Source organism: Symphalangus syndactylus, chromosome 22 (genome assembly GCF_028878055.3).
Source record: "Symphalangus syndactylus isolate Jambi chromosome 22, NHGRI_mSymSyn1-v2.1_pri, whole genome shotgun sequence".
In the NCBI taxonomy this organism is placed as follows: domain Eukaryota; kingdom Metazoa; phylum Chordata; class Mammalia; order Primates; family Hylobatidae; genus Symphalangus; species Symphalangus syndactylus.
Genome location: NC_072444.2, coordinates 14365033 through 14653390, shown reverse-complemented (window position 1 = coordinate 14653390; position 288358 = coordinate 14365033). Strand labels below are relative to the sequence as shown.

General features: G+C 44.0%; 5 protein-coding genes, 1 non-coding gene and 1 pseudogene across 20 annotated transcripts in view; 4 read left to right on the top strand and 3 right to left on the bottom strand.

The window, feature by feature from the left end:
• The window catches only part of EPHB2 (EPH receptor B2), a 203041-nt gene extending 197984 nt beyond the window's left edge, over positions 1-5057 (top strand). For 2 of the 4 annotated variants that reach the window (XM_055261727.2, XM_055261725.2), the window contains exons 14-16: positions 806-999; positions 2808-2963; positions 3833-4152. In XM_055261727.2, the coding sequence (XP_055117702.1) occupies positions 806-999; positions 2808-2963; positions 3833-3941 (459 nt within the window). In that variant the 3' untranslated portion in view covers positions 3942-4152. Of the gene's footprint in view, positions 1-805; positions 1000-2807; positions 2964-3832 lie in introns of all 4 variants that reach the window. The other 2 variants (XM_055261724.2, XM_055261726.2) reach the window with 2 other exon arrangements.
• Positions 5058-47244: 42187 nt separating this feature from the next.
• On the bottom strand, positions 47245-59836 carry LACTBL1 (lactamase beta like 1). The gene is made up of 6 exons (XM_055262626.1): positions 59773-59836; positions 57593-57702; positions 54080-54237; positions 52823-53058; positions 49485-49590; positions 47245-48226 (listed from the first exon to the last, which is right to left on the bottom strand). Exons 1-6 carry the CDS (start codon positions 59819-59821, stop codon positions 47245-47247), a joined length of 1641 nt encoding a protein of 546 aa, XP_055118601.1. The 5' UTR covers positions 59822-59836.
• A 47398-nt stretch (positions 59837-107234) lies between these two features.
• Positions 107235-110555, bottom strand: TEX46 (testis expressed 46). Of its 3 annotated transcripts, none has more exons than XM_055262458.2 (2): positions 110289-110555; positions 107235-107603 (listed from the first exon to the last, which is right to left on the bottom strand). In XM_055262458.2, exons 1-2 carry the CDS (start codon positions 110478-110480, stop codon positions 107301-107303), a joined length of 495 nt encoding a protein of 164 aa, XP_055118433.1. In that variant the 5' UTR covers positions 110481-110555; the 3' UTR covers positions 107235-107300. The 3 variants fall into 3 exon arrangements, 2 of the variants coding, with proteins under 2 accessions (XP_055118433.1, XP_055118434.1); XM_055262459.2 differs by having other exon boundaries at positions 107235-107501; XR_008653997.2 differs by lacking the exon at positions 107235-107603 and adding an exon at positions 110051-110146 and having other exon boundaries at positions 110289-110394.
• A 5302-nt stretch (positions 110556-115857) lies between these two features.
• KDM1A (lysine demethylase 1A) lies at positions 115858-180536 on the top strand. 4 transcript variants are annotated; one of them, XM_055262069.2, is made up of 21 exons: positions 115858-116360; positions 127161-127326; positions 140857-140916; positions 146794-146927; positions 150192-150270; positions 151473-151565; positions 152337-152443; positions 153665-153746; positions 155257-155351; positions 162336-162347; positions 164812-164954; positions 165334-165424; positions 167480-167614; positions 168378-168451; positions 169539-169650; positions 173773-173905; positions 175548-175735; positions 176112-176226; positions 178295-178422; positions 179067-179213; positions 180026-180536. In XM_055262069.2, the coding sequence occupies exons 1-21, from the start codon at positions 116004-116006 to the stop codon at positions 180209-180211; spliced, it is 2637 nt and encodes an 878-aa protein (XP_055118044.1). In that variant the 5' UTR covers positions 115858-116003; the 3' UTR covers positions 180212-180536. The 4 variants fall into 4 exon arrangements, with proteins under 4 accessions (XP_055118044.1, XP_055118047.1, XP_055118045.1 ...); XM_055262070.2 differs by lacking the exon at positions 162336-162347 and having other exon boundaries at positions 115859-116360; XM_055262072.2 differs by lacking the exons at positions 140857-140916; positions 162336-162347 and having other exon boundaries at positions 179297-180536.
• Positions 180537-180863: 327 nt separating this feature from the next.
• LUZP1 (leucine zipper protein 1) lies at positions 180864-275689 on the bottom strand. 7 transcript variants are annotated; one of them, XM_063631540.1, is made up of 5 exons: positions 275210-275689; positions 262525-262610; positions 203209-203314; positions 187089-190279; positions 180864-185835 (listed from the first exon to the last, which is right to left on the bottom strand). In XM_063631540.1, the coding sequence occupies exons 4-5, from the start codon at positions 190158-190160 to the stop codon at positions 185677-185679; spliced, it is 3231 nt and encodes a 1076-aa protein (XP_063487610.1). In that variant the 5' UTR covers positions 190161-190279; positions 203209-203314; positions 262525-262610; positions 275210-275689; the 3' UTR covers positions 180864-185676. The 7 variants fall into 7 exon arrangements, with proteins under 7 accessions (XP_063487610.1, XP_063487609.1, XP_055118039.1 ...); XM_063631539.1 differs by lacking the exon at positions 275210-275689 and adding an exon at positions 265742-265973; XM_055262064.2 differs by lacking the exon at positions 262525-262610.
• On the top strand, positions 259020-259126 carry LOC129472825 (U6 spliceosomal RNA). The gene has a single exon (XR_008654095.1). It is a non-coding gene; the product is annotated as a U6 spliceosomal RNA (small nuclear RNA).
• On the top strand, positions 260272-260370 carry LOC129472835 (uncharacterized; annotated as a pseudogene).
• Positions 275690-288358: the final 12669 nt, after the last annotated feature.

The window sequence follows — 288358 nt, the reverse complement described above, 5'->3', positions numbered from 1 at the left end:
CATGGGCAAGATCAGCCAGGAAGTGATCACAGGACAAGTGGTGTTCGAAAGGTCGCAGGACGTGGAGACTTGAGAGCTTCCAGTGGGAAAGAACAGTGTGTGCAAAGGCTGAGATGGGCTAATGCGGGGTTGAAGCCAAACCAAGGGATTTCCATTGGCAAAAATGAAGACAGGAAGGACTCGAAGAAACTTCTTACACAGGGAGGGTGACCCACAGTCGAGCTGTGGAAGGTGAATCTGGCCGTGGTGGCAGGACAGGCTGAGAGGGGTGTTTGGATGCATTTCCTTGACAGAGAAGCAGGTGGAGATGGTGGGAGGGAGCCCCAGCCAGGCTTGAGGCCATGGTGTGGGCCCAATGGGGGGAGGTATCTCATACCTGGAGCTGTAAATGGCACTAAAATCAAGCATGTGGCCACATGGGGTCAAGCAATGAGGCAGATTGGGGAGGCCTTGGGGTCATCCAAGCCAGGAGGGGGCTCACAGACGGGAAAGAGGGAGGAGCTGGTGGAATCAGGCACAGGAGGGTCATCTTGGTGGACCCTGGGGAGAAGCTATCTCAGGGCACTGGATTTCCCAAGATTGGCAGAGGGTGGGGCAGGAACCCAGCTGCCATGTCAGATTAAGGGTCTAGATGGTGGAAACCCAGGTCATCCCATCCCTGGGGCCGCCTCCAGGAGGTGAAAGTGGTTGCCACAGCAACTAAATAGGTCAGACGTGCAATGTACTGGGGGCAAGATGGGCCTGGCAGAGGGTAGATGCCCTCAGCCCATCCACCCAACCCCACTCCACTCCTGCATTGTCCCAGGTAATCAATGCCATTGAGCAGGACTATCGGCTGCCACCGCCCATGGACTGCCCAAGCGCCCTGCACCAACTCATGCTGGACTGTTGGCAGAAGGACCGCAATCACCGGCCCAAGTTCGGCCAAATTGTCAACACGCTAGACAAGATGATCCGCAATCCCAACAGCCTCAAAGCCATGGCGCCCCTCTCCTCTGGGTAAGGCCCCGCCCTGGCCCTGCCCCAGCCAGGCCCTGCCCCTCTTCCCGTCTCCCATCCCTTCTGCCCCCACTTCAGGCAAATGCTCTTCCTTACTGCAGCTTGGGATGGGGAAGGACAGGACTAGTGTTTCTTGGGTATCTGCCCTGCCTTAGGGTGCAGGAGAGCAGAGGACACAGACCACCCAGAGGAAGAAAAGGACGCATACCCTGTGGGTGGCAGAGGAGGCATCTTTTAAAGCATGGTCAGAGAGGACAATGAAGAAAAATTACCAAAGGAAGGCCAGGAGAGTTGACTCACACCTGTAATCCCAGCACTTTGGAAGGCTGAAGTGGGTGGATCACCTGAGGACAGGAGTTCGAGACCAGCCTGGCCAACATGGTGAAACCCCTTCTCTACTAAAATTTACAAAAATTAGCCAGCCCCTGATGGCGTGCACCTGTAATCCCAGCTACTCAGGAGGCTGAGGCAGGAGAATCGCTTGAACCCAGGAGGCAGAGGTTGCAGTGAGCTGAGATCGTGCCACTGCACTCCAGCCTGAGTGGCAAGAGTGAAACTCCATCTAAAAAAAAAAAAATTACCAAAGGATCAGAATCTTAGTTCATGAATAGATATGCCTGTCACTAAGTTTCCTTCCTAGCTACCCTCACACTCAAACCTGGACCCTCTAACTTCCATTTATATCCTCATCACACACACACTCACACAAATCCAGTCCTACATGCACAGATGAACACACAATTAGGCACAAACACTCATGCGTGTTCACACACACAGTCTCAGGCTCTCACACCTACACACATCCATAGGCACCTGCACACACACACCCATTCAGGAGTTTGTACTTACCGTACACCCATCTGTGCCCCCACACTGAGTCAGCGTCCCCATGCCCGAGAGACGGGCTCGGCCTGAGGGGTGTTCGCTCGGGGACCTGGTGCCTCCCTTCTCCTCAAGGCTCAAGCCTCCCAGGGCATGGCTCCATGAGGCAGCAGCTCTCCTCTGCCTTCCTTGGGTGGCTGTCACACACTTACTCCTCAGGACCCACAACCCCACAGTGTTTCAGAGGGGCGTCTGGCCAGGTGTCCTTAGGACCCAGGGCTGGCTGTAGCCAGAGACCTTTTGGGCCAAAGTCCTTCCTCCAGCACATTCTTATGAGCAGGAGATCATCGTGCTTTCTTCTGCCTGTCTCTCCTCACCATGACCCTGTGTCAGCCACCCCTAACTCTCCAGATCAAATCCCTCTGAGCTTGAAACCTCATGAGAGCCATTTCACTCCTTGCCAGCCAAGAAGTCATTCCCATTAGCGCCACCAGCCTTAGCTGGGCTTTGGAGATACAGTCTCTGGACAGTCAAAAAGGTGAGCTTCCTATAGCACAAACCAGGGTGGAGAAGGATGGAGAATGGCACTGGGAGAGGAAACTGTGAATAACCAGAATAGTTGGTCTAGCTGAAATCCCTCCTCCTGAAAATAAGCATGGAGCTGCGTCTTCCCCTCCTCACTCCCGAGGTCCAGCCTCTCGGCCATCCCTGCAGCGCCTTCCCTAGACTTCCCAGTTGGCCCCGGCTTTGAGTTCTGAACACACACTTACTCTCAGACACTCACATATATATGCATGCATGTTTCCACCGGTTCAAACCCATGCCTGCACTCATGCAGAAATACTCATGTACATACCCCTTCACCTGTGTTCACGTAAATGGATGCACACGTGCACATTCACGCATACGCAGCCTACAGGCATGTCCCTGCACGCTTCCTGCAAACAGGTGCCCTGACCATCTCTGTCGCCCACCCCCAACCCCAGCATCAACCTGCCGCTGCTGGACCGCACGATCCCCGACTACACCAGCTTTAACACGGTGGACGAGTGGCTGGAGGCCATCAAGATGGGGCAGTACAAGGAGAGCTTCGCCAATGCCGGGTTCACCTCCTTTGACGTCGTATCTCAGATGATGATGGAGTAAGTGCCCAGCCACCTCTGCTTGTCACCTTAGCACCCCCTCTCCACCGGCCCCACTAGCCAAGTGGGGTGATCTGGAGGGTGAGGAATAGATCATGTCCCAGTAGAGAAGCAGGGACCAAGGGGCAAGATGGCCAACTTCGGAGTCACCTGTGGACTGATACCCAGGTCTGCCTGCCACCTACAAGCTCTGTGACCTTGGTCAAATCATAGTACCTCCCTCAGCCTCCGTTTTCTCACCTACACACTGGGGGTTGGTAGGAAGGTTGAGGGAGATATAAAGGAAGCAGGTGCTTAGAAAATGCAAGCTGGCAGCCGGGCGCAGTGGCTCACGCCTGTAATCTTAGCACACTGGGAGGCCGAGGCAGGCAGATCACAAGGTCAGCAGTTCAAGACCAGCCTGACCAACATGGTGAAACCCCGTCTCTACTAAAATGCAAAAAATTAGCCGTGCGAGGTGGCATGCGCCCGTAATGCCAGCTACTCGGGAGGCTGAGGCAGGGGAATTGCTTGAACCAAGGAGGTAGAGGTTGCAGTGAGCTGAGATCACGCCACTGCACACCAGCCTGGGCGACAGAGCAAGACTCTGTCTTGAAAAAGAAAGAAAATGTAGGCTGGCTTACCCCTCCCAAAAGCAGGGGAGAGAAGGCCCCCTAGGGACCCTGATTCCTACTCAAGTGCTCTTCCACCTCACACCATAGTCGCTCCCTCCAGCTGTGGCTGCCTGCCCAATCCCCGCTCCCCACTCCCCACTCCCCAGTACTCCTTGCTTTGCTGTCTTCCTCCCGGGGAAGCCCAGGCAGCTCTCTACCAGGCACAGGGCCCCTTCACCCGCACATTTCCCTAACACACGTGCTTCTCTCCCAAAGGGACATTCTCCGGGTTGGGGTCACTTTGGCTGGCCACCAGAAAAAAATCCTGAACAGTATCCAGGTGATGCGGGCGCAGATGAACCAGATTCAGTCTGTGGAGGTTTGACATTCACCTGCCTCGGCTCACCTCCTCCTCCAAGCCCCGCCCCCTCCACCCCACGTGCCGGCCCTCCTGGTGCTCTATCCACTGCAGGGCCAGCCACTCGCCAGGAGGCCACGGGCCATGGGAGGAACCAAGCGGCGCCAGCCACGAGACGTCACCAAGAAAACATGCAACTCAAACGACGGAAAAAAAAAGGGAATGGGAAAAAAGAAAACAGATCCTGGGAGGGGGCGGGAAATACAAGGAATATTTTTTAAAGAGGATTCTCATAAGGAAAGCAATGACTGTTCTTGCGGGGGGTAAAAAAGGGCTTGGGAGATTCATGCTATGTGTCCAATCGGAGACCAAAAGCAGTTTCTCTCCAACTCCCTCTGGGAAGGTGACCTGGTCAGAGCCAAGAAACACTTTCAGAAAAACAAATGTGAAAGGGAGAGACAGGGGCCACCCTTGGCTCCTGTCCCTGCTGCTCCTCTAGGCCTCACTCAACAACCAAGTGCCTGGAGGACGGGACAGATGGACAGGCAGCCACCCTGAGAACCCCTCCGGGAAAATCTATTCCTGCCACCACTGGGCAAACAGAAGAATTTTTCTCTTTGGAGAGTATTTTAGAAACTCCAATGAAAGACACTGTTTCTCCTGGCGGCTCACGGGGCTGAAAGGGGCTTTTGTCCTCCCGGGTCAGGGAGAATGCGGGGATGCCAGAAAGGTCAGCCTTCCCGAGGATGGCCACCCCCCGGGTCTACAGCTCCAGGTACACATCACGCGCACAGCCTGGCAGCCTGGCCCGCCTGGTGCCCACTCCCGCCAGCCCCCACCTCAAGGACTGATACTGCAGTGACTGCCGTCAGCTCCGACAGCTGCTGAGAAGGGTTGATCCTGCATCTGGGTTTGTTTACAGCAATTCCTGGACTCGGGGGTATTTTGGTCACAGGGTGGTTTTGGTTTAGGGGGTTTGTTTGTTGGGTTGTTTTTTGTTTTTCGTTTTTTTTTTTTTTTTTAATGACAATGAAGTGACACTTTGACATTTCCTACCTTTTGAGGACTTGATCCTTCTCCAGGAAGAAGGTGCTTTCTGCTTACTGACTTAGGCAATACACCAAGGGCGAGATTTTATATGCACATTTCTGGATTTTTTATACGGTTTTCATTGACACTCTTCCCTCCTCCCACCTGCCACCAGGCCTCACCAAAGCCCACTGCCATGGGGCCATCTGGGCCATTCAGAGACTAGAGTGAGATTTGGGTATGGAGGGGGAGGCGCCAAGGTGGAGGAACTTCCCACTCCAGGACTGTTGATGAAAGGGACGGATTGAGGAGGAAGTGGGCTCTGAGGCTGCAGGGCTGGAAGTCCTTGCCCACTTCCCACTCTCCTGCCCCAATCTATCTAGTACTTCCCAGGCAAATAGGCCCCTTTGAGGCTCCTAAGTGCCCTCAGATGGCCAAAACCCAGTTTTGCCTCTGGGAGCCTAAACCAGGCTGCATCGGAGGCCAGGACCCGGATCATTCACTGTGATACCCTGCCCTCCAGAGGGTGCGCTCAGAGACACGGGCAAACATGCTCCTTCCCTTCCCTGGAGAGAAAGTGTGTGATTTCTCTCCCACCTCCTTCCCCCCACCAGACCTTTGCTGGGCCTAAAGGTCTTGGCCATGGGGAAGCCCTCAGTCTAGGGATCTGGCCACAGACTCCCTCCTGTGAGCCAACACAGACACCCGAGCAGAGCAATCAGTTAGTGAATTGAATGGAAATAAACGCTTTAGTTATAACACGACCCCTGTTCTCTGTAAGTTCCAAGGGAGACCCTGGTACCCTTGGGACACACGTGACCCAGGTGCTAAGGGTTGCTCTTCTAAGCAGCCCTTCCTCCCTCAGGCTTCTAGAAAGCCCAGGGCCAGAGAAAACACACGGAGAACGACAGCTCCACGTGGCCTTTCTGGCTCTGGCTTGTCAAAAGCACAGGCAACAAAGGAAGTGAGTTGGAAGTGGCTCAGAACTCAGCCTTCCATATCCTAGGAATCAGGGTGAGCCCCTGCAGGTACATAAGGAGCAGAGAATTGAGGGTGCACTTGAAAGAGGGTCTGGGTGTCAGGTGAGCTGTCATAGTGGGAACGTGAGGGTCTTAGAGTGCCCGTGGACCCCCAGGCAGAGCCGACTCTGGTTTTCTCTGTGCAAATGAGCTCCTGCTCACATTAAAATCAGAATTGTCCACGTGGCAGGAGGAGGCAGGGAGATGGATGTGCCATGGATATCAGGTCTGGCTGAGGAAGGGGAGCCAAGGAGACTACCTCTCGGGACCTTTCCCAGATCCAAGGAGATGGCCAGTGAGAAAGATTCGGGCCACAAGCAGCCAGCTAGAAGCGCCACGGTCAGAGTGAACATCCAGCACAGCCCATCGTCTGTCACTCACCTGTTCCGGGAGCCTGAGCTGCAAAGGGAAGGAAGGGATTAGAGATAAGTGTGGGCCCCCCATGGGGACAGCAGGGCAAGCCACAGGGAAAGCATTGGCAAGTTTCCCACAAACTGGCCGGCAGTGGCCCACTGGCCTTCACTTTGTGCCCCAAAGGTGCCCCACGCGGGTGGCAGCTGTCTCGGCACACAAGGTCACCTTCTGGCGGGAGCTGCCCTGATGCTCTTTAGATTAGTTCTGTCTCCCCAGCCCACCCCCCAACTGCTCTGGGGCCCCACATGGGGCTGGCAGTCAGTGCTTCCCGTCAGATGGCTTCCTGTCCTAAGCCGCTGGGCTGGTGACCACTAGCCAGCATGTCTGCCCCTCCACCCTCCAGGGCTGAGGTCCTCAGTAGCCATGGCCCCCTGCACGCCTGCTTCCCAGAGCACAGGTGCTACCAGACCTCTGTGTCTCCACTTCAGGGTAACAAACAAATGTCACTGTGACTGTCCCAGGGGTACAGGCGCTGCTCACATCTCTTCCACCCCCACCCACCCACCCCACCCGCTACCGGGACAGTCGCCCCGCCCCAACCTCTTGCTTGCTGCTCAGCAGGGAATGGCAGGCCGTGTTGCCAAGCGCCTTCCACTTACACCACCCGCTCGCCCAGGCACACAGCTCTGAGCCACCCGCTGCCTGGTTACTAATCCTTTCCTGGCTCAACCTCCCCAAGTGCCAGCCCCCGCCTGCCCAGCAGTGTTAGGGGAGTTTCCGGCTGCTGTGCACACAGTTGGTACTGCAGGAAAGAAAGCTGTCTTGTAAACACAGGCCAGGGCACCGTGGAAATGGGGACCAGCTGCTCTGGGAGGGTGCGGCTAGCAGAACTGTGCAGCGCCAGGCTGGGTAGGAGACAGCCATGCTACCCACCCCCACCCCTACTGCTACGAAGCCCCCAGAATGGGTCATTGTTGGTGCTCGGCAGTCCTCTCCCTGGGGGATGATATCCAAAATATCAACTGGGAAGACTCGGGCAGACCAATCAGAATAGATGATGGCCTGAGTGCTGGACCAGAGGCCTCAGAGCAGGGATCCGGGTGGCGGGGCAGTAGGAGACACTTAAGGGACTCAGGGCTGTGGCTGTTTACTAACCAGCAGTGCCTCTTACTCAGATGGCATCAGCTGAACTTTCCCCATCATTTCTAGTTGGTCCACCCTGCCACCATCTAGGGGCTTCTCTGCCACCACCTTGTGAGTAGTCGCTAGCCTCACACGCCTCTCCCATCAGGGGCTCATCTCCAAAAGGCTGGGAGCTCCCGCCCTGCCCAGTTAATCCTCCTGCCTGGCTGAAGCACAGGAAGGACCTAGGCCCCAGATCATCACCCACCCCAGGGCTGGGCCCTGGGCCACTCCTGGCTCACTCCAGGGCCCCTGTTGTCTGAATATGGTACCGAAGGCTAGAAGATTCTTGCTAGGGAAGATAACGTAAATGCATTCAAAAGACAGGGTACCACATGATGCTCGGGAAAGTGCGTCATGACCCCAGGGTAGCAGCCTGCTTCTGTCACTAGGGATGTGAATCTGGGGAGACACTTCCCCTCACTGAGCCATCTGTAAAATGAGAGCATTGGACTGGGTGAGGCAGGCTGTGTAAAACACTTATACACCTTAGTCCCATGAGGAAGGAGTATTCCCCCTGCATATTTGTGGGGGAAACTGAGGCTCAGAGGGATGAAGTACTTTGCTCAGGATAACACAGCCAGGAAGGAGCAGAGCAAGGCCATGAGCTTTGGTTTTCTCTGTTTCCGACGTCTCCTCTACCGTGCTCAATTAGATGACAAGAAACAGTTGGTGTCTGATGCTGGCCAGTAAGAGAAAGAAAGCTCAAGTGGGCTGGGGCTGTCAGGGAGGGCTTCATGGAGAGGCTGTCTTGAAAATGACAGAGGTCAAAAGAAAGGTCACTCCAAGATGCAGCTGCCAGAATGGTCCAACATAGTGAGTTGTGTGTCTGGATGGGCCAGTGGAACGGCGGAAGCGAAGGTTGATATAAGTGGAGGTTGAGGCAGTTTAGGCACAATGTACAGTCCAGCCACAGCAGGTTCTTGAGCAGGAGAGTAGCATAGTGAGCATCAGGTTCTAGGAAGAAGCACCAGTTCAGCCATCAGATGGGGCAGGATGCCTCCCAGCTACTCCTGTCCCCGAAAAGGAAGAGCCCCCGGAGCGGCCCTCATTTATTCCAGGAGAAGCCAGGCCCTGCTGCTTCAGTTTCCATCCTCACTGACGCAGATAATCCAAAGAGTCACTTCAGCTGCTTGGAACAGCAGGGTTGGGTCTTGTGCTACCTGATTCTTAATTTGGCTGATGTCTACCCCATTTCCTCCAGGCTTCTCTAGCAGTGGCAGGGGTGAGGTGGGGAGAAAGCTGCCAGGCACCAAGGGAGCTGAGCCTGGCGGGGGCGGGCGTGCGGGTGGGCATGAGAAATTGCTCAGGAAACCCATCCCTGCCCTGGTCACCCTAGTCCTGGAGAGATCACTCAGATGTGTTGGAATGAGTCTGGGGTCCTGTCTTTTCCAATAATGTGTTATCCTGGGGAAACCCAGAGGGAAGTTGAGGGAGCCCCACTGTGCTGTGTGATGCTACACACGCATGCGAATGCATCACCAGGCGGCCTTGACCCAGCCTTCTGCAAAATGTCTTCTGCCATCAAACTTAGGGTGGAGAATGGTCTTGCAGCTGCCAGTTTTTCCTTCAGAGAAACTAAGGTCAGAGTGTTGGCTGCAGAAAAGGACTTGGCCTTTGACACATAACAGGAAAGAGAGTCGGCTCTGGGCACACCCCTTCAGAGGCTAATCTCAGGAGGTTGGAACCACAGGGATTGCAATAATCGCTGAATACTTACCATATGCCAGGTTCCAAAGCATTATGCTCTCCACTGTACAAGTGAGGAAACTGATTCCCAGAGGTAATTCCCAGAAGATTCCAACCAGGCCATCTGTCTGCAGTCCTTCCTTCCCACCTCCTTGGGATTTCTCAGAATGTTTGCCATCACCCACCTGTATTAGAATCTCCTGGGCTATTCATTGTTTAACTTGCAGACTCCTGGGCTCCACCCCAACCCCCTAAATCAGAATCCCTGCGGTTGGGCCCCAGAGTCTCCATTTTTTGACAAGCTCCTCCAGGAGCTTCCTCCAGACATGGAAATCCTCACTTGACTTCCCCCACAACAAACTGCCCTGATGTCTGCAGAGAGAGGGTCTGGTGTAGACAGGGATTAAGAAAAAGCAGGACATTTTCAGATAGGATGCCCAAACCCAGACACAGATTAGGACCCATGAAGTAGGGGGTAGAGCTGACCCTCAGGAATGTGCCCAGACAGAGCTAAGCTTTCAGGAAAATTAGAAAGACCCTCAGACCCAGAGTCTGTCTGAGTTTAGCTTCGCAGCATGAAGGCTGCCTCGAGAAAGCTGATATAACAAGAAGCAGCAGCAATTTAATACTTTGGAGGGGGCCAGCAGCCCACTCAGGGCCACCTGGGAGACCCCACAGACCCCAAGGCTATGGTCCAGACCTGCTCACCCAACACCTGGCCAGGTGGGGCAAGCACAGGCAGGGTGGGGCTTCCAGCTGGACCTAGAGCTACAGATGCCCCACCACCACTACCAAGCCCGCCTACCCAGACTAAGACATGGCTTTTCCTGGAGGAGGGAGAGAGCAAAGGCCCTGTCTCTACCCAAGACCTAACAGCCCCTGTTGAAGGAGAGGGAGCAGGAGAGGGAGGAGGGAGGAGGTCACAGCCAGGACCACATACACTCTTGGGGGCCCTGCTGAGACTGCAAGAGTCAAGAATTCTAACGTTCCACAGGTGAAAGATTCCAAGATTCTAGGATTGCAAAGCCCCGTCATTCTAAGATTCCAATGGAACATTCCATGTTTCTAAGATTCCATCACGCTATGATTCTATGCTGCTAATTCTTGAAATTTTGAGTCTCATTGTTCGTTGCTGGTCCCCAAACCTGTGGACCCTAGCATTTTTTTAAAAGCACAAAAAAAAAGAGCAAGAAAGAGAGAAAGAGATGGGGAGGGAGACAGCTGAAAACAGATACTAAGAAAAGCTCCATGCCTTGGATCTGAGTTACAGATGCACCTTGGCAAGGGCCAAAGACCCTCCTTTTGAGTGGGGTGCAGAATGTCTTTCCCTGGTAGAGTGGCAGAATTGCATGCATCAGGCCTTCCTGGGGGGAAAAGGGGCTGGTTGTTCCAGGCTACAGCTGAGTAAAGCCCCACACAGGCCACAGTGCCCACTGGCTAGTGGACCTAGGAGCCAAGCAGGGTCTCCACTGGCTCAGTCTGGGGAGGGACTCATCTGGGGTGGAATTTCCTTCGCTGCAGTGAGGAAGCTGCAGGACCAAGAATTTGCCTTGGGAGATCCCCCGCTGAGGAATATTTCCGAAGCAGAACCCCTTCCTATTCAGAGCCAGAGTCTTAACACTGGACAACCACGGGGTCTTGCTGCAAACTCCAGAGCCAGGTGCCTTCCCTCTGACATTTGGGACATAGCTTCCATGGCCACACAGCCCTCGCCCCCTTCCAAGACCCCCCTTGACCTTTCTAATCTTAGTCACTGCCTTCCAGAGCTGGGAGGCCACACGGCAGAGGTGCCTGTGAATCACTCCGTGATCAGCCTGGCCACTTTCCTCTCTGTAGAGAGGGACTCTGATGGGCAGGGGGCACCAAGTTGAGCCTCTGAGGCTGGCCCAGCATAGGCCTGGCAGGGACGTTCACTCACAACCAGCCTTCTTGGACCCCAGAGAAGAGTAATTACCACTTGGTCATGCCCAGCCCCCAAATCATAATCATAGCTGCTATTTCTTGAATGCCAGCAATGTGCCAGGCACCGTGCCCAGCTTTTTATACACAATGTCTTGCCTAATCCTCACACCTCTGTGAGACAGGTACAATTACTACTCCCATTCCACAGACCAGGAAACTCAGAGACGTGACATGGTGGCTCTTCCAGGTCACACAGCCAGTAAGTGGCCTCTGACCCCAGCACCCCCCTCTTAATCACTATGCTATGCTGCTACCAGTGGTACACACTCATCCCCTCTCCACTGTCAGATCCTTTGCCAGTCAAATCCCAGGTCCCCGGGGGTCACTGTGGCACCCTCTTTGAGCGTGGCCTCCCTGGAGCTGCTGTCAGAGCCACGGGCTGTGGGAGTGAGTGTGCACACTCCTTCTCCTGAATTGTCTGCCCCAGCCTGACACACTCCTTCTCCCGAAGTGTCTGCCGCAGCCTGACACACTCCTTCTCCCGAAGTGTCTGCCCCAGCCTGACACACTCCTTCTCCCGAAGTGTCTGCCCCAGCCTGAGCTATGCAGACCGGAGTTCTCAACCAGAGTATGGGGCTGTCTGGCAGGGTTTCCCAGAACCCTGTTTCCTGTGGTCATAAATATGGGTTTTCCTGACAATGTTGGGAGGTCAGGGACTGATACAGCTGGGGTTCCGACGGCCATGGGTCAGACCTGGCTCCTCTGGACCCCACTGCTGTGACCAAGGAAATCTCACCAGCTGTGTCCAAGATCAACCCTGACCCTGTTACTCCAATGCCTTTGTAGGAGTATTTTTAGCAGAACCTTTTTTTGCCCAAAATAAATGTGAATTGTAAAAATTATCACTTGGACTCAGTATTTCTTTTTCCTCTGAGGTTCCCCAGAGAACAAGTAGGAGCTCTCAGAGGCCCTGAGCAGGGTTCTGAAGTATGACTAGGAGTTTTCCAGGGCTAAGAATGGAGCTAGGCTAGGGCTGGGCCTGGAGCTGGGGTTGGGGTGCGGATTTGGCCTGGGCTAGGGTGGAGTGTTGACATAAAGCAACTTTTAAGTGTTCTAAGAACACTCCATTGTGTTTTAACAGTTTCAGCTCTGCTGTGAGGGGCTTATAGTTCATATCCCAACTCTGCCATTTGTTAGCTGCCTTGCAGAGGTCACATAACTGTGCTGAGCCTCATTTTCATGTCTGTAAAACAAGAGCAATTGTTTCTAACTCCTAGAGTGTGGGTGAGGAGTCAATGAGATAGAGCATGGAAAGCCTTGGCACTCACAGACATGAGCTATTATTATTGTGCTGAGTTGGAGGCCCATGATGGCAGGGCCAATGTCTATTATACACTCTTGCTGTGTTCTTTGCAACCAAGACGATGCCTCCTGAATTAGTTCATTCTCACACTGCTATAAAGAAATACCCAAAACTATGTAATTTATAAAGAAAAGAGGCTTAATTGGCTCACGGTTCTGCAGGGCTGTACAGGAAGCATGATTCTGGCATCTGCTGGGCTCCTGGGAAGGCCTCAGGAAACTTACAATCATGATGGAAGGCAAAGGGGGAGCACACATGTCACCTGGTGGAAGCAGGGGCAAGAGAGAGAGGGTGAAAGTGCCACACTCTTTTAAACAACCAGATCTCACCATAACTCACTCACTATCACAAGAACAGCACAGTGGGGATGGTGCTAACCCATTCCTGAGAACTCTAGCCCCATGACCCAATCACCTCCCACCAGGCCCCACCTCCAACAATGGGAATTACAATTCGCCATGAGATTTGGTGGGGACACAGATCCAAACCATATCACTTGCCTCATGCTAGACACTCAATACATATTTGTCAAGTAGATATCAGAGACATTCAGTGAGGGTTCCATGGTCAAATACATTTGGCAAATTCTGGGGTAAGGCAAGTTAATCAGATTTCTTTGTCTCAGGATATTGCAGAGTCTTAAATACGGTAAAAGTGCAATGTGAATCTCTAAGAAGGTGTTACCATTTGCAGGCTTTCCCTCTGGGAGAGCATCTCATGGGACCAGTGTCCCTGGGAACATACTTGGGTAATGCTCTGGGAGTTACAGGTAGATCTGGAGCTGGGGGTTAAAGTTGGGCCTGGAAAACACTATGGCATAGAGCCCAGAGAGGGATGGGAACCAGGAGGCTGTCCTCTGATTCGCCATAATTGTAAGTTTCCTGAGGCCTTCCCAGGGTCCAAGCAGATGCCAGAACCATGCTTCCTGTACAGCCTTGCAGAATTGTGAGCTTTGAGTGAATCGTAACTCACTCATTCAATCATTCATTCATTCAAGAAGTACTTACTGAATTCCTACTGCACAAAAGTACTGCATTAGATGCCGTGAGGGAAACAGAAATGACTCCTGCCCCCAAGAGCTTATCAGGGCATTTGGGCCACTTCACTGCCCATGAATCAGACACCCATGGAAAGCCAAGCACTAGGCTAGTGCTGGGAGCGCTGCAGTGAATGAGACCCATGCTTGCCCTCATGGAAGTGCTCAGTCAGTGGAGGAGACCAGCAGGTATGGGGGTCACTACAACGCAGGTGATGTGCACAGCGTTCAAGGTGTCGACAGCTTCCGGGAAGGAAGCAACTAAACCTGAAGGAGACCCCCTTGGGGAGCTGAGCAGGGTTCCAAAGCATGACTGGGAGCTCTCCAGGAAGCTGAGAGAGGATGGAAAAGAGTATTCCAGGTCAAGGGAATGGCAGATGCAAAGGTATGAAGTCAAACACTGACGTACTATCTTTTGTGAATTTATATGTGCTATCGTCTGAATGTCTGCAAAAATTCCTGTGTTGAGACATAATCACAAATGTAATAGTATTTAGTGGGGACCTTTAGGAGGTGACTGAACCATGAGGGCAGAGCCCTGGTGAAGGGGATTGAGGCCCTCTGAAACGAGGCTTCACACCATGGTCAGCTTGCTGGTTCTGCTCTTCTGCCACATGAGGACACAGAGTTTGTCCCCTTTGGCCCTTCCATCCCTTCCACCAAGTGAAGACACAGAGAAGGCACCATCTAAAAGGAGCAGGCCCTCATCAGACACTGAACCTGCTGGTGCCTTCATCTTGGACTTCCTAGCCTCCAGAACTGTGAGAAATCAATTTCTGCTGTTTACAAGTTACCCAGTCTTAGGTATTTTGTCATAGCAGTAGACACTATGTAAGTAACACTGGCACAGAAGTGATTGCTAGATTAAATGTAATACATGATCCTTTATGGCAGTACATAAAGCAGGCTGGCAATGCCACCAGATCCCTTAAGGAGGACAGTCTGTGACAGCTCATGGTGAGGTCAGCTGGCTCAGGCACCACACATAGGCACACAGCACAGGTGGCTCAGCTGCTTAATCCTCTAAACTTGTGCTTTTCAAATTATCTGCGGTGGAAGACTAGATTTGTTTTTCCTTTTTTATTTAACATTTTTTATTATTTTTAGAGATGACATCTCACTCTGTCGCCCAGGATGGTGTGCGGTGGCATCATCATAGCTCACTGTAACCTTGAGATCCAGGCTCAAGTGATCCTCCCCACCTCAGCCTCCCGAGGAGCTGGGACTACAGGTGTGCCCCACCATGCCCAGCTTTTTTTTCCCCCCAACCTGTTGAGGATCCACTTGGTGGTCTGACTGTGAAATCAACACCCAAACTTGTTCAACACCCAAACCCTGTTCCACAAGCCCAGAGTCCACCAGTCACATGTTTGGATGCCCTGGCAATGTCAGGATGTCACACTAGGTTCTAAAAAGTCTATACCTATCTTGTGTCGTACACGGGTAACAAATAGTTCTAGGGCAGGCACCATTCCTGCCTATATTTTAAGTGGCACTGCCCTAAAGCACCCAAGACAGTAAACGACTGTCATCATCCCCATTTCACAAATGGGAAAACTGAGGTGCAGCATTTTGTTTTTTGTTTTTGGGTTTTTTTTTTTTTTTTTTTTTGAGACGGAGTCTCGCTCTGTCGCCCAGGCTGGAGTGCAGTGGCGCAATCTCGGCTCACTGCAAGTTCCGCCTCCCGGGTTCACGCCATTCTCCTGCCTCAGCCTCTCCAAGTAGCTGGGACTACAGGCGCCCACCACGCGACGCCTGGCTAATTTTTTGTATTTTTAGTAGAGACGGGGTTTCACCGTGGTCTCGATCTCCTGACCTCGTGATTCGCCCGCCTCAGCCTCCCAAAGTGCTGGGATTACAAGCTTGAGCCACCGGGGTTTTTTTTTGAGACGGAGTCTCACTCTGTTGCGCAGGCCGGAGTCCAGTGGCACGATCTTGGCTCACCACAACCTCTGCCTCCCGGATTCAAGCAATTCTCCTGCCTCAGCCTCCCGAGTAGCTGGGACTACAGGTGCGCACCACCATGCACGGCTAATTTTTTGTATTTTTAGTAGAGATGGGGTTTCACCATGTTGGCCAGGCTGGTCTTGAACTCCTGACCTCGTGATCCACCTGCCTCAGCCTCCCAAAGTGCTGGGATTACAATCATGAGCCACTGTGCCCAGCCGAGGTGCAGCATTTTGAAGAAACTTGCCCACAGTTACATAGCTAGCAAGGGCAGAAGCCAGGATTCGAACCCAGTGGCCTGCTCTAAAACTGCACCATCTCAGGTCCCTCCACACTTGGACACAGAGTTCCACTCACACACACAACAGAAGACACCTGCAAACAGAGAGGGGCAAGCACTCCCAACATAAGCACACACATACAAGCATGTATCCATCCACCACACATGTACACACACAGACATACAGCCACAAGTAAACAGATGTGTCTGTTTTGCTAACCAAGAAGGTCCCCAGTGCCAGCACAGTGGCTGACACACAGTAGGCACTTAGAAAATATTTCCAAATAAATCAATACTCTTGTGCTCATCCACCTTCCTACCCACAATGACACATGAACACATGTGCACAGACTCTCATGCACGGAGACATTCAGGGAGGGTTCCATGGACTAAACAGCGGGTTAAGAGCAGTCTTTGGGTTCGGGTATATGACGGTTCAAATTCTGTCTCCATCATTAATGCTGTGTGACACAGGGAAGTCACTTCACCTCTCTAAGCCTCAATGTCATCATCTAGAAAATGGAGATTAATTCATTTTTTTAATTTTTTAGACGGAGTCTCCTCTGTCGCCAAGGCTGGAGTGCAGTGGTGCAATCTCGGCTCACTGCAACTTCTGCCTCCCAGGTTCAAACGATTCTCATGCCTCAACCTCCCAAGTAGCTAGGATTACAGGCATGCACCACCACACCCGGCCGAGGCGGGTGGATCACTTGAGGCCAAGTGTTTGAGACGAGCCTGGCCAACTTGGCAAAACTCCATCTCTATTAAAAGTAGAAAAATTAGCTGGATGTGGTAGGCATGCCTGTGATCCCAGCTACTCAGGAGACTGAGGCAGGAGAATCACTTGAACTCGGGAGGTGGAGGTTGCAGTGAGCTGAGATAACACCTCCGCACTCCAGCCTGGGCAACAGAGCAAGACTCGACTCTGTCTCAAAAAAAAAAAAAAGAAAGAAAAGAAAAGAAAGAAATGGCTGAAGGGGTGAGGGAGCAAGCGAGTGGCTCACTGGGGAAGTGCTTTCCAGACACAGGGGACAGCAGGAGCAAAGGCCCTGAGGCCAGAGGATGCCTGGAGCGCTCAAGGATCCGCAAAGAGGCCAGGATGCCTGGAGCAGAAAGAATAAGGGGGAGAGTATGGAGAGCTGGGGTTCTCTGTGGACCGTGAGGGGAACTTGCACTTTTCTCCGCATGAGATGAAAGCTTGTGGAGTGTCTGAGAGCACCAGTGCCGTGATCTGACTTTTAAAAGGATTGCTCTGATTGCCCTGCAGAATGATCGTGGGGGGATGTATCAGTCAGGATTCTCCAGAGAAACAAAACCAGTACGATATATATTAAAAGATTTATTTCAAGGAATTGACTTACCCAAATCAGCCAGCACATCCAGAATCCGTTGGGCAGACCAGCAGGCTGGAATCTCTCAGGCAGGAGCTAATGCTGCAGTACAGAGGCAGAATTTCTCCTTCCTTAGGGAAACCTCAATGTTGTTCTTAAGGCACCTTTTGCTGACTGGATGAGGCCTACCCGGATTACTGAGGATAATCTCCTTTACTTAGAGTCCACTGATTGTAGATGTGAGCTACGTCTACAAATACCTTCACAGCAATACCTACATTAGTGTTTGAATTATTGGGTTCTACAGCTTAGCCAAGATGACACAGAAAACCAACCATCACGGGGAGCCAGGGGAGAAGCAGGGAGACAGTTAGGAAATAACGGTAATAACCCTAGAGGGAGAGGAGAGTGGCTTGGAACAGGGTGGCAGGAGCAGAAGTGGTGAAAAGCGATGGGTTCTGGGCACAGTATGAAGGTCAAGCCAGCAGGATTTGCTGACGGATTGGATGTGGGTATGAGAGAAACTGGGGACCAAAAAGTCCTCCAAAGTGTCTGACCTGAGCAACAGGAAACGTGGAGCTGCCGCTAACTAAAATGAGGCAGACTGCAGGAGGAGCCGGTTTAGGGGAAGATGGAGAATTCCATTTTGGACATAAGTTAGAGAAGCCTCTTAAACAGCAAGCAGGCAATTGAATATATGAGTCTGGAGGCAGAAGAGTAAATCTGGAGTCTGGGATTTAGCCAGATGGGTCTAGCAAAGCCAGAGCGGAACCAAGGAGATAAGAGTAAATGCACGAGTGACAATAGCGGCCGGGCACGGTGGCTCACCCTGTAATCCCGGCACTTTAGGAGGCTGAGGCAGGCAAATCACCTGAGGTCAGGAGTTCGAGACCAGTCTGGCCGTCATGGCGAAACCCCATCTCTACTAAAAATATAAAAATTAGCCAGCCGTGGTGGCGTGCACCTGTAATCCCAGCTACTTGGGAGGCTGAGGCAAGAGAATCGCTTAAACCTGGGAGGCAGAGGTTGCAGTGAGCCAAGATCATGCCACTGCACTCCAGCCTGGGTGACAGAGTGAAACTCTGTCTCAAAAAAAAAAAAAAAAAAAAAAGAGTGACAATAGCAATGGACCCTGGGGCCAAAGCTAGGTACAGAGCTCAGGGCAGCATGAGGGATGAGGACAAGGCAAAGGTGTGGGACCAATGCATTCGGTATTGAGGGGCAGGGGAAGATGGTTGGAATGAGGATGCTGGAGGAAGTGAGTTAGCAATATGAGAGGTAGTAGTTGGAAATCGGGGTCCTTAAAATTAAGATGACTGAGAGGCTGCTGTTGTTAAGTCTAGGGAAAGACCATAGGACATAGGAGGTAGGATAGATGGCAAGGGAGGAGCTCAAGGAACCCGGGGGCAGGGTGTCAGCAGCATCATCCTAGGTGGTTATTGAAAGCACCAAGAATTCAGACCCAGCCAGACGTGGTGGCTCACACCTGTAATCTCAGCACTTTGGGAGACTGAGGCGGGCAGATCATTTGAGCCCGGGAGTTCAAGACCAGCCTGGGCAAGATGGCAAAACCTTATCTCTACCAAAAAAAAAAAAAGACAAAAAAATTAGCCAGGTGTGGTGGTGTGTGCCTGTAGTCCCAGCTACTCAGGAGGCTCAGGTGGGAGTAGGAGGCAGGAAGGGCGGGGCGGGGGGCGGTGGGAAGTCTCCCTGGTGGCCTGAGAGTCCAGCTGGGAGTGCTAACTCTCCACCTTGCAAGGCCTTCGTGAGGGCTAAATAGGCCCACACTATGTAGGGAGGGCTAAATAGGGCTAATGGGTGGCCACAGTGCCCAGCAGACAGCCTGGCACATAGTAAGGGTTCTGTAAGCACTACTCCCTGTGACCCCCTAGAAGCAGCCCTGCACTGACAGTGGGGGATGGGAGGCAGGGCAGGGATGGAGGCTGAGTTTGGCCTTTTTTCCATGGAGCCGCTCTGCCCCCTGGGGGATGGGGCAGGCAATGGCCAGAGCTGAGCCCCAGAGAGAAGTATTTTATAATATCCTGGGGTAGGTGGGGAGCGGTGGGTATTTGACTCCCTGCCCCCACCCCTACCCTGACTGGAAGCCAGGCCGATGTGTGGGGAGCTAGAGATACAGTGATGGGGCAGGAAGGAGAAAAGGTCAAATCAAAGATTATTCCCCTATCAGCTGCCCTGGGTACCTCTTTCAAAGGCCCCACTTCTGACTTATTAATTAATAATACTGGCTGGGCCTGGTGGCTTACACCTCTAATCCCAGCACTTTGGGAGGCCAAGGCAGGAGCATCACTTGAGGCCAGGAGTTCAAGACTGGCCTGGGCAAGGTGGTGAAACCCTGTCTCTACAGAAATTATAAAAGATGAGAAATAATAATAATAATAATAATGTATATCAGCTCCAGGCTACTGGCCTCAGAATTTCTCTACATGAAGAACTCGGGAGCAGCCAGTCACTGGGGTGAAGAACTAGGAGACTGGTCTTGCAGTTGGAGTTACCTAGCCAGGGTGCTGTTTGTCTTCAGATGGCGAGTTTATTGGAGGCAGTCTGGGGAGGGTCAGCCAATGGACCCCGCCAACCATGGCACCTCCATCATATTTCATCACTGAATGTTATGACCACCTAGATGGTTACTACCAGGGTGGACTATTTCAGGTTTAACAACCAACTTCCAACTGTAGTTACTGGATGCTGGTTGACATTTCTGTTTAAGTTAAGAAGGCAAGATAAAAAGTGAGGTGGGGTGCGGTGGCTCACGCCTGTAATCCCAGCACTTTGGGAGGCCGAGGCAGGCAGATCACGAGGTCAAGAGATCAAGACCATCCTGGCCAACATAGTGAAATCCCGTCTCTACTAAAAATACAAAAATTAGCCGGGCGTGATGGCGCACACCTGTAGTCCCAGCTACTCGAGAGGCTGAGGCAGGAGAATTGCTTGAACCCAGGAGGCGGAGGTTGCGGTGAGCTGAGATCGTGTCACTGCACTCCAGCCTGGCAACAGAGCAAGACTCTGTCTCAAAAAAAAAAAAGATAAAAAGTGAAATAGGCCAGGTGCAATGGCTCATGCCTGTAGTCCCAATATTTCGGGAGGCCAAAGCAGGATAACTTGAGCCCAGGAGTTTGAGACCAGCCTGGGAAACATAGTGGGACCCTATCTCTAAAAAAAAAAAAAAAAAAAAAAAAAATTTTTTTTTTTTTAATTAACTGGGCATGGTGACATGTGCCTGTAATCCCAGCTGCTCGAGAGACTGACGTGGGAGGATCACGTGAGCCCAGGTCGAGGCTGCAAGGAGCCATGATCGTGCCACTGCACTCCAGCCTGGCCGACAGGGTGAGACCCTGTCTCAAAAAAAAACAACAACAAAAAAGTGAAACAATAAGGATTATGTTGGAACTTCATTCATTCCTCAGTGACATAAGTGATTTCTATTACAGAATTTAATTTTTATTTATTTATTTATCTATTTTGAGACAGAGTCTCACCTGTAGCCCAGGCTGGAGTATAGTGGTGTGATCTCACTCACTGCTACCTCCGCCTACCTGGGCCCCGTTCAAGCAATTCTCCTGCCTCAGCCTCCCGAGTAGCTGGGATTACAGGCACATGCCACCATCCCATCTAATTTTTGTATTTTTAGTAGAGACAGGGTTTCACCATGTTGGCCAGGCTGGTCTTGAACTCCTGACCTCATGATCCACCCGCCTCGGCCTCCCAAAGTGCTGGGATTACAGGCGTGAGCCACCGCGCCCAGCCTAGAATTTAATTTTTAATGATGGCATTAACAACTGGCTCCCAAAATTCCTGGAAATGTACCAGTTGGCTCTCAAGATCGAGTGTGAACTATCTCCCATGCAACACCGGGCTGTTCTCCCATTTTACAATGGTGGAAACTGAGGCTCACAGAGATGGGGCATCTCAAGTGCTGAAGGTCAAGCTGAATGTGGCCTGGTTGGGGCAACACCCAGGTACATTTTGCTCTTACGCTGAGTTCTTTCAACTATTTCCTAGATTTTCAAACTCCCTTCTCAGAAAATTCCAGCATCTCCTCTCCCCACGTCTTCTCTGCATCCCTGGAGCATTTCAGTGCAATATGCAGAATTTCTTCTTCCTCCTCCTCCCTCTTAGAAACCAAATTTCTGGCAAAAGCAGCCTGAGCTGAATCCTTCCTCACAGCTTTACAGGGTCTCTAACTCTGGAGTGAGCCTCTGGGGCCATGAAGGAGCCCCTGGGCCCAAGGGAGAATGAGGGGTACCCAGCCCAGCTAGCACACACTCAGGTGACCCAATAAACCCATCTTCAGTTCACACTCCTAAGTCCAACAAGGATTGGTACAGAGAGTTATAGAGACCTAGACAGCTGTATTGGGATCCCACTGATAAACTCGTGACCTTGGCAAGTCAGCTCACTTCTCTGAGCAAAATGGGGTTTCTAATCCCCACCCTCAGGATTGCTACGACAATTATCTAACAGCTGCCTTCCTTCTTTCCCCAGTGTCCTTAAATGGTGTGATTCACTGGATGCCAGGGGCCCCTCACTTATCCCCAATGTCTGGAATTGCAGCATTAAAGGGTCATACCTTGGGTTTTGGGCACTGCCTTCTTCCAACTGTTCTTTTTCAATCCTACTACTCCTGGAGAAATAGCTGATAAATCCTGCCCACCCTTAGGAGTGAGTTGATCCAGGCTTCCTCCCTGCCCAAGGCCCTGGGGTCTTCCCCTTCACCATCTCTCTTCCTCCTCCAGGTGGGAAGGGGCTGAAGCCTGACCTCCCAGCTGGAGGCCAAAGCCAGAGTCTTTGGCTTGGGTCTTCCCTCTATGAAGTCTTAATCTCGCCAGGTGGAGAAAGGAATCCTAACCCCTTGCTTTTCCTCTTCCCCTACAGTGCCCCCGGGTTTTCTGAAGGGCTCATTTTCTTTTCTGTCTTTTTTTTTCTTCTTCTTCTTCTTTTTTTTTTGAGACGGAGTCTCACTCTGTCACGCAGGTTGAAGTGCAGTGGTGCGATCTCGACTCACTACAACTGCCACCTCCCAGGTTCAAGCAATTTTCCTGCCTCAGCCTCTCGAGTAGCTGGGACATGCTCAGTGGGAGGATCACTTAAGCTCAGGAGTCCGAGACCAGCTGGGCAACATAGTGAGACTGTCTCTACAAAAAAAAGAAAGAAAGAAAAAAAATAGCAGGGTGTGGTGGCACATGTCTGTGGTCCCAGCTACTTTGGAGGCTGGGCTGCGGCGGGGGGACTGCTTGAGCCCAGGAGGTCATGAGGCTGCAGTGAGCTGTGCATGAGTGCACTCCAACCTCAGCAACACAGTAAGGCCTTGTCTCAAAAAAAAAGCAGAAACAAAAAATCAGATTTACATGTTGTTTGAAACAAAAATTACATAGCTTAAAAATATTCAAAAACCTACCACATCTATATCTTGGCAGGAAAAAGAAAAAAATATTCAAAAACCACTAGAATCCACTTCACTAGTGATGAGATGTTTGCTAAGGACCCTTCCAGCTCTAAGTCTTAGAATTTCTGCATTCAGACCGGGAGCAGTGGCTCATGCCTATAATCTCAGCACTTTGGGAGGCCGAGGCAGGTGGATCACCTGAGGTCAGGAGTTCGAATCAAGCCTGGCCAACATGGTGAAACCCTGTCTCTACTAAAAATACAAAAAATTAGCTGTGTGTGGTGGCATGCACCTGTAATCCCAGCTACTCGAGAGGCTGAGGCAGGAGGTTGAACTTGAACCCGGGAGGCAGAGGTTGCAGTGAGCCGAGATCATGCTATTGCATTCCAGCCTGGGCAACAAGAGCGAAACTCCATCTCAAAAAAAAAAAAAAAAAATCTGCATTCATAAAAGAAAGACTGTCAGGTCACAGAAGAGGGAGGGAGAATATTGCAGATGCTCTTGGAAGGATGGGGCAGGGCAGGTGAACCTCTTGTCCATGGCTACTTGAGCAGTAGATTCTGGAAGAATCAAAGAGCTTCCAGCTGTGTGACCTCAAACAAATTGCTGAACCTTCCTGGATCTCAGTTTCCTCTCCCTTGACACATGGGTATATATTTCCTACTGCTGCTATCACAAATCACCACAAATACGGTGCCTTAAACTACACAAATGTATTATCTTATAGTTCTATGGGTTAGAAGTCCAGTGCAAGACCCGTCAGGCTAACCGCGAGGTGTCAGCAGAGCTGGAGGTTCTAGAGGTTGTAGGGGAGAATCTATTCCCTTGCCTTTTCCAGCATCTAGAGGCTTCCGGCATTCCTTGGCTCATGGCCCCTTCTTCCTTCAAAACCAGCAATGTTGCATCTCTCTCTAACTGTTCTATATCTCATATTTCCTTCTGCCTGCATCTTCCACTCTTAAGGACCTTTATGATTACATTGAGCCCATCCAGATAATCCAGGATAATCTCCCTATTTTAAAAGTCAGCTAAGGGATGGGCACAGTGGCACTCCTGTACTCCCAGCACTTTGAGAGGCTGAGGTAGGAGGATCACTTGAGTCCAGGAGCTCAAGACCAGTCTGGACAACAAAGTGAGACCCCCCATCTCTGCAAAAATAAAAAATTAGCTGAGTGTAGTGGTGCACGCCTGTGGTCCCAGCTACTCAGGAGGCTGAGGCAGGAGGATCACTTGAGCCCAAGAGGTCGAGGTTGCAGTGAGCCATGGATCTTACCACTGCACCCTAACCTGAGCAACACAGCAAGACCCTGTCTGAAAGAGAAATAATTAAATAAAAATAAGTCAGCTGGTTAGCAACTGAATTCTACCTGTAACTTTAATTTCCCTTTGCCATCAACCCTAACATATTCAGAATCTGGAGATAAGGACATGGATATCTTTGAGGCACCATTATTCTGCCCACCACATGCGGTTACATTCCCATGTAACCCATGGTCACATTTGGGGTTACCAGCCAAAATTCTGATATCAGAGCACTCCCCAACCTGCTCAATAACAGAGCCTCCTTTTGAGGCAGGAAAATACGAAAATAGGGTAACCAGGGCTTAAGGCATAAGCAAAAGAAGAGCAGGTGCAGCCAGTTCTAGGCAAGATTAGCCAACAGACAGGCCGCATCCTCACTCAGGTGGTAACAAGACAGAAGTTTCCACGTCAGCCTCCAATTAACTGAGGGCCAAGCCTCCACTTCAATCTCTGATTGGTCTCTGGCCAATCCTTCATAGGGTGTAACCAATTGGAGGCCTCTAAATGGCACCTAGGGGTGTTACCAAATTCTTTTAGCTTAATAAAAACCCTAATGGTGGGGGAGTGCCTCTTGAGCCACTTGCTCCGGCCTGCACTCACTCTGTGGAATATACTTTTGCTTCAAGAAATCTGTGCTTCCATTACTCTGTTCTTTTGTTGCTTTGTGTGTTTTGTTCAATTCTTCGTTCAACATGCCAAGAACCTGGACAACTCACAGTCAAGACCTTCCATCCGGTAACACATTGATCCCCCTGGGGAGGCCCCCCTGCAAACATCAGTATCTCTAGGGAAGGGCCCGGGATAGTGTCATTCCACGCATGCCCCCCTCTTTCTGTCTCCGCCCCCCTCTCCAACCACAGCCTGTAATTCTTCCTACAAAGTCCAGGTCTCCTTCAGCTGCCTCAGGAAGACACAGTAGCTATTGAACTCTGATATGTGCTAGACATTGTGCTATGGGTTTTAAATACATGATACCATTTAATCCTCACAGCCAATGAAGGGAGCAATATTAGTGCTATTCACATTTTATAGGTGAGGAAACTGAAGCTCAGAGAGGTTAAGTAGTCTACCAGAGAACCACTAAGTGGTGGAGCTAGGACTGACAATGCACTGTCCTGCCCAACACAGGCCCGAGGAACCTTCATCCCTCTGTAAACAGATTTTTAATTCCCCACAACCCAGATCACCAACCAGACTGGCATTTTTGACAAGGTCTTACTGAAGGTCCAAGAATAATGGAGGGAATGTTTGGCAGGGAAAATACAACCCCAGGACCACCAGAGAGTGGGTCTCAGGCCCCCAGGCCCAGTCTCAGCCTTGGACCCCTCCCTCCCACACACACACTCCACACACGAGGCAGTGGACGGCCCACCCCACCAACAAGGGGCACCTGGAGCTGCCCCACCTTCTGAGCCACACCTAACCTTTGCAAGGTGCAAGAAGAAGAAGACATCTGCCCTCCACATGCAGCTGAGATGACCAGTCTCAATGCACAAGTGCAGGTATGAAACAAAAGACACATTTGTATGTCCTTTGACGCAATTAAATCCAGCGAGCCCCCATCCTACCGGGCTGGTAGAAAACTTGACCTTGGTAATTACTGGACTCCTCCTCAGACTTGTGCAAAGGTCCAGGGGCCTTTCGCAGAGCCACCATTGGCCCATATGGATGCCTGCTCTGGGAGGACCTGGATTTGCACCAGGACACATGACAAGTGGCATATGGGCTGGAATTCAGCCCCTACATTCCCACTGGGCACCCCGGGTGCTGCTCTGGAAGCTGCCTGCCTCCACCTCACACCAGTCTGAGGATATCTCCTTCTCTCCCTCAGTGTCTCCCAAAGGTGCTCCCCTCCCTGCCTACCTTGCACAGGCTCTTTGCAAGTTTAGGCTCTGACCAAAAGAGTAGAGCAACTGCCCGTAAGTAGCTTCTCTTTTCCACCCAGCAAGATTCCCAGAATGAGAAGAAAAAATACTAAAGCCCTGGCAGTTTCCTTTAAAAAAGAGAAAGATGGCCTGGCACGGTGGCTCACACCTGTGATCCCAGCACTCTGGGAGGCCAAGGCAGGAGGATTGCTTAAGCCCAGGAATTCGAGACCAGCTTAGGCAACAAAGTGACACTTTGTCTCAACAAAAAAAATTTTCTAAATTAGCCAAGCGTGGCATGAGCCTGTGGTGCCAGCTACATGGGAGACTAAGGTAGGAGGATTGCTTGAGCCCAGCAGGTCGAGGCTGCAGTAAGCCACAATCGTGCCTGTCTCAAAAAAATAAAAACAAAACAAAGTGATATCCTGTCTCAAAAACATAAAAACAAAATAATTTTCAAAAAGAAAAAAATATAGTGAGAACAAACACAAATTAACTTTTTTTCTTTTTGAGACAGGGTGTCCTTCTGTTGCCCAGGCTGGAGTGTCGTGGTGAGATCAATGCTCACTGCAGCCTTAATCTTCCAGGCTCAAGTAATCCTCCTACCTTAGCCTCCCTAATAGCTGGGACCACAGGTGTGCATCACCACACCCAGCTAATTTTTTTTTTTTTTTTTTTTTTGCTTATTAACAAAAAGTTGTATTTTGAAGTCACATCAAATCTGATACATTCAGTGTAGTAAATACTAGAAGGCCCTAACAGGGAAATCAGAGGTTACTGAAAGTTTTTATTTCAATTCTTCCATTCGATTCACTATTTGCTTTTTCATTAACTAAAAGGTATGAACAAAATATAATAAACATAGTTTTTAATAGCACAAAGAATGTGGTGCTTCCCTTGCTCAAAACATTTATACATGTTCACTTCTGGACTTGCCTTCAAAGGTGAGGTCTCTTTCTCATGAGTGGTCTCACTGAAAAAAACCATGTTCATTCTTGGAGGCTGGATTCAGATATTTGAAGAGCTCATTTGGAATGAAGTCTTCTGAATCAGTTAAATAAATGATCAAGGTGGATAACAGAGTTGGAAATGGATAAAAGCAAAGTGCAATCATAAAGCAAATTAGCTAATTTATTAAGTAGCTTTAGTTTGAGTAGCAAACTGGGTCTGAGGGTAATTTCAGATGAGCATTTCCAAGAATGTTTTCAGCAATGGCAGCATGATTGGTATAAATGCATAATCCCTTAAGGTGATACTTTTTATTTGTTTATTTGTTTTTATTATTATACTTTAGGTTTTAGGGTACATGTGCACAATGTGCAGGTTTGTTACATACGTATCCATGTGCCATGTTGTTTTGCTGCACCCATTAACTCGTCATTTAGCATTAGATATATCTCCTAATGCTGTCCCTCCCCCCTCCCCCCACCCCACAACAGTCCCCGGAGGGTGATGTTCCCCTTCCTGTGTCCATGAGTTCTCATTGTTCAATTCCCACCTATGAGTGAGAACATGCCGTATTTGGTTTTTTGTCCTTGCGATAGTTTTTCCAGTTTCATCCATGTCCCTACAAAGGACATGAACTCATCATTTCTTATGGCTGCATAGTATTCCATGGTGTATATGTGCCACATTTCCTTAATCCAGTCTATCGTTGTTGGACATTTGGGTTGGTTCCAACTCTTTGCTATTGTGAATAGTGCCGCAATAAACATACGTGTGCATGTGTCTTTATAGCAGCATGATTTATAGTCCTTTGGGTACATACCCAGTAATGGGATGGCTGGGTCAAATGGTATTTCTAGTTCTAGATCCCTGAGGAATCGCCACACTGACTTCCACAATGGTTGAACTAGTTTACAGTCCCACCAACAGTGTAAAAGTGTTCCTATTTCTCCACATCCTCTCCAGCACCTGTTGTTTCCTGAATTTTTAATGATGGCCATTCTAACTGGTGTGAGATGGTATCTCACTGTGGTTTTGATTTGCATTTCTCTGATGGCCAGTGATGATGAGCATTTTTTCATGTGTTTTTTGGCTGCATAAATGTCTTCTTTTGAGAAGTATCTGTTCATGTCCTTCGCCCACCTTTTGATGGGGTTGTTTGTTTTTTTCTTGTATATTTGTTTGAGTTCATTGTAGATTCTGGATATTAGCCCTTTGTCAGATGAGTAGGTTGCAAAAATTTTCTCCCCTTCTGTAGGTTGCCTGTTCACTCTGATGGTAGTTTCTTTTGCTGTGCAGAAGCTCTTTAGTTTAATTAGATCCCATTTGTCAATTTTGGCTTTTGTTGCCATTGCTTTTGGTGTTTTGGACATGAAGTCCTTGCCCATGCCTATGTCCTGAATGGTATTGCCTAGGTTTTCTTGTAGGATTTTAATGGTTTTAGGTCTAACATTTAAGTCTTTAATCCATCTTGAATTAATTTTTGTATAAGGTGTAAGGAAGGGATCCAGTTTCTGCTTTCTACATATGGCTAGCCAGTTTTCCCAGCACCATTTATTAAATAGGGAATCCTTTCCCCATTTCTTGTTTTTGTCAGGTTTGTCAAAGATCAGATAGTTGTAGATATGTGGCATCATTTCTGAGGGCTCTGTTCTGTTCCATTGATCTATGTCTCTGTTGTGGTACCAGTACCATGCTGTTTTGGTTACTGTAGCCTTGTAGTATAGTTTGAAGTCAGGTAGCGTGATGCCTCCAGCTTTATTCTTTTGGCTTAGGATTGACTTGGCGATGCAGGCTCTTTTTTGGTTCCATATGAACTTTAAAGTAGTTTTTTCCAATTCTGTGAAGAAAGTCGTTGGTAGCTTGATGGGGATGGCATTGAATCTATAAATTACCTTAGGCAGTATGGCCATTTTCACGATATTGATTCTTCCAACCCATGAGCATGGCATGTTCTTCCATTTGTTTGTATCCTCTTTTATTTCATTGAGCAGTGGTTTGTAGTTCTCCTTGAAGAGGTCCTTCACATCCCTTGTAAGTTGGATTCCTAGGTATTTTATTCTCTTTGAAGCAATTGTGAATGGGAGTTCACTCATGATTTGGCTGTCTGTTTGTCTGTGATTGGTGTACAAGAATGCTTGTGATTTTTGTACATTGATTTTGTATCCTGAGACTTTACCGAAGTTGCTAATCAGCTTAAGGAGATTTTGGGCTGAGACGATGGGGTTTTCTAGATATACAATCATGTCATCTGCCAACAGGGACAATTTGACTTCCTCTTTTCCTAACTGAATACCCTTTATTTCCTTCTCCTGCCTGATTGCTCTGGCCAGAATTTCCAGCACTATGTTGAATAGGAGTGGTGAGAGAGGGCATCCCTGTCTTGTGCCAGTTTTCAGAGGGAATGCTTCCAGTTTTTGCCCATTCAGTAGATATTGGCTGTGGGTTTGTCATAGATAGCTCTTATTATTTTGAGATACGTCCCATCAATACCTAATTTATTGAGAGTTTTTAGCATGAAGCGTTGTTGAATTTTGTCAAAGGCCTTTTCTGCATCTATGAGATAATCATTAATTTTTTAAAAAAATTTTCTAGACACAAGGTCTCACTATATGGCCTAAGCTGGTCTCAAACTCCTGGGCCTTGGCCTCTGAAAGTGCTGGGATTACAGACATGTGCCATTATGCCTGGCCTAATTCTTGATATATTATCCTGCTCCACACTCATAAACGCAAATGCTCAGTGCAGTTTACATCAGTGCTGTTCATGACTCAATTTTGGTTGGGTACCTCATAACTGTTCCAGTTTGCTCTTGTCATGTAATAAAGAACTTCAATACTTAGTGACTTAAAACAGACAGTAATTGCATTATTAATTATCAACTAGTTGAATGTTGTAATTCGTTCATTGTATTATTATTCATATTAATTATTTTATTTTATTTTATTATTATTATACTTTAAGTTTTAGGGTACATGTGCACAACGTGCAGGTTTGTTACGTATGTATACATGTGCCATGTTGGTGTGCTGCACCCATTAACTTGTCGTTTAGCATTAGGTATATCTCCTAATGCTATCCCTCCCCCCTTCCCCCACCCCACAACAGTCCCCAGTGTGTGATGTTCCCCTTCCTGTGTCCATGTGTTCTCATTGTTCAATTCCCACCTATGAGTGAGAACATGCGGTGTGTGGTTTTTTGTCCTTGCAATCGTTTGCTGAGAATGATAGTTTCCAGCTTCATCCATGTCCCTACAAAGGACATGAACTCATCATTTTTTATGGCTGCATAGTATTCCATGGTGTATATGTGCCACATTTTCTTAATCCATTCTATCATTGTTGGACATTTGGGTTGGTTCTAAATCTTTGCTATTGTGAATAGTGCCGCAATAAATACATGTGTGCATATGTCTTTATAGCAGCATGATTTATAGTCCTTTGGGTATATACCCAGTAACGGGATTGCTGGGTCAAATGGTATTTCTAGTTCTAGATCCCCGAGGAATCGCCACACCGACTTCCACAATTGTTGAACTAGTTTACAGTCCCACCAACAGTGTAAAAGTGTTCCTATTTCTCCATATCCTCTCCAGCACCTGTTGTTTCCTGACTTTTTAATGATGGCCATTCTAACTGGTGTGAGATGGTATCTCATTGTGGTTTTGATTTGCATTTCTCTGATGGCCAGTGATGATGAGCATTTTTTCATGCATCTGTTGGCTGCATAAATGTCTTCTTTTGAGAAGTGTCTGTTCATATCCTTCGCCCACTTTTTGATGGGGTTGTTTTTTTCTTGTAAATTTGTTGGAATTCATTGTAGATTCTGGATATTAGCCCTTTGTCAGATGAGTAGGTTGCAAAAATTTTCTCCCATTCTGTAGGTTGCCTGTTCACTCTGATGGTGGTTTCTTTTGCTGTGCAGAAGCTCTTTAGTTTAATTAGATCCCATTTGTCAATTTTGGCTTTTGTTGCCATTGCTTTTGGTGTTTTAGACATGAAGTCCTTGCCCATGCCTATGTCCTGAATGGTATTGTCTAGGTTTTCTTCTAGGGTTTTTATGGTTTTAGGTCTAACATGTAAGTCTTTAATCTATCTTGAATTAATTTTTGTATAAGGTGTAAGGAAGGGATCCAGTTTCTGCTTTCTACATATGGCTAGCCAGTTTTCCCAGCACCATTTATTAAATAGGGAATCCTTTCCCCATTGCTTGTTTTTGTCAGGTTTGTCAAAGATCAGATAGTTGTAGATATGTGGCATTATTTCTGAGGGCTCTGTTCTGTTCCATTGGTCTACATCTCTGTTTTGGTACCAGTACCATGCTGTTTTGGTTACTGTAGCCTTGTAGTATAGTTTGAAGTCAGGTAGCGTGAAGCCTCCAGCTTTGTTCTTTTGGCTTAGGATTGACTTGGCAATGCGGGCTCTTTTTTGGTTCCATATGAACTTTAAAGTAGTTTTTTCCAATTCTGTGAAGAAAGTCATTGGTAGCTTGATGGGGATGGCATTGAATCTATAAATTACCTTGGGCAGTATGGCCATTTTCACGATATTGATTCTTCCTACCCATGAGCATGGCATGTTCTTCCATTTGTTTGTATCCTCTTTTATTTCATTGAGCAGTGGTTTGTAGTTCTCCTTGAAGAGGTCCTTCACATCCCTTGTAAGTTGGATTCCTAGGTATTTTATTCTCTTTGAAGCAATTGTGAATGGGAGTTCACTCATGATTTGGCTCTCTGTTTGTCTGTTATTATTGTATAAAAATGCTTGTGATTTTTGTACATTGATTTTGTATCCTGAGACTTTGCTGAAGTTGCTTATCAGCTTAAGGAGATTTTGGGCTAAGACGATGGGGTTTTCTAGATATACAATCATGTCATCTGCAAACAGGGACAATTTGACTTCCTCTTTTCCTAATTGAATGCCCTTTATTTCCTTCTCCTGCCTGATTGCCCTGGCCAGAACTTCCAACACTATGTTGAATGGGAGTGGTGAGAGAGGGCATCCCTGTCTTGTGCCAGTTTTCAAAGGGAATGCTTCCAGTTTTTGTCCATTCAGTATGATATTGGCTGTGGGTTTGTCATAGATAGCTCTTATTATTTTGAGATACGTCCCATCAATACCTAATTTATTGAGAGTTTTTAGCATGAAGTGTTGTTGAATTTTGTCAAAGGCCTTTTCTGCATCTATTGAGATAATCATGTGGTTTTTGTCTTTGGTTCTGTTCATATGCTGGATTACGTGTATTGATTTTCATATGTTGAACCAGCCTTGCATCCCAGGGATGAAGTCCACTTGATCATGGTGGATAAGCTTTTTGATGTGTTGATGGATTCGGTTTGCCAGTATTTTATTGAGGATTTTTGCGTCAATGTTCATCAAGGATATTAGACTAAAATTCTCTTTTTTGGTTGTGTCTCTGCCCGGCTTTGGTATCAGGATGATGCTGGCCTCATAAAATGAGTTAGGGAGGATTCCCTCTTTTTCTATTGATTGGAATAGTTTCAGAAGGAATGGTACCAGCTCCTCCTTGTACCTCTGGTAGAATTTGGCTGTGAATCCATCTGGTCCTGGACTTTTTTTGGTTGGTAAGCTATTAATTATTGCCTCAATTTCAGAGCCTGTTATTGGTCTATTCAGAGATTCAACTTCTTGCTGGTTTAGTCTTGGGAGAGTGTATATGTTGAGGAATTTATCCACTTCTAGATTTTCTAGTTTATTTGCATAGAGGTGTTTACAGTATTCTCTGATGGTAGTTTGTATTTCTGTGGGATCAGTGGTGATATCCCCTTTGTCATTTTTTATTGCGTCTATTTGATTCTTCTCTCTTTTCTTCTTTATTAGTCTTGCTAGCAGTCTATCAATTTTGTTGATCTTTTCAAAATACTAGCTCCTGCATTCATTGATTTTTTGAAGGGTTTTTTTGTGTCTCTATTTCCTTCAGTTCTGCTCTGATCTTAGTTATTTCTTGCCTTCTGCTAGCTTTTGAATGTGTTTGCTCTTGCTTCTCTAGTTCTTTTAATTGTGATGTTAGGGTGTCAATTTTAGATCTTTCCTGTTTTCTCTTGTGGGCATTTAGAGCTATAAATTTCCCTCTACACACTGCTTTGAATGTGTCCCAGAGATTCTGGTATGTTGTGCCTTTGTTCTCATTGGTTTCAAAGAACATCTTTATTTCTGCCTTCATTTCGTTATGTACCCAGTAGTCATTCAGGAGCAGATTGTTCAGTTTCCATGTAGTTGAGCGGTTTTGAGTGAGTTTCTTAATCCTGAGTTCTAGTTTGATTGCACTGTGGTCTGAAAGACAGTTTGTTATAATTTCTGTTCTTTTACATTTGCTGAGGAGAGCTTTACTTCCAACTATGTGGTCAATTTTGGAATAGGTGTGGCGTGGTGCTGAAAAGAATGTATATTCTGTTGATTTGGGGTGGAGAGTTCTATAGATGTCTATTAGGTCCACTTGGTGCAGAGCTGAGTTCAATTCCTGGATATCCTTGTTAACTTTCTGTCTCATTGATCTGTCTGATGTTGACAGTGGGGTGTTAAAGTCTCCCTGCACTTTGGGAGGTCAAGGCAGGCAGATTGCTTGAACCCGGGAGTTCAAGACCACCCTGCGAAACGTGGCAAAACCCTATCTCCACAAAAAATGCAAAAATTAGCCAGGCATGGTGGTGCGTACCTGTAATCCCAGCTACCTGGGAGGCTGAGGTAGGAGAATCACTTGAGCCCAGGAGGCATAGGCTGCAGTGAGCCATGATCACACCACTGCACTCCAGACTGGGCAACAGAGCAAGATCCTGTCTCAAAAATTAAAAAATAAAATAAAATAAAAACTCTGTTCTAAATCCATACCAAGCATTCAGGTTAATAGGGAGAGCTTGCAAAATATGTGAAACAAAAACTGATAGAACTGAAAAAAGAAATAAACAAAATTACAATTATAATTAGAGACTTTAGTTTCCTTCTTAACAATTCATAGAACAACAGATGGAAAATCATGAAGGATACAGAAGAATTCAATACCTACAACCAACAGGATCTAATCAACATCCAACAATCCACCCAACAATAGCAGAACACACATTGTTTTCAAGCACCAATGAAATATATACCAAGATAGACCACACCCTGAGCCACAAAACAAACCTCCACAAATTGAAAAATAACTGAAATCATACAAAATGTGTTCTCTCACCACAGTGGAATCAAACTAGAAATCAACAGTATAGAGATAACATGAAAATCTCTGAACCCTTTGAAACAAAGCTATACACTTCTAAATAATTCATGTGGTCAAAGAATAGATCTCAAAAGAAATTTAACAACATATTTACTTTAATGAGAATAAGAATACTCCATATTAACACATGTGGGGCATAGCTAAAGCAGTGGTGAGAGGGAAATTGATGGCAATAAATGCTTACATCAGAAAAGAGGAAGCAGTCCTCCCACCTTAGCCTCCCTAATAGCTGGGACCACAGGTGTGCATCACCACACCCAGCTAATTTTTTTTTTAATTTTCTAGACACAAGGTCTCACTATGTGGCCTAGGCTGGTCTCAAACTCCTGGGCCTTGGCCTCTCAAAGTGCTGGGATTACAGACATATGCCATTGTGCCTGGCCTAATTCTTGATATATTATCCTGCTCCACACTCGTAAATGCAAAGGCTCAGTGCAGTTTATATCAGTGCTGTTCACATCAGTGCTGTTCATGACTCAATTTCGGTTGGGTACCTCATAACTATTCTAGTTTTCTCTTGTCGTGTAATAAAGAACTTCAATATTTAGTGGCCTAAAACAAACAGTAATTGCATTATCAAATCAATAATCTAAGTTCCCATGTCAAGAATCCAGAAAAAAAAATCTAGGAAAAAAGGAAGACAATAAACCCAAAGCAAGCAGAAGATTGAAGTAATAAAATAAGAGCATAACATTAAAAACAGAAAAGCAAGAAAGAAAACCAATGAAACAAAAAACTGGTTTCCTTCACTGTTTCAAAATTGACAAACTTTCTAGAAAGACTAACAGGAAAAAAAAGAGAAGACATAGATTACCAATATGAGGAATGAAATGGGATGTCACTTTAGGCCCTGCAGATATCAAAAAGATAATAAGGGAACACTATGTATAACTCTGCAGGCATAAATTTAACAACTTTGATGAAATGGACCAATTCTGGGAAAAGCAAAAACTACCACAACTTGCTCATATTGAATAGCCCCATAACAATTTAGGAAATTGAATTAACAATGTTTTTTAATTACTAAAAAAGAAAATCTCCAGAGCCAGGTAGTTTCACTGGAGAATACTACCAAGTGTTTAGAGGATAATTAATACCATCTACACAATCTCTTCCAGAAAATAGTAGAGGCAGAAACACTTCCCAATTCATTTTATGAAACTAATATTATCCTGATACCAAAACCAAACAAAGATAATATACAAAAAAAGAAAGAAAACTACAGACCAAAATTCCTCATGAGTATAGATGCAAAGATTCTTAACAACATATTAGCAAATAGAAGTCAGCAACATATCAAAAGAATTATATACCATTGAACAGGCCCAATTTTCTCATAGAACTGATGTTTAGAAGTGTTTTTAATAAGATAGAAATTGACCCTTCCAGTCTTGAAGCTTGAGAAACTTACATTTTTCTTATCTGAGTTCCTTTCTCAGGAAATTGGCTATCAGGGAGCTGAAACTTTCCAGATCACTGCATCTGGACGGTGAGGTGCCGGACCCCTTATCTGACTACCTGATGCCTATTGACCAACTCCTATATAAACCCCTAACTTTAGTTGGATGGGGAGAGAGATCTGAGACTTGTCTCTCATCTCCTGGCTGACATCACCCACAATAAAGCCTTTCTTCCTTGGCAATACTTGTTGTCTCAATAATTGGCTTTCTGTGCAGTGAGAGCAACTGGACCTAGGTCAAACCCCTGGCATTCAGCGACAAAATTCTGGTGTCCTGACTTGGCTTGCATTGCTTGTGACTTGGCAGCTACAGGCTGGGAGAGTTTTGAAAACCCTTCTAGCAGATGCCCAGCCATATTTGGCCAAAGGTTTCAGTCTCTCTCTCTTTGGCCCCAACTGCAGTCCTGATTGCCTAGGAAGAATATTCTTTGAAATTTGACATCTGCATCTGGACAGGTGAGTGTCCTTTGTGGGTACCAGACAGTAGGAGCTGCTCCTGTCAAATTGGGAAATTCTGAAGGAATTTCCATTTGTTGCAGGTTAAACAAGCCCAACCCACTAATGTGAGAGTGGAAAGCACTCTATTTCAGTTCAGACACTTTGGGGGCTTGTTAATCACCACTGCAGTTAGATTGATTTTTGTTCTGTTTTGTTTTGAGACTGAGTTTCACTCTGTCACCCAGGCTGGAGTGCAATGGCATGATCTCGGCTCACTGCAACCTCCACCTCCTGGGTTCAAGTGATTCTCCTGCCTCAGCCTCTCAAGTAGCTGGGACCACAGGCATGAACCACCAAGCCTAGCTAATTTTTGTATTTTTAATAGAGACAAGGTTTCGCCATGTTGGCCAGACTGGTCTCGAACGCCTGACCTCAAGTAATCCACCTGCCTTGGCCTCCCAAAGTGCTGGGATTACAGGCATGAGCCACCACACCTGGCCTAGATTGTATTTTGATAAGTGTGTGTGTGTGTGTGTGTGTATGTGCGTGTGCGTGTGTGTGCATGTGTGTCGATATAGTCATGGGAAATCAAAATTTGACCCCCCCAAAAAATAAATAATAAAAATTCAACCCCAGAATGCAGCCTGCTTGAGTAAATTTTTCAAAATTGATAAATTATATCTTACAACTAGATTCATTTTGCTATCAAATGGGAAAGTAGGCTAAAATCCCTGATATCTAAGCTTTTATGCTCCTTTATCAGAACAAACCGATCAAGTTAAATGTAAAATTTTGATGCAATGGATGGAGGCTTTTAAGAAGGGTGGTGAATCTGCACTTTGCCCTATGATCCCCATGTCAACCAGCAGAGAAGAATCCTCCTTAGATCCTACTACAACTTCTATAATCCCAGCCCAGCCATCTCAGCACACTCCACCAACTGCCTTGGGGTCAGCTTCAGCCTCTTCAATGGCTCCAACCCCTGAGACTTCCAAACCCTGCAAAACCCTTTCCTGACTCCTGCTAGCCCTCTCACTTATGGACCCAGGACCCGTACCCTAGTTCTGCCAGGTCTTCCCCCATATTGTCCTTTGCTCTCTCCTTTCACCAAGGAGACATCTGGGAACTCCAGAGAAATGGTCTCGTCCTCTTGGGCCCATCAGGGGACACAATTTGGCTGGGCTCTGCTACCCTTCTCTCCAGGGCAATTCCCTCTGAGACAAGTCCCTGTTGGGGGTTTAGCTGAAGAAGGACAGCCCGCTGGAATGATGCAAACTTATATAATTGTAAGCAGACCAAACCTGCTTATAGGGATGACCTGAAATGTATAACTAACCTCTTTGAGTCTATTTCCATGACTCGTGGCCCTACATGGGCTAATGTTCAAAGCCTCCTTAAAGTCTTGCTGACATCTGAAGAGTGTCATATAGTGCTAGAAGAGGCTCAGGAGAAGGCTGATCGGTTACACACAGAAGATCCAAATAATGGGGTGAGGACTGGTAACAGTCTGGCAGTGCCCCTCCATGACCCCAGCTAGAAGCTGATCAACAGGGGTTCTGGACTGTTTTCTGGTGGGGCTCAGGAAGGGAGTCCCTCAAACCAAAAGTTTAAACAAGGTGCAGGAAATTAGACAAGAAGTGGATGAGAATCCATTAGCATTTTGGAAAGAAATTTGAAGGCTTATCAGAAATATATAGATGTAGGCCAGGCACAATGGCTCACACTTGTAATCCCAGCACTTTGGGAGGCCAAGGTAGGTGGAATGCTTGAGGTCAGGAGTTTGAGACCAACCTGGCCAGCATGGTGAAACCCCGTCTCTACTAAAAATACAAAAAATTAGCTGGGCATGGTGGTGAACGCCTGTAGTCCTAGCTACTCAGGAGGCTGTGGCAGGAGAATCTCTTGAACCCAGAAGGCAGAGGTTGCAGTGAGCCGAGATTGCACCACTGCACTCCAGCCTGGGTGACAGAGTGAGACTGTGTCTCAAAAAAAGAAAGAAAGAAGGAAGGAAGGAAGGAAGGAAGAGGAAAGGAAGAAAGAAAAGAAAGAAAGAAAGAAAAAACAAATACACAGATGTAGATCCAACAGTCCTAAAAATTCCAGGTTAATTAATATAAACTATTTTGTAATACGCAGATGGTATCTTGATAGCCAGTGAAATGGAGGGTAACTCCATCCTCCATGCCATCAAAGTCTTAAATTTCCTGGCAGATAAAGGGTACAAAGTTTCTAAGAAAGAGGCATAGATCTCTCATCCCACCATTCAGTACCTGGGATTCAAGGGATTCGCAATCTTCTCCCAGATCACAGAGGCAATAAATCAGGTGGCAGTCTCCAGTATCCTTAAACAACTACGTGGTCCTTTAGGGATGCCTGGATTTTGTCAAATTTAGATCCCTAACTTCAGGTTAATAGCCAAACCTCTCTAGGAGACTTTAAAAGAAGAAGAAAGGGAACCCCTTTCTTGGAGTAGAGAATGCCAAAATGTCTTTCTAACCATTAAAGAGAAATTGATGACAGCCCCTGCCCTGAGTCTCCCTGACCTACACCAACCTTTTGATTTATTTGTTCAAGAAAAACAGGGAATTGGACTTGGAGAATTAACTCAAGACCTTGGGACCTTAAAATGTCCCATGGCCTACTTTACAAAACAGCTTCACAAGGTAACTAAGGGCTGGCCTACCTGCCTAAGGGCAGTGGCTACCACCTGTGATATATTGCAGGAAGCTGAGAAGTTCACCTTTGGGCAGCCCATGAAGGTACATACTATGCATTATGTGTTTCCCCTGCAAAAGCAGAAGGGGGCTATTGTTGACTGCCAGGGCTGGAAAAGCACCAAGCCATGCTTCTAGATAAACCAAATATAACTCTTAAAGTTATTTCTACTCTTAATCCTGCCACCCGGCTACCAAGGAAACTCCAGCCTCCTGTTGATGATTACATTCAAATAATCGATCAAGTTTACTCCAGCAGGCTGGGCCCCACAGATTTGCCATTAACAGAACCCAACCAAGAATTCTTCACTGAGGGAAGCAGTTTCATGGAACAAGGAGTTGGGAGGGCCAGGCTGGGTTGAGGCTTACCTCGCCAGAACTGAGAAACCTGCTGAAGTTGTACAGGCTCTAATGAAGGAAATAATTCCTCCATATGGATTCCCACAAACTCTCCAAAGTGACAATGAAGCCACTTTTTTTTTTATTAATTTTTTTTGCACACAAAACAATAAACAACCACTTTTTTTTTTTTTTGAACAGGATTTCACTCTGTCACCCAGGCTGCAGTGCGGTGCTGCAATCACAGCTCACTACAACCTCAACCTCCCCGGCTCAGGGGACCCTTCCACCTCAACCTCCCTAGTCGCTGGGACTAAGGTCACGCACCACCACACCTGGATAATTTTTGTATTTTTTGTAGAGACAGGGTCTTGCCATGTTGCCCAGACTGATCTCAAACTCCTGAACTCAAACAATCCATCTGCCTTGGCCACCCAAAGTGCTGGGATTACAGGTGTGAGCCACCACACCCACCCTGAAGCTGCTTTTTGTTGTTGTTGTTGTTGTTTTGTTGTTGTTGTTGTTTTGTTGTTGTTTTGAGACGGAGTCTCACTCTGTCACCCAGGCTGGAGTGCAATGGCGCAGTCTCGGCTCACTGCAACCTCCACCTCCTGGGTTCAAGCGATTCTCCCACCTCAGCCTCCCAAGTAGCTGGGACTACAGGTGCGTGACACCACACCCGGCTAATTTTTGTATTTTTAGTACAGGCAGGGTTTCACTAGGTTGGCCAGGCTTGTCTCAAACTCCTGACCTCGTGATCACCCACCTCAGCCTCCCAAAGTGCTGGGATTACAGGCGTCAGCCACTGCGCCCGGCCATGAAGCCACTTTTATCGCCCAAATAACCCAGGAAGTATGGCAGCTTCTGAGTGTTAATTGGAAACTGCATTTGTCTTGGAGAACCCAATCTTCCAGAAAGACTGAAAGAATACGTAAGACATCAAGGAGGTGCTTTCTAAAGTTTGCCAAGAGACAACTCTTACCTGGGAAAAGGTCTTGCCCCTTGCCCTGCCATGACCAGTGGGGTTTTTTTCTAGGGATTCAAGGCTGGTTCAATATTTTTAAATCAACCAATGTAATCTACCAGATTAATAGACTAAAGAAGAAAAATTACATGATTATGTCAATTTATACATAAAAAAATTTACAAAATTCAAAATCCAGTTATGATTTTTTAAAAATACTCTCAGAAAACTAGGAATATGAGAATAATTTCCTCAATTTGATTTTTTAAAACCTGCAAAAAGCGTACAGCTAAAGGCCAGGCACAGTGGTTCACGCCTGTAATCCCAGCACTTTGGGAGGCCGAGGCGAGCAGATCATGAGGTCAGGAGTTCGAGACCAGCCTGACAAACATGGTGAAACCCCATCTCTATTAAAAACACAAAAATTAGCCGGGCGTGGTGGCATGCGCCTGTAATCCCAGCTACTCAGGAGCCTGAAGCTGGAGAATCACTTGAACCTGGGAGGCAGAGGTTGCAGTGAGCCGAGATCGTGCCACTGCACTCCAGCCTGGGTGACAGAGCGAGACTCCATCTCAAAAAACAAACAAAAAACAAACCTACAGCTAGCATTACACTTAGTGGAAAAAGACTGAATGTTTTCCTCTAACATCAAGAACAAGGCAAAGATGTCCACTCAGGGTCAAGCTTGGTGGCTCATGCCTGTAATCCCAGCACTCTGGGAGGCCGAGGCGGGCGGATCATGAGGTCAGGAGATCGAGACCATCCTGGCTAACAGGGTGAAACCCCGTCTCTACTAAAAATACAAAAAATTCGCCAGGCATGATGGCAGGCGCCTGTAGTCCCAGCTACTTGGGAGGCTGAGGCAGGAGAATGGCACGAACCCGGGAGGCAGAGCTTGCAGTAAGCCGAGATCACGCCACTGCACTCCAGCCTGAGCGACAGAGCAAGACACTGTCTCAAAAAAAAAAAAAAAAAAAAAAAAGTCCACTCTCACCATTCTTATTCAACATAATATTGGGAATTTGAGCCAATGAAATAAGGCAAGAAAAGTAAGTAAAAAGTATACAGACCAGCAAGGAAGAAATAAAACTATTCATATTTACAGATAACATGATTGTCTACATAGAAAATACCAAGGAATCTACCAAAAAACAAAAACAAAACCAAAAAACTCCTAGAATGAATAAATGGGTACAGTAAGGTCACAGAATACAGGATTAACATACAAAAAACAATTATATTTCTGTATACTAGCAATAAACAAGTGACCGGTAAAATTAAAAATATAAGAGCATTTATAAACACTCCAAAATAATGAAATGGTTAGGTTTAAATCTAATAAAACATATACTGAAATAATATGCTGAAAATTATAAACTACTTATAAAAGAAACCAAAGAAGATGTCGAAAGAGAGACATATTGTGTTCATGAATTAGAAGACTCAAAAGATGCGAGTCTTCTCAAATTGATATTCAGATTTAATAAAATTTCTATCAAAATCCCAGCATGCTATTTTGTAGTACATGTAGACAAGATTTCTACAACATTTGTATGGAAAGCAAAGGACCTATAATAGCTAAAACAATTTTGAAAAAGAAGAATAAAGTGGGAGAAATCAGTCTACCCAGTTTATAACTTCAAGATTTGTATACAGCTATAGTGATCAAGACTATGCTGTATTGGAAGGAACACATTCAAACCACAGCACCTGGCTGAGGGATAGACACATAGATCAATGAAATAGGATAGAGAACCCAGGAATAGTCCCACACAAATATGGCCAACTGATTTTCTTTTTTATTTTTGAGACAGGGTCTTGCTCTGTTGCCCAGACTGGAGTTGCAGTGGTGTAGTCGTGGCTCACTGCAGCCTCTTCTTCCTGGGCTCAGGTGTTCCTCCCATCTCTCAGTCTCCCAAGTATCTGGGCTACAAGCACGTGCCACTGTGCCCAGCTAATTTTTATGGTTTTTTTGTTTTTGTTTTTTGTTTTTGTTTTTGTAGAGATGGAGTTTTGCCATGTTGCTCAGGCTGGTCTTGAACTCCTGGGCTCAAGAGACCTGCTTGCCTTGACCTCCCAAAGTGCTGGGATTACAGGCATGAGCCACCATGCCTGGCCCAACTGATTTTTGTCAAAGGTGCAAAAGCAATTCAACGGAGGTGCTGTGGTTTGAATGTGTTACTTCCAAAATCTAGATATTAACATTTTCTGGCCAAAGTGGTTGTATTAATAGGTGGGGCCTTTAAGAGGTAATTAGTTCATGAGGGCTCCTCTGGTGAATGGGATTAAGGCCTGTATAAAAGAATCTTCATGCAGCATTCAGCTTGCTTGCTCTTCTGCCTTCCGCCATGCGAGGACACAGTGTTCCTCCCCTCCGGAGGATGCAGCAACATAGCACCATCTTGGAAGCAGAGGGCAGCCCTCACCAGACAACCAAACCTGCCAACACCTTGATCTTGGACTTCTCAGTCTCCAGAACTAAATACAATTTAGTTTATGAGAAACAAAGTTCCATTCTTTATAAATTACCTAGTCTCCAGTATTTTTGTTATAGCATCACATATTGACTAAAACAGGAGGAAAGATAGCCATTTCAATAAATGATGCTGGAATAACAGGACACCCATGGGCAAAAACATGAACCCCAACCTAAACCTCACACCTCATACAAAATTAATTCAAAATAGATCACAAACTTAAATATAAAACACATAATGATAGACTTGTAAAAAACACCATAGGAGAAAATATTTGGGATCTAGGGCTAGGCAAAGAGTTTGCAGACTTGAGACCAAAAGCATGATCCATAAGAGAAAAAGTTGATAAAGTGGTATATTAATTTTCTGTGGGAACTATAATAATTACTACAAAATTAGTGGTTTAAAACAACAGAAATGTATTCTCTCACAGTTCCAGAAGCCAGAAGTCTGAAATAAATATTACTGGGCCCAAATCAAAATGTCAGTAGGTCTATACTACCCTTGTCGGTTATAAGAAAGGATGCATTCCTTGCTTCTTCCAGTTTCTGGTGTCTACAAGAGTTCCATAGCTTGTGGTTGTTATCATTCCAATCTCTGCCTCCACAGTCACACTGCCTTTTCCTCTTCCGTCGGGACTGAATCATCCTCTACCTCTCTCTTATAAGGATACTTGTGATTGCACTTAGGGCCCATCCCAATAATCCAAGATAACCTTTTCATTTCAAGATCTTTAACCTGCTGGGCATGGTGATTCATGCCTGTAATCTCAGTACTTTGGGAGGCTGAAGCAGGAGGATCACATGAGCCCAGGAGTTCAAGACCAGCCTGGGCAACATAGCAAGACCCAGTCTCTACAAAAAAAATTTAAAATTTTAGCCAGGCATGGTAATGCCCACCTGTAGTCCCAACTACTCAGGAGGCTGGGGTGAGAGGAATACATAAGCCTGAGGTTGAGGCTGCAGTGAGCTGCAACTGCACCATTGCACTCCAGCCCGAGTGACAGAGTAAAACCCTATCAAAAAAAAAAAAAAAAAAAAAACTTCTAACATAATCACATCTGCGATCACATCTGCAAAGTTCCTTTATCTGCCATAAAATGTAACCTTTACATGTTCCGGGGATTAGGATGTATACATCTTTTGAGGGGCCACTATTCAGCCTACCACAATTGGACTTGACCAAAATTTAAAATTTTTGCTCTGCAGAAGACCCAAGAGGATGAAAAGACAAGCTACAGAATAGAAAAGATTTGCAAACTTAGGTACCTGACAAAAGAATGGTTTCTGGAATGTGTAAAGAACCCTCAAAGCTCAACAAATTTTTTAAAAATCCAATTAGAAAATGGGCAAAAGATATAATGAGATATTTTACTGAAGAGGATATACAGATGGCAAACAAGTGTATAAAAATGTTCAACATCATTAGCTATGAGGAAAGTGCAAATTAAAACCATAATGATATATCAGTACACACCTATTAGAATTACTAAAATTAAAAAAAAAAATAGTGACAATACCAAATGCTAGCCAGAAAATACAGGGAAACTCAATCATGAAGACACTGCTGGCTAGAATGTAAAAGGGCATAGCCACTGGGGAACAGTTTGGCAGTTTCTTTAAAAACTAAACACGCAACTACCACTGGAACCATCAGTTGCACTTCTGGGCATTTATCCCAGAAAAATAAAAACTTATGTTCATACAAACACCTATAAACAAATGTTCATAGCAGCTTTATTCATAATAGCCCCAAATTGTAAACAACCCAGATGTCCTTCAACAAGTGGATGGTTAAACAAATTGTGCTATATCCATACACAGAACCACCATTCTGTAACAAAAAGAAACAAACTATTGATATTTGGATGACTCTGCAGAGAATTACACCAAGTGGTAAAAAGAATCCTTAAAGCTTACATATTATATGACTCCATTTACATGACATTCTTGAATGACAAAATTACAGAAATGGAGAACAGATTGGTGGTTGCCAGAGGTTAAGGGGAGGGTGTGGTTGGGGAGCAAATGGGTGTGGTTAGGAAAGGGGAAAGAGGGATTCTTGTGCTGATGAAAATGTTCTGGACCTTGGCTGTATTTTTATTATTATTATTATTATTATTTATTATTATTATTTTGAGACAGTCTCACTCTGCCATCCAGAGTAGAGCAGAGTGCAGTGGTGCAATCACAGCTCACTGCAGCCTCGACCTCCAGAGTTCAAGCAATCCTCCCACCTCAGCCTCCCCAGTAGCTGGGATTATAGTCACACACCACCAAACCTGCCTAATTTTTGTATTAGAGATGTATTAGAGATGAGGGCTCACTCTACAGAAAATACAAAAGTTGGCCAGGTTTGGTGGTGTGTGACTATAATCCCAGCTACTGGGGAGGCTGAGGTGGGAGGATTGCTTGAACTCTGGAGGTGGAGGCTGCAGTGAGCTGTGATTGCACCACTGCACTCAAACTCCTGGGCTCAGATGGCCCACCTGCCTTGGCCTCTCAAAGTGCTGGGATCACAGGCATGAGCCACCTTGCCCAGTCTTGACTGTATTAATATCAATATTTTGCTGGTGCTATTGTACCAGAGTTTTGCAAGATGTTTCCATTGGAGGAAACTAGGTAAAGGATACATTGATTATTTCTTACAAGTGCGTGTGAATCTACAATTATCTCAAAGTCAAAAGTTTAATTGTTTAAAAAGATATACAAAATGCATGCCCAAATTTTATACTAGATTTAACAGGCGTGAAATTCATCAAAACTTTAAAATTCTGTTCTTCAAAAGACACCGTTAAGAAAATGAAAAGTTAAGCCAGACACTGGGGGAAAATACTTGCAATGCATATATCTAACAAAGGACTAGTATCCATACTATATAAAGAGCTTTCACAATTCAATAAATGCAATTAAAACCACAGTGAGATATGACTTTACAACCATGAACATGGCTAAAATGCAAAAGTCTGACAATACCAAGTGTTAGCAAAAATGTAGGGCAAGCGAACTGTCACATGTGACTGTTAAAAATACAAAATGGTGGCTGGGCGCAGTGGCTCATGCCTGTAATCCCAGCACTTTAGGAGGCCGAGGTGGGCGGATCACAAGGTCGGGAGATCGAAACCATCCTGGTTAACACATTGAAACCCTGTCTCTACTAAAAAAAATCCAAAAAAAATTAGCCAGGCATAGTGGTGGGCACCTGTAGTCCCAGCTACTTGGGAGGCTGAGGCAAGAGAATGGCATGAACCTGGGAGGCAGAGCTTGCAGTGAGCCGAGATTGCACCACTGCACTCCAGCCTGGGCAACAGAGTGAGACTCCGTCTAATAAAAAAAAAAAAAAAAAAAAAAATATAAAATGGTACACATATTTTGGAAAACTGCGTAGCAGTCACACCTAGACAGCTACCCAAGAGAAATGAAAGCATGTATTGACACACAGACTTGTATAGGAATGCTTTTTCATAATGGCCCTAATCTGGAGACAATCCAAATGTTCACCAACAGAGAAATGGATAAACAAATTGTGGCATATATGAGCAACAGAATAAAAACAATAAACTATTGGTTGGGCGCGGTGGCTCAACCGCCTGTAATCCCAGCAGGGTGGGAGGCCAAGGCAGGCAGATCACAAGGCCAAGAGATCGAGACCAGCCTGGCTAACATGGTAAAACCCCGTCTCTACTAAAAATACAAAAACTAGCTGGGTGTGGTGGCGCGCGCCTGTAGTCCCAGCTACTCAGAGGGCTGAGGCAGGGGAATTGCTTGAACCAGGGAGGCGGAGGTTGCAGTGAGCCGAGATCGTGCCACTGCACTCCAGCCTGGGCGACAGAGTGAGACTCCCTCAAAAAAAAAAAAAAAAAAAAAAAACCAATAAACTATTGATACACACACAGACATGAATGAACCTCAAAACCAGCGTGGTGAGCAAATGAAGATAGACACAAAAGACTCCACCGTATGGTTCCATTTGTATGAAATTCTAGAACAGGCAAAGCTAATCTATAGTGACAGGAAGCAGATCAGTAGTTGCCTGCGGCTAGGTGAGAAAGAGAACTGACTGCGAAGGAGTAGGAGGAAATCTTGGGGGTGATGAAATTTTCTATATCTTGATTGTGGTGGGGGGTATAAATATTTGTCAATATCACCCAACGGTACTCCAAACGTGTATTTCATTTTATGTAAGTTATAATTCAATAAGGTTGATTTTTATTTTTATTTTTTTGAGAGGGTATTGCTCTGTCACTCATGCTGGAGTGCAGTGGCACGAACACGAGTCACTGCGGCTTCCAACTCCTAGACTCAAGTGATGCTCCTGCCTCAGCCTCCTGAGTAGCTGGGACTACAGGACACCATGACCAGCTAATTTTTATTTTATTTCTGTAGAGATGGGGGGGTCTCATCATGTTGTCCAGGCTTAGGTTGATTTTTTTTTTTTTGAGATGGAGTCTCACTCTGTTGCCCAGGCTGGAGGCAATAGTGCAATCTTGGCTCACTGCAACCTCCGCCTCCCAGGTTCAAGCGTTTCTCCTGTCTCAGCCTCCCCATTAGCTGGGATTACAGGCACCCTCCACCATGCCTGGCTAATTTTTATATTTTTAGAAGAGCCGGGGTTTCACTGTGTTGGCCTGGCTGGTCTCGAACTCCTGACCTCCAGTGATCCGCCCGCCAAGGCCTCCCAAAGTGCTGGGATTACAGGCGTGAGCCACCGCGCTCAGCTGCTTAGGTTTATTTTTAAAAGACAAAATACAAGCCCATATTTTGTTTTAGATTCAACAGGCACAAAAGTACTGTTTCGATGCTTAAATTTTTGGTTGCCTGTTAAAGTTTCTAAATGCTTACTCTTAATGCCTGTACTTAATCCTTCCTCCCCTATAGATGTGGAGAAATTTGAATTTCCGGCTGTGGTCCGCGACCACACTTTGAGTAGCACCACCCTACTCCACTTTGCCAACTACCCGGGTTCTCCAGCAGGCATCCCCACAGCCTCCCCTTCCAAACCTTACTCTAGAAAGCTGGGAGGCCAAGGGCAGGGGGTTCCAGGCAGAGCCCGGGGTCACTGGGTCTTGAACACCGGCTTGCGCTGCAGCCGCAGCACTCTGTACGTGTTGAGGCCGGGCACGTCGAAGCCGGGTGACAGCCCGTGGTGATCCAAGGGGTAGAAGTTGACCAGCTGCCCATGCTGGGCCTCAAGCGAGAGCCACGTGTCGCCGAGCGGCAGTGCGCAGGGGAACTCGCGGGCCACGTGCAGCTGGAAGACGCGGCCGTGCAGGTGGCGCAGCGCCAGAGTGCGGAACGCTGGGGGCACCAGCGCCTCCACTCGCGGCCCGAACTGACGCAGGCTCAGCTCGCCCGCCGGCCCGGCGCGCACCTCATAGAAGGTCAGGTTGGCGAAGGTGAAGTAGCCGGCGAAGGGGCGCGCGCTGGGCGGCGGAGCCGGGCCGGGCTCGGCCTCCCGGAGGGCGCGCTCCAGGGCGGGCAGGAGCTCATCGTAGGCCTGCGCCACCAGGTCAGGCCCGGGCGGCCGCGGCCCAGCCAGCAGCAGCACCAGGCCCAGGCGCAGTGGGGGCACCAGCGAGAAGGTGGCGGCGTAGCCGTCCAGGTCGCCGTCTTTGCGCACCACGCGGTAGCCCCGCTGCGCGTGGAACTCCCACGGCGTGCCCGTCTCGTTGGCGAAGTAGGCGCCCGGGCAGGCCAGCAGCGGCGCCAGCAAAGTCTTGGCCGCGTCGGGCCTCAGGAGCCGCCGGGGCCCGCCGCCCAGGAGCGCCACGGCCAACTTGGCCAGGTCGGCGGCGGTGGAGTACATCTGGCCCGACGGCCGGTACCAGCCCAGGTCATAGAGTGGCGCTGGCCGCCCGCTGCCGTAGAAGCCCGCGGCCAGGCGCGCGCGCACGACGGGTGTGAGGTCGAAGCCCGTGTCTGCCATCCCCAGCGGCTTCAGCACGTTCTCCGAGACCCAGCGCTGGTAGTCGCCCTGGGCGGTGTGAGCTGCCAGGACGTGGGCCAGGAGCGAGAAGGCCAGCGTGCTGTAATGGCACCTGGAAGGAGAGCAGTGGCAACTGGGACGGGGCCCCTCCTCACCTGCCCACGCTGTCTGAAATGCCACCAGTTTCGTGGGACTGGGCGGGGCTGGGAAGGAACCTGCAAGACTTTGGAGCACTGACTCTAACTCTCTCTTCTACATCTGGGAAAAGCAAGGCCCAGAGAGGGGCAGGGAATTGCCCAGGGTCATACAGCAGGATGGAGGAGGGCTGGGCTCAGCAGTGCACCTGGGAAAGCTGTCACACAAATCTTACCGGTCCTTCACACTTTAGTATGATTTATCTTATCTAATGGAAAATTAAAGGCTTACACTGCTCTGGGGAAACAAAAATGATACTGACCATGTATGAGGCAGTCTCACCCCTCCCTTCTTCCAGGCTGTGGCAGACACCAGTAACCAGCAAAAGGCCTCTTTTCTTTCCCAGAGCAAATACAGTTTCAGAAGCTCTAAAATAGTGCCTCAGAAAGGTGCAAGGATGGGTGAAAATTCACAAATTCTACTAGGCATTCCTGAACTCTGGGCCAACTTCCTTATTTTTGCAGATGAGGAAGATTAGTTTGATGAGTTTCACAGAGATAAAGTGCACCACCCAAGGTCACATTGCAATAAGTTATTCTCAGAGCTGAGAGGAGACCTCCAGCCTGAAGATGTCCAAGCATCTCCTCTCTCTGCATCACCTGGATCATTTCCTCCTTAAGGGAAGTGGTTCAGCATTTGGTTCAGCATTTGGAGAAGCAGAGAGACAAATTTGGAAAAGGGTCACTGACCAGCGGCTCAGACAGGGGCCCCTGAAGCTGGGGAGTGCCAGTGTCCTCTGTCCAGCCCCACTGCTTCCAGAGTGGGGCTTCTCTGTTCAGTGGCCACCCAGCTATCCACTCCCCATCTGGTCAGCAACCCATTTATTTCCAACCTGGCAAAATCTGTATTCACCTTGCGTATTTGCTCACAAATAAGCGTGCAAACTCCATGAGGAGCAAACCGGATGTTTAGCACCATCTGGGCAAAGTAGGTGCTCAATAAATGTTAAGCGGGTGAATGGAAACAACATTCCATTTAAACAGAACAGGATTCTGGGCCCAGCTCTCCCCTGCCTTGCTGGCCTCCCCTCACTAGGCCTTGGCCTTTCCAGCTGGGGCGCAGTTCCCTCCTGGCTCTGACCACCTAGGATGAGGTGATGTGGGCTCTTTGCCAGGCAGGTGTGTCTCCCCAGGAGGCTCCTAACATGAGGCTGGGCATCAGAGTATGCTCCTCACCTGGTTCCCGGGTCCACCACCAGCACATCATCCTTGAGCAGGTTCAGGGCCTCCTGGGTGCTGCCCTTCCACAGCAGTGAAGTGGAGCGCAGCCTTCTGGGCAGCCCTAGGGAGGAGCAGTGGTCAGACTTACCGGGCCCGGCTGAGGGTGGGATGGTGGGTCCCTGGGTGCACTCCCTCCCCACCTTCCGTGAGTTGAGAGATAACAACAACAAATCGGTTTTTTAAAAAAGAAAATCAGCCTGGCGTGGACTCCAGTCCTGCCTTCTCTTCCTGCCTGTGTGTCACTGGGCAGGTCACTGGGCCTCTCTGAGCCCCAGTCCTTCATCTGTAATATAAGGGAAATAATCCTTGTACCCAAGCGCTGATTAGATTAGATTAGATAAAATGTTTAGTATGGTGCCTGGCACATACTAACTGCTCAAAAAATAATTGCTATCATCAACTATAGAAAGTTTGGGGCTGGGCACGGTGGTTAACACCTGTAATCCCAGCACTTTGGGAGGCCAAGGTGGGCGGATTGCCTGAGGTCAGGAGTTCGAGACCACGCTGGCCAACATGGTAAAACTCCATCTGTTCTAAAAATACAAAAAAAGTAGCTGGACATGGTGGCGTGCACCTGTAATCCCAGCTACTCAGGAGGTTGAGGCAGGGGAATTGCTTGAACCAGGGAGGTGGAGGTTGCAGTGAGCCGAGATCACACCACTGCACTCCAGCCTAGGTAACAGAGCGAGACTCCATCTCAAAAAAAAAAAAAAAAGAGTTTGGTCCAGGTGTGGTGGCTCACACCTGTAATCCCAACACTTTGGGAGGCGGAGGCGGGAGGATCACTTGAGACCTGGAGTTTGAGACCAGCCTGGGCACCATAGCAAGACCCTATCTCTACAAAAAATAAATAATTAGCTGGACTCAGTGGCACGTGCCTATAGCCCTAGCTTCTTGGGAGGCTGAGGCAGGAGGATTGCTTGAGCCCAGGAGGCCAGGTTGCAGTGGGCCATATTCATGCCACTGCACTCCAGCATGGGAAACAGAGTGAGACCCTGCCAAAAGAAGGAGAAGGAGAAAGAGGAGGAGGAGGAAGGAGCCCCAGTTCTGTGTACGGGAGTGACACCAACCACATCCATTGAGTGAGACTCGGGCCTGAACACACTTTGTAAAATGGTGACGTGGTGGGAACTCGAGGGATTCCTACCTTTTGGAGTTGATGGGTTTATGACTGCAGATATGACCAAAGGCGTTTGGGGCGGGGCAGACAGTACCTGTCTTCTCCCCCTTACCTGTGTCAATCACAGCAAAACCCAGCACCCCTCCCTCTAAAGGCCAAGAGAGGGTCCTTCAGAAGCTTTCAGAGCAATCCCTCCGCATCCGCCTTGCTCTGTTCCTGATCCCGCCCTGCCCAATTCCCGTGCCCTGGCTTCATCTTCCAGTGCCAGCCTGCTCCTGCCCCCAAACTTGTCGACTTCATCTTGACTTATCATAGCTTTATGATTATAAAATAGTTTATTTTAATAAGTAATTAATTTACATGAGTCAAGATTCAAAGGAAATCAAAGCGTATAAAATGAAAAATTTTCCTCTTACCCGTCTCCCTAGCTACCCATTTCCCCTTCCTAGAGGCAACCTAATGTTTCAATCTCTTTAGCTCCCTTCCAAAGATATTCGACACATATATAAGCTAATATATATATTACATATGTGTGTTATATAATATGTACATTACACATATATTCATATACACATATCCATTATATATGTATATATTTTAATTATTTATATGGTAGCACACAAAATATGCTGTTACGTGCTTTTTTCCTACTTAGTATTCTATCTTATCCCATCTCAGTACACACAGAACATGATTCTCCTTTTCTTAGCGCTGTACCGTGTTTGATTGTACAGCTGTGTCATAGTTCATTTAGCCACTCCCGTATTGATGGACATTTAGGTTGTTTCAGTCTCTTGCTATTACAAACAGTGCTGTAGTGATCAACTGTGTATTATACATCCTCCATGCCAGACATGGGTGAGTACATCTGTAAGAGAATTTCCTAGAAATGAAATTGCTGAGTCAAGGGGGATACACATTTTAAATTGTGATATTACCAATTGCCCTCCATATGGCTGCACCAATTTAAATTCCCAGCATTGATGGGTAAGAAGGCCTGTTTTACCAAGACCTCACCAACTCAGGGCATCCATCATGTTCATATTTGCCAATCTGATGGAAGAAAACATGTCTCAGTGTAAATTTACATTTATATTGTTATGAATGAAGTTGAGCACCTTTTACTATTTCTTAATATTCTTTTTTTTTTTTTTTGAGACAGAGTTTCTCTCTAGTCACCCAGGCTGGAGTGCAATGACGTGATCTCAGCTCACTGCAACCTCCGCCTTCCAGGTTCAAGTGATTCTCCTGCCTCAGCCTCTGGAGTAGCTAGGATTACCGGCACAAGCCACCACACCCAGCTGATTTTTTGTATTTTTAGTAGAGACAGGGTTTCACCATGTTGGCCAGGCTGGTCTGGAATTCCTGAGCTCAGGTGGTCCGTCCACCTCAGCCTTCCAAAGTGCTGGGATTAAAGGCGTGAGCCACCATGCCCAGCCCTTAATATTCTTAAGAGTATTTTCTGTGAGCTGTCAATTCTGTTTCTCTCCTTTACCCATTTTTCTGCTGGGCTGTTGGTCTTTGTAATAATTTGTAGGTGACTTTTATATATTAAGGGAAATTGGGTCTTCCGTGTAGAATTGTTTACAAATATAAACTTTGTTTCTTTTTAGAGACCAGATCTTACTATGTCATCAATCATAGCTCAGTGCAGCCTTCAACTCCTGGGCTCAAGTGATCCTCCCACCTCAGCCTCCCAAGTAGCTAAGACTACAGGTATGTACCACCATGCCTGGGCTATTTTTTAAAAATTTTTAGAGATGGGGTCTTACTATGTTGCCCAGACTGGCTTAGAATTCCTGGGCTCGGGTGATCCTCCCACCTCGGCCTCCCAAAGGACTGGGATGACAGGCATGAGCCACTGAGCCTGGCCACATACTGACTCGTTGACTTGCTGTTGCCTTATCAACTTGATTTTGACCTGCACTGATGAGTAAGACCTGCCAACTCATCTTGCTGTTTCTACTTGGTCTAAATTTCCAGGCTTCAGTTCAGCTTTTACCTCGAGAGATGTTTCTTTCCCTGGCCCACCACCCACATCCCGTGAGAGGGATGTAGGGCCAGTTCAGGAAGCAGAGTCAAGAGTGAGCCCAGCCTGGCTGGATGAGAACCTGTTCCTCAGCTTCCCCACCTGAAATGGTCTGGGTCAGCCTGAGTCAGTGCTGAGACTCACCTGAGAGCTGGCTGGCCATCCTTCGAAGGGTGACAGGTGAAGGCCTTGGGGCGGGGCCCACCTGCTCCAGCCCGTCCATCAGGCCCTGCTGTTCAGCTGATGCCAGGCCCAGCGGGTTGTTAATGGTGAAGGTGCTGGCATACCGCTCCAGAGGGTCGTCTAGGGAGGCCACGATGCCCTCCTCCCACAGACGGTACAGCATGAGGACAGGAAAGATCTTGGAGATGCTGGAGATCCTAGATAATGTTGGGAATACAAGGGGTCAAAGGGCATCCTGTTGGCCCCACAACCCACCTCCTGCCCCCAGCCTGCAACTTTTTAGTGTTCTAAAAAAGCACTGCATCCCTGCTTAAGTCAACATCTCGACAGAAATTAACCAGCCTCTGTGGAGCTGCCTTTGGGATGCTTGAGAACGTAACCAGAAGCCAAGGGGCTGAGGTGGGATGGATACCCTGGGCCAGGCTCTTTTCTAGCCATTTCCCATTCAGGGACAGACCTGGGTTTGGATGGTGCCTCTGCCTCTCACTGGCCATGTGGCCTTGGGCAAGTTTCTAGACCCATCTAAGATTCAGTTTCATTGCCTGCTTCACCGGTTGTATTAATAAAAGGATGGAACGAGGTTGTGCACACAAAGTGCCTGTCTACATACCTGAGAGGTGGTAAGTGCTCAATACATGATAGCACATATAACTGTTGGCCCCATGCCTGGCACAAAGCAGGTGCAATTTAAATACAATTCCCTCTGGACTCCTGTAAAACCCACAGTGTCCCCAGGAACAAATGTGTTCACTCTGCATCGTGAACTTTGAGGATCCTGCAGGCAGCACGCAGAAGGGGAGACTCCAGGTATGCAACTGAATGTCCCCATCTGTTTGCATCTGGGCCACTGCTGCCACTTGATAGGGACCTGGGGCAAGGACCCAGGAACTGGTTATGGTTCCTTTGTGGCACATGGTCAGGGTTGGGGGGATGGGCACAAGGTAGCCTTTTCTAGTTTGGGAGGTTTAGGGCTAAGGTTCTTTCCAGAGGGGATTCCTTCCTGACCTTTTACCCCTGTGATGTAACACTGGGCACTCACTGGACTTCAGTCCTCTCTGGACTTCAGTCTCCTCTTCTATAAAACTGTCAAGACTTCATAATACGCCCTGGCAGATTAGACCCCAGCCATGACTCTCTTCAGTATCCTTACCTCCTAGGTCCCCCTTGCCCACCCATCCCTTACCCCCCCCACAGGACCCTAGAGATCACCCAGCTGACCTGTACATGGTGTACTCATTGGGTGCCCCAGAAGCCGGGTCTGAGCCATTCTTCTTCCCAAAGTTCCCCATCCAGAGCACAGTGTCATTGTGGATGACAGCTGCAGACATGGCAGCCACGCCTGGGGCAGACATTGCCTGGCGCAGGATCTGGTCCACCTTGAGGGAGAAGAACAGGTGCAGTGACAGGCCCCCCTGCCCTCACCCTCAGTAATCATCTGCACAGCCACCTTCTTCCACAGCCACACCCTGCATGCAGCACCCCAGTGAGCCTCCAAACCATGCCCCATGCCCCATGCGCTGGGGCCCCCACCGTTGGGCTTCTTCGTAAGATGTTTTCTCAAAGAAACAGTTTCTTAGCAAAATAAAAAAAGGAGAGGGGGTTAAAATGACTGCTTTAAGGCTGGGCATGGTGGCTCATGCCTGTAATCTCAGCACTTTGGGAAGCCAAGGCAGGCAGATCACCTGAGGTCAGGAGTTCGAGACCAGCCTGGCCAACATGGTGAAACCCTGTCTCTACTAAAAATACAAAAAATTAGCTGGGCATGGTGGCAGGCACCTGTAATCCCAGCTACTTGGGAGGCTGAGGCAGGAGAATCACTTGAACCCAGGAGGCAGAGGTTGCAGTGAGCCAAGATCTCGCCACTGCACTCCACCCCAGGCAACAAGAGCGAAACTCCGTCTCAAAAAAAAAACAAAAACAAAAACAAAAAACCCAACAGCTGCTTTAGTCAAACCCATGTCTGATGCCCTAAAAAACCTCCAACAGAGGCCGGGCGCGGTGGCTCAAGCCTGTAATCCCAGCACTTTGGGAGGCCGAGGCGGGCGGATCACGAGGTCAGGAGATCGAGACCATCCTGGCTAACACGGTGAAACCCCGTCTCTACTAAAAATACAAAAAATTAGCTGGGCGTGGTGGCGGGCGCCTGTAATCCCAGCTACTCAGGAGGCTGAGGCAGGAGAATGGCATGAACCCGAGAGGTGGAGCTTGCAGTGAGCCGAGATCGTGCCAGTGCACTCCAGCCTGGGGGACAGAGAAAGACTCCGTATCAAAAAAAAAAAAAAAAAAAAAAAAAAAAAAAAAACCTCCAACAGGCCTGGCCTGAACCCCTAGTGTTGGGAAATTCACTATTAATACAGTGCCCGTAGGCCCTCTTTGCACATTTGTTTGGTTATTTATTTATTTTATTTTGTTTTTAGATGAAGTCTCACCGTGTCACCCAGGCTAGAGTGCAGTAGCTCAAGCACAGCTCACTGCAGCCTCAACCTTCCAGGCTCAAGTGATCCTCCCGCCTCAACCTGTGGAGTAGCTAGGAGTACAGGCACATGCTACCACACCCAGTTAATTTTTTAATTTTTTGTAGAGATGGCGTCTCACCATGTAGACCAGAGTGGTCTCCAACTCCTGACCTCAAGCAGTCTTCCCACCTCAGCCTCCCAACGTGTTGTGATTACAGGTATGAGCCACCTCACTTAGCCTGAACACTTATTGAAAACACTTCATCATTTTCAATGATGAAGTGCAGTGATGATGATAACAGCTGACATTTATTGGACGTTTAGAATGTGCCAGGCATGGCATAAAGTGATTTTCATACATTGTCTCCTTTCATCCTCATGAGTCAGTGCTAATTTCTGCCCATTTTACAGATGAGAAATGAGAGCCTATGAGATATGAGGTGACTTGCCCAAGTGGCTACTGGCTGATGGAATCAAGATTGGAACCTTGTGCTAAGTCCAGCCCCACTTCTTTTTTTGTTGTTTTGGTTTTTGGTTTTTGGTTTTTTGAGAGCAGAGTCTAGCTCTGTGCCCAGGCTGGAGTTCAGTGACATCATCTCTGCTCACTGCGACCTCCGCCTCCTGGGTTCAAGAAATTCTCCTGCCTCAGCCCCCCGAGTAGCTGGGATTACAGGCATATGCCATCAAGTGCGGCTAATTTTTATATTTTTAGTAGAGACAGGGTTTCACCATGTTGGCCAGGCTGGTCTCGAACTCCTGACCTCAGGTGATCCATCCGCCTCAGCCTCCCAAAGTGCTAGGATTACAGGCGTGAGCCACTGCACCTGGCCCCTGCAACCTAATTAAGTGCCGGACCACCTTGCCAAGTGATTTTACATATCCTTGGCTGAGCTTGGTCCACCTCCACTTTCCATCCCTGCACTAACTTTGCCTTTCTTTTCCTTGCTCTGTCGCCCTGGCTGGAGTGCAGTGGCACGATCTCGGCTCACTGCAACCTCCGCCTCCTGGGTTCAAGCGATTTCCTGCCTCAGCCTCCTGAGAAGCTAGGATTACAGGCATATGCCACCATGCCTGGCTGATTTTTTATACATTTTCAGTAGAGACAGGCTTTCACCATGTTGGTCAGGCTGGTCTTGAACTCCTGACCTCATGATCCACCCATCTCGGCCTCCCAAAGTGCTGGAGTTACAGGTGTGAGCCACCGCGCCTGGCTCTAACTTTGCCTTTCTGAGCTTCTGTCTCCCCCTCAATAGATATGGACTCATGAGGAATGCATGTAAGTGGTTACATGGCAATGGCACATACCAGGTGCTCAGCAGAAGGCAGCATGGTTATTATTGTTGCTTTTTTGAAAATTTGCTATAACTCCTGAAGGCCACATAGCACCCTTCTGTTCTCTCCCCTTCACAAAAACCTTTCAGGTATTTGCAAGCAGTGATTCTTGTCTCTGCATTGGCCCACGCGTTCTCTTCTCAGGACTCAACAGCGCTTTCTCTTTAACTGTTCCTCGGATGACAGTTTTGAGTCTCCCCCGCCATGCTGCGGCTCATATACTTCTGATCACGTTTCACTCATCTCCATGTCTCCCATGGTGGGTGACCCAAGTGGCTGGGCTCTGACTGGCACAGACTAGAGCTGACTGACACCTGCCTCTAGGGTTTGGCCATCCTGCAATGGTAAATGTTGTGTTGGGGAGCATGGAGTGTTTAATCATATCGCGGTGGCCTCTGCAATATGGGCTCTGTCATCCTCTCCTGTCTCAGCTTCCCTACTTCCCACCTATGGCCTCTCAGTTCTCTGTATGTGTCATATACTTTCTGCAGCCTCCAGGCCCTTCCGAGTGCTGTTCCATCTGTCTGGAGCACACCTCTCTATCCCCAGGCTCCCTCACCACACACACGTCATCTGGGCATCTGCTACTTATTCACATCTCAGCCTAGACACCACTTCCTCCAGAAGCCCTCTCTGACCCTAAGGCCCGTTCCTTTGTGCCCCCCAAAGTCCCCTAAGCTTTTCTTACCCTCACTCTTGCCCCAGGGTTATAAATGTTTGGTGTCTTCACTGTTCCTCTCACTTCCAGATTAGTAATTTCTTGAGAGCAGGTCAGTGTCTTCTTCCTGCTGTATCCATAGTGCCTAGCACAGAGTAGATGCTCAAGAAATACATGTTGGATGGATGAATGAATGAATGCTACTGCCAGCACAGAGGGACTGCCCTCCCCTTCATCACCCAGGTCCAGCCCACATGCCCAGTTTCCTCCTGGGTCATCACTGACCTTTTCCAGGGCCTGCTTCAACACAGGGAGTGGGTGGGCCAGGGGCACGGGCTCAGGGTGCCGGGGACACATCTTCACAGGAGCAGAGGTCTCCTCTGGTCCCAGGGAACCTGGAGGGAACATCACATGGTGAGGAGGGGACAGAGATCAGGATAGGAATCTAGGGGGAAAGTGGCAGCAAAGCCCAGAGCAGTGCCTCAAGGACAGCCCTCCCCAGCCGAGCCGAGCCAGGGGAATATCAGGGTGCAGAGACCTGCCCTAGCCCCTGAGGGGCCTATGGAGCAGAGTGTGCCCTTAGGGAGGAGGCACAGCCCTGCAGGCCACAGCTCCTGATTGGTGATCGCTGTACTCCCCTCTCTTGCTTAACCAGCTTCGCATCTCCCTGGGATCAGCGGACTTAGACCATTCTGGCTGCGTGGGGCAGGCTCAGCCACATCTGTCTGTCTGACCTGCCCTCATCCTGATTATGTGTTTGGGTGGACTTCGAGCCCTACTTAGGACCCAGGCCTAAACCACAGCGACAACTCATTCTCTCACCAGAGCTGAGCATCGGGGCTTTGGGGGCCTGAGTCTGTTCTGCCTTTGTCCAGGTGTGTGGCTTCCTCGGCACCTCAGGGGAGAAGGTGAAGTGCTGGCAGGATAGGATTCAGGCTGTGATACCATCACAGCAGCACCCAAGCCTTTTCTTCTAAGGCTGGAGTGGGGTGTGAAGGTGGATGAGCACCCTCCAGGACTATCCTCCTCGTCTTCCACTGCGCCCTGAGACTCCACCCAAAACTAAGACAAGGTCCCTGTGGTAGGTTTCATATGACCATAAATTCTTTTTTTTTTTTTTTTTTTTTTGGAGACAAGAGTCTCACCCTGTTGCCCAGGCTGGAGTGCAATGGTACTATCTCAGCTCACTGCAACCTCTGCCTCTCAGGTTCAAGCGATTCTCCTGCCTCAGCCTCCCGAGTAGCTGGGACTACAGGCAGCCACCACCATGCCCGACTCATGTTTGTATTTTTAGTAAAGCCAAGGTTTCACTATGTTGGTCAGGCTGGTCTTGAACTCCTGACCTCAGGTGATCCGCCCGCCTCGGCCTCCCAAAGTGCTGAGATTACAGGCATGAGCCACCGTGCTCAGCCATATGACCATAAATTCTGTCAGCTCCTTCCACCTTCGAAGCTGGCTGGCTTTGTGACTTGCTTTGGCCAAAAGAATGAGGCGGAACAAATTGCGACCTTCCTAGGCTAGACCTTAAGGGGCTTACTCCCTGCGAACACTGCCACCTTGTGGACAGGTCTGGGATAGCGGCCTTGAGAGCGAGAGTCCACGCTGAGGGAGAGGCCGCCCCCATCAACCGGACCCCCAAGTCGACTTGCCCAGTGCACCAGAGAGCGCCCAAGCTAGACCAGCAGCAGAGCTGCCAGCCAGCCCACAGAATCATGGGAAATAATCACTTGCTTTGTCTGAAGCCAGTAGGTTTGGGGGTGGTTTGTTACTTAGCAATAGATAACTGACGCAGTCCCAAACAGGAAAATTACAAACCTGAGGGAGGATTTCTCAACAACCCTATGACATGTGTTTCACAGAATAGGGTGGTCCCAGCTAGAGCCTAGGCTTTGCTCAGCCTGGGACCCAGGTGGGGGCTAGTGTCCACAGTGGTGCTCCTCCCACTTTAATTGGCAAACAAAGTGCCTGGTAGGTATCACTAGCAGTGGTGGCTCCTTTATTGGGCCTTGACCCATTCGGGAAGGAGAGGCTGCAAGGCTTGGCAGCTGCTGCCCCTGAACACCTGTGAGTTGTTCCTTTTGAGGTCTTAGATACAGCTGCAGGAAGGTCTTGAAAGGGGGCTAGAGCCTGGAGATTCCATCATGGCGGCCAAAGGCAGAGGAAGGGAAACACCGTTTGCTCTTCCTTTGGTGTCCTTGAATTTTACCCCCAAACTGGGTGTCTTGAAGAAACCCCAGTGGCATCAGGATCCTCATTTTATACACGAGGACATCGAGGCACAGAGAGGCCACAAGACTGTCCCAAAGATGCACAGCTAGTGAGAGCTGGACTCAGAATGGAGTCCAGAGCTTCTGAGTCTAAATCTTATGGTCCTCCCCTGCACACTAGAATCAGGGGCAGCAGCTGAAAGCCCAGGAGGACCCAGGGGGCTATGGGGAGGAACTCAAGGCTGTCTCTGCACTCACCGGTCTTCAGCTTGGGGAGGTGATACTGCCACAGGAAGCAGCCAGTCATGACCACTGAGAGCAGGCAGAAGAAGCTGCAGATGGCCGGGAGGAGCCACTTCTTCTTCACTTTCAGCAAGTTGGGCCACCAGCCATCCTGGGAGAGCAAGGAAATAAGGTACAGTCCCCTTGGGGGTCAGTCAGAGGGAAGAGAGGGACCCTAACCCGGGCCCCTCCTAGGTCTCAGGTTAGCCAGACGTCACAAGAGCCCACAGCTTTGGATAAATTTCACAGTTGTGAAACCAATGCGCTTCCCAGTGTGACTCTTTCAATAGTTCTGCCCTGCAAGAGCGCCCACCCCTCCGCTTGCTGTACTTCGTTCCCCTATGGACTTAGTGAAATATCATAAGACCAGCTGAAATGCCACCACCTCCAGGAAGCTTTCCTCAACTCTCCTGTATTAGTCTGTTCTCACACTGCTAATAAAGGCATACCCAAGACAGTAATTTATAAAGGAAAGAGGTTTAATTGACTCACAGTTCAACATGGTTGGGGAGGCCTCAGAAAACTTACAAGTATGGCACATATTTCATTCTTCTACTTATATAAAATGTCTAGATAGACAACCCATAGAGGCAAAAAGTACATTACTGGTTGCCAGGGGATGGGGGTAGCAAGGAATGAAGAGTCACTGCTAATGGCTATGAGTTTTTGTGGGGGTGATGAAAATGTTCTAAAATTGATTATGGTGCTAATGGCACAATCTTGTAAATATGCTATAACCACTGAATTGTACACTTAACAATGCTGAATTTTATGTCATATGAATTATATCTCAATACAATTCCTTAAAAATCATAGTACCTACTTGTGTTCAGTTGCAAGGATTAAATGAGTTAATAAATTAGAACAGTAGCTAGCACATGGTAACACTACATGTGTGTTAGCTATTATTGAATGTCTCCTATGTGCTAGGCACTGAGCCAGATATTGAGGATATACTGGTGAACAGAAAGGAACTCTTCCCTGCCTTTTGGAGGTTTACAGTTTTATGAGGAGAACGGTGTTAACCAAATACATTGCATTAACTCCTCCTTGCCTACTTCCCTTTCTCAAAGGCACATCTTCCACTTCTGTCCTACAAACGTGGTATTTCTCCCCCTTCCCTCCTCTATCCTCAGTACACACGCAATCCCTCGGTGGTGAATTACCATATGAGAAATGAAAGGAGACATCACTACAGATCCTACAGAGAAATATTATGAACAACTTTATACCAATCCATTTGACAGTTTAAATGTGGACAAATTCCCTGAAAGATGCAATCCCCAGGTGATCTCGTGCACAAGGACACCAGCCACATGCTAATGGTTTCCAATTCTCTTCTGCCCAGCTTTCTCCCCTCTACTTCAGACTCCCATTTCAACTGCCTCCCAAGCATTTCCACCTGGAAGTCCTCAAGCATCTGGAACTCAACATCCGAAGCAGAAAACTCACTTGTTTCACCCCCTCCTCCTTCTCTCTTATTTTCAACATCACCTCATGGCACCTGCCTCCACTTAGTCATGCTTCAGGGTCTGCCTGGGCCCCTCTATGTCCTTCAATCCTTACCTCCAGCCAGTCATCAAGCCCTCCTGGCCTGTTACAATTAGAAAATATTTCAAGCTTACTGAAAAATACACACTGGGCCCAGTGGTTCACTCCTATTATCCTAGCACTTTGGGAGGCCAAGATGGGAGGATCACTTGAGCTCAGGAGTTTGAGACCAGCCTGGGCAACATAGTAAGACCCTTTCTCTACAAAAAAAACTTAAACATTGGCTGGGTGAAGTGGCTCACACCTGTAATCCTAGCACTTTGAGAGGCCAAGGTGGGTGGATCACTTGAGCCCAGGAGTTCAAGACCAGCCTGGGCAACATGGCAAAACCTCGCCTCTACAAAAAATACAAAAATTAGCCAGGTGTAGTGGCGTGTGCCTGTAATCCCAGCTACTCAAGAGGCTGAGGTGGGAAAATCACTTGAGCCTGGGAGGTGGAGGTTGCTGTGAGCCAAGATCACACCATTGCACTCCAGCCTAGATGACAGAGCGAGACCCTGTCTCAAAATAAATAAATATAAAAATAAAAATTAGCTGGGTGTGGTGGTACATGCCTGTGGTCCCAGCTACTCGGGAGTCTGAGGTGGGAGGATTGCTTGAGCCTGAGAGGTCGTTGAGGCTGCAGTGAGCCATGATTGCACCACTACATGCCAGCCTGGACGACAAAGCAAGACCCTGTTTCTCTCTCTCTCTCCATATGTATATATATATATATATATATACACACACACACATACATATATACACACACATATATATACATATATATAATGGTGCCATACATATATATATATATAGAGAGAGAGAGAGAGAGAGGGGGAGACAGACAGACAGACAGGCTTATAATGTAATGAATCCTTGGGCACTCAACACTCGACTTTGTTGAATCTTAACATTTTATCATATTTTTCTCATATATTTACATTTTTTAAATATACTATGTCCTTACTTATTTACTTTGTCTGTTCAGTCTCCCCATCCCATAAGGATTGTTGTTTGTTTTGTTTACTGAGGTATTCCCAGTACCCAAACAGTTCCTGGAACATAGCAGACCCTAATAAATATTTGTTAAATGAATGACTGGGTGAAAATAAAACATCCTAGGTGGAGTTGAAGTCCTCTGTGTACCTTTCATGGATCTCAGTCCCTTCCTGCTCTCCCCAAATGTAACACCCGTGCTTGATCTTGGTGTTTATCATAATGATGCACGTTTATTCTTTTACTATGTGTTTATGTTTCCATAAACAGCATGTAGTATTGTTTTGCACATTTTTGAATGTAAATAAATGATTTCATACTGTATAATCCTCCTGCAACTTGCTTTTTATTCAGTTAGCTAACTGCAGTTCTGGGTTATTCATTTTGACTTCTGTAGAGTGTGTTGTTGTATAAACATACTGGGTAGTGTAGTAGTTAGAACCCAGGGCCAGACTACCTTAAAAACGTAACTATTTTACAGTCCAGTTGGGAGTCCTGTGTTAGAAGTGAAATTTCTGGGTGGCAAGGTACAGCCGTCTTCAACTTAGCCCCATACTATTCTGTTCCTCTCTAAAGTTGTCATTCCAATTTGCACTCATCCCACTTTTGATTCTCGTTGCTATTAATGTTTCTAATCTGCATCTTCTTGGTGACTAATAATGTTGAATACCTTTTCATGTATTTATTGTATGTATTTGGGTTTGATTTTCTGCAGTTGGACTGTTCTCCTTTGCCTGGTCTTTTTCTATTCTCTTTTCTTTACTTATTAGAGTTCTTCATATGCTCTTGTTTGTGGCTTGATTTTCACTCTGTGTTGATAACTTTTGTGGAGAGACAGAATAGTGTAGTGGTGAATCCATGGCCAGATTGCCTGATTTGCAGTCTTAGCTCAGCCACTTACCACTGTGTGACCTTAAGAAAATCACTTAACCTCCCTGTGCTTCAATTTCCCCACCTGTAAAATGGGGATGATAATAGTGCTTACCTCATAAAGTTGTAAGGATTAGATGAGTTGATGTATAAAAATAACATTATCTGACACATTGTAAGCCCTGTTAGCTATTACAGTATTTGGGGATTGTTTTGAGACAGTCTCACTCTGTCACCCAGGCTGGAGCGCAGTGATGTAATCAGTTTTTGCATTTTTTGTAGAGACAGGGTCTCACTATGTTGCTCAGGCTGGTCTCAAACTCCTGGGCTCAAGCAATCCTCCCACCTTGACTTCCGAAAGTGCTGGGATTACAGGCGTGAATCACTGTGCCTGGCCAACTATTACAGTATTTTTGAATAGAAGAGCTTTTGGTTTTGATTTTGGTTGTTGCCAAATTTATCAGTATTGTCTTTTTGGTTTGCATTGCGTATATGGTGCATGTGTGTGCTTAAGAAATCTTTCTTCTCACAGAGGTCAGAAATAGAGGTTTTTGTACTTTTACACGCAAAAGAATTTTTGGTTATAAAGTAGGGATCCAGTTTTATTTTTCCATATGGATAATCAATAGTCCGGCACTATTTATTAAATACACCAACCTGTCCCCCACTGACTCATATGCCAACTCTGAAATATATCAACAGTCTGTACATACTGACATCTGCCTTCTGGGCTCTGTTCCAGGAGAATCTCACTGAGTTTATGTTCTGTCCCTCCCTGTCCAACCCTGCACTCTCTTCCACAACAAAGATCGCTCACATGTTGAGCGGTGTGCCAGGTGCTGTTCTACAGGAAACAATCTTAGCAAGAGAGACTTTCTATGATCTGACTCCGACGAACTCTGCCAGCCCATTCCCTGCCCCTCCCCTGCCCCCTGTGTCTTTATGTCCCCACCTCCCGCATCGCTTCCCCTCTCTGTACTTTTGCACCTGCCATTCCTTGGGGCTATGGTTTCCTCTTATCCTTTTCCATCAGACAAACTGTGTTCTTCCCTTAACACCCATAGGCATCTGTGAAGCCTTCTCATTCTCCCCCAGGCAGAGCCGCTCATGGTAACTGGCTACTACTGGCTTCTTTGTCTGGGTCCCTACAAGGTAAAGATTCTCTCCAGCACCAGCAGAGAATTCCTTCCTGGCTCTTATGCCTTGGACACCTAATACCCCACCTGGCACTAGCAGGTTCTCAGGAAATTCTTTTGAATTTTACATGGTCCTGCAAGTTGAAAGACTTGGGTTCAAATCTTAGCTCCACTCCTGAGTCAGTTGTAATTCTGGACAAGTCTCTTCCCCTCTCTGAGCCTCTACTTCTCCAGGTGTTGAAGAGGGTTGGGCTACTTGTAAAGAGTTTACCTTTGCCGGGCGCAGTGGCTCACGCCTGTAATCCCAGCACTTTGGGAGGCCGAGGCGGGCGGATCACGAGGTCAGGAGATCGAGACCATCCTGGCTAACAGGGTGAAACCCCGTCTCTACTAAAAATACAAAAAATTAGCCGGGCCAGGTGGCGGGCGCTTGTAGTCCCAGCTATGCGGAAGGCTGAGGCAGGAGAATGGCGTGAACCCCGGGGGGCGGAGCCTGCAGTGAGCCGAGATCGCGCCACTGCACTCCAGCCTGGGTGAAAGAGCGAGACTCCGTCTCAAAAAAAAAAAAAGAGTTTACCTTTATATCTTGTGTGATCTCAAAAGTGTCTTTCAGCTGTAGAATCTGGGGTTCTCACTGAAATCATCTTTGGTCATAATATCCAAAGACTGGAAACAACTCAAATGCTCCTCAATTGGTGGGTAAATAGACAAACTATAGTACATCTATACAAGGGAATACTACTAAGCAATGTAAAGGAACGAGCTACTGATACATGCAATAATGTGGATGAACCTCAAAGGCATGATGCTAAGTGCAATAAGCCAGACTAAATGGCTACAGACTATAGAATACAACTTATAGAACATTCTGGAAAAAGCAAAATGATAGGAACAGAAAACAACTCAATGGTTGCCTGGAGGTAGGGATGGGGTAGCCTACAAAAGAGCAGAAGGGACTTTGAGGAGGTCATGGAACTGTGCTATATGTTTATTGTGGTGGTGGTTATGGGATTGTATACATTTGTTGAAACTCATAGAACTCTGGGAGGCCGAGGCAGGAGGGTCACTTGAGGCTGGGAGTTCAAGACCAGGCTGGGCAACATAGCAAGACTCTGCCTGTACAAAAAAATAGAAAAAAATTGCCAAGCATGCTGGCATGCACCTGTAGTCCCAGCTACTTGGAAGGCTGAGGTGTGAGGATTGCTTCAGCCCAGGAGTTAGAGGCCGTAGAGAGCTATGATCATGCCACTGCACTCCAGCCTGGGAAACAGAGCAAGACCCTGTCTCAAAAAAAAAAAAAAAAACCCATAGAACTGCACAGATTTTATTTCATGTAAATGATACCTCAATTTTTATAAAATAAAGCCATTAAAGATCCCAAAAGCACTGCGATTCTCCACCTGTTGGAGGAGTAACCCCAGATACAATGGAGTGAATAGAAGGCTCTCAGATATTGCCGCAGGATCATATGGAAGATACTCCCCTCCTGGCATGAACACAGAGCTGCAGGGGCAGTGAGGACCCCTTGGTGCGAAGGCAGTCTGCTATCCCCTAACTGGCACCTAAGGTGTGACCAGCAGATCCTTAGCTTATTTTTAGGTGGAGAATAAAATTCAGAGACATTAATTGACTTGCTGAGTCCATGGGCAGTGAATGGTAGAGCTGAGATTCAAGCTCTGTAAGATGCACCACCCCGCTCCTCCTCAAAATGCAGCTGGGATCTCTGCACCCCCAATTTGTAGCCCTCCTCTGGGGCCCAGCCTCATCTCAAGTCTGTCTCCAATCTCAGGATTTATTCCAACAGACCCGAAGGTGGGTCAGTATTTAATCTCTAAGCTGCTTGCCAGCTGCTCACAGTTTGACTTGCAGTAGCCATTAGAAATCTCTTTCCTTTCCCTTCCCAGCTGGAAATTGCTGGCAGCAGGGGAGGGCCCAGGAAGAACCAGGCTCTCCCAAACCCCACCTACAACATGGCTCCACCACCCGCCAACCCCTGCTCCTTCTCAGGTGTTCTGCGCCCCAATCACCCTCACTTCCTTCCTCATGCTCACGGCCCACTCTGGGACAACTACTCTTTGTCCAGTTATTTATTCAGAAAACAATCCCCGAGGGCTTGCTGTGTGCTGGGCCACATCTGTCCCCAAGGAGCCAGAAGGACAGTGGCATAATCAGACACAAGGGCCTGGGGCCAGGGAAGCAGGACTTGACTTTGGCTCTGCCATTACTAGTTCTGGACAAATGACCTTACTCTTTTGAGTCTCAGTTTTCTCCTCTGCATAATGCAGGTAACAATTGCTCCTACATCTTACAGGGTTTAGTTGAGAATAAATAAGATAGTGCATGCAAAGCCCACAGAGAGCTGTTCAACAGTTGGTAGCTAGAGGTGTGATAAAGGGCTTCAGGGCTCACAGATACAGATGAGCTCAGCCTAGGGGGAGGGAGGAGGAGGACAGAGTCATTGAACAAGTAGTTAGGAATGAGCTTGGGTCACTCCAGGCAGAGGCCTCTGGGGATGTAAAAAGGAAGAAGAGTTAGTTTCTGGTTTGTTTTGAGAATGTAGTGAGTTTATGTAAAACATTTGAAACTGTTCCCGGCCTGCAGGTGCAAGCCCTAGAGATGATGATGATGGTGATGATGAGGATGATGATGGTAACGTGGGGGGGATTTGGCCCAATATTTGAAGCCAGAAAGATGGTGGCATGGTCAGACATGTGTCAGAAGCTGACATATGGTGACAGCTTCTTGAGGCTGTGCCTCACCTGGGTCTTCATTCTCTCCAAGGCATGGAAGGTTCTGGCTCTTTGAGGATTCACGTCTACACCGCAGGAGATCCTGTAAGCAGGAAACTGAGTCAGAGGAGTGAAGGCAAAAAGAGGTCCTGAGGGGTTGGCAAAAAGAGGAAGGGGACAGAGAAAAGCTAGAAAATAAGGAGGGTAGCTGAGGATGCGGGGGAACAAAGCAACCCTCCCCTTCCCATGGCTCCCCCTCCCAGGTGAGAGAAACAGCAAGCTCAGAAACCCCTGCCAGGTGACCCAGCATCCCAATTTGTCCAAGACTGTCCTGATTTTAGCACCGAAAGTCCTGCATTCCCAGAAACCCCTCAGTCCCAGGCAAACAGGACCATTGGTCACCCTGTGTGCCCCGCATTGAATTCCAGCTCTTCTTTCCCACCCCCAGCCTGCGCAGAACAATCTGGTCAGGCCCTCAGGCTCTTGGCCACAACTTACCCTCTTCAGAAGGTTCCAGCAAGAACAGGGCAGTTAGGGCCCCAGCTTGGCTGACCAGTGCCTCTGGGAGTCCCCTGTGTTCCAGAGGACAGTAATGGCTTCCTGGGTTCTGAGGGACAGGCTTTACCAAGCTCTCGAGGGGCCGGCAGATGTGGCGCCTAATTTCCCCAGCGCTAATCCTTCAGAGTGCCTGCTGCCATGGGGATTAGCTTCTGGGGTCCCCGAGCAGCAGGGAAGCGGGGGAGATCTGTCAGGGAGCATTGGGTAACAGCATGTGACCGAGTGCTTCAGGCTGGTGAAGAAAGGAATGCTCTCTCCAATAGGAGTCTCTGCCAAACCCAGTGTGGAAAAGGGATGTCAGGAGGCCACCAGGGTCATTTCCAGCCAGGAAGGGAAAGGAGAGAGATTTCCAGGCTTGGTCTGACCCCACCCAAGCTCCTCAGGAACCTCTGAGGAAACTGGAGCTCCAAGGAACCCAGTTTAAAGACCACTGGGGTCAGCCTAGTTGTGAAATATTCAGGTAACCTGGATCCAAATCTTAGTCTGTCACTGCCAGTGTGAATCTGTGTGACCAGGGATCATAACCTCTTTGCCTCACATCTATAAAATGGGGACAATAATACTAGCTTGGTTAGTGTGCGGGTTAAATGGAATGTGCTCTTGAAGCAGACAGCCCAGAACCCGGCACCTAGTAAGTGCTCCATAAAGTTTGGCTTCTTGTCATGGACTTGGCTTTTTCCTTTCTATTTTTTTTTTTTAAAGACAAGATCAGCTGGGCATGGTGGCTCATGCCTGTAATCCCAGCACTTTGGGAGGCCAAGGCAGGAGGATGGCTTGAACCTAGGCGTTCGACATCAGCCTGGGCAATATAGTGAGACCTTGTCTCTACAAAAGATTTAAAAATGGCCAAGTGTGGTGCCATTGCCCTGTAGTCCCAGCTACTCTGGAGGTTGAAGCTGAAGCATTGTTTGAGCCTGGGAGGTGAAGGCTGCAGTGAGCCGAGATGAGATTATGCCAGTGCACTCCATCCTGGATGACAGTGAGACTCTGTCAAAAAAAAAAAAGAAAAGTGGCGCTGTGTCACCTAGGCTGGAGTGCAATGGTGCAATCAAAACTCACTGCAGCCTCCAACTCCTGGGCTCAAGCGACCCTCCTGCCTCAGCCTCCTGAGTATCTGAGACTACAGGCATGCACTACTATGCCCAGCTAATTATTATTTTTTAATTGCTTTTGGTACAGATGGAGGTCTCCCTTTTTTGCCCAGGCTAGTCTTAAACTCTTGGCCTCAAGTGATCCTCCCATCTCCGCCTCCCAAAGTGCTGGGATAATAGGTGTAAACCAAAAATAAAATTCTAAGGCCCCCAACCATCTGAACGGACTTCCTCCTCAGCCAGCGCACTCTAACCTGAAAGACCAAAAGACTGGTATAGGCCTTGATGGGAAGTAGGGGTCAAACATGCCTCATCATACTTCTCCAGCATAACATCACATAACAAATAAGGAAAGAAATCAAAATAGTTTAACCCCAAATATATTTCCTTGTTATATCTTGAAGTTGCCCTGCAAAGTTTGTCTCTTGTGGGAATAATCTACATTCTGTAGAGAATCCTCCTTTTCCTCTTCCATTTCCAGACCCAGGAGATAATCAACAGTCAGGAACCCTTTTAAGTCCCATAAGAAAACATTTTATAACCTATTCTCTCTGAAGCCTGCTAGCTATAAGCTTCCTCTGCACAATAAAACTTTGGTCTCCCCAGTCTTTTATCTTAACCCAAACATGTCCTTTCTATTGATCTCAGGTCCTCAAACTCAACCAATTGTCAACTAGAACATTTTTAAGTTTACCTATAGCCTGGAAGCTCCCACATCGAGTTGTCCCACCTTTCTAAACCAAAGCAATGTACATCTTAAATGTATTTGATTGATGTCTCATGCCTCCCTAAAATGTATAAAACCAGCCAGGTGCGGTGGCTCACGTCTGTAATCCTAGCACTTTGGGAGGCCGAGGCGGGCAGATTGCCTGAGCTCAGGAGTTCAAGATCAGCCAGGGCAACATAACAAAACCCCATCTCTACTAAAAATACAAAACATTACCCGGGCGTGGTAGTGTGCACCTGTAATCCCAGCTACTTGGGAGGCTGAGGCAGGAGAATCACTTGAACCTGGGAAGCAGAGGTTGCCGCGAGCTGAGATCATGCCACTGCTCTCCAGCCTGGGCAACAGAGCAAGACTGTCTCAAAAAAAGAAAAAAAAAAAAAAAAGCTGCATCCCAACCACCTCGGGCACATAATCTCAGGACCTCCTGAGGGCTGTGTCATGGGCCATGGTCACTCATATTTAGCTAATATTTCTCTTCAAGTATTTTACAGAGTTTGACTCTTTTTGTCAACATAGGTGTGAGCCACCACTCCCAGCCATGACCTGGCTTTTATGTCAAACTTCTACCTGGCCCCTTTGGCAGATATCAGATCTCTTTCTCTCTGTGAACATTCTAAAAGATTTTCTATTGATTTTAGTTGACACAAAAGATAAAACATATATTCCTTCTCAACATTAGATGAGGTTGCACATTGGGATTACTTGGAGAGCTCTTAAAAACCACTGGTGTCTGGGTCCCACTGCAGAGATCCCCAGAGGCGCAGCTTGGATGCCGCAGCCTTTGAAGACTCCTTGGTGATTCCACTATGTGGCCAAGGTTGAGAATCAGTGCCCCAGGTCAGTGTGTGTCCCACTTACTTGTATGTAGAAGCATCCTGGCAATTGTGTTACGTGGTAGGTTCTGAGCCAGTGGGTCAGGGTGGTATCTGAGGGCCTACATTTCTAACAAGCTCCTATGCGATGCTGAGGCTGGTGTAAGGACCACGCTTTGAGGAGCGAGGCTCCTCTGCAACTCACGGATCACACCAGCCTCCACCTCATTATTTCAACAGAGCCTTGAATCACTATCTCCTTCTACTGATGCTCAGGATCAGGGATGGATGGAGGCAAGCCTTCTAGATCTTCTTCTGTAGCCCCCATAGCCAGAAATCTGAGTGATTTTGTCCAAACTCCACATTGTATGGCTGGCAAAAGAGGCTCACGGAGGGAAAATGACTTACCAAGGTCACATAGCAAGTTTACTGACAATAATTGATCTGGGACCCAGGTCTTTTTCATTGCACTTGGCTGTTTGGTTAATCTTCTCTGTGGCTCAGAGCTGGCAGCCCGCTTCTTGGACACAGACTGCATGTTGATAATGTACCACATACGGTCTTTAGAGCCCCCTGTGCTATGTCCTCTGGTCTCCACAATCCCAGGAGGCAGCTTCTGTTCTGTCTCCATTTCACATCCGAGGAAACTGATGCTCCGGAAAGGGAAGTCCCCAGGAAGTGGCAGGACTGGGATTGGACCCAGGAGTCCTGTCATTCCCCAGACACTGACAAGACTCCTCGGTTGCTGTGAGGATTAAATGGAATGTGCTCATGAAGCAAGCAGCCCAGAGAGAGCCTGGCACCTAGTAAGGGCTCCACAAAGTTCGGCTTCCTACGATGACTCAGGTTTTTTTGTTTGTTTGTTTGTTTTTGAGACAAGGTCTCACTGACACTACCTAATACGAATCAGTCCATGGGCAAGGACTGTGTCTTATTCAGGTCTATGTCCCCAGACCTAGCACTCCTGGGTCCTGCAGTCCTTGCCCCCAGGACACCACCCCCTCCCTGAGAATTCCTCCCTCGCTCCTAGCCCAGTTCTGAAGGCAGCCATTTTTCACTGCAGAGACCAGCCCTGCCCCTCCCCAATTTAACTAGACGGGAACCCACAGCGTGCCATACAGCACAGTGGCCCCAGGATGGCAGTAGATGCCCATGTGTAAGATCTCTGGCCCAGCCTGAGCCTCCTTTAAAGGGTAATTTACTTGCGTGTGTCTCTTCTTCCAGGCCCTTGTCCGGGGGCTTTCCATCCACGAACCAAGATATTCCCCACAATATCCCCAAAGGGAGGAATTATTCGTCATCGTTTACACACAAAAGATATGTTCATCCTTTGCCCTTCATGGCCGCCTCCTACTCTTTGGGGAAAAACCAAAAACCTTACCTGCGTAGTCTAAACCTATCCAGTAGATGTCCCTGCGAGTCAGGCTGCAAGAGTTCAAATTCCAGCTTCCCCACTTATTACCAGTGTGACTTTGGTTGGATTTCTTGGCTTCTCTTGGACCTCAATGTGCTCATCCGTAAAATGGGGTAATGAAGTAGAACCCACCTCCTTGCAGGGAGGAGTGAGGATTGCATGAAATAATACACCTAAAATGTACAATCCAGTAGCTGATACTCAGCAAGTGCTCAGCAAATGTTAGTCACTCTTATTACCATGAGTCTCATTGGCCTCTCCTCCTGGGAGAAACTAATTGTCCTCACCCTCTGCGTTAGGACCTGTAAGAAAGAAGAATGTGGGCCAGGCACGATGGCTCATGCTTGTAATCCCAGCACTTTGGGAGGCCAAGGCAGGCGGATCACTGGAGGTCAGGAGTTTAAGACCAGCCTGGCCAATATGGCGAAATCCCGTCTCTACTAAAAATACAAAAATTAGCCAGGCGTGGTGGTGGGCGCCCATAGTCCCAGCTACTTGGGAGGCTAAGGCTGGAAAATCGCGAACCCAGGATGCAGAGTTTGCAGTGAACCGAGATCATGTCATTGCCCTCCAGGCTGGGTGACAGCAAGACTCTGTTGAAAGAGAGAGAGAGAGAAAAGAAGGAAAGGAAGGAAGGAAGGAAGGAAGGAAGGAAGGAAGGAAGGAAGAAAGAAAGAAAGAAAGAAAGAAAGAAAGAAAGAAAGAAAGAAAGAAAGAAAGAAAGAAGACAGAATGTGGGCCAGGCACAGTGGCTCAAGCCTATAATCCCAGCACTTTGGGAGCCAGAGGTGGGCAGATCTCTTGAGGTCAGGAGTTCGAGACCAGCCTGGCCAACATGGCGAAACCCCATCTCTACTAAAAATACAAAAATTAGCCGGGCATGGTGGCGGGCACCTGTAGTTCCAGCTACTCGGGAGGCTGAGGCACAAGAATCCCTTGAACTCCAGAGGCAGAGATTGCAGCGAGCCGAGATCATACCACTTCACTGCAGCCTGGGTGACAGAGCAAGAGAAAGAAAGAGAGAAAGAGGGAAGGAGAGAAAGAGGAAGGAAGGAAGGAAGGAAGGAAGGAAGGAAGGAAGGAGAAAGAAAGAAAAGAAAAAGAAAGAAAGAAAGAAAGAAAGAGAGAGAGAGAAAGAAAGAAAGAAGAAAGAAAGAAAAAGGAAGGAAGAAAGAGGCTGAAAAGATATCAAATCAAAGGGCAAATTAAACTTTAAAAAGGGCCAGACGTGGTAGCTCATGCCTGTAATCCCAACACTTTGGGAGGCCGAGGTGGGTAGGATCATGAGGTCAGGAGATGGAGACCATCCTGGCTAACACAGTGAAACCTCATCTCTACTAAAAATATAAAAAATTAGCTGGGTGTAGTGGCACGCGCCTGTAGTCCCAGCTACTCAGGAGGCAGAGGCAGGAGAATCGCTTGGACCCAGGAGGCAGAGGTTGCAGTGAGCCAAGATCACGCCACTGCACTCCAGCCTGGGAAAAAAAGACACACTCCACCTCAAAAAAAAAAACTTTACAAAGGAAAATGTTCCCCCTAAAGGATATATGAAGATACTTAGCATTTTCAGCACTCAGGCTTTGATTGATTCATTGACTCATCCATTCACTCATCCACTGAGTCATGCAACAGATGTTTACTGAACATCTGCCATTCCCTGGGTCTTACACTTGGGTGTGGGGCAAAGCAGATATAGTAACAGATATTCATTGTCAGTGCATTTTTATTGAGCACCTACTCAGTGCTAGGCACTGTTCTAGGTGCTTCAGATATATCAGTGAACAACACAAAGGTCCCTGACCTGGTAGAGCCCATCTTCCAGCAGGGGCAACAGGATAAATAAGTTAAATGCTGCATTACAAAGTGATACATGGCCAAGCACAGTGGGTCACACCTGTAATCTCTGTACTTTGAGAGGCTGAAGCAGGTGGATCACTTGAGGCCAGGAGCTCCAGACCAGCCTAGGCAACATAGGGGAGACTCTGTCTCTATACAACATTTTTTTAAAAAAACAAAATTGGCCGGGTGCAGTGGCTTACGCCTGTAATCCCAGCACTTTGGGAGGCCGAGGCGGGCGGATCACAAAGTCAGGAGATCAAGACCATCCTGGCTAACACAGTGAAACCCCATCTCTACTAAAAAAAATACAAAAAATTAGCTAGGCATGGTGGCAGGTGCCTGTAGTCCCAGCTACTCGGGAGGCTGAGGCAGGAGAATGGCGTGAACCCGGGAGGCGGAGCTTGCAGCTAGCCGAGATCACGCCACTGCACTCCAGCCTGGGTGACAGAGCGAGACTCTGTCTCAAAAAACAACAACAACAACAAAAAACAAAACAACTTTGGGAGGCCGAGGTGGGCGGGTCACGAGGTCAGGAGACCGAGACCACGATGAAACGCCGTCTCTTCTAAAAATGCAAAAAAATTAGCCGGGCGTGGTGGCGGGCGCCTGTAGGCCCAGCTACTCGGAGAGGCTGAGGCAGGAGAATGGCGTGAACCAGGGAGGCGGAGCTTGCAGTGAGCCGAGATTGCGCCACTGCACTCCAGCCTCGGTGACAGAGCGAGACTCCGTCTCAAAAAAAAACAAACAAGCAAACAAAATTAGCCAGGCATGGTGGCGTATGCCTGTAGTCCTAGCTACTCAAGGAAGCTAATGAGTGAGGATCACTTGAGCCTGGGAGGTCGAGGCTGCAGTGAACCATGAGCACGCCACTGCAATCCAGCCAGGGTGGCAGAAGAAACCCTGTTTCCAAAAATAAAAATAAATAAAAATAAAACAATATATGCCATGGTAAAATAAATAGAGCTGGGTGAGAGGGGTAGATTAGAGTATTAAATTGGGAGGTCAGAATGGGCCTCATTGAGAAAGAAGCATTTAGCAAATCACCTAAGAGAAGTAAGAGAGTTAGCTATATGGACAACAGAGGAATAGTGTTCACAGTAGAGGGAACAGCCAGTGCTCAGGCCTTAGGATGGAATGTGCCTGGTGTGTTAAAAGAATAGCAAGGAAGCCAGTGGCTGGAGCAGACTAAGCAAAGGGCAAAGTAGTAGGTGAAGTAGGGAAGTAAGAGGTCAGGATGGTCACATAGAACCTTCTAGGCCACAGGAAGGACTTTGGCTCCCCTCTGAGTGAGGTGGGAGCCTTTGCAGAGTTTGAAAGCAGAGGAGTAGCATGATCTGGTTCACATTTTTTTTTAAGGCAGGATCTTACTCTGTTGCCCAGGCTGGAGTGTAGTGGTATGATCATAGCTCACTGCAGCCTCAAACACCTGGGTTCAAGGGATCCTCCCACCTCAGCCTCCCAAAACGCTGGGATTACAGGCACCCGGCCATGACCCATATTTGTATTTATTTTGTTTCCTTTTTTTTTTTTTTTTTTTTTTTTTTTGAGACAAGGTCTTGCTTTGTCACGGAGGCTGGAATGCAATGGCGCAATCACAGCTCACTGCAACTTCAACCTTCTGGGCTCAAGTGATCCTCCCACCTCAGTCTTCTGGGCAACTGAGACTACTGGTGTGCACCACTTTGCCTGGCTAATTTTTTTATTATTTGTAGAGATGGAGTCTTGCTATGTTGACCAGTCTGGTCTCAAACTCCTGGGCTCAAGCCATTGTCCCACCTTGGCCTTCCAAAGTGCTAGGATTACAGACATGAGCCACCACACCCAGCTGACTCTTTTTGTTTTATTATTTATTTATTTATTTATTTATTTATTTTGAGATGGAGTCTTGCTCTGTTGCCCAGGCTGGAGTGCAGTGGCGCAATCTCGGCTCACTGCAACCTCCACCTCTAGGTTCAAGCGGTTCTCCTGCCTCAGCCTCCCAAGAGGACGGGATTACAGGCACGCATAACCACAACTTGCTAATTTTTGTGTTTTTTTTTTTTTTTTTTTTTTTTTTTTTTGAGACGGAGTCTCGCTCTGTCGCCCAGGCTGGAGTGCAGTGGCGCAATCTCGGCTCACTGCAAGCTCCGCCTCCCGGGTTCACGCCATTCTCCTGCTTCAGCCTCTCCGAGTAGCTGGGACTACAGGCGCCCGCCACCACGCCCGGCTAATTTTTTGTATTTTTAGTAGAGACGGGGTTTCACCGTGGTCTCGATCACCTGACCTCGTGATCCGCCCGCCTCGGCCTCCCAAAGTGCTGGGATTACAAGCGTGAGCCACCGCGCCCGGCCCAATTTTTGTGTTTTTAGTAGAAGTGGGGTTTCACCATGTTGGCCAGGGTGGTCTCAAGCTCCTGACCTCAGGTGATCCACCCGCTTCAGCCTCCCAAAGTGCTGGGATTATAGGCATGAGCCACCATGCCCAGCCAACTTATTTTTAAAGGAGCACTCTGGTTCAAGGCCACCCTGGGCAGTATAGTGAGACCTCGTTCTCTGCAAAAACTACAAAAATTATCCAGGTGTGGTGGCACGTGCCTGTCTCAAAAAGATTTTTAAATTATTAAAATAAAATAAAGGTGCACTCTGGCTTCAGTGCTGATAACTGACTAGAGGGCAGAAGTGGGAGTGGGGAGGCCAGTTGAGATTGCCACTGTTGTTCAGGCGAGGTATGGTGGTGGCTTGGATCTCAGCAGAGACAGTGGGAAAGTGTCAGATTCTGGATATACAGTTGTCCCTCTGTCTCCATGGGGATTGGTTTCAGGACCCCTCCACAGATACTTAAGGCCTGATGTAAAATGACATATTTGCATATCACTGACACACATCCTCCTGTATACATTAAATCATCTCTAGATTACTTATAACACCTAACACAATGTAAATGCCATATACTTAGTTGTTATACTGTATTGTTTGGGGAATAACGATGAGAAAAAAAAAAGTCTGGGCCAAGCATGCGGTGGTCCATGCCTGTAATCCCAGGACTTTGGGAGGCTGAGGCAGGTGGAGGTCAGGAGTTACAGACCAGCCCGGCCAACATGGCGAAACCCCATCTCTACTAAAAATACAAAAATTAGCTAGATGTGGTGGAGGGCACTTGTAAGCCCAGCTACTGGGGAGACTGAGGCAGGAGAATCGCTTGAACCTGGGAGGCAGAGGTTGCAGTGAGCTAAGATCAGGCCATGGCACTCCAGCCTGGGTGACAGAGCAAGAGTCCCTCTCAAAAAAAAAAAAAAAAAAGAAAAAAAAAGAAAAAAAATCATTGGCATTCAGATGATTTGTAAAGCCATCACCAAGGTAGTGAGATGGAGAAAAGAAGGGATCTGAGGACAGAGCTCTAAGGTGCAAGAGATGTGGGCATTGAGTGAAGGCAAATACCACAAAGTCATTGAGCATGGGCTCAGGAAAGCCTTTACTGGAGAAACACACAAACAGAGGGTGGAAGCCGAATGAGGCATTGAGCTGTTCAACCGCTCATCATCGTTGGAGAGAGGTGCAGGGAACCAGGGCACAGCAGGAAGCACCATGGAGCGTGCTCCAGAAGGGGAACCCCACCTTGCTACTCCACTTTTTGTATAGGCAATTGTGAGGTTAGTCTTGTAAGTAAAGAAAAACAGGTCCAAGCTTAGACTCTGGGGGAATTGCTTGCAGTACTGAGGACACCTGGAGTCCCTATGGGATGTAGAGGCCAGGTAGAGTCATTTCTGCTTTTGGGAAACGTACCCTCTCTGGAATCCATCTGCTATCTGTTTGCTAGGAGCCTGGAGTGAGCCCCTAGGGGCTTCCAATACAGCGCAACTTGGTTTTCCAAGGTTCATCCCCTTACCTACGGGCTCATCAAACATAAGCATGCCCAACAGGAGTAGAAATCAACTGGGCTTATAATAGGATTTCCAATGATTGTTGGCAATGCTGGAGGAGACACTGCAGAAGGAGGGAGGCCTGGAGTCATAGTACAAAGCCCACCATGGAGGCCTGAGCCACCTGGACATGGAGACCATGTGAAGTCTGAGGAAAGAGCCCAAGGCTCAGACAGAGGAGTAGCCTGGAGCCATGAGGCATGTTCCCGTGGTAGCTTTGGGCTTCTGGACTTGGCCAAAGGTATTCATCCAGAAACAGCAGAGGATATTGTCCAGTGAATCTAGCTACTCTCCTGGCTGGCCAAAAAGGGTGCAAAGCTGTGTGGTTATCCAGCATGACCTGAGTTCATTATAACCTCCCCGGTGAGAACCTTGGCTGTCCCTGTGGCAATTCCCTTCAGGATATCTGAGCCCGTGTGGATTGTAGATTCTACCTATTAAAGGAGGAAAATCTGCATAAAATGGTGAAATCTATGTACTGAATACCCAGGAATGTCTTGTCAAAAGCACCAGAGGCTGGGACTGGGAACACTGCTGTGCCCACAGGTCTTGGGTTATCATGAGGGCTCATATGCAGGTGGTATTCTTTCCAAACAGAAAGCAAGGAAGGCCCCATATCCGGAGTACAAATCAAGTCCTGGGGGATACATAGGACTGCTCAATATTCTGCCAGGTCACCTCCACACCTTCCATGCAGGGGATGGGAACATGGTTGTGCCATTTGTAGCTGTGGCCTGATTTCTCCCAACTAAATTCCCCCTGTGAACCAAAAATATCTGAGACAGGTCTCAATCAATTTAGAAAGTTTATTTTGCCAAGGTTAAGGACGCACCCATGACACAGCCTCAGGAAGTCCTGACAACATGTGCCCAACGTGGTCGGGGCACAGCTTCGTTTTATACATTTTAGGGAGACATGAGATATTAATCAATTATGTAAGATGTATGTTGGTTCAGTCCAGAAAGGTAGGACAACTTGAAGTGGGGAGAGAGTTTCCAGGTCATAGGTAGGTAAGAGACAAATGATTGCATTCTTTTGAGTTTCTGATTAGCCTTTCACTGAATATACAATTAACTCATGAGAGAAGCGTAGAGGTATAGTCACGTATGCCTTGGTCTGGCTTAGTGAAACAATAGGGCAAAGGAAGCAATCAGATATGCATTTGTCTCATGTGAGCAGAGGGATGACTTTGAGTTCTGTTTGTCCTTTATTCACAAGGAATTTCCTTGTGGGCAAATTGTGAGAGAGGTAGGCAGTTTTGTTTTTTGTTTGTTTGTTTGAGACAAGAGTCTCCCTCTGTTGCCCAGGCTGGAGTGCACTGGCACGATCTTGGCTTACTGCAACCTTCACCTACCAAGTTCAAGCAATTCTCCCTGACTCAACCTCCCAAGTAGCTGGGATTACAGGCGCTCACCACCACATCCGGCTAATTTTTGTATTTTTAGTAGAGATGGGGTTTCACCATGTTGGCCAGGCTGGTCTCGAACTCCTGACCTCAGGTGATCCGCCTGCCTCAGCCTTCCAAAGCACTGGGATTACAAGTGTGAGCCACCGTGCCTGGCCATATGTAGCTTTTTAATCTTTGTAGGAATAGAATGAGAGGTGGGTTTGCCTAACAGTTCCCAGCTTGACTTTTTCCTTTGGCTTAGTGGTTTTGGGATCCCAAGATTTATTTTCCTTTCACACCCTAAAGCACAGCAGTTTGTGGCAATGGCCAGCTAGGAGCAATTCCCTTGCCACGGTCAGAGAGTGAGACACCAACAAGGTCTCCCATAGCTGGGTATGGAGGACAGGGGTAGTGGTGGTGATACGTTCAATACTGTAGGTTTGTGGAATGGAGCCTGGCCTAGGCAGCTGCTAAAGGCTGTTGAAGCTTTTTCTGTCCGAACCTGGAAGAGCAGGTGAGAGGTTCTTTACTCTTCGACCCTGATCTGTTTCCTGATATCGCTTGCGTATGTTCTTGCTACATCAGCTGAGGCCTGTCATGTCCCCAGAATCAGCCAAATGATCTGTACTTTTTCTTACAGCATTGACCTCGCAGGAACCCAGCAGTCACTATTCTGCCCTCAAAGGCAATCCCTTGAGACTGAGGATGGTGGTTGCAGAGCAGAAGGAACCTGTTGCACAGGCATAGTGACCACAGCAATGTTCTCCATTTGCAGAGGAGATGGATGGTAGGAACACTGCCCTCCTCTAGGTAAAGGCAGTGTCAGTTGCCTGCCCAGGGTGTATGCCCATCAAGTGCCCTTCAAAAAAGGGAAAAAAGACCAGTCGTGGCGGCTCACGCTTGTAATCCCAGCACTTTGGGAGGCTGAGGTGGGCGGATCACCTGAGGTCAGGAGGTCGAGACCAGCCTGGCCAAAATGATGAAACCCTGTCTCTACTTAAAAAAAATACAAAAATTAGCCAGGCGTGGTAGCAGGCGCCTGTAATCCCAGCAGGCACCCGTAATCGGGAGGCTGAGGCAGGAGAATTGCTTGAACCCGGGAGGCGGAGGTTGCAGTGAGCCAAGATCGCGCCATTGCACTCCAGCTTGGGGGACAAGAGCAAGACTTCATCTGAAAACAAACAAACAAAAAAAAAGGAAAAAAAAAGACCCAAAGTCATGTCCACCCAGTTAGCCTCAACTACAGCAATGTGAACTTACCAGCCAATGGTCAAAGTTAATGCTCAAAAAAGAAGGGGCAGTTAGGGACAGAGATTCTGGGGTCCTGGCACGTTGAGTAGACTCTTCGCCCTCCCATGTGCCTGCAAAGAATGATGAAGTAGTGGCTGATATAGCTGCTCCCGTAACCAGCCATAGTAAAGTTTGATTTTACCTGCCACCTGCAAGTGGAAAGGAGAATTCCATGTTGAAATGGAATTCAGGGCCCAAAGCTGTAAACAGCATTCTATTGTCAGATTGTGTCATACCAGGAAACTCTAACACATGACAAAGATAATCATCACAGTCTTAAGAGTTTGGATGCTATCGGCCAGGCGTGGTGGCTCATGCCTGTAATCCCAGCACTTTGGGAGGCCGAGGCAGCTGGATCACGAGGTCAGGAGTTCGAGACCAGCCTGGCCAACATGGTGAAACCTTGTCTCTACTAAAAATACAAAAATTAGCTGGGCATAGTGGCACATGCCTGTAATCCCAGCTACTCAGGAGGCTGAGGCAGGAGAATCGCTTGAAACCAGAAGGCGGAGGTTGCAGTGAGAAAAGATCACACCACTGCACTCCAGCCTGGGCGTAAGAGTGAAACTCCATCTCAAAAAAAAAAAAAAAAACAGAGTTTGGATGATATATGCTTGTTGGAAAAGAACAGCCACATACATCTATAGCATGCCCATGGTAATCAGAATCCATTGTAACCAACTATCAATTGTGAATTGGTCAGACAACAAGTTATTATGCCTAGTTCACTTTGAGCCATAGGCCAATGTTGCTGGCAAGTAATACACTCTCCATGAGCACCAGCATCTTCTTCATAGGTCAAATGAACCCTTACTGGGTCACTGCAGACCTCCATGGGGGTTTGGCTATTACAGTAGATCCAAGCACGGATCTAGTGCACCAAAGGGGATGTGACGCCCCATCACCTTGATCAACTTTTTCATTCCAGATGCTCTCTTCGAGATGCAGTGCCTTATTGTGGTTTGTGTGTGTGTCACATGCAGACTGAGTTTGTGGTTGAATTGCTGTATTTGTTTCCACGGCAGGGATTACCATATAAATAACTGGGGTCTGTCATGTCCCTGGGGATCAGTCAATGATCTGTAAAGGAAACCTGAAAGTAGAGAGTCATGTAGAGGGAGGCTCCCTGGGACCCAGCCAGCCCAAAACTTGCCTAAGGTGAGCCCACAGAAGGAAGCTGGGGGAGTAACCACTTCAACCTCCTCCTTCCCTCCAATCTTTTTCCAGAGATCCCCTGTTGGCCAAACCTACCTGGAAGCCACAGTGCAAGAGAACACAATGATGTAATTCATACAGATTGGCCCACTGGCAGAAGAAGCAGGGGAGGGATGGAGAGTGGACCTGGAACAGCAAGAAGAAAACTGACACACGAGAAAGGGGTGTGACTCAGAATAGGAAGGTGAAGGGAGTCCTCACTAAGAAGAAATTATTCGAGCAAAGATCTGAAGGAGTGCAGTAACCCATCTGCTATGGCCTGAATGTGTCACCCAAAATTAGTGTGTTGGAAACTTAATCCCCAGTGCAACAGTTATACAACACAGAAATATATAGCCTTCTGGTAGGTGGTTAGGTCATGAGGGCTCTGCCCTCAAGAATGGATTAATACCATCATGAAAGGGCTTGACAGAGGGAGTTTGTTCCCTTTTGCCCTTCCACCTGCTGCATTGTGAAGACACAGGATTCCTTCCTTCCAGAGGACACAGAGTTCAAGGCGCCATCTTGAAAGCAGACACTGGGCCCTCACTAGACATTGAATCTGTGGTGCCTTGTTCTTGGACTTCCCAGCCTTCAGCACTGTGAGAAATATATTTCTGTTCTTATAAATTACCCAGTCTGTCAAGAATTGCTTAAGTCCAGGAGTTCAAGGCCAGCCTGGGCAACATAGCAAGACCCCATCTCAAGAAAAAATATTACCCAATCTGTGGTATTTTGCTATAGCAGCACAAAATGGACTACGTCAGAAACTGGTAGCAGAGGAGTGGAGTGTTGCTATAATAAACACCTAAAAACATAGAAGTGGCTTTGGAACTGGGTCATGGGTAGAGGCTGAAACAGATTTTTTGTTGTTTGTTTTTTTTGTTTTTTTGTTTTGAGATGGAGTCTCACTTTGTCACCCAGGCTGGAGTGCAATGGCACGATCTTGGCTTACTGCAACCTCAGCCTCCCGGGTTCAAGGGATTCTCTCACCTCAGCCTCCCAAATAGCTGGGATTACAGGCACATGCCTGGCTTTTTTTTTTTTTTTTTTTTTTTGTAGAGACAGGATTTTGCCATGTTGCCGAAGCTGGTCTTGGAACTCCTGGACTCAAGTGATAGCCCCGCCTCAGCCTCACAAAGTGCTGAGATCACAGGCACGAGCCACCACACTCGGCCTTTATTTACAGTTGACTCCAGATCTTTTCTTTTTTTCTTTTTTTTTAGATGGAGTCTTGCTCTGTTGCCCAAGCTGGAGTGCAGTGGTATGCTCTTGGCTCACTGCAAACTTCACCTCCCAGGTTCAAGATATTCTCCTGCCTCAGCCTCCCAAGTAGCTGGGATTACAGGTGCCCACCACCACTCCTGGCTGATTTTTCTATTTTTGGTAGAGACCGAGTTTTGCCATGTTGGCCAGGCTGGTCTCAAACTTCTGACCTCAAGCGATCCTCCCGCCTCAGCCTCCCAAAGTGCAGGGATTACAGGCGTGAGCCACCGCACCCAGCCTGAAATAGTTTTGAAGTGAATGCTGGGAAAAGCTGTATTGTCATGGATGAAATATTGAGGGGATTCTGATGAGGAATCAGAAGAGAACAGCCCCAGGGAAAGCCTCAGTCTTCGTAGAGATTGCCTAACTGGTGCTGATCAGAATGCTGGTAGACAGCAAAGGCCATTCTGATAAGATACCAGATGAAAATGAGGAGCAGTTTCCTTGAAACTGAAGGAAAGTCCATTTGGCTGAATTGTATTCATGTCCTGGAACTTTATGGAAGGCAAAACTTAAGAGTGTGAAAGGAAAATAAATCTCAGAACTCCAAAATCACTAAGCCAAAGGGAAAAGTCAAGCTGAGAACTGCGATGGTAAACCTACCTCCCCTTCTATTCCTAAATAAGATAGCTGCAAAGATTAAGAAGCTGCATACCTCCCTCACAATTTGCCCACAAGGAAATTCCCTGTGAATAAAGAACAGACAGAACTCAAAGTCATCCCTCTGCTCACATGAGGCAAATGCATATCTGATTGCTCCCTTTGCCCTATTGTTTCACTAAGCCAGACTAAGGCATACGTGACTATTCCTTTACCCTCCTCTCATGAGTAAATTGTGTATTCAGTGAAAGTCTAATCAGAAACTCAAAAGAATGCAATCATTTGTCTCTTACCTACCTATAACCTGGAAGCCCCCTACCCACTTTGAGTTGTCCTGCCTTTCCAGACTGAACCAACATACATGTTACATATATTGATTGATGTCTCATGTCTCCCTAAAATGTATAAACCCAAGCTGTGCCCCGACCACTTTGGGCACATGTCATCAGGACCTCCTGAGGCTGTGTTGCAGGCATGTCCTTAACCTTGGCAAAATACACTTTCTAAATTGGTTGAGACTTGTCTCAGATACTTTTTGGTTTACAAATTGGCAATCACGAAGGGATTCTGAATGGAGGTGGCCCTGACTTTTGACAAATCTCCTATTGGTGCTTTGCACCAGCTTACGCTGTCTTTATGGCTCAACCCAATAGGACAATTTGCTGAGGACTGGGTGCTGCCCTCCTTCCAGGTAATTCCTGATCTCCCAAAATTTGGTTGAGATCTAAAGTTTATTTTGCTGTACAACTCCTTTTCTGAAGTTTTACTTGCTTGCAACAAGGAAGGCAAGTTTTCTTGCTTCCATGGCAATAGAAGGCAGGTAACTCTGGAGGTTAAGCTCACTTCCAATAGGGAAGCTGAGTTGGAGTTTCTTCTGCTTCTAGAATGGTAGAGAGCAGTCTTCAGCCTGAGACTCATTTCCAGGAAACTAGCTGAATTGGTTTTTTTTGTTTTTGTTTTTGTTTTTTGGTCTTGGAAATTCTCCTTAATGACTAAGGGTTAAAATTGACAGCTAGGCATGGTGGCTCATGCCTGCAATCCCAGCACTGTGGGAGGCCAAGACAGGTAGATAGCTTGAGCCCAGGAGTTCAAGACCAGCCTGGACAACATGGCAAAATCCTGTCTCTATAAAAAGAAAATACAAAAAATTAATCAGGCATGGTGGCACACACCTGTAGTTCCAGCTACTTGGGAGGCTGAGGTGGGAGGATCACCTGAGCCTGGGAAGTCAAGGCTGCAATGAGCCATGATCACACAACTGTATTCCAGCCTGGGTGATGGGAGTGAGACCTTGTCTCAAAAAGAAATAAAATCAAATTGACAACCAGCTGGTCTTAATTTCTCCTTACCGTTAGAACACTCAGTGATCATGTTGGGTTTTTTGTTGTTGTTCCGGTCTTTATCCCATCAGATTTTACCAACTCTCCTTAACTTGGTCAAATCCAAATGAGAATTCCAAATTATGGGGAACAAGGCCTCTGAGTTGGCTAAAATTTCCTCACAGCCACAGAAAGAAAAAAAACACCATATGTTTGGTTTCTGTGTTTGCTTCTCGTCTTACTTTTCTTCTACCCTATTACCCCTTCCCTTCACCATCATTGGTACCAAGAAAAAATCTAGGGAAGGCTTCTAAAGACTCAAACCCCTCAATGAACTCAAAAGCACCACTAACCCCTTTTTGGAGTGTTCTGTTTTCTTCGTGGAATTTCAAGAGTCATGGGCAGATTCTTCTTAAGTCTAAAGCTCTACTTTCCTGCATTGCATTACCTGACCTCTTTGGCTTTTGGGGGAGTACAAGAGATTACCTTGTACTGTGAGAGGATTTGATCTTGGCATGTGTAATGGTGGACCAGATCTACCAAGTTAGGGGCAACTGAGGACAGTTTACAGAAATTGGTCTTAGCTGGTTTTTCTTTTTCTTTTTTTTTCCTCCTAGGAAGTTGTTGTTTAGGATTCAGATTCTAATCCTAGTTCAGAGGTGCATTCTAAAGAGTCTTCTCCATTGTCTTTCCTCTGGAAATTAATCTCAATTGGCTCCTGTGAGCATTCACATGAAGAACTGAACCGTGGTGTTTATAGAAAAATGAGACTGAGTTTCTTCAGCTCCAAAAAGAAAGGGCATTTTGCTCCTCCCAGCCAAAAGGCACCACTGGGTCACTGGGGGCTGAGTGGGAGTGTCTGGGAGATTGACTCCCAGCAATGTACCATGGACCTACAGGAAACTCCTAACAAAATTAGTTTTAAAAGACTAATCCAGGCTGGCCTCAGTGGCTCACACCTGTAATCCCAGCACTTTGGAAGGCCAAGGCAGGCGGATTACCTGAGCTCAGGAGTTTGAGACCAGCCTGGGCAACACGGTGAAACCCCGTCTCTACTAAAATACAAAAAATTAGCCAGGTGTAGTGGCTGTAGTCCCAGCTACTCAGGAGGCTGAGGCAGGAGAATTGCTCAAACCTGGGAGGCGGAGGTTGCAGTGAGCCGAGATTGCGTCACTGCACTCCAGCCTGGTCGACAGAGCAAGACTCCATCTCAAAAAAAGAAAAGAAAAGAAAAAATGTGGGAGACAAATCATTTAAGAATAAGGATAGACAAGGAGGGGCACCCCATTTCGTTTTGTGGTGCCTCTACTTGCAAGTGGTTGTGTAAATGGAAAGGCATGCCCCATTTTCTCAAACTCCAGCTGGTTACACATTAGGTTTGTTCCCGTGCACGTTTTAAACTGACAGGCAAATTACATCAAGGAAAATTTGGAGCCTGAAGGTCAGTCTACCACTATAAAGTTCCCAAGTTCGCTATCTCTCTTCTTTCTTTTCTGCTTGCCTTAAGTCTGCTGTAACTTTTCTACTGAGATAAAATCCACTGTTTGCATCCAACCACTTCTTTTTGTTTTTGTTATTGTTTGCAAACTGGTGAGTTTGTATTAATATCTCACAGCTAGAGTTCTGAAGTAAAAGCTATAGGATCTTTGTATGTGTGTATATGTGTGTGTTTACGTATATGTACCCATATTTTCTTATATGGTTTTGGCCACAAGGTACCAAACTGCCTTAAAGTTAAAGGGTACTCAAAAAGTAAATAATAAGCCCAATTCCTTGAACTTGAAAAGCATTTGGGCTTATTATTTACTTATTTTACTTAAGTCATGAGACTTAAGTAAAATCTTTAATAAGCTAGCTTTAAAATTATTGGTGAAGCAGGCTGGGCGCGGTGGCTCATGCCTGTAATCCCAGCACTTTGGGAGGCCAACTCTGGCAGATCATTTGAGGTCAGGAGTTCAAGACCAGCCTGGCCAACATGGTGAAACTCTGTCTCTACTAAAAATACAAAAATTAGCCGGGTGTGGTGGCACATGCCTGTAATCCCAGCTACTTGGGGAGGCTGAGGCAGGAGAATAGCTTAAACCCAGGAAGCGGAGCTTGCAGTGAGCTGAGATCACGCCACTGCATTCCAGCCTGGGTGACAGAGCAAGACTCCATCTCAAATAAAATAAAATAAAAATAAACTAAAATATTGTTGGTAAAGTAATATTAGAAATGTCTTAAGAATGTCAGGGCCGGGCGCGGTGGCTCATGCCTGTAATCCCAGCACTTTAGGAGGCCAAGGCGGGCGGATCACGAGGTCAGGAAATCGAGACCATCCTGGCTAACACGGTGAAACCCCATATCTACTAAAAATACAAAAAATTAGCTGGGCACGGTGGCAGGCACCTGCAGTCCCAGCTACTTAGGAGGCTGAGCCAAGGTAGCGTCACTGCAGTCCGGCCTGCGCGAAAGAGCAAGACTCCGTCTCAAAAAAAAAAAAAAAAAAAAAAAATGTCATCATACATTTTGTTTTCATTAATTGATGAAGAAATTTCATATTTATCCCTGTCAAATACTATGTGGTGTCAAAATTTGGCCTAAGGGTTATTAAATTAAACCCAGCCCAAAAGAGAATGATCGTTGCTTGAGTAATTTTTGATAAATAAGACATTAATACTGATTTAGTGAAAACAGCTAAAACTTGAATTGTTTAGTGAAATGACCATATATTTAATTTTATGGTTCTTACTTAAATAAACACTTGAAATTCACAAGATATAAAATGGTTGACAGGGAAATAACTTTAAATGATGACCATTGCAGTTTTCATAAATAATCTAGGTAAACTATTAAAATAAAATAATTAGGTAAGGCTGGGCATGGTGGCTTACACCTGTAATCCCAGCAATTTGGAAGGCTGAGGCAGGTAGATCACCTGAGGTCAGGAGTTAAAGACCAGCCTGGCCAACATAATGAAACTCCATCTCTTCTAAAAATACAAAAATTAGCTGGACATGGTGGTGGGCACCTGTAATCCTAGCTACTCAGGAGGCTGAGGCAGAAGAATCACTTGAACCTGGGAGGTTGAGGTTGTAGTGAGTTGAGATTGCACCATTGCATTCTAGGCTGGATGACAAGAGCGAAACTCTGTCTCAAAATATAAAATAAAATAAAATAATTTGGTAAATGTAATGGGATAAATACTTATAGAAAAACATAATTTACAATCTAAAGTTATTTCAAATTAAATAATAGATATTTCATTAAATGGGTATTTTCCAATTTAAAAAATATATATATATATAGTAGGATAACATTCTTTCTAGAAAATGTGTGTACTTGTTAAAAGGTGAATAATTTTTGTCTAATTCAAAGCTTATTTAAAGATTATGCATAAAACAAGGTAAAAGGAACTAGAACATAAGAGAGATGTAAAGAAAATAATAGAAATAAAGAGGTATTTTTTGGTAAGAAGGCTTAAAGAAAAATAATTTTATATGAGAAAAAATCTTGTATAGTAAATTTCTGTCCTAGAATAAAATGACTGGTTGTTTAAGAAAGAAGGATGTTCAGGTCAAACCAGAAAGTCTAAGCATATCATGAATGGTCTGTGTAAATCATAATAAGATTTATGGAAAAAACTTTTATATGATCAAGTTGTCTATAATTGAAGGGAAATTATTTATAATGGTCTTTCTAGAGATTGGGCTTTGATTTTTTTTTTGAGATCGTGTCTCACTCTGTTGCCCAGGCTGGAGTGCAGTGGTGCAATCTCAGCTCACTGCAACCTCCGCCTCCCGGGTTCAAGTGACTCTCCTGCCTCAGCCTCCCGAGCAGCTGGGATTACAGGTACGCACCACCACATCCGGCTAATTTTTGTATGTTTAGTAGAGACAAGTTTTCACCATGTTGGCCAGGCTGGTCTCAAACTCCTGACGTCAAGTGATCTGCCCGCCTTGGCCTCCCAAAGCGCAGGTTTTGATATTTTTAAAAAACCACTTATACAGTAAATAATTAGAACAATAAAATTTTCTTAAGGTATTGCTTTACTATTAATAAAATTACAAGACATTATGCTTTTATTATGCAAAGTTCAACTTTTATTTCTGTTTTCAGCTTTCTCCTCCTCTTTTTTTTTTTTTTTTTTTTGGAGACAGAGTCTCACTCTGTCACCCAGGCTGGAGTGCAGTGGCGCGATCTCCGCTCACTGCAAGCTCCACCTCTCAGGTTCACGCCATTCTCCTGCCTCAGCCTCTCCGAGTAGCTGGGACTACAGGCGCCCGCCACCACGCCTGGCTAATTTTTTGTATTTTTAGTAGAGACAGGGTTTCACCATGGTCTCGATCTCCTGACCTCGTGATCCGCCCGCCTCAGCCTCTCAAAGTGCTGGCATTACAAGCGTGAGCCACCGTGCCTCTCCTCCTCTTTTAAATGGCCTAAAATAATAGCTGTATCCTTCAACTCACTTTCAACTCCTGTAAGTTTTTTTTTTCCTTGGGTTCTAATGATTGTGGCCTGATGCTAAAAATGTTTTATCTTAAAGGTCTAAAGGAAATGTTTCCTTCCAACATAGTATTCTGTGCTCTCAGCTTTAAGTTGTTCTATGGATCCAAAAATTTTCACTTATGATGCAGAAAACATTCTTCCTATGTCTAACTAATTCAAGTACCGTTTACATTAGTTTTGACTTGCAGTTACCTAAATGGATTCCTCATAGGGAACAGCAGTCACACCACTGAAGGTCTGTTCCCTATGGGGAGTCCATTTAGATAACTACAAGTTTTGACTCTTTAATGGTGCTTGCAAAAACTTGCAGTTATCTAAATGGACTCCCCAGAGGGAACAGCAGTCACACTGCAGTTGCCTTTGGGTAACTGGCCTAACAAACAGATTTTACGCTTTATTCAAATAATTCCTGTGTAATTATTATGAAGTGTTTGTTTGCTTAGAATAAATTGAGATTTAAAAAAATTAATTAAGGTTATTACATCCATGTAACTTTCTGTATGTACTGTTTTTTTCTTTTATTGAGATGGAGTCTCCTTTTGTCACCAGGCTGGTGTGCAGTGGTGTGATATTGGCTCACTGCAACCTCTGCTTCCCAGGTTCAAGTGATTCCCCTGCCTCAGCCTCCTGAGTAGCTAGGACTACAGGCATGCACCACCACGCCCAGCTAATTTTTTGTATTTTAGTAGAGACGGGGTTTCACCATGTTGGTCAGGATGGTCTTGAACTCCTGACCTCATGATCCGCCTGCCTCAGCCTCCCAAAGTGCTGGGATTACAGGTGTGAGCCACCACTCCTGGCCTGTACTTTCAAAGTCTCTGTGTCATTAAGTTACAGGGCTTTGACTCCTGCATCTAAAAAGGATGCCAAGTCATGCTAAATCTTAACTACTGGCAGCAATTAAAGCCTCGTCTTCAGACCCTGTAGAAGATGCCAATCAAAATAAACTGCATTCATGAGACACAGGGCCAGCAATTAAAACTATTCAACTCCTCAAGGCCCAGGGACTATTGTGGAAGAGGTGGGCATGTGAGATTGTAAGGGTCGATTTCGAGAGATAAAATAAGTTCAGTTTCTCTATAAATTAACCATTGTTATCAAAGGCACACTGATGCAAGACCAGCATATGGGCCCCTGTGTCAAATTAACAAGGTTTTCTTGGAGCATTAACTTACTCCTTAATAAAAGATTGTAAAGGTTATAAAAAGGCTCATGGAAATTATATCTTATGGTCAAGATGATTAAAATTGTATAGATTATTTACAAAATTTTGAGAAACAAATTTAATTGGCCTCATTCTGTCATTATTAGGGTTTATTGTTTGGGAAATTAAGTCTCTCTCAAAGAATGAAGGTTTTTGCCTTTTTTTTTGAAACTTTATTACTTTCTCAAAATGAATGACTTATTTTACAAAGACTTGTAATCCTATTGTGTGATATGAAATGTTTTAAAGTTTTTTATATTTGACAAACTTTCCAAAATCAAATTCTAACTATGGTCTTCATTAATTTTTTTATATTAATGCCCCGAAGTCCAAAAGAGACATATTGAGCTTATTCAATATAATAATATTGTACAGAAAGTATTGTCAAATATGAAACAGTGTTTAACTGTGGGGAAAAGAAAGAGAGATCAGCCTGTTACTGTGTCTATATAGAAGGAAGTAGACATAAGAGACTCCATTTAGTTCTGTATTTGAGATGCTGTTAATCTGTGACCCTACCCCCAACCTTGTCTGAGACCTGCTGTGGTGACTTAAGGTTAAAAGGATTTTGGGCGGTGCAGAATGTGCTTTGTTAAACAAGTGCCTAAAGGCTGCTTATGGTTAAAGGTCATCACCATTCTCTTAAATCTAGAGAAAAAGAAAAACATTTGTCTCCTGCCCGTCCCTGGGCGATGGAACATCTCCAGGTAAAACCCTTTGTGTGCTTTGTTTACTGAGTAAGGAGAAAACCGCCTTTAGGAATAAGGTGGGGCTTGCTGGAGCAATACTGCTAAAAGGTTTATGGAGATGTTCGCATATGCATCTCAAGGCACAGCATTTTCTTTTAAACTTATTGATGTTACAAGGATTTTTTGTTCATATGTCTTACTGCTGATTTCCTCCCTACAATGATCCTATTGTCCAGTCACTCCCTTATCTTTTTGATGGTAAAGATAATTATCTATTTTTTTTTTTTTTTTTTGAGACGGAGTCTCGCTTTTTCACCCAGGCTGGAGTGCAGTGGCTCAATCTCGGCTCACTGCAAGCTCCGCCTCCCGGGTTCACGCCATTCTCCTGCCTCAGCCTCTCCGAGTAGCTGGGACTACAGGCGCCCGCCACCACGCCTGGCTAATTTTTTGTATTTTTAGTAGAGACGGGGTTTCACCGTGGTCTCGATCTCCTGACCTCGTGATCCGCCCGCCTCGGCCTCCCAAAGTGCTGGGATTACAAGCGTGACCCACTGCGCCCGGCCTGATGGTAAAGATAATTATCAATAAATACTAAGGGAACTCAGAGGCCGGGGCCGGTGTGGGTCCTCTGTAAGCACAGCACCAGTCCCCTGGGCCCCGCTTTTCCTTCTCTACATTTTGTCTCTGTGTCTTATTCCTTTTCTCAAGTCTTTCGTCCCACGTAACGAGAAGCACCCACAGGTGTGGAGGGGCAGGCCACCCCTTCATTTAACTTTCTTTGTATTATATTTATATAAATGTGCTGTTAGTATGTGTTCTAGAATTGTCTGAAATTCCTGTGATTCTGTTATGTCTTAGCATATCTTACCAGTAATAATTAAGATTATTGTGTAAAATTGTTGTATGCCACAGAAGTAGCCAAATTTCCTTGTCAATTGTGTCTTTATGACTGTTCTAAGACTTGTGTTTTACTTTTATCCTTTTCAAAAGGTGGTTTTATAATCAGCAGAGGATTCTGACAGGTGCTTCTGAATGCAGGTTTCTGATAACTTTGGAGATTGTGACTCTAGAATAGAGGAAACACTTCCAAGACTTCCATGGAAAGCTAAATTGCTCATGAATATCAAGCAGAACAGGAGTTAATTGCATAGACTGAACTAATAGAAGACTGAAGTAACCCTTTCATGACTTATTGCTTAAAATGTTTGATCCTTTGTTTTTCAGAGCAAAGAAAACTTCTCTTTTGAGCTATTTACAGCTGTTAATAATTCAGTAAATTATACTTCTATAAACAACATTTGGAGCATATTTCTCTCTACCTGATTTCTCCAAAATGTGGAAACTAGTTGTGAGTATTCTTAACTTATGACAATATAGTTATTTGCATAAGTGCAATAAGAATCTGTTTTCTTTTGTAACAGGACCCAATTGGAGACACTGGTTATTTTACCAAGGTTTTGACTGGAATGGCATGTTTTCAGATATAGCCTCCTTTAAACAATCAAATTTGGCCAGGCCTGGTGGCTCATGCCTGTAATCCCAGTACTTTGGGAGGCCGAGGTGGGCAGATCACAAGGTCAGGAGTTTGATACCAGCCTGATCAACATGGTGAAACCCCGTCTCTACTACAAATACAAAAATTAGCCAGGTGTGGTGGCATGCACCTGTAATCCCAGCTACTCAGGAGTCTGAGGCAGGAGAATTGCTTGAACTCAGGAGGCAGAGGTAGCAGTGAGCCGAGATCACGCCACTGCACTCCAGCCTGGGTGACAGAAAGAGACTCCATCTCAAAAAAAAAAGAGAAAAAGGAATCAAAGTTGACTTACAGAGTCAATAAAAGCCCCTTGGGAAAGCTGGCCTCATACCTTGTCTACACAGTCCCTGTACAGGTTCCTGACCTGTGGTAACTAAGGAATGTCACTTTCTGACAGGCCCAGGAGTCCCAAGTTTTCTTGGGACCTTGAGGTGAGGAAATCACCCAATTAATACAGGTATTTACAGGCACAGGCTTGGCTTAAGGCATTAAAGTTGAACCTGAGATTCCTTATGGGATAAAGTTCCAGCAAAGCCAATTAAAAAAAGCGGGGGGGCCTATATGGCAAATAATTATTCTTGCTGATTTATGCAAATACTGTGGCCAAGTATAACAAGACTAAAACTTATTTTGAAGATGAATTTGTCCTATGAATTGTCTTTAGTGAAAACGGAACTGGAGATAGAAAAATTATGTTTCAAAATAAACTATAGTACACCTGTTGTTAGAGTCCAGTCTTGCCTAATGTTTTTCAGTTTTTATTATTTTCTACAGTTTGGACTGAATTCTTAAATTTTCCAGGCTAAAAGTCTCGAATGTAATGTTTTCCTTTTTTTTCCTTCTTTCGTTTCCTTTTCCCTCCTATTTTTCCTTATTTGAAATCACTAAAAATTAAGCTGTGCTTTCTTAAAGCCCTGTAAACTAAAGCCAGACAACTTAAACTTCAGAAGAAAATAACAGTAACCTATTTGTATACATAAACCACTTTTATACCTGCCTACTGATTTATGGACTTAAGAGTAATATGGCCTATATTGATTTTCCAGAATTGTTCTTTGTTTTTTTTGTTTGTTTGTTTGTTGTTGTTTTTATCCCTTCTTCCCCCATTTTCTCTTTGTAGGATGTGAGACTTCACAATCTGCTAAAAATGAGCTTTCCTAATTGTCACGCACATTGGTGTGAAGAGACCACCAAACAGGCTTTGTGTGAGCAGTAACGCTGTTTATTTCACCTGACTGAGACAGGCTGAGACCGAAAAAGGAGTCAGCAAAGGGAGATGGGGTGGGGCAGTTTTATAGGATTTGGGTAGGTAGTGGAAAATTACAGTTAAAGATGGTTATCTCTTGCGGGCAGGGGTGGGGGGTCACAAGGTGCAGGGTGGGGAGATCATGAGACTCATTGTTGGGGGGGGGAATGCCACAAGGTTGATTGATTAGTTGGGCTGGGATAGGAAGAAATCATAATGGTGGAATGTCATCTTTTGTGGTTCTTCAGTTGCTCCAGGCCATCTGGATGTGTACGTGCAGGTCACAGGGGTTATGATGGCTTAGCTTGGGCTCAGAGGCCTGACATTCCTGTCTTCTTATTTTAATAAGAAAAACAAAACGAAACAGTGGTGAAGTGTTGGGGTGGCGAAAATTTTTGAGGGTGGTATGGAGAGATAATGGACGATGTTTCTCGGGCTGCTTTGAGCAGGATTGGGGCAGTGTGGGAAACTTGAGTGGGAGAGATTAAACTGAAGAAAGATTTTGGGGTAAGGGGTGATATTGTGGAGTTATTAGAAGGAGCATTTGTATCGAATGATTGGTGGTGGCCTGGATGCGGTTTTGTATGAATTGAGAGATGAATCGGAAGACACAAGGCCCAAATAAGAGAAGGAGGAAGATAGGTATCAGATTAAGGATTGGAAGAAGCCAGGATACCCAGTTAGAGAGTGGCCAGGTGGGTCCAGTGTAATTAGTTGTCTGATTAGCAAGTTTTTGAGCTCTATCCTTGAGTGTTTTTTTTTCTTTTGTCATATACCAGGCCAGATTGATTTAGGTAAAAACAACACTCTTCATTTAAAAATATAGAGAGTCCCCTTTTTTTAGCAGTGAGTACATCAAGGCCTCAGCGGTTTTGGAGGAAAGAGAAATGCAAAGCCAGCAATTGTTTGTTAAAGAAGGATTAGAAATGGCTAGGAGAGAGTGAGTAAGATTGACAGTGGAGATATCTGGGGAGAGGTAGAGGGTGGCATAAGAACGGAAACAAGAATAAGAGGGAGTATAAAAGTAAATAATAGGACTTTATCAGGGTGAAAGTGTTGGAGGGTGCCCTGTCAGCAAAGATCATCTATCCACTCCAAGAAGGAGTCAAGAGTGGCAGATTGGGGATAGTACCAGGAGATATCCACTATGATGGTTTGGAGGAAAAGTGTAAACCAGCAGTGTAAACAGGGGCAGGCATTTATGAGTAGTTGAAAATGGTGAATAGGAGTATGACTAGACAGAAGAGAGTAGGGATGACTAGTTTTTGGGGTGCAGTCCAAGTTGGGGGTGACTGCATAAAGCCCTGTTGTAAAGAGTAGGGTAAGGAAGAAGAGACCTAATAAGAATGAAAGGATGTATTAGGATTATAAGGGTTACTATTATCCTTTAGGAATGTGAGTGAGTTTAAGGGAAGTAGGGGTGAGTACTTGCGACTTCCAGGAAGAAGAGAGATCAGGCTGGCTGTCTGATGGACACAGCTTTATTCTGGATCAGTGAACCTAATGGGGAGGGTCCTGCAGGCAGATGGTATGTGGGGTACTATAGATGACTAAATAGGGTCTGGTCCATTGAGGTTGTAGAGTTTGAGGGGTCAGATTCTTAACAAGAACTAATTGTGCAGCTAGGGTGTCTTCATGTGGCTGGGAATCTGGAGTAGGCAAAAGATTAGCAGCCTGGTGAATTTTCTGTCTAGCCTGCTGGAGGACTGGAAGATAGTCACCTAGAGGGCTGGTGTCTGGGATGAAGTTGGGGCTGAGTAAGAAAGTCTGTCCATATAAAAGTTCAAATGGACTGTACCCTGTAGCATCTTGAGGACAGGCTCTAATTCTGAGAAGGGCAAGAGGTAAAAGTACTGTCCAGTCCTTTTTAAGTTGGAGGCTGAGCTTGGTGAGATGCATCTTTAAAAGACCATTAGTCCATTCTACCTTTCCCGAAGATTGAGGATGGCAAGGGGTATGAAGTTTCCACTGAATACCAAGAGCTTGAGAAGCTGCTTGGGTGAGTTGACTAATAAAGGCTGGTCCGTTAACGGACTGTGTAGAGGTGGGAAGTCCAAACCGAGGAATTATGTCTGACAGAAGGGAAGAAATGACTGTGGTGGCCTTCAAAGACCCTGTGGGAAAGGCCTCTAACCATCCAGTGAAAGTGTCTACCCAGACCAATAGGTATTTTCATTTCCTGACTTGGTGCATGTGAGTAAAATCAATTTGCCAGTCCTGGGCAAGGGCAAATCTCCGAGCTTGATGTTTAGGGAAGGGAGGGGGCCTGAGAAATCCCTGAGGAGTAGTAGAATAGCAGATGGAACACTGAGAAGTGATTTTTTTTTTTTTTTTTTTTTTTTTTGAGACGGAGTCTCGCTCTTTCACCCAGGCTGGAGTGCAGTGGCGCGATCTCGGCTCACTGCCGGCTCCGCCCCCTGGGGTTCACGCCATTCTCCTGCCTCAGCCTCCCGTGTAGCTGGGACTACAGGCGCCTGCCACCTCGCCCGGCTAATTTTTTGTATTTTTAGTAGAGACAGGGTTTCACCGTGTTAGCCAGGATGGTCTCGATCTCCTGACCTTGTGATCCGCCCACCTCGGCCTCCCAAAGTGCTGGGATTACAGGCGTGAGCCACCGCGCCTGGCGAAGTGATTTCTTTGAGGATAGATTTCCACAATGGAAAGGAAATGAGAGGTTCTAAGAGACAGGCTAGTGGCTTGTAACTTACATGGAAGAGGTTATGAAATGACAACAGAATAGAATGGGCCTGTGAGGCTGGAAGGAGATATTTTCCTTGGTCCAAGAACCATTTGCCTTGAGTGGGGAGGGATTGATAGGTGGAAACTTCAGTGGGAGAGTAAGTAGGAGTGACTGATGAGAAGGAGAAAAACTGGTCATGAGGGACAGAAATAGGAATACTGGCTGCATCTTTAGCTGTCTTATCAGCAATGGGGTCTGAGGTCCTTTGATGGCCTTTGCAGTGAAGGACTCCAGCTTCCTTTGGAAGTAAAGCGGCCTTGAGAAGAGTTTTTATTAAAGAGGCATTAAAGATGAAGGATCCTTGCATAGTGAGGAAACCTCTTTCAGCCCATATAACAGCATGGCAGTGCAGGATATGGAAGGCATATAAAGTCAGTATAAATATTGAGGCACAGTCTTTTTGCAAGAGTGAGGGCTTGAGTTAAGGCAATGAGCTTGGCTTGCTGAGAGGTAGTGGAGTGGGGCAGAGTGGTGGCCTCAATGATAGATGTGGAAGATATTATAGCATAGCCTGCCTTTGCTGGTGAGTGGCAATTATGCCTTGTGGAACTGCCACCAATAAACCAAGTGTGATCAGGGTGAGGAACAGGAAAGAAGGAAATATGAGGAAATGGAGTGAATGCCAGGTGGATCAGACAGATACAGTCATGGGGGTCAGGTGTGGTATCAGGAATAATGTGGGGTTCAGCCTAAAACAGTAAGGTCAAGTTGTTTGGACAGAAAGGCTACAGGACATGGTCCCAGCTCTTGTGTAAGAATTCCAACTGCACAGCCCTATGCTTTGGCTGTGTGTAATGAAAAAGGGTTGGGATGAGTTAGGGACAGCTAGTGTGGGAGCAGGTTCTTGAGCTGCTTTCAAGGAATGGAAAGAGGAGTGGGGAAAGGATTTAGGATCTATGGGGTCAGCTAGGTTTCTCTTTGTGAGTTTCTATAATGGTTTTGTTAGGATGGCAAAACCAGGTATCCAAACGCAAAAGTATCCAACCATGCCCAGGAAGGAAAGGAGTTGTTGTAGAAGGGGTTGGGGTTTGAGAGATAAGCTGGACACAATTGGCAGGGAGAGCACACGTGTTTTCATGAAGAAGTATGCCGAGGTAGGTAACGGATGGAGAAGAAATTTGAGCTTTGGAGGGGAATACCTGATATCCCTTGGAGAATAAATGTTCAAGGAGCAGGAGGGTGTCTTGTTGAGAAGATTCAAAGGAGGGGCTACAAAGTAGAAGGTCATCAATATATTGAATAAGGTGAGAAGCAGAGTGGTGGAAAGAAAGTAAATCATGAGAAAGAGCTTGGCTGAAGTAATGAGGGCTGTCCCTGAAGCCTTGTGGAAATACAGCCGAGGTAAGTTATTGAGAATGATGGGTGTCAGGGTCAGTCCAAGTGAAAGCAAACAGAGACTGGGATGAAGGGTGCAAAGGAATAGTAAAGAAAGCATCTTTGAGATCCAGAACCAAATAATGGGTTGTTGAAGGGAGGTATTGAGAATAGGAGAGTATATGGGTTTGGCACCATGGGGTGGATAGGCAAGACAATTTGGTTGATGAGGCACAGATCCTGAACTAACCTGTAAGACTTATCTGGTTTTTGGACAGGTATAATGGGGGAATTGGAAGGAGAGTTTATAGGCTTTAGAGGCCCATGCTGTAGTAGGTGAGTGTTAACAGGCATTAGTCCCCTTAAAGCCTGTTATGGGATGGGATGCTGGCATTGAGTGGGGTAAGGTTGATTAGGTTTTATTGGGATAGTAATGGGCATATGATCAGTTGCCAGGGAGGGAGTAGAGGTGTCCCATACTTGTGGGTTAAGTTGTGGGGGGGATACAAGAGGAAGACACAAAGGAGGCTTTGGGTTGGGGAGAAGGGCAGCAATGAGATGTGGCTATAGTCCAGGAATAGTCAGGGTAGCGGATAATTTTGTTAAAATGTCTTGACCTAATAAGGGAACTGGGCAGGTGGGGATAACTAAAAAGGAGTGCATAAAAGAGTGTTGTCCAAGTTGACACCAGAGTTGGGGAGTTTTAAGGGGTCTAGCAGCCTGGCCGTCAATACCCACAACAGTTATGGAGGCAAGGGAAACAGGCCCTTGAAAAGAAGGTAATGTGGAGTGTGTAGTCTCCGTATTGATTAAGAAGGGGACAGACTCTCCAGCCTGGGTGACAGAGCGAGACTCCGTCTCAAAAAAAAAAAAAAAAAAGAAGGGGACAGACTTACCCTCCACTGTAAGGGTTACCCAAAGCATCTGTGATGGTCTAGGAGGCTTCTGAGGCAATCGGGCAGTGTCACTCTTCAGCTGCTGAGCTGAGAAGATCTGGGAAGGAGTCAGTCTGAGAGCCTTGGGCCAGAGTTCCAGGGGCTATGGGAGTGGCTGCTGGGCGAGTTGGACAGTCTGATTTCTAGTGGGGTCCCGCACAGATGGGACACGGCTTAGGAAGAATCCTGGGCTGTGGGCATTCCTTGGCCCAGTGGTGAGATTTCTGGCACTTGAAGCAAGATCCTGGGGGAGGAGGTCCTGGAGGAACGCCTGGCCACTGCAGTTTAGGCGTTTTGAAGTTCTTGTGTGCTGAAGATGTGGCTGGGGTTTCTCTCACAGCGGAGGCAAGTAATTGCAACTCAGAAACACGTTGCCACTTGGCTGCCTCTTCTCTGTTACTGTAGACCTTGAAGGTGAGGTTATTTAAGTCCTGTTGTGGGGTTCGAGGGCCAGAATTTAATTTTCAGAGCTTTTTCTAATGTCAGGAGTGGATCGAGTGATAAAATGTATATTGAGAATTAGTCGGCCTTCTGGCCCCTCTCTGTCTAGGGCAGTAAGGCATCTAAGGGTTGTTGCCAAATGGGCCATGAACTGGGCTGGGTTTTCATATTTGATTTTAAAAAGCCTAAACGCTAACTGATTTGGGAGAGGTCGGATGAAGAAAAAGGAGCATTAACCTTGACTATTCCTTCAGCTCTAGCCACCTCTCTAAGAGGAAATTGTTGGGCAGGCTGGGGAGGGCTAGTCACAGAACAAAACTGTAAGCCGGATCGGGTGTGAGGAGAGGAGGTGATAGAAGGATTATAGGGTGGGGGAGCGGAGGCTGAGGAAGAATTGGGACCTCGCAAGGAGAAGCCTGGAAAAGAGGGGAGAGGTCAGATGGGTTCGTAGAAAAGGAGGATTCAAAGGACCCAGAGCTTGGGGTGGAGACTGAAGGAACAGACAGGAGAGAAAGAAGAAAGATTTGGGATGAGTCACATTGGGAGCAGAGGCTAGGGAGGGACCAATGTGTGAAAGAATGCCTGGATGTCAGGCACCTCAGACCATTTGCCCATTTTTCAACAAAAATTATCTAGGTCTTGTAGGATGGAGAAACTGAAAGTGCCATTTTCTGGCCATTTAGAGCCATTATCAAGTTTGTACTGGGGACTAGCAATATTGCAGAAGAAAATAAGGCATTTAGGTTTTAGGTCAGGTGTGAGTTGAAGGGGTTTTAAGTTTTTTAGAACACAGGCTAAGGGAGAAGGAGGAATGGAGGGAGGAAGATTGCCCATAATAAAACGGTAAGTTTAGAGAAAAGAGAGAGTAGAGACACGGAGAGGGGGGTGGTACTTCCCACCCAGGGGAGCTGGTACTTGCCACCCAGGGTAGGTGGTATGTGGTACTTGCCACCAAGGAGAGGTGGTACTTGCCACCAAGGTGAAGGATCAAGGCAGGTGTCCCCGTGGTGATCAGACACCTCTGAAATGTGGGTGAATAATCAGGCAGGCGTCCCCGCAGTGATTAAACACCAAGGGAACACTGTCTTCCCAAGTCTGTGACCAGCACCAGAGTTTTGGGGCCACGGATAAAATGTATCTCTTTTGTCTCTACTAGAGAGGAAAAAGAACTGGAATTGGAAGGACAGGGAGATTGAAGGGTAGTGAGAGAGGCTGGAGAAGAGAGTGAAAAGACCGCTTACCCGATTTGAAATTCATGAGATGTTCCTTGGGCTAGTTGGTCTGAGGACCCGAGGTCATAGGTGGATCTTCTCACGGAGTGAGGGCAAGGACAGGGGACCGGTCTCCCGAAGGAGTCCCCTGTCCTGGGTCTTCAGCACCAAACTTTCATGCACGTCCATGTGAAGAGATCACCAAACAGGCTTTGTGTAAGCAATAAAGCTGTTTATTTCACCTGGGTGCAGGCGGGCTGAGGCCAAAAAAGGAGTCGGCAAAGGGAGATAGGCATGGGGCAGTTTTACAGGATTTGGGCAGGTGGTGGAAAATTACAGTTAAAGGTGATTATGTCTTGCGGGCAGGGGTGGGGGTCACAAGGTGCAGGGTGGGGAGATCATGAGACTCATTGTCCAGGAGAGGAATGCCACAAGGTTGATTGATTAGTTGGGCTGGGGTAGGAAGAAATCATAATGGTGGAATGTCATCTTTTGTGGTTCTTCAGTTGCTCCAGGCCATCTGGATGTATACGTGCAGGTCACAGGGGTTATGATGGCTTAGTTTGGGCTCAGAGACCTGACACTAATAACATGGGACCTTCCTGTCTAGGAATAAACCATCCTAGCCATGAAAGATCAGACAAAACCTGAGACCAGGGCAGGTGCGGTGGTTCACTCCTATAATCCCAGCACTTTGGGAGGCTGAGGTGGGTGGATCACTTGAGCCCAGGAGTTCAAGACCAGCCTGAGAAATATAGTAAGACCTTGCCTCTAAAAAATAAAAATAAAAATAAACCTGAGACCAGAGACTCATTTTCTTCTGAAATGCTTTCTCCAGAATATTTTAAAAAGAAAAGGGGGAAAATGTGAAAGGAAAAATAAATCTCAAAAATCCCCAAACCACTAAGCCAAAAGGAAAAGTCAAGCTGGGAACTGTGTTAGGCAAACGTGCCTCCCATTCTATTCCTAAATGAGATAGCTACAAAGATTAAAAAGCTGCATACCTCCCTCACAATTTACCCACAAGGAAATTCACTGTGAACAAAGAACAGACAGAACTCAAAGTCATCCCTCTGCTCACATGAGACAAATGCATATCTGATTGCTTCCTTTGCCCTATTGTTTCACTAAGCCAGACTAAGGCATAAGTGATTAGTCCCGTAAAGTGTGTATTCAGTGAAAGGGCAATCAGAAACTCAAAAGAATGCAATCGTTTTTTTCTAATCTACCTATGACCTGGAAGCTCCCTCCCTGTTTTGACTTGTTCCGCTGTTCCACCTTTCTGGACTGAACCAATGTATTATTATTATTATTATTATTATTATTATTATTATTATTATTATTATTTGAGATGGAGTCTTGCTCTGTCACCCAGGCTGGAGTGCAGTCGCACAATCTCAGCTCACTGCAACCCCCACCTCCCAGGTTCAAGCGATTGTCCTGCCTCAGCCTTCTGAGTAGCTGGGATTACAGGTGCCCACCACTACACCCAGCTAATTTTTTTGCATTTTTAGCAGAGACGGGGTTTCACCACAGTGGCCAGGCTGGTTTCAAACTCCTGACCTCAAGTGATCTCCCTACCTTGGCCTCCCAAAGCCAATGTACAACTTATACATATTGATTGATGTATCATGTCTTCCTAACATGTATAAAACCAGGCTGTACCCCGACCACCTTGGGCATACATGTTGTCAGAACTTCCTGAGGCTGTGTCATGAGTGCATCCTTAAACTTGGCAAAATAAACTTTCTAAATTGGTTGAGACTTGTCTCAGATACTTTTTGGTTTACAAGAGTTGATTAACTAGGATATTTAGTAGAAGAAATCCTTAAGCAGCAAAGTGTTCAGGATGCTGCATGGCTTCTATTAACTGCCTTCAGTAAAGCCCAAGAAGAGAGAAATGATTTAAAGGCGGAACTTATAATTAAAAGGGAAGCAGTCTGGGCACCGTGGCTCACACCTGTAATCTCAGCATTTTGGGAGGCCCAGGCAGGCGGCCACCATGAGACCAGGAGTTCGAGACCAGCCTGGCCAACATGGTGAAACCTCATCTCTACTAAAAATACAAAAATTAGCCAGGTGGGCACCTGTAATCCCAGCTATTCAGGAGGCTGAGGCGGGAGAATCACTTCAAACCAGAAGGCAGAGGTTTCAGGGAGCCAAGATTGTGCCACACACTCCAGCCTAGATGACAAAGCAAGACTCCCACTCTGTCTCAAAAAAAGGGAGTTGGTAAGGGGGAAGCAGAATATAAATATTTGGAAATTTCTCGGGCCTGGCCATGTAAAGAATTAAAAAGTGTTTTTAGGAGAGAACACTAAACCAAGCAAAGGACCATTTGGTAAGATCACTGTAGATAGAAGGAAGCCAGATGCTATTCATCAAGACAATGGGAGAATGACCCCAAAGGCATCTCAAAGATCTTCGGGCACTGCCAAGCCCATCACAGGCTCAGAGTGCTAGGACTTTGGAGGCAGAACAGTTTTGGAGGAGTTGCCCAGGGGACCCTGTGGGACCTCAGGGCTTGCTGTCCAGGGCCACCTCCCTGTGTTCTGGTGCAGCACACCAGCCTCTGCTGGTGTGGCTAAAGCAAGTCTAAGTGCAGCTGGGGCCACTGCTCCAGAGGGCATAATCGGTGAGTCTTGGCAGCATCCATGTGGTGCTGATTCTGCGGGTGTGCAGAGTGCAGGATCTGTGAGGCCATAGCTTCCTCCACCCAGATTTTAAGGGATGCCTCAGAGAGCCTGGGGACTTAGGCAGAGACCTAGAGCCACTACATTACAGACAGCCGCCCCCCAAACCCAGAGGAATGCCCGGCAGAACTGTGGGGTTGGGACCTCTGCAGAGAGTCCTGATTAGGGCAGGGCCTAGTGGAGCCATAGGAGTGGGAAGACCTCAGAATTGTAGAGCATTAGTGTGCTACTCCAAGCACCCACCTTCAATGTGTGTGACAACTGCAGCTAGCAAAGCCATGGGGGTAGAGTTGCCCAAAGTCTTGGAGGCCCAACCCTCATACCAGTGTGTCTGGGAGGCAGAACACAGACTCAAAGATTATGCAAGCCTTAAGATTTAATGTTGTTTGCACAGTTAAGTTTTGTACTTAGAGGCCGGGTACAGTAGCTCATGCCTGTAATCTCAGCACTTGCGAAGCCAAGGCAGGCAGATCATGAGCTCATGAGTTTGAGACCACCCTGGGCAACATGGTGAAACGCTGTCTCTAAGAAAGATACAAGAAATTAGCCAGGTGTGGTGGTGCGCACCTGTAGTCCCAACTACTTGGGAGGCTGATGTGGGAGGATGGCTTGAGCCAGGGAGGATGAGGTTGCAGTGAGCTGAGATCATACCACTGCACTCCAGCCTGGACGATAGAGCTAGATCTTGTCTCAAACAAACAAACAAAAAGTTTTGGACTTACTTAAGTCCTGTTACTCCTGTTTTCTTTTCTATTTCTCCCTTTTGGAATGGAAATATCTATCCTACACCTTCCCCACCACTGTATTTTGGAAGCATATAATATGTTCGATTTCACAGGTTTACAGCTGGAGGGAAATTTGCCTCAGGGTAATTGTACCTTGAGTCTCACCCATATCTGATGTAGATGAGATTCCAGACTTTTGAGTTGATGTTAGAATGAGTGAAGACTTTGGGGGCTATCTGGATGGACTAAATATATTTTGCATGTTAGAAAGACATAAATTTGGGGGACCAGGGAAAGAATGTTGTGGTCTGAACGTGTCTCCCCAAATACATGTGTTGAAAAAAATCTCCAATGGAATGGTATTCAGAAGTGTGGCCTTTGGGGAGGTATTTAGGTCATGAGAGCTCCGCCCTTATGAATGGGTCAATGCCACTATAAAATGCTTGATAGGGCTGGGCGCAGTGGCTCATGCCTGTAATCCCAGCACTTTGGGAGGCCGAGGTGGGTGGATCACGAGGTCAGGAGATCGAGACCATCCTGGCTAACATGGTGAAACCCCATCCCTACTAAAAATACAAAAAAAAAAAAAAAATAGCCAGGTGTGGTGGCAGGCGCCTGTAGTCCCAGCTACTTGGGAGGCTGAGACAGCAGAATGGCATGAACCTGGGAGGCAGAGCTTGCAGTGAGCCCAGATTGCACCAGTGCACTCCAGCCTGGGTGACAGAGCGAGACTCTGTCTCAAAAAAAAAAAAAAATGCTTGATAGAAGGAGTTTGTTCCCTTTTGCCCTTCCACTTATGCCTTATGAGGGCACAACATTCCTCCTCTCCGGAGATCTAGCTTTCAAGGTGCCATCTTGGAAGCAGAGAGCCAACCTCACCAGATGCCAGAGCCTTGATCTTGGACCTCCCAGCCTCCAGAACTGTGAGAAATAAATATCTGTGGGTTTTTTTTTAATAAATTATCCTGTCTCAGGTATTTGTGTGTATGTGTGGAGACAGGGTGTCACTCTGTCACCTAGGCTGGTGTGCAGTGGTGCAATCTTGGCTCATTGTGAATTCGCCCTTCCAGGCTCAAGTGATCCTTCCACCTCAGCCTCCCAAGTAACTGAGACTACAGGTGCACACCACCAGACACGGCTAATTTTTTTGTTTTTGTTTCTTGAGATGGGATCTCACTCTGTCACCCAGGCTGGAGTGCAGTGGTACGATCATGGCTCATTGCATCCTTGACCTCCCAGGCTCAGGTGATTCTCCCACCTCAGCCTCTCGAGTAGCTGGGACCACAGGCATGCACCACCATGTCCAGCTAGTTCTTTTGTATTTTTTTTTTTTTTGAGACAGAGTCTTGCACTGTCACCCAGGCTGGAGTGCAGTGGCGCGATCTCTGGTCACTGCAAGCTCCGCCTCCCAGGTTCACGCCATTCTCCTGCCTCAGCCTCCCGAGTAGCTGGGACTACAGGCGCCCGCCACCACGCCCGGCTAATAATTTTTTGTATTTTTAGTAGAGATGGGGTTTCACCGTGTTAGCCAGGATGGTCTCGATCTCCTGACCTCATGATCCACCCGCCTTGGCCTCCCAAAGTGCTAGGATTACAGGTGTGAGCCACCACGCCTGGCCTAGGTATTCTTTATTGAGCACTACTTGTATACTAGCCACTGTGTTAGGTGCTACAGGTGGGGGAGGGATATACAGATGAACAATATTCTGTGCTTGTCTTCAAAGAGCTTATAGTCGAGTTGAAGCATGGGGAGGGACTGTAGTAATGTACACAAATCAAATCCCAGCAGATTGTGAAACACTCTATTGCAGAACTACACAGAAAATGTGGAAATAATGCTAAGGAAAAAGATTCATTATAGCTGGGTTGAGGGGAGCTTCCTAGAGGTGATGGCTTTGGAAGAAGTGAAGAATTGTAACAGCAGAAAGGAGAAAATTAGGGATCATGGGGGAAGAAACAATGTAAGCTTATGTGGATGCATTTGGGGGATGGCAAGTTCTCTGGTTTGGTCAGAACGCATGAGACTTGCGTGAGAGAGACGATTTTAGGTGGAACACCAACCTAACATTAAGTCACGCTGAATCAAACAGTGAGATAATGATTTCCTTTCCAGTTTTCATTATGAAGAAAGGTCTCGGCTAGGTGCTGGCTTGTCTTTCAAACACTAACACTTGCTGATCTCACTTTTTAACACAAAACTCACTGGCTCAGATCTGTCAGTAGGCAACCGAGCTCTGGTTGAAATGCAGTAACATGAGCCAGGCGTGGTGGCTCGCGCCTGTAATCCCAGCACTTTGGGATGCCGAGGCGGGCAGATCACATGAGGTCAGGAGTTTGAGACCAGCCTGGCCAACGTGGTGAAAGCCCGTCTTCTACTAAAAATACAAAAATTAGCTAGGCGTGGTGGTGTGCGCCAGAAATCCCAGCTACTCCAGAGGCTGAGGCATGAGATTCACTTGAATCCGGAGGTGGAGGTTGCAGTGAGCTGAGATTGCAGCATTGCACTGTAGCCTGGATGACAAGAGCTAAACTCTGTCTCAAAAAAAAAGAAACTCAGTAACATGGTTTTTGTCTTCATTGTCTTTAATTTTACAGTTGTGTTCTACTTAAGCCAAGAATTTTTTTAATGTATGTAGAAATTATTATTTTTATTTATTTTCCTTTACAGATGAATTTAAGAAAAATAGGCAAAGAGATAACATTAACATTCAGGTGGTTCCTGGTGATGGCAAATATCACAAAAGTAGCATACAAATGACTGATGTTTGTGATATTCTGATGCAGAGTTTAAAGCATATGAAGAGGAGTAATGGATGGGGAAAAAGCTGAAAAGGGGTCAGGTCATGGAGAGCCTGAACACCATGGGAAGGAAGGTGGGCTTTAATCTGTCAACCATCAAGGCAAGACATTGGCTCAAAAATGGACAATGAAGCCGGGCAAGGTGGCTTATGCCTGTAATCCCAGCACTCTGGGAGGCCGAAGCAGATGGATCACCTGAGGTCAGGAGTTCGAGACCAGCCTGGCCAACATGGTGAAACCCTGTCTCTACTAAAAATACAAAAATTGGCCATGCATGGTGGCGGGTGCCTGTAATCCCAGCTACTTGGAAGGATGAGACTGGAAAATCACTTGAACCCGGGACATGGAAGTTGCAGTGACCCAAGATCATGCCACTGCACTCCAGTCTGGGTGACAAGAGCGAAACTCTGTCTCAAAAAAAAAAAAAAAAAAGAATGAGCAATGGACATGGTCAGAGCCAGGCTTGGCAGGGCTGGCTCCGGCCTCTGGCTGCAGGATGAGAGGGGAGACTAGGGGCTAGGGCAGGAGTGGGGAGACTCAAAGTGAACAGCACAGGGCCAGGGAGGAACCAGGGTAGAATCAACTGAAACAGAAGACTCTAAAAAGGGATGGTTCTAGAGCCCCATCAGGCCGTGTCACTACATGCTACCTGGTGGACCTGGTGTGTACAGATTTCTTTTCCAGAGGCAATCTTTCAGCCTCTGATCTTCTTCCTGGTTCCTAGGCACCTTTCTGTTACGACTTACTATGAACATTCAATAGGCTGTGACTGGGTTTTACTGAGGTAAAAGGTAACATCGGCAGAGGCCAGCCCGCCTTGGCCTCATTAGCTGGGGGAACTCGAAGTACAGTCAGACAGGGTGGGGCAAATTGACTCATGCCTCCTCATTTTGTGTTTCTTCATGGGAAAATTCCGATGTCTGCTTGACCGCCCGTGGTGATTCATTTTATTCCATATGATGAACATCTGATTTTCTAGGACCTTCATCTTCATTTCACTGAACAACAGCCGTTGGAGGATCTCGTCCTGGAGGGCAAAGCAGGCATGCGTTCCATTGACTTCTTTTGTGTTCACGGCCTTGTTGTTCTTGGAGTCGTTTTCGGAAGTCTTTGGTTTGTCTTCCTCCTTCTAAGCTCCCCAACACCAGGAAAAGGGGAAAGTTGGTTAATAATGATAATCCCTTCCTTGCTTGAACACCTGCTCTGTGCCAGGTGGTTTACAAACATTATCTTAATAGATTCTCACAACTGCCTGCAAGGGGAGCATCATTGCCTCATTTTGTGGAGACTTGGGACCCAGTAACGGGAAGTCACTTTCTTTCTTTTTTTTTTTTTGAGACGGAGTCTCACTCTTGTTGCCCAGGCTGGAGTGCAATGGTGTGATCTCGGCTCACTGCAACCTCCACCTCCCAGGTTCAAATTATTCTCCTGCCTCAGCCTCCAGAGTAGCTGGGATTACAGGTGTGTGCCACCAAACCCAGCTAACTTTTTGTATTAGTAGAAATTTTTTGTATTTGTATTTGTAATTATTAGTAGAGATGGGGTTTCACCATGTTGATCAGGCTGGTCTCGAACTCCCGACCTCAGGTGATCTGCCCGCCTTGGCCTCCCAAGGTGCTGGGATTACAGGCGTGAGCCACCAGGCCCAGCCGGGAGGTCACTTTCTCAGCATCATACAGCCTCAAATTCCCGAGTCTTCCACTTGCCTTTGGTTCATAGGAATGCATGAGATGGCCCGCTAATCTGCCAGTCGCAGTGGACATAAAGCCCTTAGCCTAAATATATCTATCTCCAGAGCCCGTTTTTCCAACGTGCCTCTCTGAGCATTTTGTCAGGCCCAGTACGATCTCAAACTGCGAAGTCTCAGTGGTCTCATGACATGCTTTTATCTCTATGATCCTCATCTCTCCCTCCCCTGGTTAATAACACTTTTTTTTTTCTTTTTGGATTCAGCTACAAACTAATAGTCTTTAAAATATTTAAAAATTAAGCCAGGTGTGGTGGCTCATGGCTGTAATCCCAGCACCTTCAAAGGCAGAGGCAGGAGGATCGCTGGAGCCCAGGAGTTTGAAACCAGCCTGGGAAACATGGTAAAATCCCATCTCTACAAATACTAGAAAAAATTAGCCCTGTGCACACCTGTAGTCCCAGCTACTTGGGAGGCTGAGACGGAAGGATCACCTGAGCCCAGGGAGGTCGAGGCTGCAGTGAGCCAAGGTTGTGCCACTGCATCCAGCCTGGGCCACAGAGTGAGACCCTGTCTCAAAAAACTAAATACATAAATAAAATAAAATGGTTAACTGAAAAAAATTCAACATATCAGACATGCAAAAAAGGTAAATAATACAACAAATACTCATATTCCCATATCAACTTAAGAAATAAAATATCATAAATATAACTAAAGTTCCCTGTGGACTCTCCCACCCACAGCGTCCTCCTCCCTCCCTGAATATCATCATCTTAACTGTAATCCTGCATTTAAAATTTATTTTTCCATTCATTTCTTTATAAAGTAGTTCTCAATGGGAGGCATTCTGCCCTCCCCAGGGGACATTTGGCAATATCTGGAAATACTTTGGACTGTCATGAAATGGCAGGTGTGCTACTTGGCATCTCATGGGTAGGGGGCCAGGGTTGCTGCCAAGCTAACAATGTACAGGTGACAGGTGAGCCTCCCACAATGGAGAATTATCTGGCCCAAAATGTCAACAGTGCCAAGATTGAGGCATCCTGCCTTAAAATACTTTCACTGTACATACACATCTATAAATAAGATAGGCTATTGTTTTGCTTTTTTTTTTTGAGACAGAGTCTCACTCTGTCATCCAGGCTGTAGTACAGTGGCGTGCTCACTGCAGCCTCAACTTCTCGGGCTCAGGTGATTCTCCCACCTCAGTCTCCTGAGTAGCTGAGACTATAGGCACGCACCACCACGCCTGGCTCATTTTTGCATTTTTTGTAGAGATGGGGTTTCGTCATGTTGCCCGAGCTATTCTCAAACTCCTGGCCTCAAGTGGTCATCGACCTGCCTCGGCATCCTAAAGTGCAGGGATTATAGGTGTGAGCCACTGTGCCAGGCTGTTTTGCATGTTTTTTTGCTTTTGTTTTTGTTTTTGTTTTTAGATGGAATCTTGCTCTGTTGCCCAGGCTGGAGTGCAGTGGCATGATCTCAGCTCACTGCAACCTCAGTCCCCTGGGTTCAAGTGATTCTCCTGCCTCAGCCTCCTGAGTAGCTTGTATTACAGGTGTGTGTCACCACACCCAGCTAATTTTTGTATTTTTAGTAGAGACTGGGTTTTACCATGTTGGCCAGGCTGATCTTGAACTCCTGACTTCAAGTGATCCACCTGCCTTGGCCTTCCAAAGTGCTGGGATTACAGGCGTGAGCCACTGCGCCCAGCCTAGCATGTTTTTAACATTAAATGAAAGATGTCATAATCTATGTACATTTCTGCTGTCTTTATTATTCTATTTTAGATATGTATGTAAGTTCATCCATGTTAATTTTTTTTATTTTTTTCACATTAAAGTAGTTGTTACTCTTGCCAAAGCATGTTGACATCAAACATGAAATAGGAGAGTCTGGGGTGGTCCTGATTTAACAGCTGAGGTGAGGCAACTGAGGCCTCGTGGAGGGAAGTGATTTACCCGGCACCACCTAAGAGGAAGCTGTAGAGTGGTGATTTAGACCAGAGTCTTGGATTCCCCAGTCTTGCCCCATTATTTCAACACCTACCCTGTTCCCTACCCACCTAATCTAGCTGCAAATATCCCCTATCCCTGAGCTGAAGCCAAGCCCCCTCTTGCTCACCTGCTGGGGCTCTGGGAGGGTGAGCTTGTGTTCATACTTGACCAGCCAGTTGCTAAGCAACAGCAGAAGGAATAGGAACCCAAACAAGGCTGGCTTATAGCTCATCAGCCAAGCTGCCACTGCTCCTATGGTGCCTGCGGAGGCAAGTATCCCATGGAGACTCCTCAAGAGAAATATCAGTTCTGCCAGCATTATGGCGTGGAGGCACACAGGCCTCAGGACCCTGCCTCAGGCCCCTCCATGACAAGAGTCACAGCCACCCACTCCTCTGAGTCACAGCCAGCTCCCTCCCCCCACCCAGCTGCCGCATAACAGTAATAATAACTCCTCCTTTGTCTGAAGCACCCACTATGTGCCAGACTCTGACAGGCAGTTTGAAAGCATTATCTCATGATGTCCTCACAATAGCCAGGCGATGTAGGCCTCCTCATTCATTCCCCAGTACTTCTGGCAAAAACAATGGCGAATACAGAGCCCCTACCATCACAGGGGCAAAGAAAAGCTATCCAAACCTAGACATAACTGCTTTCACAGTTATACTAGCCCATCTATTGGTCACCTGATACTTTAGGGGAAGGTAACTTTGTTTAATATAATATGTAATATTGATTAGGTTTTGGACTCTGTACAGCTAGACATTAACTTTTTATTTATTATTATTCTACTTTATTTTTGAGACAAGGTCTCACTGTGTTGCCCAGGTTGGAGTGCAGTGGTGTGATTGTGGCTCACTGAAGCCTCCAACTCCTGGGCTCAAGTGATCCTCCTACCTCAGCCTCCTGAGTAGCTAAGAATACAGGCATGTGCCACCACGCCCAGCTAATTCAAAAAAATTTTTTTTTTTTAGAGACAAGGCCTTGCTATATTGCCCAGGCTGGTCTCAAACTCCTAGCCTCAAGCAATTCTCCTGCCTGGAGACATTAACTTTTATTATTTTATTTTATTTATTTATTTTCTTTTTTGAGACAGACTCTCACTCTGTTGCCCAGGCTGGAGTGCAGTGGCACCATCTTGGCTCCCTGTAACCTCTGCCTCCCAGGTTCAAGTGATTTTCCTGCCTCAGCCTCCCAAGTAGTTAGAATTACAGGCACACACCACCACACCCACCTAATTTTTGTATTTTTAGTAGAGACAGGGTTTCACCATGTTGGTCAGGCTGGTCTCAAACTCCTGACCTCAAATGATCCGCCCACCTCGGCCTCCCAAAGTGCTGGGATTACAGGTGTGAGTCCCCGTGCCCGGTGGAGACATCAGCTTTTAAAAAATACTAGCCGGGCACAGTGGCTCACGCCTGTAATCCCAGCACTTTGGGAGGCCGAGGCGGGTGGATCACCCAAGACCAGCCTGGCCAACATGGTGAAACCCCGTCTCTACCAAAAATACAAAAATTAGCCAGGTGTGGTTGCGGGCGCCTGTCATCTCAGCTACTTGGGAGGCTGAGGCAGGAGAATTTCTGGAACCCAGGAGGCGGAGGTTGCAGTGTGCCGAGATCGCGCCACTGCACTCCAGCCTGGGCGACAGCAGTAAGACTCCTTCTCAAAAAAAAAGCATATATTGCTATAGCAATTCCACTTTTGGATATTCCCAAAGAATTGAAAGCAGAGTCTTGAAGAGATATTTGTAGACCAATGTTCACAGCAGCATTATTCAAAATAGCCAAAATGTGGAAGCAACCCAAGTGTCCATCCACAGATGAATGGATAATAAAATGTTATATACACACAATATTACCAGCCTTAAAAAGGAAGGAAATTCTAACATGTTACAACATAGATGAACCTTGAGGACATGAAGCTAAGTGAAATAAGTCAGTCACAAAAAAAAACAAATACCGTATGATTCCACTTATATGAGCTATCTACAATAGTCAAATTCATAGAGGCAAAGAGTAGAATGATGGCTGCCAGGGGCTGGACGGAGGGGCAAATGTAGTCATTGGTTAATGTGTACAGAGTTTTGCAAGACGAAAAGAATTCTGGAGATTGTTTATCCAACGATGTGAATGCATCTAACACTACTAAACAGTATACTCAAAAGGGTTAGGATCATAAATTTTATGTTATGTGTATTTTATCACAATAAAAACGTCTGATATGAATTAGTTATTTCTGGGGAAAAAACGGGTAAGTGCCACCACACCCGGCTAATTTTTGTATTTTTAGTAGAGACGGGGTTTCACCATTTGTTGGCCAGGCCGGTCTCGAATTCCTGAACTCAGGTGATCCACCCGCCTCGGCCTCCCGAAGTGCTGGGATTACAGGCATGAGCCACCACAGCCGGCCAGGAATTCTTTACGTAAAAATATCAGTTTTAGTGGCTGTGATATTCCAATATAGAATCACGCCTTGCTAGAACCATGCCTCCCTGAACGATGGGATACATTCTGAGAAAAGCGCCATTAGGCAATTTCATCGTTGTGTGAACATCATAGAGCATACTTAACACAAACCTAAATGGTATAGCCTACTACACACCTAGGCTATATGGTATAGTCTATTGTTAATAGGCTACAAACCTTTATGGCACGTTATTGTACTGAATACTGTAGGCAATTCTGTCTAAACATAGAAAAGATAGAAAAGGTATGGTAAAAATGTGTTATATAATTTTATGGGACCGCTATCATATATGCAGTCTGTTGTTGATGGAAACGTTGTTATGCGGTGTATGATTGTATTAAATTGGTTACCACTTGTTGGGGCTTTTTAAAATTTTTATTGTTTTAGAGACAGGGTCTTGCTCTGTTGCCCAGGCTGGAGTGCAGTGGCGTGACCATAGCTCACTGTAGCCTTAAACTCCTGGGCTCAAGCAATCCTTCCACCTCGGCTTCCCAAAGTGCTGGGATTACAGATGCAAGCCACTGTGCCTGGCCTTTGTTGGGTTTTTAGGTTAGTTCTCCTTTATCGTTATTACGTATAACCTGAGATATACAGTGTTGAAGTTAAATCTGTACACAAACTGAATCTTTCCCTAGAATGCTTTCCTGAAAGTAGAATTACTTGGTCAAAGGGTATATATGTTTTTAAAATCTAATTTCAAGTTTTATCAAACTATTAAATGTGCAAACAAGTCAGATAGAACTACGGGATTTAAAACAAGCTCCAATCCACTGTCTCACCCCTTTCCACTGTCAAGTTCCAAGCCTTAGAGACAACCAATTCCAAATTTTTTAGCAGTTTCTTCTGTATTTACCTTGATATTTCTAAATAGTATGCTTATATTATTTTTTGATTTCTCAATTTTGACATTATGTATTTTATATAATATATATAAAATATTATATATATATATATAATTACTTTTTTTCAGGCGGAGTCTCGCTCTATCACCCAGGCTGGAGTGCAGTGGGGCGATCTCGGCTCACTGCTACCTCCGCCTCCTGGGTTCATGCCATTCTCCTGCCTCGGCCTCAGAGTAGCTGGGACTACAGGCGCCTGCCACCACGCCCGGCTAATTTTTTTGTATTTTTAGTAGAGACGGGGTTTCACTGTGTTAGCCAGGATGGTCTTGATCTCCTGACCTCGTGATCTGCCCGCCTCGGCCTCCCAAAGTGCTGGGATTACAGGCGTGAGCCACCGCGCCTGGCCAACATTATGTATTATATTTTTATGGTGAAAGATAATTTAGATCCCAAGCAGCACCTCCCCCAACAACCTCCCTACTTCCCCAAATCCTTAAAACCTTCTCATCTTTCTCCCCACAAACTTTCTTTTTTCTCCATTCTCTTAATGTAATTCTACCACTTTGGTTAAAACAATATTCACTGCTCGGCCAGGCACGGTGGCTCATACCTGTAATCCCTGCACTTTGGGAGGCCGAGGTGGGAGGATCACTTGAGGTCAGGAGTTGTAGACAAGCCTAGCCAACATGGCGAAACCCTGTTTCTACCAAAAATACAAAAATTAGCCAGGCATGGTGGCACACGCCTGTAATCCCAGCTACTGGGGAGGCTGAGGCAGGAGAATCGCTTGAACTTGGGAGGCAGAGGTTGCATTGAGCCAAGATTGCACCCCTGCACTCGAGCCTGGGCAACAGAGCAAGACTCTGCCTCAAAAAACAAAAAAAAAAAAAAAAAAGGAAAGAAAGAAACAAACGAACAAAAGAAAAAATAAGTAAAACAATATTCACTGCTTATGTTTTTATGGTCATGTTAATACAGTTCACAGCTGAGCCATATGTTGTACTATGATTATATTTTCTTTCTTTTTCTTTCCTCTTTTTTTTTAGAAACGCAGTTTCACTATGTTGCTCAGGCTGGACTTGAACTCCTAGGCTCAAGTGATTCTCCCATCTCAGTCTCCCGAGCAGCTGATACTACAAGTGCATGCCACCCCACTCTGATACATTTTCTTTCTTGCATAGCTTTTACTTTTTTTCCTTTCTACACTTGATTGCCTTTTTGTCTGTTTGCTTAGTTTTTTAGAAAAACAACTTTACTGAAGTACTACAGTTACATAAAATATATCTATTTTACATGGATAGTTCATAGAGTTTTCACAAATATATACACCTCTGTAACCATCACCCCAATCAAGATATAAAACATTTCCATCACTCCACATGTTCTTGCTCCTTCTTCTTTTTTAAGTTAAGTCTTGCAAGTCTTTCTTTCTTGTTCTCTTGCAGTCAACCTCCGACCCCCATCTCAGGCAAGGGCTGATTGGAGTCTATTACTAGAGATTAGTTTTACCAGTTCTTGAACTTCACGTAAATGGAATAATTTTTTGACAATTTCACTTTGAAGAGACAGACTATTAAAAAGACAATTGTTTATGTAATAAGTACACACATGCTAAAAGTACACGACCTGTTCCAGTTTTGGGTCAGCAAGGGATTCCTCAAAAAATTAAAAGAATAAACCACTACTATCATTATTAGAAAGAATTAACCTGGAGTAGAAAGAGGTGTTATGTGGATGGGGACGGGGGACATGAAGGATGGGGGACATGGGAGATGGGGGACATGGGGGATGGGAGAAGCACAAGACATGGGGTGCAAATAGGGTTGGGGTCCAGCCAGAAGGAAAAGCATGAACAAAGGCTTGGAGACAAGAGCAATTCCGTCTGGACTCAAATCTGGATTTCCTAACTTGTCTCCATTTTACTACCATCGAAACTGCTGTGCTCTCCAAGTTTTTTGCCCAGTCCAAGCAGGGCAATTATGAATGAGTAAGACGCTCTACCAACATACTTCAGTGTTTTCCCCCATTAGACTGTAAGTTCTTTGAAAGCTAGAACTTCATAATGTAACCCTTGTTACGTAGTAGGCAAGCATTAATAAATACTCGTTGAATTAATGAATAACTGGGTGAGTGAATGAACGAACGCACGCATGCAAACCCGCCACTCCCTGGAGGAAATGGTCACCTTCGGAGGTTTAGTCTGGCCCAGAAGCCCTAAGACCATGGACCGTGCCAGGTCCCACTCCAAACGCCGGGGAGACGCTCTAGGCAAGCTACACGTTCTTTGCTGCGGTGCCGCTCTAGCCGCGAGAACGCCGCTCTATGGCTGCGGGGGAGGGGCGGGGCTCGTGGGCGTCTCCGACTCTTTTTGTCCCGGCGCGGCGGGAGCGCGCTTAGCGCGTGCGTACGCGACGGCGGTTGGCGGCGCGCGGGCAGCGTGAAGCCAGGCGAGGCGAGGCGAGGCAAGGCGGTTCGGACCCACGGAGCGACAGACCGAGCGGCCCCTACGGCCGTCGGCGGCCCGGCGGCCCGAGATGTTATCTGGGAAGAAGGCGGCAGCCGCGGCGGCGGCGGCGGCGGCTGCAGCGGCAGCAGCCGGGACGGAGGCTGGCCCCGGGACAGCAGGCGGCTCCGAGAACGGGTCTGAGGTGGCCGCGCAGCCCGCGGGCCTGTCGGGCCCAGCCGAGGTCGGGCCGGGGGCGGTGGGGGAGCGCACACCCCGCAAGAAAGAGCCTCCGCGGGCCTCGCCCCCCGGGGGCCTGGCGGAACCGCCGGGGTCCGCAGGGCCTCAGGCCGGGCCTACTGTCGTGCCTGGGTCTGCGACCCCCATGGAAACTGGAATAGCAGAGACTCCGGAGGGGCGTCGGACCAGCCGGCGCAAGCGGGCGAAGGTAAGGCTCGACTCTTCCCTCAAACGACACCGCCCGGTGCCGAGCTTCCCCGAGGCTGCTCCGCCCTCCCCCGCCGCCGCCCGGTCTTGGGCCCTGCGACCACTCAGACCTCCCCTTGTATCGCTGCCCACGCCACGTCCCCTTTAGCTGGACGGGTGGGGTGAGAAAGGAAAAGTCTTTGCCGGTGTTGACTGCGGTCTTTGTGCTGGGTCCCGAGCGACGTGGGAAGGGGCATCGATGATTGCTGGGAGGGGTATTTTATTCCTTAAGTCTTTCTTGTACGCCTTTTCGTTTTCTTGACTGGAAAATGGCTCCCTGACGTGGGGTTACGGTTGGCGTTCTTGGAGACCTCACTTGTTTGTTCACAGATAGGTCTGGAAGCTGTTCGGCGATATTGATGGCGTTTCAGCTGGGTGCACGAGGGGGCTGTAGGTTGATGCTAAAGAAATCGCCTTAGCCGGGGAGATGGAAAAGAAAGGGTCGTTTTTGCTTTTGTTTTTGTTTGAGCAAAACCCTGCTGTGTGGTAGGAGTTCTAGTCTTTTTTTTTTTCTTTTTTAAAAATCCTCCCAGCGATCTTTTGGCGTAGAATTTTGCAGATGAGGAAGCTGCTGACTGAGAGAGCAAATAATAGTCAAAATGCAAATATATGGGAAGGAAAAGATTTGACTCCAAACAGTATATACAGACAGTGACTGCCTCAAATGTCTGTGTCCTAGATGCTATATTCAGCGTGTCACCAACATTACTTTTTTTTTTTTTTTTTTTGCTAAATACCAACGGGCGCTAAATACCAACGGGCAGGTATTGCTAGACCTATTTTAGGAATGAGTAAACTGAGGCACACAATTTAAGCAACTTGCCTAAAGTCCCAAAGCTAAATAAGTGATGGAAGTGGAATGTAATGCCCACATTCATGTTGTTACAGGGTATCATCAGCCCTTGAAACAAAGGACCACATGGGACACTGTGTGCAGGGCACTGGGGCAGTATTAGGGCGCAGACTTTAGACTTGGGCCCTTTCTGGAGATTGAATGGTCTAGTTGGAAAAAACAACCTGAATATATATGTGCGTATAGTCAACATTTAAATAAAAATTTGCAGATTATATAATTTATGCTTGAAAAAATTGTCTACATAATTTTTAAGTGTGAATACCAAGTCAATGTGTATGGGGAGCTTCTTGAGATGAGTATTACCCAGTCTGAGAGCCCTCATATTTATCTGCCTACTTGAGCCAACTCTCTAAAGTATAACCAGTGCTGGATAAAAGACCGTTTTGGAGGCAAGACTTTCTGGAGCTTTTACCAAAGCATGGGTTAGAAAAGCACAGAGGTTGGTGACACCAGCCCTCAGAAATGAAATGGCAGAAGTCAAGAGTGTTATTTTACGATTTCAATAGACAGGTGGCCAGAAGCCATGTATAAGATGTTTTTTAAAACAGATTTATTGGCTGGGCACAGTGGCTCACTCCTGTAATCCCTAAACTTTGGGAGGCCGAGGCGGGTGGATCGCCTGAGGTCAGGAGTTCGAGACCAGCCTGGCCAACATGATGAAAGCCCCGTCTCTACTAAAAATACAAAAAATTAGCCGGGCGTGGTGGCAGGCGCCTGTAATCCCAGCTACTCAGGAGGCTGAGTTAGGGAGAATTGCTTGAACCTGGGAGGCAGACGTTGCGGTGAGCCGAGATCGTGCCACTGCACTTCAGCCTGGGCAACAAGAGCGAAAGTCTGTCTAAAAGCAAACAAAAAAACAGGCTTATTGGGATAATGCATGTATAATAATATTCACCGTTTTAAAATGTATGATTCAGTGGTTTTTAGCATATTTACAAGATTGTACAGCCAACACCACAATTGATTTTAGAACCTTTTCATCATCCCCAAAGACATCTGTATCATTAGCAGTCACTCCCCAGTCCTCCCTACCCCCAGTCCCTGGCAACCACTAATCTACTGTGTGTCTATGGATTTGCCTATTCTGAACATTTTATATAAAATCTTATGTAGCCTTTTGTATTTGGCTTTAGCATGTTTTCAGGGTTCGTTCACGTTATAGTGCTTCCATTCAGTACTTGATAACTCTTTATGGCTGAATAATATTCCATTGTATGGATATACCAAATTTGGTTTATCTATTCATCATTTGATGGACATTTGGGTTTGTTTCCATGTCTTGGCTGTTTTACATAATGCTGCTGTGAACATTAGTGTACAGTTTATTTTGTGAATGTTTTCAGTTCTCTTGGGTGTGGGCCTAAGAGTAGAATTCCTAGGTTTTATGTTAATTCTCGGTTTTACTTTTGAGGTATAGCCAAACAGTTTCCCATAGCAGCTGCACCATTTTACTTTCCCATTAGTAAATATATGAGGGTTCCAGTTTCTCCAATGTTCTTCTTCCTTTTTTTTTTTTTTTTTTGAGATGGAGTTTCGCTCTTGTTACCCAGGCTGGAGTGCAATGGCGTGACCTTGGCTCACTGCAACATCTGCCTCCGAGGTTCAAGTGATTCTCCTGCCTCAGCCTCCTGAGTAGCTGGGATTACAGGCATGCGCCACCATGCCCGGCTAACTTTGTATTGTGTTTTTAGTAGAGACAGAGTTTCTGCATGTCGATCAGGCTGTTTTAAACTCCTGACCTCAGGTGATCTGCCCACCTCAGCCTCCCAAAGTGCTGGGATTACAGGAGCGAGCCACTGCGCCCAGCCTTCTTCTTCTTTTTTTTTTTTTTTCGCGAGACAGTCTCTGTCTGTCACCCAGGCTGGAGTGCAGTGGTGTGATCTCGGCTTACTGCAGCCTCCTCCTCCTGGGTTCAAGCGATTCTCCTGCCTTAGCCAGCCGAGTAGCTGGGATTACAGGCGCCTGCCACCACCTCTGGCCAATTTTTGTATTTTTAGTAGAGACAGTGTTTCACCATGTTGGCCAGGATGGTCTTAAACTCCTGGCCTCAAGCCATCCACGCACATCGGCCTCCCAAAGTGCTGGGATTACAGGTGGGGCCACCTCACCGAGCCTGCATATCCTTCTTGATATTTAATATTGTTTGTCTTTTACTGTAGCCATCCTATTGGGGGTGAAGTGGTATCTCATTGTGGTTTTGATATGCATTTCCCTAATGACTAATGATGATGGGCATCTTTTCATGTGTTTATTGGCCATTTTTATATTTTTGTTGAAATGACTATTCAAATCCTTGGCTCATTTTTAAAAATTGAGTTGTCTTCATCATTTTCTACTAAGAGTTCTTTACATATTCTGGTTACAGAAATTTGTGATTTTGATGAGATCTAATTTATTCTTTTGTTCCCTTCTGGTGTTATATCTAATAAACCATTGCCTTATCCAATGTTACGAGGATTTACTCCTATGTTTTCTTCTAGGAGTTTTTTAGTTTTAGCTCTTGCATTTATGTGGATGATCTTTTCTCAGTTAATTTTTGTATATTGTGTGAGGTAGGGGTTCAGTTTCATTATTTTGCATGTTGTCCCAGCACGGTTTATTGAAGACTATTCTTTCTCTCAATGAATAGTTGGCACCCTCGTTGATTGACTATAAATGTAAGAGTTTATTTCTGGACTCTCAACTCTATTCCATTGATCTATTATATATTTCCGTCCATTCCAGTACCACACTATCCTGATTACTTTAGTTTCGTAATAAATTTTGAAATTAGGAAGTGTTCCTCAACTTTGTTCTTCTTTTGCAAGATTATTTTGGCTGTTCTGAATGCTTTGCATTTTCATACGAATTTTAGGACCAGCTTGTCAGTTTCTGCAAAAAGAGCTGCTGGGATTCTGGTTGTGATTGTGTTGAATCTGCAGATTGTAAGTTTGGGGCACACTATTAGATTTTACTGTTATTTTTTAAGCTGTCTCCTACAAGAAAGATTTCTTTTTTTAGCTAACTGATTAATTTTTTCGAGGCAGGGTCTCACTCTGTCACCCATGCTGGAATGCAGTGGCTCAATCATAGCTCACTGCAGCCTCAACCTCCCAGGCTCAAGTGATCCTCTTAGCCTACTGAGTAGCTGGGACTACAGTTGTACACAACCACGCCTGGCTAATTTTTTATTTTTTGTAGAAATGGCTTCTCCCTGTGTTGCCCCAGCTGGCCTCGAACTTCTGGGCTCAATTATTCCTCCTGCCTCAGCCCCCCAAAGGGCTGAGATTACAGACATGAGCCACCTCACCCAACCAAAATTTTTTTCTTTGTAATTCTCCTGTGTTTAACTCATCTTACTTATCCTGTTTTTTAATCCGCCATTGTAATTAGCTCTTAAACTTTCAGAAAAAAAAAAATTAGTTATGTGTTTGTTTGGGGCAGCAACTAGGAAGCTAGCAACTAGCCAGTCTTGGGATCCAGAGGAAACAGACTTTAGAGGCTAGAGTATCCATTTAAGGAATAAAAACCAAGCTGAGGCCAGTATAGACAGGCCGTGCTTCAGTAGTTCTTCAGTGTATGCAAGGAAAAAAGTGCATATATTTTATGACTTGGGAGCTTATCCAGTTTTGGGGACTGTACTTTAACAAAATTACATCATTACATAATTAAAATTATGTTTAGGGTATTGGAAGGAGTTCATGTAATTGAGTGTACCTGAAGCTTCAGTTTCATTAGTTTCAGAATACATTCACTTTTGGGCATGTGTATGCTAAAATTATGGCAAAATATTTAAGGTTTTAAACTGGTAAATTGGGTTGGAACTTCAGGAACACCCTACTCCTTTAGGAATGGTGGTGTTGAGCTAGGCTATGAAATGGCAGAATTTGGAAAAGTGTTCTGGAAAAGGGTGGACTTTTTGGAGTTTAAGTATTTCATCTTCCTCTGATTCGTTTTCCTCAGGTAAATAAGCCCTACCTTGTAAAGTTTAGATATAATATAAACAAAATGCTTATTGCAGTGTTTGGCATATAATTAGTAGGTGACCAGTAATTAAGGTGCTACCAGTGGAGAAAAGGAAGTGGTTTGAGAAGCATCAGGGAATCCAGAGTGGACAACTGAATGTTGAGAACAATGGACAAATGAATTTAATTAGAAACAGGAATTGTCTAGGAACAAGATAGATTGAAGGGACCAGTAGTGTTGGGGTTGTAGAGTTGTGTCCAGGTTGTAGTGAGCATTAGATTCATGCTGTCCAATATGGTAGCCTGTAGCCACATGTGGCTATTAAGTTTAAATTGAAATTAAAAATAGTTTCTTCCGTCATATTAGCTCCATTATAAGTGCTCAGTATAGCACATGTTGAAGCCATAGAATTGGTAGCACAGATAGAGAAGTTTTCCATTATGACAAAAAGTTCTATCAGACAGCCTTGAACTACTAGATTATGAAGTGCAGACCATAAGTGCTGTGAGACTTCAGAGAAGATAAAAGATTTTTTTTTTTTTTTTTTTTTTTTTGAGATGAAGTCTCACTCTTTTCCCTCAGGCTGGAGTGTGATAGTGTGATCTCGGCTCATTGCAACCTCCGCCTCCCAGGTTCAAGTGATTCTCCTGCCTCAGCCCTCAGAGTAGCTGGGATTACAGGCACCTGCCACCACGCCGTGCTAATTTTTGTATTTTCAGCAGAGACGGGGTTTCACCATGTTGGTAAGGCTGGTCTAGAACTCCTGACCTCAGGTGATCCACCCACCTCGGCCTCCCAAAGTGCTGGGATTACAGGCATGAGCCACTGCGCCTGGCAGATACATTTTTTTAATTTAGAATAATTAAGAAATAATCCTCAGAGGAGGTGGACCTTGAATATATGGCATTGGATTAACAGAAAAAGATGGAAGTAGCTTTAGGGAGCTTAGAGGTTGGTAGACCAGCATTGAGGACTTTTTTACTCGTGTGTTAGTGATTAGAATTGTTTGAATTCAGGCCAGGCATGGTGGTTCATGCCCGTAATCCCAGCACTTTGGGAGGCCAAGGTGGGCAGATCGATTGAGCCCAGGAGTTTGATACCAGCCTTGGCAACATGGCAAAACCCTGTTTATACAAAATTATAAAAATTAGCCAGGTGTGGTGGCATGCGCCTGTAGTCCTAGCTACTCAGGAGGCTGAGGCAGGGGAATCACTTGAGCTTGGGAGGCAGAGGTTGCAGTGAGCTGAGATCACGCCACTGCTTTCCAGCCTTGGCGACAGTGAGACCCTGTCTTAAAAAAATAAAAATAAAAATAAAAAAGGCAGTTTGAATAGTCAAGGCCAGAGAGTGTATATGCTGGTTTGAAAAATTTGACGTTCATATCTGTTAAGCTATTAGAAAATATCACATAATGGGAAAATTAATCTGGCAGCTTTGCCCTACATAAAAGGGAGAAAGTTTTTTTTTATTTTATTTTTTGTGGTACATAGTAGGTATATATATTTATGGGGTACATGAGATGTTATGATATAGGAATGCAATGTGAAAGGAAAAAGTTTTGGTTTTTTTGTGTTTTTGTTTTGTTTTGTTTTGAGGCAGTGTCTCACTTTGTCACCCAGGCTGTAGTGCAATGGCCCAGTCATGGCTCACTGCAGCCTTGACCTCCCCAGTTCAAGTGGTCCTCCTGCCTCAGCCCCCGCAAGTAGCTGGAACTACAGATGTGCACCACCACCCACAGCTAATTTTTGTAGAGATGGAGTCTCGCTGTGTTGCCCAGGCTGGTCTTGAACTCCTTAGATCAAGTGATCTGCTCACCTGGACCTCCCAAAGTGCTAGGATTACAGGTGTGAGCCACCATGCCCCGCCCAAGAAAGATTTCTTTATAAAGACTGATGCTTTAAGGAGATTGAGGAGTGAATGAATCATTGTAATAAGTGTGGGGAGGAGAAGGAAGAGACTAAAGATTTAAATTTGAGAGTCATCAGTGTGAAAGTAAGAATAATTACCCTACTCACTCATAGTCTGCCTGTTGGGACATCTTTATGTCCTTGGTTGTAAGTGGTTGTAGAATCTCTGAAGTCTTTGGAATTTTTACTTAGGGATGAGAGATTCCCAATCCTTTAGGTTCAAAGTACCCATTCCTTTTCTCAGGAGAATAGTTTTTATTAAAGTTTGTATGATTCTTTCAGATGGTTTTAAAACTTTATTAAATGGTCACATCTTGGCTCTGGGCAATTTTAAAATTATCTAAAAAAAAAAACTTTATTAAATGAGGAAAGCCTTTTTTACAAAATAAAATTTTAATCAAAAATCCCAAAATAAAACACACTACTATTAAGTAGTATTAAGAAGTTAAAATTTGTAACATTTATTTTAGTTGTCAGTCTATGAGAAAATGAGGGGAAGCCAAATTTGAGATTGGAAATTAAGCATGATAGTCTTGTTTTAGCCTTAGAATCCATTTTTTTTCCCCCAGCGACTAGACCACCAGGGAAGAATCCAATTTTGTTTCTGTATTTTGCTTTATGAAGTATTGTGGCAGTCTGGTACTGATTTGACAAGTTGTGCAAAAGGTAAAATGTTGGTTTTGTTTGCTTTTTTTTTTTTTTTTTGAGACAGGGTCTCGACTCTGTCACGCAGGCTGGAGTGCAGTGTTTAGATCATAGCTCACTGTAGCTTTGACACCCCCCCCAGCCCCCGCCAGGTTCAAGTGATCCACCTCAGCCTTCTTAGTAGCTGGAACTGCAGATGCACGCCACCACACCAGGCTAAGTTGTTTTATTGCTTTGTAAACACAGGGTTTCCCTGTGTTGTCTAGGCTGGTCTAGAAGTTGGCTCAAATGATCCTACACTTTCTTCCTTCCAAGGTACTGAGATTACAGGCTTGAGCCACCGCTCCCAGCCTTTTTGTTTTGTTTTGTTTTTAAGCTTGCTTTGTCATCTCAGGATGCTCTCAGTTGAACAGAGATGGCAGAAGAAACTTCATTAAGTCTACCCCAAATTGAGTTACCCAAGCAGCACAAGTTAATTGTGTTGGTGGTCTCTAAAGGATTAAGATTTAACACATGGGTGTGTAATACATTTTAAAAGTTAAAATTCTAAATCTTTTTTTTTTTGAGACGGAGTCTCGCTCTGTCGCCCAGGCTGGAGTGCAGTGGCGCAGTCTCGGCTCACTGCAAGCTCCGCCTCCCGGGTTCACGCCATTCTCCCGTCTCAGCCTCTCCGAGTAGCTGGGACTACAGGCGCCCGCCACCACGCCCGGCTAATTTTTTGTAGTTTTAGTAGAGACGGGGTTTCACCGTGGTCTCGATCTCCTGACCTCGTGATCCGCCCGCCTCGGCCTCCCAAAGTGCTGGGATTACAAGCGTGAGCCACCGCGCCCGGCCCTAAATCTTGAAGGATCCTAGGGTTCTGTGAAACAGTTGTTTTTAATAATACCATCAGATATTATTGCTTCTACCTGTAGGTATTTTTCTAATCTCTTTTGTTCCTAAAGACTAAGAACCCTTTCTAGACCAGCCTTTTCCGAGTGTATTCCTTGTTAATTATTTCTTTGTCAAGACATTGGATTAAACAATGTTGAAAAGATTGTTTTTGATGCAAAATTTAGCAGTACCTTTATTTTTTATTTTTTTGAGACAGGGTCTATCTCTGTCACTCAGGCCGGAGCACAGTGGTGCGATCACAGATTGCACCCTTGGCCTCCTGGGCTTAAGCGGTCCTCCTGCCTTGGCATCTGCCTGCCTCGGCCTCCCAAAGTGCTGGGATTACAGGCATGAGCCACCATGCCCAGCCTTCTCAGTATCTTTAATGTGAATTATGACTCTCCTAGAGGGGACCTGTAAAGACTGCAGTTTCCCAGACTTGATATTGGATCCTTTACTCCTTCAAAGGATGTAGTATCCAATGGAACATCCTTTGGGAAAAACTGAACTACAATAGAAAAGATTTTGTATTAGTCTTTGTTTTTGTCTCAAAATTTGCACATTGTCCAGTTCCATATTAGGTACTTAAGTCATTACTGAATGAATAGGATTGATGGGCAGAGGATCAAAGGACTGAATCTTTGGGGGAGGGAAGAGAAGCACTATTGAGGGGTAAAAGGAGAAAGAAAACTGCATACTATAAGTTTATGGTCTATTCTGACTTCTCTCCCCCTTTGAAACTTTTTTTTTCTCCTTGCTGCATTTTCATCCATTGTCCTGAGACCTATTTCCACAGTTTATCTCAGTCAGTTAGGATAAAGTTTAGTATAATATCATCTACATTTCTGGAGTCTTATTGCAAAGACCCTGTATGAGATGGGTCACCTGATCAGGATCATTTAATTGCAACGAGATTTTCAGCTTTTTAGGGGCAGGGACACAGTCATAATTGTTTTCTCCATTGTACCACATACTCAGTGTTCAGCCTTTGAGTAGGTGAACACAATTATTCATATATTAAATAAGATTCTTAGAGCATGGGTCAGAACTAGTCAGTTCATTCTTCCTAATTTTTGTTTACATTTTCTAACCCAATCCCTCTTTTCAGTAAAACTCTTGTACTTCCAGCAACCAGTCCCCCGCCCCCAAATCCTGTGGTCCTATCATTTAAAAAAAAAGAGCAAAAAGACAGTATAAAAACAGCTGGCCATCTAAAGATATATCAAAGACATTTAGCAAGTTAAAATGTATTACATTCACTATAATCCACAGGACTATTCATCTTGGAGATGTAAAACATTAGATATTTGTGGAAACCATGTTGTCTTTGCTTTTTTTCCACATCTAATAAATTATCTTTTCATGGAATTAATAATAATTAGAATCTTTTAATTGATTCAATAATAATTATCTAATTGATTCCATAATTAACTGTAGTTTCTTTTATTAGGAAGTCACAATGATGATTTGAGAATGTTCCAATTTTGAAGACTATCTGTAATACCATATTACACATTTTGGCTAACCAATCCGTAATAATCTTCCCTGTCTTACACTCCTTTACCCTCAATGACACATTCTCTAAGACTGCTTCCTCTTTTTGCTAATGACATACCTCCTTCTCCTTTATAGCCACTGTGAATTAGTAGTAAGACCTGTATCCTCCATTTCCACGTCACTTACTCCTTAATTTTATTTATTTATTTATTTATTTTTTTTTTTGAGACAGAGTCTCACTCTGTCGCCCAGGCTGCAGTGCAGTGGTGCAATCTTGGCTCACTGCAACCTCCGCCTCCCGGGTTCAAGGGATTCTCCTGCCTCAGCCTCCTGAGTAGCTGGGATTACAGGTGCCCGCCAACACACCCAGCTAATTTTTGTATTTTTAGTGGAGAAGGGTTTTCACCATGTTGGCAAGGTTGGTCTCGAACTCCTGACCTTAGGTGATCCGCCTGCTTCAGCCCTGCAAAGTGCTGGGATTATAGGCGTGAGCCACTGCACCTGGCCTCTCCTAGGTGAATTTTTTAAGTAAATGCACCTTTTCATAGTTTCAGTTTGACTGTTGTTATTTTCCACTCCATGCCCTCCATTTGGTTTTTGGAATTCTTTTGCTATTTTCCCCTGGAGTAGTAGTTAGAAGCACAGACTTGGCTTTACACAGACTTGGTATTCTAGTTAACTATATTTTTGTCTGAGTCATTTTAATCTTTTGTTGGAAATTCCGGTATGTGAGCATGATACAATTAAAAAGGTTTTTGAGAAGTTGTAGAAGTTGTAGAGAGCCTTAGAGTCAATGATTTAAATGTCAGTGCTATGATGTAAAAGTTACAGATTAGTTTGAACCTGAACTGACACAAGATTGTTTCATGAGGGCTTTGTTTTTAATAACTACCTATTGTGAGCTGCTTTGTTCCTTGTTGTATGCTTGCTTCCCTTAAAATGTGAAGTTAACAATTCATACTGACTGATGGTTCCAAATAGAGTCCCTAATTTTAAATGTTCACTGCATTTAGCTTTCCCTGGTATGATCTCCATATAGGTAGAGTACAGAGAGATGGATGAAAGCTTGGCCAACCTCTCAGAAGATGAGTATTATTCAGAAGAAGAGAGAAATGCCAAAGCAGAGAAGGAAAAGAAGCTTCCCCCACCACCCCCTCAAGCCCCACCTGAGGAAGAAAATGAAAGTGAGCCTGAAGAACCATCGGGTGAGTTGTAATAACCAACCACAGTTCTGTTTTATCTTAGAAATAAGAATGAATGGATTTATTTCCATTCTGCAATGTTATTTATGTCTTTATCTTTGGTTTATAATAAACTCTGATATTGAGGCTCCTGCCATGTGTGTCTTTGTGTGTGTGTATACATATACGTGTGTGTGTATACATATACATGTATATGTGTGTATGTATACACATAGATACGTACATAGTGGTACCGATATTCTTTTTGTGTGTCTGTACATATACAGGAGGAAAGTAAAAAGGGTGGGAATGGAAGGGCAGTGGCAATATAAGGTGGTTGGAAAGTAGGAGAAAATAAACGATTAGAGAAAATGTACAGAAAGCCAAATCCAAAGCACCAGACCTCTCAATGACAGCTCTGATTCAGAAATTGTTCTGGCTAAATGATGTGTTTACCACGTAGTTAGATACTTTCTGATAAAACTTTCATGGTGTGGATCGGTTTTGAGAAATGCCGTTTCCTGGTGAACAAATGTAAAAATATATATAGGACAGAGAATCTAGAAAGATTATGGGAGTCTATAGTTTTGGTTTCAGAGCTTCAAACAGCTTTAAAGAATTCTCACTAACATCCCCTCAATGCTGAGTACTAGCTTTCTGAGGATAGCTGGACCCATACATGCCTTTCTGTTTTGGAGAGACCAAGCAAAAGCAGTATTTTAATGAATTTTTGTATCTTGTGCCCTTAATGACATTTTATTTACTCTTTTTGACTTTGAATTTTTACTAAGTTCCTCTTCTTGAAATAATTTTTATATTTCGAATAGCTTCAGACCCACACACCTCTCTGGTTCTTTTAGTCCTGTACCTTTTAAAAACAAAATGGTGGTTTCAAACCCCATCTGCTATATCTTGCATGACTTTCATAGGTACCCAGATTCAGACATACTTCATTCGAGATGTTTTATCTTTTGTTTTAGCCTCTCTTTTTTAAGGGTTTTCTCCCTTACGATGTTACTGTGAATTACCAGAAACAGTACTGATGCTTCACTTTAGGGCATTACCAGTCAAGTGTTACTTAGGTTTGGAGTTTATCAAAGTCTGGCTAAAACTTAAAAATCAAATTTATAATTTATAGGATTGTAATAAAGTGTACTAAAGGAATACCGTTTGAGAGCTTTCAGAAAAAGATTAGATTCTGATTTCAGTTCATTCAAAAGTCAGGGGTTTTCTAAGAAGAGTGATTTTCCTAAAACTTTCTTAAAATGATTTCTTGGGCAACTCCTTGTTTGAAAGTTTCTAGTTTCAGTAGTATATTACCTTTGGGGCTAATGTCCCCCGAGCAAATGTAGCTGCCTTTTTACTTTACACCTGCGTTATTCATTTTTCTTCTTCCTCTTTCTAGTCTTATACATTTAGCTCTCTTCTTTCTGTTCTTACCTCCAACCTTTCCCTTCACCCTGTGCTCTTTTCTTCTGTGTTCTTTTTGGTTCTTACCTTTCTTCTACCTTTGCTGTAGACCTGCTAATGAGATACTTGGGGATAACCCTTTTAATGTCTGCGGTGGCTCAAGAGTGGGCTGACTTCTTAATTCAAGGGCTCTAAGTATTACGCATTGATGATCTGATATCTCAGATGCTGCCTCACCTTTTTTGTGTGATTGTGTCTCCAGTAAATAATTGATTTACCATAGGTTCCAAGTTGATGAACGTTTCTTTGAAAATTTTAAACCATGTGTTGGTGTTGCTGTTTGCTTTTTTTCGGGAAGCTTTTTTTTTTTTTTTTTAATTTCATAAACATCAGGTATTGTTCCCACAAAAAGTAAATGTCTTAGCAAAAGGATTTAGGATTTGGGAGCTGTCTATTGTGTTGTAGTTAATTATAATGCAGTGGTTTAGTTTAAGTTATCTTTGTTTTGGGGGGGAAGTTAAAATTTTAAGTTGAGGATATCTTCAATGCTTAGAAATGTGCTAATAACAGCCAGAACTTACTAATATATTATTCGTGTTTATGAAAATAGTGATTCTTCCTTTAAAACAACTTAATGTTTTTTTGAAAATTTCTGGGGTGAATTAGGGATGTATTTTCCCTAGAAAAAAGTGTCAACTTACTAGCCTAAACTACTTATGTAGTTTAGCAATAGATTGGGCCCTGATGGTGAATCATAAATATTATCAGGTGAGTTAAATATTTGGACACTGTCCAGGGTTTCTAAGTCTTTTGTCTTATCCTTCACAAGAGTTTTTAGTCAAAAATTGAATGGAAGCATTGCTATATGACTATATTAAAAGCTTGAGAGAAGATATAGGTTTGTTTCGTTTTTATTGTTTATTTTTTATTTTATTTTTTTTTTTTTGAGACGGAGTCTCGCTCTTTCTCCCAGGCTGGAGTGCAGTGGCATGATCTTGGCTCACTGCAACCTCTGCCTCCCGGGTTAAGCGATTCTCCTGCCTCAGCCCCCTGAGTAGCTGATTACAGACATGCGTCACCACGCCCGGCTAATTTTTGCATTTTTAGTAGAGACAGGGTTTCACCATGTTGGCCTGCCTTGGCCTCCCAAAGTGCTGGGATTACAGATACGAGCCACCATGCCTGGCCTGTGGGTTTGTTTCTTTACCAAACCTTTTCTTGTTCTCAGTCTTTTTAAAAGGCAATCACTAGAAATTATTCTGTCAAAAAATATAGGTAAGGGCCAGGCGCAGTGGCTTCCAGCACTTTGAGAGGCTGAGGCAAGCGGATCACCTGAGGTCAGGAGTTCGAGACCAGCCTGGCCAACATAGTGAAACTCTGTCTCTACTAAAAATATAAAAATTAGCTGGGTGTGGTGGCACGTGCCTGTAATCCGAGGTACTTGGGAGGCTGAGGCAGGAGAATCGCTTGAACCCAGGAGGCAGAGGTTGCAGTGATCTGAGATTGTGCCACTGCACTCCAGTCTTTGTGAGGGCAAGACTCTGCCTCAAAAACAAAACAAAACAAAACAAAAAAGTAAGATTTGCATACATTTCATTCTTACCAACTTTTAAATTTGTTTAGAAATTTTTGCTTTGCTTTCTGCAGTGTGTTAATCTTAACAGGAAGAAAATATTTTGTTAATTATGAAAGCACAAGGTATTCTGAAGTCAGTGGGTCAAATTGACTGAATAAGGTTCCTCTGGGAGAGTACTGAGAGGAAGCCAGAAAGGTGGGAGCCATATTGTGAATAGCCTTGGTTGACTAAGCCAGGCTAAGGAATTTGAGCATTAGGAGTGTCGGCAGTAGCCCTGAGGTTTTTTGAGCAAGGGGGGTTACACTGAAATATGTTTTTGGAAAGACCAATCTCATGCTAAGGGTGAACTAAAGGAGTAAAGAAGCTGAGATTGGAGAGATAATTTAGGCTATTGGTCAATGGAAAAATGTTCTTAATATCAAAGTTGAATTTTTATGGAAAGAAAAAGTTTGGGTGTTTTTGTTTGTCTCATTGAACTTATATAATTGGAAGGAAGTTCTCTCTGTTGACCTAAATATTGTTTTTAGATTTGTCAATTTTTGACTGTAACTTAATGTGATATTGTAGTCCTATGGTAGTCAAAATGGGTAAATAATGAATTTTTCATACCAAATATTACTGTTTATATTTAAAAACTACCTCATTTTGTTTTCCTAAATATTTCCATGCATTTTTATACTTAATATACTTTTGAATATATTTGTTTTAACACGTGATGGTTTTATTTGGTTTCCTAGCACCTTTTCTGTGAAGATGAAAGTTTTTTTAGGTCATGCCAACTACATTTGAACAGGTTGTCTTTGGAATTGAGTATGTTTGGTTACTAGCAGCGTCACATAATAGTGGAGTGTTTATAAAATAGGGTCAAATCTCCTTCAGTGGACTTCATTGATTTAGAATAATTGTCCCCTGGTAAAGTACCCTTCTGTTTATTGGAGAAATGCCTTTTTCCTGTCTTTGCTCAGATTGTTACCCTGTGTACCTTACATTATTTTCCTCAGTGAGTTTTGCATTCCTGTATTAACTGATTCTCGAACACTTACTTGGCTTTTTTATTTTCACATGGAAACACTATTCCATTTTTTTTTTTTTTCCCTCCACTGCCTTTGAGCGGTTAAATTTTACCAGAAAAATCTTACTAGTTAGTTCCTGGATTTAAATTTTGTATTGGGTAACTTTTCACTAGAGAACTCAAGATACATTCTGAGTTAGAAGTAGCTTAGTTGTACATAGCCTGAGACTTTCATGGAAACTTATTCTAAAATAAGTAAAAGGAAATTTGAAATGGGTTATTAAGATGCCTTTCTTAAGCCTTCTTCAAGTTAATGGATTTCTCAGTAGAGACATCAGAAGTGTGTGTGTATATGCATGTGAGTGTGTGTATCATTTTTCTAGGCTCTGTGATGTCCTAATACTTAAGACTAATGAAGCTCAGAGGCTTCCATTAAATCATTGGTTAACTCTTCAAATAGATTTTGTTAGATGTGATTGGTAACAAGTCTGTATTATAATTTATTTTACGGAATGACCATGGGAAGAATCACTTTATCTCCTTGTTTATATTCTTATTTGTACCAGAGGAAGCCCTCTTCTCTACTATATGTGGTAATTTTAAGTTTGTAGTTGTGTGTTTTAAAGAGATGTAGGCTGTGTTTGTTTGTTTGTTTCTTTTGAGACGGAGTTTCGCTCTTGTTGCCTAGTCTGGAGTGCAGTGGCATGATCTCGGCTCACGACAACCTCCGCCTCCCAGGTTCAAGCAGTTCTCCTGCCTTAGTCTCTCAAGTAGCTGGGATTACAGGCATGCGCCACCACTCCCAGCTAATTTTGTATTTTTAGTAGAGATGAGGGTTCTCCATGTTGGCCAGGCTGATCTCGAACTCCTGACTTTAGGTGATCCACCTGCCTCAGCCTCCCAAAGTGCTGGGATTACAGGTGTAAGCCACCATGCCCGGTCAGGCTGTTAAATAAATTAACAAAAATCATTGATGTGAGAGAATGGTATGATAAGAAACTTTTTGTGGTTTTAATAAATTTGGGGGTTTGTTCACATAATAATCATACTGTAGGTTGAAGGTATTTTTTAAATTTACCTAAAAGGTGATGTTAACCTGAATTAGTAAAAATACTAAATTACAGAAAATACACAATGTATGGGTAGAATTTAAAGATTCAATGAAATTTGATCACAAATGCTGTTATAATGAAAATTTCATATAACAAAAGATTGAGGACCGAAAATTTGATGAATTATTTAGTAGAGCAAGTATTAAAAGGCAGAATCTTCTAGACTATTCTATAGAACTTGGTATAATAGAATTTGACCAGAGAAGAGTTGAAGATTGTCTTACTTTAAAAGAAAAAAAATAAGTGGTACTAATATTTTCACCTTATATTAGTATAGTGCTTTGTTTATAAGGTACCCTGATTTCTTCGCTGTGAGGCAGTCATACTGAGTGCAGTCTGGTGGTTGCCAAGCACTGAGTTTGGCAGCATGGATAGTAATGGCCAGAGTTCAGGTGAACCACTTTGTTTTTTTTAATCATGCTGTAACTATTCTCAAGTGGCTAATCCCAGGCTTTTCTCTCTGATTTCTCTCTCCATGCCTACAAATGGAACCAGAGAGAAGGACTAGCTTTCAGGTTTAGTGAGAATTGACTCAGATTACCACCACAGGGAAGATGATAGGATTCTATTACATCCCCAGGCCCAGCAGAAGACCCTGTTTTGTAGGTTTACCAGAAGTGACTAGGGAGTTCATTCCTGACAGAGTTGTCTGTGTTGTCATTTTGACATGCTAGTGTAAAATAAATGCCCGAAATCATTTGAATTCTCATTTTATGAAGTAAAATAGGCGTAGGGTTAGTTTTCTTGCCACGCCCCCCCACCACCACCCCGGCCTTTTTGGAACACATTTCAGTGTTCTGATTTGGATCTATGCTCCAAAATACCTTAGTGGAGGGCGGAGGGAAGAAAGTGACAGGCTGAAAAGGTAATTCAACAGAATTCTTACGTTCTTATATTTTGAGGCATTATGAATGGATCAAGATAAATATGCTATACAACACGCAGTCCCCACTCTCAGATAATTTATAGCCTAGTATGAGACACAAGTGTAGATATAAATGCATAATGGAAAGCAAAAAACTCTTAAGTGTGATATCAATATAAAAATTTTAGAGGCTTATAGAGGTAGGAAGGGTGAAGAGTAGAGAATTGGTAGTATGGAGGGCAAATTTTTTAAAAAATAGGCATTTTCTACCAAAAAAAAAAAAAATATTCCCCCAAATGTGGTAGTTCCTCATTGACTTTATTCTACATATATTATTGTACAATGATAATTATTTTGTCGCGGTCACAGTGCTGGATTCTAAGGGTTCAAAGAGAAAGAGTACATCCTCCTGCAAAGAATTTGTAGTCAAGTGGCCGGGTGTTGTGGTGCATGCCTGTAATCCCAGCACTTAGGGAGGCCGAGGCAAGGGGATCACTTGAGGCCAGGAGTTCAAGACCAGCCCGGCCAACATGGTGAAACCCCGTCTTCACTTGAAAAAAAAAAAAAAAAAAAAATATATATATATATACACACACACACACACACACACACACACACAAATTAGCCGGGAGTGGTGGCACGTGTCTGTAATCTCAGCTAATCAGGAGGCTGAGGTACCAGAATCGCTTGAACCCAAGAGGCAGAGGTTGCAGTGAGCTGGGATCGTACCACTGCACTCTAGCCTGGCTGATAGAGTGAGACCCTGTCTAAAAAAAAAAAAAAAAAAGTGCAGTTCAGTTTAGGGTTACAGATGTTAGTAAGTAGCTACAATGAAGAAAGTACAATAGAAATGTATAGAAAGTATGGTGAGAACTCAGAAGTTTTTATTTTTTAATTGATAAATAAGATTGTATTTATCATATATAGCATGATGTTTTGAAGTGTAAATACATTGCAGAATGACCAAATTTAGCTGATAAACATGTATTACCTCACATGGTTATCATTTTTGTGGTGAGAACACTTACCCACTTTCTTGGTATTTTTCAAGAATACAATGTATTGTGATTAACTATAGTCACCATGTTGTACAATAGCTCTCTCAGAAGCTGTTTTTAAATAATGTTTCTACCTAAAATTGGGTTTTGGAAATTTTGTGTTAAACATGAAAGGATGAAGCAGTTTTAGATCCTTGATTTTTAACTATTTACTGCTTTTGGCTGATAAGAACCCTTGAATCAGATGCTACAAGTTTATGTTTGGTCTTTGAGAGATTGACCTGTTTTTCTTAATGATGTCATTTCATTGATTATTTTGTTGTACTTTTTATTAAGGCAAAATAGTAATTTGTTTAGCTGATCACCTTTATTTTTATAATTTATTTGAATTCTTTTTGTTGCCATCGTTTATTGGGTCTGATCATGTTGTAATAGAAGAACAAGATACTTTGTGAGGATTTTCTCGTCTACAAAATGAGACTTGTTATGAGAATCAAATGAGAAAACGCGAAACCCCCCTTTATGTATAAACATCTTGTATTTATTAAACAGAGTTGATTGAACGAAGAATAGGGTGGATTGCTGTTTTATTTAGAAAAAAAATCAGGGCAGCTTTAGACCAGATACACACATACTGTATTACTTTGGGAAAGTGTTTGTGGTGGGCCATTTTCAGTAATGAGTCGCTTATGAAATAGATAACTTTTTAAGCATCTGGAACTGTTAGTGTGTGTGTGTGTGTGTGTGTAAAACTTAAATCTTGATAATAATCTTTTACGTTAAATCATGAGAATGATAGACTTTGGGACTTTCTAACATAGTTTTTTTTTTCTTTCCTTAAGAGGATAATATAATTGAAATTCTTGCATCAGCTGTTGAGTTATAAGAAATGTTTTGTAAGCTTTGTTATTAACCGGACACACCTTAAGCTTGGTAGTTGGACAACATAACATCTGAATTGTAAGCTTTCTCTGGAAGATTTTGAAAAGTGAACACAAACGAAGACTACAGCAAAATAAGTAAGGATCAGGAAAATTTCTACTGTGGAATGTGGAGGGAAATAATAAGTGAAAAAGTAAATTCTTTCCATTGGCTTCTAAAGCTTTGCATTTCTCCCTAGCTCATAGGGCCTTTTACTTTCTTTTGATAGGATCCTTGCTACTGCCCAGTGGAAGTCTTCAAGCACAAATTTGTGGTGTTATTGTTCTTTCAGCAGTTCAGTGAAAGTTCCAGGCAAGCTCCTACTTCAAGCAAAACAATTTTTCTTTTTTTCTAAACCTTAAGAAGCCTGTTTTAGTTCAGCATTTTAAATGATACTGTAACCCAGGGATTGCTATTCTAGTTGGAACTCATAATTTCATTTTGACTGTTGCTCAGGCTGGTCTTCAACTCCTTGTCATAAGTGATCCTGCTGACTTGGTCTCTCCCAGAAAGTGCTGGGATTACAGGTGTGAGACACTGTCAATTCCTTTTTGAAACTGTGACTTTCCTTATGTTCATGAGATTAATCATGCATTTATAACTGCTTCAAATTCTCTGAGCCTATTATTACTTCCATGCTATTTTGAAGTCTTTTAGCCCCATTCTTACTTCTGAGTTCTATTGCTTAATTTCCAACCATCTTTAGAACATTTCCATTTAATTGTATTAGCCAGTCTCCCAAATTTCCCATTTTGTTTGTAGCATTACTAGTCTTCTGGACTTAAAACCCTAGAGTCATCCTGAAAGTTCTTTATCCCTTTTGCCAAGTCTGTTGTAAAGTCATGCATCTTACTGTGCAGTCTTTTTCATTTGTTAGGCCTTACTCATTTTTACTGTCACCTTTTTCTAGTGAATTTCAACTTGTATGTAAATTATTTCAATAGCCTTTGAATTGGATCTCCTTTATCTAGGTTTTCCCTCTAATCCATCTTGTACAAAGTGGCCAGACTAGTTTAACTAAAATAGCATTTGTTTTGTTGTCTTTTTGCCAAAGATCACACACATTTCCTCCGTTACTACTAAAATCACGTTCAGGTTTGGGTACTAGAAAGGGCTCGTTTTACCAATCCACTTGATCTCCCACTGCTTTTTCAGACCATCTTCTTCTGTAAGTAGGTACTGTGCAGTCCTCTGTACATACCATGTCTGTGCTTTTCTCTTTATCTTTGTAAATGATCTGGACCATAGTGGTGGTTTCACTGCCTCGCAGTCTATCCAGATCTCTCGGGAATTGTTCTGAAAGCTTCCCTGATTCTCCAAGACTGTGTCAGCTTCTCGTTTCTTAACAACAACAAAAGTTCCCTTGTAGGTATTTTTCATCTTTTCTCAACTAGATTATAAGCTCTTTGAAAACAGAGAGTCTACCTATTCTACTTTTGTATTTGTGCTTTGCAGTTTTGGGGCAGATATAGTAAACATTGATTATTAAATAAGAAACTCAATTAGTGTATTAATACGGTAGAGACATATATTCCAAGTTGGCTTTAACTTTTGAAATGTTTCTTTCACCTGCTAATTTATTAAATTCAATTGAAATCAATAGGTTGGCATTCACTTTTATTCCATAAATTTGGCCATTTTGGTAAATTTATCTTCTATTGGAAAATTGTTGCTTCCTAGATTTAGAAGTTTCTTAAAATGTTTATAATTTGAATGTGATTCCAAGAAACTAGTGAAAATGTGAATCTGTGTTTCTGGAAACAACCAACCAGTGATTTTCACCTCCTTGTTTGCCCGATAAAAGCATTTGAAAGTCAACATAGACTTTCTTTTAAGATGTTGGAAGAGTGATCTCTTGAGTATTTGAATTCACATGAGAAAACATTCAGTAATGTGATTATAACTACAACACTTCACGGTTTAAGAAGGACTCTTAGATCTGAAGGTCTAGAAGACAACTGAAAGGCTGTTGTGTAAGATAAACCAAAAAGATCTTCATTTCAATTTGGAGTAGCTGTGTACAAATAAGCTGTATGAAGAGTCTCTACTTTAGGCGGATTGTGGTGGCTCACGCTCATAATCCTGTTGCTTTGAGAGGCTGAAGTGGGAGGCTAGGAGTTCAAAAACAGCCTGGGCAACATATCGAGAACCTGTCTCTACAAAAAAAAAAAAAAAAATTAGCCAGGTATGGTGGTACATGCCTGTAGTCCTAGCTACTCAGGAGGCTGAGGCAAGAGGATCCCTTGAGCCCAGGAGTTCAAGGTTACAGTGAACTATGATTGCACCACTGTACTCCACCCTGGGCGACAGAGCAAGACCTTGTCTCTAAAAATAATTAAAAAATTAAAAAGAGTCTCTGCTTCAAGCTTGGGGACTATTTTGTAGGTTTGGTGGTTTGGGATAAAAACAAAAGGGAATTTCTTGTGTAGTGGTGCTAAAATCAAGGTGATATTACAAAGTTGCTTTTGAATATTTTCATTTTCTGTTTTGAATTTGCGCTCATGGAAAGCTAACAGCGCTACTTGCCTGCCGTTAATGTGTCCTGAGCCACTATCAGAAACAGAGTCCTAGGCTGGGAAAACCCAAAGAGCAGATGAATAAGGGATTTTATGTATATCATAATCAGAGACTACTTGGATGAAAAGTTAGCTGCAAGCAGTGTTGTATATGTGCTGTTTTTAAGAAAATGTTCAAGAATTGGTCTATAATATACTGCTAGTAAAGATGATCTTTCAGTTGTCTTTGGAGAAGTAGGCACCTTCAAAATACTCTCAAGTATGATAGGAGTGAAAAATAATAACTTCGTTCTTTATTTCCAAACAAGTTAAACAATCATCAAGAGATAACTTGTTTCTTAATTTAATTTTAAGCACTTTTAAATTTTCTTTTCCATCATTTCTTATGTGGTACCTTCTGCTTGGTTTCTTTCTACTCTGCTTAAATAATACTTTGGAGTTTCTTTTCTTGTGTTTGTTTGTTTGTTTTGAGACAGAGTCTCGCTGTGTTGCCCAGGCTGGAGTGCAGTGGTGCAATCTCAGCTCACTGCAGCCTCCACCTCCCAAGTTCAAGCGATTCTCCTGCCTCAGCCTCCTGAGTAGCTGGGATTACAGGTGCATGCCATAGCGCCTGGCCAATTTTTGTATTTTTAGTAGAGACAGGGTTTCACCATGTTGGTCAGGCTGGTCTTGAACTCCTGACCTCGTGATCCGCCCTCCTCGGCCTCCCAAAGTGCTGGGATTACAGGCGTGAGCCACCGTGCCCAGCCTGGAGTTTCATTTCTTTCTCAACATTTTGTTGTTATGGGATCCCTTTTAAAAATCTTTGCAGGGTATTGAATATTTTCTATATTTTCCTGCATTTTTTTAATTTAAAAAAACAATATCTTTTTAAGAGGTTTTTTAATTCCTTCAAAACCAGAAGACAAAAAAGACTGCCTCGTTGCCCTTTTGTTCTTGTTAACCTATTGAGTACGCAAGTCAGGGGTAAGAAATCCATCTTTTTTTGTGAATCAAAGCACCATTGATTCTCACCCAAAAATCAGTCAAGAGCTACCTGTAGGTTAAATTAATGAGTTTATTGTATGGTGTGTATTATAGTTGGAAAAGAAGGGAAATGAGAGGAATAGGAAAGATAAAGTAATTCAGGCTTAAGCTAGCTCCAAAGTGTGTTTTTTGTTTTGTTAGTTTTTTGCTGTTTTTATCTAAGTTTTTAGTGGTGAGATACCTTCATGACAAGAGACTGTTACTTTTATTTTTGCCAAGTCAGAAACTTAATTTGAAAGATAATAGCTGTATTTTTCCTAATCTTAAGTGTGATTCTTGGAAACTATTTGTTTCATTGTTCTGAGTCCCTCCCTGCTCCCTTTCTTCCCCAAATACAATTCAGTTTTCTGATCCAGCTTGGTTTTATTTGGAACCAAACAAAACAATGGCAACATTTTTTTAAAACCTATGAAATATATTATTATTATTATTATTATTATTATTATTATTGTTATTTTGAGATGGAGCCTCACTCTGTCGCCCAGGCTGGAGTGCGATGGTGCGATCTTGACTCACTGCAGCCTCTGCCTCCCAGGTTCAAGCGATTCTCCTGCCTCAGCCTCCCGAGTAGCTGGGATTACAGGCGAGCGCCACCACACCTGGCTACTTTTTGTGTTTTTAGTAGAAATGAGGTTTCACCATGTTGGCTAGGCTGGTCTTGAACTCCTGACCTCAAGTGATCCGCCTGCCTCAGCCTCCCAAAGTGCTGGGATTACAGGCCTGAGTCACTGCACCCGGCTCTACAAAATATTTTTTATGAATAAAGCCAGCATTTACTAAGAATGAATATATCTGATTTTAAGTTTATAGTAGAGTTTAAAATGTAGGACCTATATTTTCGAGACAAGTTTGTAGATTGGATTTAGTAACCCGATCTTCTCTTCATGATTGTGTGCCTTTTTCCGAGGGCTGTAAATAGGTATACCTTGGGCCTTGTCTGAGAAGCATAACCTTCTTGAACCTAAAGGACCCTTCAGATGAGAGCTTAGTAAAATAAGTTTGGAATGAGATTCTATTCTACCTTCATAACAGAGCATATATCTTCTAGCAACACATTCTAATACCATTGTCAGAAGTAATTTCTTATATCTAAGTATCTTTTTATTCTCTTTGTTGTTTCTTTCTAACTCAAATGGTAGAATAATCAATCTGCTTTCTTATTGGGGTATGTATTTTAAAATAAACTGTTTAATGAAGCTTGTCTGAGTTTATTTAGATCATTGAGAGGTGGTGTTTTATGTCTTCCAAAGATCACACTCATTTTCCTATAGTGTACCAAGTGACTAGAAGCTTAAGAGCATCATAGCATCTGTCTTGATGATAGATTTTGGAAGAGTTCAGAAGACAATCTATTCTTTTTCAGATTGAATTTTCAAGTTTTGATTCTTTTCTTGAAGTTACTTGTACATATTAATCAGTGAGGAAAATTTCTTAACAAAGCTTATTATGTAGCATGAAGTAGAAGATTCAAGATCTTGCCTGCCTTTCTCTGTGTTACCACAAGTGTGTGTTTATCTACAGTACTTGGCACACGTGCACAGAGTGTCTTACTGTGTATTCTTTAGTTTTATTTAGGAAGCACTGGCATATTTAACTGTAGTCGTGTCTACTGTGTATAGTAAATGAAACTTCTTTGGAGACTGAGTCTTTTAATTATACTCCTTGCTTTGAAGAGAAGGAGAGAATTTTTCATTAAAATTGGAAAGTTAAACGGATATTAAGTTGATGGTGAATTGCAATGCCAGATTCTAGAGTCTATGTCACCTCCATTTTCAGTCTAGCAGCCATTAGTAAAAGACATTCGGAATCCATTTTACCCCATCCAGACTATTAATATTAAATAAGACTGACAGCAAGGATTTAGTGATTAGAAATACTATGTACTTTGTTCCACTGCCTTTCAACAAGAATCAGCATGTAAAGTTGAAACTTCCTGACCAGAATTTGGAAAACTATGATGTAATTCCCTGGGCCTTGATTCCGGAAGAAGGAGCTCTCTGAATATGGGTTTACTAGTTGGTGGTGAATTCATGAGTCGCCAACTATTAGGCCTTTATGTCCAGATATTATCCTAATTTATGGAGTAAGGTCCCTGAGTTCTCCTCTTTCCTTCCACAGGGCAAGCAGGAGGACTTCAAGACGACAGTTCTGGAGGGTATGGAGACGGCCAAGCATCAGGTGAGGGTGGCATTAGATGCTTGCCACTTAGTAGCAAGAGCCGCCAAGTAGGAATTGATGCTTGCAAGTGTTTTTGGCTGTGGTATCCACATTTTAGCCAGAAGCGCAGGTGAAATTTAACCCACAGGACATAATAGTGTAGTAGGAGAGAGTGTAGCCAGAACAAAGGCAAGCAAAACCTTTTGAAGTCCTCAGGCCGATCTCAGCCCTCCACTCTTTGTGTTTTCGAGGAGATGGCGGGTACTTTTCTCCCCAGCAGCCTTTATCTTAATAGTAAACATGATGTAGAACATAGACTTAGGAATCATGGGACCCTTAAAGAGAAATACAGCAGTATACACAGAGAGGAAAAGTCACAGGCTCAAAAGTCTAAAAACAAAAACAAAAAGGACTGAGAGGCATTCCAGGACTAGTCAGAGGAACTATGTGGGCAAGTGACATCTTTTTAAAAATGGTTGTTACACAGTATTGGGTACCTTTTTTCAGTTAACATTACGTAGTTAATCATTCTTCAGTTTAAACATTTTGTTTCTCATGTGAAAAATGTCTTTTGAAAAGTCTGAAATGCTTTTTCTGTTCAGACCAAACAGTATGAGAGTTTTACTTCTAGGAAAAAGTAAAGAATTTATAGGGGCCACCATCTGGAACAGTTAAAATTTATCCCAGCAATCCAAAATAACATATCTGGATTTCATCCTTTTGTCTCTTGAAGGATATTTTTGTTCCAGTTGCTCAAAGCTGGTTCATAGATATGTTTTGATAGAATTGGAATAGGCACTACTTCACTTTTGGAGGTTGTCACTTTTCAACTGTCTTAAGTCTACTTTAAAATTATTTGTCTTGCAGTTTGCATATAACAGGTCCTGGGACTGTTTGTATTTTACTCTCTTGAATTAAAGGTAGTTCATTGTTAATACAGCAACTAGTAATAAGGGGATCCAGAATGTTAGGAGCAGACTTTTAAAAATGCTGTCCCAAGGATTGCAGGTTGATAATCAGTACATGGTTATCTTAGCAGAATTAAACCCTCTTCAGAGTCTAGATCTGTGTCATATAAACCTTGAAGAATGCTTTTCATCAAAATGACGCACAATTAGATCTTCCATGGAACTGTTGAAGATCAGGGATGGCCTTTAGAGTTTTAATCTTGAAGAAAGAAGTTGAGTTTTCTTGTTTTTGTTGTGTGTGTGACTAATTGCTCTTTTGCGTAGGTAAACAATATCATATATTGCTGAAAGTGAAAGCAGACTTTCATATAAAACAGTGGTGCTGCTGATTACTGTTAGTAGAACATGAATTTTAAGTGTTTCCAGGTATGATGGTGACTTCTAAACCCTTCAAGATCTCTCTTCCGATCTTTGTCATGTTCAGAAGCATTTGTGAAATGATCAGTCAGGGTTAGAAATGTGCTTATAGGAGATCAACATTCTTCTCTTAATGAAGCCAGATGACCCTCATGGGTATCTTGGTGCCAGGATCATATCTTGACTTCTTAAAACCCACCTCAAGTTGGTGTACACATCCTAAATCTTAGAGCTAGAAGAGAACTTGAGGTCATCTTATCTAACTACCTGCCTTCAAACAGTATTTTATCAAACCCTTATTTTATGGATTAGGGTCTGAAACCCAAAGAAGTTAAATAGAATGACCAGCAATACACCAGCAGTTCTGGAGGAGAACCCAGGGATCTTGCTTCTTAGTGCAAAGACTATTCCTTACACCCTTAGAATCCTTTAAAATAGTGTTTACCCTAGAAATTAAAAAATCTGAAGTATAGGAGGTTGTATAATTCTTTTCGTTTTCTCTCTCCTCCCCCTATTCCTTATTCCTTTTATTTTAAAACTATTCTAGGACTTGATATGATACATCTCTAGTTTTCTCATTTTAAGTAAAGTCTTTAATATGTAGATCACATCAAGCTTTTGTTTTCATGCTAGAAATCTAGTTATAGTTATCTACTTGATATAAAAAATCAAAGGCAAGTAACTCTTATGGAGGCCTTCTTTTCTGTGTTAATTTTTATATCTCTATTACCTTACTGCAGTCAAAATGCTACCTATATCTTACACGAATCAAGAGGAAATGATTTAATGGAATAGAGGACCTGTCATCTCACCTGCCTCTCCCACTTTTTCTCCTTCTAATTAACCTACTTCAAAAGGTCTAAAGTATTCCTTCAAATATTTAACTACATTTACTATGTATTCAGAGAAAGTATAAGCCAGTCAGACCATTAGAAAGGGCAGTTCTACTTTAGAGTGACTGCATTCTGAAAGGTGATGCTGGAATTTCCTGTATAAAGATAGTGAGCAGGAAGGAACTGAACAGAAGGTAAGACTGGTATTTAGGCAACCTTGGAGCTTTTTAATAATTTTTTAATGTTTCAAAGACAACATTTTGGAAACATTCTAAATTTTCAGAATACCAGATTCCATTACTTAATGGAACAAACACCAAAGTACAAAACTATCAGAGCCAAGTGTAAATTACTTCTGAATTATGTGTACTGTTGGTACTTTTAGGATGTTATTAAAATCATTTGTGTTCTAAAAGATTTTTCCTCTGAAAGAGATAGGTACTCATGAGTTAGATTATCCAAAATGGTGTCTATTACTTCATTTTGGTACTATCCTATAAGAAGGATGTTTTGATTTAGCTTCTCAACAGTTTAGGTTACAAATTAACATACATTTTTTTTTTCTTTAAGAAAAGGTTAGCTTTTTATCTTGCAGGCTTTTCACCCTGGTTTTGATAATGGTCTTCATTCCTTAAAATAAGTATCCCTAAACACCAAAGGGAAGGAAATAATTATTGACAGTTTTTAGAGACCATTTTTCATTTTTAAAAATGCTATCAGAGTATTGAGAATAGCTAGTTTTCTTAGATGCTGTTTAGAAGATAGAGATGGAGAAGAATATTATTCCAAGCATACATTAATGTCACCACATTTAGTTTCTTTAAATGCCTTTGTTTAAACTTGCGATGTTTGATTTAAAAATACTTTGAAACTGCTGGATGACATATAAATAACATTTCTTAATCATTACATATTCTCAAAAATTCCCCAAATTAGCCAACTACATTAGAGTGATTTTTGATAAGAACATCTGAGGCCAGGCGCATTGGCTCATTCCTGTAATCCTAGCACTTTGGGAGGCCGAGATGGTGTATCGCTTGAGCTTAAGAGTTCGAGACCAACCTGGGCAACATGGCGAAACCCCATCTCCACAAAATATTAAAAAATTAGACATAGTGGCTTGTACCTGTAATCCCAGCTACTTGGGAGGCTGAGGCAGCCCAGCAACTTGAGCTCAGGAGGTGAAGGCTGCAGTGTGAGGTTGCGCCCCTGCACTCCAGGAGCCTGGACAACAGAGGGAGACCCTGTCCTTCCCCCCCGCCAAAAAAAAAAAAAAGAACATCTGTAGTGAGAAGCCATATGTGCTATAAAATTTGGTATTTTATCCTACATGATTTTTCTGTCATTGAAAAATAGTGTTTTGCAGTAGGATCTTCAATGACTACTTATTAAATGTATAGAAGATAATATAGCTAAGAAAGAAAACTACCATTTTTGGCAGGGAGAAGTGGAATTTAATAGAGATCATTGATTTTCATGTTAATAGTATATACTTATGAATTATACCAAGAAGTGACCTATTTAGAGATACTTGGTTCAAATACTCAGGATTAATATGTAGATAAGTTCTTTATAATGTGAGATATTTTTAGTCTTGGTTTTTTGTTTTGTTTTCAGTTTTTATTTATTGATTTGGGAATGGGGGCTGGGGACATCAAAGCCATATAGTTTAGAAAATTTCACATTACTGAAATAAACTGTATCCACAATAGTAAGCATTTCTTCTTTTCTTGCTGTAATTTCATGCTCCACCTACAATATGGCTTTTACTATTTTTTTTTCTTTTTTTTTGCCCAAGGAATAAATTGTCCTGACAGTCTTTAATTTTAGGTTTGGATTAGTTAAATGTAAGGATTGTTAATTTGATTTAGTAACGTGAGACACAATGTTTATCCCTCATTATCTACAGTAGATGGATAGCTTTTTCTCCTTGTCTCTAAGAATAGTATTTCTTAATGTGTGGCCCACGATTAGCATTAGGCATTTTTGCTTGACCACTTGTTAAACATGATTTTTTTCTAGGTAGTGTTTGCCATTTGAATGTCTTTGTGGAAACAGACTCCTTAGTAGCTTAGCTATAATTTTCTAAGTTACATCTTTACCTGCCTTGTTTTTTTAATTCTCCTAATCTTACTAATACCTTAGCATTAGTTTTGCTTCCATTATCAGTGCTTCCAACTTCTTGTTTTATGTGCTTTAAAATGATTATATATGGGCTGAGCATGGTGGCTCACTCCTGTAATCCCAGCACTTTGGGAGGCTAAGGTGGGTGGATCACTTGAGGCCAGGAGTTCCAGACTAGCCTAGCCAACATGGGGAAACCCTGTCTCTACAAAGGATACAAAAAACATTAGCCAGGCATGGTGGTGCATGCCTGTAGTCCCAGCTACTTGGGAGGCTGAGGCAGGAGAATCGCCTGAACCCAGGAGGCAGAGGTTGCGGTGAGCCAATATCGTGCCACTGCACTCCAGCCTGGGCGACAGAGTGAGACTCCCTCTCAAAAAAAAAAAAAAGAAAAAACCATTATATATGGATATCTGGTGCCTATTTTGTTACTTATATGTAATTACTTAAATGGTGTGGAATTTTGAAACTCTTTAAATTGAATCTTGATAGTTTTGTAAGCTAGTGGATAAATACCTCTATAAGATGATCTTAGAAATACATTTGCATTTATTGTGCTTGTGTTTTTAAGATCACCTTATAAAGGTGTACTTATCCACCAATTTATAAAACTATCAAGACAATACCCAATTAAATTAAGAGTTTGAAAATAATGTATTTTTTGGGAGGTTGAGGCAGGTGGATCACCTGAGGTCAGGAGTTCAAGACAAGCCTGGCCAACATTGTGAAACCCCGTCTCTACTAAAAATACAAAAAATTAGCCGGGCATGGGGGCGGGTGCCTGTAATCCCAGCTACTCGGGAGGCTGAGGCAGGAGAATCACTTGAACCCAGGAGGCAGAGGTTGTGGTGAGCCGAGATCGCACCACTACACTCCAGCCTGGGCAATAAGAGCGAAACTTCGTCTCAAAAGAAAAAAAAAAGAATAAAGAAAATAACATATTTTACTTGCAGTGTATAGTGTATGTATACACTGTATGTATATGTGTTATAGATTATACATAGTAATGTTTGTAGTATATAGTAAAGCATTTCTAATGTTTCTGCCAGAAAAGGTAAATTCCTTGCATTCTTCTGTCTTATTGTTGTCTGCTTAATTTCTCTCACTGCTTGCCAGCGTTGAATTATGATTACTAATGGATGACACTGTTGATGGGATTGTGATTTTCTGCTGTCGATTATTAAAGTCATCTTTCTGTTTCATGCTGTAATCCTAAAAGAAGGCATGTGATTGTGTTTTTCGCTCCACAGCATCTTTTGCTTTCCTGTTAGTGCATTTTCCTTTATTCTGGTTCTTTAGTTTTAAATTTTATTGTACACCTGTCAGTAGTGCTAATTTTAATTAGATCATCTAATATGATAAAGTTATTTTATGGACAAAGAAACTATTTTAAATGCTTTGTCTTATAAGGTAGTTGTTTCACTCAGTAAAGTATAAACTTTGGAATGTTAAGCTCAAACAAGTGGCTAATATCTAAGGAAGTTTCAGCTTTTGAGACAATTGAAAATTTTTTAAAAAGATCAGTCTGTAAGTGAGGCAAAGGAATTTGAGCATCATCACTACCCATTTTGTATTCACTTGCACTTTTCCTAGATGTCCTTTGCTTTCTTCGTTAGGTGTGGAGGGCGCAGCTTTCCAGAGCCGACTTCCTCATGACCGGATGACTTCTCAAGAAGCAGCCTGTTTTCCAGATATTATCAGTGGACCACAACAGACCCAGAAGGTTTTTCTGTTCATTAGAAACCGCACAGTAAGTTTCCATTTCAGCTTTTTCACCTAGATTATAAAAAGTACATATGGCTTTGGTAGAGAATATGGGAAAAATAAAAAGAGAAGAAAGAATTCTAAAATTATCTGTAATACTATTACTCAGAGATAACCTTTGTTAATAGTTATTTTTCATTTGGGCATTTAAAAAATGTATATATAATTTTTGTTTTCATAAAATTGAGATCCTTCTTGGATACATTCTTTTGGATCCCTTTTATACTTCACAACCCCATAAATACACATTAAGAATATTTATTTAGGCCGGGCGTGGTGGCTCACACCTGTAATCCCAGCATTAGGGAGGCCGAGGCAGGCGGATCACCTGAGGTCAAGGGTTCGAGACTACCCTGGCCAACATGGTGAAACACTGTCTCTACTAAAAATACAAAAATTATCTGGGCATGGTGGCGGGCACATGTAGTCCCAGCTACTCTGGAGGCTGAGGCAGGAGAATCGCTTGAACCCAGGAGGTGGAGGTTGCAGTGAGCTGAGATCGTGCCACTGCACTTCATCCAGCCTGGGCAACAGAGTAGGGTCCGTCTCAAAAAAAAAAAAAAAAAAAAAAAAAAACAAACCCCTTTAAGCATTAAAAAATAATAATAATAATCACTTTGTCCTTTCCTCTCAAGATAAGAGAAATCTTTACCCTGTTCTGCTTATCTTGTTCAACCTCTTCCTCTGGCTGAATGATTTAACTTCAGTGTCTGCATAATTATTTTGTCCGACAGTTGGGTTATAATTTGACTGCTGGACATTTGTTGCCGATTTTGCTTTATTATAATTAACTCTGGACAGTCTTATGCATTCTTGACTCTACCTATTATTTCCTTATGATAGAATTCTAGAAGGAAAACTACCTTGTCAAAGGGTTATGAACACTTTTAAACATTTTGGACATATTGCCAGATTGCTTCCCAGAAAGGCTGAACCAGTCAACCCCTCCCCTCCCCCCATTGCCCTGCCCATTTTTATTAAAACAGTGATAATCTGTGCTCCTATAATTGGCCAAAACCATCTCAGTTCTTTTTCATTTCTCGGATTACTGAGACTGACTGCTTTTCACATTAGTCATTTGAATTTCTTCTGTAAATTTTTCTTTCATATCTTTTATTCATCAGGAATTCTTATTTAGCCATAGAGTAAGTAGATGAGGGAAAGGTGCTATTCAGAACGTATTCATGTTACTCTAGGGTGATACAACGCAGAAGACGTTTACCTTGTGATTCAGCTAAGTTGAATATGAATATAGCTCAGAGATGTCGTTGATATGTCTGCTTTTTAGCCACCACCAGCTTCTTTATTTTGGCTATTAGATTGCAAAACCACTGCTTAATTTCGATTGTTAAAGCAATTGATAGGTTATCCTGGGTTTTTGTAAAACAAAAGAACAGTGAAGAAAAGATGGTGAGTTTTTTAAAAAGTGAACAGAAAATTCTTAGTGTGAGGCTGATTTGTCTTATAATTGAATCAGTTTCTGCGTATAGCATATCAACATTTGCTCTAAGTGGATTTTTTATTTAGACAAAATTGTCAATTTTTTGTTTGTTTGTTTGTTTTATCTGAAGAGAGTTTTCACTTTTTACTTAGATTTGAGCGATGGATTTACAGGGATCTCTCTCTTCTCTGATTCACCAAAAGTCCAGATTTGGGGAAGGGTTTCCCGATGTTAGATTTGTGGTCTCTGGCTGTGAAACAGAATGTAAATCAACCTCTACTGCAAGAATTTTATCAGTTCTCTAGTCTTAAACTATAATACTTTAAAACTGCAACTTTAGAATTATTGAACTAGACTGTGACCTAAGTGTTATTTTGTAGGAGGAGGAGGAGGAAGACTTGTGTTGGGAGTGAGGAACTTGGGCCCAGTGTGTACTTGAGGAAATCCATTTACCTTACAGTGGCCACAGAGTAGAGCATCTGTGTGGATTTGGTCATAATCCTTTAGTAATTTGGTTTATTTACATATAGCCAAATTAATTTCTTCTTGGTTGAAAGTTGTCTTATGGAGCAGTCTTTATTAATTTTTAGCTAAGACTTAAATATAGTAATGTTTAGTTTGTCTTGCATTTTACAAATATATACTCACTTTGAAGAAAATTCATTTTAGAGCCCATTGATTGTACCATAATGTTTTTTTATGTCTCATCTGTTTTTTCAGCAGTATTTGAAATAATTGACTGCTCCTTTCTTCTGAAACACAGTACTTACTTGGATTCGATAACTCAGTATCTGGTTTTTCTCCTGCCTCCGTGGGTGTCTTCTCTGATTGCTTTGTGAGATGATTCTTAACAGTTGGCCATTATGTGGACTCTTTGGGAGTTCCTTCTCCTCTCACCCTATTTTTTCCTCTAGGAACCCTTTTCAATGCATTTGACTTCAGTTATTACCCATAAGCAGATGACTCCAGACCTTCTCTCTCTTCTGAGCTCCAGACTCTATATCCATCTGTTTTATATCTCTTCTTGTTATCTTGGAGCTAAACTCATTATCTTACTTCTTCTTTCAGTGATTCCATTCAGTGTCTGGCATACCAACTCGCTTAGTTGTACCAAAATGGAGACGTTGTCCTTGACGCCTTTCTCCCCAACCTCAACATATCTAGTTGATCATTAGATTTTTGTGGATTTTATCCACCTAGTATCTCTGGAGTCATATAACCCAGGTTTGAATGCTAGTTGCTCCCTGCTAGCTCTATGGACTTGACAAGTTACTAGGTGGTTTTCTCTTTCAGGCTAAATAACCCCAGCTTCTTCGGTAATTTACTTATTTGATATGGTTTTGTGTTCATCAGTTTCTTTGTCAGGAGTATAACGTCACTGTTTTAATTAAAGGAAAGCCCATGTTTGGGGCCTTAAAGTTAAAAGGATGATTTTATTTATTTTTATGTTTTGAGACAAGCTCTTGCTCTGTGGCCCAGGCTGTAGTACAGTAGTACAATCATGGCTCACTGCAGCCTCGACGTCCCGGGCTCAAGCAGTCCTTCTGCCTTAGCCTCCTAAGTAGCTGGGACTACAGGCATGCGTTACCATACCCAGGCAGTTTTTATATTTTTAATTGAGATGGGGTCTCACCATATTGCCTAAGCTGGTCTCAGACTCTTGGGCTCAACTGATCCTTCCGCCTCAGCCTCCCAAACTGCTGGGATTATAGGTTTGAGCCACTGCAGCCAGCTAAAAGATGATTTTAAAGATAGTCAAATGACATATGTCTATTTGTATGTAATACAATTTATGTCATTTAAATGCAGCTGCAGTTGTGGTTGGATAATCCAAAGATTCAGCTGACATTTGAGGCTACTCTCCAACAATTAGAAGCACCTTATAACAGTAAGTAGTGTGTTCAATAGGACTAATTTTGTACTGGATTGTGAAAATTGATATGTTCTTCTAGGAGCCTCATGGTTCCTTGATGATTAATTTTTTCATTCATATTTCCATGTTATTTCACCTTGTGCTGTGCAAAAATAAGTCTTATAGAAAACCTGGTTTCTGTGTTTTTATTCATCTTCTGGTCTTTAAATTATGTTAACAGATGAGTTCAAGAGATTGCTAAGTACTCTTCCTAGACCTATTGTCCAGCTTTGATCCATGGAATACTTTGGCGCTTCATGGCTCACTAGCTGGTTTTCTTATTTTCCACTTGGCACCAACAATGTCTTGTGATGTTTTTGCCAAAGTAAATGAGTGTTATAACTACTTTGTGAAGGTTTGGTTTTATTGTCATTCCATTTGTGGTGGAATGAAATTCTTAAAAATTTTAAATTAGACAGACACAGTGATATGCACCTATAGTCCCAGCTACTCAGGAGGCTAAGGTGGGAGGATTTCTTGAGCCCATGGTGAGATCCCTATCTCTCAAAAAAATTAAAAATTAAATCAATACAATTCCAAATTATGTGTTATACATTTCGGCCTACTTCACAGACTAATAGTTCTAAGAATCACATTGATTGAATGAGTGAGTAATTGACAGTGTCTCCCTCTGTTGCCCAGACTGGAGTGCAGTGGCGTGTTCACAGCTCACCACAGCCTTGATCTGCCAGGCACCATCATGCATGGCTAATTTTCTGTTCTTTGTAGAGACAGGGTCTCTACAGTGATTTATTTATTTTTTGAGATCTGATCTAGCCTGGGCTAGAGTGTACAGGTACAGTCATAGCTCCCTGTAGCTAGGAACTCCTGGGCTCAGGTGATCCTCCTTCCTCAGCCCCCTGAGTAGCTAGGACTATGGGCATGCACCATCATAGATGGCTAATTTTTTGTTTTTTTTTTTTAGAGACGGGGTCTTGCTATGTTGCCCAGGTTGGTCTTGAACTCCTGGCCTCAAGTGATCCTATCACTTCAGTCTCCCAAAGCCACTAAGATTATGTGCATGAGCCACCGCGCCCAGCCTTAGAATTACTTTTTTAAAGGAGTCACATGACCTGAAGCTTAATGGAAAAGATCACGATGGAGAAATGGAAGAGTTAGAAGAATATTGTTTAAACTGCTGAAAATAAAACCATGTTTTTAATCCACTTATTCTGTAGGTGATACTGTGCTTGTCCACCGAGTTCACAGTTATTTAGAGCGTCATGGTCTTATCAACTTCGGCATCTATAAGAGGATAAAACCCCTACCAAGTAAGGACCTCCTACCTGGCTGATAAATTTTACATTTTTAAGTTATGGTTTCAGGATTGTATTTTATATCTATGATGACATTAGGATTTTATTTTGATTCATAAGACTATATTTAAAAATATTTCCAAGTTTATCTTCTTATAAGTCAAGTTAAATAAATAAATAAAAAATAAAGTCTCTTAATAAATGTGCATTTCCCTTAATTTCTAGTTTGATAGCTACTTAGTAAAAGATACTGGATTTCCAATTAAAAAAAAAAGAATAAAACAGTACAATTTGTTAAAAATGAGAGGAGTTCATTTTGAGGTTTTTCTCTCATTGACCCATTCTTTATGTTGTCAATAGTTGCTTTTTTAATGCTTTAATCATTTTTTCAAAAGGAGGTACTAACTTAAGACTACAAGGGTAGAGGTTAAGGGAAATAGCTTATATGCAGAATGTGTCCTAATGTAATTATGAAGTAAATGAAGCAGATTATTAACAAGTTAACTAAGAATCACAGATATTGAAATACATGCCTGAGGTAATGAGAAAATAAATCTTAAGATAGTGGATTTGATTTATAAATGGTCGACACTGAATTTGAATTCGTAAGTTTCAGGTGTTTGTTAATTTGTTTTCAGGTAGTTTCCATATTTTGAAAATAACTCTGAATTTTTTACTTTGTAAGATATTATAATATGTTAAGAACCTAGAAGTTTTCATGAAATAAGACTGTAAGTACAAACTTTTATACCTACAACAAAATTTTTTTCCATTTTTTGCTTTTAGCTAAAAAGACAGGAAAGGTAATTATTATAGGCTCTGGGGTCTCAGGCTTGGCAGCAGCTCGACAGTTACAAAGTTTTGGAATGGATGTCACACTTTTGGAAGCCAGGGTAAGAATTTCATTTTGAGTTTAGAGGCTTGACCTATTGGAAATATGGTAAGCAAATTATCTGTTGCAAATTAAGGAATTATACAACTTGAACTAAGCCAAATTGATTTGTATAATAAATCAATTTTGGATAGTGTTATTTATATTTTTAAAAAGCTTTTTTTTTATGAATGCTTTGAAAAGTACTCTGTGAGGAGGGTTTAAGAGTATTTGAGGAGCAATAAGGGATAATGGCACACAGTAGGAAAAAGAGCATCATATTAGGATGCTACTATTCAAGCTATTTTCATGAATAATTTTTGAAATCTAATGATCTTCTAATGGCTTTAAACTGCTAATTTTTTAAAAGAGTATGGGGAAATTGAAATTAAATATTTTCCTGGTATACTATTATTAAAAATTTTATGTATTTAGAAAACATCTTTGTGCACTTTGTACATTTTGTATTAAAAAATACAATAAGGAATAATAGGACCATTTTGATTCCTACCCATGAGGAGTTTATAATCTAGTGTATAGGTTTTTGTTTTGTTTGCATTTTTGTTTGTTTGTTTGGAGTTCCAGAGTACTCTTACATGATTTATAATCATTAAATTATCGCTACAACTCAGCCATACTTGAAAATCCCTGGTCAGCAGTGATAAACCTGGGCCTATTTAGGGATAAAAGGTATTGTGAACAGGCTATGTTCAGTATGGACTCTCTGCCCCTGGGCATAGGGCTGCACTGGAGAACCATTTGTCAGAAAAATTATCCATCAGATTTTTCCCAGCTAACTTTGGGGATCAGGGTGTAAGAGTCAGATTACAGTGGTAGAAAGTTGGTGTTTAAATAGTGTTGGGATTTGTGAACAAATATTTTCTATGTGGGTGGCCCTCATTCATCCTGTGCATTAAAAGGTATTATAGACAGCTGGATAGAGTGGTACCTGTGACTAAATATATCTTCCAACTGTCAGACTGCTTTATATCACATCATTTAATTCTGTGTCATTTAGTTATATGACTTTTAATTATATGTCATTTGTTGCCTGCTTCTCCTTCAAATAGTCTTCAAGTTAAACTTCATTTGTTCTTTGTGCCCATAGCACTGTTGATTGCATTCCATGTAAACTCTGTATCTTTATTTTTAAATTATGGAAGACAGAGCCATGGTATGGTACTATGCCAGGTTTGTGGTTAAAATAGAATTGATCATTTTGCCTACTTAATTTCTGAAACAGGATCGTGTGGGTGGACGAGTTGCCACATTTCGCAAAGGAAACTATGTAGCTGATCTTGGAGCCATGGTGGTAACAGGTCTTGGTAAGTAGCTGTTGGTTTGTGCTATAGTACATGGTCTGAGACCCATAAAATAAAAGAAATTTAAAGCCAGAGATGCAATTTTAAAGTGTATTGGTTTAGAATAGTCATCTTCTGTTAGTAAGAAGTATAGCAGTATGTGGAAAATGTAAATTGTACATATCTTTTGACCTGGAGTACCTTTTTCTAGTTCTAGGAAATTATCCTATGAAGATAAGTAGGTAATGTTGTGTTTGAAACTTTTTTTCTTTTTTTTTTTTGGTGAGACAGAGTCTTGCCCTGTCGCCCAGGCTAGAGTGCAGTGGCGTGATCTCCACTCACTGGAGTCTCCTCCCTCAGCCTCCCGAGTAGCTAAGACTACAGGCACGCACCACCACGCCCAGCTAATTTTTTGTATTTTAGTAGAGGCGAGGTTTCACCATGTTGGCCAAGATGGTCTCGATCTCCTGATCTCATGATTAATGTGGCATTGTTTTTGTTTATTTTGAGACATGGTCTCGCTCTTTTGCCCAGGCTGGATTGCAGTGGCATGATCTCAGTTCACTGCAACCTTTGCCTTCCATGCTTAAGCGATCCTCTCCCCTCAGCCTCCCTAATAGCTTGGAGTACAGCCATGTGCCCTCCATGCTTGGTTAATTTTTAATTCTTTGTAGAGATGAGGTCTCACTATATTGCCAGGCTGATCTGAATCCTGGGCTCAAGTGATCCTCCCAAAGTGCTGGGATTACAGCACTGGTCTCAAACTCCTGACCTCAGGTGATCCACCCGCCTCGGCCTCCCAAAGTGCTAGGATTACCAGCATGAGCCACCATGTGTGGCTTAAACTAGCTTTTGAACAAGCTTATAGGACAAGTACAAAGAATCCCACTAATTTATGTTTATAATTACAAATACATTTCATGGCTTTAGAAATCTAAAGAGATAGGTTAGTAGCTTTATGAGCCACAACGCCCGGCCTTGTTTGTTTTTAATAGAAACAGGGTCTTGCTCTGTTGCCCAGGCTGGTGTCGAACTCCTGGCCTCAAGAGATCCTTCTGTCTTAGCCTTCCAGAAGGTTGAGGTTGTGGGCATTAGCCAGCTTGCCCATCCCTGGCATTGTTTTTCATAGCAGAACATTAGAAACCACAGATTAGAATATTATACGATGAGAAATATACAGCCACTAAAAATCATGTAGCTCCGTATTAGCATAAAACGATGTCCACAATATATTGCTAAGTTGAAAAGATACTATAAAACAATACGTATTATGATCCTTTTTTGCGTGTGTCTGTAATTTTATACACTTAAAATCTAGAAGAATCTATAATGTTAATTAGTGGGATTATAGGTAATTTTTTTGCCTTCATGTTTATCTTACATATTTTTACTTGGGGTGCTTTTTTTTTGAGAAATAATTACATACTGTAAGCTTTTGAGCATTTTTTATTTTGAGTAAAAATATTTTTTACTTTGAGTTTTTTGTTCTCTCTTCATAGGTCTATTGAATTTAATTGCTTGAGTTTTTTTCTAGGAGGGAATCCTATGGCTGTGGTCAGCAAACAAGTAAATATGGAACTGGCCAAGATCAAGCAAAAATGCCCACTTTATGAAGCCAACGGACAAGCTGTAAGTCAAGGACAAACAGAACTTTCAACATTTCTTTGGTTCAGTTGAAAACAATTTTAGGAGAATGGTATGGATGAGCATATACATATACATATATAGAGGTGTATATATATAAACTGAGGGTAGAGATGATGTAATGTTATTCTGGTTGTTTCTTAACTCTTGAGCTATGTAGGAAAGGATTATTGTATATATATATACACATTTACCTGTCTGTTTAACATTTATCTTTAGATATTTAATGAAGGCTAGCTATCTTTTTATTTGGCCGTGGCCACTTACTCCAAGGGACTTGTGGAATGGAAACCTGATTCTTTGTTTTTTTTTTTTGTATTGTGCCTTCCATCACGTGCTTTAGCCCCATGTGTTCTTTATGACTTCAGTTCTGTGTTTATAGGCTAACATTTTTGATGGGCTAATAGCCAAATGATGATACTTACCCACATGCTTAGATAGGCTAAAGTATTTGTTGACCAGAGGCATAGGAGCTTCCTATACTTAGTATGACAATAGCATGAAAGTGATGAATGGTATGGGGAGTTGTACAGTTTAATGACTGTAAGATAGGCTTAGATTACATAAGTCAGTCCTAATTTTTTACAAGTGAGTGAAATTCAAAAGTTTGTATTTAGCAAAATTTTACTGACTGCCTTTATCAAGATGAGAGCCCACACTTCTCGGGATATAAGTACATATTATCTTTATATTTGGGGGAAAGGGTGATTTCCTATGTATATGGTGGGTTTAGCTATTGTTACTAAAAGTGGTAGGATCCCAACTTGTGAATTTTGTGTGATATGTCTCAAGGAACATCCTCACTTATTCCTATCTACCTTAAGGCTTTATGGGGTTCATATCAGAGAAGGACAGACTCTCAGGGAATGCTTTGGTTTCCATCCCCACCATCATGGTCCAAATTTCCCACCAGGGCTTGGGTGGGGTGAGTAACAGGAGGCTTCTTGCAGAATAAACTGAGCAGAATGAGAGAGAAAGGATGAAGTAGAGATGAACTCAACAATTGAGTAAACTTCTCTTACTCTACCAAGATCTGTAAAGGATATAGAGATGAATAAGGTAGTCCCTGCTGTAGTGGTACTTGTACAGAAATAATTCTTTTTTCCAAGCTTTTTATGAGGGAAATTTAAAAACAAGGACAGAAGTAGAAAGAGTACTATAGTGAACCTCTGTTTTCCCAATCTTGTTTTATCTGTCCCATTCCTGCACTTTTGAGTCCAGGGGAAGTCTGGAGTATTTTAAAGCAAATCACAAACATATCATCCATAAATATATTAATACCAGTAACATAAAGTGAAAGCCAAGGATTAGACAGAAGAAAAAATTGCTATGGAAGAACCAAGGTGGCAAGAGGGTGTATGAAGGTGTGAGGGAGAGGGCACTAAGAGATCTGGAGGGAAGGAGAGCATTTGTGAATGGCAAATCAGGATTTCAACATGTGTTTATGGAAGGGAAAAGCATTGCTGGCAGAGGAGGTTTAAGTCTTAAGTAGAGAAGTCTGTAAAGGAGGGTGGGATTATACCAGTGAGAGTAGGAAGATAGAAAGTTTAGGGTGGGGCCATGTTGTGGTGGATGTTACTTGCTAGGCTTGATTGTAGGTTGGAACTTGAGAGGTTTGAGAACAGGGGAAATGACACGATTAAGTCAGTGTTAAAAGTATAATATTAATAGTAGGCAATAAGTACAGAATTGAGGGGAGGGAAGCAAGGCTCCAGAGTGGCTATTACAGTCCTCAAGTGATAAGAGTCCACAGTAAAGATTAATCACTGATCATTGAGACACCATCTTTTTCTTTAGACTTTTCTGAATGTAGAGCAGGTTCATTAAGTCTTTCTAACGTAAAGAGAGAACTTTTTTCCAGTAGAGATATCCAGAGAAATGGACTGCTTTCTTGGTATCAGATGAGCTTTAGCGCATTTTTTAAAACATTTGTTTCTGTACCACTGTTGTTCTCAGGTGGGGCCTGCACTGGCTGCCAGTCTGTGAACTGTCAGTTACCAGTGTGGAATGAGATAAAGAAATTACACCACTAACCACACTGTTAATTCAGATGGTGACTTTTTTTTCCTGGTAGCAAAACTCTCAGTGAAGAAAGTGTTGCATTGATTTATCTACATCTTACCAGGACCAGCCCTTTGAGTAGCACTGTAAACAGTTGTTAACCTCGTGTGTGGTTTTTAGCATTTTGAATGCAGGGATATTTTTCCCAACGTAATTGGTAGTTGTCATTCAACTCTGATCTGTATAGGATTTTTCTAAGTTGATACATTTGTATTTGGTGCAGTGGCCAAGTGATAAGGAAGATTTTAAACCATTCTGAAATTTGGGAAGGGATTCTTTGCAGCTTTGAGTTATGCTTGCCTTAGTTAATCAAACATAAGGCATGCTAATGTTTCTGTACTGCTGTCTCCAGTAGTCTGTCTCAGAGCAAGAATGGAAAACTGTTGACTAGTAAACTAGCCTTTTTTTTTTTTTTTTTTTTTTTTTTTTTTTTTTTTTTTGAGACAGAGTCTTGCTTCTTGCCCTGTCACCAGGCTGGAGTGCAGTGGCACAATGTTGGCTCACTGCAACCTCCGCCTCCCGGGCTCAAGTAATTCTCGTGCCTCAGCCTCCTGAGTAGCTGGGATTACAGGCATGTGCCACCACGCCCCATTAATTTTTTTGTATTTTTAGTAGAGACGGGGTTTATTCATGTTGGCCAGGCTGGTCTTGAACTCCCAACTTCAGGTAATCCGCCCACCTTAGCCTCCCAAAGTGCTAGGATTACCAGCATGAGCCACCGTGCCTGGCCTAAACTAGCTTTTGAACAAGCTTAAAGGACAAGTACAAAGAGCCCCACTAATTTATGCTTATACTTACAAATACGTTTGATGGCTTTAGAAATCTAAAGACATAGGTCAGTAGCTTTATTCTCTTATTGCAGGAGAAGAAACTAAAGCTCATACGTCAGTAGCTTTATTCTCTTATTGCAGGAGAAACTAAAGCTCACACATGTGTTTGCCTAAGGTTATCATAATCAGTAAGTTGAAGAGCCAGAATCCATTGCCTGGTGTTCTTGTTCAGATTCCCATACTTGTTTGACTACACCTGGCTGACATTTCAGGGAAGATGGGGTGAGGTGAGTGTATGCACCTCTTTCTAACTGCCTGTGTGATGACATCAGCTGAGTCTCCTTCTCTGAGAGCTTTGTTGTAGTTATTCTAGGAGCCAGCACGGCCTACCTAAAGTAAAAATTCATTCAGTCACTGATTTTTCTTTAGTAAACTTGGATGAAATGGGGTTCTGTTTCTCCATGCTTTGTGGACAGCTTCAGTCAAAAAAAAAAGTAACTTGTTGGTTCTGTTGTTAGTATATAGAAATTAATGATGTCATCCTGTAGAAGGCCAGAAAGTTACTCAGAGTTATATCACTAGTAATAGTGTCTTAAGGACATATCTCCATACCTAGACATTTTGCTGCTGTAGGAAAAGAACTCATGTAGCAAGTGATTTTTATTTTATGTCATTGTTTCAATCACAATCACAAGAATCCCTCAAAAAGTTTACCTCTTTGTTCTCTCTCCTACATTTGTAGCTAGTATATTGAGTTTCTGTGCTTGTTTTTGACAAGGGACGTTTATTTTATGGCTTTGGATGACTACAACAAAGGCTTCCTTAGTAAAGATATTAATATGAGGGATATAATATAAAGATATAGGGATACTAAGCATATCCCTCTAAATAGAAGGGATCTCCACTACCTTAAGCCTATAAAACAGAGCTAGTATAGCAGCTGCCTTCAGTTGATTGTTGATGGAGTTATACTCTGACCTACGCTGTCATCAGTAACAGCTTTAATTGGACATGGAGAAGGTTGGGAAATAGGGTAATTCATATTTCAGGGAACATTTTGCTGGTCTCTGCTGAGAGGACTGAAAACACAATTGGTGGGGGAGACAGTGGAAATGGCTCTGAATGTTTTCTGCATGTCCTGTACACCAGCTAGTAACTCATGGGCTTTACTTTTTTTTTTTTTTTCTTTTTTTGGAGTAATGAAAGGGTATCTTAATCAAATTCCCACAGTGCTGTAGCATTCTGTATCACAAGGTCTCTGGTCATGTGTGTCTGTGTGTGTGTGTGTGTGTCTGTGTCTGTGGTTGTGTCTGTGTGTGTCCAGGTGAGATCCAGAGGTTCCAGTAACTGCTTTGAGAAACTGAGCCTTGATTGCTTCTTGGGAATGGCTCAGCTGTTAAGAGAAAGAATGACAGACAGCATGTGAAAAGTAATGGGTGTCAGGTCTCTTACAAAGACCGTTAACTATAGGTGTATTAGGTATCTATCATAACTTAGCCAGTTTTCATTTGTGTTCTTATTCTTATACAGTGGTGCTTAGGTTAGTACGCTTTTGACACAGGCCTGTTGGCCTTCTTGGTTTTCTTCCTTTGAAGAAACATCTTCAGTATCTTTATGACAGTCTTTCTCTGCCCTTTAAAATCATTACTGCCAATCCATGCTTGTTTATAAATGTAAAAATCTCTTGCCTTCCTTTAATGGTCCTGAAGTTGCAAATAGTTTTTGCCCCCTTAATTATAGTTATAATACTGACTTTGCTTTTCCAAACTATATTAATTTATTCATTTAACAAGAATTTACTGGGCACCTCTACTATATGCTAAAAACTGCTAGAGAGAACTACTTAGATATGTTGTGTGTGCCTTTTCCATACACTCTAATCACTGCTTTAAGGAAGTCAAAAAGATTCCTTATGGGGTGGGAGTGGGGGGAAGACAACAGTCTCTGTAGAATCACATTGATTGTTTTTGTTTTTGGAGACAGGAAGATCTTGCAGTGTTGCCCAGGCTGGAGTGCAGTGGCACAAACATGGCTCACTGTTGCCTTGCCCTCCTGGGCTAAAGTGATTCTCCCACCTCAGCCTCCTGAGTAGCTGGGACCACAGACACACACCCCTACACCTGGCTAATTTAAAAGAATTTTTTGTAGAAATGGAGTCTCACTGTATTGCCCAGGCTGATCTCAAACTCCTGGGCTCAAGTGATCCTTCTGCTTCAGCCTCCCAAGGTGCTGGGATTTATAGATGTGAGCCACTGCTCCCAGCCTAGAATCACATTGAATTTTATTTGGATTAAGGATATGGTCCCCCTATAGGGATAATAGCTATATCTCATTTCCCTTGGCTGTTGAGGAGAATCTGAATTAGAGACTCTTCAGAAGTAAATTTCTTCTTCCAGGTTTACCAAATGAACTAATACTAATCTTCTGCTTTACCACAATTCTAGAAGTGCTCGATGGCATGGGATGGGGAGGTGGAGATTGACTGTGGCCTCCACTAGCCAGATTTGGCCATTACTGCTTTTTTCTGACTTTCTGGGGATTTCTCTGGCTAAATCTCAGAACTTTCATTACCTAGTGTACGTTGCTGCATTTAACTCCATTCTGCTCTGCTGCTGTAGAGTTTGTGAAGACTGGAAGTAAGATAGGTGTACAACGTTTTTGAAGACCTAAAGAGCTTGTTAGAATGAAACCAGAGGTAGAAAGAACTAAAGAGAGCTGTCCTCCTTCCTTTGAGATTACTTCTTGCAGGATCAGGGACCTTGTCCAGAAAGTTGTTTGGCTTTCCCACATTCTGCATGGGCAAGACACACAGGCTTCCCTTCCCCTGGACACATTTAGAGACAGTCCATATAATCTACAGGACCAAGACATCAGGATTGAACCTATTTGGAACAGTGAGACTCTTCAAATTCTCTTAGTCTTGAAGGAACTATTTACCTGGAGCCTTTCATAGAGAAATAAATGGCTTCAAAAAGTCAATCAAAATCTGTTTAAAGTGATGTCCATTTTGTTTGCGTCTTAGATAGAAGGCTCTTACATTATTGGTCCTTTCCCCAAAAATGCTTCTTAGTTTGCTGTTACAAGTTCTCACTGTGTTGCAGTGTAGAAATCCACCTGCCTTCTAATGTGGTACTTAAAACCCATTGTAATCATTCGTTGAGTTTCTTTCTCAGGATACAAGTTAAGGATCTAGATTAGAATAGTTAGGTAAGATTTAAATTATTGTGACCTGTGTTTAGCGATCGCCAATATTTCAATTCCATTTTGTTGTTATTGTTCCATAATAATTTGTAGAACTAATAGAATCCAAGGATTCTCATCAAGGGGAAATAAATGACTTAAAGTATGGGTAGTTTGGGGTTGTTGGGATAGTCATTTGTTAGTTCCTTTTGTTGTCTGGGTATGTCAAATAGAATATTTCTAACTAGCTTGTTTTTAGAAATGATTCTGTTTTAAAGGTATTAAAAACACATTTTGGTTTTCTCCCAGTCAATATTAATTTCCTAAGGGACAAGTATTTTATGTATTATTTCCCAAATATTCCTTTAATTTCAAAGTGAAATTTTAATGTTAGTGGGAAAAAAAAGCCAGGTTTCAAAGCTATCCCTGGCTGCACTTGCAACATTCTTGTAATTGCTTAACTAAGTGGAAAATGGATGGGGCCTGGTGGCTGACAATCTCACATAATCTCATACAACTGAGCCTCGGGTTAGAATGGTTTACCGGAGATGCAGTCCTGTCATCTGGTGTCAGTCAAATGTGGCGGCAATCTTTTGGTTTGGTTTTTGTTTGTTTGATTTTGTTGTTGTTGTTGTTGTTACTGTTCTGTGTTTTTCCTTTCCTCTTTTGAGTTTTGCTTTATTCCTCACTGCTTTCTGACACTTCCCCCTCACTCCCCCGCCTTTTTTTTTTAACTGCCTTTCTTTTGGCCATTTCTATGCCTTGACTTTCCCATTTGGTCTCTGTACAATCTGTTCCTTATTTCTCTGGTGGTTGCAGCTTCTGAGCTAACAGAATGCTTCTGTCATGCTATGTGTTTAAAGCCTTGATTTTATTGCTGTCATACAAAACTAAACTTGACGTGGCTGTTGGGCTGTTATTTACAGTTTATTTCTCTCTCTGCTGCACTGGTTAAAAGGACACTGTCAAGGTATTTTTTTCATAATTTTTCAAATCATTTTCCTCACTGTTTACAATAACCCATTAAAAGCTTGAAACCTAAATCTTTTCCTTTCAAAGATCCTCTCCATCATACATTCACACTGGTTTGTTGTTGTAGAGTTGCGCCTATATGTTGGGCTGGTGCCATTTGAGTTTTTGTCATTGAAAGCGCGTGTAAAACATTAGGTTTTTTTGTGGGTGGTGTGGGTGGACTAAGGGGGAAAGTGTAATGAATCCAGTGGGCTGCTCAGCAAACAGAGGGAAGAAACAGAGGTCAAATTTGGTCCCTCTAACCTTGACAGTGTCCCTTTAAATATTTCTCTACCACACACCCTGGACCCCAGTTACTGAGCCGGAGTGCCGTGTTCTTTTTCAGTATGAACTTCCCTATGTGATTGTCATCCTAGTTGCAAAGATTAAAGCTTGTCTGAAGCAAGCCATCCAGTTGACACTGGAAGAGCTTTAATCTGTACCATTTGCACACTTGTATATGACACATTCTGCCCTATTGTAGAGGCGTATGTGATCTAGTCGTCCCTCTTGCTGCTATAGCATCCTCTTGCTAGGCATTTTAGAAGCAACACATAGAAATATCACTTTTATACTCCAGGAAAAGCAGTCAGGCGCATTGCATCTGTGATCAGTTAAGGTCTCACACTGTTAAGATTTCACATTGAAATGTAATTGTTTCCTTTTTGAAAGAAGAACCAAATTTAGATTTCCAGAACCATCTTTTGTAGCATCATTGCAGGATTTGCACTAGAAGTAGCATGTTTCTGAGCAAAATTTCAGCATTGTTTGAGTTGCTCTGCATATGACCATCACATATCACATCAGTGAGGAAAAGTAGCTGAGAAAGTTAATGAAGTTCCTGACCAAAGGGTCTCTTCCATCAGCTCTCATAGCTGTGTAATAAGAACAACCTCTTTTTTTGGCCACTGAGTTGAATGAGTAGTAGATCAGAGGTTTTTGACCCACCAGTCCTAGGCACCTTCCTGATATACATGGCACCAAGCATCCAAAGCCTGATTCTCTGCCTCATTTAACACAAACCAGAATATTTTTAGAGATTTAGATTTTCTTTAGGCTAAGGGTAATTCTTTAATTATAAAGATACCCTGATCTCTCCCATGTATAGTCTTTGGGAACTTACTGTTTGAATATGATTTTGATTAAATCAGTTATGGCATCTGTCATATTTACAGTTCAAAGGAAAGTTGCAGTCCTCTTTCTTTTTGGGGGCAGATTGCCCTTCTTGCCAGATTCTTTCTGCCACACACTGGCTCATCTCATACAGTTACTTGTGTTATCAGTGAAGGAGCAGAGGCCCGGGTTCAAAATCTGTTGGGTTGGGAAGTGGAAAAACTGTGGAGTTTCAAATGAGAGGTAGAATCTTACTGGAATGGTCTTGTCAACAGTCAGTTACCTCTGATTGTAAAAGGTCGCTCCTCCTGAGTCTTAGTGTTTACTAGAATTTAATTCAATGTTTTATTTTTGTGTTACCAGTTTTAGGTTGACTGTATAGTGAAATTCTGTATTTTGAATCACATTTCTCTGCTGATATCAGCCCAGCTTACAACAAGCAATGCTTGCCGTAAACATATTTTTTCTTTCTCTCACTTCGGCCATGAATTCAACAATAGGATTGCAGATACAGTTTGCTTTGGGGCTGAATTAAGCAGTAGCAGAGGGGTGTGTGTGAACTAACTGATGTTATCAATAGGCAAGGACACAGCATGGCTTAGGATCATGGTCTTCCAGCTTGATGACCTGCTTTGCAGTCTGTTTGCTTCATCTACATCAATGAGGAGCCAGACCTTCTGGTCCTTCATTTACTCATAGACTCTCTTAAGAGCTTTGTACATTCAATTCTGAATTTATTGGTGCCATAAAATATTATTACTGTGCAAAAGAATAAAAGTGCTAGTGTGTTCTTATTAGTAGCTATGAATTTCATTTCTCTTTTCCCCCCTCCCACCTGAGATTCATCTTTGAGGGGAAGCAGATATCTTGGGCTTCTTATTTTCCCATCCTGCCCTTATTCTTGGAAGGTCCTCAGGTTTGTTGACATAGTTTTTGTTCTCTGGGACTTTTCTAGTGTGTTGTTTGCATGTCAGCCAGCTCAACTTAATGCATGTCAGCTCAGTGCCACTTGTGCTCCATGTGACTTCAGTTAGCACCAGTGTAAATCTTGTGGCTGTTAACAGAGGTGGAGTCCAAGCTCTGAGGGCAGAAGTGGGAGAAGAAGAGGAAATTGTCAGGGCCCAAACATTTCATGTCTCATTTAAATGGATTTGACCACTTCATAGAAAAGAAAATTGAATCATTGTGCTCAAAGGTTTCCCCTTTGAGATACATATTTTGACCTTTATAAACTATAGAGCATTTGTGTTTTCATGGATGGTTATGTTTATTTTTATAAGGACCAACACTGCTATACTTCGGATTTTCAGGTTCCTAAGGAGAAAGATGAAATGGTAGAGCAAGAGTTTAACCGGTTGCTAGAAGCTACATCTTACCTTAGTCATCAACTAGACTTCAATGTCCTCAATAATAAGCCTGTGTCCCTTGGCCAGGCATTGGAAGTTGTCATTCAGTAAGTACTTTGATACTGCTTATTGTATAGTGAGTTCCATGTGTAAAGATTCGCTATTTATGTTTTAAGTTTTTCTGCAAGTCTTATTTGAGCTAGTTTTTACTTAATTTTGTATGAAACCATTGAATCCAAAATTAAAAATTATTTAAAATAATTATATGATCCCTTAAGGCCCCTTTCACTTCTAAAATTCATTGCTTTTATGGTATTATACTATATTTAACATAGCCTAGGAAATAATTTCCCATTAGCCAACTTTCTTGTTCCTAAGTATCAGAAGTTTCAGTGGGCCTTGATGCCCTTAAATGTTTTTGATGGGCACCTGTCTTATTCTGCAAAGTTGGCTTTGAGACCAGATTATACATATTGTCTCTCTTAGGTTACAAGAGAAGCATGTCAAAGATGAGCAGATTGAACATTGGAAGAAGATAGTGAAAACTCAGGAAGAATTGAAAGAACTTCTTAATAAGGTGAAATTCTGTATTTTCTTCATAGCTGAAGAAGCTTTAATAGGAGAAAAAGTCTTTAGAAATTTTAAAAGCATGTCTGAGATTTTTTCCTCCATGGAAGAGAAAGTCTGCACAGCTGGGACTCATTCTTAAGAAACTAATGACTAACGAAAGAGACTGTTTTATCTGTCAGTCTTTCAGTGTGGCATTATTGATAAATTGTTGCCAGAGGAAATAGATCTTTCCTCTTTATCTGGTTCCCTTTAGCTCAGGGGTGTCCAATCTTTTGGCCTCCCTCAGTCACATTGGAAGAAGAAGAATTGTCTTGGGCCACACATAAAATACACTAACACTAATGATAGCTGATGAGCTTTAAAAGAAAAAAATAGAAAAGAAAATTCAGTGTTTTGAGAAAGTTTATGAATTTGTGTTGGGCCGCATTCAAAGCTGTCCTGGGCCACGAGTTGGACAAGCTTGGTTTAGCTATTCTAAAGCTATCCCAGTGCCCTTGGCTGAATTCTAGGACTAACAGGAGATTAGCTGTACTGGAGCCAAGTTTCCATTGGTGAAGACCAACAAATCAGCAGCCAGTTCATTGGCATAATTATTTCTCTTGAGTTGCCGCCACCCCCACCCCTGTTCCCCAGGGTTGAACCATTAGGGCTCTTCTCTGCCACCACCTTCCAGAGCCCCAGGCTCCAGAGCATTAAAGTCCAACCATTTGTTTCTCCTCACCCTGCCAGCTGCAAAGGTTGCATCAGCTTAGGGAGAAAATAGCCCCTGGAGGGGGCCTTTATAGTGCATACTCTGGGTATGCCTGTGACCGGCCTCTTGCCTCACTCTCACTGTGCCTCATTCTTCATCCTGTGTAATGAAGAGATCTCCAGCTCACATTCTTCATGGATTGTGGTAAGGATGAAATGAGAAGAGTGGTTTAAGAACTGCTAAGTGGCCAGGATACCTGTAGGATGCCCAGTCTCAGGCTTTGTCACTCTTGTCCAGCGTGGTATCATCAGAAACCTGAAAAAAGCTAACATTAACAATGGTTCCTTAAGATTCTTTGGCCAGGCACAGTGGCTTACGCCTATAATTCCAACACTTTGAGAGGCTGAGGCAGGTGGATCATTTGAGGTCAGGAGCTCAAGACCAGCCTGGCCAAATGGTGAAACCCCTTCTCTACTAAAATACAAAAAATTTGCTGGGCATGGTAGCACACACCTGTAATCCCAGTTACTCAGAAGGCTGAGGCATGAGAATCATTTGAACCCGGGAGGCAGAGGTTGCAGTGAGCTGAGATTGTGCCATTGCACTCTAGCTTGGGTGACAGAACAAGACTGTGTCTCCTAGAAAAAAAAATTATTTGACCTTTTACGTATTTAAAAAACACATTATAGGACCGGGCGTGGTGGCTCACGCCTGTAATCCCAGCACTTTGGGAGGCCAAGGCGGGCAGATCACAAGGTCAAGAGATCGAGACCATTCTGGCTAACATGGTGAAACCCCATCTCTACTAAAAACACAAAAAATTAGCTGGGCATGGTGGCGGGCGCCTGTAGTCCCAGCTACTCAGGAAGCTGAGGCAGGAGAATGGCGTGAACCCAGGAGGCAGAGCTTGCAGCGAGCCGAGATGGCGCCACTGCACTCCATCCTGGGCGACAGAGCGAGACTCCGTCTAAAAAAAAAAAAAACACATATTATGACAATTTGTTTCCTAAAATAAGTTTAAGTTACATTAGCAACAGTTTCCTTTTTGTGGAGATTAAATTTATTTCAATACTGGGTTTTTTCTTTGTTTAAATTAATGGGACACTCATCCTTCTCATTCGTTTTAGAAGGCAGCACTGATCTCACTTATCAGAGTTGTGGTACCTTTATGTCAAGCCCTATAAGATTTCTTTCCTATTTCCCAAATGGAATGATGTAGGTTAGAATAAGTATTTAAGAATTCTAAGGACCTTGCATTGTAGCCCTGTTTTGTTGTGATAGCAGTTTTGAGGAGCCAAAAAAGGGTACATGTGATGTAGACATAAGCTACGTTACTATCTGGAATGGTAAATTTGTACTTTTCCTTCTTAGATGGTAAGTTTGAAAGAGAAAATTAAAGAACTCCATCAGCAATACAAAGAAGCATCTGAAGTAAAGCCACCCAGAGATATTACTGCCGAGTTCTTAGTGAAAAGCAAACACAGGGATCTGACCGCCCTATGCAAGGTGTGGTATACATACATGCCTAACTGGTTTTACTTGGAATGCTAAGAAATAGCACAGATCTGGGGAATTTTGGAAAAGAGAGACACTAGCCAATCACAGGTGCCTTCAGTGCAATGAAGACGATTTGGTACATAAGGAGCCATGGGGATTTAATGGGTTAGTTCAGTTTAAGACCTGCTTGTCCTGCAGAATTCTTACCCTGTCTTAATAATCTCATCATTTTATCTTAAATCTCAGTTTAGCCCTAACAGTTTAGAGTAAGAGTATTAAACATGGACTTCAGAGTCATTTGGGGTCAAACTGTCTGATTCAAATCCCTAACTTGGAATCTTGAGCCATGTGACCTTGGACTCCTTAATTGCCTGATCTGTAACATGGTCTTAACACCTACCTTGTAGGGTAATTGTGAAGCTTAAATAAAATTATGTATAAAGTGCTTACCCAGTGCCAGGGACATGGCATGCTTATGAAATGGTGCTTGCTATGATTTTTCATCCCCACTTTGTAGCACACTAGTATGTTTCTTCCATTATTTTCTCCTGTGTGCTCCTTGCCTCCCCCTAATATTCCAGGCCCCCAACTGTAACTTGTCTCCAAAAACAAAAATCTCTCAGCTCTATCTAACCCCAGCCTAAAATTGAGCCACACTTCCTATACATGATCTGAAGGGGAAATATGATCCAGACCTTATACTTTGTGATATAAGAAACTAGGTGGATATCTGACCCTTCAGGGTAACTCAGATTCACTTAATTTTTATCAGGAATACGATGAATTAGCTGAAACACAAGGAAAGCTAGAAGAAAAACTTCAAGAATTGGAAGCAAATCCCCCAAGGTAAGGAAAACACAGAAGTTCAGAGGGATAGCTTTTACTGTTCTTTCAGTTTGATTTAGAAGGAAAATTCTAAATCATAGTGAGCTTTTATTTATGTTCAGTGAGTGGTTTAAATTGTTAAATAAATGAATGTGTGACTACTTTTGAGGTTTCTAAATCCCCTGCTCCTGTATTTTAATGTGTCCTAGATACCTAAACAGATTGTTTCTAAAGAGAGGGCCTTTCTCCATAAGATCTGATATTTGGATAAAGATGTAATAGATGGAAATTATCTTTCTTGAGGGGGTAGAAGGTGCCGTTACTTTACACTTCCATAATTTTGGGAACTGGGGGGTATTATACTTTATTTCCACTGGGTTTTTGACAGTGAATGCTGATGAAATGTTTTCACTTGCATCCAGCCTCCACGTAAATCTGTTTTGTTCTGTATTCAAGGATGCTGCCCATCTTATCTTTTTTTGAGATGGAGTCTCGCTCTTGTCGCCCAGGCTGGAGTGCAATGATGTGATCTCAGCTCACTGCAACCTCCACCTCCTGGGTTCAAGCGATTCTCTTGCCTCAATCTCCTGAGTAGCTGGGATTACAGGTGCCCACCACCATGCCCAGCTAATTTTTATGTTTTTAGATGGGGTTTCACCTGTTGGCCAGGCCGATCTCAAACTCCTGACCTCAGGTGATACACCTGCCTCGACCTCCCAAAGTGCTGGGATTACAGGCATGAGCCACAGCGTCCGGCCTGCCCATCCTTTCTATAGAGTCTATGCTGTGTGTAAAATATAAGACATTTTTTACAACTAATAAGCTTTTATGATATAAGGTGATTTCATATGAAGCATTCTTTTTTTTTTTTTCCAGACAAATGAGGCCTACATGTAATTTGCTTTACGTAGTGAGCTTGGCACTGCTCTAGACATCAGAGATAAAGAGGTTAATAAGACAGATAAGATGCTACTTTTTGATTTGTAATTTCTTCATATAAGGCACAGCCCTGGCTTAGGTTCCGACACAGTTACTGAGATCACCTGCATCACACTGAAAGAACTAGTGATATCTTTTAATAATCTTGTACTCCTTTGTTCTTCTGCAGTGATGTATATCTCTCATCAAGAGACAGACAAATACTTGATTGGCATTTTGCAAATCTCGAATTTGCTAATGCCACACCTCTCTCAACTCTCTCCCTTAAGCACTGGGATCAGGTAAGTTTCCCTTATTGTTTATTTTATTGCACATGTCTTTGAGAGGGATTGTAAGAGAAACAGTTAATTTTGTATGTGTGTTTTTAAACAGCTTTAGTAAGAGACATCATTTACATACAGTGAAATTCACCTATTTTAAGTGAACAGTTTATTAGATTTGCCAGACTTCAGTCATAAGCCCCCACACAATCAGAATATAGAACATTCCCATCATCCTGAAATGTTTTCTCATGCCCCTTTGTAGTTAATCCCCTGTGCTCTGGCTCCTGGCCCTGGACAACCACTGATTTGCTTTATCACTGTAATTTTGTTTATTCTACAGTTTCATATAAAGTGAATCATGCAGTACATAGCTTTTTGTGTGTGACGTATTTCACTTAGTATAGTTTTTGAGATGTGCATAAAGTTTTTGAGATTCATCTTCTTTGCCTATATCAGTAGTCTGTTCCTTTTTATTATTTAGTAGAATTACATTGTGTGGATGTACCACAGATCGTTTATCCATTCACTGGTGCCTTAACAGGCATTTGGGTTGTTTCTGTTTTTTGACTGCTAGTGAATGAAGCTGCTTAAGAATGTTCATGTCTTTCTCTTGAGTAAATATCTATGAATGGAATTGCTGGGTACTATGGAAAGTGGATTTTTAACTTTATAAATCAACTTCCAAACTATTTTCCAAATTGCCTTCCCATCAGCAATGTATGAAAATTCCATTTTCTCTAAATCCTCACCAATCTTGGTAATGCCAGTTTTTAAAATGTCAGCCATTCTAATAGGTATAGTAGTATTTGCATTTCCCTGATGACTAGTGATGTAGAGCAACTCTTCTTGAGCTTATGAGCCATTCATGTCATCTTTGAGTAAATGTCTGCTCAGATCTTTTGCCTATTAAAAAACTCTGACTGTCTGCTTGTTGATGAGTTTAAAGTTTATTATGTTCTTTAAATTCTAGGCAGAAGTCCTTTGTCAGATTTATGTTTTACAAATATTTATTTCCTTCTCATCTGTGGCTTGTCTTTAATTTTCTTTTTTTTTTTTTTTTTTTGGAGACGGAGTCTCGCTCTGTCGCCCAGGCTGGAGTGCAGTGGCGCAGTCTCGGCTCACTGCAAGCTCTGCCTCCCGGGCTCACGCCATTCTCCTGTCTCAGCCTCTCCAAGTAGCTGGGACTACAGGCGCCCGCCACCACGCCCGGCTAATTTTTTTGTATTTTTAGTAGAGACGGGGTTTCACCGTGGTCTCGATCTCCTGACCTTGTGATCCGCCCGCCTCGGCCTCCCAAAGTGCTGGGATTACAAGCGTGAGCCACCGCGCCCGGCTAATTCTGTCTCAAAATGTAAAAGTTTTTACTTTAGTTTTTTTCTTTTGAGACAAGGTCTTGCTTTGTTGCCCAGGCTGGAGTGGTGTGATCATGGCTCCCTTGCAGCCTTCACCTCCTGGGCTCAAGTGATCTTCCTGCCTTGGACTCCCATTCCTATTTATAAAATTTTTCTTTTAAACTATGTTCTTTTTCTATCTTGAAAAAAATCTTTGTCTTACCTGAGGTCACAAAGATATTATCCTGTGTTCTCCTGCAGAAATTTTATGGGTTTAGCTCTTATGTTTAGGTCTATACTCCATTTTGTGTTAATTTTTGTGTATAAGGAAAGGTAAGTGAAGGGTTCATGTTTTTCCATATAGTTATGTAATTATTATTCCAGCACCATCCTTTTCTTCATTTGTCTTGGCACCTTTGTTGAAAATTAATTGGCATGTAAGCATGAGTATTTAAGGTTGTCTTTTCTGTTAATTTATCTGTCTATCCATATGCCACCATCATACTGTCTTGTAAGTTCTCCAACTTTGTTCATTTTTGAAATTGTTTTGGCTATTTTAAGGTACGTATTTCCATAACAGTTTTAGAATCAACTTATCAATTTCTACAAAAATCACCTTCTGGGATTTTGATTAGGAGTGCATTAAATTTCTAGATCAATTTAGAGTGAATTGCCATCTTGACAATATTGAATATTCTTATCCTTAAATACAGTATACTTCTCCAAAAATGGTTTTCTTTCATTTATGTCAGTGATGTTTTATAATTCTCAGTGGGCAGGGCTATACCATCTTTTCTTAAATTTCAGTGTGATTTACTCTTCAAGTGAGAAATCACAGGGCTTCTTGGACCAATCTCTAAATCTGAGACTTTGGCCAGAATTAAGACTGTATAGGCTGGGTATGGTGGCTCACGCCTTTTTAAACCCGGCACTTAGGGAGGCCAGGGCAGGCGGATCAATTGAGTCAGGAGTTCAAGACCAGCCTGGCCCCGTCTCTACTAAAAATACAAAAATTAGCCGGGCATGGTGGCAGGCACTTGTAATCCCAGCTACTTGGGAGGCTGAGGCACGAGAATTGCTTGAACCCAGGAGGCAGAGGCTGCAGTGAGCGGAGATTGTGCCATTGCACTCCAGCCTGGGCAACAGAGCAAGACTCCATCTCAAAAAAAAAAAAAAATGTATAGAAGTAAATTATTAAATTTTTACTTACATATTTTAGTTTACATTATACATTTTCCTAATAAAAGTTATTTTGACAGGCCGGGCGTGGTGGCTCATGCCTGTAATCCCAGCACTTTGGGAGGCCAAGGCCGGCAGATCACGAGTCAGGAGTTCGAGACCAGCCTGGCCAACATGGTGAGACCCCATCTCTACTAAAAATACAAAATTAGCCCGGCGTGGTGGCACATGCCTGTAGTCTCAGCTACTTGGGAGACTGAGGCAAGAGAATCGCTTGAACCCGGGAGGCGGAGGTTGCAGTGAGCCAAGATCACGCCACTGCACTCCAGCCTGGGCAATAAGAGCAAAACTCCATCTCAAAAAAAAATAATAATTTTGACTTCTTAATCTTTAGATTATAATCTGATATTTTTAGTATTTGAAGAGTTGGACTTGTTAGAGGTAAAGTCTTGCAGAACTACCAGTTCCTTTATGGTTTTTCATGTAAATACTAAATTAGGCCCTTCTATTCATTGATTTATCATTTGATGTTTCAATATGTGTCTATTTGTAATAGTATTAAATTTTAAATGAGTGATTTCAACTGAAGTAGAGTGTTGCTGCCAGCCCAGTATTTTGATCTAATTTCCTCAAGAATTTCATGAAATTAGAAATCCTTACTAGTTTACAAAAAAAATGTTACATAGAAAAATTTTCAGTAAATTCAAAGAAGTAAGATCATTTTGGGGATCTTTAAATTCCAAGTCAATTCCTGACTTTTTTTACTGTATGGACTGTCTTGGGCCACTCTTTATGGTCCTAGATTACCTTCATCTAGTTTGACTGACTTAGTTTTGGAAATTTTCCTCAACTTAAAACCTGTAAATTTAAAGAATAAAAACTGATTTTGCTCTCAGGTAAAAGAAAATGTAATCAGGACTGTGACCCTGATATCCTTCAAGTCTGTAATGTATTCAAAAGCCAGATAAATAAACTTGAATGATGTTTAATCATCTGAATTTCCTGGATCATCATTCCCCCTACCACCTCCCTACCCTAACCAGCATAGAAGATCTGGACTTAGTGGTATTGGACTGGGATGAAAAAAACTATCCAGGGAAGGCCGAGCATGGTGGCTCATGCCTGTAATACCAGCACTTTAGGGGGCTGAGGTGGGTGGGTCAGGAGTTTGAGACCAGCCTAGCCAACGTGGTGAAACCCCGTCTCTACTAAAAATACAAAAACTAGCTGGGTGTGGTGGTGCATGCGTGTAATCCCAGCAGTTACTTGGGAGGCTGAGGCAAGAGAATCACTTGAACCCAGGAGTCCGAGGTTGTAATGAGCTGAGATCATGCCACTGCACTCCAGCCTGGATGACAAAGCAAGATTCTGTATCAAAAAAAAAATCCAGGGAAGAAAGAAACTTCCCTAATCTTACTACCCAAAGATTTAGGGACATTTGGTGTTTTCTCTTTTTCCTTCAGTTTCCTTTGATAACTGTAGCTAAATACTGAGTGATTTGTTCTTTAGTTTGCCTTAAAATATTGACTGTTTCCACAAGCTTGTGTTTTCATTGTTGTTGTACAGAACTAGGTGCAAATGACACAGATTAAGAAAAGGTTGGAAATATGTTCTTTTCTCTCCTCTTTAGGATGATGACTTTGAGTTCACTGGCAGCCACCTGACAGTAAGGAATGGCTACTCATGTGTGCCTGTGGCTTTAGCAGAAGGCCTAGACATTAAACTGAATACAGCAGTGCGACAGGTTCGCTACACGGCTTCAGGTATGTCACTGCTTTACAAAAGGTAAGAGAGAACTCTCCTGAAACAGGACTGATCTTTTGTTAGGTACGACCTATCAGGTACATTTCCTGATAGAGTGTTTATGATACCATAGGTAAAAATTGGCATTTATAGACAATCGAGCCTATAGAGTCTTTGGTGGTTCTAACCCTATCATTTTATAAACTGGGAAATTGAAGCAAGTTTTAGAGGTTCCAATTTGTGCATGAGCTAGTTGGATATTACTGGTTGAGCATCCCTAATCTGAAAATCTGAAATCTCTAATGCCCCAGTGAGCATTTCCTTTGAGCACCATGTCAGTGCTCAAAAAGTTTTCCATTTTGGTGACCCAGTGAGTTTGGATCTAGTTTTGTTAAGTATATTCATAAATACCGGGATTTTGGCCCCTGGGCTCCACTAGGACCCACCCCTTATATTTCACCGTCCGCATTTTGGTCTTTGGATTCATTTTGGCTTTTTCTATGCATTTGGGCTAATTCACTTAACGTTTGGTTCCTAGTTCTGGAGCAGTCCTGCTAATCAGTTGACTACTTCAGAGAGAGAGTTTCCCTGTGCTTGCTATAGGGATAGGCTCAATGCTCATTATTATTGCTGGTTTCAGACTACATTTAATGTAAAGTGCAGACAACTGTTGGGTTTTGAACTCCTCGAATAGCTAGTCATCTCCCTCTCCGAGAACCCATGTATGACTATGTAGGCATGAGAAATGGAGACATAGCCATCAGTCTCACCCTGCGCTGCCCCTTTCCTTGGAGTTACTGAGATCACCACAGATGTTTTGGTTTTTTTCTAACAATCAGTGAAACAGTTTTCCGTTTAATGTTCCCATCAGAGGCAGCTTGTAGTTGACAGTGCTGAGAAGATCTGCAGCCTTGAGCCTTTTGCAGGCAGGCAGAGAACAGTGAGAATAGATGTGCCATTTTCTCGAGTTCAGCAGCCACAGAAAATGAGCATGTACTGAGCTTTCATATTTATTTTGAGATATATATATATATCTCAAAATATATGTAGTGTATAAACAGACATTCATTAAAAAACAAACGAGGAAAATGATGTTAACATAATTTCAGTACCCTCTCTGAGGTCAGCTTTGAGCTCATTCATACTCGGACAAGCTGAGGATCACTGTGCATTCTCAAGCATAGCATGCTCCACAGTTGTAGGATGCATCCCCCAGATCTGCATCACAGCCTTCTTTTAGCATTCTTCTTTTGGTCGATAGTGAGCAGCTAACCACAGTCAGAAGACATTGGTTCTATTGGGATGAGCATTTTACTCTTTATTTTTGGTCTAAATGTACTTAACTTGAGTAAGTGGTGTAAGGTCCTTTCGTTAGTCTAGATTACCAGTGTATCGGGAGGGTAGTGTGGGGATGACAATCAAGGATTCTGAAGTTGACTACAAGGGTTTGAATCCTGGCACTTATTACCTGTGTAGCCTTAGATGAGTTATTTCACCTCTACCTCAGTTTTCTTATGTGAAACATGAAGGTAATGAAAATAGAAAAATGAGAATTGAGAAATGGATGTCCAATGGATGTCCATCTGTTGTACACTAAATGTTCAGTGTCCTTATCAGTGCCATGTTCATCACCACTAGTCTTTTCTCACCCAACCTCTGCAGGATGTGAAGTGATAGCTGTGAACACCCGCTCCACGAGTCAAACCTTTATTTATAAATGCGATGCAGTTCTCTGTACCCTTCCCCTGGGTGTGCTGAAGCAGCAGCCACCAGCTGTTCAGTTTGTGCCACCTCTCCCTGAGTGGAAAACATCTGCAGTCCAAAGGATGGGATTTGGCAACCTTAACAAGGTAGCTTGCCCTAGACACTCCTGTCTACAGATCTAATGTACAAATAGCTGTCTTAGTTGTTTATTTGGTGAGGAGGTGGCCTTGCATTTTTTGGGCATTTGGCTATGCTCTCAATTGTGACATCAGGGCTGAGGCATGTCAGTTGATTCTCTTCAGTGCCTAAGTCTATCATCAAGTGTCTGTTCATATGGACTTAGTCTTATGGGGTCATTTCACAAACTCAAGCCTATAAAAAAGGGATCCTAAATGTCATCCTAAATAATAAGGATTTCTGGGCTTATTTTGAAAGCAGATTAGAAGAGACTTTAAGGAAGTCTGTTGAAGCCAGTATTACCTGGCCCCTGTCACTGGCTCATGTGCTTCTTTCTTATGGTAGGTGGTGTTGTGTTTTGACCGAGTGTTCTGGGATCCAAGTGTCAATTTGTTCGGGCATGTTGGCAGTACGACTGCCAGCAGGGGTGAGCTCTTCCTCTTCTGGAACCTCTATAAAGGTAAGTGCCTTCTAATTTTAATCTTTTCCATATCCTTACAGGAATACAGAATCTGAAATATTTTGGGTTTTCTCAATATATATGCCTTAATTTCTCTCTTTATTAACTCAACAAACAATTCCTGAAATATCTTTTAGGTACTGGGGTATAAAAATACCTGCCTTCAAGGAGCTCCCAACTCTGGCCGGGCGCGGTGGCTTACGCTTGTAATCCCAGCACTTTGGGAGGCCGAGGCGAGCGGATCACGAGGTCAGGAGATCGAGACCACAGTGAAACCCCGTCTCTACTAAAAATACAAAAAATTAGCCGGGCGTGGTGGCGGGCGCCTGTAGTCCCAGCTACTCGGAGAGGCTGAGGCAGGAGAATGGCGTGAACCCCAGAGGCGGAGCTTGCAGTGAGCCGAGATTGCGCCACTGCACTCCAGCCTGGGCAACAGAGCGAGACTCCGTCTCAAAAAAAAAAAAAAAAAAAGGAGCTCCCAACTTAGTGGGGATACAGTAAGCGGGGAACAGGGCAGTAGGTGGCGTGATGGGCTGATCGCCCAGGTTACTGAGGTCCACTCAGACTGGAGGGACAGGCCCAGGGAGGCTTCCTACCAGGGGAACCTTGCGTTCCTCATTCTCAGACTGACTTGCCCCTGATTCTTTGATTACTTCCCTTACTATGTATTTATGAAATTCCTACCTCCTGTTCAGTTATTTTCTTTTGTAATTGGACTTAACTCTATGTAGACTTATTATATTTGTACCCCACCTCATTCCAAGAAAAGGCTGTAAAAATAAGACATTGGCCTTGTCAGTGCAGACACATCAGCTAACCGTTGGCTTGCTCCCCATTCCCAGTTCTTTCCATTACTCCTCACTGCCCAATGGTGAATGGTCTTTCACACCCCAGGGCCTCTAACTTCACAGAGGGGGAACTTGGCTCCCTGAGCACATTGCTTTCTGAGAGCAGCAGTGTGTCTTTTCCCTTCCCCATCCAGGCTGTCAAGTCCTGTCAGTGCCAGCCTTACAATCTCTTGCAAACCTATTTACTTTTTTCTATTGCCTACCTCCAAGCCATTCTTACCCTGTTGGCTGGACGGTTACCAATAGCTACTACTGCTATTCCTGCTTCTTTTAGCAACTTTCTACTGCTGAAGGAAAATGTTCAAACTCCTTATCTTGGCCCATGCTAAGGTTCTTCATTATCTAGCTCATCTATACTTCTTGTCCATCCCCAGGTTCCAGGCACATTTAGCTGTTCTCACATCCTGGAAGGCACCATGCTGCCTTCTGCTTCAGAGCCTCTGCATGTACTGTGGTCTAGGCCTGGGGGGGCTGCTTCTCCCACCCCCTTGACCCCCCTTCCTTCCCAGCCTGTCTTATTCAGCATTCAGGTCTTGATGTAAATGCGGTATTTCAAAGAAGACTTCGAGGACACACATATCTCCACTGCCCCAATGTAAATTAAATACCCCCTATTCTTTTCCGTATAGCCTACGTTTTTCTTCATAGCTTTTAAGTTAGTAATTGTCTGTGTAATTTTGCATCTGTTGCTCTATTGGAGTACATAGTTTATATCATATTTTTTTATCCCCCTTTTCTAGTACTGTGCCTACCACCTAAGTCTGTTGCATAATTACTCACCATATAGGTGACTGAAGACAGTCCTGGGCTTGGAGGGGCCTGGGATGGCTAAAAGGGATGTAGTCATTGTCATGGAGCTATCTAAGGTAGTCAGGATTAAGAATTCTGTGCCAAAGTAAAGGGATGCTTAATAATTCCCTTTTATTAGCAAGATCTGAAATTGTGTCTTCAGAACTGCTGTATTTTGCCAAGTTAGAAGCAGTGAGGTGCCTGAGAATCTTACTTCACTCTCTAGTCTGCCGGCTCCAACTGGCTGGTTTCTGGCGACAAGAGTTCTGTATGCTGTTTCAGAAACATAATCTGTCTCTCTGCATTTGAATGGTGCTGTGTGTGTCTTGCCATTAGATTTCAGAGCACTAGGAATAAGGTGGGGCCTGATAAGGAACTTTTTGAGGAAAGTCTATAGGAAAACCCTAGAATTATCCTTTCTGTTTCCGCAGCTCCAATACTGTTGGCACTAGTGGCAGGAGAAGCTGCTGGTATCATGGAAAACATAAGTGACGATGTGATTGTTGGCCGATGCCTGGCCATTCTCAAAGGGATTTTTGGTAGCAGTGCAGTACCTCAGGTAAGTAGGTAGGTGGGGCAAGGAGGAATCTAGGGTTCAAACTCAACCAGGGTTTAATGTATTTGCAGCATGTTCTTGGTCAGGACAGTTTAAGCTAGAATTGAGGTGTGTGCTTTTACATGAATATTAATGTTTGGAGTTCATGGCCTAAGCATGGGGTTCAGAAAAGCCCCCTAGAACAAGAGCTGGGGAATCTGAAGGCTGTTAGCTGCATTTCTCGTCTGGCTTTAGAGTCACACCATTTCCCTGACATTTTAGACAGAATGGCCAAACTCCAGTGAGTATCTCCGGGAAGTTTTCAGAGAACCTCTTGGTACTTTTTCCTGTTCTTTGAAATACTTTAACCCTTTAGGAGTCCTTTGAAGGGAAGCATATTGTGAATTTATAAAAGAATAAAGGCCAAGCCCTGTGTAGATCTCTGGATTCATAGACAGGAAGGCAACATGGAGGGGCATCCTTCCTGTCTGAAGTCCTTTTGTCCATGTCTATTTTAAAGCAGGCATTCATCACTTGATCACTGGCTCTCACATGTTGCCCCTCTTTCTCTTCACTTGCATCCCCACCCACCACTGCTTTTCCACCTTTCAAGGATTGATTTGTCCTTCGTGTCTCGTAATGACTTTTGCTCCTGGTTTTTCTTTTAGCCCAAGGAAACTGTGGTGTCTCGTTGGCGTGCTGATCCCTGGGCCCGGGGCTCTTATTCCTATGTTGCTGCAGGATCATCTGGAAATGACTATGATTTAATGGCTCAGCCAATCACTCCTGGCCCCTCGATTCCAGGTGCCCCACAGGTGAGAAACTGGCAAACTATCTGGGCTTATTTGGGAAGAGGCCAGGATCTCATGATGTCCCTGATTTTTTTTTTTTTTTTCAGATTTTAGTCATTCTATCTTCGGACCCTTTCAGATAACCAAGAGCAGAGTTAAAAAGGATGGGCAGCATTTCTGATTTCTCATAATTTGGTTTTGTAAATCTAGGCAGTCTACATTCAGAATGGAGGAGTCCAGAGTATAAGTCAAATAACATTTTTCCTTATTCAGGTTTTCTCCCTAAAAAACAAAACCATTTTTAATTGCGCTTCCATTTTGTAATGGCTCATAGGATCGCTGTAAGGTCTCAATTACTAGGGGCTTCCAGGGCATTTCTGAGAAATAACCCTGGGTCCTCATCTAGACCCTTATGCCAGACCCCACTCCAAAGAGCGGTAAGAATTCCTCAATGTCATAGCCCAGACCTGCTCTGAGCTGCGAGGCTGAAGTGTCCCTGATCACCAAATATCCTGTGCTTCCGGGTAGCGAGGCTCCCTCCCAGAAGGTAGTTATACACGAGGGAAGGACGCTCTAGAATTGGGTATCTAAACTGATGAGAACACATGTTAAGCATCACTTTAGGACTGAGGCTAGGTAGAGTTTTATTGTCTCATTTCTACTTGTCAATTCTGGGAAAGTGCCTACTGATAAGGGAGACTCTTCCCTTATCAGATAGAATGAATAGTAATTGGGGGGTCAGCCTTTAAAAGGTCAACAGGAATTTAGCAATTTAAGTACAAGAATAAAGGTGTATGTGCAGCCTGCCAATTTTCTCTTTTTTTCCCCTAAAATAGCCGATTCCACGACTCTTCTTTGCGGGAGAACATACGATCCGTAACTACCCAGCCACAGTGCATGGTGCTCTCCTGAGTGGGCTGCGAGAAGCAGGAAGAATTGCAGACCAGTTTTTGGGGGCCATGTATACGCTGCCTCGCCAGGCCACGCCAGGTGTTCCTGCACAGCAGTCCCCAAGCATGTGAGACAGATACATTCTAAGGGAAGAGGCCCATGTGCCTGTTTCTGCCGTGTAAGGAAGGCTCTTCTAGCAATACTAGATCCCACTGAGAAAATCCGCCCTGGCATCTGGGCTCCTGATCGGCTGATGGAGCTCCTGATTTGACAAAGGAGCCTGCCTCCTTTGAATGACCTAGAGCACAGGGAGGAACTTGTCCATTAGTTTGGAATTATGTTCTTCATAAAGACTGAGGCAAGTGAATGCTGTGAAGTAACATCTTAGTCCCTTGGTGTGTGGTTTTTTGTTTGTTTTTTTTTTATATTTTGAGAATAAAACTTCATATAAAATTGGCCCTCTCTTTTGTTCCTTTAGGTTGGAGTTACATACAAGATGGGGGCGTTACTCCTTTGGAAGTGCCAAGTTTATCCTATGGCAATAGTAATACGTGTTTTCTCCATGTTTAAATAAGGAAGATGTTTATATAAAGAGAAAAATGGTTTGATCAGGTCAGAAGATAAGGTAGGGGGGCGGTCCTGTAGAAGCAGTGGATTTCCTGGTCAGTGGGACTAGACTTCCTCACTTGGGTGGGGGTGGGGTGTGGTGTTGTGCCAAGAACATGGTTATTAGGAAACTTTGGATGCACTTTCAAGATAAAACACAAGAGCTGAAACAAAAAGTCTGAGCCTTTGGGAGACCAGTCTGCCTTTATTCCTGATTCCCTCCATGGGTATGTGCTAAAACTTCCCAATTCTACTAAAGGTGGTGGTGTACATTTTGGGAAGCGCACTACATAGGATCAAGGGCTTAGGTAACAGCTGGTTTAACAGATTGCCACAAACTTAGTGGCTCTTAAAACAAATCTATTTGAAAGTTCTGGATGCTTAAAGTCTAAAATGGGTCTACAGGGCTGCATTCATTATAGAGGCTCTCAGAGCAGGGAGGATCAGTTCATTTCCTTGCTCTTTTCAGCTTCTAGGAGTGAGAAGGCTCGTGGCTCCTTCCTCCATCCTCAGAGCACATAACTCCAGTTTCTGCTTCCATCATCACATTGCCTTCTCCTGTAGTCAAATCTTTTGTCTCTCTCTTGAAAGGATACTACCTGTGATTACATTTAAGGCCCACCTGGATCATCTAGGATGCTGTCCCTCATCCCAGAATCCTTACCTGCAAAGTCCCTTTTGCCAGATAAGATAAAAACATGTTACATGCTGGTTCCTTCCCAGCGGCTCCTGACAGATAAACTCTGTTACTACAAATCCAAGTAATGTCCCTTAAATATGGTTTTAGTCTTACTATGAGTTAAGGGACATTATATATATATTGGTGATCTGACTGGAAGATGAAAACAGAGAAAGCTCCCCCCCCCCCGAGTCTTAGAATTCGTGGCAGTAATGGAAAGAATCTGCATACCAGGATCAGGGCAGTTAATGGCAGTATCAGTAATTGGTTAGGTAAAATACCCAATTTTAAGTACTATACAATGAAATATACTAGAGCTGCGCCAATGCATAGAAGACATACACAGGGATGACACTGACAAAACTGGCATCACAGACTCGCACAGAGTATACGGAAACAAGGGAGCTTTATTGGTTACATATTGTACTGCAGAGCCAACAGAGAGCATTCACGCCAGAGGATACATGCAGACAGGCAGCTCCAGCGATACACATGCACCCAAGGAGCCCTGAGCCACTGCTTTGCCCTGGTTTCCAGCAACAGGTTCCGGCCTCCTTGGTCCCATGCTTGGAGCAGGAATGTAGAAGCTGCTGCACCTAGACTCCAAGGGGCAGGGGTGAGACCAGAGCACCTGCCTGAGCAAGTAGGTGTGGACCAACAGACTGCCCCCAACAAAGGGGCCTATAATGCAATAACAGTTTATTTGAGGGCTACTTTCTTAGCCCTCTCAATCTTTAAAATACAAAAAAATAGACTTTTTATTCTCTTAAAAATACATTCCATTCAGTATATGTTCTGAGCTGGGAAGCAGCAGGAAAATAGGGCCCCTTTCCTATGATCTTGGTTGTGAGGCTTTGAGGAGAACCCTGTTCCCCACTCAGGGTATTCAAAAAATAATCCCTAAAAGCAGCTCTTTCCAAAGCAATCTTGTCAGAGAAATAACAAAACCTCATAACAAGGTAGCGAGGGACCCAGCCTCTGGGTCCCCATTCCTTTATTGGGAAGTGGTAGCACTTGGCACTGACCCACTAAATATAAAGAACTAAAACTGCCCCAGGACAACAAGTCCAAGAACACTATAGCGCCCCCTGCATCCCGAACACTCCAATGACGGGGGTTATTTATGTGCAAGCTTGCCTGCAGCTGAGGGTGGGGTGGCATCTGTGGCCCCACTGCAGATCCCTTTAACCCACACTATGACTCTTTCTCATTTGCCACCCAAAAGCAAAAAACAGCCACAGCTTCTTCATCCACCTGCAGCTTTCTCTGGTTAGTATCAGAGTGGCAAAAAAAGCAGCACGTGGAAGAGATCAGCTGCTGGTACTAAGCCAGCTCCACTTGCGCCAACCAAGCAGCTCTATTGCCAGGTCCTCCAACTCACTAGGAACCCTCCAACAACCATACACCTGCCGGTAAAATTAAGAGCCAAGCTGCGGAAGAAACTTGTCATAAAAGTGGGTTTGTTGACCGGGGGCAGTGGGACTATTTGGCTTGATTAAACAAGTATTCAACTACCAGGTCTCCCCTCTACTTGGAGGCTTCCTCCAGGACCCCTGATGATGAGGCCTGGGTCCAAACAGTCACACCTCAGTTGCTTTTCAGAAACATGCCTCCCAACTTTGGGATTTGAGAGCCAGCCTTGCCAGCCATTTGAAGCCCAGAGAAATAGCCTCCAGCCTTTACTTGCTATACAATGTTATTTTCTGCAATGCTGAGGACATTTAAAAATAAAATCTATCTAGAAAGTGTGCAGATTAAAGAAACAAAATATCCTGAAATAACTGTTACAGTCAAATCCTATTGCACTCAGATTTCAAGATGGCAGCCCCAGCAAAAGGGCATCACAGCTGTCCCTCTTCCACAGGACATTTTGAGTAGCAGCAGATGTTGGTACTGCTGAAGTGTGGAAAGATCCAGACTTTGGCACCAGGAGCTATAGCACCAGAATCCAGGGCTCCAACACCCAAAGACAAGAATTATTGGTGAGATCTTTTTAGGCATGGCTTGGCACCCTTCTGTTTCCATCAGCAGAGAAGAGCCACAGACTTAGTTTCCTAATACCTTTAGTTGACCACCACAGAGGCTGATTTTCTTTGAACTCTCAAGGTTGCCAACCAGTGAAGGAGAATGGCAGGGAGGCTGCAAGTGAGGGATGGCAGCCTTGAGTGAGCTAGTTTCTGGCCAGTGAGCCAGGAGAAGCAGCAGTAAGAGACCTTGGAAATAGCATCTTGAGCATCAGAGGTGGGGATGTGGAGAGGAAAGGCAGGCCACATGACAATGCCTTTAGATGGGCAAAACTCTAGGAAGGAGAAGTATGAGCAATAGATTCCTGTCCCTGAAAGTAAGGTAGGTGCTCCCCAAGCCTCCTCACTGCCAAATCTGATGCAGACAAGGGCAGGATGAACACTGGTTCCCATGCTGAGTGAAGGCAGAGAAGACAAATTCCTCTGGAGGAAGTCTTGAGTCTTCCTCTTGCCAGGAAATTCATAGGAGATGCACAGGAACAGGAGATACACAGACTTGGGTACTTTCCGTAACACCTAGACTCCTAGAAAGCCAAGAGATGCTGTGTGGCACTGGGCAAGGCTGATGCCACAAAGAGCCTCAGAGACCATCCGATCTAATCCCTTCACACTTTGCAGATTGGGAAACAGGCCCAGGGAGCTTCCCTGAGCTCATCCCCATGAGATTAAAACATGGGGAAACTAAAAAACAAGGCCCAGAAAAACAATTGAGGGCAGGAGGGAAGAACCCACACAGATGATACCTTCCACGAGCAAAAATCATCCCATACTATTATAGACGGTGAAAACAGGAGAACCTTAGAATACCAGATTTGGTGCCCTTAGAGATCATCTATTTCAAAGAACTCATTTTACAGACAGGGAAACTGAGGCTCCAAGAAGACAATGACTCACCCAAGGTCACACAGCAAGGAAGTAAAGTCATGAGGGAAAAAATCCAGCTTACCAGACTGGTAGTTTAATATTCTCTCATTCTGAGGGCAATAGTGTCTGCTTCATAAAGGTAGCCTTTGAAAGAGGGTCCCTTCTTTGAATTGACAGAATGCTAAAGGAAAAGCACTGTCAAGAATATACAATTCTTTTCAACTTTCCCATGTGACTGGTATAAGGAACCTAACCAATTTATTTACGTGGCTTTCTGAAAAGTTTGCTGCATTCTGAACTACATAAAGCTGAGGCCCTCAATGCATATGTATTTATCACCTTTCCTCCAACGAAGTCATCATGATAGTCGACTTGCAGAAATCCAGGGCCCACTTCTGTAGGAATGCATCAGCTTGGTAAAGTGCAATGCCTCCTCCATGGGGGATGGAGAAGGAGGAACAGGAGGGAGTAGTCTCACAGTCCATATCTCTCATGGAGCTATTGCTTGTGGAGTGACTTAAAGGGGAGTCACTTTGGGTCTACTTTCCCCCTTGCTGGGCACTTCCTAGAAGGCAGAGGATGCTGGGTCAGGCCCAGCTTAGCCTAGGGATTTTCCCAAGGTGGAAACAATGAAGTCAGCCTGAAGTCTCTAGCCACCGGAGAGAGAGCAGGCGATGCCAGCAGCATTACTGGTGCTCAGGAAAGGAGATGCATGAGGCTTGCACCTCCAGGTGCCTTTGAAAGGTGAGCAAAGAGAGCTGGTGTTGGGGAGGGATGATGTCATTCCAATGGGTATCCGCATGGGTATCTGCATGCTCTGCTTCCAGGAGACTGGTGAGCCAGGAGCCAGGTCAAACTTCAACCTAAAGGGTAGTCTCATAATCCCTCAGAGGCAGCACAGACCCCTTTCTGCTTTAAGTCTGAGGAAAAGAACTCCAAGGGGAAAGAAATGAAAGCCCCCTAGATGGAGCTGATGGCTGGTAAATCAAATGAGGAGTGAAGTGGATATAGCGAGGAGACTGAGAAACCAGAATATTAACCACACAGACAGAGGCTGCGCTAGGATCCAGAAACAACCCACCAAGGAGCTGAGAAGAATTTTTGACTCCTGCTGTGTGGTGGAGACCTTATCTTCCCCTGTTTGGGGGCGAGAATGGTCCAACTACTTGGTGGACAGGGACAAGGAGAGAGAGAAGACTCGTGCAATGGGGAAGGTTGGGCCTGGGTGACTGTCCAGCTTGTAGTCTCTGATTCCCTCTGGCCAAATGGCAAAAATTACCTGAGCCACAGCCCGGGTCTACCACAGTTTTCCAGCCAAGGCTTGTGTCTTGCCTGGTTAACTGGCCTTGGATCCTTCGTGGGGCAGGACGGTGGAATAGCTGAGAAGCAGGAGCAGAGGGCAGACAACAGACACCCAGCAGGCTCAGTTCTCCTCAGCACAGGGCCTGGTTGGCCGTAATCGTTCCTCAACCCGTACTCGCCCAGGCTCTGGCAGCCCCTGCTTCCCAGGCAGTTCAGACGGATCCAGGGAGTTGTGCAGTTGCCTGTAGACACTGAGTGTACAGTCTTCCCCTTCTTCCTCCTGTGCCAATAAATAACAAAAGTGAGCTGTGGAGGTCAGTAAAGTGAGGAACAAGACACCCTCACCTGCTACCACAGTGGGTCCTTTCCAACCTAGCAGAGGCAGATATAGCCCAGACAGGCCGTAAGTTAACTGCAAAGATATGCTTTTGCCTGAGTATGGGCCAATATGTAAATTCCTTGGAAATCGGGTAAGAAAGGTTAGCAGAGTAGAAAGAGCATTGGATTTAGAGACAGGAATCTTGGATTCAAGTCCTAGCTCTTCCAGTAATTCAGCTGGGTGACCTTGGGTAAGATATTTTGTGTTTCTGACCCTTAGCTTCTACATCTGAAAAATGGGGATAATATCTACCCTCAGGCAGATATTCAAGAGATTGAATGAGATAGTGGGTAGTGAAGTACTTTTGTCCAGTGTTAAGTACCCTGTAAAGAGTCACAGGGCTTTTCAGGCTAACAGAGTCATCTGCTTTTTTAAAGAAGGGAGCACTGTGTCCAGGTCCAAGAAGCTTTTCATCATCACAGGTTTCTCATCAAAAAGACACTCCCCGGGGCTTCTCCAGATGCTGTTCTGACACTCTGACCCTCACACTCACATAAGGCAGGTGATTCTGGATTTATCAAAGCTGTAATGAGCCATACTGAACCAGCCCTGCCCTCAGACTGATGATATGAGACAGACAGCTGCCTGGGGGGCAAAAGAAAGTGTCACTTGGAATTGGGTATAAGCTTATCTAAAATAGGCCCAGTGTAAGCCCCGGCTCTCCTCATCCCTGAGAGGCCAGCAGCCTGTGAAGATCTGCTAACAGGCGGCCAAGAACTTGCTGACCTGGATCCCCCTCACTGTGCCCTACAGAAAGGGCACCAGGCCTCCTCCTGTTGCCCAGAGCTCCCCATCAGCTGCAGCTGCTTCTTGTGCTTTTCATGTTGCTCTGAGGGCCTACAGGGAGCTCCTTTAGTTGCCCTGGCAAACCAAGGGAAGAGAAGACATATTCCCTTTTTGTGTCGCCTTCATATATGAGAGCAAAATGAAGACAACAAATTGGAAAAGGGATTTTGGAAAGCCATGCTGCCAAAAACCTTTTTTAGGAGAAAGGTCGAAACCCCCTGATTTTTCAACAGTTCTCTAAGGAACCCAGTTCTACTCAGTTCTCAAGATCCTGGATCACACAGGCCAGAGCAGAGGGGAAAAAGGAAAAGGCAAAGAAGGAAAAGGGAGAGAGAAAAGAGAGAGGGGAGAGAGAGGCTGGAACTCACCATGCTTGCTGAGTGGTTCCAGGCTGTGACAGTGATGGTGTCTCCCACCCGATTCCGACGGGTAAGCACCTCTGACACAGTGAGGCTACTTTGGGTCCTTCTGGAGGAGGGCTCAGGGGCATCCCCTGAACTTGGTCCTACCCTTCGAGTGCCCTGCTCAAAAAGGTAGGATCTGGGCTGTTCAAGTTCTGAGAAGTCTGTGGAAGACCTCTGGGTGTAGGCATTGTTATTGGTAGATTCCATGTTTTTACCTATTCGAGTTGGGGGGTCTTCTAAAGATTTCAAGTCTCGCCTACTCTTCCAGGCATTCCGCACAGTAACATGTCTGGCATCTGAGGAGCCCACTTCTGAAGGGGCACTATGGCTTTTCCACCTGATTGTCTCCGCTGGAGGTGCATGGCTATTCCTCTCCACAGGATCCGATGGCTTGATTATAATACTGCTCCGAGAGACCACTGTTTCTGGCCTGTTCTTCAGGGGCCCATCTGCCATTCTCTCCGCTTCTGCAAGCTGCAGGGTGATGTCATGTTTGTGAATGGAGAGCTCAAAAGGGGAGTTGACATGGTTGCTAACTGATGTGAGCTCTGCCAGCCCCACCTGGATATTGCTGGTGGATGTGTGCCTCTCCCTCAGGGTCTCACCCGGAGCAGCTCTGGGGCTGCTGCTGTCAGACGGATAGATAGTAATGCTACTTGTCACTTTGTTTGGCCCTGGTTTAGAGACGGGTTTCTGTTTCTCCAATGTAGTCTCTGTTCCAGATCCTCCCATGATTTTTTTCACATCCTTATCAACAATAACAGGTTTGATGATGGCTCTCGACCGCAACGCCTCTCTGGGGCTAAAGGGCCTTTGGCTTTTTACCCCAGCACCATTGGTATCTGGGAGCTCCATGGCATTGGTGGAGGCTCTGACAGATTTCACAGATTCATTCTCCATTCCAGCATCTTTATCATTCTCAAATAGGGAGGTTCTAGGTGCCCCTCGGGTTTTGGCCTTTTCTCTAGAGTTAGGCTGTGGTTTGGGCTCTGGCTCTGGAGTGATGGTTGTATTTACCAACTTGGCAGTAACAAGAGATGCTATGTCCAAGTCATCATCTGAGTCTGGCTTCTCTCTGCCACTGGATTTGATGACTCGACACCTCAAGGCTTCATGCTGACTGCTGTCTTCCATCACGACTGCTGCAGGTTGATTAACCCCTTCTTTATGTGAGGTTGAAAATACCTGCAGGATGTTCTCTTGGCTTCTAGAGCTATAAGGATACTTCAATAAAACAGGAGCCTTGGAATTCAGGGAACTGGTATCAGCCTCAAGGCCATTAGCAGCCTTTTTGCCTTTAGAGAGCCCTTCTGAGGAGGATCTTCGAGATGAGGCCAGAGCTCCAGTGGCCTTAGAACAGCCAGAGTTTGCAGCCTGAGTTACTTGACTTCCGTTGCCAGGCACATGTCCCCTCTTGCCAAAGACAGTCTCAGAGGAGGTGTCAGAAGCCTTGTCAGCTCTACCCAATGGGTCACTGGGAACAGATCCATGGGTGGTGTCACTAAACGTTCGTGTTGTCTTCTCCACTTTTCCCTTCAGTCCGCTCTCGGTGCCTGGCTTGGGAGTCCCCTTCCACGCTTTACTGTGCTCCTGAGCAGCTGGGGGGTAGCGACTCAGCACTGAGGGCTGCTCCCTAGACTTCTTCCCTTCGCTCTGGGAGGATCCGGGTACAAATCGGTCCTCAGTTTTCTTTGTCTCCTGAGTCCCACTGTCTGTACTCACCCCCATGTGAGAAGCTTTTGCTGCCCTCCTGTTGGTGAAACTGGGAGAAGAAACCTGCCTGTTGCTCAGAGAATAGTTTTCATTGTTGAGAGCAAACTCCCTGTTCCGGAGTCGTTCCCGCTTATGCTGAGGAGACAGTTCCCGCGCTGTGTGCTTGGACATAGAAGCCTCACTTCCGTGGCCTCTAAACTTAGTCCTCTCATGTCTGCCTTTGCTGGACAGGAAAGCATCTTCCCCTTCTACCTCGCCGTTTTCTAACTCTTTCTGTTTCTTGATTTGTAGCTTTATCTCCTCCAGTTGGCTGGCTAATAATTTGTTTTTATTTTGTTCACTTAGGTAATTATCCTGAAGGTCGTTATTTTTGGCCTTCATTTTCTTAAGCTCTTCTTCCAGCGACTCAAAGTGTTTGATTTGCGTCTTAAGTTTCTCAATCTCTTGGTTAAGGTCTTTGACTTTGTTGTCTTCCTGATTGCGGTTCTTTTCATTTTCTGATTTGTTTCTTGTTTCATTCTCTACCTGCTTTAGGTAGTCCAGACCACCCTTCCTTCTTGATTCTTTGGACGGCAGTGTGGAAGAGATGCCATCCTCAATCCGTAGGTCATTTCTTTCCAGATTAGAAGCATTCCTTGTATAATCTCGGTTCATTTTTTTGTTCTGCTCTAGTTTTTGAGTGAGTTCTTTTATCAATTTCTCATTTTCTTTCTCCTTTTCATTCAAGTATTTTCTCTCACTTACAAAGCTCAGCGTTAATGATTTCAGCTTTTCTAACTCTGACGCTAAACTCTGCTCAGTTTTATCCAGGCGGTCCTCAGAAGATTCTAGTTCTTTCACTTTGACTCTGAGCATTTCCAGCTCAGAGGAGATTTTCTTGGTCAGATTTCTCTCCTCATTCAGGCTCAGACACAGCTGGGTACAGTCATTCTTACTCCTGCTGAAGGCCTCTTCTAGCTTCTCTAATTCAGCCATTCGTTTCTGAAGCCGCTCAATCTCAGATTTCAGCTCCCGGGTGAGGTTTTCTTCCTCTTCAAGTTTCTCCTTCATCAGACGACACAGATCCTCTGCTCTCTTAATTTCCTCGTCTTTGCCTTCAATTCTCAGCACCCGCTGGCGCAGCACTTCAATCTCCGCCAACATGCTGGAGTTGCTACCTTCCGCCTGAATCACCTTGTCCTGGAGATCCAGGAGCTCATCCTCTGCTTTCTGGAGGTTTTTTGTGGCTTCCTCCAACTCATCAAGGCGGCGGCTTAGACTCTGTAGCTTAAACCGCAAGTGGCGGCTGGAGGCCGTCTCCTTGTAGCTTGTAAATTCGGCCATGTCTACTGCCAGCCAATGTGGGCTCCTAGAGGCATCCAATTCCACTCAAGGGGATGAGAAATGGTTACCTTTCTCTTGGCAACCACAATCTTCTTTGACAGCTGGAGACCATCATCAATCTACAGAAGGAAAGCAGAAAGCATGTCAGTCAGCAAATGTAAAACCTGCACGTTAGCTCCCTGTTATAGAAAAGAGCTCCTATCTGTTCCTGGTGCCTGGATCATAGCAGGGGCTCAAACCTGTTGAATGAATGACTTGAATAAACCTGCAAGAAAACACTGGTTCTTTATGGCCGATATTGAGTTGATACCTCATTTCACCCTAATAAAGAATGTCACTAGTGGCAGCATGGCAAAAAGAGGTATAAGAAACCTCAATTCTCATGACAGGGTATAGTAACATCATTACCATCTGCAACCTGCATAATCTCAGGAGAGTCATTAACAATGTAAACTAAGTCTCAGTTTTACTTAGTGGTAAACTAGGCATAATGATGTCTACCGTATTTCTCCCCAGTGCTGTTCTGAGATAGTATGTGGAAGATCTTGGTAACAAAGCAATAAACAATCCTAAGGTTTTTTTTTTTAAAGATTATCTCTTATGAGCTATTGTGACTTAAAAGTGATACAAATTAACCCATCTGCCTTGCTATAAATGGTGAGCTTCACAATATACTAAAGCAATCAATCTCTCCACACCCATTTTCAACATCTCTTCTCCCAAAAGTATATTTGTAAGTGGAAATCAGGTGTGAGTTGGCCCGACCCAGCCAACAGGCAGCTTCTACAAAATGTATCCTTTGGCACTGTAAAAGAAATGCCCAGATGTTAAGGTTGATATGAAGACTGGTTTGTTTCTTTGAAAGCCATTTCACTGGGGATATATACCAAACATATAATAATACCCCAAGGAAACAGAGAAAGGGGAAGGTTTAGTTTTTTTATGTAATTTTCTCACTTTTAAAACAGGAGAATGGATTAATAAATGTATTTTAAACAGCTTTCATGAATAATAAGTCCTACGAAATTAAAAGGCAAACAAGACTTCCATTTCCACCACTATGGCAATCCAGATAACCTGGAAAACCTCTAATACTATAAAACAGCTAAAAATACTGAATAAAATGTAACAATCACTTAAAATGTATAGTTGATCACATAGAAAGTAAGTGACATTCCAGCTAAAACCAGAGGAAAAGAAGACTAAATGAAAAATAATAGTAAGTTTAAACTACCACTGAGCTGTCCTTCTTAGTGTCTTGCCGATCTCCAGAACCAAGGAGTTTGGGTTCTAACAATCATGCAGGTCTAAGAGATAAGAGTTTGGACCCAGTAGAGATGGTAAGTTGAAAACGAGACTCCAGTCCCCAATCTAAAGCAAGGACTATTGAAGAACTACAGCTTCAGGATAAGTAGTGAAAAAAGTCACCTCCCTGATATAGGGAGATAAGAGGACCTGGGCTCCATTAGGGGTTAAAGGAGGATTATCCCTAGAGAATTTATCATCTTAGACCTGTTCTCACTTGAATTCAGAGTTCAAATTTATACCACCTGAGTGGTCTAGAACCTATCTGTCCTGAGAAACCAACATAAAATGGCCAACAGCCTAGTAATATCCCTGGGAAACCTAGCTGAGCAAACAAAAGTACTCTGGAGGGAGCTAGTCTCTACAGAGGTCACACAGGATTCCCACAGATTAAAGTCCAGCTGAACCTGAGCTTATAACTAAAAATTACAAAACACATAAAGATCCATCTTTTACTTGACTGGGCAGAGCAAGTTTATACCAAAAAGAACCAAAGTTATTAAGATTATTGGCTAGAGACCATACAATAAGTACATTCCAATGTTTATATAATCATAAAAGAAGGAATGAAAAAAAAACAGGAGAAAGGAACAAGGTGCTATCAACAAAGATCAGAAGATCTGAAAGTTAACCAAATACAACAGCTAGAAACAGAGAAGAGAAATGGCATATTAGAGGCAAAGGAAGATATTAATAAATAGTGGTCGAGAGATATGTAATTACAAAAAGCAGCACAGAGTTAAAAAGATGGAAAAGGTAAAAGAGAGGTTAACAGACGGGAAATAAAAATTTAAAAGGTCCAAAACAAGGAAGTTTTAACAGGGAGCCCAAAAGGATAGAATACAGAATGGGGAACAGGCAGTATTTTAAGAGCTAGCAGGTAAGAATTTTCAAGAGTTGATTAAAGATACGGAACCTCACATTCAAGAAGCAATGTCCCAACAGGAGAAAACTAAATCTGCACCTAGACACATCGTAAGGATACGGAAGAATATACCACAAACAGAAAATCTTTAAAAAGCAAAAAGAAAAAAAGACCATTGTCTCAGTCCGTTTGTGCTGCTGTAATAAAATACCTGAGGTAGTAATTTATAAGAACAGAAACTGGCCAGGTGCGGTGGCTCACGCCTGTAATCCCAGCACTTTAGGAGGCTGAGGCAGGAGGATCACTTGAGGTCAGGAGTTCAAGACCAGCCTGACCAACATGATGAAACCCCATCTCTACTAAAAATACAAAAATTAGCCAGGTGTGGTGGTGCACACCTATAATCCCAGCTACTCGGGAGGCTGAGGCAGGATAATTGCTTGAACACACAGGACGGAAGCTGCAGTGAGCCGAGATCGCGCCACTGCACTCCAGCCTGGTCGATAGAGCAAGACTCCGTCTCCAAAAAGAACAGAAATTATTTCCTCACAGTTCTGGAGCCTGGGAATATAAGATGAAGGCACCAGCAGGTTTGTGTCTGCTGAGGGCCCAGTCTCTGCTTCCAAGATGACACCTAGAATGCTGTTTCCTCACAGGAAAGAAGGAATGGAACAAAAAGGGTTGAACTTGCTCCCTCAGGCCCTTTTTTAAAGGTGCTGATCCCTAATATTATCTCCTTAAAGGTCCTACCTCTTAATGCTGTTGCACTGGAGGTTAAGTTTCAACACGAATTTTGGGGGAAGCAAAAACATCGCAAACACAAAAACAATCTACATTAAACAACTGAACCACTTCTCAGCAGAAACTTTTAAGTAGGTGGCAAGTAGAATGGACTACAGGGGATAAGGGTGGGAGCAGGAAGACCACATAGGAGACTATTGCAGTAATCCAGGCAAAACATAGTTATGGCCTAGATCAAGATAGTGGCAGGACATGCGTTCCAAGAGCACGTGACCAAGACAGTTGAGAAGTGGTCAGAATTCTGGCCGTATGAAGGTACGACCGAAAGATCTGCTTTTAGACCACATGTGAAGCATGAGGCAAAGAAAGGAATTAAGAAGCCGAGTGCAATGACTCATATCTATAATCCCAGCACTTTGAGAAGCTGAGGTGGAGTTCAAGACCAGCCTGGGCGCAACACAGTAAGATCCTGTCTCTATAAAAAAAGTAAAATAAAATAAAATTAGAAGGTACAGTCGCATACACCTGTAGTCCCAGCTACTTGGTAGGCTGAGGCAAGTAGACTGCTTGAGCCCAGGAGTTTAAGGTTCCAGTGAGCTATGACTGTGCCCCTGTACTCCAGCCAGGGTGACAGAGCAAGACCCTATCTCTAAATAAATAAGCAGATAGACAGATAGATAGATAGGAATTAAGGTAGACTCTAAGGTGGCTGGGCTGAATTTGTAGAAGGACAGCATTATCATCCATTCAAATGGAGATGACCGCAGATGGAGCAGTCTGAGAAGGAAGATGAAGAGTTTCATTTGGGACATGTGTATGAGATGTATATTAGATGTGTAAGGGCCCACTTGAAATTTCTGGTAACGATTTAAAGTGAAACCAATCCACAAAGTTCTATCTTTTTCTCCAGTCTTGTTCAGCTGGCTGAACAGACGAAAGAATAGAGAAACCAGAGTTGGACTGAACCAGGTCGAAGCACTGCAGAACAAAGCAAAAGAAGGACAGGAGAGCAGAGGATGTGTGTGAGGGACTTTAAATTCACTCAGTACAGAATGAGGTGAAGAATAGTGAAAATATAATAGAAACTAATGAATTGAAGGTCCCAAGGGGACTTGAAGGCTTGTTGGAGTAAGGGTACCAGGTACCAGAGGAAACTAAGCCTGAAATATAGAAGACAGAAATCAGAGAGGGACTTCAAGGAATTGAAATCATGGAGGGACTGTAGTTATTGATAGCGTCAAAAACGAAGGTATAATCATAGGAATCCTGTGGGGGAGTAGGGAGAAGTAGAAAACAAGATCATTAGAAGAGAGAAATAATTGAGAGGTAAAGGTGTTGCAAGGGTCACCAGCATGTAAGCACCATAAATTAACAGGAATAATGCTGGAAAGAGTGACATTAAGACAAAACCTGAAGTTGTTGAGAAGTTAGGGGCAGTGACTCAGGGCGTCAATAGATGGCAGCAACAATAGGGTATTAGGTGATGTCGTCCAATAAGATTACATTTAAAACTCAAGGATAAGAGTAAAGAAACACAGTCTGAGACATAAGAGAAAAACAGCCACCACTGGAGAGGGAAGAAATGACTCCAACAATGATCCTATGAGAAAGCTCAGGGCAAAAGAAAAACAACTGAAATTGGGCCTGGAGGAGACGCCAAATGCCAATTCTCTCCAAGCCTGATTTCTTCCAATGGCTGCACTATAAGCCTAGGGCCACCAGATGGAGCCCAAGCTCAGCTCCTCAAAAACACCAACGCTTGAAGTGTTGAAAAGACCAAGCCTTCCGCTTCCATTCATATTTTGCCCACCCCGATTATTGCTCCCTGTCCATCACTCTGCTTCTCTGGGTACATCTTTCTCTGTCCTCTCATCTTTGCCTCTTTTGGTCCCCCTTCTCCTTTCCCCAGCCTACCTGCTTCCTCATTCTCAAAAACGGAGAGGGAAAAAAACCTCCTATAGTTTATGTTTTTAAAAAGAAACCTTTTCCCTTTTAAAAACTCTTGCCTTTGGCCTTCTGCCCAGTGGTACAATTAAAACCTTGTCAATTTATACACCGGGTTGGTTTGGGGGGACTTAACTAAGTTTAGACCACACACCAATTTTAAATGAGTGTATGATACAAAGAATCTGTGTTGCCATCATAGTCACTGGAAGACAAATGATATATGATTTATCTATAAAGTGCTTTAAAACAGCATATCCTCATAAATATGCTTAAACCATTAAATTGTGTATTTTAAAGAGATAAACTTCATGATACATAAAGCATATCTCAATAAAGCTGTTAAAGAAAACCCAGCTTATCCTCAAACTGTAGCATTCTCTCAGCACATCTTATTTATACTAGCTTATACTATAGTTTTCACAATCTCTTTTTCAAAAGAAGGAAACGTTAAACCTTAGTATAGCCCCATCTATAAATTATCATAATTCTGAATTAGAAGAGTCTGGGAATTATACCACTGTTTTATTTATTTGGCTTTTAGTGCCAATTTTATATGTTTTATTCAAGACTCTGGATGATATGAATCAACTAGTACAGGCAATGAAAAAGCTAAACCCAGTAAATATGTAGCAAATACTTACTGGAAACATACAGAGAGAAAGCAGGTATTACACACCACTGCTTAAAACTCTCTAAAGGTCCTGGCTACTGTTAGGATAAAGTCCAAATTCCCCATGATGGCACCCAAAGCCCTTCATGACGTGGCCCCGCCAGCCTCTGCCTCTTCATCTACATCCTCGCCCTCCCTCTTCCCCTACATCCTCGCCCTCCCTCTTCCCTCTGGGCCCTCACTAGTTTGATTCCTTCTCATTTCTTCAGATCCCACTTTAGACAAGGCATCCTTCTGGAAAATTCTGGAGTGCCTTCTTCAAACCCCAGGCCAGATCTGGGCCTCTCTTTTTTGCTTTCACAGTCTGCTACATGGTTCCCATCACAGAACCTATCACACTTTATTGAAGCTTTATTTACTCGATTCTTCTCTCCAACTTGTGTCACCACTATATTCTCAGTACCCAGCAGGGAGCCTAGCACACAGGGAATGCTGAAAATTCAATGAATTTGACTGATGAGTGAGCCTCCTAATTATCAAATAGCTTGTCAGCCCTTTGGCAATAACCATTAACAGAAAATAATAAGAATGTCCATGACCTAATCACGGATCACAAAGGAGAAAACAGACGGCAAGAGTGAACAGACAGCACAGAATCTCAGGCCCTGTGGTAATGCTCTGAATGATCTCATCCCTAGCCCTGTGCCACTTGCACAATGTCTCAACCACAATACTCTCCCCCTGACCTGCTGGGAAGCCCTTTCTTGCAGGTCTATCCCACACAAACAGGACATAGATATCAAAAAACCACAACACTCACAGGATGTCCAACTCTAGTTATCGGACCAAGTGTTGAAGAAGTAGTAGAAAACATTTCTGGATCTTCCTCCACTCCTCAGAATGAGATTTCAGAGCCAGAAGGTAGCTAAAGATCATTTAGTCAACTGGTTTTCAAACTAGACTCAGCAAATCCCCTTGGGGTCATTTAGGGGAAAGACAGCAGGGGAGATATTTTGAGCAGGCTGAACTCCAGGCTCCTTTCACTTACTCAACCAAAGCAACTGATTTTAGCTTCTTACCATATTGGGCTTCCCCTATATGACTTTATTAAATAAAGAATTCTACATAGCTTTTATTTAAAATAAAATCACTTACTTCATTCAAATCCCTTATTTTAGAAACAAGGAAATGGACTCAGAAGTAAATACTGTGCTTTTTCCAGCAGTTTAGCAAAGTCAAGGACTTCAGTCTCCTGACTCTATATTCAGGATTCTTCCCATTATGCAAAATCACCTCCTTATAAACGCTTAAGCATTTTTACAAAATGAGGAGTTCTGAGCACTACTCTATAAACAAACTAACAATGACAAAAGAGTATAAAGGAACAAATAAGTACAACCACAAATAGGGCAGTACTATACTACAGGCAATACTAAGTACCTTATATACATGATTTCTGCAGGTATCAGGAATCTCAGATCATTTACTTCACATGTTCCTACATTGCTCCACGGAGGTTTTCCTTCAATGTCCACACAAAGACAATATGGTAATCCTTGGGCATGTAAAATGCTTAGCAGAATACCTTGCACATAATTCACAACAAACAGTAGCAACTACTATTATTCTATTCAGCTTTCACAATAACCTTATGGGGCAAGGACTCTCAAATTTTCCCAAAGTACACAGCTAGCAAGGATAGTCAGAGTGAATCTAGGTTCAATTCCAAAGTTTATATTCTTTTAAGAATACCATACTGTTTGGCCAAGTCACTGATTTTCTCTATGCTTTAGTTCCTCTGAAAAAATAAAAGAATATCAACTACCTTACAGCAACACTATGCAATAAAGTTAGCAAAAGCACTTTGAAAAGTCCTATACATACCTAAAGTAAGTTTCATCAGGGAGAATCCTCCTAAAAATAGTGATTCACTAAGATCATCCCTTCTCCCCAGAGTAAACAAGGAACTAGACTGAAAATGGAGTTAGGAGGTCACTTATCTCTGACCTTTTGCCCTAAGTAGCCAGAGTAAGAAATGCTTTGCTACCTCCTGGATCATCCAAAAGCAAAGCAGACACCTCTCTTCCTACTGCCTCCCTTACTCTCTGTTAAGTATGTTTATCTAGGCAAAATTCATTTATTTAGCAGACATTTATAGAACACCTATGATGCACCCAGCATTTTGCCAAGATAAGTAGAAAATCTTATCCTTGCCTTTAAGGAATCATACAGATATAACCAATTATAAAACAATGATAAAGAAGCCTTCCCTGACCATCTTACATAAGATAGCACCCACCCTTTTGCATCCTGTCTTCTATCCTGCTTTTTTTTTCCTTAGCATATTGTACCATCATACATATAACTGGAAGCTCAGAAGAAGTGATTAAATGTGCCTAAGGGTGGGGTCTGGGAAGAAAATTGTTTATATTAAACCTTGGGAAATTATAGGAAGGTTTTTACAAAGGGAAGGACAGTCTCACTTTTCATGCCAACTTCCCCTACATTAGTACCTGGCTCAGTTCTAATTCACGCTAGCAACATACAGTGCCAACTATCTCTCACTCAGGGCCCTTTCTATCAAAGTTCCTGAACCCAGTTCCAAGTGGCCCCATCCAGCATTTTGGAGAGTGGCTCTTCTTCCTGTCCTGGCAGATCAGGAAGGTCTGAAATAGAACATAATCAGGCCTGCCCTGCCCCTTCTCCCAACACAGCTGCCATGATTCACTTCCTGTTCCCAATAGTCATTTAAAGAGGGGTCGGCAAACTTTTTTTTAAAAAGTTTGATAGTATACACATAAGTATGCAAACTTAATTTGAGAGTAAATATTTTAGGCTTTATAGGATCTAAGGTTTCTATTCCAGCTACTGAACTCTGACAATGTAGTGATGAAGCAACCACATATATACCGTACAGAAGTGAATGAACATAACTATGTTTCAATTAAACTTGATTTAAAAAAACAGGCAGTGGGCAGGGCATGGTAGCTCATGCCTGTAATCCCAGCACTTTGGGAGGATGAGGGGGGAGGATTGCTTGAGGCCAGGAGTTCAAGGCCAGTCTTAGCAATACTGCAAGACCCTGTCTCTACTTAAATAAATTATTAAAAATTTAAAAAGCAAAAGACAGTGGGCCTGTCTGCCAGAATTTGCCAATCTCTGATCTAAAGGATAATGGGAGATTTTTTTTTATTTTATTTTATTCATTTCATTTCATTTCATTATTTCATTTCATTTTATTGAGACAGGGTCTATCAGGCTGTAATGCAGTGGAGCAATCACAGCTCACTGCAGCTTCCACCTTCTAGCCTCAAGCAATCCTCCCACCTTAAGTCTCCCAAGCAGCTGGGACTACAGGCACATGCCACCATGCCTGGCTAATTTTTCTCATTTTTTTTTTTTTGTAGAGAAGGGGTCTCTATGCTGACCAGGCTGGTCCCAAACTCCTGGACTCAAGCCGTCCTCCCACTTCGCCCTTCGAGCCTTCTAAAGTACTGGGATTACTGACACGAGCCACTGGCCCTGGCCAAGAGCTATTTTCAAGCAGCTTCCTCCTGACCACTTGTAGTTACCTGTTTTAAAATCTTAGGCTGTCTAAGCCTCACCATCAATTCTTGCACATTTCTATCTAATTACAGGGCTGACATTATTTTTCCCAGAATCACAAATTCATGTATTTTGGGTATACAAACTCAAGAGTTAGGGACCCAGCTAGCATACAGAGATTCTTCATGTTGGAAAGGATTTAGAGATTATCTAGTCCAACCTCCCACTCAATGCAGACGTTATCTAGCAAGCAGTTACTCAGCTTCAGTTCAAACACTTCTAATGACAAGAATAACAGTCACTTCCTCCCAAGACAACTCACTCCATCTTTGGATAGTTCTAAGGTAAGATACCCTACTTATTTTTCTTCTTGGCACATTTAACCACCTGATTAGTTGTAAATTTATTTACATTGATTCTTCTTACCAGAAAGTAGGATGCATGAGGTCAGAAGTGTAGTTTTTTGTGTTTGTAGTTTTTTTACTGCTGTATTACCCGCCCCTTGAACAGTGCCTAGTATATAAAGACTATAAAATAGTTGTTTATTGGGAAGGAGGGAGGGAGGAAGAGAGGGAGAGAGGAAGAGAGGAAGAGAGGAAGAGAGGAAGAGAGGAAGAGAGGAAGAGAGGGAGAGAGGGAGAGAGGGAGAGAGGGAGGGAGGGAGGGAGGGAGGGAGGGAAGGAGGGAGGGAGCGAACAAGCTAACAAAACAATGCTGCATTCAGGGAATTTAATTCAGCATGGCTGACACCAGAGACACAAGGGGAAGAGCAATTAACTGGTAAGGTCTGGGTGGTAGGTTTGAGGCCCCTGAAATGCCACAGTAAGTTCAGAGGCTGAGGGTGTACTGTTTGAGGAACATTCCCTTATCTCCTTTCCTTCCAAGCACCCCCAACCCACGGCCATTCCAATGGTAAACATCTTTTTTTCTTTTTCTTTTCTTTTTTTTTTTTGAGACAGAATCTTGTTCCATCGTCCAGGTTGGAGTGAAGTGGCACGATCTCAGCTCACTGCAACCTTCATTTCCCGGGTTCAAGGGATTCTCGGGAACTGCCTCAGTCTCCCGAGTACCTGGGATTACAGGTGTGCGCCACCACACCCAGCTAATTTTTCTATTTTTAGTAGAGACGGGGTTTCACTATGTTGCCAACACTGGTCTTGAACTCCTGACCTCAAGTGATCCACAAGCCTTGGCCTCCCAAAGTGCTGGGATTACAGGTGTGAGCCACCACGCCTGGCCCAAAGGTAAACATCTTTTAAAGCATCTGTTCTCTGAGGCCTTTTCAAACCATCCTTCCCCACAAGAGAAATGCACCATCCTAAATTCTGTAGATGCTTCTATCACTATATCCATGATACTTAAAATATCTGTCATCCTCTGCTGGGCTCTGAGAGCAGGGACTGTGTTATCTTCATTTTTCAGTCCTGGGCACTGAATACAGTGACAGGGGCAAGGTAGGAACCTTATAAATGTTTTGTAAATAAACTAATGTAATAGTTTTATTGTATTCTGTACTGGCCAAATTCACATAAAGGGGACTAATTTCAGATCTAGGCACTACATTCTAGGAAAGGCTGAAATGCAAGTGCCAAAGAGATCAGGCCAATGATTTAAATGAGTTGAAGGGCCTAGAAGGACTATGGCGAAGAGGGGCTGCGCCCTACTTTTATATGTAATCTCTGAAATGTAGCCAATGAATTCAGATTTTAAAAAAGAGGAAATAAAAAGAACACCACTGTACAGTGCCTCCAAAACACACATGCCTGCAAGTGGATATGGGAAGCAAATTTGCAACCTGTATTGGACAAAGGGATTAAGTAAGGGAGTAACACAATCAGAACTGCAGTTTTTGAAAGACCATTCCAGCAGGATAAACTAGGGTGCTATTGTAATAGTCAAGGCAAGAGATGGGATAAGGGCCTGAACCAGGACAGTTGCAATGGGGTAAAAGGGTGGGATGGATGAAAGATGACCTGGTCTGCCCAGTTCTAATAATGAAGTCCAAGATTGCATAAACTAATCTGGTAGCCACAGCACCAGTTTGTAGGTTCATACTGGCTTTGTTTCCAAATAAACTGTTAAATCTCATTTTTAATAACTGAAATATGGGGCTTAATTCTTTTGCAGGCAATGTGATATAATGATTAAAGTTTACGAACTCTGAAGCCAGGCAGCCTAAGTTCAAACCCTGACTTTACTAGCTACTAGCTAGTTTGACTTCTCTATGCTTCAATACCTATAAGGTTATGGTATGTGTAAATGAGTTAATGCAAGAATTGCTTAGACTAGTACCTGGTCCATAGTAAGTATCATGTTAAGTTTCAGCTTAAATTATTATTTATTATTTTTGGATTTCAACTTTTTAGTTTCAATCCCTTGACTAAATATTCTCTACACTGTCTAGCCTGCAAGCATTCACTATTTAAGTCTCACAGGCATGTCTTTTCTATATCTTCATCCAAACTGATGGTCAAAAACAAAATATAACCAAAAACAGCCTTGTAGAATGTCATTAAAAACACCTCCTATAGATTAACGCTGATCTACTACAATTCCTGAGTGCAACTATTCAACAAGCTCCAGAGCCAGGTCAAATTTTTTTTTTGTCTTGGGATCACATGAGAAAACATTAAATACTTAATTTTAGCACTTAAGACACATTACCTTTGTAGCACATTCCAATCCTCCAGCGACCTAGGAATCTTTCCAAAAATGAAATGCTCTGATATATCTCAAACTGCTATATGGTAATTATCTCTGGATAATGTGCTTTTTTTTCTGTGTTTGCTTATGTCTATTCTCTAATATTTTTATACTGAACTTGTACCGATCATTTAAATAAAATCATGGCAAGGCTTAAAGAAAAAAAAGAATTGTTATCAGCTAGCATGATTTATTCTTAGCAAACACAAGCTGGCTTCTAGGGGTCACTGTTCTCATTCTTTGATCAATCAATTTTAGAATTCTACCAGAGATCACTGTCAAGTTTCCAATGACATCTTCAAACCCCTGTGACCCAGACGTTAACTCCAAATAAATCAAACATCTCTCAAATGGGCACAGTGGCTCATGCCTATAATCCTAGCGCACTTTGGGAGGCTGAGGCAGGCAGACAGCTTGAGCCCAGGAGTTCAAGACCAGCCTCGGCAACATGGTGAAACCCTTTCTCTACAAAAAATACAAAATTTAGCTGGGCGTGGTGGCATGCACCTGTAGTCCCAACTTCTCAGGAGGCTCCTCCTGAGAAATAAACAGGTAAATAGACAAATAACATCTACTAGATAGTACATGCTAAGAAGACAAAAAAGCAGCATAAGGTGATAGTGGTGGGGAGCTGAGGGATTGCTCCTTTATGTACAGCCATCAGGGAAGGCCTCTGATGAGGTGATATTTTAAGCTTAGATCTAAAAGAAGTGAGGAGTCCAGCCAGGGAGATATCTGGGGGAAAAGCATCCTAGGCAGAGGGAAGAGCAGGTATAAAATCTCTGAGGGATGAGTGTAACTGGCCATGTATAAGGACCCATAAGGAGGCCATGTGGCTGCAGTCAAGACTGCAGTGAGCCATGATCATGCCACCGCCCTCCAGCCTGGGCAATGGGAATGAAACCCAGTCTCAGAAAAAAAGGAAAGAAAATAATGCAGGTTTGAAACCTAGTTCTACTACTTCTGTGAACTTGGAAGTTATTTAACTTCTTTAAGCTTGTTTCCTTGTGATGATGACAACAGTACTTACCTCACAGGGTTGGTAGGGAGATAACATGTCCAACAGGACTGCACCCGACATAGAGTAAATATTCAATAAATGGCAGCTACTTCTGAAGAGTGGCCTACTTCTTACGGTTGCTGACTTCAAGCAAGGATTTTTCTCCCTCATCAGGTTGGTTGGTTAAGTACTCAGCATAGTATTTGGTTCATAATAGGCCATCACAAATACTGACTTTCCTCCCCTCTTCCTGTAGTGGCAAAATTATAGTGGCTTCAGAAACCACCCAATTCTATTGGTACACCCAGGTTTCACTGTACAACATACTTACCATGTAGGTAATTCAAGCTTTCCGTCAGTACTTCGGGCGGCTCTCCCTATGCTTGCTGTTTTGGAAACAGTCACTCACTATCTTTCAAAGGCAGTTGTCTCTTGACCTGGATAGAATATAAAAAGAATGGAAGAGACAGGTAATGCATGAATCATACCAAGACTGAGGTGACCCAGAGGGCTGTCCCAAAGACTTCCACATACAATTCACTGTCAGCAAGGGGCCAAGGTAAGATCTGCATCTAGATCCTGACACTAAAGGAACCTGGCTAAGCTGGCTATGTCTCTCTCAGGAAAGTCAAGAAAGAATTTGGCTATAGGAGACTTCCCCTTTTCTATAAGATGATATGGTCCTAGGGTAGAACCCACCGTCTTTGCTTAAATTAAAACACCCGAACATTCCTCGAAAGTCTAAAAATGTACATGACATCTTACAGCTAGGAAGCATCTCAGAAATCAACTACAGGTTGAGCATCCCTAATCTGAAAATCCCAAATTCAAAATGCTCCAAAATCTGAAATGTTTTGAGTGCCCACATGACTCCACAAGTGGAAAATCCCATACCTGATCTCATGTGATAGGTCACAGTCAAAATACAGGCACACAATACTCAGGTTTATTCAATGTCCCCTGGGGAAAAATAAAATTACCTTCAGGCTATATGTATAAGGTGTATAGGAAACATAAATGAATTTCATGTTTAGACTTGGGTCTTATCCCAAGACATGTCACTATATACATGCAAATATTTTTTTTAAAAAATCTGAAATCTAAAACACTTCTGGTCCCAGGGATTTCAGATAAGGGATACTCAACCTTCAGTTAAATGTCCTTGTTTTACGGAAGGAAACTAAAACTTAGAAAGGGTGAGTCACACAATTATTTAGCAGAAAAGCAAGGATTCTACTAAAAATAAGATGTTCTAGAAGATAGGAAAAAAACATCTGTAGAGTATTTACCAACCCTGAGCACCATGCTTTATATTTTATATAAGACAATAAGAAGATAATGTTACCTCTACCTTACAGATAAAGAATTTAAGTTTCAAGAAGTGACTTGTCCAAGGTCTTACAGCTTGCTATTAAATGACAGAGTTTAAACTCAAGTCTGTCTGACTTTGAAAGTCCCTTCACCATGCTGGCTCTCATTTTGTTGCCTTCCAGACTCGATCCTCAAAAGAGCCCTGAACCACCCAATATCAATTAGAACTAAAAATAGAGCTTCTCTTTCTGCAAACTTACCCTCCAGTTTTGTAACAAAGCAGCCTTCTATAGGAGAGTTGAAAAGCCTACCATCCCATTGAATCTTACCCCTAAAATTAGAGAAGAGCTACTAGAGATGGAAGATCTGGATCAAACTTCCTGTGTATCTTACTCTTCAGGAAAATGGAAAGGTAGCTTCTAAGCTACTGGTAAACCTAAAGCTTTTGTACATGATCTTACATTCAAACTATCCTCCCTTCTTTCATCACAACTGCCTCCCTTACATATCCCTGCAAGCCACCTTGTGACTGCCTTCCAAGACTATTGGTCCCTTTAATCCAACTTCCACCAAAACATGCACATGTGCACATACACATGCACCTGCGCGCGTGCATGCACGCGCACACATACACACACACACACACACACAAATCCATTCCTGCCTCTATCTTCCTAGAGAGCAAGAAGGCTAGAATTACGATGGACAAATAATGAGAGTTTTTTAAAAACAGCTTAAAAGATGAGGGGAACAGTAGTAACTCAAGCCTCAAGCGAATAAAATTTGAAAAGAATTTTTTTTTGTAGTGATGGGGTCACACTATGTCACCCAGGCTGGTCTGAAACTCGTGACCTCAAGCAATCTTCCCACCTTGGCCTCCCAAAGAGAAGAGTTACTGATAATATGAGCCAGGCATGGTGACTCATGCCTGTAATCCCAGAACTTTGGGAGGCCAAGGAGGGCAGATCACCTGAGGTCAGGAGTTCAAGACCAGCCTGGCCAATATGGTGAAACCCCATCTCTACTAAAAATACAAAAATCAGCTGGGCATGGTGGCATATGCCTGTAATCCCAGCTACTCAGGAGGCTGAGGCAAGAGAACCTCTTCAAACCAAGAGGCGGAGTTTGTGGTGAGCCCAGATTGCACCACTCCACTCCAGCCTGGGCAAGAGACGTTGTCTCAAAAAAAAAAAAAAAAAGTTGCTGATAATAAAAACAGCTAGAATATAAGTATAAAAAAGGATCTAGGCCAGGCACAGTGGCTCATGCCTATAATCCCAGCACTTTGGGAGGCCAAGGCAGGAGGACTGCTTGAACCCAGGAGTCAAGAACAGCCTGGACAACAACAAAGCAAGGCTCCCATCTCTACAAAAAAAAAAAAATGTTTTAATTAGCTGGGCATGGTGATGCACACCTATAGTCCTAGCTACTTGGGAGACCGAGATGGGAGGATCACCTGGAGCCCAGAAGTTTGAGGCTGCTGTGAACCACAACTGTCCTACTGCACTCCAGCTTAGATGACGGAGTGATGCTCTATCTTTAAACATAATTTTAAAAACTATCTATACCAAGGCAGCACCCAAGAGATGGCTTAGGTGGATGTGGGGGAAGCTTTAGCTCTCCACACTCTGCTTTTAAAAAATAATCAATGGAAGTTAAAGTAAGTGTGATTGGTATTCAAATAGTTTTAGGACAGTTCCACAGACCTACCATCCTACCCCATCACCACCTGTCTCTTTCCCCCTCCCCACCCACCTTACACACACAACACCCACACACACACACACCTTCTTCTGCATAGCCTAAAACCTCTCCTACATAAAAATTCTGAACTCTAAGAAATGGTCACATAAATCTGGTCTATCTCCCCTAAGGTCTCTGCAGTCCTAACAGTGATAGCAGCGCCCCTGCTAAAATCTACTGTCCCAGCACCTACCACCTACTGCCAAATTTGCTGACATGTTACTAAGGCCCAGGGGCTTTTCTCTTCAAAACAAGACAGAATGCAATGCCAAAAGCAAAGAGGAACTCCAGCTAATCTTGATTTGTTTTCAACTGTCTACGTTCCCTCATATTTCTAAGGGGTAGAAGTAAGCAGCAACTGATTTCTTTCTTCTGAATGCCATTTACTTCTTGCATCCTCAGCGTACTCGCCCTCTGTCCCCAAAACAAGAGAATGACTGTAAACATCCTCAAATTCCTTAGTGATGCCACTTCAGAGAGCTTTCCACCATGACAGATCCATCCTCATCACTTCCCTCAAGCATCTCTTCTGGCACTTATTGTTTCTGTTACTGTTGGTGGTGATAGTGGTGGTAGTATGTGTGTACGTGTCTGTCTTCCTAGAAGCAGAGACTAAAGGATCCTTACAGATCACAGAGTCCAACCACCTCATTTCCCAGAGGAGCAAGTGAGTCCCAGAGAGGAAAGGACACTTGCCCAAGGTTACAAAACAAGTTCAAGTGAATATTTTTGTCCCCCAAACACTTTGATAATAGATAAAAATGTCAGTACGAAATTCTGCTTTCAGTATGACCCTCCCACAGACAACTATACTCTGGATAAAACACAAAAACTATCTGAAGTGAACAAGGGCTGGCAGATTTTGAAAATAAGTTGAAAGTTGGAAGAAAGGGCTGACATGGAATGAACTCCTCATTTTTGGATCTCTGGCCTGAGGCTGGTCTAGCTGAAGTTCCAATTAAAAAACAAACCCTAAGCTTTCTGTCCTGAAGAAACAGCCCAGAGCAGCCACAGATCATGGGAAGTAGGAAAAAAGAGAGCTAGAAAAGGAGAGTCTCAGGTTCTGTGTGTAAATTCTACCCAGTCTCTGGCTGAACCCTGAGCCATGCAAGCATAGGGCAGCATCCAAAGACCTCAGTTAAAGAGAAAAGAACTGAACTGAGATTTGAACTGTGACCCACTGCAGGTGTGACAGAGTTTGCAGTTTTGAGTCTGAGTATTGTCTACTAAATTAAAAACATCAACAGAAACCAAAGTCTCCACAATACAACATTCACAATGTGAAGAACACAATTCCAAATTACATAAAGAACTAGAAAAAGCATCTGGACACGGTGGCTCATTCCTGTAATCCCGGCAGTTTGGGAGGCCAAGATAGGAGGATCATCTGAGCCCAAAGTGTTTTTGAGACCAGCCTGGGCAACATAGTGAGACACTGTCTCTACAAAAAATGAAAATAAATTTAAAAAAATTTATTTGTGGCCGGGCGCGGTGGCTCACGCTTGTAATCCCAGCACTTTGGGAGGCCGAGGCGGGCGGATCACGAGGTCAGGAGATCGAGACCACGGTGAAACCCCGTCTCTACTAAAAATACAAAAAATTAGCCGGGCGTCGTGGCGGGCGCCTGTAGTCCCAGCTACTCAGAGAGGCTGAGGCAGGAGAATGGCGTGAACCCAGGAGGCGGAGCTTGCAGTGAGCCGAGATCGCGCCACTGCACTCCAGCCTGGGCGACAGAGCGAGACTCCGTCTCAAAAAAAAAAAAAAAAAAAAAAAAAAAAAAAAAAAAAAATTTATTTGTGGTGATAAATTTAGATGTGGTGATACATGCCTGTGGTCCCAGCTACCTGGGAGGCTGAGGCAGGAGGATCACTTCAGCCCAGTAGTCAAGGCTGCAGTGAGCTATGTCCACACCACTGCACTCCAGCCTGAGCGACAGAGTAAGACCCTGTCTCAAAACAAAACGAAACAAAACAAAACAAAGAAACAAACAAAAAACACCTAGAAAAATTAAACCCAGAGGGTAACTCCAAGACAACCCAGACGCTGAAATTCTCAGACAAAGATATTAACACAGCCATTATAACTAAGATCAATGAGGTAAAAGAAAATATGCTCAAGGCCGGACACAATGGCTCACGCCTGTAATCTCAGCACTTTGGGTGGCCGAGGCGGGCGGATCACGAGATCAGGAGATCGAGACCATTCTGACCAACATGGTGAAACCCTATCTCTACTAAAAATACAAAAATTAGCCGGGTGTTGTAGCGCGCGCCTGTAGTCCCAGCTACTCGAGAGGCTGAGGCAGGAGAATCACTTGAATCCGGGAGGCAGAGCTTGCAGTGAGCCGAGATCGATCCAGCTACTGCACTCCAGCCTGGCGACAGAATGAGACTCCATCTCAAAAAAAGAAAAAAAGAAAAGAAAATATGCTCAAAACGAAGGGGAAAACAGTAAATCTCAGAAGAGAAACTGAAAAAAAAAAAAATTTAAGTGGAAAGTTTTGAACAGAAATACAGTATCTGAATTTTTTTAATTCACTGAATGGGCTTAAGGACAGAATGGAGATGACAGAGGAAAGAGTCAGTGAAATGTGGAAGTACAACAACAGAAATGATTCAAACTGAAACAACTCTGGGTCATTCTCAGTCTCTAGAAAAACCATCCTCAGACCCTTTACTAAAGTATACACAGGGATAATTTTCTGTTATCAGAAAAATTGGTATCAGAGAGAAACAGAATAACTTGGGATCACAGAGTTTTCTAGTGGTCCTAAATTATGTAGGAAGCAAGGGGAAAATAATTTTATTTTTCCTCCTATAATTGCTGAAGTAGCATTCAGGATTGTTCAGGAAAAAAGCCAGGAGGGATTTTAATAGTTTTTCTGCCCCATGCAGTCTCTTCACCAAAAAGCCAACATGGTAAACAGGCTGATGGCAGGATGGGGTAGGGACCAATCAGGGGGTATGGGGCTAAGGAAGTGCCAGCAGCTTGCTGTGTATGAGCCAACCTAGGTGGTTTTAAAAGCAGCTGCCCTGAATGCCATCACTGACTGAGTCGCTTCTCACATTCAAGTCATTTCATGTTGGAGTTCAGAACACTCTAGATAAAAGTGGAAGAAAAAACATAAGCTGCAGAAGACATGTCAATTTCTTTAAGGCCTGCCTTTTGCTCACTCCCCTCCTCCCTATCCCACTTGCCAACAAGAAAGAGAGAAGAGAATCCAGAGCCAGTGATCTTTTCTGACTAAAGCAGGAAACTGAGTAAGACAACACACCCTCTAAGTGTAGAGAAACTTGGATGGGGAGTGAGAAACCCGGGTGGCGGCCTCTAGTTCTACCACAGACATTGTTGGACCTCAGATGTGTCTTTTACACTTTCTGGGTCTCAGTTTCATCAGTCAAACAAAAAGGCCAGACTAAATGATATTTAACAATGATATACTATTGTCCTTTCCAATAACACTATGAATGACATCCTTAACCATGCTATCTCCATTTGCCCTTGAAGAAACTATAAACAGGTCCGAAAAGACAGAAGTAGAGGCATATCATTTGATTAATTGGAGTACCTCATGTTATATAAATTATTCAAACTTTTTAAATAATTTTCTTTAAGTCTTGCCATTAATACTTAAATTGCATCAATAATAGATATTTCGGTACCTATCTATGATAGAGGACTGCTGTAAAATAATGTCTTTCATCTGAAAGTACTTCTAATTCTCCCAGAATAACTTTTTAAATCTACGTAACCTTTAGGATGAGAAGGCAAATACTCTTATCTCATATGACAGATGAGCAAACAAACTAAGGGACTTGTGAGACCTTTTTAGGAAGCTAGTAACAGACAAAGAAAACTAGAATCCAGCAATCCCATCTCTATGTGTCAGGTTATTTTTCACCTTGCCAAAGAAACCTTACCAAAGAAGAGTATAAACAAGATCAGAATTAGAAAGAACTTTAGAACTTTTGTGCACTTTGGGAGTGCTTATTAATAAATAATTGATAAAACTAGGTTGAGATTCATGCATCTATTTGAAAGCTGGCACTCAAAGAACCGGCTCTGCTACTTCCTTTTTTTTTTTTGGAGACAAAGTCTCGCTCTGTTGCCCAGGCTGGAGTGCAGTGGCAAGATCTCAGCTCACTGCAACCTCCGCCTCCCGGGTTCAAGTGATTCTCCTGTCTCAGCCTCCCGAGTAGCTGGGATTACCGTGCATGCCACCACGCCCAGCTAATTTTTGTATTTTTAGTAGAGATGGGGTTTCACCATGTTGGCCAGGCTGGTCTCAAACTCCTGACCTCAAGTAATCCACCCACCTCAGCCTCCCAAAGTGCTGGGATTACAGGTGTAAACCACCACGCCCAGCCCTGCTGTTTCCTTTTCTAATCAGTAGTCTGTAATTGAGACTAGGCTTCTTTGCCCATGTTTGTGAAGTTTAGCAACAGAATCACATCTAAAATTGTTATTCACCTGCTGAGAGAAAGTTGGCCAAGGCCAAGCACAGTGCCCCAAGCCTGTAATTCCAACATTTTGGGAAGCTGAGGCAGGAGGATCACTTGAGCCCAGGAGTTTGAGACCAGCCTGGGCAACATAGCAAGACCCCATCTCTCCAAAAATAAAACCAGGCCAGGTGCAGTGGCTCACGCCTACAACCCTAGCACTTTGGGAGGCTGAGATGGGAGGATCATTTAAGCTCAGGAGATCAAGACCAGCCTGGGCAACATAGTGAGACCTTGTCTCTAAAAAAAATTAAAAATTAGCCAGGTGTGGTGGTGTATGCCTGTAGTCCCAGCTACTCGGGTGGCTGAAGCAGGAGGATCACTTGATCTAGGAGATTGAGGCTGCAGTGAGTGGAGCCACTACACTCCAGCCTGGACAGACTGAGACTCTGTCTCACTGGCCAGGCATGGTGGTATATGCCTGTAGTCCTAGCTACTCAGTAAGCTGAGACAGGAGAATTGCTTGAGCCCAGGTGTTCAAGGTTACAGTAAACTATGGTTTCATCACTGCCAGGTGACAGAGCAAGACCCTGCCTCCAAATAAATAAATGAATGAAAGTAAGTTGGCCAAATCAGAAGGTGTAAAAAAGTAAAAGACCACTGGACTGTTAAAAAAAAAAAAAGAGAGAGGCGAAGAGAAGAAAAAAGAAGAGAAGGAAAACGAAAGAAAAGTTTGCCTGTGTGAAAGTGATAAGGAAAATGTAGAGTTGAGAATCAGTTTTGTTATTTTTGTTTAATGAGGGTACTATCCTAGCACTGTCTGTCACAGGTATGAGCTGCAAGTCTTAGGAGGTGCAAGTCACCCAAAGGTTTCCAATCTTTTTACCTTCACACTCAACTCAGAGAATGTGACTTCCCTTGTACTGACTGTTAAGTGCCCAGAGCATCAATCTAGAAGTTTTTTGTTTTACATGCATCTCATCTCCCTTAGGAAAAGTTTATCTCATCTCTCTTAAAATGGAAGATTAAAATGCCCTTCTATATATTTGGTGGTATCAGAAGAAGAATACTAAGCTGTACCTATTAGAGAGCCTGAGTGAAAAAGGTTTTCTGCTATTTTAATTTGAAGGCATATTTTACAGGGTCACTATTATTTCTACCCTCTGTAACAAGTTTATTTCCATTTTATTGCTTCTAGGGAACTTCCCTTTGTCTCTATTCCACACTCTCTCTCCATCCTGCCTGCTGCCCTGGCAACATGCTATAAGGGAAAACCACACATGGTATTGAAAGTCAGATGATCTGGGTTCTACTCTAATTCAGTCACATATTACTTTAAGTGATTAAACTTCACAATCTCAGTTTCCACAACTGTATATAGAGATTACATCTAAACTTCATGGGACTGTTGTAAGGATTATATAAAAATATACATTAAATGCCTAAGTACATAATGCCTGAACTAAAATATGCCCTACACATATTAATTCGATTTTCTTTTCATCACTATACACATTCTTAGTTTTGGTTTTTTTTTCTCTCTCTCTCAGCACATCAGGAAGCCCTGGGGGAAAAAAAACACCTTGAGAAAGTAACTTGCCCAGTTACAGCAGAAATAATTTTAAGTAAGTACTAAGAGAGGCGGATGGGTGGGGCCAGAGGTATAATAAGGCAGCATCCAAAAGGGCAAGGAAGATGCCCAAGTCAAAATAATCAGGCTCTGTGCCAATTCTCTGCCTCCCACCCCTAAGCCCCAAGTTCCTTCTTGTAGGTATAACTATGTCTATCTCCTTCTTTTACTAAGTCACACTTGCCAACACGTCTCAAGTCAATGTCTACATTATTAAAAACAAACAGGAGGCTGGGCACAGTGGCTCACGGCTGTAATCCCAGCAATTTGGGAGGCCGAGGCGGGCAGATCACAAAGTCAGGAGTTTGAGACCAACCTGGCCAACATGGTGAAACCCTGTCTCTACTAAAAATACAAAAATTAGCCAGGCATGGTTCCGTGTGCCTGTAGTCCCAGCTAATCGGGAGGCTGAGGCAGGAGACTTGCTTGAACCCAGGAGGTGGAGGCTGCAATGAGCTGAGACTGCGCCACTGCACTCCATCCTGGGCGACAGAGCGAGACTCCATCTCAAAAAATAATAATAAATAATAAATAATAAATAAAAACAAACAGTCATGGTTGCGCCTGCAATCTCAGCACCGTGGGAGGCCAAAGTGGGTGGATCACTTGAGGTCAGGAGTTCGAGACCAGCCTGATCAACATGGTGAAACCCCATCTCTACTAAAAATACAAAAATTAGCTAGGCATGGTGGCGCACATCTGTAGTCCCAGCTACTCAGGAGGCTGAGGTAACGAGAATTGCTTGAACCCGGGAGGCAGAGGTTGCAGTGAGCCGAGATCACGCCACTGCACTCCAGCCTGGGCAAGAGAGCAAGACTTCATCTCAAAAAAAAAATTAAAATTAAAATTAAAACCAAAACTCACTCACATTCACACACCAGGTAGTACAATGGGCAGTAGAATCCTGAGTTCTACTCTTGTCTCTCCAACTTACTAGAATAGTTTCCTCATTTGTAAAACAGAAATGACAATGTGTCTTGACTACAAGATTATAAGGACCAAACAGAAGAATGTATGTGAAAGTACTTTGTACACTATAAAACATGGTTATTGTTATAGGTACAGTGGGTCTACCTTTGGCCAGTTTAGGTGTTAAGTTTTACTTTAAAAAGGCCTCAGTTCTACAATACTCTATTTCTGTGATCCAAGGCTGCCTATTTCCAGTTCAAGTCCTCTTCTTCCTGGCAGCTGAAAATTTTATATTGTCGTCCTAATTTCACTTGATTCCCTGATTTTTGCAAGGTTCCTCAAATTTCTCTAACCAAATGGGCTCCATGTCTCCAACATAGTAAATAAAGACCACTAGAACTGATCACCTCTAACTGTCTTTTTGGTTCTAATATTCTAAGGTTCTTGGGCCTATGTTCCCAATGCACTTTGTCTGTATCTCTACTTGAGCAATTTTCTTAAGTCTACTTTGCATTACAGGTTTATCTGACACCATCTCCTAAAGAAAAAGCCACAGGTAGGTTGTCCTATGTTGTTTTATATTCCCATAGCAATTAACATGGAGCTTTATACACAAGTTACTAAAAAAGTATTAGTTGAATTGACTTGATGCTAATTTCTCATTTTTTTATACTTATTATCCCTACTACACCATAATTATAGACCACCTTATTCTTTTGTACTGCCATTGGCCTGGTACAGTGTGAAATACATAGTCAACATTTTTTTAAGAACCTGATGTGACTAGTTTTTTGGTTTTTTTTTTTTTTTTTTGGGAGACAGGGTATCACTCTGTTGCCCAGGCTACGGTGAAGTGGCACAATCACAGCTCACTATAACCTCAAACTCCAGGGCTCAAGCAATCCTCCTGCCTCAGCCTCCTGATTAGCTAGGAAATAACTGAAAGTGAAAGCAAGTATGACAACTCAGATCTTAGTTTTAGCTTTAAAAATAACAAGCTATGGGTGTGACCTTAGGCAAACTGCTTCATTTCTCCAGGCCTCATTAAGATATCTCTTACAACTTTTAAACAAAGCCTGGAGAGGATGTTGAGAGGAATCAAGTAAGAATAAGCCTTTCTGAAAAACCCTAAGTTTATCTCTAGTATAGCACTTATCATTCTGTATTATAATTGTCTACTTGTTACTCTCCTGTACCAAACCCTGAGCTCTTGAAAGGCCAGAATTATGTATTTCATCTCTGAATCCAAGCATGTGCATAGAACATGGCACACAGTAACAGTTCAGTAAATGTTCAATGGCCAAACTACTGAAAATTACAAGTGCCTATACTTACAAAGACTCTTATGTATAGTATAAATGGACTTATATAAACTTATAAGAAAGAATAATTCATCTCCCACATGTACAACCCTTTCAAATAACATTAAATAATAGTATTTTTCTTACTATCACCAACTCAAGTCCAGGTTTTGTTTTTTGTCAGTAGTTTTTTTTTTTTTTTTTTTAAAGACAGAGTCATGCTCTGTCACCAAAGCTGGAGTGCGGTGGTGCAATCATGGCTCACTGCAGTCTCACCCCCTGGACTCAAGCAAATCCTCCCCCCTCAGCTCCCAGAGTAGCTGGGAGTACAGGGATGTGTCATCACAACAAGCTAAGTTTTGTATGTTTTGTAGAGATGGGGTTTCACCATGTTGCCCAGGCTGGTCTCGAACTCCAGAGCTCGAGCAACTCACCCACCTCAGCCTCCCAAAATGCTGGAATTACAGAAATGAGACACAGCACCAGCCTAGGAAGTCCAATTATTGAATGCCCAGAATCATCTGAAATTCAGGATCCCTAGAAGATATCCTGACAGGGGCCTCAGAAGTGCATGCCTCCTATGCTCTAAATAATATACCTCCTAATAATTATATATATACATATATATTTGGAGACACGTCTCAGTCTGTCACCCAGGCAGGAGAGCAATGGTGCAATCATGGCTTAATGCAGCCTTAACCTGCTGGGCTCAAGAGACCCTCCCACCTCAGCCTCCCAAGCATCTGTGCACCAAAATGCCTGGCTAAATTATTTTTATTTTTTTGTAGAGACAAGGTCTTGCTATGTTGCCCAGGCTGGTCTTGAACTCCTGGCCTCAAACTATCCTCTTCTCTCGACCTCCCAAAGTGCTAGGATTACAGGCGTGAGCCACTACTCCTGACAATAATACCTAGTGCTTATACATTATTTCATAGTTCAAAGCACTTTCACATCCATACTCTCAGTCCTTAATAATGACCCCATAAGGAGGTATTATCAAATTAATTTTATATGTTGAAGAAACTGAGGCTCATATTTTAAATAATTTGCTAACCTAAGGTAAGCTGATATCAACTAAACGAGGGCTTTCATATTTAGCCTCTCTTGCTTCAGTGCCCAAAAGAGGCAGAAACAATAACACCACCATCTCCACCCCCCTGGCCTCTACAAACGAGGTGGATCAGACCACTATCTGCTATTGCTTTACTGAGCTGACTACCTCTTAAGTATTTCTTGTCTCCATAAAAATCAGTTACCCAGAGTATTTTATTATGTCTTAAAGTAAAAAATAAGACCAGCCCAGGGAGAAAAATCCCCAAGACTACAAACAACCACACTGATAAGCTGCTGGCTTATATCTTTATATACAAAGCTAAAAAAATAAGGGCAAAACCCGCTCCAATGGGGAGTTGTAAACCCTACTGACCAAACAGTCCCTTGGCACTTAGGTAGGTAGTTATATACAGCTAATTTAGTTTGTAATAGTTTTTGGGGCCGGGCGCGGTGGCTCACGCTTGTAATCCTAGCACTTTGGGAGGCCGAGGCGGGCGGATCACGAGGTTAGGAGATCGAGACTACGGTGAAACCCCGTCTCTACTAAAAATACAAAAAAATTAGCCCGGCGTGGTGGCGGGCGCCTGTAGTCCCAGCTACTCGGAGAGGCTGAGGCAGGAGAACGGCGGGAACCCGGGAGGCGGAGCTTGCAGTGAGCCGAGATTGCGCCACTGCACTCCAGCCTGGGCAACAGAGCGAGACTCCGTCTCAAAAAAAAAAAAAAAAAAAAAAAATAGTTTTTGTACTTTCTTCAATAATTTGTACCACCTATTGTTTTCTCCATACCATTCTAAATGCCTCAAGAGCAGAGATCACATCTTCTAGTTAATTTACATCTGTTCCTGTACAATGACCATATAGTACCCAAACCAAAATTGGTTTTTCTGGCCTAGAAATTTATATAAAAGTCTTATCCAAATTTAAAAATTAAAATACATAGGCTAGGCACAGTGGTTCATGCCTGTAATCCCAGCACTTGGGAGGCCATGACAGAAGGATCACTTGAGGCCAGGATTCAAGACTAGCCTGGGCAACATAGTAAGACCGTGTCTCTATAAAAAATAAAACAAAATTAGTCAGGTGTGGTGGCACATACCTGTGGTCCCAGCTACTCGGGAGGCTGAAGTGGGAGGATAGCTGAAGCCCCAGAGGTCAAGGCTGCAGTGAGCTGAGATCACATCACTGCACTCCAGATGACAGAGCAAGACCCTGCCTCAAAAATTAAAAAATAGTCTGGGCATGGTGGCTCACGCCTGTAATCTCAGCACTTTGGGTGGCCGAGGCAGGTGGATCACCTGAGCTCAGAAGTTCGAGACCAGCCTGGCCAACATGGCGAAACCCCCGTTCTACTAAAAATACAAAAATTAGCTGGGTGTGGTGGCACGCGTGTATAATCCCAGTTACTCAGGAGACTGAGGCAGGAGAATTGCTTGAACCCAAGGAGGCAGAGGTTGCAGTGAGCTGAGATCATACCACTGCACTCCAGCCTGGGTGACAGAGCAAGACTCTGTCTTAAAAATAAATAAATAAATAAATAAATAAATAACAAAAAAAGTTTAAAAAGACTTTAAGTAATTGACATCCTTCAACTGAGTAACATTTATAAAATCGACAGTTTCTAATAAAGAAACACCAAAAGACACTTAACACCTACAATGGTGCCAGGCATACATTTGAGTGGGCACTCAATAAAGTTGTGCTGAATGAATGATAACTGACAGCTTAAAATCCATTAAAAACCACTTAAGGTAGAATAAAATATCCAGGACAAGAGCCGAAAGAAATGACTAGAGACTGTCAAGTTAATTGGAAAAATAAGATTCTAAGGTAGTTCCACTCAAAGTCATACTTAGGGTACCACAAGTGAACACTCTGGATTCAAGCACCACATTACATGTACAGTCAGAGTGAATGCATTAGGGCAGTGACTTAGCACGAGGGTTCTCTCTGCTCAGACCAGCAGCATGCCACCAGCAGCAACTTGCCCCTTCCCCCAGTTAGTCCCCATTACCAACGCCCTGAAGCCTAGTCACAGAACTGCAGCAGTTAAGCCAGGCAGTACTAAAAGTTAGAAGGAAATGAGCATGCCACCTGACACTTTTCTGGCACAGGCTAAGCCGATTAGTTTAGGTTACAAACACAACTACAAGATTCCAGTACACTGAAGAAACTACTCTTTTTCTGCAAACTAAAAATAACCTATTAAAACAGGAGCGTTCCTCAAGTATTTCTGCCCTGCCAGCAACCCAAAGTTCCATTTCCTCAAATCCTTCTAGTCTAGTCTTATTGGATCCGAGTCTCCACACCTCCCCCATCTTCCCCACTCTTCATCCTAACGCTATGAACACAGTAAAAGACCTAAACTCCTTTCCTAACTCATGCTTTTAACGTTTCTTTTCCAATAAGCAATCGTGCAGAACTTCCATGGCTCCTGCCTTGTGTAGAGCCACAACTGGAAGACATGCTGAGCTGCAGCAAAGAATAATGAAAAACAAAGAAAAACTGAAGGACAAGATGCAGCATGCTCGGGAAGTCAGCTAAATGCTTTTCATTCAGGCAGGAATAGAAGGAGCCTCACCTACCTAGAAGAATACAGCATAAGGACAAATGGTGTCTAGTATAGAGCTAGACTATACTTTATCACTTTAGAACAAAGCCATCAAGCGTGTTCTAGAGACAGACTCATATCCAAATAGCTTTAGTATCCTATAAGAATCATTAGGCTGGCCGGGCGTGGTGGCTCACCCCTGTAATCCCAGCACTTTGGGAGGCCGAAGTGGGTGGATCCCGAGGTCAGGAGTTCGAGACCAGCCTGACCAACACAGTGAAACCCAGTCTCTACTAAAAATACAAAAATTAACCGGGCGTGGTGGTGCCATGCCTTAGTCCCAGCTACTCAGGAGGCTGAGGCAGGAAAATCACCTGAACCCGGGAGGCGGACGTTGCAGTGGGCTGAGATCATACCACTGCACCCCAGCCTGGGCAAGAGTAAGACCTTGTCTCCAAAAAAAAAAAAAAAAAAAGCATCATTAGGCTATCTCAAAGTTGAAGTGACATTTTCAGGGTAAACAAACTCCCATCATTTAAGCCAAATAAATCAAGCTTGAATTGCAGATTTTCTGGTCATACAGAGCTGAGAGAAGGACTCAAATCCTACTACCAGGAAGTGGAAATTCCAAGGAAGCTAGAAAACCCTGTCCTCAGTAGCTCTCCCTGCTCTCAGGCCCTGAGGTAAGCCAGCACTTCCTTTCCAAGGTCAAAAATTAACTATAGACTTTGAACAACCCTGTGCTTTGCAACACCACCAGGAAAATGCCACAATGCTATGCCACCCTATATAGACCTAAGACATTTGCTATTCTTGATTATTCCCCCCAAGAGTAGTCACTTGGGATACTCATTAATGTACTTTCTAAAGATCCAACTTTCAAAGTAGTCTTCTCATTCTTATTTTTAACCTTTCACCATCTCTCTTTAAAAAAAAACAAAAACATTCAAATGTCTTGGAGCACTGAAGAAAAAGAAAAAAGAAAAAGAAAACAAAAATTGGCTTATCTATATAATCTACACTCTCAGAAAAATTCCTCCTGAAAAAAAAAAAAAAATTGCCCTAAGACCACCCAAGGTACACCATGGTAAAGTTTCAATGCAGAATCATGCTGTGAGCAAGAGCAAATGGAAAGCTGCAGCCCTTCATCAAACAGCATTAGAACCTTCCAAGATTCATGAAATCAAAGAATATCAGAGCTGGAAAGATACTTAGGGTGCAATAATCTAGTCTAGCCTTTCATTTTAAAGATGGGGAAGATAAAGCCCAAAGAGAGGAAATGGAGTCTTGAAGCAAAACTGGACCTAGGAACTAAGTGGCCAGACTCCCAACTCTGGTATCTTCTGCCACACCATACCTCTTCACAAGACTGACTTTAAGGGAGTCAAGTGGCTAAGGAGACGGTAGGCAAAAGAAAGTAAACACATGGTACCAAGCAAAGAAACCAACTCTGTGAATTCTCCACTGCTGCTTTGTGGTGTGACTCAGGGAGAGTTATTCCTCCTCCATATGCCTTAATTTCAAAAGTTTTTCTCTTAAATATTACATAATTTTACTAAGAAGCAAGATACAATTATCACTCATGCCTTAATGGGGCCTCCCAACCACCATACAGGTGAAGTCAAAAACCATCGACTACTAGAATGGAAAGACTACAAGAACCCTTAAACAGAAAGATTAACATCATTTTGGGGCAAGGAGGTACATTTTTTAAAAAGATTACTCAACTAGATGGCTCCACTGAAGGAATCCACATCACCTGACTTCATATTCTAGTATCTAGACTTCAAGGAAAATAAGTTCACTTTTCCGACTCTTGGTTTCTTTAACAGTAAAATGAAAGGTACAGACTTTCATTCATTCTAATGCCCTTTCAAACTCTAAATGACCTAACCTTGACAGAAGCCATGACAGTACAAAAAAGGCAAAGTACGAAAGTGTTGAGCTTGCCCAGGTTTGGAGGTTTGCCCCATCATTTAAGCCAAATAAATCAAGCTTGAATTGCAGATTTTCCCATCATACAGAGCTGAGAGAGGGACTCAAATCATACTACTAGGAAGTGGAAATTCCAAGGAAGCTAGAAAACCCTGTCCTCAATAGCCCTCCCTGGGAGCTGGCAGATATGCTTGGGTATCTGCTGGCCTAGTCCTATGCATGAGTCCTAGCAGATATGCTTACAACCCGACAATATCAGTGGTATCGTTAAAATTAAAATGGAGAAAACAGTGCATACTTTCTTCAAAAGTATGCCCACTAAAATGTTGGCTGTGACCCCTGTAAGGATCTAGCTGGACCACCTGCAGATGGTTTAAATTTGCCATTGCTGTTTTTTTTCTATCCCCTACCTTGATAGCAAGTATTCACTGTCTTACTACTAAGTAAATCATATACTTTCTCAATATCCTCATTCTCTTTTTCTTTCATTTTAAGTGCATGTTAGACATTTAAAGATCTATGAAAAATAAACTCAGTAACAGGTAAATAACTAGAATTTTCAATAAACATGGAAAAAAGTGTTGAGTGTGAGCAAGCTTTTTACTAAAGCACATAAGTCTATACAGCCAATTCAGCATTCTTCGTTCAGAGGCTGCCTCTTCCCAGGGATGTGGCTAACAGTGAAAACACAAAATAATGTGAGGAAAGAGGACAAAGGTTTCATTTTCTGCTGTCTCATCGACACATCTTAATATGGAGGACACAGTATATCAGAGATTAAAGCCAGAAGTTAAATCAATGCAAAAGGAAATGCAAGCTCCAATGTTAATTATGAAAAGTAATGAATCTTAAATAAGCAAGTACTTGCCTGCCTGCCTGCCTGCCTACTAAGACTGGGTTGAAGATTATTTCTATCAACAAGGTTACAAACAGTAATTTTCAACACTTCGTATGGATATACAATTACCTGGGTACTTGTTAAAATTACAGATTCCTTGGTACCATTTTCAAATCTTCTGATTAAATGGATCTGTTGCAGAGCCCACAGACTGTGCATTCTGTTACAGATAGTCCACAGACTATACTTTTTAAAATACTGTGAAGTGTGTATGGAAGGGGGATCATTAGGTCTCCTGGACACATAAATATACGTCTTCTAGAGTGGAATAACCCACAGTAAAATATGTGTTCCAAGGATGGCATGCAGGCCAATTTTTAACTGTACCAGACCCACTCCCCTCCCTTCTACCTCCTAAAGCAACTTCTGAAGTCAGTGCTCTCTCTCTACTCATATAAAGGGCCCTTCTAAATAGTGACTAAAACACACTATGTTGGCTCCTATTTTAGATGCTATTTTAAAACAAGCAAGGCCGGGTGTGGAGGTCATGCTTGTAATCCCAGTACATTGGAAAGATAAGGCAGGAGGATCAGCTGAGCCCAGGAGTTTGGGGCCAGCCTGAGCAACACAGTGAGACCCAACATACTTGCTTCTCCCGTTTTACTTCTCTTCATGGTTCTCAGTATTTCCTGAGATTCATTATATTTTATATTTACTTACACTCTCTCTCACTGAATGTAAGCTCTATTAGAAGAGGGGCTTCCCCACCACTACCACTATATTCCTAGAACCCAGAACAGTACCTGGCATATGACAGATACTCCACAGAAGTTTAAATACGAAGAAGGCCACCACTTTAGAAAACAAAGTAAGTTCTTAGTCTTACAACCGTTCAGTTTATTGACCATACTGTCAGCTGTACGTTTCATCCTGGATGGCCATTCTTGCTTTTGATGTTTACAGAATTCAGGAAAGTGAATATAGGTACCAGCCCAGAGAGGCTCTCTGCTACCTGACTTTCACTACTCTATGGCAATGTGCAATTTCTCCCGCAACTGAACTACAACAGAAGTTTAAATGTCTAGCCTACAGATAGATGTTTCCACATGCCTTAAACTCCACAGGAATGAGTTGTCTTTTACTATGTGAGAAATCAAATGTAATGTTGGCAAATACCAGTGTGAGAGCTACAAGTTTCAACAAAAGCAGCACACAGTATATTGGCAGCCAAAATCACTTCACTCTATTCTGCATCATCAGGTCAGCCAAACACTTCCTGTCAAGACTAACTCTCACCATACATTTTTGTCTATTCATTGGTCTATGGGCAGTAATGTCTTACAAAGCACATATTACTAAGTGCTTTATATACATCACCCTATTCCTCAAAATAATTCTGTTATTATTCTCATTTTAGAAATTACAAAATTGAAGCTCCAAGGCACTTAGCAATTTGAAACTAATAACTAATTAGCAAGGCTGGGATTTGAATTCAGGTCTACCTGACTTTAAATTCTTGGTTTTTTTCACTGTATTAGTTTAATTCTTAAGGCTTCTCCCACCACCTTCCACCCTCTGCACTAAGCCTGGCACATAGAAAACATTTGATATTTACTGAATCCATGAGAGTTAAAAAGGATAATTTAATTCAAACTCAAGGATCTGTCTAGGATCAAATTCTTCAGCTCCAATTTCAGTTTTGTTTTTTGTTTTTGTTTTGTTGTTTTGAGACAGAGTCTCGCTCTGTGGCCCAGGCTGGAGTGCAGTGGCGCAATCTCAGTTCACTGCAAGCTCCGCCTCCTGGGTTCACGCCATTCTCCTGCCTCGGCCTCCCGAGTGGCTGGGACTACAAGCGCCCGCCTCCAAGCCCAGCTAATTTCTTGTATTTTTAGTAGAGATGGGGTTTCTCCATGTTAGCCAGGATGGTCTTGATCTCCTGACCTCGTGATCCGCCTGCCTTGGCCTCCCAAAATGCTGAGATTACAGGTGTGAGCCACCGTACCCCGCCCAATTTTAGTTTTAAAAAAAGTGGCCGGGCGTGGTGGCTCATGCCTGTAATCCCAGGACTTAGGGAGGCCGAGGCAGGTGGACCAAGAGGTCAGGAGTTCGAGACCAGCCTGACCAACATAGTGAAACCCTGTCTCTACTAAAAATACAAAAATTAGATGGGTGTGGTGGCGCGTGCCTATAATCCCAGCTATTCGGGAGGCTGAGGCAGGAGAATCGCTTGAACCCGGGAGACGGAGGTTGCAGTGAACCAAGATCATGCCATTGCACTCCAGCTTGAGCAATAAGAACAAAAACTCCATCTCGAAATAAATAAATAAGACAATGAACTTCAGAATCTTGCAACACATTTTAACATACGCATAGCCTTCTTATAATTCAACATTTCCTCCAATCCATCTCTCAACAAAATCCTCCAACTATTCCACTCCTACTAGAGAAACAAATTCCATCCCATCAAACTTTCCTAAGGAAATAAGATCACTTAAAAGATTTTCCTCCCCAGTTCATTCATTTTCTGCATCTGTATCTATATTTATATATGTACCATGTGCCAGAATCACAATTGCATTGTATATCTGCCAGGGCTGAGTTTCAAAGACTACATGTGCACACAGCAGACAATATTATAAATATTATAAACAAATAAGCAGATTTAGAATACAGGTGACTAACACATAAGATGTATAAAGGGTTATCCACAATAACTACAGATTAGTCTAAATTCCTTAATGCATCACTCAAAGCCCTGGCAAGCTGGAGGTTATCTTTTTTCCTTCTATGGGCAGACTGATCTACTCATTTCCTGAAGACAAATTACTTCATGTTATAACTTTGCCCAGACATTTTACCTGCCTGGAATACCCTTTCCATCTCATCAAATCTATTCAAGAAATTCAATGCTAATCTCTCTTCAGTGGAACCTTTCCACACTCACTATTTTTTAACTCTACCTTTGTTGATAACCTACTGACAGTCAGTATATAAGCATATATTACTATGATAGATGTACTGTTCTTTTATACAGGACATGCATAAACATTTGTGTATGTGTTTATGTCATAATACTCCAAGTAAAACACAAACTCCTTGAAGGTGCAGAACTGTCATTTCTTTGTATTTTTACCTGTACAATATTATGAATATAATGGTTATTCAATAGAGATCTGTTTAAGAAAAAAATAAAAGAGGGAAAGAGAGGCGGAGTATCCTTAGGATCCACCAAGTTAATAGTTTCCTTTTTTTTTTTTTTCGTAGAGATGGGGTCTCACTACATAGCCCAGTATGGTCTTGAATTCCTAGGCTCAAGCAATCTTCCCACCTCAGCCTGACAAAGTGCTGGGATTTCAGGTGTGAGCCACCATGCTCAGTCCCCAAATTAATAGTTTCTTGAAATTAAGCCCTTATCAATGGCCTGAATCCTTCTGTTGTTTTATGGAGTACTATTTGTATTCATCAATGATTTCCCATCACTTAAAATAAAACTCTACAGTATCTGGTTATTGACACCCCTCCTACTTCATCTCCTATCATATTCTACCATTCTCTCTGAGACCTCTCACTCAATGTTCCATATACACACACTGGCCTCCTCGGTCCTCCCATCAGCCCGCTCATTTCCACCTTAAGATCTTTCTACCTGGGGCCTGGGCACAGTGGATCACACCTGTAATCCCAGCACTTTGGGAGGCCGAGGTGGGCAGATCACCTGAGGTCAGGAGTTTGAGGCCAGCCTGGGCCAACATGGTGAAACTCCATCTCTACTAAAAATACAAAAATTAGCCAGGCGTGGTGGCGGGCGCCTGTAATCCCAGCTACTCAGGAGGCTGAGGCAGGAGAATCGCTTGAACTCGGGAGATGGAGGTCGTAGTGAGCTGAGATCACCCCACTGCAATCCAGCCCGGGCGACAGAGTGAGACTCCATCTCAAAAAAAAAAAAAAAAAAAAAAAAAAAAAAAAAAAAGATCTTTCTATTTGGAGCTTCCTCTGCCTTCCCTCAGATCTTCCCATGGCAGCTACTGCCTCCTAATTCAAGTCACAGTTCAAATATCATTCCTCAGAAATGCCTTAGCTGACAATCCTAGCTAAAGCTGCACTCCTCTCACATTACTTCCTAGTATATGAAACTTCTCTTTTTCTCCATCTCAATCTGAAATCATTCTATTGATATGTTTACTACTTGTCTCTCCCAACTAGTATGTAAAGTCCATGAAGAGAAGAATTTTGAGTTTTGTTCACCAATGTACCCCAGTGCCTAGCCTGGAATACTAGCTGGTATGCAGAAGGCAGTCAATAAATATTAATCCAAAAAAAAAAAAAACAAGTTTTAGAACTCGGTTTAGAACTACCTAATACTAGGCCGGGCGCGGTGGCTCACGCTTGTAATCCCAGCACTTTGGGAGGCCGAGGCGGACGGATCACGAGGTCAGGAGATCGAGACCATGGTGAAACCCCGTCTCTACTAAAAAATACAAAAAATTAGCCGGGCGTGGTGGCAGGCGCCTGTAGTCCCAGCTACTTGGAGAGGCTGAGGCAGGAGAATGGCGTGAACCCGGGAGGCAGAGGTTGCAGTGAGCCGAGATCGTGCCACTGCACTCCAGCCTAGGGGACAGAGCGAGACTCCGTCTCAAAAAAAAAAAAAAAAAAACTACCTAATACTGTAGTTCTCAGGAGCAAGAACATTGTTTCCTGCTCCTATTTATTCATTTATTTATTTTATTTTATTTTTTGAGATGGAGTCTCACCCTCTCGCCCAGGCTGGAGTACAGTGGCGTGATCTCGGCTCACCGCAACCTCCGCCTCCTGGGTTCAAGTGATTCTCTTGCCTCAGCCTCCCAAGTAGCTGGGATTACAGGCGCATGCCATCACACCCAGCTAATTTTTGTATTTTTAGTAGAGACGAGGTTTCGCCATGTTGGCCAGGCTAGTCTCGAACTCCTGACCTCAGGTGATCCGCCCGCCTCTGCCTCCCAAAGTGCTGGGATTATGGGTGGGAGCCACCGTGTCCAGCCCTCCTGCTCCTGTTCAAAAGACAGGGTCTCAGCCGGGCACAGTGGCTCATGCCTGTAATCCCAGCACTTTGAGAGGCTGAGGTAGGCGGATCACCTGAGGTCGGGAGTTCCAGACCAGCCTGACCAACATGGAGAAACCCCGTCTCTACTAAAAATACAAAATTAGTCCCACCAACAGTGTAAAAGTGTTCCTATTTCTCCACATCCTCTCCAGCACCTGTTGTTTCCTGATTTTTTAATGATGGCCATTCTAACTGGTGTGAGATGGTATCTCACTGTGGTTTTGATTTGCATTTCTCTGATGGCCAGTGATGATGAGCATTTCTTCATGTGTTTTTTGGCTGCATAAATGTCTTCTTTTGAGAAGTGTCTGTTCATGTCCTCTGCCCACTTTTTGATGGGGTTGCTTGTTTTTTTCTTGTAAATTTGTTTGAGTTCATTGTAGATTCTGGATATTAGCCCTTTGTCAGATGAGTAGGTTGCAAAAATTTTCTCCCATTCTGTAGGTTGTCTGTTCACTCGGATGATAGTTTCTTTTGCTGTGCAGAAGCTCGGAAGTCAGTGTGGCGATTCCTCAGGGATCTCGAACTAGAAATACCATTTGACCCAGCCATTCCATTACTGGGTATATACCCAAAGCACTATAAATCATGCTGCTATAAAGACACATGCACACGTATGTTTATTGCGGCACTATTCACAATAGCAAAGAGTTGGAACCAACCCAAATGTCCAACAACGATAGACTGGATTAAGAAAATGTGGCACATATACACCATGGAATACTATGCAGCCATAAAAAATGATGAGTTCGTGTCCTTTGTGGGGACATGGATGAAACTGGAAAACATCATTCTCAGTAAACTATCGCAAGGACAAAAAACCAAACACCGCATGTTCTCACTCATAGGTGGGAATTGAACAATGAGAACTCATGGACACAGGAAGGGGAACATCACACTCCGGGGACTGTTGTGGGGTGGGGGGAGGGGGGAGGGACAGCATTAGGAGATACACCTAATGCTAAATGACGAGTTAATGGGTGCAGGAAATCAACATGGCACATGGATACATATGTAACAAATCTGCACATTGTGCACATGTACCCTAAAACCCTAAAGTATAATAAAAAAAAAAAAAAAATACAAAATTAGCCAGGCATGGTGACGCATGCCTGTAATCCCAGCGATTCGGGAGGGTGAGGCAGGAGAATCACTTGAACCCGGGAGGTGGAGGTTGCAGTGAGCTGATATCGCACCATTGCTTTCCAGCCTGGGCAATAAGAGCAAAACTCCATCTTTTTTTTTTTTTTTTTTTTTTAAAGGGTCTCACTCTGTGGCCCAGGCTAGAGTGCAGTGGTGTGATCATAGCTCACTACAGCTCTAACTTCTGGGTTCAAGCAATCCTCTCCCTTCAGCCTCCTGAGTAGCTAGTACAACAGACATCTGCCACCACGCTTGGCTTTTTTTTGTTTTGTTTTGTTTTGTTTTGTTTTTTGTTTGTTTGTTTGAGACAGTCTCGCTCTTACCGCCCAGGTTGGAGTGCAATGGCACGATCTTGGCTCACTGTAACCTCCACCTCCTGGGTTCAAGCAATTCTCCAGCCTCAGCCTTCCAAGTAGCTGGGGTTACAGGTGCCCGCCACCACGCCTGGCTAATTTTTTGTATTTTTAATAGAGACAGGGTTTCACCATGTTGGCCCAGGCTAGTCTCAAACTCCTGACCTCAGGTGATTCACCTGCCTCAGCCTCCCAAAGTGCTGGGATTACAAGCATGAGCCACTGCGCCCGGCCCACACCTGGCTTATTTTTAATTTTATTTTCGTGGAGACAGAGTCCCACTATGTTGCCCAAGCTGGTGTTTCCTACCTTTAATCTCCCACAGCATCTAACAGACTAAATGCACTGAAATCACCAAATAACTGCTCAACAAATGAGGACAGAAATATGGTATTTCCTTTTCTGACACCCCCTCCAGTTACATCTTTAAGTCAACAAATACTCATTAAGTACCTACCATGAGTCAGGCAGTGAGCTAGGCATCATTCTAATTTCTTACTTTTTCAATTTGTCATGCTTATCAATGATATTCTGAAAGGTCAAGCACCTGGTCATAAGCTAAAGAATCCTTGACACTGCCATCCCCAGTCGATCTCATTTTATTGAACAAAGAAATGCAACTAATTACAGCTACCTGCAGGGCACCATATAAATTTACTAGTTACTGTTTATGTCAGGAGACCACACCTGCAGGGCACCATATAAATGTACTAGTTACTGTTTATGTCAGGAGACCACACAGAAAACTTTACTGTCCAATTCTTAATATGCATCAGTCTCTCATCTACTATTGTTCTTCAAGAACATTTCTTGTTTAAAAAAAAAAAAACTATAAAAGACATTCCTGAGAAATCTAGAGACATCTGAATATGGGCTGATAAAGAAAAACAATTTTTTAGGTGTGATAATGGTATGGTGGTTATGTAGCAGATTATCTTTATTATTTAGGGTGACACATCTGCAGCTTGTCAAATTGTTCAGAAAAAAATTTGTTGTGGTATATATAGAGATACAAACAGCAACTTAAGTATAATAAGGCAAACAGTTGACAATTACTGAATTCCAATGAATAGTCTAATAAGTATTCTATCAACTTTTCTATGTTTGAAATTTTTCATAAGAAGTTGCTGAGAAGAAAATGTTTATTTTAAGAAGATTATTATGTGTAATTTTCTAGCTATACATACTTGATGGTCTTTAATACAAGCTTTTACATATAATTAGACCAAAACTGATCCAGAAAATACTATAGGACTCAGAAACTGAACCACTAAAACACAAGAAATACTGACATAAGAAGTAAGGAACCCAAGGCAAAAACCTGGGCAAAAGCCTAGGCTAGGTCCCTTCTTCTTAACCAGCCTTGGGCTCAGAAAAGAAAGACACTCTATTTTGGAAGCCTGCTTCTAGAAAGCACAACACATGCAGACCCAATCTTTCAGCCTTATCCTCCCAAGGAGGTAAGTCTATGATGGGAAACTAAACTACAAAATCACAGTGACGATATAATATGAACAGATCTTTCTAAGCTCACAAGCATTTTAAAAATATAGTTTAATTATTATTGCTATTATTACTTAGGCAGATATTAAGAACTATAATCACAACCACCAGTGTAATAACTGATTCAAGCCAAGATTATCAGTGGATGCTAAAACCGTTTGGTTGGAAAATAGGATATTTATACTCTCTCAAAGTCACCATACAGATTTCTCACAAAGGGAAGTAGGGATCCCTACAATGGAAAGATAAAACTCACCATCAACAATGAGACAGACTGGGCACAGTGGCTCATGCCTCTAATCCCAGCACTCTGGAAGGCTGAGACTAGTGGATGACTTGAAGTCAGGAGTTCGAGAACAGCCTGGCCAAAATGGTGAAACCCTGTTTCTACTAAAAATACAAAAATTAGCCAGGCATGGTAGCACACACTTGTCATCCCAGCTTCTTGGGAGGCTGAGGCGGGAGGATCACTTGAACCTAGGAGAGGGAGGCTGCAGTGAGCTGAGACGGTGCCACTGCACTTCAGCCTAAGCAACAGAGAGAGACTCCATCTCAAAAAATATATAAATAAATAAAGAGATAGACTGACATTATATGACTCCTAATACAACACAAGGGGAAGTACACAGCAGCATCTATGTAATATTTCTTCCCAAAAATGTCTACCCTGAATCTAAGTACAAGAAAACAATCAGACAAATCCGATTTATGGGACATTATAACTGGCCTGGACTCTTCCGAAGGAGAATGTTATTAAAGATATACACACAAACAAGTTAGAAAGGACTGCTCTAGATCAGGGGTCTGCAAACTAAAGTTTTATAGGAACACAGCAACGCCCATTTGTTTATGTATAATTTATGGCTGTTTTTCCCTCACAAGAGATAAGATGGCCCACAAAGCTGAAAAGAGTATCTAGCTCTTTACAGAAAAAGTCTGCTGACTCCTACTCTAGATTAAAACAGACACAAGGCCAGGCACGGTGGCTCACACCTGTAATAACAACACTCTGGTAGCCCAAGTCAGGAGGATCACTTGAGCCCAGGAGTCTGAGACCAGCCTGGGCAACACAGCAAGATCCCATTTCTATAAAAAATTTTAAAAATTAGCCGGGTGTGGTGGTGCACATCTGCAGTCCCAGCTACTCAGGAGGCTAAAACAGGAGGATCACTTCAGCCCAGGAGATGGAGGCTACAGTGAAGTATGAACACACCATTGCACTCCAGCCTTGGTGAAAGAGTGAGACCCAGTCTCTTAAAAAATAAACAAGGCCAGATGTGGTGACTTACCCCTGAAATCCCAGTACTTTGGGAGATCGACACAGGAGGACTGCTTGAGCCCAGGAGTTCGAGACCAGCCTGGGCAACATGGTGAGACCCTGTCTCTACGAAAAAATTTTTAAAATTAGCTGGGCATGGTGGCACACGCCTGTGGTCTCAGCTACTCGGGAGAGGCTGAGGTAAGAGAATTGCTTGAGCCCAGGAGTTAAGGCTGCACTGAGCCATGATCAGGCCACTATACTCCAGCCTGGGGGACAGTGTGAGACCCTGTCTGAAACAAAAATAGCAGTGGAAATTAGTTGCCATGCTTTTTTTTTTTTCCAACTTTTAAGTTCAGGGGTACATATGCAGAACGTGCAGGTTGGTTACACAGGTAAATTGTATGCCACGGTGGTTTGCTGCACAGATCATCCCATCACCCAGGTACTAAGCCCAGCATCCAGTAGCTATTCTTCCTGATGCTCTCCCTCCTCCCACCCCTGCCATGCTTTATTAACCAACGAAAGCTCAATACAAAAACTCAATCCCCTGGAGTATGTTTCAAGAAGAATCTGTGTGATAAGGAACTATCACCAACAAAATAAATACCAATCCACAATTCTTTGTTTGGGGCTAAATGTGTTTTGAAATTCAAAATTTTTCAAACTTTGGAAACTTAAGGACTGGGGCAGCATCCAATAGGCAAACACATTAATATTTCTACAGTTAAATATGTGAATAATCATAATAAAAAGTGAAATGAAGATTATAAATAGCCTGCTTCAATTCAGGTCAGGTTTTGCCAGGAAGCAAATTACTTTACTCATTTTAAATGCATTTTGGCTTTTAGAATTACATACAAAGAACTCCTTGGGAATATTCTACGCTTGTATTCAAATCATTTAATCAGCCTACACTAGTACCTACTTATGGGGTGGAGTTGGGTAGACTTCAGAGATTTTCCAAGAGAATTGTATTTGTGATTCCAACATAGTTGCATATTCTACTGAAGATTCAGAAAAACCACATTAATACGAACAAGTGGTTAGGAACAGGCACGGTACTGGAATACATCATTTTAATCAGGATTCAAAGCAACCAGAGAGAACATGGGTTGGAATAGTGTAAAAGCACTCATGTTGGACCAGAGTTGCTGTACATATATCATAGGTAGCCAATTCAAGAGCTTAGAGATACATGTAACTGTCTAAGGCTGCAAATAGGTCCTTAAAGGAAGGAAAGATTATTAAAATTTTAAATTATGCATCAACTTATATCTAAAATATGTAACAAATATATGTTGGTTTTACTTGATGCTACATTTTATTAGGGATCAGAATTTGGAGACAAATTACTATAACCCTTAGTTGAGAAGCTGGTAAATTCTTGATATAACTCCTTAACCAGACTAACTTAGTAACCCATGACAAAGTAGTATGCTGGAAATAGTGGTGAACTTAAAGTCCAGCAGACCTCAATTCTCATCTCAATTCTGCTAGTACCTAATTATACCACCTGACCCAGAAACATGGTAGACACCCAGCAAATAGGCTGCTAAATCAATGAGCTTTTTTGTGCCTCTAATTCATCATTTGTGTCACAGAACACTAGATTAAAGAAATTTAAAGGTTTGGTTTAGCTATAAATTCTTAAATAAAAATGCAGGTTTATTCAAATGATTAGAGTTGGTCAGAATTATTTACGACTAATTTTAAAGAAACAGGGCCAGGCGCAGTGGCTCACACCTGTAATCCCAGCACTTTGGGAGGCTGAGGCAAGCAAATCACGAGGTCAGGAGATCGAGACCATCCTGGCTAACATGGTGAAACCCCATCTCTACTAAAAAAAAAATAATAATACAAAAAATTAGCCAAGCATGGTGGCACACACCTGTAGTCCCAGCTACTCGGGAGGCTAAGGCAGGGGAATCGCTTGAACCTGAGAGGCAGAGGTTGCAGTGAGCCAAGATCGTGCCACTACACTCCAGCCTGACGACAGAGCAAGATTCCGTCTGAAACACACACACACACACACACACACACACACACACACACACACACACACACAGGGTCCTTCATTAAAGAGGAAAAAACAAAAACAAAATTTTCCGGCAAAGTAAAACAGCATTACATAGGTTCTGTGGTAAGAACAAATGAGCGGGAGTATAATCTGATCTATAACATGTGCCCCCCAGGACCTTATCAACTCAAACTTTAGTATTGTGTGACCTTAAAGATTAGTCCAAATCATTCACTTTACAAATGAGAAAACTGACTCTGAAAAAATTACATAATATGCCCAAGGTCATACTCTCTGGCCACAACAATGACAGGACTAAAACCCAAAGTTCCAACGGGCACAGTGGCTCACGCCTGTAATCCCAGCACTTTGGGAGGCCGAGGCAGGCGGATCACGAGGTCAGGAGATCGAGACCATCCTGGCTAACACGGTGAAACCCCGTCTCTACTAAAAATACAAAAAATTAGCCGGGCATGGTGGCGGGCGCCTGTAGTCCCAGCTACTCGGGGAGGCTGAGACAGGAGAATGGCGTGAACCTGGGAGGCGGAGCTTGCAGTGAGCCGAGATTGTGCCACTGTACTCCAGCCTGGGCGACAGAGCAAGACTCCGTCTCAAAAATAAATAAATAAATAAAATTTCCCCAGTTCCCAGTTAAATGCTTACTTCCTTTCTTGTAATCAAAGGCTTCGAGAACTGCATAACAACAATGGTGCTATCTGTCATATGGCAATCACTTCAGTCAACATATGCTCTGTCAGAACCTCTAGTTCCACTATATCATCTTTATACATAGCATGGGCAATGAACTCTAGGCAATTAAATCAAAAAACCCACATAGAAAGTATTTCCAAATCTTATATCCAGTAACAGACGAGTATCCAGAATATACAGAGAGATACAGAGAGCTTACGACTCAATAATAAAAAATATCCAACTAAAAATGGGCAAAGGATTTGCACAGGCATTTCTCCAAAGAAGATATACGAATGGCCAATAAGCATATGAAAAGATGCTCAACAACATTAACTGTTAGGAAACTGCAAATCAAAACCAAAGTGAGGCTAGGCGCGGTGGCTCACACCTGTAATCCTGGCACTTTGGAAGGCTGAGGCGGGTGGATTACCTGAGGTCAGTAGTTCAAAACCAGCCTGGCCAACATGTCGAAACCCCACCTCCACTAAAAATACAAAAATTAGCCAGGTGTGGTAGTGGGCACCTGTAATCCCTGCTACCTCGGGAGGCTGAGGCAGAAGAATTGCTTGAACCCGGGAGGCGGAGGTTGCAATGAGCCAAGATCGCGCCACTGCACTCCAGCCTGGGCAACAAGAGCGAAACTCCATCTCAAAAAAAAAAAAAAAAAATGAGATGACACTTCATCCCTACTGGTATGGCTATAATAAAAAAAAGACAGACAATAACAAGTGTTACGAGAATGCAGAGAAACTGGAACCCTCATACACTGCTACTGAGAATGTAACATGATACAGACACTGTGAAAAAGGTCTGACAGTTTGTCAAAAAGTTAAACATAGAGGTACTATATGACCCAGCAATTCTACTCTAGGAATTACACCCCCAAAAATGAAAACTTATGTCCATACCAAAACTTGTAGAAGTATTCATGACAGCCAAAAAGTGAAAAATGTCCATTAACTAATAAACAGATAAACAAAATGTATTATTATTACTATTATTTTATCTTGAGATGGAGTCTTGCTCTGTTGCCCAGGCTGGAGTGCAATGGCATGATCTCGGCTCACTGCAACCTCTACCTCCCAGGTTCAAGCGATTCTCCTATCTTAGCCTCCCGAGTAGCTGAGATTACAGGTGCATGCCATCACAACTGGCTAATTTTTTTTTGTATTTTAGGAGAGACGGGGTTTTACCGTGTTGCCCAGGCTGGTCTCGAACTCCTGAGCTCAGGCAATCCACCCGCCTCAGCCTCCCAAAGAAGCTAGGATTACAGGCATGAGCCACCGCACCCGACCACAAAATGTAGTATTATTATACAATGGGTTATTAGCCCTAAAAAAAAAAAAAAAGAAGTACTGATAGATACTACAAAATGTGGATGAACCTGGGAAACACTATAGCAAATGAAAGAAGTCAGACACAAAAGTCTACATATGGTATGATTCCATTTATACAAAATGTCCAGAATAGGCAAATCCACGGAGATAGAAAGTAGATTATGATTGCCAGGGGCTAGAATAGCAGAGAACAGAGAGTGACTACTAATGAGTATGGGTTTCTTTTGGGGGTGATAAAAATGTTCTGAAATTAAATAATGATGATGGTTGCACAACCCTGTGAATGTATTTTTTTAAAGCACTGAATTATACACATAAAATTATTTTTTTTTTTTTTTTTTGAGACGGAGTCTCGCTCTGTCACCCAGGCTGGAGTGCAGTGGCGCGATCTCGGCTCACTGCAAGCTCCGCCTCCCGGGTTCACGCCATTCTCCTGCCTCAGCCTCTCCGAGTAGCTGGGACTACAGGCACCCGCCACCACGCCCGGCTAATTTTTTTGTATTTTTAGTAGAGACGGGGTTTCACCGTGGTCTCGATCTCCTGACCTCGTGATCCGCCCGCCTCGGCCTCCCAAAGTGCTGGGATTACAAGCGTGAGCCACCGCGCCCGGCCCGATTTTTATGGTATATGGATTACGTGTTTGTGTGTGTGTGTGTGTGTGTGTGCGTGTGTGTGTGTGTATATATATATATATATATATATATATATATATATATATATATATATATATATATATATAAATGAGGCCAGGCACAGTGGCTCACGCCTGTAATCCCAGCATTTTGGGAGACTGAGTTCAGATTGCCTAAGCTCAGGAGTTCGACACCACCCTGGGCAACGGTGAAACCTCGTCTCTGCTAAAAATACAAAAATTAGCCAGGGATGGTGGCACGTGCCTATAGTCCCAGCTACTTGGGAGGCTGAGGCAGGAGAATCGCTTGAACCCGGGAGGTGGAGGTTGCAGTGAGTCAAGATCGCACCACTGTACTTCAGCCTGGGTGACAGAGCAAGACTCCATCTCAAAAAAAAAAAAAAATATATATATATATACACATCATATGTATATTTTGTATATATGTGTGTGTGTGTATATATATATAGGTATATACAGATATATATGTATTTTTTCACACACACACACACACACACACAGACACCAAAGCGTACTTCCCACTCATTTCCCATTCATGCCCTCTCTGGTTGGAAAAAGTAAAATGCCAACACAAGGTGAAAGCATCAAGGTCTCGATTCAGTATCTATTGAGCAAGGCATGTACTATAAAGTGGGAATACAGAGACAGTCTGATCTTATGATATTCATAGTCTATTATAAATAAAGTACGCAAATAATTACAACACAATGTGTTAAGTGCAACAACAGATGTACAAAGGGCAGAAGGAGGTACAGGTGACCCTTGAACAACATGGGTTTGAACTGCACAGGTCCATTTACGGATGGATTTTCTTCTACCTTCACTACCGCAAGACAGCAAGACCAACCCTTCCTCTCCCTCCTCAGCCTACTCAATGTGAAGATGACAAGGAAGACCTTTATGATGATCCTCTTCCACTTAATGGATAGTAAATATATTTTCTCCTGCTTATGATTTTCGTAACAGTTTCTTTAGCTTAATTTATTATAAGAGTACAAATATATAATACATACAACACAGAAAATATGTGGGTCTAATATAGTGGTTCACACCTGGAATTCCAACACTTTGAGAGGCTGAAGCAGGAGGATTGCTTGAGGCCAGGAGTTCGAGACCAGCCCTGGCAACACAGCAAGACCTCATCTCTACAAGGAAATTTTAAAAATTAGCTGGGCTTGGTGGCACGTACCTATAGACCCAACTGCTTAGGAGGCTGAGGTGGGAGGATCACTTGAGCCTGGGTGGCTGAGACTGCTGTAAGCTGTGCTCATGCCACTGTATACCAGCCTGGAGGGCAGGGCAAAATTCTGTCTCAAAAAAAAAAAAAAAATGTGTTAACTGTTTATGTTATTGGTCAACAGGAAGCCATTATGTTTTGGAGAAGTCAAAGGTTACACTGAGGCCTTGGAGAGAGTAAGGGCTGGGTGTATTTTCAAGTTGAGGGGCCACTGTACTACTACCCCCGCATCATGGTGTTTCCTCCAGGAGTCCAAGAGCCTTGCCATTCCTCTTGGTGCTTCCTTCAGGAGTTGAAGGGACTGGCCATTCTTCTCACTCCTGTAATAGCACCTATCCAGGCTCTCTGCTGTTTTCTGACTTAGGGCAACTACAACCATGGCTGACAAATGGTAGCCACTCACATGGGTGGGAGAAAGGGTACTATACATATTACACATATGTACTACACATATTATACTTACACCAAGCTCCTGGCCATCTCTTGTGGCCTCAAGCAGAACCCCAAGCAGTTCATGATCACCTGGATTTTGCAGATGCCCAACCGGTGGGCCACACCCTGTCCTTGAACTCCTGGGAGCTGGTGGTGCTACTGGGCAACTTGACTCACAATGCCATCTTCAACTACCACTGCAGTGCCTTGTGGGACAGTGGCATGGCACTGCTTGCCTGGCTGCTCAGAGCCTGGTGCCAGCGCTAAAAGTCTTTCCTGCCCTTTGAGGCCACCGAGCTGCCTTTCTAGCCCTGGACCACCATGGAGGAGGGCATCCAGCTGGTGTGCAAGATAGGCATGCTCGATTGGATCTACTGTGAGCCCCTCTCGGCCTCCTTGACCCCTTGTCCCCTTCACATGAGCCAGTGGCACCCAAGGGCATGCTCCTCACTCAGGGCCTACGGCAGTGTCTGCTGCTGGCAACACCTGCCGACGGCAGCTCCCTCAGAGCTACATCTCTCCCTGGTCACTCTGCTAGAGGCCATGATGGAGCTCCAGACCATCTCCGACCTTGGCCTGCTCTGGCATCAGAGCCAGCCAGGCCACACCAGGCTCATGCTGGAGCCCAATCCAATGCTCGAGCACCTCACAGGCTGGCTCCTTAGCCACAGTGTGCCCAGGGAGAAGGTGGATAAAGAGCTCACCAAGGTCCTCCTGAAGCTGTACAGCAAAGAGGCCAAGTACAACCACAGCTACCTGGTCTGTGGGCTGGGAGAGGAGCAGTCCCTACCACCCCTCTACTCTGACCAGGCCAGCAGGTTGAAGCCACCCATGCGTGACAACTAGCCCTCAGCCTGGCTCTTGGAGAATGGGACACGGCCTGGCCCCACATTCCTGGAAGGTGGGGGAAAGAAGGCAGGCTAGATTTCAGGAAACCTGCTTTCTGCTTTGAGTTCAGGGGAGCCAGGCAAGGGAGCCTGGGATCTTGTAGGGGAGACAAAAAGCCTTGGGCAGTGCCCTCCCAGTGTATCCCTTGAGCCTCCTGTCGCATGCCACACCCTCTTGCCATGTTCAAGGGACCCAAGAAGACAGGTGTGTCCTTGCCCTCAACCACTCACATGGGTATCACTGGTCAGAGCTGATGAAGGGAGCAAGCCACATCAGTGGCCAATTGCAATGAGTCTCTGGTGTCCCTGGAGGGAGTAAGAGCACCCAAGGACATAGTATTAAGTGTGTTACATTTTGGCCTGGGCAGCAAGGTGGGTGGGCACAGCAGTGCAGCCACCCCTCTGCCACACAGGCCACCAAAGCACTATAGGCCAAGCAGGGAGATCTCATGGTCCAAAACATAAAATCATCTTGAAGTTTTTACTCTAATTTTTGTGTTTTTTTGGAAACAGGGTCTCAATGTCCCCCAGGCTAGAGAGCAGGGGCAAGATCATAGTTCACTGGAACCTTGACCTCCTGGGCTCAAGCAATCCTCTCACCTCAGCCTCCCAGGCAGCTGAGACCACAGGCACACACCACCATGCCCAGCTAATTTTTTTTTTTTTTTTTTTTTTTTGAGACAGTTTCGCTCTTGTTGCTCAGGCTGGAGTGCAATGGCGCCATCTCCGGCTCACTGCAACCTCCGCCTCCCAGGTTCAAGCGATTCTCCTGCCTCAGCCTCCCATGTAGCTGGGATTACAGGCATATGCCACCACACTTGGCTAATTTTGTATTTTTTTAGTAGAGACGGGGTTTCTCCATGTTGGTCAGAGTGGTCTCGAACTCCCAACCTCAGGTGACCCACCCGCCTCGGCCTCCCAAAGTGCTGGGATTACAGGCATGAGCCACCGCGTCCGGCAAAAGCCCAGCTAATTTTTAAAAATATTTTGTAGAAACAGATCTTGCTATGTTGCCCAGGCTGGTCTTGTACTCCTGGACTCAAGTAATCCTCCTGCCTTAGACTCCCAAAGTGCTGGGATTACAGGCATAAACCACCGCACCTAGCCTACTCTAAATTTTAAAAGACCTTTTTAATGCATTATTTTTACTTAACATTTTATTTTGTGGATACATGACACTTTAATTTTGGTGACAGTCATTTCTCCTTTTGTAATGGTTTTTCTCTTAAGGCAATTTTTTTCTTTTTGGCATTGCCTCCCACTTTGAAAGCGCATTTTTGCTGTTTGATCACTGAGGAAGGAGCTGCCAGTCCCTTCTGATGAGTCTGGTTTCTCCAGGTGCATATGTGGCCTTGGGATAAGCTGAGTTCTGAATCGGACTTTAGGGTATGATGGGGCCAGAATTACACATTACAGCTTGTGAGAACAGAGCCCTGGTGGTCTGGCTTCACACCTGAGGTGCTGGGCACACAGGCATCCAATAAATAGTGGGTGCATAAAATATATATATATATATATATATGTGTATACACACACACACACACACACACAGATTTTTGACAGGACCAGAGGGTTGGCACCCCTAACTCCCACATTGTTCAAGAGTCAACTGCAACTTACTATGGATCAAGGAAGGTCTCACAGAAGAGAAGATATCTAAAAGTAGATTTTAAAGAATGAAGAGGCCAGGCAGAGTGGCTCACACCTGTAATCCTAGCACTTTGGGAGGCTGAGGCAGGAGGACCGCTTGAGCTCAGGAGTTTGAAACCAGCCTGGGCTACATGGTAAGACTTCGTCTCTATTCTTTTTTCTCTTTTGTTTTTTGACAGTCTTACTCTCTTGTCCAGGGTGGAGTGTAGTGGCACGATATCCACTCACTGCAACCTCCGTCTCCTGGGTTCAAGCAATTCCCCTGCCTCAGCCTCCCAGGTAGCTGGGATTTCAGGTACCTGCCACCAAGCCCAGCTAATTTTTGTATTTTTAGTAGAGATGGGGGTTTCACCACATTGGCCAGGCTGGTCTCGAACTCCTGACCTCGTGATCCACCTACCTAAGCCTCCCAAAGTACAGGGATTACAGCCGTGAGCCACCGTACCTGGTCTATGGTAAAATTTAAGCTGACTCTTTTAAAATGAGTAGAATCTATGTATGAAAAAGAAAAATGACTAGATTTTCAGATATACTGAGGAAATAATAAATAGTGGGCAAAATACAACTGGAAATGCACATACTTAGTTCGGCACAGCCAGAGTAACCCAGATTGCTGAAGCGGCACTGACTAGTTACTGGTGATGGTATAACTTCAGTAGAAACACTGTCTAGTGTTTCAGTTGCTTCAGTTGTTTTTTTGCACATATTCTACCACAAACATCCCTCTAGGATTGTTATGCTGGATAAAACCTTTGCGCCAGCCTATCTGTTTACCATCCTTATTTCATTTTTACAACAAATCTGAGATAAGTATTAATATCCCAATTTTAACGAGAAACTCAACTTCAGAAAGGTTCATAACAGTTCACAGTAATACATCCCAGCATTCTGTTAGGTGTTACAAATTTATTATCTCATTTAACTCTTCAAACAACCCTAGAACTAGGTATTATTGGTACTTCTATTTTACAGATGAGAAAACCGAGGTTCAGGGAGGTTATGCAATTTGCTCAGGGTCACAGTGGTATTAAGAGGCAGAACTGAGAATTAAAATTCAGGACTGCCTTATCCTAAAGCTCTCTTCCATTACAGTATAATGCTTTACCTATCTTCAATCGTAACTCAGTCTAATCCAATATGCTTTGATTGTTACACTCTCTGCATTTCCAGTAACTAATATGGTAGTGGCCTCTTGCAAGGACAGGTACAATACACATTTGCCAAAGACTGCTTTTATGTATTAAATGTAAGGGAAGGCTACACCCAGAGAAATGCTAGCCAAGAGAAGCCCCAACACAAGGTGACTTCTCAAAGACTCTTCAGGTTTTTCTAAAGGATATGGAAGAGTCTCCAATGCTATAGCATACTAGCCTGAGGAGAAATGCAAATAAATCTTTTCATCAAAGAGATGGAAAGAGTACATCTGACCAAGATCTGGTTACAGCAATGTAGAGATCTTGCAGTACATACTGCAGCAAAATCAGGTGCTGACAGCTGAGAGACATCAAGTGGCATAAGGCTGTAAGAAGGGAAAAAAGCCCTAGAAGTACTTAGATTCCAAAAATGTCTCTAAACGACTGCAAGAAACTGACACACGACAAAAGAGTGGGATTCCATTAAGTCCATTTAAGAGTTAAATTGGTGAAACAACTCACATAACACCAACAGATCATACTGGTAGCTCACGTCTCCTCTCATTTTACCTTTTTTTCACGTAAAAAGGTAAGCTGTCTTCCCAGTTCCCGGCAAATGTGATATCCTTCAAATATTGTTTCTCAGCTTCCCAGACGGCTAGGCTAGACTAGGACATAAGAAAGATGCAGTAACATGCTCCCCACCTCCCATCTAACAGCAGGAAGAGAATCAAAAACCAAAAGAAGAAAGGAGTAGCCAGCAATGATCTCTTCTCTCATTCCAAATACCACAAGTTAGTCCTGCTTATATAAGAGAGGTAACTATTAGAACACATCCCAAGCCTTTTTATCTTTCTCTTTCAGGTTGGGGTTAAGGAATGTTTTAAATTGTATTTCTTTTCATTTTGGTGAGGGTTTTGGGGGGATTTTTTTGTTTTTGGTTTTTTTTTTCTGAGACAGGGTCTTGCTCTGTCGCCCAGGCTGCAATGCAGTGGCATGATCACAGCTCACTGCAGCCTCAACCTCCCAGACTCAAGTGATCTTCCCACCTCAGCCTCCCAAGTAGCTGGGACCACAGGCACATGTCAACACGCCCAGCTAATTTTTTGTATTTTGTGTGTTTGTAAAGACAAGGTTTCATCATGTTGCCCAGGCTGGTCTCAAATTTCTGGGCTCAAGGGATCCTCCTGCCTCAGCCTCTCAAAGTGCTGGGCTTACAGGTGTGAGCCACTATGCCCAGCCTATTTCTTTTAATTTTGTTCTGGTGTGGTTACATAAGTTTCTTCATGGATTTCTTTGTAAAACAAGACTTAACAGACTCTAGACCCTACCTCTCTCATAGGAATGCTATTTGAAGGAAATGTTAAAGTACTTGAAAAACTTAAAAGCATAACACAATAATAATAGGTAATATTTATTGTGTTTGTTTTGTATCATTTAAAGCCCTTTGAGTGAACTAATGTATTGTCTCACAACAACCCTATGAGGCAGATACTATTAACCTCTTTTTTTTTTTTTTTGGAGACGGAGTTTCACTCTTGTCGCCCAGGCTTAGGTTGATTTCTTTTTTTTTTTTTTTTTGAGATGGAGTCTTACTCTTGTTGCACAGGCTGGAGTGCAATGGCACAATCTCAGCTCACTGCAACCTCCGCCTCCTGAGTTCAAGTGATTGTCCTGTCTCAGCCTCCTGAGTAGGCGAGATTACACGCGCATGCCACCACGCCTGGCTAATTTTTGTATTTTTAGTAGAGACAGGGTTTCATCATTATTGGTCAGGCTGGTCTCGAACTCCTGACCTCAGATGATCAGCCCACCTCAGCCTCCCAAAGTGCTGGGATTACAGGCGTGAGCCACTGCAGCCGGCCAACCTCATTTTTAAGATGAGTAAACTGAGGCCCAGAAAAACAGAGTTCCTTTCCCTAGTTTACACAAATATTATATGGTGGAGCTGGAATTCAAACTCAATCCATTTGAGTCAATAAATTTGAGTATACATTACTCAAATATACTCATGTAATGAAAATTATGTTAGAATATTACTACACATGGATTAAGGAAGCAAACACAATAACCTAGTAAAACATTCAACAAATAATTTGAGTTCTTTGTCCTCACCATCATACCACCACCACCTTTTTCTTCAAGACAGCGTCTCCCTCTGTCACCAGGCTGGAGTGCAGTGGCGTGATATGGGCTCACTGCAACCTCCACCTCCTGGATTCAAGCGATTCTGTTGCCTCAGCCTCTCGAGTAGCTGGGACTACAGGCACATGCCACCATGCCCAGCTAATTTTTGTATTTTTAGTAGAGACAGGGTTTCACCATGTTGGCCAGGATGGTCTCGATCTCTTGACCTCATGATCTGCCTGCCTCAGCCACCCAAAGTGCTGGGATTACAGGCGTGAGCCACCACACCCAGCCCATGCACCATTATCTTTATGCATTCTGAGATTAACATGTAACAGATAAATTCATGCGGAATATAGGCTCTGGAATCACACAAACCTAGTCACACGACGTCACTTAATAGCCGTATGGGCAAGTTACTTAACTGCGTCTCAGTGTCCTCATGTGTAAAATAGGGATAATACCTATCACACAGAATTTAAGAACTAAATGGGACCCCCATGCGGTGCCTCACACCTGCAATGCCAGCACTTTGGGAGGCCAAGGTGGGAGGATTGCTTGAACCCAGGAGTTTCAGATCAGCCTGGGCAACATGGCAAAACCCCATCTCTATCAAAACAATACAAAAATTAGGTGTAGTGGTGTGCGCCTGTAGTCCCAGCTACTTGGGTGGTAGAGGTGGCAGGATCACCTGAGCCCGGGAAGATCAAGGCTGCAGTGAGCAATGATCACACCACTGTACTCCAGCCTTGGTGACAGAATGAGACTCTGTCTCCAAGAAAATAATAATAATAGGCTGGGTGCGGTGGCTTACGCCTGTAATCCCAGCACTTTGGGAGGCCGAGGCAGGCGGATCACGAGGTCAGGGGCTCAAGACCATCCTGGCTAAGATGGTGAAACCCCGTCTCTACTAAAAATACAAAAAATTAGCTGGGCATGGTGGCGGGCGCCTGTAGTCCCAGCTACTCGGGAGGCTGAGGCAGGAGAACGGCATGAGCCTGGGAGGCGGAGGTTGCAGTGAGCCGAGATCGCGCCACTGCACTCCAGCCTGGGTGAGAGTGAGACTCCGTCTCAAAAAAAATAATAATAATAATAATAATGATAATAACAATAACTAAATGGGCTTTAAGAAATGCTTAATACTGGCCTGGCACGGTGGCTCATGCCTGTAATCCCAGCACTTTGGGAGGCCGAGGCAGGTGGATCACCTTAGGTCAGGGGTTCCAGAGCAGCCTAACCAACATAGTGAAACCCCATCTCTACTAAAAATACAAAAATTAGCAAGGCGTGGTGGTGGGAGCCTGTAATTCCAGCTACTCAAGAGGCTGAGGTAGGAGAATCACTTGAACTCAGGAGGCACAAGTTGCAGTGAGCCGAGATCGCACCACTGCACTTCAGCCTGGGGTGACAGAGCAAGATTGTCTCAAAAAAAAAAAAAAAAAAAAAAAGAAGAAGAAAAAGAAATGCTTAATGCTTTAAAAAAGTTGGCCAAAGCCAGGTGCTCACACCTGTAAACCAAGCAAGCACTTTGGAAGGCTGAGGTGGAAGGATCACTTGAGGCCAGGAGTTTGAAACCAGCCTGGGCAACATAGTGAGACCCAGTCTCTACCAAAAAAAAATCAAATGGATTATAAACTCATCTCAGAATAGTTGTTGGCATATAGTAAGTGCTAAGCAAACACCATTAGCTACTATTGTTAATATTTTTATTTCATTTTTCTTTGCCATTTTCCATGTAAACAAGTATCTAAAAAATGTTTGCCTCAAAGCTATCAAGTAATCTTGAAATGGGCGTATGTTTTACATTTCACATTTCAGTGTCTCCATACTTTGGTAATATTTTCCAGTAAACTTATAATCCATGCAACTAATATTGCTGCCTATGCAAGCATCTATTCTACCATTTTGAACTTAAGAAATAATACAATACAATAGCTACATTGTGTTTCTTATGTGTAGTGATAATACTGCAAACCCTTACCTCTTAATATAACCTGCCACATTTCTAATAGCATGAGAGTCACTCTGTATGGCTTTTCATCAAACGCCCCAAATTAAAATAGGTAGTGTCTTCTTAAAATTACTTACTTTTTCATTTGACAAATCTCAAACCCAAAAGGTAAAGGGACTTGTGACTTGCTCAAGTTCATACAGGTAGATAATGACAAAGACTGACCCGGAACCTTCAGACTGAGTTCAAAGCTCTTTTTCATCTCTCTGGGCTGAATAATTCCATTTCTTGTCAGGGGAGGTAATAAACATCTGAAAACAGTGAATGACTCAAATCTCCCAAGGTTAAAAAAGAATTTCAAGAAGACAATCTTCAAAGGTCATTTAATGTAGCACAACAAAACAACAACCAAAGTGGCATAACTCAGTACTGTTTCCTTCTCAAAAAATCAGGTCATCTCGAAAATTTGCTTTACTAAATTTGTATTAGCCTAACCCAAATCTCACGCTACTTCTTCCCAGGTATCTCTGCAACTTTCTGAAGCTGGGCAACTTCAGCTCAAAATTCAATGACAAACTCCAGGGAACTGTCACAGTGCAATGTTATAGCAAATATTCCTGAAAATAAGTGGTGTTTGTGAATTCCATTCTACTGAGATTCTCGGTGTAATTATTTTTCTGTGATAGAATCTGATTTGTTTCATGAAACTATACTAAAATAAAAGAGAAGACAAAAATGTTCTCATTTAGGACACTAATTGATATTAAAATTTCCCAAAATTTTTGGAGCAGTTCAAATCTAACAAGCATTTACCAAAGGATTTAATCCATATCATTCTTTCAAAAAGTCTGGACTATAATCCCAATGCTTTGGGAGGCCACGGTGAGAAGACCACTTGATCCCAGGAGTTCAAGACCAGCCTAGGAAACACAGAGAGACCAATCTCTACCAAAAATGTTTAAAATTAGCCAGGTGTGGTGGCACATGTGTATGGTCCTAGCTACTCAAGAGGCAGAGGTTGGAGGATTGCTTGAGCCTGGGAGGTCGAGGCTGCAGTGAGCCATGATGGCAACACTGTATTCCAGCCCAGGTGACAGAGTGAGACCTTGCCTAAAAAATAAAATAAAATAAAATAAATGCAAAAATAAAAATTAAGAAAGTCCACTCTGAAAACAACATAAGACTTTTTACTTGTTATAGATTTAACCAGAGTCAAGACCAGAAGTGACCAATCCATTTTACACATGAGCCACAGCAGGACTGAGGAGAGAGGAAGAGAAAACAGGAAGACTAGCAAGTCAAATCAATTATTTACTTAAAAGTCCACAGAGTACAGAGCACTATAAGATGTACAGTGCCAACATGCTCCACCCTTTCTCTGCTAGTCAGTACAGGCCACGAGATGAACACCAGAGTCCAACAACCAGCCAAATGCCAGGCAAAATGGCCTTACCAGGCTAGACGGGGTCAAACACATATATTTTTAACTCATAGTCAAAGAGGCTCAAGGAAGATGATCGACAACTTAAATATTGCAGCGATATTAGGGAAAACAAGGCTAGGAAAATGTCTGAATATACAGACATTGGGTCTTTTGAATGTACATTTACAGTAGTGTTAGGGACAGAAACAAGACCGGAAAAGTCTTAAAAAGTGAGTGAGTGTAAAAGCAAAAGCTGCAAACAGAATGCCATTTTTAAAACGTTTAGAAGTAAAAGGGCCGGGCGTGGTGGTTCACGCCTATAATCCAGCACTTTAGGAGACCGAGGTGGGCGGATCACGAGGTCACGAGATCAAGACCAGCCTGACCAGCAAGGTGAAACCCAGTCTCTACTAAAAATACAAAAATTAGCTGGGTGTGGTGGCACGCGCCTGTAATCCCAGCTACTCGGGAGGCTGAGGCAGGAGAATTGCTTGAACCCGGGAAGCGGAGGTTGCAGTGAGCCAAAATCACGCCACTGCACTCCAGCCTGGTGACGGAGCCAGATTCCATCTCAGAAAAAAAAAATGTTTAGAAGTAAAAGAAGAAAAAGATGGCAATAATTCAAAAAGATAAAAAGGCAGAAAATTTTTATTTGCTTTAGGACAGACAAGACCTCTGTATTTGTAGTCTGAAAAGAAAGACTCAATAGCGAAGCTGAAGATGGAAGAGATAAAGATAACTGATGAGAGGGAGGTACTGGATACTAGAGAATGCAAAGAAGAAAACTGATCCATGTGGATCCTGGAAGTCATCAGACAAAAGCAAATAAAGCAATAAGACAAAAGACAAAAAGCAATAAAAATGGAGAGAGAACAGATGCTAAGGACTTTTTGAAAAATCAGAAGCTGTGCAAAAATGGCAAAACAATGGTCTAGAGGGACAGTGAATGACTAAAACTACAATGATTGCTCCCCTCGTCCAAGGAGTTGCAGAGTATTCAACCAATGAAAACAGAAATAACAGCATTCATTACAGAAAAAAACTTGTTTTCACTTATGGGTTAGGAGATGGAAGAAATATTGGAAGAAAAAAATTAAGAACTTAGGACTTTGCTCACATTTGTGCACAGGTTCTACCAGACCCAGCAGAAACAGGTAGTAAAGGGACATCAAGAATGAGGTAGAAAAGAATGGGACTGAGCTTTTAAAATACTGAGGCAGTAAGGCAGATGAACTTTGAGATAACTTTTTACCAACAGTGAAGATGAAGAAGAGTAATCTAAAGAACTTTATGGCTGCAGAGGATGAGGGGAATGAAGACAAACATATCAAAAAATTGCTGGATACCACAGACAACAAGTCTTCAGCACTAACTAGCCCTAATTTTCAAGTGGAATCATTTCCAAAACCCACTTTCCCAGAAGCTGGACCTGAAATATCCTTTAATTTCATTTGCCAAGACTAGCAATTTGCTGAACTGTGTCAATAGTTTGTTTGTGTTTGTTTTTCGAATTGGACATTTGTTTTTAATAACAATTTGTTGCGTTCTACAAAGGCATAGGAGGGATATTCCCCAAAAGATAAATGAATGCCACATGACTAGAACTGGGTCTTCTATTTTTATGATTTAGAACTGGGTTGTTTGTTTGTTTGTTTGTTTGTTTTAGGCAGTCTCTCGCTCTGTCGCCCAGGCTGGAGTGCAATGGTGCGATCCCGGCTCACTGCAATCCCCTGCCTCCCAGGTTCAAGCGATTCTCCCACCTCAGCCTCCCAAGTAGCTGGGATTACAGGCACCTGCCATCATGCCTGGCTAATTTTTGTATTTTTGTAGAGATGGGGTTCCACCATGTTGGCCAGGCTGGCCTTGAACTTCTGATCTCAGGTGATCCACCCGCCTCGGCCTCCCAAAGTGCTGGGATTACAGACATGGGCCATCGCACCCAGCCATAACTGGGTCTTCTAAGCCCCCTTTGCATGCTCAGACAGGATGGAAAAGGATAGATAACACCAGTTAATATTTAGTTAGCACTTCACTGATTCAAATTACTATCTAATCAATTAGCTCAACTGACCCACTCTATTCCTATTCTTATGATGTGTAATCCAAGGATAGAGGAGCAGAAAGAACATGGATTTTAAAGTCACCGATCTAGAATTCTAACTCTCCCGGTTCCCACAGGGATATTTCTTAAACCTCTATGAGCTTCCATTTCCTCACCTGTAAAGTAGGAATAACAGTACCTATTTCATGAGGCAGTTGTAAAGATTAAAGTGTAAGTCAAGTACCTACTATACAGTAGATGCTTAAGAAATGGTAGATAATGGCCAGGTGCAGTGGCTCATGCCTGTTATCCCTGCACTTGGGAGGCCGAGGCGGGTGGATCACAAGGTCAGGAGTTCAAGACCAGCCTGGCCAATATGGTGAAACTCCGTCTCTAATAAAGATACAAAAATTAGCTGGGCATGATGGCACACACCTGTAGACCCAGCTGCTCGGGAGTCTGAGGCAGGAGAATTGCTTGAACCCAGGAGGCGGAGGTTGCAGTGAGCCAAGATCACGCCACTGCACTCCAACCTGGGCAAAAAAGCAAGACTCAGTCTCCAAAAAAAAAAAAAAGAAAAGAAATGGTAGATAATATACTCCACATGTTGCAATGAAAAGAAATGGAAGACTATTTTAACTAATGTCATTATAAACTAAACCATCCAAGCTGAACCACAATTTATTGGTTACTGTTGTTAATACACACAAGGCAAATTATGTTAAACAAATCATAAAATAACAAATGTTTTCCAAAAAGTCCTCTCTACCTAACAGTTAACCTAAGGATGACAGTATTTATTAAGGTATGATTTTCATAACTAGGAACTTATACAATGTTTCATGGTTTGAAACGTACTGTATTTTTTTCCAAATGATTACTTCCGAAATAAACTAAACTTTTAACTTCCAGCTTAATCCTGGGGCAATTTTAGAGAATCTCAACATCTCACAAATAAATGGAATTGAAAAAGCATATGGATATAATGCAGTCAGCAGAGAATTTGAGGGCAAAAGAGAGAGGCTATGTCTTGCCCCCTTTCCAACTTCAGTTAACTAATATCACAAATGTTCCTCAATTCTACCAATTTCTTTCTTTATTTTTTTTTGAGACAGAGTTTCGCTCTTGCCCAGGCTGGAGTGGAGTGACACAATATCGGCTCACTGCAACCTCTGCCCCCTGGGTTCAAGCGATTCTCCTGCTTCAGCCTACCGAGTAGCTGGGATTACAGGCGCCCACCACCATGCCCGGCCACTTTTTGTATTTTCAGTAGAGACAGGGATTTGCCATGCTGGCCAGGCTGGTCTCAAACTCCTAGCCTCAGGTGATCCACCCGCCTCGACCTCCCAAAGTGCTAGGATTACAAGTGTGGGCCACTGTGCCCAGCCAATTCTACCAGTTTCATAAGCTTAAGAGCTAACTTCACTTTCTTTTCTTCTTCTCTACGTTATCAAGTCCCATCTCTTCCTTCTCCAAAATCTCTCCAATATATTCCTTTTTCTTCCCATTCCACTTGCTAAATTCATGCCTATAGCACAATTTTCTTTCTTTTTTTTTTTTTTTTTTTTTGAGACGGAGCCTTGCTTTGTCTCCCAGGCTGGAGTACAGTGGCGCGATCTCTGCTCACTGCAAACTCCGCCTCCCGGGTTCCTGCCATTCTCCTGCCTCAGCCTCCCGAGTAGCTGGGACTACAGGCGCCCGCCACTGTGCCCGGCTAATTTTTTTGTATTTTTTAGTAGAGACAGGGTTACACCATGTTAGCCAGGATGGTCTCGATCTCCTGACCTCGTGATCCACCCGCCTCGGCCTCCCAAAGTGCTGGGATTACAGGCGTGAGCCACCGCGCCCGGCCACAATTTTATTTCTTTAAAAAAATTCCTTAACTGGCTTCCTTTCAGATAATCTATATAACACTTCTTGATTAATGTCATAATTCCAAGTTCATCAAGTCACTGCTCAACTTGTAAACCTTCAATGATTCCCAAATGTTAGCAAGATCAGGTCCAAATTCCTCGGTATGACTGTTAAGACTGTTCATAATCTCAATGAGCATTACTTCACTAATCTTATCTCCTTCCTAGCCCATAATCTAAACTCTATTACTAATCAGACAAGCATTCGAAGTTCCCATCAATAATACGTTTAATCTCTATCTTTGTCCTTGATTTGCTCTTGCCTAGAAAACCATCCCCTCATCCTTAATTTTCTCAAATACAAAAGAAAAAAATTTAAAAAGTAAAAGAAAAACAAAACCTTCTCTTTCCTTTCTGCCTTTTCAACCTCTACCCATCAACCATTGAAAAACTCTAGTCTAACCGCCTGCATGAAGCCCTCACAGACCACTTCAGCCAAAACTAATCTCAGTAAACTGTAACTTGTCATTTCAACATACACTATTAGCATAACAACAGACCTCCTAGGGCAGTCATTTTAGTCAATGGTATTTCCACCCAAGAATAGTAAATTTTTCATAAGGCTAAATTATTCAACATGAAAAACCCCTTTAATCTGAGATGATGCCCTTTCTCTTACCTGTTTTTGTTTTGTTTTGTTTTTAAGACAGAGTCTCAGCCAGTCATGGCACTTTGGGAGTTCGAGACCAGCCTGAGTGACATAGTGAGACCTCAACTCTACTAGAAATCAAAAATATTACCCACGAATGGTGGTGCACACTCGTAGTCATCTCAGCTACTCAGGAGGCTGAGGTGGGAGAATTATTTGAGCCTGGGAGGTCGAGGCTGCAGCTCCCGCCTGGGCAACAGAGATTCTATCACACACACACAACCCAAATGCTCCTCAACTGGTCAATAAACAAACTATAATACATCTATACAATGGAATACTACTCAGCAATGTAAAGGAATGAGCTACTGATACATGCAATAATGTGGATGAACCTCCAAAATATGATGCTAAGTGAAATAAGCCAGACTAAAAGGCTACAGACTACCATTTACAGAACATTCTGGAAAAGGCAAAATGATAGGAATAGAAAACAACGCAGTGGTTGCCTGAGGGTAAGAATTGGCGTAGACTACAAAAGAGCAGAAGGGACTCTGAGGAGGTGATGGAACTGTGCAAAATCTTGCTTGTGGTGGTGGTTGTTGGACAGTATACATTTGTCAAGACTCACAGAACTTTGGGAGGCCACAGTGGGAGGATCATTTGAGGCCAGGAGTTCAACAACAGCCTGGGCAACATAGCCAGACCCTCATCTCAACAAAAAAAAAATTTTTTTTAATTACCAGGTATGGTGGCTTGTGCCTGTAGTCCCAGCTACTTGGGGAGGCTGAAGTGGAAGGACTGCTTGAGGCTGGGAGATCAAGGCTGCAGTGAGTCATGATCACGTACTGCATTCCAGCCTAGGGAACAGAGCAAGACCCTATCTTCTTTTTCTTTTCTTTTTTTTTTTTTTTGAGACGGAGTCTTGCTCTGTCGCCCAGGCTGGAGTGCAGTGGCATGATCTCGGCTCACTGCAAGCTCCACCTCCCGAGTTCACGCCATTCTCCTGCCTCAGCCTCCCGAGTAGCTGGGATTACAGGTGCCTGCCACCACGCCCGGCTAATTTTTTTTTTTGTATTTTTAGTAGAGATGGGGTTTCACCATGTTAGCCAGGGTGGTCTCGATCTCCTGGCCTCGTGATCCACCCGCCTCAGCCTCCCAAAGTGCTGGGATTCTTTTCTTTTATTTTCCTTTTCTCTCTAAGTTACCTTATTATTTCCGTATTATTTCTCCCTGCTCCACTTACTGTCCTCCCATCTATTTTTCCATCACATTTCTTTAAGATTCTGGTAGCCACTTTAAAACTGCCCTAGGATCTAGTCTCAAAACAAAATTCTAACATAATCATAAGTCCTCAAGTTCCTACAGAAAATATTTTCGCATATGTTGGAAAATGTCTAATTTTATCAAATTACACTAAGAATATGTCATATTACACTCCATTACAGCTGTGGCAAGAAGCATAAAAACTGGTATTCCTGATTTAAATCCACCAGGGACCATTACTTTGTTTACATACCCTAACTACATTTTGTAAATATCTCTATAAGAATCTTCTGTATTTAACTAGCTTCTGTATACTTCTGTAAAGTCTTCCATTTAATGAATCTTTAAGTCCATCAAGATCTAAAAATGGCTTTCTTTCGATCCTAGGAAACATAAGACAATGTTGACCTCATTTAGAGGGCAGTGCACAGTTCATAAAATCATTATGTGTTAAAACAATGTAATGTTCAAGAGTAAACTCAAGGTCAAATCCTAGCTTGGCACTGACCTTGGGGCAAACCGATCTCACATCTTAGGGATTAGTTTTTTCCTCTGCAAAATGAGGATAATAATACTATTAATATCTACGCTAATGGGTTGCTGAAAAGAGATTAAATAAACACATAAAAAGTACTTAAGTACTGTAGCTGTCACATAGAAGTCAGTAACTGGTTTCATCATTAGTCCTCAATGACTAAGAATTCTTCAAAAAATCTGAATTATAAACTTAAATGGGCCAGGCGTGGTGGTGGGTGCCTGTAATCCCAGCTACTCGGAAGGCTGAGATGAGGGAATCACTTGAACCCGAGAGCCAAGATCGTGCCATTGCACTCACTCCAGCCTGGGCAACAAGAGTGAATCTCCATCTAAAAAAAAATAAACACTTAAATGAGCTGCTCATTCACTGGTGAATCACTAAAACGGCCTAAATCAGATAAATACCCCCAGATAATTGGGAAAACAGCACATTTTTGATAAAGCTGTTCCAGGACTTAACCAAAAATTAACTTTATCTCAACATTTAACGTTACCAGTTAACTTGAAACTAGATAAAAACAGATTTATGTTTAGAAACAGAAAAATGCTGTCAGACCAAGGTAAATGATACCATTTTTCTATTTGAGTTCTTCGGCATCTGTAGAAAGCCTATGCAAATAAAGCCGGCCAGGAACAGTAGCTCACACCTGTAATCCCAACACTTTGGGAGGCCAAGGCAAGCACATCACTTGAGGTCGGAGTTCGAGACCAGCCTGGCCAACATGGTGAAACCCTGTCTCTACTAAAAATACAAAAATTAGCCAGGCATGGTGGCATGAGCCTCTAATCCCAGCTACTCGGGAGGCTGAGGCAGGAGAATCGCTTGAACCCAGGAGGCGGAAGTTGCAGTGAGCCGAGATCATGCCACTGCACTCTAGCCTGGGCAACAGAGCGAGACTGTCTCAAAAAATAAAAATAAAAAATAAAGCATTGGAAAGTGGGCCAGGAAAATACATTTCGCCCTTTAATTATAATTAAGTTTGAATCTGTTCCTACACAGATTTGCCTGTCAGCAGACTAAAAATGTTCCTTTCTTAGACAAAATTTAACAATATTAATTTATTAACGTTATAAATAAAATCACAGTGACGTTAATACAACCTAATGTTTTCATTAAGAGAATTCCAATTTAATTGTAATATGGGTTATATTCATACCATGATTTGTTTTATAGAGGTTTCAGCACTGAAAACAAGTGCTGTTATTCAATGGCGTCATCTTAGGAGGTAAGACCTTCCAAGGATTGGGATGACTGGGCGCATCTTCCAATCACGTGGCCAAGACTCAAAACTTTTTTGACGTGCCATTTATAGGATTCTCAAAGACAAACCTCACACGCACACAAAATCTTAGTCTCCACCTTTTAGAATAACATTTCATATGTGACCAAAAACAATGCTGACCACTCACTTCATTCACCAGACTTTCCTATCTCCAAAAGTTAAATATAAGCACCTGCAAAATGAAGACTTACCAGAATTAAGAACACGCAATATGCTCTAAAGACAAATTCAAAAGAAATATACCAAATATTTCAGAATTTGGAAATGTCACTAAAATAAATACATAACTTTCCAAGGCAGGGAGCAGTGGCTCACGCCTGTAATTCCAACACTTTGGAAGGCCAAGGTATGAGGATCACTTGAGCCCAGGAGTTGCAGACCAGCCTGGCAACATGCCAAAATCCCATTTCTAACAAAAGATACAAGAATTAGTAGATGTGGTAGTGTGTGCCTATAGTCCTAGCTACTAGGGAGGCTAAAGTGAGAGGACTTCTAGAGCCCGGGAGTTCAAGGCTGCAGTGAGCTGTGATCATGCCACTGGAGTCCAGCCTGGGTAACAGAGTGAGACCCTGTCTCAATAAAAAAATAATAACTTCCCATTTGGAGAGTTCTGATGTTTGTTTTTAAAAAGCAGTCCTAGGCCAGGCACAGTGGTGCCCACCTATAATCCCAGCACTTTTGGAGGCTGAGGCAGGAGGATCGTTTGAGGCCAGGAGTTCAAGATCAGCCTGGGTAACATATCAAGACCTGTCTCGCCGGGCACGGTGGCTCATGCCTATAATCCCAGCACTTTGGGAAGCCAAGGCAGGCAGATCACCTGAGGTCAGGAGTTTAAGACCAGCCTGGACAATATAGTGAAACCTCATCTCTACTAAAAATACAAAAATTAGCCCACCGTGGTGGTGGGTGCCTGTAATCCCAGATACTCAGGAGGCTGAGGCAGGAGAATAGCTTGAACCCAGGAGGCAGAGGTTGCAGTGAGCCAAGATAGCACCACTGCACTCCAGCATGAGCCACAGAGCGAGACTCCATCTCAAAACAAAACAAAACAAAAATAATAAATAAATCTTGTCCCGACAAAAAAAAAAAATTTAATTAGCCAGGCATGTTGGCATGCACTAGTAGCCCTAGCTACTCAGGAGGCTGAGGCAGGAGGATCACTTGAGCCCAGGAGTTCAAAGTTGTAGTGAGCTATTATTGAGCCACCGCACTCCAGGCTGTGCAACAAAATGAGAACCTGTCTCTTTAAAAAAAAAAAAGGCAGTTATAATACCTTACAGTTGCCCCAGAGATGACTATGAAACTACATAGTAACAAAATTGGAAATGTGAAATATCATACCAGATCTGTGTGAAAGCAGTAAAATGATACTGAAAAGTAATGAAAAACAACTGAAATTGTCTAATTTAAACATTTAAACTCATACTTCTATTATATTTGCTTCCAGAGTGCCCTTGAAGGCACAGTATTTAATATGGTTATTTATATCCACTCATCTTTCTATACTTGGTTCACCTTGGTTTGAATAAACTGGGATTTTCCAAAATAAAGACTTTCCATATTGTTTGTTGTTCTGTGAAATTTTTCTTGTAAAAGTTGGGTAAGGCCAGGCACAGTGGCTTACGCCTGTAATCCCAGCACTTTGGGAGGCCGAGGCAGGCAGGTCACGAGGTCAGGAGTTCGAGACCAGACTGGCCAACACGGCAAAACCCTGCCTACTAAAAATACAAAAATTAGCCGGGCATGGTGGCAGGCGCCTGTAATCCCAGCCACTTGAGAGGCTGAGGCAGGAGAATCACTTGAACCCGGGAGATGGAGGATGCAGTGAGCCGAGATCGTGCCATTGCACTCTGGACTGAGCGGCAAGAGCAAGACACTGTCTCAAAAAAAAAAAAAAAAAAAAAAAAGATGGGTTAGGGGCCAGGCATGGTAGCTCATGCCTGTAATCCCAGCACTTTGGGAGGCGGAGGTGGGCAGATTACTTGAGGTCAGGAGTTCAAGACTAGCCTGGCCAACACGGTGAAACGCCATCTCTACTAAAAATACAAAAATTCACCGGCTGTGGTGGCAGGCGCCTGTAATCCCAGCTATACAGGAGGCTGAGGCAGGAGAAGCCCTTGAACCCGGGAGACAGAGGTTGCAGTGAGCTGAGATGACAGAGCAAGATTCCATCTCAAAAAAAAAAAAAAAAAAAAAGACATGGTTTGGGGGTAAGAGAAGAAGTAATCTCAGTTTAGCTTATCACATTCTGTTCTAATCATTTTGACTACAGTTTACCAAAGACTTCAAAATTTGATTAATGGCCGGGCATGGTGGCTCATGCCTGTAATCCCAGCACTTTGGGAGGCTGAGGCGGGCAGATCACGAGGTCAGGAGATCGAGACCATCCTGTCTAACACGGTGAAACCCCGTCTCTACTAAAAATACAAAAAAACTAGCCAGGCGTGGTGGCGGGCACCTGTAGTCCCAGCTACTCAGGAGGCTGAGGCAGGAGAAGGGCGTGAACCAGGGAGGCGGAGCTTGCAGTGAGCCGAGATCGCACCACTGCACTCCAGCCTGGGCGACAGAGCGAGACTCCGTCTCAAAAAAAAAAAAAAATGTGATTACTGTTCCCCTCCCAAAGATAAAAATCTAGCATAGAATTAATTCATGCCAAAGATGTCACTAACTGGCATTCTTTAAAAAAATCTCAATATCTGACCCTCAACGGCTTGTGACACTGGATATCTAGCTTGTGTGTACCAGTTCCTCATCTGTAAAATGGGGTTAAAATTATAAACTATATACTTACTTCATGGGTGTGGTGAAGAATACATGAGATTATGAGCTTGAAACATGATAGGTACTCAATAAATATTTCTTGAGTGAACGAGTAAATAAACTAATGTATGAAAAATGCTTAGGATAGTGCCTGTCACATAGCCAATGGCTAACAATATCAGTATCACACCAGACGTGGTGGCTCATGCCTGTAATCCCAAAACTTTGGGAAGCCAAGGTAGGCGGATTACTTGAGGTCAGGAGTTCGAGACCAGCCTGGCCAACATGGTGAAACCCCCGTCTCTACTAAAAATACAAAAATTAGCTGGGCATGGTGGCAGGCGCCCGTAGTTCCAGATACTCGGGAGGCTGAGACAGAAGAATCGCTTGAACCCAAGACGTAGAGGTTGCAGTGAGCCAAGATCACACCACTGCACTCCAGCATGGGCGACAAGAGTAAAATTGTCTCAAAAAACAAAAGCAAAAACAAACCAATTACTACATTACCCTATAATATTCTAATATAGTTTCATCAGAAAAGCCAAAATAATCACTGATTTAAAATATACAGTAGGTACCTCCTAAAAAATAATTTACATTTACCACTTAATTTGAAATATGTCCTGAGTTAAATCAACTAAGTTGCTACTAATTTAAATTTGCATTTAAATTGGCTTATAGAACATACATTCTTCTGCCTTTAACACAAGAGGAAGAATAACTACTGAGAGAGCTTACCAATCAGACAAAGCAGCTTTAAGCAGATTTAATTGGCTCAAGATTTTCACCGTTGACATCAAAATAAAATGTTAGTCAATAGAAAATTCAAATAAAGTACTACCTAGTGTCTTGTTTCTGTTAGTAATTCCAATCTGAGAGCATTAAACAAGCACTGATAAAGCATTTTTTCTAAGAAGGAACTCTGCATAGTTAATTCTACGCCAGTGACAAGTTCCAAAGGAGTATCTGCTTTGTGGCATTAGGACTGGACTCCTGTACTTTCACACCCTAATAGTCTCTATATCGCCTGAAGCAATTGGTGCACTCCTGGCCTTTAGAGAAAATACTAAGCAGGATTCTAATAAAAAGAATCTATGTTAATAAGCTTAAGAAATTAAAATTGCTACCTATACATAAATATCATTGGTCATCAAAAACTCTACTAAAGACCTACTATGTGCCAGTGAAAATAACTGAGGAGGGCATTAGCTAAAACAGCTTCTGATTGAGAAGCTTCCAGTCAAATTAGGTAATTAAGATATTAATAGAAGCTGGTCAAGTTAACGAAAAATATGAGGGGTACTGGCATAACATGCTACAAGATTTTTGAGAAAGTAAGAAGCTTTTGGTACAACTAGGTAAAATAAGATATGTGATAGTGTGATTTTCCACGAACACAAGGTGGTATTGGCAGTAAATGCTATAAAATTTTAGAGAAGAAAGATTAACTGTTGCAAAACCATGATAGACTTCAAAGAGGGAGAACTGAGCTCAGTCTTGAGGGGTGGAAAAGATTTAAACAGTTAAACAGCACAAGAGGAAAGGACAAAAGATAATGGGAACAAAGGTGCTGAATTGGGAATATGGCCATTAAATATTTATTAAATACCTACTCTATGTCAGTCACTGTGTTAGGCACTAGACATACACTGGAGAACAAAACAGACGAGTTCTCTGCTTTCGTGGAATCTAGCAGGGAAGACATAATAATCATGCACACAGATATATAATCATAAATTGCAAAATAGGTGCTATGAAAGGAGGCAACAGAAGCCAGTAATAAGGAATAATGGGAAAGGACTAGCAAGACACGATGATGAGAAAAAGTATCCCTGATATTTATACATAAGCTCAGGCGTGAAGGCAGAAGAGCAGGAGAAAGAAGTGTTCAAGGAAGACAGAGCCATGCATACAAAGGCCCTGAGGTAGGAAACAGCTCATTGAGTTTAAAAATAAATAAGGCCAGTGGCTCATGCCTGTAATCTCAGCTACTCTGGAGGCCAAAGGACAGCTTGAGGCCAGGAGTTTGAGACTAGCCTGAGCAATATAGTGAGACCCCATCTCTAAAAATTAAATAAGAATAAAAATAAGAAGTTAGCGTAACAAAGGCATAACGGGCAATGAGATTGGCATAAGATGCCAACTGCCTACCCAAAAAGTAGGCAGGAGACGGGCTATACAGGGCATTATAGGTCAAAATAAAGAGCTGAAATGGCCAGGCGCGGTGGCTCACGCCTGTAATCCCAGCACCTTGGGAGGCCAAGGTGAGTGGATCAATAGGTCAGGAGTTCATGGCCAGCCTGGCCAACATAACAAGGTGAAACTCCATCTCTACTAAAAACACAAAAATTAGCCGGGCGTGGTGGCAGGCACCTGTAATCCCAGCTACTTGGGAGGCTGAGGCAGAGAACTGCTTGAATGCAGGAGGTGGAGGTTGCAGTGAGCTGAGATCACGCCACTGTACTCCAGCCTGGGCGACAGAACGAGACTGTCTCAAAAAAAAAAAAAAAAAAAGAGCTGAAATTTGAATTTTATTCCCAATCTAAAAACCACTAAAACTTTTTGCACGCTCATGTTAGTGTTAAATAAAAGGAGCCAGACCACAAAGAATATATATTATATGATTCAATTTTTACAAAAGTACAAAAAAAGAGCAAAATAATCTATGCTGTCAGAAGTCAGGATGGTGATTACACTGGGTGGTAGAGGGGAGACAGGAACTGAAAGGGAACTGGATAGGGGCTTCTAGGTACTGGTAACGCTGTTTCTTGATCTAGATCTAGGTGCTGCTTACATGGGTATATTCAGTTTGTGGGAAAAAAACATCAAGTTCCACTTTTACATGCATTTTTCTGTATACGTATTATATACTTCAATAATAAAGTTTTTAATAACGTAATATATATACATATATTTTTTTGAGACGGAGTCTCGCTCTGTCGCCCAGGCTGGAGTGCAGTGGCACGATCTCGGCTCACTGCAAGCTCCGCCTCCCGGGTTCTCGCCATTCTCCTTCCTCAGCCTCCCGAGTAGCTGGGACTACAGGCACCTGCCACCATGCCTGGCTAATTTTTTGTATTTTTAGTAGACACGGTGTTTCACCATGTTAGCCCGGCCCATAATACATTTTTAAAATACTATTTTGTCTAGATAAAAACAGGAATAGAGTGCTCACTTCCACAATACAAATACTAAAATTGGAATGGTACAGGGAAGATTAGTATGTGCCCTGCACAAGGATGACATGCTAATTCATAAAGCAGTCCATATTTTTAAATTTTTTTGTAAAAATAAAGAAACAAACAGGTATAAAGGGGCACATGCAAATACGGCAGGTCTTGAATGAAAGATTACCCTGGTAGAAGCTTTCAGAGGAGTAATTCAAATAGCCAGTGATACAAAGTACCATGTTTATAAAGAACAAGGCCAGGCGCGGTGGCTCACACCTGTAATCCCAGCACTTCTGGAGGCCGAGGCAGGCGGATCACAAGGTCAGGAGCTCGAGACCAGCCTGGCCAACATGGTAAAACCCTGTCTCTACTAAAAATACAAAAATTAGCTGGGTATGGTGGCTGGCACCTGTAATCCCAGCTACTCGGGAGGCTGAGGGAGGAGAATCGTTTGAACCCAGGAGGTGGAAGTTGCAGTGAGCCGAGATCACACCACTTCACTCCAGCCTGGGTGACAGGGTGAGACTCTCTCAAAAAAAAAAAAAAAAAAATGAATGTTAGGGCCAGGTGCCACTCATGCTTGTAATCCCAACACTCTGGGAGGCCAAGGTGGGAGGATCGCTTGAGCCCAGGAGTTCAAGACCAGCCTGGACAACAAAGCAAAAACCTGTCTCTACAAAAAACAGTTTCTTAATTAGCTGGGCATGGTGGTGCACACTTGTAGTCCCAGCTAATCGGAGGCTGAGGAAGAACTGCCTACGCCCAGGAGTTCGAGGCTGCTGTGAGCTATGACTGCCACTATACTCCAGATCGAGAGAAAGAGTGAGATCCTGTCTCTAAAAAAAAAAAAAAAAAAAGAAAAAGAAAAGAAATGCTGGGTCTGGGAAGGAAGTTGTGCAATACTAAAGGATTAACTATAAATTCCTTAGAACATAAGGAGGAATCTCCAGAAATTAAGAAAGTCATAGATGACAACAGCAATGCCTAAAAAGGTTAGCAATGCTTGTTATGTTGTGGCTCATATTTTAATACTGTATTTCCAAGCTCTTCCCTTGACCCTCCACTCCCATACAACTGAGAGTGTAATGACATAGATCCCAAACCTGAGCATGAATCATACCTGAGCTCAAATCAATGGTCTGCCCCTCACTTGCTCTGGCAGTTAACTGCTCTGAGCTCAGTTCCCTCATTTATAAAATAAGGATAATGACCACCTCATAGAGTTATTATTTTTTCAAAGGTGAACAGAGTAGTCACTTCTGTAGCACAAATACTAAAACTGGAACAATATAGAGAAGATTAGCATGTCCCCCGTTCAAGAAGGGAACACTATTATAGTCACCCTTTTGAGTAGATCTAAAGGGTCATTTTTTCCTAATGGTATACGGAGGACCAATGGTGGATTTAACAAGAATTCCTTTGCTTTGGGCAGAGCAAAAAAAAAGTTTCCATTCTCAGACAAATCCATGAGTGAGAGAGGGGCTTATAAAACAGTCACCGGCCGGGCGCGGTGGCTCACGCCTGTAATACCAGTACTTTGGGAGGCCGAGGCAGGCGGATCACGAGGTCAGGAGATCGAGACCATCCTGGCTAACATGGTGAAATGCCGTCTCTACTAAAAATACAAAAAATTAGCCGGGCGTAGTGGCGGGTGCCTGTAGTTCCAGCTACTCGGGAGGCTGAGGCAGGAAATGACCGGAGGCTGAGGCAGGAGAATGGCGTGAACCCGGGAGACGGAGCTTGCAGTGAGCCGAGATTGCACCACTGCACTCCAGCCTGGGCGACACAGTGAGACTCCGTCTCAAAAAAAAAAAACAAGTCACCATAGAGAAATAGAATGAATAAAGATAAAATCAAAAAATAAAGAGAAGGTAGAAATGAAGCTTCTAGAAGCTCACTAGCAGAGGTTCCAGGCATTTTCTAAGACAGAGACAGAGACTTGAGCTAAAGCATACTGGGAGAAGTTCAGTGACTTGAGAAACTATGAAAAGGAAGAAACAATCTTCCCCGAAAGCCACAATTGCTACCTAATGTATTCTTCCCTTTGTGGAATATTACTTAAAAGAAGTTAGAGATCAACACTAAGGATATTCTGTCATAGGAGGAAGGGCAAGGCCTTCAACCACTTTACACCATCCCCAACCTTAAGTATTATTTGAACAACCATAATTTGTTAAGCGCTTCTTTTTTTTTTTTTTTTTTTTTTTGAGACGGAGTCTCGCTCTGTCGCCCAGGCTGGAGTGCAGTGGCGCGATCTCGGCTCACTGCAAGCTCCGCCTCCCGGGTTCACGCCATTCTCCTGCCTCAACCTCCGGAGTAGCTGGGACTACAGGCGCCCGCCAACACGCCCAGCTAATTTTTTGTATTTTTAGTAGAGACGGGGTTTCACCGTGTTAGCCAGGATGGTCTCGATCTCCTGACCTCGTGATCCGCCCGCCTCGGCCTCCCAAAGTGCTGGGATTACAGCCTTGAGCCACCGCGCCCGGCCTGTTAAGCGCTTCTTAAGCACAGCCAAAGATGTTAAGTTTTATATTTCAGGAGCTACCATTTCAAAAGAAAAAAAAAAACAGTTCAACTCCTTAAATCTTTTGGTAACTTTTTCCCTAAAATGTATCCTCTGTCTTAAAAGTAACTAAAATCTACTTCCTCCTGAATTTATTTATCTTTCCCCGATCCAATAAATGTCTCTCCCTCTTATTCTGCCCATTTACCTCACCATTAAATACCTAAGGTTTTCCTATTTCCTCCCAAGTTGGCACATTAACACTCTAATATTCATTCTGATCTCACAGTATTGAATCTGAGCACAGAAACCTCAGAACATTCCCAGGGATAAATCTGCTACCCAATTCCTAAAAGATAACACACAGTTCAAAAAAATAAACGCCGTGGTGGTAATTATACAACTGTATACATTTGTCAAAGTTCGTCAAACCGGGCCGGGCGCGGTGGCTCACACCTGTAATCCCAGCACTTTGGGAGGCCGAGGCGGGCGGATCAGGAGGTCAGGAGATCGAGACCATCCTAGCTAACACAGTGAAACCCCATCTCTACTAAAAATACAAAAAATCGGCCGGGCGAGGTGGTGGGCGCCTGTAGTCCCAGCTACTCGGGAGGCTGAGGCAGGAGAATGGCGTGAACCCCGGGGGGCGGAGCCTGCAGTGAGCCAAGATCACGCCACTGCACTCCAGCCTGGGAGACAGCGAGACTCTGTCTCAAAAAAAAAAAAAAAAAAAAAAAAAAAGTTCGTCAAACCGTACATTTAAAATTGGTGAATTTTATTGTATGTAAATTATACCTCAATAAAGCTTTTTTTTTTTTTTTTTAAAGAATGCATTCAGGGAAGGACATGATGGCTCATGCCTGTAATCCCAACACTTTAGGGGGCTGACACGGGAGGATCCCCTGAACCCAGGAGTTCCAGCAGACCAGCCTGGGAAACATAGGGAAACCTCATCTCTATAAATAAAAACAAAAGTTAGCTAGGCATGGTGACACGCACCTGTGGTCCCAGATTCTCAGAAGGCTGACGTGGGAAAATCACTTGAGCCCAGGCAGTAGAGGATGCAGTGAGACATCATCACAGCACTGCACTCCAAAAAAAAGGGAATACATTCATTACATTCATCAAATATTTGCTATGCATCTATTATATGCATCAAAGTTTATACCACATCTTTCAGCCTGGACTATCCGGGTCCTACTTGTAACAGCATGCTTTACTCATATGTTGACACTGTCCCTGAAAGCTGTATTACATGAAAAATGGTTCTGTTTCTGATAATGTTACCTTAATGATGGCCACTTTACACTGGAAGGGCCATTAGCTATCCATCAACTTCCATTACATAAATGAAATATATGATCACTTAGGTACTCTCCATTTTAACAGAAATGCTTCCATCATAAGAAATAAGTAAGCACCTAGTGGCATATAGTACATACCACTACTACACTACTACAGCCTTGTCTTTTTACAAAAAAAAAAAAAAAAAAAAACACAGCACACTTCAAGTGCATATTGATAACACTGCTGAAAGAAAAGGCAATATTATTGGAGAATAGACTTAACTGACTTATTCTAGGGCCCACAGTCACCCAGTGGCTGAGTCAAAGGCCAAAAAACTAGGTCTCATGATTCCCAAGGCAGTGGGCAAAGTAGAGAGACAACCACAGACCTGAGAAAGAGACCTGGGTATGAATTCCAGCGCCATTTCTCACTAGTTGCGTGTGTGAACTTGTGACAGTCACTTTACTTTCTGACCTTTGGCTTGTTCATCTATAAAACAGGGATGCTGACCGGGAGCGGTGGCTAACGCCTGTAATCCCAGCACTTTGGGAGGCCGAGGCGGGCAGATCACTTGAGGTCAGGAGTTCAAAACCAACCTGGCCAACATGGTGAAACCCCATCTCCACTAAAAATACAAAAATTAACCGGGCATGGTGGCACACACCTGTAATCCCAGCTACTGGGGAGGCTGAGGCAGGAGAATAGCTTGAACATGAGAGGCGGAGGTTGCAGTGAGCCGAGATCGCACCATTGCACCACAGCCTGGGTGACAGAGCACTCCGTCTCAAAAAAAAAAAAAAAAAAAAAAAGGGATGCTAACCACCACCTCACAAAATTATTGGGAAGACTGCCTAAGATCTATAACCACCTAGCATAATTACTGGGCACAGAATAGGCAACTCAACAACATTAGTTCCTTTTCTTGGTCTTAAATTATTTAAGATTAAGAAAACACCTCATAATCAAGGAAGGCTAATTAACAATCCGCATTAATAATCACTGGTCAACAATGAACCTGTGTTTGCTGCCTTCTTCACACTCCAACCCATTCCCTTCCCAGCTCACTATTTCCAGCTTTCAAACTTTAGTTACTATGTTTAGAAAAGTGATTTAATTTTAGAAACCTGGAAAATTCTTCTAGGAGTAAATTCTTCTAGGAGTAAATTGAGCAAAACCTTAATCTGCCCCCAGAGGAATTCTGAGCAAAACAATTATTTCTGACAAAAGAATTTTCTATGGGGGTAATTCAATTTAACCACATGAATACTACCAAAGTTGCAAACAAAGTGACAGAAGGCAATCTGGAACATACCGTCCAGATTCCCTAAAAAGAAATGTCCTCCTAAAATCCAAATCCCTCCCTCCCTAATTTGAAGTAGTCAAATCTTATTAGATGATCTGAATTCTCCCGGCTCTGACACCAGTCCAGCTCCTTAGGCCAGAACTGCAGCCGTTTGTAAAAGAAATACCCTGAGCAAACCCCACCCCTCAAAACATCCCCAAAAGGCAGGGAGGTCCAGAGAGTATTTTCTCCTCCAACGACAGATAAGACACCAAGGGCTCAGCAGCGCAATCCTTCCCCCAAGGTCATTCAAGTCAGTGAAGGTGCGACGGTGGAACTGTAGGAAGTCTCTGGCCTTCTGGAAATCATACTGCAGGGGGGTTTTGGGGGTGCCTACTCTCTTCCCCTCTCCCACCCGCAAGGGTGAGCACTGGCCTCGGCATTTCCGAAACAAGCCACAACAAGCTCTGCAGTGTTAGGAAAGGGGTTGACGCGATGAAGAAACAGATGCTCCAAAGGAAGATGGTCTTTCTCGGATCGCAGAGGCTCCTCCAAGGTTATGCACAGAAACCGCAGCCACCTCCAAGAGCTCTAAACCGGGCTCCGAAGCCCCAGCGCGGCCGCTCCGGGTCGCCAGCTTCCCTGCAGGCAGGCTCCGCAGCCAGCGGCCACCAGCCCCAGAAACCGCACTTCATTCCTGCGCTCCGGGAAGCCATGGCTCCTTCCCCGCCCGGGCCGCTGGGCGGGGGCCAGGGGTGCGCGGGGAGGCGGGCCCCGCGCTGCGGAAAGTTCACCGCGGCGGGCGGGGGGAGGCCCCGGCCCCACTCGCCGGCGTCCCTCCGCAGATTCCACCATTAATTAGTCCTAAGGACTGTCTGCTGGCAACTTAAACAAAGCGAATGCCTCGAATTCCTTCCCGGCCCAGCGGTCTGGCTGCGAGACCAACAGAGTGCCCGGGACGCGGGCTGGCGCGGCCGACAGCTGCGGCGGCCGCGGGACCCCTCCCCGCCCGGCCCGCGCCCCGCGCCCCGCGCCCCGCGCCCCGCGCCCCGCAGCTGGCCCCGCACGCCGGCCCGACGCGCTCCCAAACCGCCCTCCTCCTCCTCCTGCTGGAGCTCCCGGGCCCTTCCTGTCTGAGCACTTCCTTCCTCCGGTGCCCGCCGGGCCCCGCGCAGCCCCCTCCCCGGCCGCCTGGTCGCCCCCCGGCCCAGTCCGGCCCGCGCCCCCTCCCCCAACCCCAAACTCTACCCCCGAAACTCTTCGCCGCCCCCTCGCAAATGTCTCCTCCGCGTCTCTGCCCCTAACATTTCTCCTCAGAGTCTTGCTCCCACCAAGAAGTCTCCTCAGAACCTTCCCTCCCCCTCCCGAGGAAAAATCTCCTCAGAGTCTTCCTCCAACTCCACAAACATGTGCCGGGTCTCGCCCCAAAAGGTTCCCTCCTGAGCCCTTCCTCCAAAATCCATTCCAACTCTCCCCCAACTCCACACCCCCATCCTTCCTCGGCTGCGCCCGCGGTTTCTTCTGCCCCGTGGCCGCGGGTGCTCCGACCTCACCGGGGACCGGCCCCCCAACCCCGCCGCCCTCCGCTCCCCGCGCCCGTCCCAGCCCCCCGCGCCGCGCTCCCGCCGCCGCCTCCCGGACCCTCACCTCGGCGGCCCCGAAACGCGCTCCCGCCCGCGGAGGGCTCCGACGCTCAGCTGCCAGCGACCGGCGCCTCCTCTGGCTCCGCGGGACTGACAATGAGGGGCGGGGCCAAATGGTGACGTCAGCGTTCTGGAAGGCGGGGTCTTGGTGATGGGCGGGGTTGGTCTGCAGGTCCCGCCCCCTCCGTCCTTTTTTCCCTTCCCAGGACTTACACCCCACCAAGCTTTTATTGCCTCCGTAGCTAGATCCTGTGCTAGGCGCCCTGGGAAATCGAAATGGAAGACAAGACTTCTCGATTTCAGGAGGGACACTTTAGGCCCGCGTGGTGGCTCACGTCTGTAATCCCAGAACTTTGGGAGGCTGAGGCGGACGTATCGCTGAAACTCAGAAGTTCAAGACCAGCCTGGGCAACATGGCGAAACCCCATCTCTATAAAAAATACAAAAATCAGCCAGGCGTGGTGGCGCGCGCCTGTAGGCTAAAGTAGGAGGATCGCTTGAGCCCGGGGAGGTCGAGGCTGCAGTGAGCCGTGATCGTGCCACTGCACTCCAGCGTGGGTGACAGAGTGAGACCCTGTCTCAAAAGAAAAAAAAAAAAAAGCGGGGCACTCTCAGTAGGGTTGTGAGGATTAAATGAGATAATCAACGGAAACGTGCTTAGCCTAGAACCTGATATGGAATAATCACTCAACAAATGCTATTTCTATTACTCTGCAAATGCAGAGAAGGAACTCAGCTCAGACTCAGGAGGCATGGGTTCCGGTCCCCCACTGTGCTATTAATTCATTGTGTGATGCTAGACAAGTACTCTCCCATCTATGTTCCCGATTTTCATCTTCTTTAAAATGGGAAGGGGGAATAACCAGATGATCTCAAAATCCCCTCCCATACTTCTATGACATACTTCCTTTAAGTCTACTATCTAAAAGGCACCTAGGGCCCTGAGAAGTCAGGAGGAGGGCTTCGAAGACAGCCCAAGACCCACACCCAGCATAGTACAGGGCACAGCCAGAGACTGCTCTCGCTGCGGATGCCCTCCCACACGCTGGCACGCAGCAGCATTCACAAGCCAGGACACAGATGGGCTGAGGGCTGCTTCCTCTCTGACTACAGCAGCATAGTTGGTCTCTTGAGACATCTCTTGTGTAAGCTCTTTATTGCCTATGGAATAAAGGCCAAAGCCCTGGCCTGGTATGATCACTTCCTACCTTTACACACACACACACACACACACACACACACAGTTTATCCAAACTTCTCTTAGCACACCCACTGCTTTCCCACATTTGACCCTTTGCTCAAGCTCTTCCCCTGCTGTCTCACCTCCCAGCGTCTCCCAGCCAGAAAGCAATCCTCCCTGTTCTGAATAACCAATAACATTGTGTTTATCCCTCAGGTGGGCATGAACACTACAACTTATAACAAACTGACCTCCCATTTGTTTCTTAGCACTTCCTGGAGGTCAGAACCCACACATGTTTGTGGAGCTCAAGCTCTGATGCCAGAAAACCCTGGGATCATATGTTCTAGGGTCAAAATAGCTGTCTCTGAGCCTGTCTTCTCATCTATAAAATGGGGATAATATAGTCTTGTGGTGTTTGTTTTAAAATTACCTAAGATACGGTATGGAAAACATCAGGCACAGTGTTCCACAAACAATATGAACAATATGATTGTCATTCTTATTTTCTTTTTTTTTTTTTGAGACGAATTTTGTCTCTTGTTGCCCAGGCTGGAGTGCAGTGGTGTGATCTCAGTTCACTGCAACCTCTGCCTTCCAGGTTCGAGAGATTCTCCTGCCTCAGCCTCCCAAGTAGCTGGGATTACCAGCACTCGCCACCACACCTGGCTAATTTTTGTATTTTTAGTAGAGACGGTGTTTCACCATGTTGGCCACTCTGGTCTCGAACTCCTGACCTCAGGTGATCCATTCACCTCGGCCTCCTTAAGTGCTAGGATTACAGATGTGAGCCACCATGCCCGGCCCCTGTCATTCTTATTTTCAATAGTATTATATTGACCAGGAGCAGTTGCTCATGCCTGCAATCCCAGCACTTTGGGAGGATCTCTTGAGTCCAGGGGGTTGGATCACTTGAGTCCAGGAGTTTGAGACCAGCCTGGGCTACACAGCAAAACCCCATCTTTACAAAAAATACTAAAAATTAGCCAGGCCTGATGGTGCCCGTGCAGTCTCAGCTACTCAGGAGGCGGTGGTGGGAGGATCCCTTGAACCTGGGAGGTGGAAGTTGCAATGAGCCATGATAATGCCACCACACTCCAGCCTGGTGACAGATCGAGACCCTGTCTCAAAAAAAAAAAAAAAATATATATATATATATATATAATTACTGTATGATTTATATATATATTTTATATATATAACTACCATCATCAGTATTATTTCTAGTTATTAACACCACACAGCACCTCATGACAATCCACCTAATCATTTCATATGGAAGACTTTAGGGTCTTGAGAAAGGAAGAGGGTTGCTGAAAGTGGCCCTGCAAAGCATTCCCATTGGAATGGAAACCAGCACTCCAGTCTGCAGACCCCAGATGGATTCTGCAGAGTCATATCTGATGCCCCAGGGCATCTCTGCCATTCAGCCTGCCTCCAAGCTGGAGTCAGCTTGGAGTTCTCTCTGAGAGTTTTTTGCAGCAGAGCTGACCCATTCCTGCTTCATGCCTTTCTCCTTTCACCTTTTTATAGAGACATGGATCTGTGTTAAACTGCCATTGGCATCTCTGCAATCCTCTAGGAGAACTGAAATGAGGCACTGGGCGTTTCTAGAGCAGTGGCCTGTGGAAGGAGGGGAGGAACTTTGGGGTTCTGATTAATTTCCTATGCTGCAGGCAGGCACATGGGTGTCCAGAAATGCCTGGCCCGGTCCTCAAAGTCCCCTAATAAATTATAGTTTATTTTTAGAAAAAATATTCAAAAACACCTCTTCCTGTGAAAAGTAATCATGGCTGTAAGATTGCTGGAGGCAAAGGAAGGGCCTTTACTGAGTTGCCCCTAAGGGCTAAAGCTGATTCCAAGTACTACAAACCCTTGGAAGGAAGAACCCAGGACATACAAGGGAGGTTCTGAAGAAATAACTTTCTCCCCAGGACCCATGATCCCAGCAACCACTTATTGATTTATTCATAGCAAAAGCTTTGGCACAGGAAAGATCAAGATTCAAAACCCAGCTCCGTCACTTACTAGTTATGTAATCTTGGGCTTTTAGGTCTCTGCACCTCAGTTTCTCATCTGCAAAATGGAAATAATAATACTACCTTTCTCACACAGTGCCTGTGAGGGTTAAACATGTGAAAGAGCTGAGTTCAGAGCCGGGCACCTAGTTCATGCCGGGATATAGTGGTTGCTGTTACTATTTGAACATGTCCTCGTCCTCCCAGCAAGACCTCCCATATGCTGGACTCTGGACTGGAAGTAGAGCTAAATAATAGCCCTGCCCTCAAGAGGCTCCATTAGTAAAAGGAAAGGAATAGATTTGTATGATTGGACAATAAAAGGTCTCTATTGGACATTGTTAAGTGAAAAGAGTAAGAGTAAGTTGCCGAATTACAAGTGTAGTAGGATCCTGTAGTTATAATTTGTAATATATGCTTAGTATATGCCTAGAAAAATATGGAGACTATAAAGAACTAAATAAGCCAGGCGCAGTGGCTCACACCTGTAATCCCAGTACTTTGGGTGGCCAAGGTGGGAAGATTACTTGAGACCAGGAGTTTGAGACCAGCCTGGGCAACATAGTGAGACCCCTGTCTTTACAAAAAAAAAATTTTTTTTTTTTTTTTTTTTTTTTTTTTTTAGACGGAAGTCACCCTCTGTCGCTCAGGCGGGAATTCAGTGGCACGACCTGGGCTCACTGCAACCTTTGCCTCCCAGGTTCAAGCAATTCCCCTGCTTCAGCCTCCCGAGTAGCTGGGATTACAGGAATGACCCACCACACCTGGGTAATTTTTGTATTTTTAGTAGAGACGGGGTTTCACCATGTTGCCCAGGCTGGTCTCGAATGTCTGGGCTCAAGCGATCCTTTGGCTTTGTCCTCCCAAAGTGCTGGGATTGCAGGCGTGAGCCACCATGCCCAGCCAAAATTTTATTTATTTATTTATTTTTATTTTTTTTGAGACAGAATCTCGCTGTGTCGCTCAGGCTAGAGTGCAGTGGTGCGATCTCGGCTCCGCCTCCCGTATTCAAGCAATTCTCCTGCCTCAGCCTGCTGAGTAGCTGGGATTACAGGCCTGCAACACCATGCACGGCTAATTTTTGTATTTTTAGTAGAGACGGGGTTTCACCATGTTGGTCAGGCTGGTCTCGAACTCCTGACCTCATGATCCACCCACCTCAGCCTCCCAAAGTGCTAGGATTACAGGTGTGAGCCACCGCCAGGCATGGTGGCTCATACCTGTGGTCCTGGTTACTCAGGAGGCTGAGGAGGGAGGATTGCTTGAGCCCAGGAGTTGGAGGCTGCAGTGAGCTATGATCTCTGCACTGCACTCCAGCCTGAGTGACAGAGAAAGACACTGTCTCTAAAAAAATAAATAAATAAAAAAGAGCTAAATAGAGAACCTTCAGTTTTTTTCTTTCTGCTTTGCTGAGTTTCATTTTGTTTTTGTTTTTGCTTTTTTTTTTTTGAGATAGAGTCTCACTTTGTCACCCAGGCTAAAGTGCAGTGGCATGATCTCAGGTCACTACAACTCCACTTCCCAGGCTCGACTAATCCTCCTACCTCAGCCTCCCAAGTAGCTGGGATAACAGGTGCCTGCCAACACGCCCAGCTAATTTTTTTTGTATTTTTGGTAGAGACGGGATTTCACCATGTTGCCCAGGCTGGTCTCCATCTCCTGAGCTCAAGCCATCCACCTGCCTTGGCCTCCCAAAGTGCTGGGATTACAGGTGTGAGACACTGTGCCCAGCCTGCTTTGCTGTTCTGTGTGTGCATATAGTGAGAACTTTCAAAAAAGACTTTGCTGTGGAGGGGAAAGGGGGTAAAAACACAGCTACAAGGTATACCCGCAGTGGGCATCTGAGCCACCTGTGCATACTGCAATAGAAAATTCCACAGATCCCATCTCCTCCTTCGTGAGGTTCCAAGAAAGCCCATGCCGAGACAATTTTCACTTTCTCCCCTGACCCTAGCCCTTGGTTGCATTTGAACTTTCAATGCTACAAGCCAAAAGTAAGACACCTAATAGAAGTCTCAGGAACTATGACAAGGCCAGGACAAAAAGACTTTAAAGCAGGGAGAATTTTTTTTGTCCCTGTCTGTATTAGTCAGAGTTCTCCAGAGAAACAGAACCAATAGGAGTATATATATATATATATATATAGATATATAATTTACTTATTATGAGAATTGGCTCACAAGATTATGGAAGCGGAGAAGTCCCACAATCTGCCTTTTGCAAGCTGGAGAACCAGAAAAGATGGTGGTGCTAAGAATGGGGGTTTGTGGGCAGGGTAGTGCTGGTATAAGTCTCAGAGTCCAAGGATCTGAGAACCAGGAGCTCCAATGTCCAAGTGCAGGAGAAGATGGATGTTCCAGCTCAATGAGAGAAAGCAAATTTTCCTTCCTCCTCTTTTTTGTTCTGTTGGGCCCTCAGTGAATTGGATCATGCCCACCCACATGGGTGGAGGCAATTTTCTCTACTCGATCTACCAATTCAAATATTAATATCTCCTGGAAATACTCAGAGATGATGTTTTACCAGCTATCTGGGCATCCCTTAGCCAGTCAAATTGACACATAAAATTCACCATCACACTGTCCTATGCCCCTTCCATACCTTCCAAAGAATCACAATATTTCAGCACCTTGTGTCTACCATGTCTAAACTTGCACTTTCATTTTCACTCATTATATCTTTCTGTAATTTAATTTTTTACAAGTAGCAGTATTACTGTGTCATCAGAAAAAAAGGCAATAAAGATATACATAAAAAGAAAGCTAACCAAGCTGGAGGTGGCTCACTTTTGCTGGTTTGCAAACAATAAATGATTACCCAGTATGATTGAGGCCAGTGCAAAGTCTGCCAAGAATCATAGAAAGTGAGAATAGGAAGGAATAAAATAGCCCTCACTTCTCCTATCATCCCCAAAATGGCATGATTTTAAGTTCCCTCTATTCCTTTGCTCCCTCATGTTTCAGGGCAACCATTACTACATGCATTTCATTCATTCATTCCACAGACATTTATAGATCCTTTATTCTGAACCAAGAATCATGCTGGGTACTTTACATATACTACCTCTTAAAGGTTATGGGGTCATTATTGCTAGTATATTGCATATACTATCTCTTAAAAGTTATAGGGGGTCATTATTGCTAGTATATTGCATATACTATCTCTTAAAGGTTATAGGGGTCATTATTGCTAGTATATTGCATATACTATCTCTTAAAGGTTATAGGGGGTCATTATTGCTAGTATATTGCATATACTATCTCTTAAAGGTTATAGGGGGTCATTATTGCTAGTATATTGCATATACTACCTCTTAAAGGTTATAGGGGGTCATTATTGCTAGTATATTGCATATACTACCTCTTAAAGGTTATAGGGGGTCATTATTGCTAGTATATTGCATATACTACCTCTTAAAGGTTATAGGGAGTCATTATTGCTAGTATATTGCATATACTATCTCTTAAAGGTTATAGGGGTCATTATTGCTAGTATATTGCATATACTATCTCTTAAAGGTTATAGGGGGTCATTATTGCTAGTATATTGCATATACTATCTCTTAAAGGTTATAGGGAGTCATTATTGCTAGTATATTGCATATACTATCTCTTAAAGGTTATAGGGGGTCATTATTGCTAGTATATTGCATATACTATCTCTTAAAGGTTATAGGGGGTCATTATTGCTAGTATATTGCATATACTATCTCTTAAAGGTTATAGGGGTCATTATTGCTAGCATATTGCATATACTATCTCTTAAAGGTTATAGGGGGTCATTATTGCTAGTATATTGCATATACTATCTCTTAAAGGTTATAGGGGTCATTATTGCTAGTATATTGCATATACTATCTCTTAAAGGTTATAGGGGGTCATTATTGCTATCTTGCACACTGGGAAAACAAGGCTCAGACAGGCAAAGTCACTTAGTGGTCACACATCTAGTAGGATCTAAACCAAGACATGTGCAACATCAAAGCCCAAGTCCGGGAGGAAACGGGCTGTATTCCAAAGCAAATAAGCTATGCACTCAGGCAGCCATTATTGGCTGGGTGGCTTTGGGCAAGTCATTGAACTCTTCTCAGCAGCAGTTTTCCCACCTCTGCAGAGTAAGTGTATACCCACCTATTTCATGTAAGCTAAGTGCTTTGTAAATCGTAACACATAATACAAAGGAAAGGCATCTCAGCTCTTCAGGGACTAGGTCTCACTCATCTTTGGATCTTTTGGTGCTTTCCCCCCTAGTGTTTGCCTCCATTAGTGTTTGCCTCCATTAGTGTTCATCCTCCATTAGCACAATTAGGACAGTCTTCCTCGAATGCATCTTATTTCCCCCTCCAGCCTGGGACTTCCTCTACGACCGGAGTGATGGTTATTAATTTCTGATCCCTTTCTGTCCCTAGTACAGTGTCTGGCCTGCATCCCTCCATTCCTTTACATTTTTATTTATTTCATAAGAAATGGCTGAGTGCCTAACATGTGCCAGGCACTACACAGACTGTAATACTGCAAAAGTCCCAAGTTTCCTGGACTGGAGGAGTGGAGAAACAGGACAACATTAAACACAATTACTTAATAACAATTCCATTAAGTGCTGCAAAGAATCAGGTGATATGCCAGGAGGGATTGGGGGATGCAGGGTGGGAACCTAACTGAATTGAGGAGCCAGAGAAGGCTTCCTAGAGGAGGTGGCCTGGAGGCTCAGAGAGGGTAAGGAACATGTTCAAGGTCACACAGCCAGTAAGTGGGAAAATTGGGATTTTAACCCAGGAATGCCGGAGTCCAAAGCCCATACTCTACTAGAAAACACTGTCTTTTATTTCCTCCACCTTTTACTTCCTTGACTTTTTTTTTTTTTTTTTAGATGGAGTCTTGCTCTGTCGCCCAGGCTGGAGTGCAGTGGTATGATCTGGGCTGACTGCAACCTCCAGCTCCCGGGTTCAAGTGATTTTCTTGCCTCAGCCTCCCGAGTAGTTGGGATTATAGGTGTGTGCCACCCCACCCACTTAATTTTTGTATTTTTAGTAGAGACGGGGTTTCACCATGTTGGCCAGGCTGGTCTTGAACTCCTGACCTCAAATGATCTGCCCACCTCAGCCTCCCCAAAAGTGCTGGGATTACAGGCGTGACCCACTGCGGCCCGGCCCCCTACTTCCTTGATTTTTATTGATGAGAAAGGAGTAAGGCCTGTCCAAATGAATTCTCTAAAGCAATATTTTTTCCCAGCTTTTGGGGATCACAGATTCTTTTGAGAATCTAGTGAAATCCATGAAACCTCTCTCCAGAATTCCATGTATACAGACAGACCCACAAAATCTTGCATACAATTTCAGGGAGTTCATAGGTATCCTGAGGCCCAGGTTTAGAACTCATTCCATGGAGGACCATCAGACCTTATAGTGAGATTGTCAGAACCTCAGAAAGAGACACCAGGACCCCATAAAGAGCTCAAATCCCCGGGGAGATCTCAAGACCCTATAGAAAGAGTCTCAAGATCCAGTAGAAAGATCTGGGATCCTGTAGAGGCCACCAAGTTGCTACAGAGTAACAGCTGGGGCTTTGCAGAAATATTCTCAAGAGGCTATAGACGTAGAGGAACCTCAACCTCTCATGAAGCTGGGGTCCTCAAAGCAGACTTGGAGAGCTATAATTTTGGGGGGATTTTTGTTTTTTGTTTTTTGAGACAGGGTCTGGCCTCTGTCACCCAGGCTGCAGTGCAGTGACACGATCACCCCTCACCACAGCCTCAAACTCCTGGGCTCAAGCAATCCTCCTGTCTCAGCCTCCAAAGTAGCTAGGACTAGAAGCGCGTGCCACCACGTCCAGCTAATTTTTAAATTTTCTGTAAGGATGGGGGGGGGGTCTCACTATGTTTCCCAGGCTGGTCTCGAACTCCTGGAATCAAGCCATCCTCCCACCTCGGCCTCCCAAAGTGGTGGGATTACAGGCGTGAGCCACCATGCCCTGCAGAGGGCTATAATTCTTAACCCTTGTTGGATCACTGACGCCTTTGAAACTTCGAAGAAAAATGCAACACACACAACATGTTACACAATTACAAGGGGTTCACAGACCTCTGAGAGGACATCGGTAGCCCCTGGGTACAGAACTCCGGTTCTTGAGGTGCGGCAAGAACGTAACCCCCGCCCCCCAAACACCTCAAAAACCTGGAGCAGAACCACAGACCCGAGGCACAAACTTTAGGATGAAACAGACCCCGAGTTGCATCCGGGCCCTGCCGTTTACTAGCCATGACCTTGAACACTCACCTAGAAACCCTCAGGCCTCAGCATCTCACCATCCAAAAGAGAGGGCTGGACACCCTCCCCTCCCCAGCCCGGTCCCCGCGGCGTGCGCTCCGTGCGGGGTGGGGCGCTGGCGCTTGACAGGACTCAGCCTCTCCGCTCCAGCGCCAGTGAGCCATGAATCCGGCTGCGGCACTTCATGAAATACTCATGGGCCGACTGCACCAGGCTTGCGGGCGGCGGGGGAGGGGGCCGGCGCGGTCGCCGTTTGCCGCAGTGACACCTCCGCGCAGCCAGCCGGCCGCGGGCCTGGGAAGCCGCCGGTGCCGGGCGCGCTCTCGGCCTTTCCCACCCACCAGGCAGGGCGTTCCCGCCAGCCGGCTTCCTGCAGCCGAGGGCCGGAGAGGAGGGACGGCGCTGAGGGGCCGCAGGGCCTGGCAGGCCTGGTTCCTGGCTTTCTCTCCGCGTTTCCTGAGCAGGACCGGCCGGGGGATGGGACCCAGCGCAAACCTCCTTCCCTGGGAGCGCAGCCAGGAAATCGCGTCCTTGTTAATTCAGGTTTCTCCTTTGCGCTGAACGGGGCTGGTTTCCGTCCGCGATCAAGTGGGCATGATGCGACCCACTTATCCCAGGAGGAAGCGGAGAGACGAAATGGCAGCTCCCGACCCCACGACACAGCAAGATTCCAACCCCGTGATGTCAGTGTTAACTCCATCCTACGGATGAGAAAGCTGAGGCTTTGAAAAATGAAGTGACTTATCCAAGGTCATCATAAAAATATTACTACTAATAAAATAACATGCTTACTACATACCAGGCACTGTGCTACAAATGCTCCAGGTATATTTTGTCATTGGGTTCCTGTAATCTATGAAGATAACTGTTGTCCCTAGTTCATAAGTGAGCAAACAGAACCAGAGGCCAAGTGGCATCTCCAGTGACGCACAGCTACGAAACAACAGAGCTAGGAATTAAACCCCAGCCTCCTGTTTCCAGAGCTCAGCCTTTCTCTATCCTGCTTCCGCATTTCAGTTGAGTAACCATGACCTTGTCTCATTCGTCTCTGGGTCCTCAGAGCCTTACGGAGAACTTGACACAAAGTAAGTGCTCAGAGGTGACTAAGGGAACCTTACATGGAAGTTCACACTTAGAAGGACTGATAGGAGGCATCTGTCCACGTGACCCTTTCTAGAGCCTTCAGCCAAGTGAAAACTTAGCCTCTGCCTGAATACTCACTATCATGATAAACTCTCCCCCTCCCCACACCCCCATCCCATTCCCTTGTTGGACAAATACATTTGGTTTAAATGTAAATGCTCCTTTTTTTTTTTTTTTTGAGACGGAGTTTCACCTTATAGCCCTGGCTGGAGTGCAATGGCATGATCTTGGCTCACTGCAAACTCCACCTCCCAGGTTCAAGTGATTCTCCTGCCTCAGCTTCCCAAGTAACTGGGATTACAGGCGCATGCCACCACACCCGACTAATTTTGTATTTTTAGTAGAGACAAGGTTTCATTGGTTGATCAGGCTGGTCTCAAACTCCTGACCTCAGGTGATCCACCCATCTCGGCCTCCAAAAGTGCTGGGATTACAGGCGCGAGCTACCGTGCCCAGCCTTAAATGCTCCTTTTTTTGTCCATGGTTTCTTGTAAACAAGGCCAGGCCATTTTCCTCCCTGTGGCCACATTACATATTGCATGGTATTCTTAGCCATTCTATAAGGGTAGACGGTTCAATAATTTTAAGTTCCTCGTAAACTGGGACAAGGTCAGCTGTTCATCAAAGCTGTTCCCCTTCCACATGTAGAGTTGTTTCTGAGAAGAGCACCCAGACTACATTTTCCAGCACTCCTTGCTATTAGGTACATAACTAGTGTTCACCAGTGGGATGTGGGCAGAGAACATGAATGCCATGTCCTGGTCAAAGTGGTGAAGAAGGATGTATGCTTGCTCAAAGCTCTTTTCTCTCATCTGCCAATCAGATGTCAACACACCAGGGGGCCCTTGGAAGCTACACGTTGAATGGGGCAGAGCCTTAGTCAACCTAGGTCTCACTTATCACTTGACTGAGGGGGGCACACATTGAACTAATTTCTATTGTATTTAGGCATTGCAATTTCAGGATTTATCTATCATAGCAGTTGGCATAACTAGTGTGGGACTACCTTGGGCTCACTGCTGTATCCTCCACATGACAGAGCACAGTGCTGGTTACACAAAAGATGCTCAAAAGACATCTTCAACTGTGTCCAACTGGCTCAGCTGGTCAGAAGCCATCTCTGTTCATCTGATGTCTTATGTCATATGTTTTCCAAAAAGAGTTTCTAGGTAGTTTCATCGCAGCCTCGTGACCATTTGACTGATAAAGAACAAGAATTCGGGAGTGATAGAAGCCTGGATCAAAGGCCAGCGGGGGAAAAAGGAAAGAAAGATGAAATACGGACTAATTAGGGTAGAAATGGTGGGCTGAGTTTTCTAAGGATAGTAACTGTGAAGAACAAACAAATCATGGCTCTGAGTTTCCTGGCAGTCAAAGCAAAGAGGGAACCAGGATGACTTACAAATTGTGTAGGAAGTAGTAAACATGTGATTGAATACACAGACCCTGGAGGCAAATTACATTGTTTTGAAACCCAGCTCTACCACTTACTAGTCACATGACCTTAAGCAGTTATTTAATTTCTCTGTGCTTCTGTTGCTTCTTCTGAAAAACAGGATAATATAATAATAAACCCCTTTCTTAGGGTCCCTGGAAGGATTAAATGACTTCAGACATATTTAGTTCTTTTTTTTGTTTTGTTTTGTTTTTTGAGATGGAGTCTCACTCTGTCGCCCAGGCTGGAGTGCAGTGGTGCAATCTCAGCTCACTGCACCCTCTGCCTCCCAGGTTCAAGCAATTCTCCTGCCTCAGCCTCCTGAGTAGCTGGGATTACAGGCACCTGCTGCTACACCTGGCTAATTTTTGTATTTTTAGTAGAGACAGGGTTTCACCATGTTGGCCAGGCTGGTCTCGAAATCCTGATCTCAAGTGATTCACCTGCCTCAGCCTCCCAGTGTTGGGATTACAGGCATGAGCCACCGTGCCCAGCTGCATATTTAGTTCTCATAACAGGCCTGTCACATGGTAAATCCTATAGAAGAATTAGCTATTGCTGTGATATGGTTGGAAGAATCAGGCCAGTGATTTGGGAGAGACAAATTTTTCCCTGCATTAAACTCTCAGGGAATATATTACACATGTGACCCTAATACAATGGATGGTTCCTCAATCAGACAATCAGAGTTGCGCCCTGTGTCACACGATTGTTTCTTTTCTTCTTTTTTTTTGAGACGCAGTCTGGCTCTGTAGCTCAGGCTGGAGTGCAGTGGCACGATCTTGGCTCATTGCAACCTCTGCCTCCCAGGTCCCAGTTCAAGCAATTCCCTGCCTCAGTCTCCCGAGTAGCTGGGATTACAGGCATGCGCCACCATGCCTAGCTAATTTTTGTATTTTTAGTAGAGACAGGGTTTCACCAAGTTGGCCAGGATGGTCTTGAACTCCTGACCTCGTGATCTGCCTGCCTCAGCCTCTCAAAGGTTGTTTCTCTTATTTTTGGTCCAGACAAACCTTGGCATTCTACTCACTGGGTAATTCTGGGGCAGGATACTAGGGTAACCTAAGGCCCTAGGGACCTTTCTGCTGACAGGCCAGGTAAGTGTAGTAATGAAGGGCAAAGGGGTTAGTGTCAGACAGACCCAGGAACGTTTGTTAACTTCTTCAAGCCTCAGTTTCTTCATCCACACAGTGAGGACAATAACACAAAAACACCATGAAAGGGTTGCTATAAAGATTACATGAAAGAATGTACATAAGGCCAGGCACGGTGGCTCATGCCTGTAATCCCAGCACTGTGGGAGACTGAGGCGGGTGGATCACCTGAGATTGGGAGTTCGAGACCAGCCTGACCAACATGGAGAAACCCTGTCTCTACTAAAAATACAAAATTAGCCAGGCGTGGTGGCACATGCCTGTAATCCCAGCTACTGGGGAGGCTGAGGCAGGAGAATTGCTTGAACCTGGGAGGTGGAGGTTGTGGTGAGCCGAGATTGTGCCATTGTACTCCAGCCTGGGCAACAAAAGCGAAACTCTGTCTCAAAAAAACAAGAAAAAGAAAAAAAAGAATGTACATAAAACGTTTATCACAATAACTAGTATTATAGGAGGACTTCAGTATACAACCACCTACAAAATAAAAAGGAAACTAGCAAAATAAAACAGAGAATATCACCTAGAACCCCTGGAAGAAGGAGAATAATTTTTAATGTTTCAAAAATTGGAACAGAGGCCAGGTGCAGTGGTTAATGCTTGTAATCCAACACTTTGGGAGGATAAGGTGGGAGGATTGCTTGAGCTCAGGAGTTTGAGACCAGCCTGGGCAACAAAGTGAGACCTTGTCTCTACAAAAAATAAAAAAATCAGCTGGGCACAGAAAGCTGAGGTGAGAGGATCGCTTCAACCTAGAAGGGCGAGGCTGCACTGAGCTACGATTGCGCCACTGTACTCCAGCCTGGCGACAGAGCTAAATTCCGTCTCAAAAAAAAAAAAAAAAAGGGCCAGGCCCATGTGGCTCATGTCTGTAATCCCAGCACTTTGGCAGGCCAAGGCGGGCGGATCACGAGGTCAGGAGATCGAGACCACGGTGAAACCCCGTCTCTACTAAAAATACAAAAAAATTAGCCGGGCGTGGTGGCAGGCGCCTGTAATCCCAGCTACTTGGAGAGGCTGAGGCAGGAGAATGGCGTGAACCCAGGAGGCGGAGCTTGCAGTGAGCCGAGATCGCACCACTGCACTCCAGCCTGGGTGACAGAGTGAGACTCCATCTCAAAAAAAAAAAAAAAAACAAAAAACCCACAAAAAATCAGCCAGGCATGGTGGTGGGCGCCTGTAGTCCCAGCTACTTGGGAGGCTGAGGTAGGAGAATGGCGTGAATCTGGGAGACGGAGCTTGCAGTGAGTCGAGATCGAGCCACTGCACTCCAGCCTGGGCGATAGAGCGAGACTCTGTCTCAAAAAAAGAAAAAAAAGTGAAACAGAAATGGCACATTTCCCCCAGAACGTGGTCCTGGGCTGTCCAAAGCATCATTTCTTTGCTTCTGGCTGGAATTCTCTTGGCCTAACTTAGTGTGGTATCAGCTCAGACTTGCCAGTTTTTGAAGCCACCCTGGCCTGGAGACGTGCTGCAAAGCCAGAATGATCACTCTGCCCCAGCAACAGACTGTCTTTGATGGTGGCTGAGAACCTGGAGCTTCCCTTATTATTGAGTGCTTCCTAGGCACCCAGTGCTGTGCTGAGTTGTACACACATTCCCTCGTCTAGCCCCCAGAGTAGTCTCAAGGCATGAGCCCTATTCATAATCACATTTTACAGATGAGGACACTGAGGCTCAGAAAGGCAAAGTGGGCCGGGCACAGTGGCTCACGCCTGTAATCCCAGCATTTTGGGAGGCCAAAGCAGGTGGATCGCTTAAGGTCAGGAGTTCGAGACAAGCCTGGCCAACATAGCGAAACCTTGTCTCTACTGAAAAAAAAGTACAAAAATTATCTGGGAGTGGTGGCATGCACCTTTAGTCCCAGCTACTCAGGAGGCTGAGGCACAAGAATTGCTTGAACCCAAGAGGCGGGTGTTGCAGTGAGCCAAGATCTCACCACTGCACTCCAGCCTGGGCGAAAGAGTGAGACTCTGTCTGAAAAAAAAAAAGAAAGAAAGAAAAAAGAAAGCCAAAGTGACCTGGCCACAACCACACAGCCAAGAGGAGACAGAGCTGGGACCTGAACAAGATGTGTCTGGTGCCATTATGTGTTCCTAACCATTAGATCGCACACTGCCTCTGCCCTCCAACCTGACCCAGAATCTAGCTTCTTTCATTAGCCACCTGTCTCTTCCTAGGCCGTCTGATTATATCGAAGATCTCCTTGGACACACCTGCTGCTGGGACCAACCACTCTTCCTCTCTGGCCCCAGGGCAGCCCCTTACCCTGTGGGAGCTGTCTCCTGGGCAAGCCAGACAAATTTCACTTGAGTGCCCCTTCGCCGATGAGAAGCTCTGAGTGGATGAAAAATCAGCCATCAGTGTAATCACCCCATTCCAGCCTGCAGCTCTTCTGGTTGGATTCTGCCTCCAGGCTCCCCAACCTCCATTCCTTGTTTTTGTTTTTGTTTTTTTTTGAGATGAAGTCTCGCTCTAGCACCCAGGCTGGAGTGCAGTGGCATGATCTTGGCTCACTTCAAGTTCCGCCTCCCCGATTCAAGCGATTCTCCTGCCTCAGCCTCCTGAGTAGCTGCGATTACAGGTGCATGCCACCACACCTAGGTAATTTTTATATTTTTAGTAGAGATGGAGTTTCAAAATGTTGGCCAGGCTGGTCTCAAACTCCTGACCCCAAGTGATCTGCCTGCCTCGGCCTCCCAAAGTGCTGGGATTACAGGTGTGAGCCACCATGCCCGGCCCATTTCTTCTTTTACACCCAGCTTGAGTGATTGGTTTCAACACTGGTCTAACTGTATCATTCCTTTGCTAAATAATCTTCAATAGCTCCCTGTTGCTCCCAGGATAAAGTTCGAAGTAGATAGCTTGGTCAAGTCTTCAAGGCCCAGCTTACTTCTCCAACCATCTCTTTCTTCTCAGGCACCCTAGACTCTCAGCACCCCCGAACTCGAGACTCTCAGCACCCCTGAATCATTCACCATTTTCAGCCTCAGATCCTTTGCACATCTGTGTGTCATGAGACAAACAGAAGTACGGATGAGCTTCCACACTTATCCTGGGCTGTGAAGCTGTTGGATTCCATCAGCCTTACCTTCTCTGGGTGGCAGCAAAGACTTCTTGCCTTCCTGCAGAAACTTCTCTGCTGTACTGGAGTTGACCATCAACTGTCCGGAAAAGGGACCTGTCAGGAAGAGGCCACCAGCAGCTCCAACTCTGTGTAGAGCCCTGGGAAATGAGGACCTTATCTTGTACCCAAATCTAAGTGTCAGAGTCTACCTCATGAGATAGGTGTCAGGGAGTTCCCCCTGCAGCAAAAGGAAGCTAGGTTTCCTACCCGGTCTGTGTGATGCCTGCATCCAGGCTCTTAGCCACTACTCCATACTACCTCCTTGACTGAGGCAGAATTCACCTCTGTATATGTATAATGTATATGTATATATGTATAACGTATACAGTATAATGCTGTCCTAGCCTTGACCTCCCAGGCTTAAGGGATTCTCCCACCTCAGCCTCCTGAGTAGCTGGGACTACAGGCATGCACCACCACACCCAGCTAGTTTTTGTGTTTTTTGTAGAGACGGAGTTTGTGTTGCCCAGGCTGGTCTCAAACTCCTGAGCTCAAGGGATCCACCCGCCTCGGCCTCCAAAGGTGCTGCAATTACAGGTACGAGCCACCACGCCAGGCTGGCTTTGCTATTCCCCGCTCACCATTCCCCCTTGCTAAGGAAAATTGATCGGAAGACGGCCGGGCGCGGTGGCTCAAGCCTGTAATCCCAGCACTTTGGGAGGCCGAGGCGGGCGGATCACGAGGTCAGGAGATCGAGACCATCCTGGCTAACACAGTGAAACCTCGTCTCTACTAAAAATACAAAAAATTAGCCGGGCGTGTTGGCGGGTGCCTATAGTCCCAGCTACTTGGGAGGCTGAGGCAGGAGAATGGCGTGAACCCGGGAGGCGGAGCTTGCAGTGAGCCGAGGTCGCGCCACTGCACTCCAGCCTAGGGAACAGAGAAAGACTCCGTCTCAAAAAAAAAAAGAAAGAAAATTGATCGGAAGAGGAAGGAGCCCACCCACTTTTGATTTCTGCACTTTTTCCTGGTGCCCCTGCGCCACCTGGTGGCCATACCTAAAATAAATTAGGATTTCTGAAGAAAGCTTTAAGGAGGTCTAGGATGGGTCCACTTAACAGCAAAATTCTCAACAGCAAACTTTTCTTCCCAGTCCACATTTCTCTATAAGGCCCCAGGTCTCACCAGTGCCTGAGGTTATGAGAAAGGCCGAAGTGAATTCTGTCCCACTGAAGAATCTTGGGTCTGTCACTGTCCCTTCTGGGATCAGTTTCCTCATCTGTTAATAAAAAAGGCAGGAGGCCAGGTGCAGTGGCTCACACCTGTAATCACAGCACTTTGGGAGGCTGAGGCGGGTGGATCACCTGAGGTCAGTTTGAGACCAACCTGGCCAACATGGTGAAACCCCATCTCTACTAAAAATACAAAAATTAGTCGGGCGTGGTGGCGGCCGCCTGTAGTCCCAGCTACCCGGCAGGCTGAGGCAGGAGAGTCACTTGAATCTGGGAGGTGGAGGTTTGGTGAGCTGAGATCACGCCACTGCACTTCAGCCTGGGTGGCAGAGCAAGACTCCATCTCAAAAAAAGAAAGAGGCAGGAGGGGACTGGGCCCTACCAGCTCTGACATTCTAGGATTCATGTCTAAAGTGACTCTGCCTCCTCCCTTAGCTCAGTGAGCAAAATGTAAGCTCCAGGAGGAGAGGGAAGTTGCTGGCTTGTTCACTCTCTCTCCCAAGTGCATGGGGCAGTGCTTTGTACAAAGGAGATACTTTACTGGGTTTGGGGCTATATTAATAGAAGCACTGTGTATACAGTGAGGGAGATGATAGTCCTTCTGTCCATGTCTAGAGAACTGTGTTCCATTTTGGGATCAGAACTTCGACTGAACATGGAAAAAGTATAACTTATCCATAGGATGATGAACACGATGATGGCTGGGTGACCTCAAAAATCACATTTTATGGGGAATAGTTGAAGGAGGCACTCTCTGACTCTGGTATAAAAAAGACTGAAGGGGTGCAATGTGTCCACCTTCAAACATCTGAAGAGAGCATGTGGGCTTTGAGAACTAGGAACCAGGGGCTGCCACTTCTGGAAGACAGATTTTTCTTTCCCCCAAACCAAGGGAAGCTTTCAGTCGGAGCTGGATAAAGAACAAATATGCATTTGATCTCAGTCTGCCCCTAATGTGCTTTTAAGCTTGGCAAGTTCCCTCACGACTTTGAACCTCAGTTTTCTCACATATAAAATGGGCGTAATATGGAACATGCAGGAACATGTAGGCCTCCCAAAGTGCTGGGATTACAGGCATGAGCCACCGCACCTGGCCTAAGTTCTAAGTTTATCTTCAATTTGACTTTTTTTTTTTTATGTTATGAGGGAATCATAGAAAGCATGTTTAAAGTGCCGAGTGGGCCAGGCGCAGTGGCTCATGCCTGTAATCCCAGCACTTTGGGAGGCTGAGTTGGGCGGATCACGAGGTCAGGAGTTCTAGACCAGCCTGGCCAGTATGGTGAAACCCCATCTCTACTAAAAATACAAAAATTAGCTGGGCATGGTGGCAGGTGCCTGTAATCCCAGCTACTCAGGAGGCTAAGGCAGGAGAATCGCTTGAACCTGGGAGGTGGAGGTTGCAGTGAGTTGAGATTGTGCCATTGCCCTCCACCCTGGCAACAAGAGTGGAACTCTGTCTCAAAAATAAATAAATAAATAATAATAAAAATAAATAAAGTGCTGAGTGCAAGGCCTAGCACCTGACTAGTCTTGGGTTAGTGTAGCTATGGTTAAAAAAATACAGAAAGGGTCAGGAGCAGTGGCTCACGCCTGTAATCCCAGCACTTTGGGAGGCCAAGGCGGCCGGATCACGAGGTCAAGAGATCGACGAGACCATCCTGGCCAACATGGTGAAACCCTGTCTCTACTAAAAATACAAAAAAAAAAAAAATTATCTGGGCATGGTGGCACACGCCTGTAGTCCCAGCTATTCAGGAGGCTGAGGAAGGAGAATCACTTGAACCTGGGAGGCGGAGTTTGCAGTGAGCCGGGATTGCACCACGGCACTCCAGCCTCACGACAGAGCGAAACTCTGTCTCAAAAAAAAAAAAAATAGAGAAAGGTGATGAGCACCCTGTCAAACAATTGGTACAAGTGTTGCCAAGGAGGTGGTAGAGGCTGATGGCTAACCATGCTGGCTCTCAGGTCATACTGCTAGATGTAAATGCTGGCTTTGCTATTTATTTATTTTTGTTTTTATTTTTTGAGATAGGGTATTGCTCTGTCACCCAGGCTATAGTGCAGTGGCATGAACATGGCTCACTATAGCCTCAACCTCCTAGGCTCAAGGGAGTCTCCCATCTCAGCCTCCTGAGTAGCTGGGACTACAGGTGCATGCCACCAAACCTGGCTAGTTTTTGTGTTTTTTTGTAGAGATGGGGTTTCACCATGTTGCTCAGGCTGGTATCAAACTCCTGAGCTCAAGGAATCCACCCACCTAGGCCTCAGAAAGTGCTGGGATTACAGGCTTGAGCTATCATGCCCACTGTCTTTGCTATTTAGTTGCAGCAATACCTTGAGTGAATTACTTAACCATTCTGAGTCTCAGTTTACCCATCTGCAAAATGGGGATAATAGTAGTTCCCACTTCACCAATTATAATGCATAAGCTGCTGCTCTGATGTTAGAGATCTGATTGGTGTTATCCTGCATGACCTTGAAGGCCCTCTCCCATTTGATACCCTCTAGGTCTAGAATTCCTACTCCTTCCCTTGGGAGCAAAATACATGGGGGCCAGGGAAGCAGGTAAATGCACTATCTTAAGACCCTCAGATGCGGAGGACTACTCACATCTATCCTTGCCAGTGACCGTGTAAAAAGGGCACTTCTGCCTTCCTCCCCCAAGTCCACCTCTTCCTGTGACAGGTGGCTGGAATGCACCTGAGAGAGCTGAGGGCATGGGGTGCGGCACAGGCTCAGTGGAGGACAGGCTGTCTGGCTTGAAGTAATCTGCTTCATGCACTTTGGTCCCCAGATGAACTGTGAGCTTCATGAGGGACCCAGCTGCTGTATGGAGAACAGAAATTAGTCAACAGCATGGGGAGGATCAATGAGGAGGATCAGAGGTTGCCAACTGGTGGCCCAGAGGCCAAACCTTGTTCACAGGCTTGTTTGGTGATCTACATAGTTGCACCGTGTTTTCTGTGTGTGTATGAGTGTGAGTGTGTGTGTGTTTAGTTAATTCCTTATAAGTTAACTGTGGCCTAGTCTCATTCAATAACCTCCCCCAGTTTTGAACGCTCCAGAGTTGAGCATAGGCCCCAATCACCCTGAGGTTAACATTATTATTACCCACGTTGTACAGAACAAACTGAGGCAGAGAGACATGAAGCAAGACTGTGGAAAAACTGGGACAGGTTCATTGGTTCCCAGATCAGTACTTTCTTCACTACTTTATGCTGCTCCTCAAAGCCACATGCCATTTTGGCCCTGGCCATATCCCCTGGGGGTTAAGAGTGAGGATTCTGGGCTGCAACTGTGTCTTGAATTCTGGTCCCACCACTTATCAACAGGGTGAAAATGGGCAAAGTATTTAATTTCTTGGGGCTTCCAGTTCCTCATCTGGAGGATAGTAATAAGACCAACTTCATACAGGTTAAATGAGTTAATGCTCATAAAATTCTTAGGGCGGTACCTAGGTACACAGTAAGCACTCAATAGACACTCGCTATTATCGTTAATTGAGTACTGGCTGTGTGCCAGGTACTAAGAGTACAAAGATCAATGAAATACCCTGTGGGGCTCCTAGTCTGATGAGAGATCATGGGACAGTGACATGCACCCTAAGGAGCCTGGCTGAGAAAGCAGAGGTGGGCCACGGTACCCAAGTATTTAGTCAAACGTCAGGATTCACCTCCTGAGGGCTGCGGCCCGTTGCCATTTAAGCTGACCTGAGGCCTGGTGTGATGGTGCGTGCCTGTAGTCCCAGCTACTTGGGAGGCAGGGGCAGGAGGATCGCCTGAGACCAGGAGTTCCAGGCTGTAGTATGCCATGATCATACCTGTGAATAGCCACTGTACTCCAGTCTAGGCAACATAATGAGACCTCACCTCTAAAAAAAACAAAAACAAAAAAGTGGACCTAGGGTCCTGTGACCAGGGAACAGGATTGGCTGCAGGGTGGGCACTCTGCAGTGTCTGCCCACTTACATACACCATAAATTAGCAGAGTCCTGTGCTAGACAGGAACCTGCATTGTCACCATCATGCTGTGTGTCTGTGACTAAGTGTGAAAGAATTAGGGGCATGACAGGGATGGGTGGGGAGAAGAGGAGAAAGGCTCCAAACACAGGCTTCCCCTATGGTCATGAGAAACAAGTTTATCTTTTTTTTTTTTCCAGATGGAGTTTCGCTCTTTTTGCCCAGGCTGGAGTGCAATGGCGCAATCTCGGCTTGCTGCAATCTCCACCTCCCGGTTCAAGCAATTCTGCCTCAGCCTCCCGAGTAGCTGGGATTACAGGCGCGTGCCGCCATGCCTGGCTAATTTTGTATTTTTAGTAGAGATGGGATTTCTTCAGGTTGGTCAGACTGGTCTCAAACTCCCGACCTCTGGTGATCCACCCCCCTTGGCCTCCCAAAGTGCTGTGATTATAGACATGAGCCACCGCGCCCAGCCTAAGTTCTAAGTTTATCTTCAATTTTACTTTTTTTTTTTTTGAGACAGGGTCTTGCTCTGTCACCCAGGCTGAAGTGCAGTGACACGATCATAGCTCACTGCAGTCTCAACCTCCCCGGCTCAAGCAATCCTCTCACCTTAGCCTTCCCAGTAGCTGAGACTACAGGTGTGTACCACCACATCCGCCTAATTTTTGTATTTTTAGTAGAGTTGGGGTTTCACCATGTCACCCAGGCTGGTCTCAAACTCGTGGGCTCAAGTGATCCTCCAGCTTTGCTCTCCCAAAGTGCTGGGATTACAGGAGTGCACCACTGTGCCCAGCCCTGCCTGGGTGATTCTAATGCAGGTGGTCCAGGGCTGCGCTGGATGATGTCCAGCATAAGCTTCAAATCAGCATGAGATTCCTCTGGATAACCAACCATCCCCTCAATCTTGGCCTCTCTCCTTTCCCTTTCCTTCCTGACACCCCATATTCCTGCCCTTCATTTTTCTTTCTGTGCCCAGAGATCCCACCAAATATTACAGGTCTCTGGGGCTCTGTTACTGCTCTTTTCTCCACCTGGTGTGGCCTTCCCTACCTTCCTCTGCTCTGTCCCATCTCCCCCAAGAGGTCTTGTCATATCTCCCCTCTCTTGGGCTCCTATCTATTCCACATGGGCTCAGCTTTTGGCAATCTGCTGAAGTGTTCTCTCTTTA

What these genes read in the sequence shown, in the direction of transcription:
- LACTBL1 (XM_055262626.1), bottom strand. Translation starts at nt 59,821, where the DNA reads ATGACTGGCTGCTTCCTGTGGCAGTATCACCTCCCCAAGCTGAAGACC. An exon ending in TGAAGCAGGCCCTGGAAAAG is followed by an intron (nt 54,238 to 57,592) that starts GTCAGTGATGAC and finishes TTCTCCCTCAAG; the next exon opens with GTGGACCAGATCCTGCGCCA. An exon ending in GATGGCCAGCCAGCTCTCAG is followed by an intron (nt 49,591 to 52,822) that starts GTGAGTCTCAGC and finishes GCTCCTCCCTAG; the next exon opens with GGCTGCCCAGAAGGCTGCGC.
- TEX46 (XM_055262458.2), bottom strand. Translation starts at nt 110,480, where the DNA reads ATGCTGGCAGAACTGATATTTCTCTTGAGGAGTCTCCATGGGATACTT. An exon ending in CCCTCCCAGAGCCCCAGCAG is followed by an intron (nt 107,604 to 110,288) that starts GTGAGCAAGAGG and finishes TGGGGAGCTTAG; the next exon opens with AAGGAGGAAGACAAACCAAA.
- KDM1A (XM_055262069.2), top strand. Translation starts at nt 116,004, where the DNA reads ATGTTATCTGGGAAGAAGGCGGCAGCCGCGGCGGCGGCGGCGGCGGCT. An exon ending in TGTTCATTAGAAACCGCACA is followed by an intron (nt 146,928 to 150,191) that starts GTAAGTTTCCAT and finishes ATTTAAATGCAG; the next exon opens with CTGCAGTTGTGGTTGGATAA. An exon ending in CCCTTAAGCACTGGGATCAG is followed by an intron (nt 169,651 to 173,772) that starts GTAAGTTTCCCT and finishes TCTCCTCTTTAG; the next exon opens with GATGATGACTTTGAGTTCAC.
- LUZP1 (XM_063631540.1), bottom strand. Translation starts at nt 190,160, where the DNA reads ATGGCCGAATTTACAAGCTACAAGGAGACGGCCTCCAGCCGCCACTTG. An exon ending in GGAACCACTCAGCAAGCATG is followed by an intron (nt 185,836 to 187,088) that starts GTGAGTTCCAGC and finishes TTATTGGCACAG; the next exon opens with GAGGAAGAAGGGGAAGACTG.